This window comes from Choloepus didactylus, chromosome 15 (assembly GCF_015220235.1).
Source record: "Choloepus didactylus isolate mChoDid1 chromosome 15, mChoDid1.pri, whole genome shotgun sequence".
NCBI classification, from domain to species: Eukaryota; Metazoa; Chordata; class Mammalia; order Pilosa; family Megalonychidae; genus Choloepus; species Choloepus didactylus.
The window spans coordinates 59092731-59381088 of record NC_051321.1 but is presented as its reverse complement, the minus strand read 5'-3'; the positions used below and the strand labels follow the sequence as shown (position 1 = coordinate 59381088).

At 37.7% G+C, this 288358-nt stretch overlaps 4 protein-coding genes across 7 annotated transcripts; 3 read left to right on the top strand and 1 right to left on the bottom strand.

The window, feature by feature from the left end:
- The first annotated feature begins 5718 nt into the window (after positions 1 to 5718).
- On the top strand, positions 5719 to 12688 carry LOC119510055 (probable helicase with zinc finger domain). Its single transcript, XM_037804092.1, has one exon. It carries the CDS (start codon positions 5880 to 5882, stop codon positions 11709 to 11711), a length of 5832 nt encoding a protein of 1943 aa, XP_037660020.1. The 5' UTR covers positions 5719 to 5879; the 3' UTR covers positions 11712 to 12688.
- A 31720-nt stretch (positions 12689 to 44408) lies between these two features.
- ZNF365 (zinc finger protein 365) lies at positions 44409 to 70900 on the bottom strand. Of its 2 annotated transcripts, none has more exons than XM_037804095.1 (5): positions 70752 to 70900; positions 68304 to 69062; positions 56314 to 56494; positions 48734 to 48771; positions 44409 to 47232 (listed from the first exon to the last, which is right to left on the bottom strand). In XM_037804095.1, exons 2-5 carry the CDS (start codon positions 69047 to 69049, stop codon positions 46971 to 46973), a joined length of 1227 nt encoding a protein of 408 aa, XP_037660023.1. In that variant the 5' UTR covers positions 69050 to 69062; positions 70752 to 70900; the 3' UTR covers positions 44409 to 46970. The 2 variants fall into 2 exon arrangements, with proteins under 2 accessions (XP_037660023.1, XP_037660024.1); XM_037804096.1 differs by lacking the exon at positions 70752 to 70900 and adding an exon at positions 70403 to 70526.
- A 23446-nt stretch (positions 70901 to 94346) lies between these two features.
- LOC119510059 (CXXC motif containing zinc binding protein) lies at positions 94347 to 95042 on the top strand. Its single transcript, XM_037804097.1, has one exon. It carries the CDS (start codon positions 94373 to 94375, stop codon positions 94853 to 94855), a length of 483 nt encoding a protein of 160 aa, XP_037660025.1. The 5' UTR covers positions 94347 to 94372; the 3' UTR covers positions 94856 to 95042.
- Positions 95043 to 147379: 52337 nt separating this feature from the next.
- On the top strand, positions 147380 to 261319 carry RTKN2 (rhotekin 2). 3 transcript variants are annotated; one of them, XR_005211807.1, is made up of 18 exons: positions 147380 to 147658; positions 160558 to 160754; positions 182023 to 182081; positions 188756 to 188809; positions 190140 to 190257; positions 192612 to 192809; positions 202082 to 202176; positions 211297 to 211403; positions 212350 to 212481; positions 227523 to 227688; positions 235032 to 235139; positions 236434 to 236856; positions 238422 to 238508; positions 239899 to 239976; positions 242323 to 242400; positions 245612 to 245713; positions 258609 to 258715; positions 261189 to 261319. XR_005211807.1 is itself a non-coding variant. In XM_037804094.1 (13 exons), exons 1-12 carry the CDS (start codon positions 147599 to 147601, stop codon positions 236817 to 236819), a joined length of 1680 nt encoding a protein of 559 aa, XP_037660022.1. In that variant the 5' UTR covers positions 147380 to 147598; the 3' UTR covers positions 236820 to 236856; positions 238422 to 241559. The 3 variants fall into 3 exon arrangements, 2 of the variants coding, with proteins under 2 accessions (XP_037660022.1, XP_037660021.1); XM_037804094.1 differs by lacking the exons at positions 242323 to 242400; positions 245612 to 245713; positions 258609 to 258715; positions 261189 to 261319 and having other exon boundaries at positions 238422 to 241559; XM_037804093.1 differs by lacking the exons at positions 242323 to 242400; positions 245612 to 245713; positions 258609 to 258715; positions 261189 to 261319 and having other exon boundaries at positions 236434 to 241559.
- The last annotated feature ends 27039 nt before the right edge of the window (positions 261320 to 288358 follow it).

The window sequence follows — 288358 nt, the reverse complement described above, 5'->3', positions numbered from 1 at the left end:
TCTAATCTCACCAAAGGGTAAATCATTTATCCTTTCTGGGCTTCAGTTTTTCACTCACCAGATACAGAGACACATATTCATCTGGAAGTGGGAAAGGTCATGTCTAAATCTTCCTTCCCAAATGTCCTTAGCATGGCCTATAGAGTAGGCTCTATACTCCCCAGTCACTCTCTAAGACCATTTGTCTGTTTGTTTCCATCATACTATTTACCACCCGATAAAATGGTCTTATTTATATGTTCATTTATTGCTTATCTCCCTGTCTAGAATTCAAGCTCAGGAACCTGTACTGTTCACTGCTATATACAGAGGGCCTAGGACAGTGCATAAGAAACCTTAATAATTAATGTCAAATACATGAAGAATGAGTTTATGATTTATGAATTTTCAGTCTTCTAAACAAGGTTTCCCCAGTGTCCCTTGTGAACAGATGACTTTGTGAGAAGAGATTAAAACTGCTCAAGGAGGCTGCCCAGAGCTTGTGCTCTGTAATGGCAGCACTAATTTTGTTCTGATTTCCAGAATAATTCTCTGCTTAGGGGATGAACATCCTATTCCAGGGTGCTTGAACCGATGCGGGCTCTTCTTCTCCACATGGGACTACTTCAGTGCAGTTTTCTGAGTAAGTGAGGTCATTGCCTGCTTGTTGACATTCTTGATTCCTCAGTTCTGTTGGCTTCAGATCCTGTTAATATGCCAGAGGGAAAATGTGGGAAGGCTCTTTAACCAGTTAAACTCCCGGGTGAATTGATTGGGCCCTTCCTGAGCAGAGGAGTTGTTGGAGAGCAGGGACCACATGTAGTCACTGGAGTACCTAAAGTGAGTTATACCCAAAGACAATCTTCATCTGCATCCTAATTTAGTCACAGAGCATCCCACCGATATCTCTCCACCCATAGCCTAGCTTGATCTGTTTTCCATTTGATTCTTACCTCACCAATTTGGGAAGAAAAAAAAAAAAGACTTGCTGTTTTGAAGGCTCATTGAGCAATATTACAGCTGAAAGATATCTTACTGATCATCTAATCTGGTGTTTCCCAAACATGTCTGAACATAAGTCTCACCCAAAGTGTTCGTTAAAATGTCAATTCTCAGGCCTCGCCCCATGGATTCTGATTCAACAGGCTTGGGTGAGGTGAGGTGTATCTGTGTTTTTAACAAGTACCCCCAGGTGATCCTTATGTTCAAGCAAGCTTGGGAAACACCAATACAATACAACCCTTTCATTTATTAGGTGAAGAAACTGAGACTTGCGAAGGCCTGGATGTTCTTTGGGGCCACATGGTTCACTGAGAATCAGTTCCTTGACCTGGATTCTTTCCCTTATGCCAAACTACCCACACTAAATCTCTATGCCCCTAAAAGAAAAAAAAAAAAATACTATAGGAACACACATCACTAGAGAGCTGAGTGCAGACAAATGCCTTCGACTTCCTCAATATTTCCAATGAAAACTGTTGCTGACTACTTTCATTATTCCCTCATTGTGAACATCTTTTCATCTTATTTGGAAAACTCTCTGCTTATAATTTGTATGTGGCATCTAGTCTTAAAAACAAGTTCTGCATATAGCATCTCTACGTGCTCTCTGGACCGGTCTTGTGGCTCTGTGGCATCAGGCCATCGTTCCTCTTCAGTTCTGGTCTGGATCCTCATCAAGTATCACTTGTTTTATCTGGTGAGTCAAGAATCCAGCAAGATGGGTGTTCAGAGCAGTTTTTTCATCATCAGGAACTAAAAATGATTACTAATCTGTTTTCACTAACCTAGCCCATCTGTGCATGAGCAATTTGTTTGGCTATTCTTAAGAAGGATCTCATATTCTCCATACATTTAAATGCTTGATACTCACAATCAGAGAGACAGAAGTAGGCAGCCAGTCCCAATTCTTATGAAACTGGGCTGAAGGCTGGGTGAGTCAGCTGACTTCAGACGTCTTAGCCTACCTCGATGGCCAAAGTTTGTGAGTCATATGTCTACTGTCTGAGGCAATTCATTTCAGAACCTAAATTCTAGGGACCTTTTAAAACTCATTAAGCTTATTAGTAATTCGTTAGTTCTGTTTGAGTTATCCTAGCCTTTTCCTTCACCCTCCTTTTTTATCCCTCCTCAAAGAAATCCAAGTTGAACTTAGAGATATCAGGCAGTAGGGTCCTAAAAGGAACATTTCACAGTCAAGGGTGAACTTGTACTTCCTTTTGGTTTGATTTCCCTTGTAATCTGGGCTTTCAGGTGAAACCCAAAGTGTGGAATGGTTTTGCTGAAGACAGATCCTTAGATTTGCTAAACCTCATGATGAATAAAGAGTGAATAGGAAGTAATGCCGGGTTTGTGCTTTATTAGGAGAAAACTCAATATAAATTTTAGAATTTAGAAGAGAATATTCTATCACTAAACCACTAAACTTTTTTATATTATTTGAGATAGAGAAGTTATATTTTCTATTCCAGCTCTCTTCAATCTTATTGATGTATTTGAAAGTCTTCCTAGCCCTGAATTTTTTTTTTAATTTAATACATTTTATTTTGAAATAAATTAAATCTTACAGGAAGAGTTGCAAAAAGAGTACAAACCCCATACATAGAACTCCAGCATACCCCGACCCCCTTCCCCCGATACCCCAATCCACCACCTTTAACATCCTGTCACACCACCATTTCTTTCCTTCCGTCCCTCTCTCCCTCCCTCCCTCCCTCCCTATCTGTCATCCATCATCTATTGCTCTGTCCTCTGAACATATGAGAGCAAGCTGCACATATCTTTGAACAAACAATATAATTCACATATACCTTTCCCATGGACAAGAACATTCTTTTATTCAGTCTCATTAAGGGCAGCTAAGAAGTTCAAGAAATTCAACATTGATACAAAGCTTACATTCTATATTTCCTTTTTGTGTGTGTGTGTGTCCCATCTGTATCCCTTTGAGTCTCCTCTCCTCCATCGTCAGATCCCATCCAGGATCATCCTTGGTATTTAATTGTCATCTATTTAGACTTCTTTTTTTTTTTTTTTTTTAATTGTGGAAACATATATATAGCCTAAATCTTCCCATTCCACCCCCTCCCTAGCATGCCATTAGTGGGATTAATCACATTTAGAATGTTGCAATGCTATCACCTTCCCACCATCCATTTCTAGAAGTTTCCCTTCACCCCAAACAGAAGCCCTACTTTCATTTCTTAACTCCCCATTGCCCCTTCCCCCACTTCTCAGAACCCCTACTCTACTTTTCATCTCTATGGTCATATTCTCTGATATTTTCTTTGTGTTTACCATGGGCCTAGCCCTGAATTTTATCTTTTCTTAAATGGATCTTGCAAAACTGCTCTCCTTCTGTCATTATAATAATAATTGCTATCATTTATTAAGCCTTTTCCTTGTACCTGGAATTAGATTAAATTGAAAGTATGGATGTACTGTTTACTCACAGTGGTCTAAAAGACAGTAGTATTTTAAGGCATCTTTAAATATTAATGGTTTGTGTAAGTGAGGGATTTAGAATCAGAATCCAGAAAATGTCAGTCGTCGATCTATCGGTGCAAGGTTTGTAAATACCAAGGTACCCATTTCATGGAAGTACTTTCTGGAAATCAGCCTCTAAGACAGAAAAAAACAAAGTTACTCAAACCACAGGAGCAACACTGACATTCTGAGATCACTTCTTACTATGAAGATTCTGAAGTTTGGATCAAGTGGCGTGTTGGCCAAAATTCTTCCTGCAACAGATGAGCAAATATCTGGGGGGGGGGGGGGGGGAGATGAGAGAGGCAATATCTGAAACATGAAAAATGTTCTCCCCAAATATCTGATAATTGCCCCTTGCATCCATCCACAAGTGCTAATCTGGGTAAAGTTTGGACTCCCTGCCAACAGGCCCCATGTTCACAGGGCCTTGACTTCCAGGTTTAGCCAGCATCTCTCATCAACAATACTACTACAAGTACCAAGTGGCAGATGAAGCACAGAAAAACAGACTAAAAGATAGTTTAAAGATCTTCCATCACTTTCTACAAATGAAAACGCTGAAATCCCAAGAAGTGATTTGCCTAGGATTGTGTATTCGTTGACCAATTGTAACATGACTTCGTCTCCCACTCTTTCCTCTACACCAAACCTTCTTTTTTAACTGTCATTGTTGGATCTCTAAATCATTACTGGAGTCTCTGTTTAAAAAGCAAACAGACAAACAAACAAAAAGAACAAATGCCACTTAAGCCTCCTTTAGAATGGAAAATTTATCAGACAGTTTCATTTATGAAATCCTCCTTAAAACATTACACCTTTTTCGGAAATTCATTCTCTGTTTTGCTTTGTCCTTATTGAAAGATTATTTTGTTGCAATACTCTTTGACCTAGAAACTCATCATAGACATACATGCCCATGAGTATACTGGGATCTACATTGTGACATTGATGGGAAATATTTAAAAAAATATATTAGAGACATACATAGACTATGTTGTTCTTTTAAAAAAAAGGAAAAAGATAGAACTCTACTCATTGATATGAAGATGTTCTGGATATGTGGTAGAGTAAAACAAGATGAGGGTCTGTATGTAGGATTACCCCATGTGTTTTATTAGTTTTTAGGTGTACATATATACATATCTTTGTTTCCACTTAGAAATTTCAGGCATGAAAGTCAAGACAAGTACTGTTTTTACTATGAACATTAACACTCTGATAATGATTTCATAAGTGGTATTAAAAAAAGAAGAGTGGATGGGATTGGGGAAAAGGCCATTGTGTTTTTGTAAACCTAGGGCTGCTGGCCAAAATTGATAGATTTGACCTATTTGTAAAATGAAGCTAGGGCACCCCAGGCAGGGCTGCTGAGGCTGCAATCAGGCAAACCTGATAGAGACAGATGGTGAAACATTTGACTTTTACCTATTGCTCTGGTTTCCCCTTTGGCCAAACACATTAAGAGCCATTTAAAAGAGAAACACTAAAATTACACCCTACAAGACAAATAAAAACAGCAGCAAAATGATAGGGTTAAGGCTCTTAATCCTTATTACTACCTTCTGATAAGACTGGTGTGACAGCCACTCATTCAGGAATGAGGCCACACCTTGTTTGTCAGATACCTTATCCTTGGTGTTAGAGCATAAAGAAAAACAACCCAAGAAATTCCACCCAGAAAGCTCCAGGTTAGCCGAGCATTTGCATAGATCCAGAAACATTGCCTGTGTCTCGTTCCCCTTCCTATTTTGTCTGCTTGCACTTTGGTGATGGGTGATAGGTGATTCTTTGTTTATCAAGTTGTCATCAAAATAATGTTTCCTGCTTTCTCCAGAGTTTTAGCTTTATGGCAGATAAAGCTTAAATTAAAAACCTCACAAAGGTCCATTACATTCTATTTACACTATATTATTAAACTTAAAATGAAGCGGTCTTTCACTTTTTTTTTTTTTTTAACTTCAACCTGGTAAATTTTTTCTCAAAAGCAATTTTAGGTCTATAAACAAGAACCTTAAAAATGTCTTTGTTTGTGGATCTAACAATTTTACAGTTATAATTCCATACTAATCAAAGAATCAGAAATGTAGACAAGAATTAGGTACAAGGATGTTCTTCAAATTATTGTTGTTATTATAGTGGGATGCTTATGTTGAAAAATAAGAGTTTAATCAATTATAGTATATGCATATGATAGAATAGTATATGGTCATTAAAAATATTGCCAAGGCTTTGTGGGGACGTTGACAAGTGGATCCAAGATGGCGTAGAAAGTAATGACAGGAATTGGATGAAGCAATTGATCACTAATGAACTACAGTACTGGTGAGATGTGTAAGAAATTATAGAGAGCTCTGATGGGCTATTTGGGTAATACCCAGTGCAGTGAACTGCAGGATTTTTGTCCCTGAGTCATGGAAGACAGAAGAGCTGAGAAGTCATGTGAACAAGCGTGTGAATCACTTAAAAAGCAAGACTATGAAATGGCCCTCAAGCACTGCACAGAGGCCCTCCTTTCTCTAGGCCAGTACTCCCTGGCAGACTTCACAGGGCCATGTCCATTGGAGATAGAACGCATCAAAATTGAAAGTCTCCTTTACAGAATTGCCTCATTTTTGCAACTGAAAAACTATGGGCAAGCTGATGAAGATTGTAGGCATGTGTTGGGAGAAGGACTGGCCAAGGGAGATGGTGCCTTTCAGGCAGTGCTGTGCTGCATGCAGCTGAAAGGAAAGCTCCAGCTTGTATCCAACATTCTTGCCAAGTCACTGACAGGAGAGTCCCTGAATGGGATGGTAACAAAAGATTTGACAAGACTAAAAACACTTCTCACAGAAACAGAGACAGCAACTAGTAACGTCCTCTCTGATTATCATGTGGAAGACTTAGAAGAAGGATCTTGTAATGGTTGGCATTTCCGCCCACCACCTAGGGGAATCACAAGCAGCGAGGAATATACTTTGTGTAAAAGATTTTTAGAGCAAGGAATCTGTAGGTATGGTGCCCAGTGTACTTCAGCACATTCCCAGGAAGAACTAGCAGAATGGCAGAAAAGATATGCTTCACGGTTGATAAAACTGAAACAGCAAAATGAGAATAAACAGCTCTCAGGCAGTTACATGGAAACCTTGATTGAAAAGTGGATGAATTCGTTATCACCTGAAAAAGTGCTTAGTGAATGTATAGAAGGAGTAAAAGTAGAGCATCATCCTGATCTGTCAGTTACTGTCAACACCAAAAAATCTCATCAAACATGGACCTTTGCTCTCACTTGTAAGCCTGCAAGAATGCTGTATCGTGTAGCATTGCTTTATGATGCTCATCGTCCTCATTTTAGTATCATTGCAATATCTGCCGGAGATAGTACTACCCAGGTATCACAAGAAGTCCCAGAAAACTGTCAAGAATGGATAGGAGGAAAGATGGTCCAAAATGGATTAGATCATTACGTGTATAAAGTCGGAATAGCATTTAACACAGAAATATTTGGAACTTTTCGCCAAACTATAGTTTTCGACTTTGGATTGGAGCCAGTACTCATGCAAAGAGTAATGATTGATGCAGCTTCTACAGAAGATCTTGAATACCTGATGCATGCAAGACAGCAGTTAGTAACCACAGCTAAGCGTTGGGATTCTTCTTCTAAGACTATTATAGATTTTGAGCCTAATGAAACTACTGATTTGGAGAAGAGCCTTCTTATCAGATACCAAATTCCTCTCTCTGCTGACCAGCTATTTACCCAGTCCGTTTTAGATAAATCATTGACCAAGACCAACTATCAGTCACGGTTGCATGACCTTCTTTATATTGAGGAGATAGCCCAGTATAAAGAAGTCAGCAAGTTCAACCTCAAAGTGCAATTGCAGATTCTAGCAAGCTTCATGCTCACTGGTGTTTCTGGGGGTGCAAAGTATGCTCAGAATGGACAGCTATTTGGTCGCTTTAAGCTGACTGAAACACTTTCTGAAGATACTTTGGCTGGACGACTGGTCATGACCAAAGTCAATGCTGTTTATTTATTACCAGTCCCTAAAGAGAAGTTAGTACAGACCCAGGGAACCAAAGAGAAGGTTTATGAAGCTACTATTGAAGAAAAAACAAAAGAATATATATTTTTAAGGTTATCCAGGGAATGCTGTGAAGAACTTAACCTTCGACCTGATTGTGACACACAGGTCGAACTTCAGTTTCAGTTAAATCGATTACCCCTCTGTGAAATGCATTATGCATTAGATAGGATCAAGGACAATGGGGTTTTGTTTCCAGACATCACTATGACTCCTACCATTCCTTGGAGTCCCAACAGACAGTGGGATGAGCAGTTGGATCCTCGACTAAATGCAAAACAGAAAGAGGCTGTTCTGGCCATTACTACTCCGCTTTCAATACAGCTGCCTCCTGTTCTTATCATCGGACCCTATGGGACAGGCAAAACATTCACTCTAGCTCAGGCTGTTAAGCACATACTTCAACAACAGGAGACTAGGATTCTCATTTGCACCCATTCTAATAGTGCTGCTGATCTCTACATAAAGGATTATTTACATCCATATGTAGAAGCAGGCAATCCCCAGGCAAGACCTCTCAGGGTATATTTCAGAAATCGCTGGGTAAAGACTGTCCACCCAGTTGTGCATCAGTACTGTTTGATCTCAAGCGCACATTCCACCTTTCAGATGCCACAGAAAGAAGATATACTTAAACATCGAGTGGTTGTTGTTACATTGAATACTTCCCAGTACCTCTGTCAGTTGGACCTTGAACCTGGGATTTTTACGCACATTCTATTAGATGAAGCTGCACAGGCCATGGAGTGTGAAACCATTATGCCTCTAGCATTAGCAACTAAGAGCACTCGGATTGTCTTGGCTGGAGACCACATGCAGCTCAGTCCTTTTGTTTACAGCGAGTTTGCTAGGGAGAGAAACCTGCATGTTTCATTACTGGATCGACTGTATGAGCATTACCCTTCCGAGTTTCCTTGTAGGATCCTCCTGTGTGAGAACTACCGCTCCCATGAAGCTATCATCAATTACACATCTGAGCTTTTCTATGAGGGCAAACTGATGGCCAGTGGAAAGCAACCAGCTCACAAGGATTTCTACCCACTAACTTTCTTTACAGCACGAGGGGAAGATGTACAAGAAAAAAATAGCACAGCTTTTTATAATAATGCAGAGGTATTTGAAGTGGTGGAACGTGTAGAAGAGTTAAGAAGGAAGTGGCCAGTAGCGTGGGGGAAGTTAGATGATGGAAGTATTGGTGTGGTGACTCCATATGCTGACCAAGTGTTTAGGATACGTGCTGAACTTCGAAAAAAGAGATTGTCTGATGTTAATGTTGAACGGGTGCTAAATGTTCAAGGAAAGCAATTCAGAGTTTTGTTTCTTAGCACGGTGCGTACAAGGCATACTTGTAAACATAAACAGACGCCAATTAAAAAGAAAGAGCAACTGCTAGAAGATTCCACAGAGGACTTAGATTATGGATTTTTATCTAACTACAAGCTTCTTAATACTGCCATCACAAGAGCACAATCCCTGGTTGCTGTGGTGGGTGATCCCATTGCTCTGTGCTCTATTGGAAGATGCAGGAAATTTTGGGAGCGGTTTATTGCCCTATGTCATGAAAATAATAGCCTACACGGAATCACTTTTGAACAGATCAAAGCTCAGTTAGAGGCTTTAGAACTAAAGAAGACGTATGTGTTGAATCCACTGGCACCTGAATTTATCCCCCGGGCTCTAAGACTGCAGCATTCAGGAAATACCAACAAACAACAGCAGTCGCCACCTAAGGGGAAAGGCCTCCATCATACCCAGAATGATCATTTCCAGAATGATGGAATTGTTCAGCCCAATCCTTCTGTACTTATTGGCAATCCTATTAGAGCATATACTCCTCCACCTCCTCTTGGACCTCACCCAAATTTGGGGAAATCTCCAAGCCCTGTTCAAAGAATAGATCCCCACACTGGGACAAGTATTCTTTATGTACCTGCTGTCTATGGAGGGAACGTAGTTATGTCGGTGCCTTTACCTGTACCATGGACAGGATACCAGGGTAGGTTTGCAGTTGATCCTCGAATCATTACACACCAGGCAGCAATGGCCTATAATATGAACCTGTTACAGACACATGGACGTGGGTCTCCCATACCTTATGGCCTTGGACATCACCCACCTGTCAGCATAGGGCAGCCACAAAATCAGCATCAGGAGAAGGATCAGCATGAACAGAATCGAAACGGTAAAAGTGATACAAATAATCCTGGACCTGAAATTAATAAGATTCGAACACCAGAGAAAAAGCCTACAGAACCAAAACAGGTTGATTTGGAATCAAATCCACAGAATAGAAGTCCTGAATCACGTCCTGGTATTGTTTATCCCAATACCAAATTTCATCGCAAAGATAACCTCAACCCAAGACACCTAAATCTTCCTCTTCCTGCTCCTCATACACAGTATGCAATCCCTAATCGCCATTTTCATCCCCTTCCCCAGTTACCAAGGCCACCATTTCCTATTCCACAGCAGCACAACTTGTTAAATCAACAGCAGAGTAATTTACCTGAACAACCAAATCAAATGCCACCCCAACCAAATCAGGTAGTCCAGCAGCAAAATCAGATGAATCAGCAGACTCAGCAGCCACCTCCTCAACTTTCTCCTGCATACCAGACAGGACCCAACAACGCTTTTTTTAATAATGCAGTTTGTCATCAGGCGCAGTCTCCTCCTGCAGAGGCTGTGATTCCTGAGCAGCAGCCCCCTCCCACGCTGCAAGAAGGCCATAGTCCCCTGAGGGCCATTCCACAGCCCAGCCCCATTCTTCCTTCACATCTGAGTAACTTCATTGAGGAGAGCTCCTCGGGATTGACTATCAGGGAGGCTTTAGATCATCGTGTGCCTGGGAGCATCACTCTGGAAACATTTAGGCAGCAGCAAGCGCGGTTGCAGCAGTGGACTGAGCATCCTGCCTATCTCAGCCATGGCGGTCCTCCGTATCCACACCACCACCACCCTCACCTCCCACATCTCCCTCAGCCTCCCATTGGGTTACATCATCCACAAGTAAGGGCAGACTGGAAGCTCACCAGCAGTGCTGAAAATGAAGCAGAAACAACATACTCAAGGTTTCAAGACTTAATCAGAGAACTGTCCAGTCGTGATCAAAGTGAAACACGGGAGCTAGCTGAAATGCCACCACCTCAATCAAGACTTTTGCAATATAGACAAGTTCAGACTAGGAGCCCACCAGCACTCCCATCTCCCCCATCCAGTTCAGACCACAGTAGCCACTTTTCTAACTTTGGTGACAACAGCAGAGACGTTGAAGTAGCCAGTAGCCCAGCATTTCCGCAGCGCCTACCACCCCAGATATTCAGCTCACATTTCTCGTTGCCATCTGAACACATTGCCCCTCCTCCCTTGAAGTACCTGGCACCTGATGGAGCATGGACTTTTGCTAATTTACAACAGAATCATCTAATGGGGCCAGGTTTTCCCTATGGCCTACCTCCGTTGCCTCACAGGCCACCGCAAAACCCTTTTGTACAAATTCAGAATCATCAACATGCTGTTGGTCAAGAGCCATTTCACCCATTGTCATCTCGAACAGTGTCTTCTTCTTCGCTCCCTAGCTTAGAAGAGTATGAACCCAGAGGACCTGGTCGGCCCTTGTACCAAAGAAGAATCTCATCTAGCTCAGTCCAGCCTTGTTCTGAAGAACTAAACACTCCTCAAGACAGTCTTGCTCAGTGTAAAGAGCTTCAGGACCATAATAACCAATCTTCTATCAACTTTTCATCCCCGGAGTCCTGGGTAAACACCACCTCATCTGTCCCCTACCAGAACATTCCGTGCAATGGATCCAGTAGGACAGCTCAGCCCCAAGAGTTGATAGCTCCTCCCACAACTGTCATCCCCCTTGAGGATCAACTGAAGTCTGAAAACCTCGAGTTATCCAGTTCCTTCAACTATAATGTGCTGCAGCATCTCGGCCAGTTCCCCCCACTCATGCCCAACAAGCAGCTCGCCGAGTCGGCCAACAGCAGTAGCCAGCAGACCTCTGCGGGGAGCAAGCCCACCATGTCCTATGCCAGTGCTCTGCGAGCCCCTCCCAAGCCAAGGCCCCCGCCTGAGCAGGCCAAGAAGGGTAGTGACCCTCTTTCTCTTTTCCAAGAACTTAGCCTGGGGAGCTCATCAGGCAGCAATGGCTTTTACTCCTATTTTAAATGATCACTTTTTTTCCCTCAAGGGGGAATGTTTTAATTTCTGTTCATATCAATAGAATTAAGATAGTTGGACTTCATCTATAGATGCACATTTCCCTTTGTTTTTAATATTAAATATGTTCTCACTTAATTGCTTTGCTGCTAGACTTGCAACTAATTTTTTAAAAGTATATTCCATTATTTTGCATTTTTGATGTGTCAGAATTTTGACAGCTTTTATGTAGAATAAAAAGTATTTTTAAATTTGTGTATTGTTACATATGTTTGCATCAAGCTAGCAGCTAAGAGGTTAATTGTGCAACTATTAAAAAAAAAAGAAAAAAGTTGTCTAAAATGTATTTAAAAAGAAAAAAAACTGTAAGTAGCATTTACATTTATTCAGTAATATTACCATATGCTGGGTTTCTGTACCAGAAATGGCCAGTTGATGTACAAATGTATGTTATTTTTGCTTAAATTCATTTAAATTTTTTTAAAATAAAGGGGCAGCATCTTCTAAATACTTTAAGTTTTATCAGCTTTTTTTTTTTTTTTTTTTGTGACAGGATGCTGCATTCTAAAACTTTTATAGTTTTTGGACTATGTATGATGTGCTGTTGTAATCTCCATCCACTGTAGGATAGAGTTAAAGGCATTCTTGCAGGTGTTTTTAGTATGCCACTGTTTTTTGAAATGTGAAAAAACATTGGCACACTTAGTTATTTTATTTTTTGGACAAGCCAACTTCAGGCTTGTTTTTAATGTTAATTTGATAGTGTTGGGTTTTTTTTTTTAACAAATCATGAAGCTGAAAAATTTTTAGGATTGTTGGTGCTTAGTAGACTCGATAACTATTTTAAAAATGCGTGAATTTAGTAAAATACTTTTTTTCTCACTATGCATGTATAAATGTTTGTAATCTGGCTTTCCCCCCTTCTCCAGTGGTATAAAGAATCGTGCCGCTTTAAGGTTTGTTTTTTTTTTTCCACCAGTAAAACTTTTGGTACCTTATATGTTGTTTACATTAAAATGTGACACTATACATGGAAATTCAAATATTTTGCTAACTGTTTTGTTTGAGGAGCATCATTAAAGGAGAAATATGTTAGTCAAAAAAAAAAAAAAAAAAAAAAAAAATATTGCCAAGACTTGCTAACTATGCACATACCTAATTTTATTATTTATAAATTAACTGTCTCTATTTCTGGGATTTGGGGAATTTTTTTTAGTCCAGTTTTATTGAGATATATTCACATACCATACAATTATCCATGGCGTACAGTCAACTGTTCACAGTACCATCATATAGTTGTGCATTCATCACCCCAATCTATTTTTGAACATTTTCCTTACACCAGAAAGAATCAGAATAAGAATAAAAAAATAAAAGTAAAAAAGAACACCCATATCATCCCCCCCCATCCCGCCCTATTTTTCATTTAGTTTTTGTCACCATTTTTCTACTCATCTATCCATACACTGGATAAAGGGAGTTTGATACACAAGGTTTTCACAATCACACTGTCACCCCTTGTAATCTACATCGTTATACAATTGTCTTTAGGAGTCCAGGCTACTGGGTTGGAGTTTGGTAGTTTCAGGTATTTACTTCTAGCTACTCTAATACATTAAAACCTAAAAAGTGTTCTCTATATAGTGCGTAAGAATGTCCACCAGAGTGACCTCTCGACTCCATTTAGAATCTCTCAGCCACTGAAGCTTTATTTCATTTCATTTTGCATCCCCCTTTTGGTCAAGAAGATGTTCTCAATCCCATGATGCCATGTCCACATTCATCCTCCTGAGTCATATCCTGTGTTGCCAGGAGGATTTACACCCCTGAGAGTCAGGTCCCACGTAGGGAGGAGGGCAGTGAGATCACCTGCCAAGGTGGCTTAGTTAGAAACAGAGGGCCACATCTGAGCAACCAAGAGGCACTTGGAGAGAATCTTAGGCACAATTATAAGCAGGTTTAGCCTCTCCTTGCAGCAACAAGCTTCATAAGGGCAAGTCCCATGATAGAAGCTCGGCACACCAAGCCATCAGTCCTCAATGTTTGTGAGAACATCAGCAACAATCTGTGAGGAAGTCCAACGCTTCTGCATTTTCCCCCAGCTCCTCAGGGAGGCCCTGCATATATATATTTATTCTCTGCCCAAATTACTTTTGGGATGTGTTGCTATTTCACTCTAACCTATACAAACCTACCATATCTCACTTCCTATTCAAAGTTCAATGTAATTGTGGTGTTTGAACAAACTGACTGTAGAAGTTATATTGTTTAGAAAATATAGCTACTGCACCAAATAAACATCTCTTCTCTTAGTCTTACGTGGAAGTTGAAGTTCCAATGCACAGTCAGCTTCAACCTTCACCCTTTGGCCCAATTTGCCCTAGTCTTAACCAGATCTATTTCATTCATATCTCTAACTGAAGCCTGGGCTCTTTTTCAGCTTTTTTTTTTTTTTAAACAGTTGCTGTATGCAGTAAGTGACATTCTTATCTGCCGAGCTCTAGCTCTGAGTTTCAGGTGTCACACAGATACCCAATGTTCCAGAGACCAATCAGGTTATACACAAAGGGATCAGCATTGCAGAGTTTGGGGATAGCCATTACGATTCAGGAATAGATTTGACTGCTGTAAGAGCTCACAGTCTAGGGAACATTACAGTAATCATTTCCCTGTTAGACTGTGCTCTAAGATTCAGTTCTGAGTTTACACATTGTAGTTAGTCCATATTGGTGAGGCATTATAGTGTTTGCCTTTGTTTCTGGTGTACTTCAAGCAAAATGCTGTCTACAGGATCCATTCACCTTGTTGCATGTCTCACAACTTCACTCCTTCTTGTAGTTGCTCAATATTCCATTGTATGCATATACCTCAGTTGGTGTACCCTTAGGCTGCCTTCACCCATTGCAAATCATGAATACTGCCTCAATAACCACCAGCGTGCAAATGTCCATTCATGTCTCTGCTCTCGGATCTTCCAAGTACATACCCCATAATGAGGTTGTAGGACCTTATAGACCCCACATACCTAGCTTCTCGTGGAACCACCACACTGACCTCCAGATAGGCTACACCACTCTGTCTCCTCATCAACAGCAAATAGGTGCATCCCTCTCTCCATGTTTTCTCCAGCACTTTTACTCCTATTTATATTTTTTCCTACAATTTTATTGATATATATTCACGTACCATACACTTATCCACAGTGTACAGTCAGTTGTTCATGGTATCATCATATAGTTGTACATTTATCACCAGTCAGCAATTACTATGAAAAAAAAAAGTTTTTTAAGCAAATAATAAAAAGAAAAATAAAATATCATAAAATACAATATAATAGCAAGGATGGAAAACAACACCACTACCAAGGATCCCATATCCCTCCCTTATATCCCCCTATCATACACATTTAACATTGGTATATTGCCTTTGTTACATTTAATGGAAGCATATTATGTTACTGTTGACCATAGACTCCAGTTTGCTTTGATCATGTTTTTTCCCAAATAACATCCCTTTTTCAACACTCTGCATGGTTGACATTCATTTGTTCTCCCATATGTGAAAACATTTTTATATTTGTACATTTAGTAACAGTCATTGGCCACTCCAGTTTTTGCCAAGTTTTACAGTCCCAGTCCTTATCATCTATCTTTACCTCTGGTGTCATACATTCCCCTATCCCACCTCTTTCAGCTTTACTCACAGACATCTTTGTTCAGTGTACTTACAATATTGTGGCTACCATCACCCACTATTATGCTATCTATTTCTGGATCTATACAATTAATCCTGCTGAACATTCTGTAGTCCTTCAGCACCAAATGCCTGCTCTCTGTCCTCTTTCTACCTCCTGGTAGCCTGTGTTATCAGCATGTAACTCTCAAACTTTGCTCATTAATGTTAGTTCATATTAGTGAGACCATACAGTATTTGTCCTTTTGTTTCTGGCTAACTTCACTCAACATAATGTCCTCAAGGTTCATCCACATTATTATATATTCCATGTCTTTGTTCTGTCTTACAGCTGCATAATATTCCATCATGTGTATATACAACAGTTTATCAATTCATCCGTTGATGGACATTTGGGCTGCTTCCATCTCTTGGCAATTGTGAATAATGCTGCAATAAACATTGGTTTACAAATGTCTGTTTGTGTCTTAACTTTCAGTTCCTTTGAGTGTATACCTAGCAATGGAATAGCTGGGTCATATGGCAAATCTATACTTATCTTCCTGAGGAACCTCCATACTGTATTCCAGAGTGGTTGCACCATTCTACATTCCCACCAGCAATGAATAAGTGTGCCTCTTTCTCCATATCCCCTCCAGCACTTGTAATTTTCTGTTTTTTGGATAATGGCCATTCTGGTGGGTGTGAAATGATATCTCATTGTGGTTTTGATTTGCATTTCCCTAATAGCCAGTAAAGTTGAACATTTTTTCATATGTTTTTGAGCCATTGTATTTCCTCTTTAGAAAAGTGTCTGTCCATGTCTTTTGCCCATTTTTTAATTGGGTTGTTTGTCTTTCTGTTGTTGTAGGATTGCTTTATATATTTGGGATATTAAACCCTTATCTGATATGTGGTTTCCAAATATTGTCTCCCATTGTGTAGGCTGCCTTTATGCTTTTCTAACGAAGTCCTTTGATGTATAAAAGTGTTTGATTTTGAGGAGATCCTGTTTGTCGATTTGTTCTTTGGTTGCTTATGCTTTGGGTGTAAAGTCTAGGAAACTACCTCCTATCACAAGATCTTGAAGATATTGCCCTATGTTTTCTTCTAAGTGTTTTATGGTCTTAGCACTTATGTTTAGGTCTTTGATCCAGTTGGAGTTAATTTTTGTATAAGGTGTGAGGTAGGAGTCCTCTTTCATTCTTTTGGAAATGGATATCCAGTTCTTCAAACATCATTTATTGAAGAGGCTGTTCTGTCCCAGTTGCTTTGGTTTGACTGCCTTATCAAAGATCAGTTGTCTGTAGATGCCAGAGTCTATTTCTGAACACTCAATTCAATTCCATTTGTTGGTATCTCTGTCCTTATGCCAGTACCATGCTGTTTTGAGCACTGTAGCTTTGTAATATGCTTCAAAGTCAAGTAGTGTGAGACCTCCCACTTTTTTCCTCTTTCCCAAGATATTTTTTGCTATTCAGGGCAACTTGCCCTTCCAAATAAATTTGGTTATTGGTTTTTCTATTTCTGCAAAGCAAGTTGCTGGGATTTTAATTGGTATTGCATTTAATCTATAAATCAGTTTACTTAGAGTTGACATCTTAATTAAAATTAGTCTTCCAATCCAAGAACCCGGTATGTTCTTCCATTTTTTTTTAGGTGCTGTTCGATTTCTTGTAGCGGTTTTCTTTGTATAGGTCTTTTGTGGCCTTTGTTAAGTTTATTCCTAAATACTTGATTCTTTTGGTTGCTATTGTAAATGGATTTTTTTTTTATTTCTTCCTCTTGTTTCACATTGCTTGTGTATAAGAACACTACAGATTTTTGCGTGTTGATCTTGTAGCCTGCCACTTTGCTGTATTCATTGATTAGCTCTAATAGTTTTGCTGTAGATTTTTCTGGATTTTCTACATATAAAATCATGTCATTTTCATCTCCTCCATTATGCCCTTCATTCCTATAAGTTCTGCCGTTTGTTTTTTCAGGTTTATGAATCTCTGTGATGGTCATCCAGTGTCCTCCTTATATTCTTCATCTCTTTTGCTATGTCTTCCCTCAGTTCATTGACTTGATTTTTGAATTGATTCAGATTTGTGTGAACATCGCCAATTAGTTCTTCCTTTAGTTCATTTAATTTATTTAGCAATAATTGTTTCCACTCCTGTGTCTCGGTTGAACTATTAGTTTGTTCCTTTGGCTGGTCCATATTTTCGTGTTTCCTAGGATGGCTCATTATCTTGAGCTGTCTAGGCATCTGACTTTCTTGATTAGTTTATTCTGGAGCTTGTTTTCACTCTTTGACCTAGGGTCTTCTTGTTGGTTGGCTTTGTTCTCTAGCCTTTGGTGTTCAGTTCAGCTTATTCTAGACCTCTAACTTAGGTTCTAGTTGAACAGCACCTCCTGTTTTTCTGTTTCCTGCCCTGCCTCTATGTAGTCTTTTTGTGAGAAGGTCTCCTCAGATATGGTCAACCCCAGTCAGGTTTTCCCAGTCCACAGAGGCCCAGGCCTCAGGAGGAAGGTATGGAGATTCCTCGAGAATGAGACCCTCCTGTGAAGCCTTTAGACTCTGTGCTTTTCCTATGCTGTCCAGCAGGTGGCGCTTGCCAGCCTGCAGCTTCCTTACCAGTGTAAGGGGGCGTGGAGCCTTTAGTTCTCCTGGTGACCCTGACCCTGTCGGGGGTGTGGCTGACTGAAGCTGGTTTCTGATTCCAGCCCCTGGGGTCTGAGTTCCCAAAAGGAGGGCTACCACTGGAGCTGGGCCACGCACCCCCTTTTCTTGGGATGTTAGGGTGTTTAGCCAATTTTCTCAGCCACTAGACATTGCTTTCTCTCTCAGAGCTATCTTAGCTCTGCTCTTGCCTGGGCTCAAATTGCAAGTCTCTGAGGCTTTCTGTAATAGACTTCTTAGAATAATTGTTTTTAAAAAAAGAGAGAAAAAGAGAGGAAGGAAGGAAGGAAGGATGGGAGGGAGGAAGGGAGGAAGGGAGGAAGGGAGGAAGGGAGGAAGGGAGGAAGGGTCCAGAATGGACTATTTACAGTCCTTGCAGATCTAATGGCCCATTGAAATGCTAAAAGACAAGGAGTTGAGGCTGACTAAGGAACAATCAAGAAAGCAGAGAAACCAGCTTTTCAGAGGAGGGATTTGGATTTGCATATGCACCTGATTCTGTTTGAGCCCTGCCCTTCTCTCTATTATGTTCACCCCAACTCTGAAAAAGTCTCTGTTTTTATTTTGTTTTTTTTTTTTTTTTTTTTTTTTGCTGTTTTTGCTAGCCCTGTCTCCTCTCCGCCAGGCTGACTGCTCCCAGATTCTCTGGTGTCTGGTCTCAGTTATCTATGGTTGGAGTTTTCACTCAGCAGTCTGAGCTTTCAGTCAGTGCTACAACTGCAGTTCTCCCTCCTGGTTTCCAGCACTGACTGCACCTCCTCCCTCGGGATTGTACCTGGCAGGGAGAGGCGCGAGCCGCCTGGCCACAAGAGCTTACAGATTTTGCTGATCTCAGCTGCTTTACATGTTTGTGTGTGTTGTATGAGGTATGTCCAATCTCAAATTCCTCTGCAGTGTCTGGTCCATGTAGTTCCTGGCTTTCTACCAACAGGCCCAGAGGAATAACTAAAACCCACACCTTACCACTCCGCCATCTTGCCCTGCCTGTCTTGGGGAAATTTTATGCTTTTGTGTATTGTCTGAGTTTTCTACATGTTGGAAAGAATGCTGTACCTAAAAGAGAATAAATGCCCACATGATTGTGGAGGAGAAAAGAATTTATTCATGATCTTGCAAGAACGGGCACACAACCAAAAATGTGGCATGTGCCCCAAACAATAGAATACAGCAGCATTTATGCCCTAAGCCTAACACCCAGGTCCCTCCCCTGTTTCTCCATTGGCTGGGAACTCCGGAGGTTACAGCCTATCTGAGAGAGCTAATTCACCCGCCTTTGGGATTTTAAATTGTGCAGCCTATCCTAGAGAGCTAACTAGTTTAAATTTCCCGCCGAGTGTTCCTGCCTTTGATTATACCTCACATTCCTTTACATTCCAGTGACCCCGGTTATTGCTTGTTTTCACCCATATAAGGAGCTGGAGCCAACTCTAGACTTACGTCAGGGGTCCCTTCCTTCCCTTTATCCCAGAGCCAGTTTGAGCCAGTCTTGTCTAGTTTCCATTTTCCCTGTTCCACGTTGCCTTAATGTGAAAGCTAAACTTAACCCTTTCTTACACTACAGTGAATATTTCTGTCATATAAAATATGTGTAAAAAAATACAAAGTTAAAACATCACTGCTCTTTATGAACGTTTGCTCAGTAACTACACTCTGCCTGTTGAGGACTGGTGACTGGCTCCAGTCAGCCCTCACCTGGGAGTCGGTCCATCCCCACCACAGCCTCAGCATCACACCGTCATGCTCAGCATGTCACCACAACTGCAGTTGAACCTGAATAGGCATCTTTGCTGAGTAATGCTAGTGCAGGAACCCCAGGATTTTAACTTTTCCCAGTCTATGACTCCCAATTGCAGGCAAAACAGTTAGTCTCAGTCTGTCTTAGTTTCTGATAGACAAAAGGGAGATGGTAAACCCATCCTCATTAACAGGAAGGAAGCCCATTTCTCTCCCAGATCCCTAACACTATAAGCCAGTTATTGAAACTTCCTGAGAAGTTTCAAGAATAACTGACATGTTTGATAGTACTATGCCCCCAATAAGTTGAACTGAAGAAAACTAAGATATGGGTATCTTTGGAGTTTCACTCTTCCCATCACACAAAAACACATGCACGCACGCACGCGCACACATTATCCCTCTGGATACCTGCAAACAAGTCCCCCCACCCCCTCACACACAGACTTTAAGAGTAAAAAGTTGATCCCAACTTATTACCACAAGTCAGATAAATTTGTCCCCTTCTAGTTTATTCAAAAGATGAAAATCTAGTTCTTCTTGGGGTGGGGAGTACTTCACCAATTAAGTATTGAATAAAGGGAGTGAAAAAAGGACTAGCAATCCCTAAGGAAGTTTACTGCAAAGGATCCCTTTAAATAGCAAATGTGCTTTTAATGATTCCTGAAAGCTAGACGTCAAACAGCAGACAGTACTTAGTGAGCACCAACAATATGTGAAACAGGGTGTCTCCACTGGGCCAAGGTTGAGATTGGGACAGACGCTGTTAGACATGCAGAGCAGGCAACAGTGACAACCACTCCCACTCGCCACTGTGTGTCCACTGGTTTCCGTGGAGGCCGGAAAGCTTCCTGGGAGAACTCAAACAGGTGCATAACTAGAATTGACACACACACGCATGTCTGTTGGAGACAGAAGACATGTTTGGGGGGATGGGGAGTGCAGTGGGGTGTTGGGTCCAGTTCCTACCAGCTCGAGAGATCTGATCATGTGCCACTCTTCCCAACTCCCTGTTCAGTGACTGCACATTGGGAGCTTGAAAGTGGCCATAGTACAAGCGAAGTAACTGAAATATACAAATTACCAAGGCAGGATATAAAAGGAAAATTACAAAATGTTACAAAAGCACATGGAGAAATATTGTTTCTCACTGGGAGAAATCAGAAAATTTCCCCTGGGAAGTTTTGAAACTGGGACTTAAAGGCTAAGAATCCCTCAAAAGTAGATATGAAGGGATGCGGATGTTTGGGAAAAGTTATTGTGCGTCATGAAAACACCATAAGCAGAACTGCAAAGGAAGAAGTTCTGGGTATGTTCAGGGTACTGGAACTTGAACTATGCATATTTAGGAGGGGAGACTGGAGAGTGTTGACCAGATCATGAAGAAACTAAACAACTCAGGAGAAGAATAGACCACAGAGGTTTCTGAACAGGAGAGTGGCAGGGGCAGAGCTATGTTTCAGGCAGATTAATGTAGCAATGGGACAAGGCTGGAGAAGATGCAACCAAAATAAATTGTTTCAGTCATGTGGATGAGCTGCATCGAAACATCTGGAAGGGAGGAGGAGTCAAGGACTAGAAAGATAGCGACATCATCATTGGGAAGGTGAACTACATAATCACGTTTGGGAACAAAGCTGGAGAGTTTGGTTCTGGAATTACAAGAATAAAACAACAGGATTTAGCATATACGGAAGGATTCATAAGTTTTTGACTGATTGTTGACAAGTTACCATTATGGATTCAGTGGACACCTGTTATAACTTGGTTGTTTTGACTTGTAAGTATTTATGACAGAGCTTGTGCATGTTTTTTTTCATGCATTCATTCAACAAATATTTACTGACCTGCTGCTATGTATCAGAAAGTAGTCTAAGTGTGAGGGATATAGCAGTAATCAAAGCAGATAAAATTCCCTGCCCTCATGGACCTTGCCTTCTAATGGGACTGATGAACAATAACAAAACAAGTGAAGAAACAAAACCAACAGATGTATATATGTGTGTGTGTGTGTGTGTGTGTGTGTGTGTGTGGAGGAGGGGTGGGAGAGAATGAAAGATTATAAGGAATTGGCTCACATGACTCTAAGGCAAGATTCTGGCAAGGGTTGAATTCCGTAGGGCAGGCCAGAGGGTGGCAATTCCAGTAAGAGTGATATCTAAGTCTTGAGTCTGAATTTCTTAGGCTGGAAACTCAGGAAGGAGTGGAGGGTGTAGTTGCGAGGCAGAATTATTTCTGACCCCTGGAACTCTGTTCTCCCTCTTAAGACTTCCAGCTGATTGGATGAGGTCCACCCACATAACTGAGGGTAATCGTCTTTAAAGTCATCTGATTGTGAATGCTAATTTGATCTATGGAATACCTCCACAGTAACAACTAGGCTAGTGTTTAACCAAACAACTGGATCCCATAACTTAGCCAAGTTGGCACATAAAATTAGCAATCAAGTAAGTAAAAGATATGGTATATCTGATGGTGAAAAGTGCTATGAAGAAAAGTAAAGCAGTGAAGGAAAATAGGGAATGCTGACATTTGGGGATGCAGTTTTAAATAGGGAACGCCTCATAAGAAGCAAAAGCTTGACAGGGAAGGCAGTGAGCCATGAAGGTTTATGCAGACCCTTGTTTTATACACCATTTACATTTAAAATTATCTTACTGTTATAGCAATAAGATAATTTAATAGATCAGTTTAAATGTATTACTCAATTTTTCGTTCCTGTATGTAGCACTAATTCATGCTGATTTTTTTTTCACTAAATATCATGAAGATATCCTAGGAAAAAACAATTTAGTCAGAAGGAATATCAAGTGTAAAGGTCTTGGGCTATAGCACGCTTGCTTAGGTTTTTCAAATATTTATTGAGCATTAGAGTTAGTACTCAATGAACTGACTATTCCCATGCAAAATTTCTCTTGGTTTACCTAGCCTTTTCCTTATTGAATTATGAGTCCTTTGCATGTTAAAGAAATTAGCCTTTGCCTAGCCTAAATATTACAAATATTTGCCTAGTTTGTCATTTGTGTTTTATTTTGTTTACATTGTGGTCATATAGCTATCTATATATTTAGACATAGTTCCTGTGCAGAAGTATTAATATTATGTAATAAAATTTATCAGCTTTTTATTTATAGCTTCTGGGTTTTGTATTTTATTTAGAAAAGTCAACCCCACTCCAAGATTATAGAAAATTATTCTTTTTTTCTTCTTTTAATATATGGAATTTTTAACATTTAGAACTTTTATCTATCTGGAATTTATTTTAGTGTGAGAAGTAAGCTTTTGCTGTTTAAAATAAATTAAATAAAAGAAGCTTTTACTGTTAACAAACAAAAACAAGGAACTCTTGGAATTGAAAAACTTCCAAGACTCAAAAGAATGGATTGCTAAAGGTGATATGGCAGGCAGTTTAGATTGAAATTAACTTGGAAAGGATCCTGCTCAAGCCTACATCCTCAGATGCCACCAACTAATCGCTAGAATCTCATTTCCTAAAGTGTTTCTGTGGGACTATAAATCCACAAGATGACTATAGATATTAAGAAAAAGAAATTGCATTAAAATAATTTGAGACACTTGGAATAACTGTTTTTTTAACTGTAGGACAACTGAAAGCCTATAAAATGTTAATATCATTGGGTCTCTCCAAAAGGAGAATATACTACATAGTTTTTCCCACACACTTTTGGCCAAGGAAACCTCATTTCACGAGGCATCTTGGGAACCAGTGTTCCAAATCTGGAGCGGTGGTTCTCAGACCTGTTATATGAGAAGTACCAAGAGAGATTTTGGTAAAACAGATTATTGAATCCCATTCCTGATCAACTGAGAATGATAGCATGCAAAAAATTTTTAAGCTGTCATTGACTATTGTTTGGGAATCAGTAGTCTAGATCAGCCTGTCTCAGACAAGATTCCACAAGAGAATTACACCCTACAGGAAATTATTTCAATGTCTATTTTGTCAGGTCACTCAAAGATAGGACATAACTAGTACTATTTTAGATGCATTAAAAGGGATGTTAATACATTATGTACCATGGATACATAATGGGCATTATAGTTTATTTCTTTCCCAGAACCCAGGTTGAGAAGTGCTGCTCTACAATATCATGTAATAGCTACAGGAGAGCTAGATATGGTAATGGAAAAAAAAAAAAGGAAAAGGAAAACACTCCCTTATCACCTCTTCACTCATACACCCATATCCCCTACAAGCAGAATAAAAACAACAGAAATGTTGAATTTGTTAGCAAGAATGAGTAATAGGATCAAAAGTAAACAAGCTTCCTTGGACAGAAAGACTCACTCATAGGCTTCTCGAATCAATAGAGTTCTTGTAAATTTGGCCTGATCAATCATTTTTTATTCTTTTTGCAGATAATAATGTTTGGTATAGTCTGTTACAACAGCTCATTAAAAACACAAAGCCATTTGTAATAAGGCCTATTCTTTTTTCTTTATCCTAACCTCATGCCCTCTATCCTGCTTACAGTTTTCCCCTCCTACCGGTGCCTCAAAAGAAAGTATAATATTCTTCAGATTCCCATTAATTTCAGTGCATTGTGCAAAACTATGTACATTCACAATTTTGAAATGATATTAATGATCTGAATAACCTAATGTGTAATTATTGGGCCAAATATCATGCCTATTATTATCATTATTTCTCTCCCTAAAATCAATTGGTCCATAAGTTCAAAGGATGCATTTCATTATATCCTAATTGGAACTGTAGAGCTGTGATCTCCTTGTAACCCTAATCCCTATCATAAAACAGAAAAATCATCATTAAATTTGATGTATACACTTTTTAGATAATTTCACCTCGTGAACAAGCCTTTTATATTAAAATATCTTTCTGAATGAAAAGTCTAGTCATTTAGAATAATCAGGACTAGCACGTCCTACATCCTAGCCAGGGTTAATATAAAAAATTTAACACTTTTATTCCTGGCTATCAAAACTAATATTCTGTCAACTCCAGAATCATTTAGGACCACAATTTCTAAAGTTGATTTTCCAAAGCAGTACTCCTGTGCAAAGTTCTGTGAAGAGAGGTTCCCAGGGTCAAATAAATTTGGAAAATGTTGAAATTCAAAGTATATCTTATTATATTAACTCCTTTAGAACCCTGGCAGTTTTTATATGTAAAAAAAAAAATTCAGATTACAAATTTTTCAAACTTACGAGACCAGAGATTCTTGTTGAGTATATTATTTAGTGACCTCCTACAGAACACAGTTTGGAAATTGTTGAGATAGACTAACATTTATAGAGCATCTGTTAAATGTTACTTCTCACAACAAATTCATTTAACTGTTACAGTAAGTCCCTTTTGAGCTGGTGCCAACATATTGTTTGAAACCATCCCTGAACCAGGCCCAAATATTTCCTTCCTCAGGCGACCAAAGAGGACTCCTTAGGAGACAAGATGTGAGCTCAGAGAGAGATGGCAAAATAAGAGCAGGTGCCACGGGAGTCTAGGCCAGCTGCTCATGCAACTTAATTTAGACTTTAAGATCTGCTTAACTTCAATCCCATACATAGCTTCTTCTTTCTTGACATCTCAGAGGGCTCTGTGAACACCCAATTTTGTGGTTTGGTGGATGAGATAAAACTAATTCCTGATGGACTATCCAGGTTGCTTGGGCCCTTGGTGACCTATTGCAAGCATTCAGTCTCTACCAGGGCCCAGCAGAAAGCTAGGAGCTATTTCATAAATGGAGCATTTCAGAAGAGGGCATGGCTTTGCCATAAAATCCTAGGGGTTTGCACTGTGTTTCTTCTGCTGAAATTTCCCAAAGCTCTAAAAACAGCATTTCTACTTGCCATGGGCATGCTGAGCATCATTAGATCAGCTGGGTCATAGGGCCCAAATGGCAGAGCAGCCTGCACAACAGTCTGAGCCAGCTTCAGGGCTTCTCTTTTTCTAGGCCCAATCAAAACTGATGAGTTTACAGGTTATTAACTGGTAAATGGGTCAGAGCAGCACACTCAAATGTGTTGCCTTCAAAATCCAGAGAAGCCCACCAAATGTTGTGATCTTTCCTAGTGATAAGGGTGCAAGATGAGGCAATTTGTTTTCCATATTTTAGAAGATACCACCGCATTTCCCGGGCCCCTGCACTCCTACAAATTGCACCAAGTTGCCAAGATTAAATGCCTTGAATTTTCATCCCTCCTATGGCATGCTTATGTTTTACCAAGGCACCTGAAGTACTTGTTAGTTCCTACTCACCTGGTCCAACCAGGATGAGTTAACAACATACTGGACTGCCATGTTGTCTTGTAGAATGGTAAAACAATCACTGTCTCTGTGGACTAGATTACTGTAGAAAGTCAGAGTGTTGACATAACTCTGGACTGAGACAACAAAGGTATACTGCTCTCCCTGGAAGATAAAATCAAATGACTTCTGGTGTTCTTTGCTAATCAGAAATGAGGGTACAAAAACATTATCCAAATCAATACCTGAGTAACAGCTATTATTCCAGCAAGGAGTTCACATGTGTAACAGCTGAAATTATAATTACATCTACTTAAGTTTACAATAACCCTGTCATTCTTCTAGAATACTTACATTCTGCATGAACAAATAGATGAGTTAATGTTGATGTAAAAGGACTCAATAGCCCTGCAGCTTTCAAGATTTTGATGGTGGCACTGATCTCTACAATTACCTCAGGGATGTAGTACTATTTCTTGCTTACTATTTGAGGGAAGCAATTCCAAGGACTTCCACTTGGCTCTTCCTGTGAAAACAACATTTGCTCCAATGGTGTAGATGTTGATGTGGGAATCACACCAGTAGCTAGTTAAATCATCAGGTCAGTGTTGTAGGGATCCTTCAAGTTGATGAGACTCTCCTCCATTCACAGGCCTCTGTGAACTGGTTCAGGTTGTAAATTGGGGTTGAGAACAAGATTCTTCATGACTTAGGTATCTTCTATCAAACAAAGTTGCTACCTGTCTAATTCCTAGGGACATCATGATCAATTAGGCGCTACCCAAGATGTCTGTGACCTGATTACTTCAGGGTCATTACAGTAACCATACCTGCTTTGTCTCTGGAAATTAAGTGCTACCACTTGACAGCTGTCACATCATGATCTCATCATTCTTGTTAAAATTGAAGAGCCCTGTTCAATGATGGCATTTACCACCATCATCCCTGAACTGCAGGGGATAGGTAATGCAGAGCTTTCCAAGGACACTTAACCACCATTTATCTTGTTGTCTTCATTTTGGCAGTGTCCACTGGGCCCTTCTGAGAGGCTACAGTGAAAGATGGGGAGTAGGACACACAGGATAGATATATCTGCCCCAATATTCCTCTCCTCCTAAGCCTTTAGATACTTTCCTTCACATTATACCATGGCTATTCTAGCAACTCAACTTTTTTTTTAATTGTATGTCATCATTAGGTCTAGTCAACCAACTAAGAAAATGATAAAGCCACTCCCAAATGATAAAGCTTGAGCTAACACAATGAAGCCAGAGTATCTGTTATCTCATGAGAAAACTTGGCCTATTCTTAACTGGTCTAACATACCCATAGTCCATTCCCACACATAGTCTCCAAGTTTCTGCCAATATAAATCATCAACATCATGCAATTCTTTTGGTGGTTAAGCTCTCCTCTGTGGATTAGACTTTGTAGTTGTTCCCCTGTAGCATGTTGGGATTTCACTCTGCTTACTTATGTAGAGACAATGTGGAGCATGGGGTAGGTCTTTAGAAACATCAGCATGCTGTTTTGAAGTAATTACATAAGGTGAAGTCATAATTGAGTCTTCAAGCAAGGAAAAATTAGTCTCCTCCAATAGGAAAGGAGGAAGGCTCAGTGGAATTTGAAGGATTTAGATTTATCCATACTCACTCAAATTTCCCCATTCCAATTCTCAGGATCTCAGTCAATGCTCTAATTTTCATAAAAGTTGTCTACACTTACACTGTAATTTAGCAGCTTGCAAAGTCAAGTTTTGTCTGTCTGTGGCTTTAGAGTATATTAGTACCATAATCACAAGAGATAATATATTCTTTTAGGACAGTTGTAACTATGATTCTTTAACCATATCTTAACCCAAGAATTTAAAACCTTGAGCTTGTCAATTCAGTTAGAATTTGTGACAAATCTTGTAACTATTATACCCATCACAAAAATCAATTGCAGGAGCCATCTGGCCTCCCAAAAACTTGCCATCAATAAACACTCATTTCAAGCAAAAATAAAAGAATGAATAGTTAAATAAACTATTGCCACTGTATGCCATGGGCTGCCATATCAATCAGTTACCCATGTCTTTATCCCTAACCAAATTCCCACTTTTGAGAGTTTGTTTCCCAGACCACATCTGATACAAAATGATTTATCAATCAGGGTTTCATCAGAAAAACAGAAACAACTCTAGAAAGGATTAGGTGCTTATGAAAACTAATTAAGGAATTACATGCCTACAAAACCACTGGAATGGCTGGAAGAGAGAAGGTCAGGGAAGGCCATGACCTATTTTCAAGTTCAGTGCCAACTTGCAGAAAATTAAGATATTACATCTGCAGTCCAAATCAGGAACTCAGAAGGCTGCCAGAGACAGTGATGTTTGCCAAATATTCCATTTGCTTTCCTATATTTCTCAGCCTTCATGCAGCTATGTGAGGCCATGGGATTAGTGCTAGCCAATGAAATGTGAGAAGATATGTGTATAATTTCTGAGTTAAGACAGAAAACTTCCCACACTCAATTCTCTAGTCTCCCTCTTTCCATGTCATGGTTGTCTAGAAGACTTCTAGTTCCTGCTATGTGGGGATAACAGAGAAGGTGGACACAAATGGTGCTAAGGAACAACAGGCAATGTGAAAGAATATATAAAGGGAAAAAAATCAGAAATATTAGAAAGATATAAATGTGAAATGAGAAACTATAAAGAATGACAAAAATATTGAAAAAAAGAAAAGCAAGCAGAATATTGTGAGATTTAAACAGATGAGAATTGAAATTAAAACTCAATAGATGGATCGAATAGCAGATTAGACATTGCGGAAGGAATTTAAAACCTTGATTGAAAGGGAAGGTAGTCACAGGTTTTACCCTTGGGAAGACGGTTGCTGCAAAGGAGAGGCTAGGCCTCCCTATGGTTGTGCCTAAGAGCCTCCTCCCGAATGCCTCTTTGTTGCTCAGATGTGGCCCTGTCTCTCTAGCTAAGCCAACTTGAAAGGTGAAATCACTGCCCTCCCCCCTACGTGGGATCAGACACCCAGGGGAGTGAATCTCCCTGGCAACGTGGAATATGACTCCTGGGGAGGAATGTAGACCTGGCATCGTGGGACGGAGAACATCTTCTTGACCAAAAGGGGGATGTGAAAGGAAATGAAATAAGCTTCAGTGGCAGAGAGAATCCAAAAGGAGCCGAGAGGTCACTCTGGTGGGCACTCTTACGCACACTTTAGACAACCCTTTTTAGGTTCTAAAGAATTGGGGTAGCTGGTGGTGGATACCTGAAACTATCAAACTACAACCCAGAACCCATGAATCTCAAAGACAGTTGTATAAAAATGTAGCTTATGAGGGGTGACAAGGGGATTTGGGAAAGCCATAAGGACCACACTCCACTTCGTCTAGTTTATGGATGGATGAGTAGAAAAATAGGGGAAGGAAACAAACAGACAAAGGTACCCAGTGTTCTTTTTTACTTCAATTGCTCTTTTTCACTCTAATTATTATTCTTGTTATTCTTGTGTGTGTGCTAATGAAGGTGTCAGGGATTGATTTGGGTGATGAATGTACAACTATGTAATGGTACTGTAAACAATCGAAAGTACGATTTGTTTTGTATGACTGCGTGGTATATGAATATATCTCAATAAAATGAAGATTAAAAAAAAAAAAAGAAAGGGAAGGTAGTGCAAAACTATATCAAAAATGAAACTCGATAAAAGGAGAGGAATATATGAAGGAGAAGTTGAGAGAAAGAGGATAAGAGAAAGCAAGTCTCATGTATGTCTACTCAAGTTTCCAGAAGAAAATAACTTAGAAAACTAAAGAAAGTCAATCCTAAAAATAATATTGGCTGAGACTTTCCCAGAATGGTTGAAAGAACCCACTCCTTACATTCGAGAATCCCAATGAAAGCCAAAAATGTAAATACAAGGAAATATATAAATAGGCCCATTGTGGTAAAACTGTAGAACAGTAAAAAAAAAAAAAAAAAAAAAAATCTTTGAAACATCCAGAAAGAAAAGAAAGATAATTTACAAAGGAAGAACAGTGGAATATTCATCAAATGACTTCTCAACAGCAATAATGCAAACCAGAAGAGAGTGAAGTAATATCTTCAATGTGCAAAGAGAAAATAACTGTCAACTTAGTATTATATATATACAATAAAACCTTCTTTTATGAGTGAGAGAGAATGAAGACAGCTCAGACAAATAAAAATTGAGTTTACTAAAAAATGGAAATAGAGTGTTAACCTCCAAACAAATATCAGGTGGAATGAGAATAGGAAAGAAAATCTCAATCAATGCAAAATACAAGGCAAAAGGAGGGAAAATTTTTAAAGCAGGTCAAATAAAAAAGTACATAATTAGATGCTAAATGAAATCCAAATATATAAGCCATCACAATTAGTATAAATGGTCTAAAGTCTCAAATCAAAAGGCAAAGAAAGACCAGAAAACAATTCAGTAATATGTCAGAAAGACTGAAAGTAATAGGAAAGAAAAAGATCCAAGCAAATACCAAAATCAGCTGCTATGGCTAGCTACAGAAACATCAGACAAAATTGACTTTAAGCCAAGAGGCACTGACAGAGATAAGAAAGGTCACTATATAATGAAAAACAGTTCAATTCTTCAGGAAGACATAAAAAGTCCAAACTTTTTGGTACCCAATAACAAAGTCTAAAAATACATAAAGCAGGCATGGACAGAACTACTAGGGGAAAATGACAAATACATCATTATAGTAAGAGATTTTAACACACCTTTCTTAGAAGTTGATAGCTCATGGAGACAAAATAAAATCAGCGAGGATAAAGATGATATAATGAACAACCAAATCTTATTTATAAATGAATGCCCCTGATTCACTTATAAATGCTCCGGATGTTGGCAGCAATCATATCATTGCAGCCAATCAAGAGAATACATGTTTTTTTACACCGTAAATAAAAATTGACCATGTAATAGCCAATAAAGCTAGCCTCAACAAATTTCAAAGTTCTGGGGCAAAAACCCTATATATTCTAACTACTACATAATAAATTTACAATTAATTACAAAAGATAAATAGGGGGTGGGGGAATTCATAAAGTTGGAAATTGAGAAAACGCACTTTCAAGTATATACCAAAGAAGAAAGCTTAATAGAATGAGAAAATTCTTAAGAGTGAAAATTACAAAAATATTACATATCAAAAGTAGTGGGATATACCAGAGATGTACTAAAAGAGAAAATTATAGCCTTCAATGCTTGTATTAGAAATGGAGAAAGGCTAAAACAATGAATTGAGTATCCAACTTCAGACATTTGCAAAACCATCACAATGATTTCACTTAAAGCAGTAGAACATAATGAAAATAAAAGAATAAATTAAATGAAAAGGAAAAAATTAATAAAGAGAAACATCAAAGGCAAGAGTTGATTTTTAAAAAAATTAGTAAAATAGATAAATTTCTGGCAAGAGTCATCAAGGAAAAAAGGGAGAAAATATAAATCAAAAATGCTTTACATGAAAGTTCCAACACATATTTATTTTAAGGTAATTTCAAACTTGCACAAATTATTCAGAGAGTAGTAAATTCATTTCATGTCCCTAGCCTAACTTTAATACCCAAATAGGAAATGTCAACCCAATAAAGGAAAATTACAGGCCAGTTGATCTCAACTTAAATCCAGTAATGCATACAAAAATAATACATAATGACCAAGTCGGATTTATTCCAAGAATTCAAGTTGATTTAATGTTAGAAAATAAGTTAATATAATTCACTACATTAAGAAATTAAAGAAGACAAATACAAAAAGTATCTCATTAGATACAGAATAAAAAACGTCCCATATAATGTATATCCATTTGTAACATATGGAATAAGAAAAAAACAAAAACCTCTTGGCAAACTAAGAATTAAAGGGAACCGCTATATCCTGAAAAAAGGACATGACAAAAATCTACAGCAATTATCACATTCAATAATAAAACATTAAATAATTTAATATATAAAAATTTTGCCATGAATTTTAGTAGTTTAGGAAACAGAAAGTTAGTAAGATAAGGGAAAAAACTAATACATTTGGATACATTAAAATTATGACCTTTTGTTCATCCAATGACAACATTAAAAATGCAAGGAAGTCAGAACATGGGAAAAGATAAAAGAACTTCTACAGGTTAATTTTTAAAATAAATAAATAAATAAAAAGCCAATCCAATAAAAAAAATTAAGAAGAAGGACAATTTACCAAAGAAGAAATCCAAATGGACAGTAAACAAAAGTCTCAACCTAACTTACAGTCATGGAAAGTAAATTTAAACAAAATTGAGGTGCCAATACATAATCACCAAAATGGCTAAAATAAAAAATACTGACAATACCTAGTGCCGACAAGGGGACAGAATACCAGCAACCCACAAACACTGCTGGTGTGATTATAAATTAGTACAACCACTTCAGAAAACAATTTGTAATTTCCCAGTAAAGTTGAATGTGCATTCTACACCACAGCAATTCCACTCCTACGGATATGCACTAGAGAAATTCTTGCATATTTGTACCAAGAAAAAATTTTTAAGAATGTTCATGCCAACATTGCTAGTAATACCAAAAAATGAAATCAATCCAAATATTCACCAACAGTATTCTTTTAAAATTATTTTTAATGAACTATTGTGGGAATTCACATAATAAAACAATTTATAACAATGAAACTGAGTGAACTGCAGCTAACAGGATGAATCACAATAAAAAATGCTAAGAAAAAAGCAAGTCACAGAAAAATGCACACAGTGCAACCTCATTTTTAAAACTTTCCAAAACAAACAAAACTAAAGAAAATATTGATAGAGCTATATACATAGGTGGTAAATCTATATATTAAAAAAAGCAAGGGATAAGTAATACTAAATTCACTCAAGACACATGACACATGCAGGGGCTTCAAAATCCCTTATAAAGGGATTTATAAAGCTAGTCAGCGAGTATCTGAGTGTTCGTTCATTATTTTTAAAAATATACCCATATATCCTATATACTCTCTTGGGCATACAATGTGGTATGTTTTACATTCGTTTAAATGTAAAAATAGATTTAATTACTTTTATTTTTCACTTATTTTTCTTGTTGAAATAGCAATTCTTTAAGTAATCACTAAAATTTATTGAGCCCTCACTATGTACCTGACATGAATATCTGTAAAAATCTTCACAGCAACTTCATGAGGTAGGAACTGTTATGTTCACTTTATACATGAGAAGATGGAAATTCAGAAAAGTTCATTAACTTGCCCAAGTTCACAAAACTAGTAAGCAGTAGATCTGAGTTTAAAACTGAAACAATCTGACAGTAGAGCCCAAATCAGAGCCATCTTTGAGTGCAGAAGTCCTGAGATTGGCCACATAACATACGTTAAACTAGCTTTGGGAAGACACTGTACTGAAGCAAAATGCGCACTTCTACTGTTGGTTTTCCTCTTAATAGAAATAATGACCAGAGTTGAGTCTCTCTCTGTGATGTTCAGAAATCACCACAGTAAGGTAGACCACTTGCAATCATTCCTGACTATATACTGTTGGGTTCTCTTTTTTATTCCTTTAATAATTTGTGCATTTTTGTTATTGTTTTCAATTTTTAGGAGTTGATTTTCTAAATTTAATTTTGGTTTTGATTATATAAACCATTTACATGATTCCAAAATCAGAATCATAAAACAAGGTGATTCGGAGTAGCTCCATCTCTATCCCCTCCATCCTGTTCTCTCCTTCTCCTTAGAAGTAACCATTTTTATTAGCTTTTAGTTTGTCTTTCAGTGTTTCCTTTAGCAAGGAAGAATATCTATTCTTCCTTTGTCCTTTTCACAAGGAAGGTAGCATACTACACACACTGAGTCTGATTAATGTATTTTGTTGATATATAGGTGCAGAACCCTATTCTATCATACAAAGTAAGTTTCTAAAGAAAAGTTTCATCTTCAAGGAGCTTCAGGTTTAAGCAAATTAAGAGACTCAGGCTGTAGTTCTTTCTCTTCCACCAACTAAATCTGTAGGTGATTTTTGGAAATTCACCCTATCAGTGTCTCCATTTCCCCAAGTACAAAAAGGAAGGAGACCAAATTATCTCTGATGTCCTGTCCATCTAAAAGGCAAAGATATAGCAAGAAATCCTGAGCTGTGGATGTTGAAGCACATCTAGCTTGAGTTTTATATATATATAGATTTGAGGAATATTTGGAAGTAGCCCCAAGTTTTTATTAAAATGAGCTGATTTTCACTTTTTCTCATTTTCTATGCCAACTCTTTAAATGGTAAAGGCTGCAGGAAAGAAATTAACTGAATCAAACACGACATTAGGAAAGAAATGACAGCGGATGTTTTGTTCATGTTTCTAACAGTTCTATTTATAAAAGACTATTGTGTATTTTATCCATTGGGATTATTACTGGCATTAAAAAATGACTGCTAGGGCACAAACTACCAAAATAGTCTACTCCAAGCACTTCAGACAGGATGCATGATAATAATCAGCATTAGGCTGATGTGTGAACAAACATTATAGTGACGCAAAATAAGGAGAAAGAATAATATGTTTAGCTCATGTAGACTCAAGGAGTTGATGACCAATGTTGTAAATTTTTAGGAACAATGTAAGTGGTCATTTGGTAAGCAAAATAAGTACACTTATTGATGGCCATTAACTTCAACAGGGATACTTATTTTAACATTATTTCCAGTGACTCTTATGCTAACATAATAGACCTTTTAAATCTCAAATCATCTGAAATTCTCTGGGTTACTGATTTATAGAAGGACCTTGCCTTCAAGGGCTCTTTTAATTGGCTTGGTGAAACACATTAAATGATAGTAATAACCCCATGCTCTCTATGATTACATATTTGCTCAACTTTCCTTTCTCATTCTTCTTTTTCTTGTCGTAAGATTTCAATGTGAATAGAAAAAGTTTATTTTGACACACAAGTTGACACCTAATATCTCGGGATCCATGACCTTTCAAAAATCTTGAAACCATTATTTTTCCTATTTTCTGTCATTAGGAGATTGAGAATAGGCTCTGCCATTGAGAAATCAGACATTTGTTTCTCTGGATTCAGCATTAGGAAAACTTTTGAATATTTCAGATGAAAATGTATTTTTCAAAGAATGAGTACCTAGAAAAAGGCTTTATTTTCTTTGGTTAGGAGAACATTACCTTGGCTACAAATAACTGTTCTTCCTCCAAAATCATTTATTGTATTTGGCTGTCTCTGTGTTCATCATAAGTTAATTCTTAGTTTCACCGTAGTTTTCTCTGGTCGTCTCCCATCTGGTAAGGTGAAGTCTGACACACGACCTGAGCTGAGAACCAGAGCTGGAGGAGGGATAGAGAAATGTTCATATCTCAGAGCTGAGGTGATCCAAGAAATAGCATCCAGAGGTAAAAATAAAACAAAAAGCCAGGAAATGATGTGTTCAATTGTTAATCCTAAAGGCAAGATAAGAACATCTAGTTCTGGGTAGAATGGAATAATTTGTGGCTGACCAATGCTTCTTTCAAAAGGAACTAGAAAAACTGGATTTGATAGAAATTCATATCTTTAAAGACATCAGACAGCTGCTGAATCAAAGAGGACACAATGGGCTAAAGGAGAAAACTTCAGAGATGAGCTGACAAACTCATTGCAAATTCTAAGAGACCGGCAACCTGAAATTTTCCCAGGCTGCTGTGGGACAGAGAAACCAACAGAGGTTTTAATGGTCTTTTGGGGTTGTAGAGATGTAATTGAAGACTTAAGGAACCTCAAACACATGCCCCTCAAGACATTTGCCAAATTATAAGATGACCAAGGCAGGAGACTGAAGCACTAAGCAGAAAACTTCTGAAATACAAAGTAGCATTTTTCCATAGTCTTATAGCACTGAGAAGACAAAGATTAGATTTTAGGACTTGCAAGCTAAGCCAAAAACCTCTTAAAATTTGAGAATTATCCACTGTTTCATGATGCTAAAGAGGCAAAGATTAGATTCCACCGAAATGAGGGGGTCCAGTACACACCAGGTATTCAGTTGAAAACCCTGGAGGAAAACATCGTAATAACAATTCAAAGGCAGACCGAGCCTTACTAAGGCTGAAAGTCAGCCTCAACTCAGCTTAATCCCTGATTGGTTTAAGACAGCCTCACTTTCATTTGCCTACCAGAGGAAAGAGTAACTCTCTGAGCAGGAAGAAAAAGTCAATTGGAGCCTATATAATTTTTATACACATGACCAGCACATAAGAAAAAACTTCTAGACCTGCTTTGAGTCAGGACTATATTAGTGAAAAGCAAGACAAAAATATATAATGGAAATAAAATCACAGATGACATAAATATTGGAGTTAGCAGACAAGGGCTTTAAAATTACTATGATGAATATGTTCGAGAAAATAGAGAAAATACAATCTAAAATGGACAACTTCTCAGAGAATTGCAATTGCTAAAAATAATAAAATGGGAATTATAAAATTGGAAAATATAATATTTGAAATTAAGAATGTAATAGATTGGACACAGAAGAAGACAGGATTATTGAATTGAGAGGTTGATCAATAGAAAATAGGCAAACTGAAGCACAGAGAGAATAAGAATGTAATATATTTACAAAAAAGCACAAGAGACATGTGGGACATAGTGAAAGGTCTAATATACCATGTAATATGAGACCCAGAAGTAGAGCAGAGAATAAGGCAGAAGAAATATTTGAAGACCTAACGGCCCAGGATTTTCCAAATCTGAAGAACATCAACCCACACATTCATGAACCTCTGAGACAGATTCAAGAAGCAACCATAAGCATCATATATACAAAAAAGACCCCACTTTTGCACATCATGATAAAACTCCTGCAAACCAAAAGACAAGGCAAGGAAGAGAATCCAGGTACTTAGAAAAAGGTTAAAAAATTGAGGAAGGCCATATGAACAGGAGAAAAAAAGAGGATGGATTATCTGGATGATCCATTTAACAGAGTTTTTTGATGAGAGCTCTTAAGAATAAAGAGCTAGACAGAATAACCTTGAACTTCCCCCTTTGTCCACATGTGTTAAGAAGCCTAAAAATGATAAAAATCCCAATTTTGGCATTGATTAATTTGGGTCACAAACCTGTATCTTTACTCTTTCTCTTTCATATCCAATAAATTACTTTATATAAATTGTTATTTTTAAAATGCTGCAAATTTCAGGAAGGATTTGCTTCTTGCTGGGAATCCTGAATCTGTGAGGGCTACTATCCCTGGCTCCCCCAGCCAAGAGCCCAGCCTTGGTAGAACTGAGCCAGAGAAGGAAAGATACGAAGAATGTATCAGCATCACCTTAAGGTGCTTTTTGTCCTTCTCTTCCTTTATAAGAATGAGTCAGAATTTCTGATTGGGGGATAGTGAGGAGAGCACCTGTAATTGCATATTGAAAAGCTTCTCCAAGTATTATGGACCCTTGATTAAGAACCATTTCTCCAGATCTGTGCTTCTTGAACTGTCATGTGCAAATCACCTTGGGATTCTATTAAAATGCAGATTCCAATTCAATAGCTTTGGGGTGGGACCTGGGATTTTGTATTTCTAATAAATTCCCAAATGATGCAGAATACTGCTGGTACAGACCACTTTGACAAGCAAGGTTTTAGGTAAACCCTAAATCACCTAAGTTTGGGCTCTCTGGCTGTAACTGTGAGCTTTCTGAGATCAGGATCATGAGTTCTACTCAAGGGGTGAGAAGAGAGAGAGGAGTGCCCAGTGATTGTCCCCTTGAAGCATTTACCAAAGCATATTATCGACAGTATCTACTGTCATTTCAGGAGATATCTATGCATGTTTCCTAGAAGAAACAGTTCTGTTATCAAATAAGTTTGAAAAGTATTTGAATACTTTTTCCCTTCTTAAAGATTCCTGTTTGCATTTTAATAGTTCTGAACCGTCTGCAGTAGATAAATATGTTTAACCTGCCAGTTCATTTATTTAACTGTCAACATCCTGAGGAACTAGAGTTCCATGGAACAAACTTTCGGGAATGCTGCCATGTAGAGAAGTAGTTTTCAAACTTTGATGTGCATCAAAATCACTGGTGTTGCTAATAGAGAACACAGATGCCCAGGCTTGCTGAAATAGAATTGGTCCTGGGCCTTTTCACCAAGTACCTTAGGTGATGGCAATACCCACCAAGGCTTCAGAATCTCTGCTATAGAGTAATCTGAGGAGATTCTGATACTATCTGGGCAGGGAGAGTCACCTGCAGCCAAGCTTCCCCATTCCCAACTATCTTTCCAGAAGCCTGTGTCAACCCTAGAAGGACCAGCATTGACTACAAACTGCCTCATTTAAGGAAGAACATTCAGACCAGCTCTCCAAATACCTCTACCTATTCTCCCTACTGCAGGGATGCTTCCAAGCCCTTTCACTGCAACCTCCCAGCCAGCAGTGGGGGGCTCTGCTCCAAAACCGGAGCTCAAGAAGAGGATTTTTCTCACTAGAATCAATTCATCAAATCTTTCTCAATCACTATTCTAGACATTATTCATAGAACACAGACAAGGCACTCCCATGAGGCAGGAGCAGCAGACAAACAATAAACAAATAAACCAATAAATAAGCTCATTTCAGATAGTGATCAGTGCTGAGAAGTAAAAGCAGCATAATGGAACAGAGAATGATGGAGTCAGGGATTGTGACAAGAAGCTGTGGTCCTGGAAGGCTGCAAAAGCTTTAGACTCAGTCTGAGTAATACAAACACATTGCAGAGGTCAACCTTGACTGGAATTGGCCTTGATGGTTTATCAGACTTCATCAGCTATCCTAAATATACCTGGTCATGAGGCAGTCCGTATCCTTTACCTACCACAGTGACTGGTCCATAAGGGGCCCCAAGTGAATATTCACAAATGGCTTGTTTGTTGAATAGATGGATGGATGGATGGATGGATGGATGGATGGATGGATGGATGGATGTGTAGTTAATTCCAGTGATTCTGATAAGATCCATCTAGTGAGACTTAAACCAGGACTTGTTTAAGCTAATAGGCCAAACTGTATTTTTGACTTTGATGGATAGCTCCTTCTTAAATGATAAGGCAAATGGTAGAATACCCTATACCTGACCATGAAGCAAAGTAAGGAAATGGGATGAGCAAGAATACAGAAAAGCTTTTTGAAGAAAATGTCCAAGAAAAGAAGTCCAGGAACACTGCCCTTGACCCTGCTGAGGAATGAGAACATGGGTCTCCAAAACCAAGGCAAAACAGTTCCATTTAAGTTCCAAAACAATGCATAGAGCCAAGCATTTGCCAGTAGATCTCATATTTTGGTCTCCATTTGTTTGACTTGTGTCATAATTCTTGGTTGATTCAGGACTTGGGAGAGAAAATTTATTTACTGGCCCATATATCCCCAACAGATGCTGTTGGTGTTCATCTTTCTAACACTCCCTCTCCTAAGCTCCCTTGTTTAACCAACTCTCCCTTAAATAAGCAAATATAGGAAACACTGACTCTGTGTCAGGTATTGTGCTAAAAACTTTACATGGATTGGCTTTTTGAGTCTTCACGGTAATCCTATGAGGTTATCATCATCCTGATGAAAGAATGAATGAAAATAAGTCTTTAAGTGATGAAATAAGTTGTCCAAGATAAACAAAACTAGTAAGTATGGAGGCCAATGTCTTTCTGTAGATACTTTAATATCTATCTATTTCTATTGAATAGGTTAACATCTTCAAAAAGTTATAGTTTGATCTTTTCCAATCATACTATTTATGTCCCTTCATAATTTTATGCTCTGGTTCATTATACCTTGTTTTTATTTTAATATGTAGGGAAGGATCTTTTTTTCTATTTTCAAGTTCTTGGATAGGAAGCTGGTAGGGAAGAGGGGAGACTTTGTGGTTTCCCATGTACTGCCTACATGGTCAAGGCAAGACATCATCTGTCCACCTTCCAGTTGAGGAAACTGGACCCACAGTCACAGCAAATGTAAGATGTAAAGCAGGATGCCGATGTCTGTGCTCTTTCCACTGGACCCTTGTCAAGGAATGACAAATAGGTTACAATTTGTGTGCCAAAACCAATTAGCTGGTGTATTAATTTTCTATGGCTGCAGTTAACAAATCACCACAAACTTGGTTACTTGAACATCATATATAAATATTATTTTATGGTTCTATAGTTGAGAAGTCCAAAATGGTCTCGCTGGGCTAAAATCAAGATGTAAGCAGGGCTGTGCTCCTATCTGGAGGATCTAGGGGAGAACCCATTTTCTTGCATTTTTCCAGCTTCTGGAGGCTACCCACCTTCCTTGGCTCATGACCCCTTTATCTTCAAAGCCGGCAATGCCTGGTCAAGTCTTTCTCACATTGCATCACACTGGCACTGACTTTCTGCCTCCTTCTTCCTGTGATTACATTGGGCCCATCTGGATAATCCAGGATAATCTATTTTAAGGCCAGCTGATTAGCAACTTTAATTTCATCTGTAACCTTAATTCTCCTTTTCCATGTAAGCTAACATATTGATAGGTTCTAGGTATTAGGATGTAGACGTCTTTGAGGGCCACTGTTCTGCCCACCACAGCTGATAGAGGCTGTGTTGAGAAGAATTCTGAGGTCATGCCTGGACTCATCAGAAAAGATAACCATGGCCAGTTAGAAATGTCTACCATAGATTCAGAAGGAAATGCCATGCACTTTCCATCCTACCATACATGCAGCTATAGGAAGGAAAGTTTCAAAATACCTACAGGTAGGTGGGGTGACCAGCCCCAGCTGGAGGGGTCCTTATAAGGGGAGTGTTCTAATGATCCAAGCCCCTGTAGTCCTTTTCAGTATGTCCCCCGCTGGCAGGCCGAGCCCCATTCCAAGCTCTAAGAACAATCTTGTCCTTCATGATCTTTCCAGCCTGATTTCCTAAGTGCCAACTCAACACCAGGCCCAGGGCTGGATGCTGGGGACACCAAGATAGGTACAGCATTTTCTCTGCACCTGACAAGCTCACCTGTTAGACAGGGAGACATCAGGCAAATAAGTGGTCAAACAAGGGGAATTATATTATTTATCTGGCCCTCACTTTTCCTTTGTTTCCTATCTCCATGTCTTTGCTCACACTTGCCTAAAACGCTCTTTTCTGCTAAACCCAATCCTACTTATTCTTCAAACAGCACTTTCTCTTTGATCCGCTACAACTGGAAGAAAATCTGCTTTCTCTAGGCTCCCAGAAAAAGATGCGGTGTTAATTGTATCTGAGACCACTGGTGCTCATACATTCCCCAGTCCTTACTGAGGATTCACTCTATGCCAGGCACTGGGTACAAGGTGATAAAAGATATAGACACGGTCTCCTTGTTCATGGACATGACAAACCAGTGGGGGAGGCAGAAATCAGTCAAACAATCATACAATTAAATTTAAAGGGGCACCTGGATCAACCCTACAGGGGGAAAGGATGTGGTGCTTTAAAAGTTATGGCGCTGCCTTGGGGAAATGACAATTGAGCTGAAAGCTGAAGGCTGAGTAGGAATTAACTAGGTGAAGAAGAAAGAGATGGGCATTCCAAGCAGAAGGCACAACATAGCACAAAAGCAGAACAGGGGGAAGCAGGTTATTCACGATGCTCTGAAGAAGCCAGTGGCTGGAGAGGAGCAAGGGCCTCCGGTGAAGTCTAGATGAGGTGGGAGAGGTAGGACTGAGCCCCAGCCTGCAGGGCAGGTGACGCGCTTTGTTCTTTATCCCCCTACTGACTCGTGTCCATTCATTTGCCCTTACCCCACTGTAGGCTCTTTTTTTTTTTAAATGCTAGGTATTCCTCACCTTGTAAGACTCCTGGTTCCATCCACCAGCCATCTGTGCTTAGGATTATGTGAGAAATTTTATTTATGGTGTCAAATGTCAGGCCGATTTAATCAGACATAAAAATAAAATGGTGCATTCTGAGGACTGAGGGAGGTGGAGTCGCCACCTCAAACAAAGGGATTAGGCATTGGAAAGAAGAGGGATAGAGATATATAATCAGGTTTCTGTTTTGCTGTGATAGTACCTGAACAAGGTGAATACAGTGTTACTCTCATCAGTCACCAAACTTCCAATGTGAAGTGACTAAAAATGTATGCACTGAACTCTAACACACTTAGATCTGAGACTTTGGAATTCCCTGGCAAGTTGGGTGGATCTGTTTTAAGGGGTGGGGGCATTTGGATTTTATCTACAGATTAAAGAGTGATCAGGTTTCTACCCCCACAGTGGCTTGCATAAAGTAAGTGGAATAATTGAAAGTAAATATTAAAGTGAATTTTAGAACATTGAGAACCTTTGTATAATCAACAAATGCATACATTCAGGACCATTTTCTGGGATGTCTGTCAATGAAGAAGAACATATGAAAAGAGTAATGGCTGAGATTCAGGAGGACAAGGTTCTGGTTCTTGGTCTGGATGTCATGAATGAGCTCTTGGGCCCTGAGCAAGTCTTTGAAACCATCATAAGCCCCATCTTCATCATAAAATACCATAGCGTCATCTTCTTAAGTATGATAAGAAAGGCAAAAGTGAAGTGTAATCAGAACTCCCTGGGAAATGGCTGAGGAAGGCACAATATCAGAGCCTGACACACCATGCGCCATCTCTCATTAAGTCCGACACTGCCAACTTCTCCCCCAGTGTTGGAGAAGTTTGCTGGTGATTCAACAGAACACCAGATGAAATGGTTGGCTTGCATCCAAGAGCCATGTTGAAACAAAAAATGTACCTTCTATAACACTAAAACTACACTCAGTGAGGTGAAATATTTCCTGTTCTGAGAAGCACAACTCCTGACTGAGGTAACAGTACCAGATGCACATCTTCCATTTCCCCATCTGCTGTTTCTCCATCTGCTAAGAGAAAAAAATTATACCTCCTCTTCCCTCCCTAAAAAATTCTAGGAGGATAAATGGGAATGCATGTTACAGAAACCTTAAAAAAGTCCCAGTCAAATAAAATCTGCAAAATCAATTTGCCACATCAATACCAAGATTTTTATGCAGTAATAGTAAATAAAAGCATAGCATCCCAGAGCTAAAAGTGTTCTGAGAAGAATCCAGTCCAGTTTCCTACCCAGGTAGAATCTCACCTCCCAGGGAGGAAAGAGAAGCTCCAGGGACAGAGTTCACTGTGTTTCATAAGGTGACCCAGTCCAGGTTGCACTTAGAAATTTTTTGTTCAATGACTTGATATCTGCTTCTTCGGAACTTTCCCTCACTGACTTCAGGAATGCCTTTAGCCACCACACAAAATAAGTGTTTTTAAGTGGAATCATTCATGTATTTGAAGACAGCATTTACATCTCCTCTTCCCCCGGGACATGGGTCCTCAGTCACCATATTAGGTAACCTGCCTCACCTGTGTGAAACTTCTCAGTGTCCCCATTACAGTGTGGGCAGGAGAGCCTAGCCTGCCTATTCCGGATGCTCCTGACGGAGAAACTCATTTGTGTCCTGGAATAACAGCTGCTCAGCCAGAGTAAGGTTATCTCAGAGCTACACACTGAAGATCCCTTTCTCAACTGGAAAATTTCAGAAGGGTCCATTCTGCTAATACAGAACACGAACCCCCCAAAAACCTTAAATCAACGAACAAACAAACAAACAAAAAAAAACCACCACGCTAATTCCACAAAGGAATCCAACTTCTAAAATCCATATCATTTAAATACTTGAAATTGCTCCCGGGCTTGTTTTTGGGATCCTGCATGCCATCCCGGGAATTCATTTCTCAAGGACCTAGACTGAGCAGAATCAAGATACCAGGATTTATTTATGTTTTCTAATGCCCAGTGATAATCAAGAATGCCTCAGTTATTTCTCAAAAATACTATAACCTGGTAAACCCATTAATATAAGTAAGCCTGAGAGCAGGCTGAGGTCATCTCCCCAATAGCTCTAACAGCTCCTAAATTTTTCTGACTCCCATGGTTCTTAAAAGACCAATGATTGCATAGTTCTACCAGTGATGTACGTTTCTTTATTATTTATCCAGATCACTCATTGGGCCTCAAAATGATAGGCTATATAGGTTGGAATATATACTGTGAAATTTGTTCATGGATTTTGCTAAGCATTGACACGTTTAAAAATACAGTGTAAGAAAATTACTCATGCTTGTGTAGGAAGATGAGAGAAGACTGCCAAAGGGGCTTTGAATGAGGAATTCTCCATGAGAACATATATAAAAAGAACTTTTAGACATAGGCTTTATGATAACAAAAAATCGATCAAGCTAAGTTTTCAAGGAAACTTATTGGTGTATAAGATCTTAGTGCTCATATGTTCAGTGAACAGCTTATTTATGGAAGACTATTTTGCTTACCCTTAAGGAGCCAACATAGCTCCCCAGAAACACTTCAACTAGACAAAACATACCAACACATTAATCAGAAATATAGCTTTATTATTAGAATATTTCATAATCTAAAAACTTTTTTTAAATTCTGGGGACAGAATATTCCAACTTCTTTACAACTGACTGGCCCTGAAGAAAACTGGAAAACAGTATCTAAGCAATCTGAACTTCGCAGTTACGAATCTATAACCTACTTTGGGGGCCAAAAAAAGACAGAAAGAAAGCACAGTCCAAATGAAGATTTCTTCCCTACAAAACACAGAATAAAATTAGACCTATTCTTCAGTTTAACCTTGAACATGTTTTCACAGAACCTTTGGTGATTTCTTCAATAAAAAGCAACTTCCCTAACTGTAAGGTCCACGTAGACAAAAAAAAATATTTACAAATAAGACACAAAGCGGGACACAGCTCATGGCCCAGGCCATGGCATGTATATGGAGTATCCCTTAGAGTGAGCCAGCTCCTATTTTCCAACAGTAAATTTATGTCTCAAAGGAAGCACAGCATATGAATATAATAAATAATTTGTATAATATGTCATATAATGTATATAGAGTAGCTATAACAGTACAGTGCTTTCTGAAGATCACAGGGTACCACTGTAAAAGAGGGCTGCCATGCCCTCTAGGCATATTTAAACGAAAAACTGAAAATGTAAGTTATATTAAATAAAATGAAAAAAAATCTGGCTATGCCATCTTCAAAACTAAGTTGTTATCTCGCACACATTACAAGACAAAAAGCATGCAATACAACTAACAAATCAATTTTTTTAGTATGTTAAAGGTTAAAGTGCAGTCGTGGTATAAACATCAACAATAACCTCTTGAGGAGGTTAATTCTCCAAATAAATAATTATTATTACATTACAATGTTTACAATGTTGGCCTAAACGGTGATATTCACAGCAATGTTTTATTGCCACTTGATAGTTGCCTATACACCACAGGAATGGGCCACCCCCAAAAGTCAAAAGTGAAGACTCAAAAATCATTTTCACTATGATAGATTCAAAATGCTTGAATAAGTTACACCTTTCAATTTATTGGTATTTTAATTAATTGCTTTATAATCTATGTTTAATGTACTGCTAATCTGATGCTTAGTGCAATAACAATCCTAATTCTTACTAATGTTAATTAGGTTACAGTTATAATTCTTAAAATAAGAAAATTTAATCTACATGAACTAACATATATAGTTTAAAGATCACCCACCACAAACACACACCTTCTTCATGAGTATTTAAAAATAAATTATTAATACACTTGTCATATATATTTTATGAGTGTATATATTTGCAGAAAAAATTATTCTTATTTCCAGGAGGATATCTGCATTTTTAAACTCTGCATGAGACTTGATGAGACTGCTAATTTAAAAGGAAAAGTATCATGGGGATTCATTCTTGGAAAAAATTTGGAAAGCAGGAGGCTTTTAACAGTTCTTTGTAGAAACAAAAGCTATTCTAAGTGAGGGAGGGGAAGAGTCTCAGATTCTGGATCCTACATGCATCGTTTATTTCAGAAATTACTTTAGAAAGCAGTATACAATGAACATTTCAGATACTTGGTTGAAAGGTAAGAATATATATTTTAGTCATAAAGGGAAACAGAAGCAGCAGGAGTCGAAGCGAGCTGCCTGGTGGAAACACTAGGGCAGCAAAGACAAAGTCATGCCCACAGCTAACACAGGGAGGCTGCTGACACTGCCGGGGGAGCAGGTCTTTGGAAAGGGCTGAGCCACTTCTGCAGTGTTTCCAGGACAACTCACAATACACTAAACGCGCAGTCCACTGGCTTTCCAATCACTCAGATGCTGCACCAATGATGGGTGCTGAACAGAAGGGTTTTACTGTCCTCCCCAACCACAGCAATAGAAGCAGCTATTAAAATACAAGCTGGCACCAAAGTCTCAGGGTGCAGAATACTCAGCCAAAAGGGAGAGTAGAGATGTACCAAAATCTGAATAAACATGCACCTAGGGATACATGGAACCTAAATCACACAAATAAACTGAAAATCAGTCCTTTGAAATGAGAAAAGCTGGAATCTGGCTGAACAAGTCTCTTAAGCAACCAAAATTCAAACCTCAATTAACCAGAACACTGGGGGAACAGAATCTTGCTTTTGGGGGGGCTTTCCAGTTCATTGAGAGGAATGTTAAAAACAAAACTTTTTTTTTATTTTCACTGCTATTAACAGAACTTTACACTCCCATTCCTTGCCTCACAATTTAGAGAACAGTGGGCAAGATAAATTTTCTGCTGGTGCCTGACTTCTCGAGTATCCTAGGGTCTGAGAACCTCAGAGGTGGAAACTAGAAATTGGAGCTTCATTTTACCAAAGCCTTGGGAGAAGATTGCTTCAGTTTTTTATTCTTTCTGAAATTTGCCTTTAGCTTCTAAAAGCGGCCTGTCACAAAAATTCTGATCCACCAAGGTTCCTTTTTATTAAATTCTGGTTAACAGAGGCTCTTTTATGGACTGTTGCTTTTCAAATACCATGGAATGTGTCCAAAAGAACGTTATTGTTCGCCCCTAGAACATTCCCCAAAGCCCAGCGATGGTGGTTCAGAGCCACCTGCCCTTTTAGATGATATTCACGATTGCTGTTGGCTTCTTTTTAGCCATTTTGGGCCTGATGTTGCCTTTCCGGCTAAACCCCAGAGGCTCCCCTTTCTTCGGTGGTCTGCAGAGTTCTCTCGAGAACTCGGCCTGTTCATGAATGGACTTAGCAGGCTGCATGCTGGCCCTGTCATCCTTGGCTTTCTTCAGGTAGCTCCTTCCCTTTGGATGGAAATGGGTCTTCAGATCAGGATAGTTAGACGCAGAATGTGGGTGCCCTCGGCCTCTACAGAGGGAGAGAGAGCAGAAAGAAAGATTTCTTTAAAATCCTAAAAGAACAATAGATACACATGGCACAATCACTCTTACAAGCTACGGTGGTAATAATACTAGCAGTAAAACAAATAATATATATTTGTATTTTTCTTCCAAAAATTCCAGTGATCTCATGAAATGATCTCATGATAATTTCCCAAAGAGACATTACTAGTCCTATTTTACCAGTGAAGAAATTGGGGCACAGAAAATTTAAATGACTGCTCAGAGACAGTTGCTGCAAAGGAGAGGCTAGGCCTCCCTATGGTTGTGCCTAAGAGCCTCCTCCCGAATGCCTCTTTGTTGCTCAGATGTGGCCCTCTCTCTCTGGCTAAGCCAACTTGAAAGGTGAAATCACTGCCCTCCCCCCTACGTGGGATCAGACACCCAGGGGAGTGAATCTCCCTGGCAACGTGGAATATGACTCCCAGGGAGGAATGTAGACCTGGCATCATGGGACGGAGAACATCTTCTTGACCAAAAGGGGGATGTGAAAGGAAATGAAATAAGCTTCAGTAGCAGAGAGATTCCAAAAGGAGCCGAGAGGTCACTCTGGTGGGCACTCTTATGCACACTTTAGACAACCCTTTTTAGGTTCTAAAGAATTGGGGTAGCTGGTGGTGGATACCTGAAACTATCAAACTACAACCCAGAACCCATGAATCTCGAAGACAGTTGTATAAAAATGTAGCTTATGAGGGGTGACAATGGGATTGGGAAAGCCATAAGGACCACACTCCACTTTGTCTAGTTTATGGGTGGACGAGTAGAAAAATAGGGGAAGGAAACAAACAAAGGTACCCAGTGTTCTTTTTTACTTCAATTGCTCTTTTTCACTCTAATTATTATTCTTGTTATTTTTGTGTGTGTGCTAATGAAGGTGTCAGGGATTGATTTAGGTGATGAATGTACAACTATGTAATGGTACTGTGAACAATCGAAAGTATGATTTGTTTTGTATGACTGCGTGGTATGTGAATATATCTCAATAAAATGAAGATTAAAAAATAAATAAATAAAAAAAAATAAAAGCCAAAAAAAAAAATAAATAAATAAATGACTGCTCAGGTCAACTACTAGGGGACTCAGACAATCTGTAGTATAGATATTATAAAGTGTATGAGTCATAGTATAAATTTGTATATTTATATAATTAGTAAGCGTACTACATTAATAGTACTGTAGTGCTATTATGACTACTCCATATCTCAATAACAGAATGTTAAACTGTATAATACAATAAAAATACTCCTGTTGTACTATGATAAGTGTTAGCACAGTTAAAAGTCACATCGACATTGTACAAAGTTAATCACACATGTAGGTACATGTTCTTAAATGCATTTAAATTACGGATTTTATATAAAATGCAACAGAAAAACATATTATGCATAACATATGAACATACAATACTAAACATACATACTATACTAAAATTATCAAATGGCCCAAGTATAAAAAGGTATACATACAGGCATCTGGGTTTCTTATTTGAGGAGATATCTGTAAGCTGAAGGAAAACAAATAAAAAGGCATTACTGCACTTGCAGGTTGGATTCACTTTTGAAAATCTTTTTTTGCTTATGTTTTTAAGAAATTGTATTTGTCTTAAGGAAGTTAGCAAGTGGTCTCAGTAGCATTAACCATGACGCCGCCCATCACACCAGTGATCAAGAACATTTCATGCCCAGCCGCAGCTTACTCAGGGAGCGTCTTTGTACACTGGTTCTGAGATTTCTCAGAAGCCAACATCAGCATGTCTAAAAAATTTCAGGAAGTCAAAGAGCCGCATCCCATGGGGCCCCAATAGAGCAGCGTTTGAATTAACATGTTTTTAAAAACTGGAATGATACATCAAACTTTGAATAGGGATTGAGATCTCATTGGTTTATACAGGTTAGGGTGAAACCCTAATCCATCCCAGAATAATCTGGGCAGAGAATAAAAATGCATTTGCAAAGCCCCCCGAGGGACTATGGGAAAATGCGAAAATATTAAACTTCTCCACATGGGGAATTACTGAGATTCTCACAAGCAATGGAGACTACCAGTTCAGCAGGCCAAGCCTTCAATCTTGGGACTTGCCCTTATGAAGCCTGTAACTGCAAAGGAGAGGCTGAGCCTAATGAAGCCTGTAACTGCAAAGGAGAGGCTGAGCCTACTTAAAATTGTACCTAAGAGTCACCCCCAGAGAACCTCTTTTGTTGCTCAGATGTGGCCTCTCTAAGCCAACTCGGCAGGTAAACTCACTGCCCTCCCCTCTTTGTGGGACATGACTCCCAGGGGTGTAATCTCCCTGGCAACACAGGACATGACTCCTGGGGATGAACCTGGACCCGGCATTGTGGGATTTAGAAAGTCTCCTTGACGAAAAGGGGGAAGAGATATGAAAAAAAAATAAAGTTTCAGTGGCTGAGTGATTTCAAATAGAGTCGAGAGGTCATTCCGGAAGTTATTCTTATGCGTTAAACAGATAGCCCTTTTTAGTTTTTAGTGTTTTGGAATATCTAGAAGGAAATACCTGAAACTGTTGAAATGCAACCCAATAGCCTTGATTCTTGAAGATGATTGTATAAGTATGTAGCTTACACGGTGTGACAGTGTGATCATGAAAACCTTGTGGCTCATACTCCCTTTATCCAGTGTATGGATAGATGAGTAGAAAAATGGGAACAAAATTAAACGAAAAATAGAGGAGATAAGGAGGACAGGATTTTTGTGTGTTCTTGTATTATTAGTCTTGCTTTTATTTTTATTATTTTTTTTTCGAGTAATGAAAATGTTCAAAGGTTGATTTTGGTGATGAATGCACAATTATTTGAAGGTATGTGAACAACTGATTGTACACTGAAGATGACTGAAGGGTATGAGAATATATCTCAGTAAAACTGAACTAAAAAAAAAAAACTGGAATGATCCACCATTATTTCTTGATTGATTTCAGGCTGCCTTTGCAGCCAATTCACTACAGCTGTGGCTGGTCAGCATGCATCAATTAAGGGGAAAATTGGCATGAAATATTTATTGCAAAAGTACATCATTTCTAAAATGATAGCATATGAAGACCAATACCACAGCTGTCCCAGAGGCCACGTATCATTGAGATGATGTCCCACCACCAATAAATCATGCAATAAAATATCTGCCTGCACTGCTGTGATAGGGCTCAGAATGACTTCACTTGTAGAATAAACTGAGAATTATCATTTTGTGAACTAGCTGTCACCATCCAGTTTCTAGGCAAAGCCCAGTGCATCCCCAGCCTTCAGCTCCTGACCTCCCTCAGGCAGCCTTCACTAAAAGAAGTGGTATCATCTCAGCAGGCAGGCAGACAGAAAAAAAGGATGGCAAAGGAAATGTGGAGCAAGGACCATGTGGTGTTGGGGCCCAGTTTGGCCAAGACATGTGTCCCCACTATACTACAATAACCCGAAACACCAAGCTCAGCATAACAGGAGCATGCCCTCTGGTTCTTCTGTGTCCAGCTCTAGCTACCATTAGGAGCAAGACAGAAAGATTTCTTGAACAGATTTTTGAAAGTCATGTCCCCCAGAAGGCAAGATGGGATTCTTGTCTTCTACCCTTTTACACAATCTAAAGTCAGCATTATTTTGGTCCTGTTCACATTGGCTGCATTTGACATGAGATTAGGAAATTGCAAAGAGGGCAGGGCACAATCCTGGCCTGAAGGTAGTAAGGTTATGCAATGTATGAAGAAGGTGAGACAGTGGCTGAAGCAAACTGAGGCTGGAGGCTTCTGGGAGACCCCAAAAGCAAGAGCCCTTCCCCTTTGGTGCCTCTTTCCCCCAACACCAACTATGGGTTTCCTTTCTGGGCTTCTCCAATGGACTTCAGTGGTTGTATAAATTAAAAAATGTAAAGGTTTTTTTTCCCTTTAAATTCCCCCTTTTTCTAATTGAGGTATAACAAAATTTGTTCCCTTTACATATGTATGTAAGCATACAGTTTGATGATTTGTTGCATATGTATATATGGAGTTTTTTGCAAAATTAAGTGTGTGTGCATGTATATGTGTGTGCAAAAGTAAGAGAGTATGTACACTTTCCTCCCTGGGGGAAAGGGTCAACTGTGTTATCAAATGTTCAAAGGGGCGCCTGACTTCAAAAATGTTTTAAGAACCACACCTTATGACCTATTAATGTCACTAAGAGGTCCCAGTGGAACCTCAGGAAATTAAAGTAATTTACTATGACTTACAACAGGCCATGAACCTCACATATACATGTACATACAGGTCTATTGTCACATATTGTGTTAAGTACTTACCATATAACAACCCCGATTAGCCCTTGAGAAACAACCCTGTAAGGTAAGCATTATCCTCCTCATTTTACAGATATGGAAAATAAGGGAGAGAAAGTCAACTGGCTGGAAAACCTGAGTGCTCCACCAGCATCAGGGCTGGGCTTCAAACTCAAGTTAGCAGACTCCACATCTGAACAGCCTTCATTCTGTACTGCCTCCTAAAAAGTATGCATTCATATTAGAGTATAAGGGCAAGGAAGTGTGTACACAGTAAGTTAAATGGAATTGATGCATGAATTAGAATTCTCCAACTATCCTATAAATTATGAGGTTTCCTCCCCTTAAACACAAGAGGCCACTGTTCCTCCTGCCCACCCCCCCACCACCCCGCAACCATGCCTTATACCAGCAGATTAAAGAGCTCACTTCCACTTAGCCCATCAACCTGCCTCCATTTTCTCTTGGTCCAACTACTCTAGTCCAAATTTTCCAGGTTGGAAAAGTACAAATAACCTTGCACTGAAAACCAACCTAAGTACTTCTAAAACATAAACATGGTGCTTCAGATTTTTATAAGCTTGGGGAAACTAGACACCTAGTCCTCCTCCAACTGCCCCTTTCTGTAAGGAGCATCACACTGTACACCCAGTTGTTCAGGCCAGAACCTTGGATTCATTCTTGATTCCTCTTCCCTCACTCACCAGATCTAATCCCTCAACAAGGCCAATTGGTCCGGTCAATTCCCAGAATATACCCCATACCTGTCACTTCTCCCAAAGTCCCCTACCTGAGCCGCCATCCTCTCTCACCTGTCATACCATAACGGCCCCCTAACCAGTCTCTCATTGTTCCGCCCCCTCAGTCAATTCCCCACAGAGCAGCCACAGTGATCTTGCTGCTGCTTAAAACTTCTCAGTGCTTTCCCTGTGCCCTTGGGAATAATCTAAACTCCTTATGTGACCTGTAAAGGCCCGGCATGATCAGGATGCTTCCCAGCTCTGAGTCTGCATCTCCTACCACTTGCACATGCCAAGCTTGTTCCCTCCTAGGACACCTGACCTTTCTATGCCTTTGCCTAGAACAATCTACTTCCGAATTTTCACGGGGCTGCCTCTTTGTCATTCCTCAGGTCACAGTTCAAGTGTTGCCTCCTCAGCAAGGCTCTTCTTGACCACTAAATCTAAAGTAGTCTCCTACCCTAGACATCTCAAACATATCATCTTAGTCTCTTCTCTTTCTTTATGGTAGTTCTCCCTATAAGGAAATTATCTTTATTTTTCACCCATTTACTGTGCCCTGCTCCTTCCTGGAACATAACACCTGTGAGAGCAGGGACCTCATCTATCTTGTTCACAGCTGTTTCCTCAGCACCCAGTAAGCACTGTGCCCCCAATAAATATGCATTAAATGAATTACTGATAGTCCTCATTTAGCAACCTGCAGGAAATAAACGCAATGCTTAAAATAAGATTATGCAAGCTGTTTCATGACCTTCCATCTGAGCAATTCTGTGAGTGGTTTTGGCAGATGGGATATCAGGTCACTTTGTGCCTAATTCGACAGCATTTTTCAGAGCATAAAGATGAAATATCTGAGTAAGCACATTATATTTTTAGACATCAGACAGGTGAAAAAACATAAATGCTCAAGGGAATTAAGGGAAAGATACAGATGCTGAAAAATTATTTCAGAAAAAAAGTATGAGGGGAAGGAAATTTTTCTAGAGCACAGAAAAATCTTAAAGCTAAAAGATACCTTAGAAAGTTTATGTATCAATGTGGAAATTTCACTGCTAGCTGGAGGTGGTTATTGAAAAAGGAAGAAAGGAACCGGAGGTGGAGAAAAGGAAAGAGACGAAGAAGATGACACTGTTTTTGCAATGCAGCCTTAGTGGAGATGGTGAGAGCCAGGCCAGGCTGGGGATGGTATTCCTGTCTGTTCTAGAGGAGGGGGCTGACGGGTGCAGGGAAGAGGGGTGTCACTGAGGAAAGGTTGAGTGGGGCTGAGGCTCCAAAAACCTGGGTGTCTGGACACTCCCACCCCTTCACTAAGTTGAGCCAAACAGGTTAATAAAGATGGGATCCCAAGCTTTTCTTGTTAAAAGCATCTAAGTTACTCTGTGTATCTACAGCCACAGATACCCTAGGCTGAAAGACATATGGCTCCCAACTTTTTAGGTGCAAGGATATTACTACAGTGAAATAGTCCGGGAGAGGCAGAGAAACGGCCGTAGGGTCTGTAGACTGTCATCTGTGCCACATTATGGTCCGGAGTATAGAAGACTAGACACAAAACAGGGAGAAACTACATGTGCCCAGTCCTTCCAGAAATGGAACAACTCATTCTCCGTGTTCTAAGGGCAACATATCCTCCCTCCAACATCGGACAGTTCACCTCACCACTGCCTGAACTTGCTCTTCTCACAGACAGTTCCTATTTCTAAATTCTCTGCTACAATCTTAACTGCACTCTATTTTATTTAATTAAGTCAATTCTTCCCTAGGTAGATCAAGTCCAGGGAAGACAGGTCATCTTGTGTTGGAAACATAGAAGGCATAAATATAAATTTATTTCCTACTATATTTGTATGTATGTGTGTGTATATATTCATGTGTATGCATATACATATATTTATGTATGTAGGTGTATGCATGTGTGTATACATATATATATATAATTTTGAAAATACACATCTGACTAGAAGAGCTGAGATGCTACTCAACTTTTGATTACATGGTACAGCTGTGGTGAGAAATAATGATGGGCTATGTCTTTTAAATGATGTTAAATCCTCAAACTGGAAAAATAAACCGAGCAGAGGAAATGAGCAAAGAAATGTAAATAAAACAAAGAACTAATGGGCTTCCTTTATTCCTCCTTTTTATCATTTGCTTTCTTTCTTTAAGCCACCTCTTAGCTTAGTATAGTAGGATTTTCAACATTTCTTAGCTCTGGGTTACTTATAAATCTAAACATTGAAAATTCTAACACGACATTTTAATTTTAGCATTCTGAACCATCAAAGTCAGGTAGTAATCAGATCATTTAAAAGGCTAAAATACGCCAGAGAGCACTGAATCCACCTGCTTCATTTTATGGAAGAATTTTAGGCCCAGGAAGACAACTGTCTTGTCCAGTGAGAAGCAGGGCAGGAATGTTCCAGAAGCCAGGCCTTTCACTTCATATCAGGACTATGTGACCTCATGCCATGTACCCTTATCTGGGACAGGACAAGATGGAAAAAGAGGGCAGAAAAAGGCTCACATCGTGTCCCTCCAGCTACAGTTGGCCAAGACTGGACACTTTCACAGTTTCTCAAGAAGAGAGAGATCAAGGAAGAAAGTGACAATGCCCTGTTAGATAAGTTACACTTACAAGACCACAGACACTTACCCAGGAAACAATAAATATGTCATACAGATGAAACTACTTTAAGTCATTACCGAAACCTGATAGATGTAACAAATTTACTTCCTTCCAGACTACTTTTGTTCCTGCCTGGAAATTTCTGGGGCTTGCATTCCTGTGCTGCTGTAAGGCTGAGTGTGTGTTATTACTATAAGCCTCATGGAAGATTTCTTTCATTTCTTTCCTTGCTCTTTTTGTCACCTATCTTTCCCCCCACCCCGTCTTCCTGCTTTTATCCGCCTGCCTTGCACTTTATTCCTTCCTTTAGTGTCTGTACCCAGCATAATCATTCTTCCAGATAAATAGTTTTGTCATTTTACCATGTTTCCACTTCATCTTGGTTTGGATTCCAGAATGCTCAACCTAAACTCTTCCTCAACCATAGCAACCCCATTAACCCAGTTAGCAGAAATGATCTCCATTCTTCTTTTCCTTATAGTCCTCTTTGAGGGGAGGTAAAGAATCATTTGTAAACTTTTGGAGAGAAGGTAAGCTTAAATAAAGTCCAATAAATAATGAAAATAGTATATATCTACCACCTTGGGGCTTCAAAAATCCTTTCTTTGGCTTTGTTCTTTATGCCACCAAAGAAACTGTAGAACAGGTAAAAATGACCACCCATATCTGTTCCCACTCTTCCAAAGTATGGGTATTACTAAATATCTGGATACCCCTGCGAGGACCAAGCCATTTATGAGAGTTTGGAGCCTTATCCATATATATTCAGTGTTCTCAGATGGGTGCTGAGGGGTCCTTAAGCCCCTGAAACTATATGTAGAATTGCATGCAAAAATCTATCATAGAACTCTATCATCTGCAAATTTTTCAAAGTTTTTTTTTTTTAATCTATTTAAGAATGTTTAATCTATAGAAACTGTTGAACAGCTTTTTCCTTCCTATTACGGGGAAAGAAAAAGTATGTGGTTAGATCTTGCTTTACTGAGAAGGGCCAAAACTTTAAGATTCTCTTAAAACACTACAAAAAAAAAGGGGGGGGGGATAAAAACTACAAATCTACTTGAACACCAAGGTTGGGGCAGATGATTTCCATGGATACATATATGTGGACTCAAACTCCTCTGTTCCACATATATGAAAATATGGACTCAAACTCCTCTGTTCCACATATATGAAAATATTTCTACCAATTCATCTTGGCCTGGACTGGGAAAGTAAAGAAGAACTGGAGACTGTGCATCCAGGATTTAACTTACTTCCAAGTGCCTTGGACTCACCAGCACACTTCCACAAGAGAAGCAAGGCCCAGGTAGTTCTTTAAAATGATGTCTACAGATTCCCTGAAAATCACTGCCCAGCTCCTTTAGCATTTTCACCTGCTTACAAGGACCTCGCATTTGGTGGCTGGAGCGCGACTCACCACGTGCTTGCTGATGTCGTGGCAGAGGCCAGCGGTCTGCTGGCTCTGATAGTACTCCAACTGCTTCTCCGCCAGTTCCACTCGTTGCAACAGATTCTCAATAAAGTCCTGGAGCCGAGCTTTCCCTTGAACCTCCTTTTCTGCTGCTGCTTCCAGGAAATGGTTGAACGTAACAACTTCTCTGCAAGGCAAAAATGTCAGAACACAAAATGGAGAAAAGAGACAGGAGTTACTTCATTTGACACATTTATTGAGGGCCTACTATGTTGTAGGCACTGTGGCCATGGCAATGAGAGAGGAGATAAACTACATTTTAGTGGTTACATTTAGAGATTGCATTATAGAAGGTGACAGCCACTATATATGAATGGCAGGCAGCGATAAGCACTAAGAAGTAACCTGAACATTGGAGCAAGGGTTCGGGGAGTGATGGAGAAAGTGTATTTCAGAAAGGACAACTGGGGACAGAAGGGATCACATTTGGGATGGGATAACTTATGAGCAGAGACCTGCTGGAGGTGAGGATAAGCCAAGCAGGTATCTGGGGGAGGAGCAAACCCTGCCCATGGTGGGAAGGAGCAGAGATGTCTGAGGTTCAGCGATGGGGCCTGTGGCTGGAGCAGAGGGCGGAAGGGAAGGAGGGCAGGAGCAGGGAGCCAGGAAGGGCCTTGCACGTCCCTGTAAGGGTTCCAGATTTTATTGTAAATGAGACAGGAAACCGTTGGGTGCTTTTGAGACAAATTCTGACTTACATTTTAAAAGTCTGGCTTTGGGGGAGAAGTGAATTCAAGGAGAAAAAGTGTGGAAGCAAGAAGCCACGCTGAGCCCCAAGTAGGCACCTTGTCCAATATTCTATTTTTGATCTAAGAATGAAACAGCCAAAGAAATACCACCTTGAGGCACACCCAAGGTCCATCTGGAGAGCTAGTCTAGCTCTGACATAGAAAAGGGGCAGTGTGCCCTCCATTAAAAGCAAAGTCCTTCAGCCAGCTCTCTTTTATCTACATAACTCATTTTGGATTCACAAATCCAAACAATTTTTAATAACTTTATTACTATTTTATATTTCCTTTTTCACGAAAATATGAAAATAACATTTTTTTATTTTATAAACAAGATAAACTTTTTAAAAATTTCAAACAACAGAATAAAAATATAAAGAAGAAAGGAAATATCCCTGAAATCCCATTATCCTGAGACCATACCACCATTAACATTTTGGTGGCCATTCTCATGAACATCTCTTTATGAAAAAACAACATACAAACACTCATGTAATTTTTCTGCTTTTCCTTACCTTACCTTTCCTCCCATCCTCACTGCCCTCCCTCCACATCCTCTTTCTCTGACCAAGAGCCGGGTAATCAGCATTACCAAGAGGTGTGCCTTATTACAGCTATCTTCATCTTTAGCTACCCCTGTAGATAGTCTGCCATCCTCTGGGGCTAATGAATTCCGTAATTTTGCCATACATTGGATATTAATACTTATTTTCATGTGTCTTCAAAATCTCTGTCAACCTTCAGTGAGTGTCCCCTCATTTTTCTGGCCATGCTCAACTTATACAAAGACAAGATTCTAATGATGTTGATCATTATCCCTTCAGCCTCTTTCTTTTTAATGAACCCTAAATTTTTAATCTAACCTCATGCAGTTCTTCTAGACAGTCAATTTAATTCATTGCCTTTTCTGCCCCCTCTCAACCTCCACTTAATCTTTATTTTCCACGAAACTCCATAATTTCCTGAGAATAGAACTCCTGGGAAATCCAGGTCTGTAACAGTTTTGCATAAGGTTTTTGTAAAATAGCTGATAGTGGCTTCCAGCTCTTTTTGTTCTGCATTACTATTCTGTGTGCCAATTTTACAATCACTTGTGATTTTTCTCTCACAAATACGTATGTCACACTTGGCCATACTGAAACTTTTCAGATACCTCCTACAGAGTCCCACATCTTTGGAAAACATTGTGAATTATATATTTGATAAAAATAGAAAAGAGACTGGTTCGAACAATGATTCACGCAAAGAACTGCTCATTATAACAGCCTCCTTTTTTCCAGTTGCCAATCCAGGATCAAACATAACTCCTAATACCATAATAATTCCATTATCTTTCAGTAGCTAAGAACTATCCACATAAGAGAAACGAGTGCTTCTGAAGAAGAGTTTTCTTTCATCATCAAATGCCCTGAATACAAGACGTGCACTTTCCAAGGTCCAGGCTGTTTCAGACTGTGGACACAGCCAGTTTTCAAGTTCTAGGTCACTCGGGTTTGACCTGCCTCCTGAGTGAGCCTCACACATTTCTTGACTACCAGCAAAATGGCGGAGGGTCCATCCAGGTGGTTCCTGGTTCCTAGTTATGGTTTAGATCATTCTGATGGAGCATTTTCACAGCTCAAAAGCACCACTAAAAATATAACCCAGGAAAATGGCTACTGCATCCTCTTTCTAATATTAAGCCTTCAATTTATTTGGAGTCGAGTCCATCATAGAGACTTCCTGGATGATATTAAGGGTAATGGAATCATGAAACAATCTCCAAATTGTAATTCAGGGCAATCAACCAAAACCCCTCACCCTTAATGGGAAAGGAGGGAGGGAAGGAGGAAGAAAAAGGGCCAGACTTTTTTTCCAATTCATTTTGGTTATTAGATTTACTGTATGTTTTTAATCTTATTACAAAAATGTTCCACATTTTATTATGGAAAATATGAAAATTGACCTACTGGAGTTTCCAACTGGGCAGGGGCTGAATCAGCTTTTTGTGCTTTGCTCTATACCCAGCAATCAGTACAATGCTTGACCCATATTAAATATTCAATAAATTTTTATTGTCATTAATATTTTTAAATGACAAGGGAAAAAAAAACAAAAATGATCCATCTTCCCACCACTCAGAGGTTACTGCTCTCAATATCTTGGCATATTTTTCCAGTCTTTTTCCCCTGTACATAGTTAACTGTTACTGGGCTCTGGCTTTACAGTCTAGCACATATGAAATCAGAAACATTTAACAGCTTAATCTCACAGGATTCACATCAGAGAAGCAAGAGGACCAAAAAAATCTGAATGCAACATAGTTGATGATAGTGACTGTATTTTTAAATCACATAATGTTTTGCTAACGGTTCCATATAAAACTTCTAAAAATTAATATTAATGCCCCTAGCTGTTCATGACATATTATGTCATAGAAGAGAAGGATCTTTTTCTAACCCCCTCATCCAATTATCTTGTGCCCTGAAGCTGAAAAGCTAATATCCTTTGTATTTTTCAACCAGCCTGGCACTGGTGCTTACAGAATTTCAGTTTGTGGATGTTTCACATTAACTAAATAAAAAGACAGCTAAAACAAGCTGGATAGTTTAGTGTGATTTCGTTTTAAAGAAGCTAAACACACAAGGATTGGAGAAGTTCATCATTTGGAGATTGTGTTAGGATATCCTTATTAGATAAAACAATATCAAAACCAAGTGAGTAATTGTGAAATAGGATGTGTGCACAACTTCAGATCCCTTTTCCACATCCTGTTCAGTCTGGATGAACAATATCTAGAAACACCTCTTATTTCCGCCAAGGAGTCTTGGGGATTATTTGAACAGAAAAGAGGTTCAATTGCATTACGCTTGTAAACTTTCTTGAATAATTATACCCCAAACAGTAAAAAAAAAATCCACTCAAAGTGCAAGATAGATCAATAGATTCACTATACGAGAGAACAAAATGTTCATTGTTAAGGTTTCAGATTCTGCATTGAAGCCAGCCACATTTTTTAACCTTTAAGAATCTACTAATTGTTGAGTTTTGGCATAGGAGCAAAGAATATCCACTATTATCTGAAAAAGGCTCAATACCCCTCCATTTTCCTACTACATATCTGTGTGAGACTGCATTTTTTTCACATACTTCAACATATTTGCCACAGATTGCAGAAGAGTGATTAAGATCCAGCAGACTTCTATTAAGACAGACATTTAAAAGATTTGCAAAACTATAAAACAATGCCACCCTACTCACTAAATGTTCTCGTGAAATCTATAGTTATTTTTCATAAAATGTGTTATTTATGTTAACATGTAAGGGACTGATTATTGCTAATTTAAAATGAATTAATAAATAACTTCTAAATTTGTAATACAGTAAATAGCAATAGATACAGCCCACATAAACAAAAACTCTTTGAGAGCCTCAAGTTTTTTAAGAATCTAAAGAGGAAATGAGGCCAAAAAGCTTGAGAACTACCGTATTGTGAGCCAAAGGGACCCTGGCCCCTTGGGACTCCGGTGGGGGTAGCTAAGGTGGGCTGGAACACCAGTAAGATACAGCCACAATCCATTCATTTATTTATCCCATTATGTGCTAACTCAACAAACATTCATTCAGTGCTACCAGGCTCTGGGCTCAGTGCTGGGGGCACACTGAGGAACCTGGGGCTATCCTCATGAGGCTTATGATCTAGCCCAGGGATCAGCCAACTTTTTCTGTAAAGGGCCAGATAGTAAGTATTTTAGGCTTTGTGGAACCTGTGGTCTCTATCACAGCTACTCAACTCTGCCTAGCACGAGAGCAAAGACAAACTGTAAACACATGAGCGTGGCTGGGTAACAAAACTTTATTTATGGAAACTGCCATTTGGATTTAATATAACTTTTACATGTGACAAATTATTATTTTTCTTCTGAATTTTTTTCTACCATTTAAAAATGTAAAACTAGTGTTAGCTCATAGACCTTACAAAAGCAGACAGCAGGCTGTATCTGGCCTTTGGGCTGTAGTGTGCTGACCTCTGGTGTTATGGGAGAGTTAGACACGAAAGAAACAAATACTGACATAAATGTATAATTACAAAGTTGAGCTGAATGCTATGAAGAAAAGGAATAGTATGATGCTACCAGAACAGTAAAAGACTTGTATAGTATTATTTTAGATTGTCAACCTTCTGACTAAGAATAAAGGATAGAGGAAAAGATAAGGGAAAACAAGACTGATATTCACCCGGGGTGTTGGGACAGCCCAGCTTTGGGAAAATTATCTTTAGCTGATTCTAGGTGACTTCCACCTCCTTCTTTGACTTCTTGTTTGTTAAAAAAGCAAAACAGGACAAACATTATTAAATCCAAAGTTTTACGATTCAGTTGTAAATATGCTTATTTAAAGCAATATTTGATACTAGAAGAAAAAATATTAATATAGAATATATATTAGTATAGAATCTGAACTGGCCTCTAAATTAATTATTGAGTGGAACGATTCGCAGATCTGGAAATATTGCAGTATCCCAGAGATTCATGGGCATCTTTATAAGTTCAGAAGCAATCACAGTTGAAAGGGGCACTGAGTGAAAAAGCCCTTAAGTACAATCAGTACTTTAGTTAAAAAAAAAAAAAAAGCAGCTCATTCACTCATGCACTCATTCATTTACAGGGTGGCCCCAAAATCTGAAACAGAGATGATAATTATTTGATAATTATTTCATTTTTTACAGATTTAACTCCCTCTATTAGTCCGTGGTGGGGGGTGGGGGTGGGGGCTAAAGGCACAGGTTTATTCAGAATAGTCGAAGATAGAAATCAGAAATCACGTGAGGGAGACACAACCTATGTGCATTTAGGCAAGGACTGAAATGCACATTAATGAGCCACATTCATTACAATTTTGCATAAACACTGAACCAGGCAGTTAATGAAGAGCAACATATTGAACATATCATGTATTGTAATCCAGTATCAATAACCCATTTATGATGTCTATTTGCCTATGTTTCCAGCTTTCACGGCCACCCTGTAGTCTTGTGTTCCCCCCGGCCTCATGGCTGCACATCACTTCCCCCTCAGCTCCAGTCACAGTGAATTCCCATTATTGCTCCATGGAGACATACTCATACCGCTACACATGCTGGTCCCACTGCCAGGGTCAGCCCCCCTGCCCTTCCCAAGCCCCCTCTCTTAATTATCCCTCTACCCTAGGGCTTGCCTCCCTGCAAGCTTTCCCTGCCACTCCCCCAGGCGTGGGTGGCCGGCCTGCTGTGCTCTTCCATGGAACCTGGGACCCTTCTAGAGCACACGCTGCAGAGGACTAGTTTTGTCATTTACTCCGTTAGACTGAAAAATAAGTGAGTTCAGGGACCTTGTCTGCTTGTTCACTTGGTACCCCCCAGCACCTGAAATGAGCCTAACACACAATGGGGCTCAACAGATTTCTGCTGATCTCATAAAATGTGCGACTACATCTCTAGTTGAAAATCTTTAACAAACTAAAAAATCCTTAGGTTTCTTTATTTCTTTTTCCAGACAAGTAGCAGGGCATCAACCCAGTGAGTAACCTAAAGGTACCTCCTACCAGGGTCGGGTGGGATCTGAAATGGATGACTCTTCCACTCTTAATGCATTAACATCAGCTTCTCCTCCCAAAGTTAAATGTCTACCAAGTCATTTAAATTTCATCTTACATTACTGATGTATGAACCTTTCCAGAGGTGTATGAAATGATAAAAATACCTCCAGCTAAAAATAGTCCAGCTATTGATCACAGAGCACCTCAGGCAGACAATATCAGCCACGAGGCAGAGCCTGAAGCTGGAGTCAACCACCTCCCAGCACCGGGAGCTTGGAGTCGGCTCCAGTGCACTTACCCCAGCGGGTGGGATCTGTGTACCAGTCATACGTCTGGATCCATGTCACATCTCTATTCTTGTGGGTCCTTTGCCTCGTCTTTATTTCTGGGGCTTTTTTGAATTAACCAAGGAGTATATATTTCTCATTAAGAATTAAGAAAAAAATAATGAGAAAGTCATATTATTTTTATTTGTTCTAAGTGGAGCAACACCATATACACCATATTCTAAGGCCCACAAGAGGAGGGAGGGAGAGAAAGAGGGAAGGAGGGAAGGAAGGAAGGAGAGAAGGAAGGAAGGAAGAGAGAGGGAGGAAGGAAAGGAGGGAGGGAGGGAAGAAAGGGAGAGGGAGAAGGGAAAGGATGGAGAGAAAAGAGAAAAGACAGAAAAAATAAAATAGAAATGTGCCATTCCTGAAGAGGGCTTGTGTGACATCTGTTTTTTCCTACATTAGTTTGCAAGTCAACATGGAACACACAGCCTGGAAAGGGAGAACCCATTTATAAAAATGCATGCACAATGCAGAGCAAACAGGCTCCTCTGAACTCTGCATCCACCATGACTTTTCTTATCCTGCTTCCCAGCTACAGGCCAGTCTGGAGACCAGGTTGTCTACTCACTGCTTTAACTGATCAAAAATGGAAATGACCTAATTTTTAATTAAGTAGCAACAGGGTTTAGTTGTGCAAAACAAGTTGTCAAGTCAAACCCGCCTCCTAAAGGCCAGGATCCCGCAGCCAGTTTGGAATAAAATCCTAAATGGATAGTACTTGGCTCAGGCCCCTCCTGTGTGTCTTTTTTATCACACCCCTAATGATCTGTTTAATGTTTATTTTCATTTCTGGTCTGTAAGCTCCCTGAACGCAGAGACTGGACTTGTCTGCTGCATCACTGCATCACCAGATCCTAGAACAGGCATGCAATAAAGGGTTCCCTTCTGGCTCACTCCAAGCTGGGAACAGGGCAAATGATGGAGGAAGAAGAGAAACAGATTACATCTGTTGTAGCTCGCAAGGGAGTAGGATGGAAATTAGAGATGAAATCATAGAAGGCCCCTCACCACTATTGAAGGCTGCCAGCAGCACAGGCCCTATCCATTCTGGGCACGGGCATCTGGAGAGTCAAGCTAAAAGCCCTCACTGGAAGATGAGGACAAAATCCGGACTGGGCATTGTGGAAGCTGAATATCATATCATGACAATGCTTATGCCACCACCATTTCCCAACATCTTCGATGCCAGCAGACATTTTCTCCAATCACATAAAAAAACAATGATGTCACCATGATAGCCTTCCTGAAATAGCTAAGAAGCAAGCCCATTCCAAAATGGGCCAGATTCAGCATTATATAACTCTTTATGCTTTGGGCAGATACCACATTTTCAAAAGTGTGGCTGGGAGGTAGCAAATTAATGGAAAAAGCACTCGGCAGAGAAACAGGGAATCTGGTTTCCAGTTTCAGCTTTTGTGACTAAATTTTTGCTCTTAAGTGAGTCATTCCAGGCTCTGGGCCTTATTTTTTGCATCTGGAAAATGAAGGTGTTACCCTGAAGGAGGCAGGGGGGACCTTACAGTTCTAAGATTCCAGGGTTCCCCTCAGGGGCTGTCCCTCACCCTCCCCTCCCTGCTGTCCCTTCAAGGTCACTCCTCTGGCCACCAAAGCAAATCCTGGTCTTTCTTGTCATGCCCTAGGTTCAGCCTGTCCACATAAGAAAAAGCCATTCTCATGTTTTATCAGCTTGAAACCACGGCTTATATTTAAACACTTGTTAAAACTGCCCTGGGTTTGAACATGGGCATGTTCATAAATACGTGGTTTTTTTTTCTTCCTATGTAAAGTGTAAGCTCCTTTGGGAAAAAAATCAAGAATGTTATGACCTCCCACCACCCACAGCCACGCTGAAACTGACACTCACACCCCTGGCACCATGCTGGGCACATCACAGATTCTCAGTCAGGATTTTCCAACCTTACCAGCAGAACTGAATGCAAGTAAATTTGAGACCATAGTTATTACACTGAAGTTCTAAAACCCGCAGATCAACTTGGCCAGGAACACTACTACTCTCTAAATGTGTCCTTTCTTGTGAAGGGATACTTTACAGCAAGGTTGGCAGGGACTGATTTACCTGATCAACAGCCAGTGCTACCCATCAGCATAGAATACCCTTGAATAAATAAATACCCATGACGACAGGGCTTTTAAAGTTACACTGACTTTTATAAAGATGAAGTTTCTTTCTCAGGTCTGCAAGGAGACTCACCAGTACCAAAGTACAAAGTACAAAATACTGCCAATTCAAAAAACATCCTCTGTTATAGGAAAAAAAAAAAAAAAAAAAAAAAAAAAAAAAAATATATATATATATATATATATATATATGTATGTATATATAACTTCTACAACCAAGGAGATTCAGCATATAGGTGACCATGGGGCAGAATCATCCCTGGAAACTTTTATTTCAGTTTGAAAAGGATTTTAAAGTTGAGGAAAAGATCCATAAGCAAGAGAGCCTCCTTATGTGAATGTTAAAATATTAGATGCTTGCTTTTTTATTATAACCCAAACTACCATCTGTGTTTCAAAAGAACCCCAGGATTGAAGTCAGTTTTGAATGGGACCTTAACCACATACTTTCTCTCACAAATGGTTCTTGAGAGGTCATTTAGGGGTATTTAGCAGTGGAGCACACTCCAGGCATCTCCTTGGCCAAGCAAGGTCTCCCCTCATCTGGGAAGGTCACTTCTTTGGTGAAGGCACAGCTCTGGGAGGGACCCCCGGGGAGTAGAGAGGACAGAAGAGGGACAGCCCAGCCAGCCAGATCAGTCAAATGAAGCTGGCTGTGGAAGGAGTGGCAGCTGGGCAGCTGGCTCGCTCCTGCACCCCCATTCAGATGGGGGTGGGGGTAAGGGTCAGACACTGAGGGCCCTGTCCACTATGGCTCTCTCAGACCAAGAGCTTCAGTGTCCTTCCTGGAAACAAGCCTCTTTCAGTCCTATTTTATGTACAGAAAGTGTGATTATTTGAGGCCTAGATAGAGAAACTGAGGGGAGAGCCCCAAACACAGGCTTTAAAAAAAAATGACAACTTTGTTCATTTTAAAGTTTTAAAAGTTTAAGGTAATTTCACTATATTTTTATTCAATTTTTTAAATGTCACTGCATTTTTTTCTGTTAGCCCAAAAATGATATATTAAAAGTCAACTCATGATTTACCCTCAGATATACTCACAAAAATGTATACAAAGATACACATGCACACGCACACACAGATACATATAAGGCTGTTAAATGAGATGCTAATTTTAATTTTAACAGTGGGACTATGCAGCAAAGAAGTATTCATGGGTAGCAAACTGGTTAAATAAATCATGTGTCCATACCATAGAATACTATGCAACAGTCAAAAGGAATGAGAATAATCCTATATGTAAGATGTTTGCAATGTATTAAGTTAGAAGAAAAACAAACACCATACCCAAATGGCAGAAGGGTGTGTGTCATGATTCCATTTCGGAAGAAAAAGAGTAGCCCTATATGTGTGTATAATTACATATGATTGTATGTGCACAGGAAATGTCTGGAAGGACAGTCTCTGGAGGATGGGGTGGGGTAGGCTTGGAGAGGAGGGAAACTTTGAACACAGACAGCTCTATCCAGTTTGTTTTACAAGTATATACGAGTTCTCCAATTGGTCCTCAGGTGACAGCAACGGATTAATCATAACCACTGGTTCATGACACACTGTCATTGTCTAAGCCTGGCCTGCTTTTATTTAGTAGTGACTCAGTTATTTTTATTAATAAAGCACCCTTGAACACACCACCCCAAACAAATTTAGATCCTCAACAATAATCTGGATCCAACCATATGGTCCTTCCCTCCTTTGTCTTCTCTCCCCACACCCTAGGTAACTACCACCCAAAATCCTGTGTTCAATGATACTTGTATAGTTAATAAGTAAAATAAAACAAATAAATACATGCAAAAAATTAATTTGGTTGCCTTTTTAACTCACTGCTCTTGAACCAAACTGAAATGTTTTTTCAGTGGCACAGGCTGGTCACCCTGGTGGCTATAATGGGTCAAGGCACTAACTTCCTACTAGGAAGCACCAGAAGCCAGGAAAGAAATACTTTTAATTAGAATTTATTTCCCTAGCAGCAAAGTAAATCAGTGGCTCATGCAAATCTCCCCTAACTATGTAATTTAAAAATACCTAGTCTGAGTAGAACAGGCTTTCCCTCTAGGTAGAGTGTAAGCTTTTAGTGATAGCAAGTGATGATCTCTCTTCTTAAAGAAGAAGCTTTAATTACTACATCTGAAGAGACAACACAAGATAGAAGAATGCCAAGGGGGAAAGAAAGCATGAAATTAAAGCAATCTCTATAATAAGAAATCAAATTATTTGAAAACCTACCTCTTAGGAGGTTTCACACTGTCAATTTTAATGTCCTTTGATCTCATGAATTCTGAGCCTCCATTTAAAATGAAATCTGACATTCAGCTTTTGGTAAATACACTGCATTGCTACATATACTTTTCTAATTTGGGTTGAACACATACTGATAAGGAAACACTATTCCAAGTATGATGATTTTTAAAGCAATGGATTCTGTGACCATCTATAACTTGTGAAAAACAGTATGAGCTTTTTGCAAGGGGGCAAGACTTACTTCAGTATCACACATAACTTTAGAAAAAGTGGAAAAATTCTTCAACTTAGAAGTCTGATCATAGAATTACCACCATAGAAGTACAGCACTATCAGAAAGTCTTTCTTCTAGATTACCTAATGTCTGCTTCCTCTGAACATAAACTACAATTAAGTGGATTCTCAATTTTGGACATTATATTAACATAGGCAGATAATTCAAAATGGCAAATAAGCCAAAATTATCTTTGGAGCATATTTTTATACTTGAACAAGACAGCATCTCATGTTCTTGACCTTTCAACACGGAGACCGTCATCCAAAATGGATCACCCAGCACGCCCTTTCTGTCTTCCGGATCAACTCACCCTTGCTCACCAGTTGGTGAACAGATCCCACCACAGGTAGCTACTCCTCTCTCAAAAACATTATCTGCTGTTTACAGCTTCCAAGGAGAGAAGGAGTTCGATTTTTTACTTTAATATTGCTGGGCTGCAAAACCTGTACAGAGAGGACAGCTAATAGCAAAAGCCTCATGCCTTCTGGGTTTAAATCTGTCAATGAGAAAAGCAGCCAAAGTTCCTACATATAACAGAAACAAAGAAAGGGGACCTTGGTTAACACACGCTTGTGGGGACTGGGCAGGGGGAGGCTGGGCGTTGGGGGAGGGAGTCCTGAAGCACTGGGGTTAGCATCCTGTTTCCACGCCACTTACTCTTCTTTCCTGAGAAGCTCCTCCTCGGACTCCGTCAGGCGCTGCCTCAGCGCCGCGATCATCTCCACCGCCACGTCCACCTGTCTATTCAGGGTCCGCTCTCGCCTCTGAACTTCCTGCTTCTTCTGAGTCAGCTGCACGAAAGCTGCCCGAACTTCCAACAGTTCCGCAGTTTTCTGGGCCAACTCTTTGGTGAGTTTATCGATTCTCTTCTCGATGGTCCTATCCACAGCCTCGACCATCCGGTTGAATTTCTCTCTGACATGTGCCTCGAAAGAAGCTTTGGTGTCTGAGGTGGGAAGGCCGTGACTCGACCTCGGGGCACCCAGCGAGTCTGCTCGCAGGTCCATCGCCGCGTAGGTCTGCACGTAGGAAACCGGCCTCTCTGCCACCACCTCAAATGGCTTCCTGTCCTTTGAGTGTTCATGCGAAATGCTATACAAGTTAACATAGCTCGGCTTCTGCTTGACCACAATGCCAGCACTGCTTGGCGATGTTTCCTGCTTCAGGGGTTCCGAGGAAGTAACTAGGTCTGTGTCTTTGAGGGAAGAAAAGATGCTGCATTTTGTCAAGAGGGTTCTTTCCTCGTAGCTGTGACTGAATTCCAGATGGGCCCTCAAGGAAGACAGGCTTCTAAATCTGGTATGGTCTCCACACCTCGGGCAGCGGAATGGCAGGCACACAGCAACATTCTCAAAGGATTCCTGCCAGGGATATCTGCTTTCCTCAAATGCCTTCTGTTGCATTACTCTAAAAGTCCTGGATGGGAAAAACAAGAATAGACCCAGAGAGTTAACAAGTCTGATTTTAAAAGGTTACTGAAATGGTTGATGGTGTGCATCTCCTTGTGGACAGAGATTTTTTGGTTTCCAATGACTTCTGCATATAATATCTTATGTTAAAATTAAAACCTACAGCCCATGGGTCAAATCTAGCTGCTTCCCTTCATTTCTGCATTTTCTACTGGTCCTTTTGCACTGCAACAGCAGAGTTGAGTAGTTATAACACAAAGCCAAAAAGTTATGGCTCGCAAAGCCAAAAAGATTTACTACCTGGCCTTTGCAGAAAAAGTCTGCAGATCCCTGCCTAGAATTAAAAAGGTGAGTAACAATCACTCTTCACAGATGAGAAATTTGGAGTCAGATGGAAAGCGGCAGGTTCAGAAGTGGAATTCAAGTTTCCTGCTCTCCTGAATTTAGTGCACTAAATGCAAAACCATGCCCTATTCTACTGATACACTCCTGATCAGCATGAATACAAAAATGAGGAAAACTCACACGAATTGTCAAAATAGGTCCTAAGAGAATAAACTCAGTGATCTTTTCTCATGTATAAGCTAGGCATGGTGGCATTAAGCACACAATAAGCAGAATATTTTACAATCTGAGAGTTTTACCTTTGATTTTCTCCTTTAATTATTGCTGTGATAAGTCAGTGTGTTGTCACCATGATAATGGTTCTATACTCTATTATTAAATAACATTTGATATAACAAGGACCCGTGGTCATGGCCAAGATTTTATTAAAATAGTGTTCTCGATGTATTTATCTTGTCTTTGATCCTGTTTTAACATCACAACCGCAGAGATGGCCATTGTTCCAGCCAGGTAAGTAGTAGCAGAATAACTCTTTCAATAGCAGGAAGTTCTTGTTCACTTGGAGTAATTTACTGTTAGCCCTAGCAACAGATGACTGCTAGCAACCCAATTTTGCAAGCAGCGCAGGTCTATTCCTCCAAGAATGGTTTCTATCCAAATTTAACAAGCATTTAGCCCACCCCACACCCTACCCCCAAAGAAGGAGCCCAGCTAGGGGACTCAGGCTGAAAAGTGTTGTTATTGGACCCCCGACCTAATCAAAAGCAGAAGTGCAAACAAGTCCCCAGACAGCTTATTACAGGTTAATAAGCCTCTGGGGAAACCTCTTCCTGTGCTACACTGCGCTGTTTTAACCGCTGGTTTTCTGGAAGTGAGATGCAAACCCTAGCCCAGCGCAGGACCAAGAATGCTAACAAGAGGTGAAAGAAGGGGAAGTCAGGATTCTCGTGGGCAACAGTAAAGAGGTAACATCCTTATAAGGAGAAATGGGGAATCACGCACCCTGGGAGAACGCAGGCGTTCGCGGGCCCAGCGGAAACCCCAGTCCACGAGGTTGGTGGGAAACCCGAATTGACTCTGCCTGGGCAGGACAGGCTGGCGATGACTCGGGGGTCCCAGCCTTCCCTGCCCCCGCTCTACTGCGTGCTAGCTCGTGGGTGCAAGAGTAGATACGCGAGCACACGAGTTCCTGCAGGCGGGGGCCGAAAAGCCGGTTTTCCCAACTCCCCCGGTGCTGCGGCGACACAGACCCCCTCCCCAGCCCGGCAGCCCCGGCCGGCCCCCTATCCCGCGCTCCGTAGCGCCCCGCGGGCCGGGCGGCAGGCGCAGATGTCCAGCGGCCGCCACTTACCAGACTTGTTGCTGCAGCTGCAGCTGCTGCTGCCGCCGCGGCCGGTGCTGATGCTGCGGGAGCGAAGCGGTTTTCAGCAGAGCCGTAAATCAGGCTGAGCCGGGGCCGCTCTCACACACACCCTCCTCCAGCCGCACCCCCGCGCAGGGACCCGGCGGCGTACAGGGCGGAGCGTGGCGCGGGCCAGCGGAGTGGCGCTCGCTGCATCCCCGGGCGCGGTGCGTTCTGGGGAGCCCGGAGCCAACGCCCGGGGCCGGGGAGGTGAGTCCTGGAGCGCGGCTGCCCCCGGGCTGCCTCCCCCGAGGGTGACACCTCCGCTCTGCCCGTCTGGCGTTGAGCACCATCTGCCCTTCCCCAGCCTAGGAGCGGTATCCGGCTTATCCAGCTCACGATACCATTGACATCACGGGGAGAGAAGCTGGGATCATTCCAGGGGGAGGCAAGGGGAGAAATGTACTAGCCTCGGAGGCGTCGCGCTTTCCACAGGCCCTGGCAAGATTTTTTGCACTTTTCAGTTATTGTGGCGTGGAGGACATGTCTTTTCATTGTGGACATGGATGAAGCACGGCTGGGCACCTTTCTGAAAAGCTGCCGCTGGAAGGCTCAGTGTTTTTATGAGGACCTCTTCATCCTAAGCAAAGAGGAGAGAATGTTCCAAAATAACTAATCTAGAGAATCTACTCTGGCCTTCCCAGCGAGTGTACTAGCGCTAAGTTAACCTGCAGAACTAAATCTGGTGAAGGGAATCCAGCAGCCGGAATCTCCACCCGGACGACCCTTCTCTAAGGGGCACACCCCTTTCCCCTGCATGAGCTGAATTTTGAGATTTTTTCATCCTAAAGAGAATTTTTTTTTTCCTTCTGAAAGACCCTGATGACTCAGCTTTTTTTTTTCTTTTTCTTTTTTCTTTTTTTTAACCTGTTCAACCTAGTTCGGGATACTCCTATTCCAACTCCTGGAATATGTGACCAGGGTAAAAGTTACTGTTGAGTTTTCTTGTCAAAAGAAACGACTCTGCTCTGTTCATCGTAGACACTTAGTTATTTAATGAATCTTCTCGACCCCTCAGGGTGTTCCTGTTCTCAGAAGCTGATTATTACTCATTTCAACACTGATTTTAGTTTGACTGTAATTAGATAAATAACTCTTAGAACAATTTGTTTTTTTTTTTTTAACAACTGAATCATCACAATATAATTAAGAGACCAAGCTCTGAAATAAGACACGATCAAATTCTGGCTCCTTTGCTTCCTGATTCTAGAACCTGGGTCAAGTTACTTGACTTTTCTGTGCCTTGGTTTACTCATCTGTAAAACAGGGATAATCAGGACCTACATGCTAAGATTGTGACAAGGATCAAATGAGATGACAACAATAAGGCACATTCCCTGACCCAGATGTGCACTGATTAAGTCAGCCGTTATTATTGTTGTCATCAGATCCCTTATTATTTTTAATACTTTCACGGCGGAGAAGAGCCTACTTGGCTGTAAAAACCAGAAAAGGGGAACCAATATGCACTAACTTCCACATAAAGTGAGACAGTCATCAGTACTGGGGGCTTAATGTTCTCTTTGAAACAATTATATTTCATTGAAGTTATGTTTGCCGCTCTCTTAAAAATATATTAATTCTAACAATTGATTCATTCAGTGTTTTGGGTTTTTTTTCATTTGAAAGATACACGTGATGGAAGGCCAGGTTATCATAGTAATCTGGCCATTTAGATATTCCCAGCCCAGCTCTCCATGCTCCCCACTGCAGCACAGCTTCAAATCTGGCAAGTATCTTGATGTGGAAACCAGCTGTGTGCTTGAGACAGGACCTGTCCCCTGGCTCTTCTTTTAACTAAGTATGAGAAATTGCAGGAAGTTTCATTTAGCCTTTTAGAAGCCTGTAGCCTAACTCAGCAGCCTCACACATAGTTCCAGAATTCACTGTGTTTTTGAAGCCCCTCAAGTTTCTGATTTCTTATTCTAGCCTGCATAAACACTAAAGGTTTTACTGGTTTCTCTTAGCCCTAGCAGAGGCTCTTTACTTGGGCTAAGCACCTTCTCCATCCTTTACCAAGAATCAGCAAATGCCTCCAAGAAAAGAACAGCCGGTGATTGACAGCTCACCTGGGAAAAATTCTTCACTCTGAATTCATCTCATTCTTGTAGTCTTCATTGCTTCCACAATTCTCTATTGCCTTTAAAAATATTATTATTTTTTTATTTATTTGACCTTTTCTGGTGGCAATAATTGTCTGGAGCTAAGTAGAAGTTCCCCTTTTAGCTGATGCATTCACTTTTTCATCCATCCTGTTTCACTTATTTGAATTACTTATTGGTCACTATTGGAATTAAAGTTTGAGACTCGTGAGTTAAAGATTTCAAGATATAAGACATTATCCTTGCTTTCAATATGCTTGTATTCTAGAAGAGTGATATACAGGTATGTCAGTGACTATGCTATAGCACGGGTTGGCAAACTATATTCTATGCTTCAAATCTGGCTTATTACCAGTTTTTGAAAATAATTTTTATGGGAACACATTAATGCTCATTTGCTTACATATTGTCTATGGCTGTATTCACACTTCAGTAATAGAGTTGAGTAGTCATGACAGATTATATGACCCAAACAACCCAAAATATTTATTATCTGGCCCTTTGTAGAAAAAGTTTGCCAATCCCTGTACTATAGCATCCTGCAAAGAAGAAAACTAACTCAGATTAATGGAAGTGGGGAGATCAAGAACATATTCCTGGAGAAGGTGATATTTAAGCTGAGTCTTTCTTGGTTGAGTACAAGTTAGCCAGGTTTGGGGAGTGTTGGGGAGATATGAGAGTACCTAGAAGAAAGAGGGAAGATGATTCAGGCAGACTGAACACTATGTGGAAGAGCCAGAGGAATGAAATAGTGTGTTACATAGGTGAATACACTTACCTCACATGGCTAGCATGTCAGTTACATACTGGAGGTGGGGGGAGGAGGGACAAGAGTCAGATTATGAAGAACTGTAGGGGCCAAATTAACACCAGATGGAACAATGATAACTTTTAAACTGGGGAGGAAGGTAATGAGATTTGAAATTTATTAGGATCTATCTGACAAAAAAAAATGTAGCAAATAAATTGGAGAAGAGTAAGAGTTGAGTCAGGAGACAATTCAAAGGCAATTACAGGAATCTAAGAGTTCTAAAGAGGATCTGAAATAAGATAGTGGCAATGAAGATGGAGAAGATGTAGGATTCAATTGTAATTCAGTAGGTAGAATAAGTGGAACTTGAAGATACATTTTCTCTGGATGTGACAGGAATTGAACAGATTAGACGGTGTCAAGATTTCTGAACTTGGGAAAGTGGGTTGATGTTTGTACTGAATATGGAGATGGGAAATACAAAAAGAGCAGATTTGGGGGAGGGGCAATGGTGAGTACCATGGTGTACCTATTCAGTTTGGGGGTAAAATGATATCTAACATTTTGAATATGTTGAGTTGAGGATATTCAGGTGAATCTATTCAAGAAGTCCTTGTATATGTGGGTCTGGAGCTCAGGAGAGATGTCAGGACTGGAGGTATAGATTTTATTATTTTTATCCCTTTTGAAGATCACATTTTATTAATTGTTTTTACCTATTCAAAATCCTTCCACGTAGAGTGAGATAAAGACTCATTTTCATTAACTAAGCAAGATGAAAGGACAATAGGATGTTATTCGTTACAATTATATAGTGATACATTCGTTACTATCAAGTAATGAAAATCACCCACCACTTCACTCCTGTTTCTCCTCCTGCTTTACGAATACTAATTAGTTTCAAATATCTCATGCATGGTGAATAAGCGCTTCACAGAGATTACTCATATACTTCCTGGTTGCTGGGGATCTACTGCAACCACATAGTAGATTGGGTCCACAGGAGGTGACGAACACGTGTTCATTTGCATGATGAAATAAGCAAAGTAAACAGAATTCCCTGAGATGAAAACTTAAAAGAAAGAAAAGAAAAATTCTCCCGTTTGAATAAGTGTCCTGATAATATCCAGAGCCTGACTACCCAGTTTGTTGTTTATCTGACGTATTTCTCATCTTTCCACTTGTTGCCTCCTTAGGGTTATTTGCAAAGAAAGGCAGATACTATGATACCGTTCATTCATTCAGACATTGTACTAACCAATGTACTCTGGAACCCCATGCCCAGAGTCACAGACACCAAAACTGAGTTTTTTTTATAGATGCCGTGCTCTTTCAGATCTCAGGAACAACCTAGAACTCTTCCCATCACCACCCTAAAAAGTCCTAGCTCTTGAATGACTCCTTCTCAACCTTAGATTAGAAAAACCTTCCCCATCATGCTATTTTTATTAGTTCACCTGGGTTATTTTTCCATCAAAGAATCCTGTTTGCTTCCTTCTTAGAACTTAGCAAAATCTATAATTATCTACTCAAATTTTTTTTTTCTTAATGAGACTCAGGAGGAGTTTAATTTTATTGATCTTTTCCTCTGGCTTTTTAATTTGGATGTTTGGGTTATCCATATTTTCTGGTTTCTTCATATGCTTTATAATTTTCTGTTGTTTGGGCCTGTTGGCATTTGCTTGTCTTGATAGGGTTCCTTTAGGATATGCAGTATTATTTGAACATTTATGTATAATTTGGCAGAGCTACAACTTGGTGGAGTGCATTCTTGAGCCACCTCACCCTCAAGCCAGTTCTCCCCCGAACTTCATCCATGCACTGAGTGGGGATCCAAACCACATGGAAGTCCATTCAGTGCACCAGTTTCCCATGTGTACTGGGAACTGCCAGCCCTGTGGATGGGGTGTGCCCTGCAGTTTGGCAGGGAGTCCGCTCCAGGACACAGTGGTCCCAGCTGTTCCCTGGACTGCAGGTGAAGTAACTCTGGGGCTGCAGAGCTGCACGTCTCACCTTCCAGCTCAGATGCCCCACAGTCCCTCTCTGCTATGTGCCCACGAGTCCCTGGGATTGGGGGAGGCCTCCTGGCACTTCCGTGTGGCACCCTTGCCTCTAGGCTGTGCACACTATGGGCTTCCATGGAGAAAGAGTGGATGCTCTCACAAGCCTGCTGATTCCTGAATTCCTTCAAGGAAGCTCTCGGCCACTGAGCTGTGAGAGGTCACCTCCCCAGCCAACTGCAAAGATGGCTTCACTGGGCATGGAAAGCTGCCCCCTTCTGTGCTTGTCTGCCTGCTCCAATTCCAGTCCCTGGCACAGGGACTCTTGGCCATGGGTCTGTGAAGGGTTAATCACCCAAGCCAAGTCCTGAGGAGGGTGCCCAGGGTGTGGAAGGCTGCTCCCCTCCATGCTCAGCAGCCAGCTCCAAGCACCCGTTCCCTGGCAGTGTTCCAGGCTGAACACTCACTGGTTTAAATGCAATCTTTTTGCTTCTCCAAGGACACACTCACTACAGGTGTAGGAGTCCCTGCCTAGCTGGTGGAACCCTGGACTGCTGTTCTGGAGGGCTTTCTGTCCTTTGTCTAGTGTTTTACATGAAGGAGAATTTTTCTCTGTCTCTCCTATTCTGCCATCTTCCCAGAAGCCCAACAGTTTTTAAAATTGTGTTTCTCTCAAGGAATTTGTCCATTTCTCCTAACTTACCAAATTTAATAGCACAGATTGTTTATAATATCTTTTAATGATTGTTGGACCTGTAGTGATATCTCCTTTTTCATTACTGCTATTGATCACTTGTGCCTTCTCCCCTCTCTCCCTCTTCCCCCTTCCCCTCTTTCTATCCCCCTCCCTTTCCATCTCTTTCTTATCAGTCTTGCCAGATGTAATTGTATCAATCTTTTAATTAAACCAATCTCTAGCTTTATTAAATCCCTTTATTGTACCTTTGTTTTCTATTTCAGTAACTTCTGTTCTTACCTTTATTATCATTCTATTTCATTCTAATTCTTTTGGGTTTAATTTGCTGTTATTTCTCTAAATTTTGAGATGGATATTTAGATCCATCATTTTCATCCTTTCTTCTTTTCAGTGTATGGATTTCTATACATGTAAGTTTCTATACATGGCTTTACCTGATTTTCACAAGTTTTGTGTTTTATATTTTCTATATCATCCATTTCATAACATTTTCTACTTTCTATTATGGCTTCTTCTCTGACTCATGAGCTATTTGAATGTATTGGCATAATCTCCAAACTCGGGGATTTTTTTTAAGTTATCTTTTGGTTATTAGTTTTTAGTTTAATCTAACCAAGATGTAGAGAGCATATTCTGTATGTTTCCAATCCTCTCAAATTTGTAGAGACTTGCTTTATGGCCTAGCATATGATCAGTTAAGGTAAATATTCCATGAGCACTTGAAAAGAATGCGAATTCTATCACTATTGGATGGAGTGTTTTGTATATATTATTTAGATCAAATCTATGAATCCGATTGTTCAGATCTTCTAGACCCTTAGTGATATTTGTCTGCTTGTTTTATCACTTAGTGAAAGAAGTATGCTAAGTTCTCCCACTGTGATTGTGGTTTTGGCTATCATTTTTAGGTCTGTCTGTTTTGTTTTATATATTTAAAAGGCATTTAGCCAAATACAAAATGTAGACCTTATGTGGACTCTGAGTCAAAAAGATATTTCAAGATATCAGAGACATTTGAATATAGACTGTGTATTAGGTCATATTAAGGAAACACTTAAATTTGTTGGATGTGATGATGATGTTGTTACTATGTTTTTAAAAATCCTTATGTATTAGAGATACAGACAAGGGTTTATGGGCTAAATTTACAGTATTTTATGGAATTTTTGCCCTCAAAAAAATGTGTGGGGAGATAGTTAAAACAAGAGTGGCAGAATGTTGGTCATTGTTGAAACTATGTGGTAAATTCATGAACATAAGTTCTACTGTTGTGTCTTCTTTTATATATTATTTAAATTTCCATAATACAATTAAAAAAAAATAAAATAAATGAAGGCTTTTACCTAAGACACAGTGATAAACTTAATTTCATCCTAAACGAATGTATCTCTTACCCACTTTACACAGTATTTGCACCCCCTGTAACCTGAACATTAAAAATTAGGAATCAAATCTCACTTTTTCTTTGACTTACTTTATGCCTTTTGAGGTATTATATATTCATTTCTAGCTGATTCTTAAAGAAACAAGCAAAAAACTCTACTCTTTTTTCTTTCAGGTTATTATGTGTTCTTTATTATTAAAATTTGTGAACATTAAAGAAATATAGAATGTATTTAAACATTATCTCCCTTATCCCTCATTTCCCCAACTCTAGAATAGCAAGCCTATATTGTTCCCATTACGAACACTGCTACTATAAATATTTTTCATATGTCTTTATACACAAGTGTAACTACATATGTAGAACGAATTCCTGAAAGCAGAATGGTTAAAATGAGGTACACATTTTAAATTTTGATCAAAGCTGCCTAGTTGCTCTCCAAACAAGTTGTGTACTTCTGCCAACATTGTTGACTGAGCCTCTCTCCACCTCCATATCTTTACCAATACTTCGTATCATCTAAAAAATGTCTCTGTCAAACAGATAGATTAAGAGTTAGTAAATTGTTATGGCTTTAATTTGTTTTTCTTAAGGTTAAAGCAGAATGTATTTTCATGTATTAAAATTCATTTCTATTTCTTTTTTCCATGAATTTCCATTTGTGTTCTTTACCCAATTTTCTGTTGTGTTGTTGGCCATTATTTATGTATAAGAGCTCTTTATATGTTAAAGAATGAGCTCATTATCTTTTATATGTGTTGTGAAAATGATCCTCATTTTGTCTTAAATGATCCTCATTTAGTTCTTTAATAGTGTTTTTCCGTAGGAGCATTTTAAATTTTTATGTAATGCAAGATATCCATTTTTTATGGTGTCTGGTTTATGTATTACTTTGAAAAGTCATCTCTATTCTAATATTATTTATTTATTTATTTATTTTTCAAATTACAATGGCACTTCATTAAATGCAAGGATGTGAAGTTCATTCAATAAATATGAACATAACAGACTAACTTATTAAACATGTGTCTCATTAAAAGATATGTCAATTTCAAATATTACTTTTTTTAATTCATTTTATTGAGATATATTCACATACCATGCAGTCATACAAAACAAAGCGTACATTCAATTGTTTACAGTACCGTTATATAGTTGTGCATTCATCACCATAATTAATTTTTGACATTTTCATTACCACACACACAAAAATAATAAGAATAAAAATTAAAGTGGAAAGGAGCAATTAAAGTAAAAAAGAACACTGGGTGCCGTGTTTTGTTTTGTTTTTTCCTTCCCCCATTTTTCTACTCCTCCATCCATAAACTAGACAAAGGGGAGTGTGGTCCATATGGCTTTCCCAGTCACATTGTCACCCCTCATAAGCTACGTTTTTATACAATCGTCTTCAAGATTAATGGGTTCTGGGTTGTAGTTTGATAGTTTCAGGTATTTACCGCTAGCTATTCCAATTCATTAGAACCTAAGAAGAGTTATCTATATTGTGCATAAGAGTGCCCACCAGAGTGACCTCTTAGCTCCTTTTGGAATCTGCCACTGAAGCTTATTTCATCTAATATTATTTAAAACAAATATGCTCATGGATTCTTCTAGTTCATTTACTTTAAGTTATTTGAGTTTTACAATAGTTTTCCAGTTTATCCTTTTGTATTTTCTAGGTATAAATTTGAACCATCTGCAAATGATAAATTTGCCTTTATTTTTCCTCCAGAAAAAAAAATCCCAGTTACTAGACCAATTTTTCTAAATTAATTGTTTCAGGAATATTCTTCTGCTTTCGATGAGAAGAGACAGATCTACAAATGCCCTATTAATTTCCAAAACTCACTGTTAAGATTTAAAAGGCCAGAATATTTAATATTACTACATTATTGAATTGTTATATCTTTTGTTTCTTTCCCTTGTCTAATTGCACTGGCTGGAACTTATGAAACAATGATAGTGTATGTGTTAAAAGTATTCCCTATTTTTATTTTGTTGAGGATTTTTAGTCAGGACTAGTTGCACTTATTTATTTTCATCTTTTTTAAAGCTATGCTCAAATGGTATTTTATTATAGAAGACAAGGCAATTACCAATTATTACACACTTGGAGGAAAATATTCAAGCAACAAAAAAGAATTCATCCATGAGAAAATCTTAGTGTGCAAAATCCAACATTACCACGTTTGCAGACCTTGTGGATTATGTGTCATTTTGAAGCAAAATAAAATTCCTCATGAAGAGTTAAAAAAGGGAAGTAAACTGTAAAATATGTAGCAGATGCCATTACCACACACTGGTTTTTATCCTTTGATGGGTGTACAAATGTTTTCACTAGATTCATAGAGAGCACTTTGGAAGAAAAGAGTGAAGATTAGTAGTTGATTGCTTTTTGGATCTTCTGTAGCTTTACACTGGATCTCTAATGTTGGTGATTCTTTAAGCTTTTGAGGCTCATTAGGATCAACAACTTCCCAATAATCTTGATTTCTTTTTTGGTCAATGAACAGATCAAAATTTTTAAGGGAACATACAGTAAAAGATGAGGTTCCACCTGCTGCAAAGGTCATGGTAGTCATCAAAGGATTGAGTTCTTTCTTTTATATTACAGAGTTGCAAGAAGCTCAGTGTAAAATGTCAATCTGCTAAACAGGCTAAGTGAGAAAAAGATGTTAGCACTCAGACCTGCCTGGATGGGGATTTTTTACCAAATTCATTTTTAAGCATTTTTATTCTCTGTAGACCTAATAAGTTATAGTAATAGATTTCTTGTGTTCCTGGTATGAAACTTGCTTGGGGCATAAACATTTTTTAAAGTTTTTAATGCTCATTGTTGTTATTTTCTAGAATATATTAAATGAATACCACAAACCAATATGTGTCTCATCACACCTTCAACATCATTTGTTATTGTCATTGAAAAGAAACCCTGGCTAATTTAATAAGCCAACAAATCTTGTTTTGATTTGCAAATTTTTCTTACTGTGAGAATGGAAAATTTTTTACACCTGTTTTATCCATTTGTCTCTCCTCTGAGAATTTCCTGTCATATCTTTGCCATACATTTCTGTTTCTGTTGGTGATTTTTGTAACTTGCAAATAGAATTGTCTAAATGCATTTTAAAATGTTCTGTTGATTCTGTAATCCATCAGGAATTTATTTTGTTGTCTAATATGGGGTAAAGAGCTAAATTATTTTTCCAAATCACCAATTATCCAGCAAAACTAGCAAATAATCTCTTTCTTCAGCATTCATTTGTGATGCTTCCTTTATATGAGGAAAGCTTGCATATGTACTAAGACAAGTTTCTGAGCTAGATATTTTATTCCAGTCATTCTGGGCTTTAATTTCTATGTTAGTACCAGGCTATATAAATTATTATAAAATGCAATTTGTTTTTAATATCTAGCAGGGTGAATACCGCTCATATTACTCATCTGAGAAATCAATAAAGTGATTTATTCCCAACATGATCCCAATGACACTGGTCAGATACATGTAACTGTTGTAGATAGATGATAGATAGATGCATAGATAGATCGATAGGTTGATAGAGCTACATCTCACGATCTAATGATTTTAGAAATAAGTTTTATGGTACAAACAACAAGGAAAGATTGCCTATCTGATCTGCCATCCATCCTACTACTCTGTCTATCAGGGTTCTGCATGCTTTGGGACAAGAGCTTTGGAGGAGCTATGAATCAGCTGAAATTGCATGTAATATTTGTGTGAATATACATATTTTCCTGGGAAGAGGGTCCATAACTTTCATCAGAATCTCAAAAAAGTTAACCAATCCTCCTCTTCAATATTAACTATTCTAAAGTCTATCTTGGAAGAGAATCCATCTTGTTTGTCAGACAGATATAAACTTGGGCCCCATAGAACTGTTTTGCTGAGTTGGGTTTTCATATTACACACTGAGGAATGTGCTAAGAATTGTCATATGGAGCTTGTTATTTTATTGATCATAAAAATGATAAAGATATCATTTAGAATGTCCTCCACCAGAGCAAACTATTGTGTCCCTTTCCTGGCTGGCAGAAATTTTTCCCCAGCCTTAGGGCCAGGAAAAGCTGTGATTTTCTAAAGCAACTGGTGTTATTGCCTTGTAGATCCCATTGATCTTGTTTATCTCCATTTGGTAAGGACTCTGGAAGAAACCTAACTTAAGCACACTTGAGCAAATTGTAAAAGGGAGAGAGGGGTTGGCAAGGGGAAATTTATCAAGTCACGTAACACAACCACAGAAAGGCAGGGGCAAAGCCGGGCCTACAGAAAGACTGTAACTGAGGGCTCAAGAGCTTTCACCTCTGCTCTTCTCTACCCACCAGCCAAGTAGTAAGATAGGGGGAAAGTGGAAACACCTTACTGAAACACTGGTTTCCCCACCTGGGCACTGTTGACATAGAGACCAGATAATTCCTTGTGAGGGTCTGTCCTGTGCATTTAGGATGTTTAATAGCATCTGTGGCCTCTACCACTGTATACCACATGCCAGTAGTACCCTCCCAGTTGTGACAACCAAAAGTGTCTCCAGGCATTGCCAAATTTCCAGGGGATGGGGGTGGGGGGTTGCAGGAATCACTGGGAACCACTGGAGGAAGGGAGTATCTCCAGGAATAAGAGGGGTGAAGACACTTGCTTAAGTTTTCTATGTCCAACATGGCCTCATTGCCTCGGCTTCTGTGAAACTCAGAGACAATTTGCAGATGACCACCATCAAGATGTAGAATTTTATTATGTAAATTCTGGATAATACTCTTAGCTCTGTATTGTTTTCACCTTACAACTAACCCTTAATTTCTCTTCTTTCTTTTTTTTCTCTTTATTCCTGGTTTTATCTTACTAAATGTATATAGAGTTAAGTAGATTCTTTGAATCACCTTTATTGGGATGGAAATTAAAGGAAAAGAGACATCTGTTTAAAAGCACTTTATGTCTACAGTACATTTTGGCTTTTTTTTACTTTATAGCTAAAAAGGGAAAATTCGTATATCCAACTCAAACTAAATAACAGTTATCTTTTTTGGAAAACTTTCTTATTTCAGCATAGCCTTTTCTCTCTCCTTGGGATTTATTATGATAGAGTCATTTCCAGTGGAAAACTTTCAACTCCATCAAAATAGAATGTGAAGAAGGCTTGCCAGACTAAATTGAGAAGACTAAGGAATATATTTCTTTAAGAGTTTTTGTAACAAATACCTCTTCCGACTCTCAAAGATATACATGATAAAAAGTTAAGCTGATTGCTTTCACATGGAAAACCAGCCTGGTATTTGTCAGAGGCCTTAGTCAAACCTAGACAAAGACTCCATTTTTTAGTACTAGCATATAATTTTATTCTTGCCTGTTTCTGTACATGAACCAACAAATATTTTGAGAAGAAATAATCCAGTATACACAGTTATGGATGGGTGGGGATATTTTCAGAGTGAAACCAGAAAAGCCATAAGAAAAAAATTTCTTTAAATTTTTTTTTAAAAAACCATGGTCTGATGAGGAGAGATTTCTGACAAAAATAAGTTTGCTAGGATATAAGCTGCCACTGTCCAAGGATATGAGCCAGCAGTCTTCAAACACGGGTGTCAACAAGGCTGTGAGCACAAAGATATAAAAAGAGACAGCCTCTGGGAGAGCATTCAGCTAGAACTGTCTTTTGTACCCTGATCCTGGAATGGGTTTAATGTAAACTAACATATTCCCTCTATTACATGACTTTTGAAACCACCACCAAATATAGATCTTAGGAAATTTGTGTAGGGATATATAAAATACCATTTACCAAGTGCCTGCACTCTGCTCTTTATAGCCAATGTAACGGGTATTAATTTTCCCCATTTTCAAATGAAGAAACTGAAATTGAGAGATTTTGAGACTTTCCGAAGTTTGCACGGTTTGTTTATAGGGTAATGAGGGCAGTGACCCTTTAATGGGCATCTACCACAGGGCAGGCAGAATGCCAAGTACTTTGCCAACACAGCGGTCCTCAGGTGAGCCTGCAAGGGAGACGGAAAGCTTAAGTGACCTGCCCAAGGCCCTCTGCTAACTTCCGTGTAGCTGGGAATCCCAGATCTGTCTGGCTCCAAACCCCTCACTCTCGTGCATTGTAAAGCCTTCAACTGCCATGTGTTTCAGATTGAAATGATCATTTAACTACATTCATATGGGATTGTTTTAGAACATATTATCTTTAAAATATTTTTTTTCTTTTTCTTTGCCAATTGTTTTCTTTGTGATTTAATTCTTTTGTAAATTATAAAAGTAATGCTTGCTTGTGGTTTTAAAAAATAGTCAAATAATAAAAGATAAAAAATTCAGAGTTCTCCATCTCCTTCCCAGAGATGACTACTGTTAATTTTTTACATAGTTCTTTCCAGAAATCTCTCTATTCACACAGATACACATAAACATATTATTTTCCTTTACTCAGATGAATTCATATTGTGCATACTGTTCTGTACCTTTCTTTTTTCACTTACTCTATCTTGCACATTTTCCCATACTTTGTTAAAGCAATAAACAGCATGCCGGATCATTTTTTAACACAGTTTCCAGAAACTGCAATCATTACATGTTCAATTTATGGCAACAATGAGATATTGTTCTTTCTAAGAAAGGAGCATGCAGATCTTGATTTAACTCACTTGAGAACCATGGTTATCTCACAATTTGATATTTCTCTTCTTCTTGAGAGAGACAACAAAATATAAAGTGTTAAAAAAAGGGATTTGACTAAGGATTTATTGGAATAAGGGTGAATTCCTAGAAGTGGAAACAGTGAGTCAAATGATATGCATTTGAAATTTTGATAAATATTGTCAAAATACCCTCTAGGGAGTTGTTTAAATCTGTATTCCCACAATTCCCATAAATCTTCAGCCCTGCTTGTCCCCTTTTCCACCCCCCACCCTCACATTTTAATCCTGGATATTACTAATGTTTAATTGTGGAAAATATATTTTGTAAAATAGGGTATCTTGGTTTTGAATGGTACTCTTAAATTATATACAAGGTTTAGCACCACATATTTCTTTTACTTATGAACTACCCACCTTAGAATTTCTTGGAAAGTGGGAAAATCATCTCATGATGGGTAAATGTGAAGACAGACAAGCCCAAACCCCCTTTGAAAGAAGTTTCTTTTCTTCAGGTCTGCTCAGAATTTTCAGTATGCCCACTTGCACTGTGACTCTCCAAGAGAGGGTATGGAAATGAGGGGTATGAAGGAAAATCTTCATTTCACACACCCACCAACCATTCCTCACACTACAGTTTATAATGATACCACATCTGGTTCCTAGGTGCTGTTTTATAATTATGTATTACTGGATATAAAATTGTAGATTAAAAAGTTTGTTAAGTGTGTTAATTATACAGTTGTTTTATATCTTTATCTTTAAGAACTGTCTCCAGTGATAGCAAAAAAAGTTAGATAACATAGTAAACAGCATGGCAGACTGTCTGCAAAGATGAGTGCTAAAAATGTATCCCATCCTTATACAAGCAGGCTTCTCCTCCCATCCAGAAGTAGACTCTCTCTTTCTCCTCTTGGCTCCAGCTGGGCTGTGACTTGCTATGACATCTGATGGAAGTGATATTGTGCAAGTTCCAGGCTAGCCCTTAGAGCCCTGGCAGCTTCTGCTTTCACTGCCTGTGCCATAAGGAAAGACCGAGAGACCCAGCGAGTGCCCAGCCGTTCCAGCCACCCCAGCTGAGGTTCCCACCATCTAGGTGAAACCCTCTTGGACATTTCAGCTCAAGTCAAGCTCCCAGCAGATTGCAGCCCCAAGAGGGAACATAGTCAATCCCATATGAAGAGGAAGAACCACCCAACTCAGTCCAACTAACCCACAGAATCATGAGAAATAAAATAGATAACTTGAAACACTAAAGTAAGACCCAAGATAAAACCCAGAGAGAAAAATCATCTGAAATATTAAATAAATACCAATAGTCAAACCATGGGAGCTCCGTGCAGATGGATAGGGGAGGCTCCAAAGACCAATGGAAGAGCACAAAACTCATCCTGAGTGAGGGTGCAGTAGCTGGGATGGATATTCTAGACCCACATTTCCAATAGAACTTTCTGTGGCGATTGAAAGATTCATATGTGGCTACTGAGCACTCGAAATATGGCTACTGCAACTGTGGAGCTGAATTTTTTATTTTAATGACTTTTAACTCATTTATATTTAACCTAAATGGCCACGTGTGGCTAGTGATGGCCACATTGGAGAGTACAGTTACTAAACCACATGTTGAACCTCACCCTGAGGAAGGGATAAAATTCTCCAACAACTTAACTCCAAAATGTGTCTTCTTTCCCCGCTTTCTCCCAGAATTCTGAGAGGAATCTCACAACTCAGACCTTGATCTACTTAAGAGTCCCAGAGAGCTGCGTAGAATTATCATTTAACCTGTCAACATCTCCATACTCAGAACCAAGAAGGAGAAGAGAAGTTTAAGTGCTCTCCCTCCTGCGGTTCTCTGCGTAAATAGAGATGGGGTGCAAAACAACAAAATTTTAAGAAAACCCATTTTGGGGTAAAAATGCTTGTTATAAAGGAAATTTCTAAGAATTTTAGAGTATTTGAAATTCAAACCCAACACACACATACACACATACACACAGTGTTTTTCAAACTCCTTTCGATATAGAAATATTGTGACCCCTATTAACATCTTGCAGCAGCAATAAGACACATTTTGGAAATGCCCTTTTAGAAAACTGCAAAAGAAATGTTATTAAACTGGGCTAAATGTCATAAAGATATAGTGAACACTTCAACCATGAATACGACATGATAACTTTCCCAAATCAATTCCATTTCCTTAATTAGAAAATTAATCATTTGAGATTATTAAACAAATATGAGGCCAGATTAAAATGATGATTTTCATTTCCTTATAGGTTAATTTTTAAATATTTAACAAAAATAGAATAATAGTCTTCTCAGAGACAGCAAGATTGTAGCTGAGATTTAATTTAGTTTTATGGTAACTAGATTCCAAAAATTTTCAAACACTTTTTAACATTCCTACCTTCTGAAGGCAATGTTGACATTTACATGAATAAAATCATCATTCTTCTATGCCCACCTGGCAATGAGCCATGATTTCCCAAGGAGCCAAGGACAAATAACTATTTCAAGGACTCTTTTTTGCTAAAGAGAAATTCTTGCATTCTTAGAAGAATAGAATTTATTCTGCTTCACTGTTTAACACCCTTGAAATTAGCAAGATGTTATTTCCACTTTATATGAGTCCTCAAAAAACTTTCCTGCCCTCCAAAATTTGTTAGAATTGGATCATCAATCTTAAGTAAACCAGCTAATTAAAACAATCACTTAAAGAATGGGCTAAGTGTGAGAAACTGTCTCTTTTCACCAAATTCCTTTTCTCAGAATTTATTATTGACAGCAGTCCTTAAAGATTATCTTCCTCCAAGGTTGTCATCCTGGTTGTGTATTAGAATAAAGGTTGGGGTGGAATAAGGGGCTTCTTTGAATATTCCTATAGCTGGATCCCACCATAGACTAATTTCAGTTGGGGGCTGGGGAGCGGGGTGAGGCACAGATGTCACTAAGACCGCTATCCATTATTCTAATGACCATTGCACCATTGAGCTAGCCCAAGCCGCTCCCTTTCTTATTCATTAGACCATCAGAACTGGAGCAGACTGAACTAGGGCACACCCAGTCTCTGATTTTCAGGCTTGTTTATGGATCAGAAGGGTTATAAGGAGGTATCTCTAGGGCCACCTCAGGGAGTAAAGGGGAACGGTGAGGATAAGGGCGAGTCTCCTGCCTTCTACCAGGGCACCCTCCCTCTCAGGCTGTATACTGAGGTTCTTAATATCTTATTTGAAAAGATGGTTCCACTGCTTAAATAAATCAAGTCTGAAAAATCACTCCTCTACAAGTGTGAACACAATATGTAAAATGCCAATTTCTGAAATGTTTATCAAAATATCTTAGGAGCCAGACACCAGCTCAAGTGTTACTGAAATGTAAAAAAAAACACTTAAAAGAACAGAGGAGTGTTTATTGTTAAGTCACAATTTTTCTGCTGTTTGTTGAGCTCTAAGGGGATATCTGAGCTCAAATATTTGAACCCACGAAAAATAAGTGTAGCTGGTAAGAATCTCTGGCCATAAGGGTAGGTTTTAAAAAGGTATTTAATTTTTCTGCAGCTGATCCAATTTCTATTTTATGTCCCGTTACACTGATACCTAATATTGAGGTATTCTGACTCTGTCCCATATTTGAGCCCAATCTGGGGCTGAGGACCCAGGGCCTGGGGTCCCTTCCCCTCTTCCATTAGTGAGATACACGCAGCCACATACATGACCAGAAAACAGGCTCCTCCCCATCCAGTGGGGAAAGAATTAAAACTTCCCTCCCTTAGGTACAGTTAGTAACCAAATCTCGCGAGAAACTCCGTTATCACAAACCTTTATAAGCTGCCCTCGCGGAAGCACTTCCGCGCACTTTCCAGGGATTGGCGGAACGTTGAATTTGCCCTTCCAACCATCTGCCTACTGACCTCCGATGACCGCTGCATTCGAGAAAAACCATCTCCTGTTTTGTAAGTCCCTGATTAAATTCACGGGTATTGGGGATAATCTGGGTTGGAACACTGGGGAATATCGGCAGTGCCAAGGCATCAGCGAAGAGCTCTGTTCCCTGGTCCTCTCCGTCCTTGCTGGAATCCTCTGGGACATCACCCTTTCCTCCTGGTCTCAGGATGTGAGGACATGCAGATCCCTTTTCTTTCTGACCTCAAGGCCTTTGAGGCCCAGCCCTCCATCAACAGCTTCTGTCCAGTGCTTGGTCTCTCAGGAAACAGTTCTGCTGTTCCCCCTGTGTTTCGGGAACCATGAGGGGTCCCGGGCTCCTCTGCTCAGACACCCCTCCATCATTTCTATCTCTTCTGCGGCTCTCCCACCATCTTGGCAAGAGGGGGACCAATGAAACTTGCTGCCTCTCCTGGCTCCACCCTGGCAGCGAGGCCTAGCTCGTCTCTGCTGGCAGGTCCCCAAAGCGCTGTCAAGGATCAGCCCTTGATGGGGACCAAGGCCAGGGTCCCTCCCATGAAAGTGTCTGCATTTTCCTCTGACTCCACTTTCTTATGGAGAGTGTAGTTTAGGGGGTGGGAAAACTGCCTTCAACTGAGAACACTTTCTTCCTGAACTATTATTCCTGTCCTGAAGCCTTCAGAATCTAGGCTTTTAAAACTCAGAGAAAGCTTTTCTCTCAAGACTATTGTTTCTGCTATCATTCCAAAGGCCTATTTAAAACTCAAAGGCTGAGAATTGCCTGCTTATGCTTCCTTTCTCTGTGTCATCGCTTCCTTTCTCTGTGTCATCGCTTCCTTTCTCCGTGTCATCGCTTCCCAGAAGTTGCTCACAGAGGTCGAAGGAGGACAGGGAAAAACAAACAAACAAACAAACAAACCAAAACATCAATTAATACATCAGTAGCATGTCATTCTACAGATGCATAAGGGGGAAATATTAATCAGGTTCTGATCAGTTTCTTGGGCCTCCCTCCAACATTTATCACTGTTTCATCCCTTCTCCTTTTTGCATATAGTCTTTAACCAAGACAGCCTACATAATTTGTGGGACCTTCTGTTCAAAATTGTTCAAGAGGGCTACAGCAGAGCATCAAGCCAAGCATGGGCTCAGGTCCCCTGAACTCCAGGTTCCCATGTGACTGCATTGCTCACACACTAATGAAGCCGGCCCGGTCTCTAATCCTTAAAGCAATTCTTTCCTTGATTTTCATAAAGTATTATTTGCAGTATCAAAATAATTTAAGACAGTCTAAATGTTTAGTAATAGGAATTCATAATATAAATTGAAGAATTTCCATATAATAGATGACTGTGCATTTATTTATAATCATATGGGGATATTAAATGATGTGGGAAAATGTTACAATGATTTTGCATTCTGGAGATGTTAATGTGCCTGCCCTGACCCCACCCGCTTATAAGGAAAACTCTCTCACATCCCGCTAGAATGTAGAAATGTAAAGTATGAGCTCAATTTTGTTTTTTACTGTGTGCTTGCATCTATGGATGGTTATAAAGTAGAGTCACAGACTTACCAACAGAATTCTTAGATGTACCAAGGTTAGCTGGCTTCTTTATTTCTCCCTTAACTGATCTGATCACCTAAAAGATACCAGTCACTCGGTGCATGGGACAACGAGATTTAGTAATGTTCCAGTCTTCTGTGGCATGAACGTCTCCATTAAATTTAGACATTTATTTAAAATTCAACCCTCTAGATTTTTCATAAAGATGTACCTGCATGTACACAAAGTAACATATTTATAAGACTGTTCATTGTGGTCTTGTTCATATTAGCAACATTTTATCTACATTCATCAATCAGGAAAGAGTTAAATAAGTTATGAAGCATCCTTTCTATTAAATACACTCCAGAAAACAAAGAAGGAGCATAGTTTCTTTGTACCGATATAGAAATCCTAATGACATTTTAAATGGAAAAAAAAAGAAGTCCAAAACAGCTATGCTACCTTTGATTTAAGCAAAAGAAAAAATAAGAATAAGGATATACATTGGCATTTACTTTATTGGCATAAAGCATTTATGCTTTGTAGTAATAGCATAAAGAAACACTGGAAAGGACCCAAGAAACCAATTAAGAGGACTTCCTTCAGGAGGCATGCTGTTGAGGGACAAGGAATGCGGTGGATGGGAAGCAAGACTTTTCCCTGTGAACCTCTGTGCATTGTTTCAATTTATGAACTATGTGAATAGATTGCTATGAAAATGAATCAAATTTTTAAAGTAATAACATTCAACTCCTTATGAGAGTGGTTTAAAAGGTACCTTGTATATGACTCTAGGTAAAATGATTTCCCTCAGACTTTACCCCGTGAATAGCATCTTTCTAAGGCTCGTTTTCTACCTGGTCAAGCTTGCCTGCTGGCATCTGCTGCCAGCGTTGGCAGCTGGTGTACTTCACGGTCTGGTCAGGCTGAGGGGTGGCCCAGGCTGACTTGGACTTGCCTTAGCTCTGGCTGGGGCTCGAGATACCCTTGACCTCTGCTTTGAGCCTGACATAGCCTCTTCTCTATGGTCAACCTGCCCAGGCCTGCTGACTGCCCTGTGAAGGTTTATGGCACACTCTTAATTTGCTGCACATCAAAGTCAAGGCCTCTGTTAGAAGTTGAATTAATGTAGTTCAACATTTTCTAAAATGTGTTGCTAGGATAAAGGGTGTTTCATGGTCAAATAAATTTTGGATATTCTGCATACTATAGCTTCCTTTTGAAGATTGACAGTACCTAAGTTCTATTTTTAAAAAAAAGAAAAGAAAAACTTGTTTTACTTGGTTTATTCCAGTATTTTCCAATCTTATTTAATCACAGTGCTCCTTTATACATTATACTCATTTATAGTTCAAGAAATGCTCGTACATTTTGAAAGTGTAATAGCAGATTTTAATCAAGGTAACAATGCTCTCAGAAAAAAAAAAGACCACCTTTTCCCACCTCCTTTGTGGATAGTTGTGGCCATGTGACTTAATTCTGGCCAACAAGATGTGATAAAATGTCATAAAGGATTTCCAAGAGAACAGCTGTTAGTTAGAGAAAGCTGGGTCCTCTTTTCCCATCTTCCTTCCCATTTCTTGAACTGTGGATGTATTGTCTGAAGCTCTGGAAGCCACGTCGGACCATACGATTACCTCGACGATGAACACTAGCCCAGCAGAACAGAAAGAAGGAGGAAAACCCAGGTCCCTTATGACCTCGTAGAGCCCGCATATCAGTCCTGGAAAGTCTGCCTCCAGATTTCTTTTATGTAGAAAATAACCCTTGTGTTTTTCAGCCACTGAAGTTGGGTTTCTTTTAATAGCAACCTGACTCAATTCCTGTTAGGTCATGGGTGAGAATTCATTCATTCATTTTATTCATTCATTCCATAGATTATTATTGAGCATCTAGGTTCCAGATACTGTGCTATGTATCAAGCCTTCCAGTACTAGACACTAGAATAATAAAAATAAAAATAACAAGTTATTATTATAGATACACTGCTGGATCTCTTTGCCATTTGCCCCTCCTAATCCACTGTCCACACCCCCTGCTTTGTAGCCCTGGGAGAAGATCTGGGTGGGCACCATCGGGGGCTCCCTTACTCTTTGGTTTCCAGTTGGGTCAGGCAGTGAGCAGTACCAGCAGGGGGTCGGAGGGAGAGAGAGAGGAGTGAGGATGGGTGTTTATTTGCCCAGCTCCCTCTGCAGGATGGCCATAAACTATATTATCCCTCTAGTGCAAGTCCCGGTTCCCGTGAGGCAGCACTCTCCACACAATTTGCTCGTCTCTGAGTTCTGATAACTGCCCCCTTTGTTTACCCCTTCATGTCTCAAGCTGGTCATAGCCCAGCGGTACTATGCTGGGTTTCACTACACCCTTCCCAGGCCTTCACAAAGAAAGTCTCTCAAATCTGTCCATCGAAGTGTGCCATCTATTTCTTTCTGGGAAACGACTGTCACAGCTATTGTTCATCAAGAACTCCTTTTGTGCCAGATGCTGCTAGGTGTACCATTTCCTTGAAGCTTGAAAATCTTGTCCACAATTTACAAAAGAAGGGTGAGGAATAGAGAGGTTACGTTAACTTTAACCAAACTGTTAACTAAGTTCTTTTCCTAACCAGGAAACTTACAGTGATAGGCTCATCCTTGTATACAACAGTGCAATCAGCATTTTATCAGGTGTACTCCCCGATCCTGCTCCCCCTGCCCGACCTTTCCTTCCTGGGCCTCTTGCCCACAGTATCCTGGTGCTGCCCCTCGGGGCTTAAGGTTCTCTTTGGTGGTGCCTCTCTCGAGGCTGCCCTCCAGCAGTGCTCCTTGCTCTAGCTGGTTACCTCCCCGGTGCCCCCAGTCTCAGAACACTGCCCTCCCTTCCCTTCAGTAATGGCAAGTTACCTGGATAATAACACTGCACAGAATACTACTACAACTATTCCTATAGCACCTGCTGCTAGTGCTTAATTATTACCTCACCTAGGAGTAGTAAGAACTCTAACTTACCCATTACCTTAATCTTAAAAAGGGGCTTAATCTGTATTGGTAGTTTTAGAGACTGTCATGATGATTAACAGAGACATTTTGGTGGCTTTGTCCTCACTGACTGCCGACCCACTTAGTATAAGGTGGTCTTGTGCGAGACACTAGAAACATCTATTATATTTAGTTTTGTGAAAAAAATTCTGTGGCTATTCTCCGCCAAAGTGATCTGATTCCTGGCATCATTTTCCCTTATGTGACTTAAAAAATTCTGAGTTATATATTCCATACTAGGAGAGGAATTGTCCAGGCAACATGTGAAATTAACAGAGGTAAAAATAATCATTTTTGGTAGTGAAACAAGACTCCCTATTACCTTCCATTTGTGTAGAAAAAGTCCAGACATGTCCATTTATCATTATCAACTGACAATATGTAATTTTGGCTCCTAAACACTTTCACATTTCTCTTTCCACATAATAATACGTTTTTTGAAAAGAGTCAGCTGTGTCCAGAAATGCATTCAATATGTTTCCCCAGACAACATACATTCTTATTTGTTTTTAGTAGTACTGGGAGGCAGGAAAAAATATCCAAATGGTTCTAGTATTGCATAATGAATCCTACGTGCAAGGAACTCTTACAGTCACATTTGAAAAGCAACCCTCCAAATGTGCATGTTCTGTTTTCATTATCCAAGCAATGTTTGAGTGATTTAGCACATCTTTACTAGAGAAGCCTTGTTTATACTGAATGATTCTGATGGCAAAGAATTCTGCCAAAAACATTCTGTAGCACAGGTGTAAGGCTTGCCTGAAACATAGAACTCTAGCGATCCATTTGGTTTGGCTTGGCACATTTAATCCTGATATAAATTTTCAAGAAAACATGGACTCCCTCATGATATCCTGATCCTATTACAGCAGAGAGAAATGTATTACTCAGTCCTACCAATTTTCATTGACTCTCCCCAGACTTCTGCAGTAATAAGGCAGAATCCTGAATAGTAGAGTAACTGTGGCAGTTTTAAAACATGACTACAAGTTCTTGGACGTAACTCGCGTTGACAAGTGGGATTTCTGTCCTTCTCTTGAATCTTGGCAGGCTTATGACAGCTTTGACTAATGAGTATGGTGGAAGGGATGCTATGTGACTTCCAAGGCTAGGTCATAAAAGACCATGCAGCTTCTGCCTTGATTTCTGGAACATTCTTTTTGGAATGTTCAGCCTCCATGTAAGAAGCCTGACGACCCTGAAACTGCCATACTGGAAAGGCCTGGTGTAGACACCCTGGTCGATATGTCTAGACTAACCATCCCGCCCTGCCGGGGAGGCCACATGTGAGTGGAGCTGACTTGGATCCTCAGACCAGCCCATTTTCCAGCTGAACAACATCAAGCAAACAGGAAAAATCTCCCAGGTGAACTCTGCCTGAAATCCTGCTCCACAAAATCATGAGATGCTGTTTTAACCTCCAAATTTTATACCTTGTAAATTATGTACTCATTGAAAAGAATGTTCCATTATTAAAACTCAAACTGAGGGCCGCAGCTAGCGCCGGACTGAAGCAAGCCACTATGGGGAAAATCGCGCTGCAGCTCAAAGCTGTGCTGGAGAACGTCACCAGCCTCCGGCCTGTGGGCGAGGACTTCCGGTGGTACCTGAAGATGAAATGCGGCAATTGCGGAGAGATTTCAGAGAAGTGGCAATACATCCGGCTGATGGACAGTGTGGCACTGAAGGGAGGCCGTGGCAGTGCCTCCATGATCCAGAAGTGCAAGCTGTGCGCACGGGAAAATTCCATCGAGATTTTGAGCAGCACCATCAAATCTTACAATGCTGAAGACAGTGAGAATTTCAAGACGATAGTAGAGTTTGAGTGCCGGGGCCTTGAGCCAGTTGATTTCCAGCCCCAGGCCGGGTTTGCTGCTGAGGGTGTGGAGTCAGGGACAGTCTTCAGTGACATTAATCTGCAGGAGAAGGACTGGACTGACTATGATGAAAAGGCTCAGGAGTCTGTGGGAATCTATGAAGTCACACACCAGTTTGTGAAGTGCTGAGTCCTCTTCTTGTACACTTGGTTTTAAGAACTGAAAACAAACAAAGTGCCCCAAATAACAAGAATCCACTGAAGGCCGGTCCCGTTGTTGCTTTTCTCCTGGCAGCTGTCTCAAGCCCTCATAGTCTTGCATGCTAGGCTCTGTCACAGCTTCCAAAACCCCGCCAATAAAGCCCCTGTTCGTGCTGCGCTGGTGCATGAAGGTAGAGTTCAGCAGCAACCACTCCCTCCATAAATAAGAATTCACATGAGAAATCTGATTGCTTCCTGACACCTTCCCACAGTTAAAAAATCCTGCACCTGATCCATTTTCCAAAATATGCAATACCACTTGTCAGGGCTTTGCAGCTTCGGGAGAGTAGCAGGTCAACCTGGAGGGCCCAGAGGTATTGAGGGCAATGGCACAGAGGGCAGCTGAGCCAGGACTCTGCATTCACCAGCTTGGCTTTTAGGTAAACCCAGACATGTCTGTTAGCTGGTGTCATGTAACATCACATTCCAGGCAGGGCCAAAAGGGAGTTTAGAAGTCAGCAGTCTAGTCCTGGCATGAATCTTCAAAATTCCTGCCAGATGGTCATCTGATCTCTGCTCACTTAGTGGGCTGGGCAGTCCCTTCCCATCAGGGCAGCCAGTATGAAAGTTCTTCCTTATGTGAAGTCAGCCTGTTGCTCCCTGTAGCTCCTCCTGCTGGTCTGGTTTGTCGCACTGTGGCCACACTTACGTGTACTTCACCTGTCCCCAGACAGTCCTGTAGAGATGTGAAGACAGCAGGTAAGGCCCTCTAAATCTTACGAGCCTGGTTCTCTGGGTCTGAAGGTTGCCTAGACAGTGAACAGAGCTGGGTTATGTATGGGGTATCCATGCCTACACGCTGGTGAGCCCACCATTTGAAAAACCTGTTATCAGGGATCTTAATACTTCCTTGGTCTGTTAGAGCCCTGAATCCTTTGGAAATAAAAATTAGTATCTTCAAAAAAAAAAAAAAAAAAAAAAAAAAAACACAAACTGAGAAACAAGAACATTTTCAAAGTAGTGATCTAGTCCAAGTTCGTCATTTTAAAATTAAAAAGTTATGACCTTCTCTCTCTAAGCCAAACCCTGCAAATGAACTCACTACCCTCCCCTCTATGTGGGGTGATTTCCAAGGGTGTGAATTTCCTTGACAATGTGAGACATGACTTCCAGGGATGAGCCTAGCACCGGCATCGTGGGATTGACAGTGCCTTCATGACCAAAAGGGGGAAAAGAAATGAAAGAAAATAAAGTTTCAGAGGCTGAGATTTCAAATACAGCTGAGAGGTCATTCTGGAGGTTACTTTTAGACAAGCTTCAGCCAGATATTGCAGATTTCCACAGTACAACAAGCTCTAAGCCACAGTATTACTAAAAACCCTAAAGAATACCCTGGGCAAATCTAAGACTCCATAAAAGTTTTACTTATTAAGTTTATTTTTTGCAGAAACTTAAAGCCTCCAGATTGTTCATATGCCAGATAAGCCCTGAAACCCGGAGGTACTATCTCTCCAAGAACATCAACCAGTTTCATTCCTCTACCCCATAATGTCACACCCCTTTTCAGCATGAAGAAGTTAGAATGGTCAGATATCCCCGAAGATTGAGAGAATGATCAAATGAGGGGTAGGAACTGTAACTGAGAAGATAAGATTTAACAAATAATTATGACTATTGAATCATTATGTGGCTATTTCTTTTTAGTTTCTAGTGTATTAGATTAGCCAGAAGGAAATACCTGAAATTGTTGAACTGTAATCCAGTAGCCTTGATCTTTGATAATGACTGAATAACTATGTAGCTTTTATCATGTGACTGACACCCCCTTTATCCCATGTATGGTTAGATGAGTAATAAAATAAATACATGCAATTTTTTAAAAAGGGTAGGGGGTAAGGAAAGGGAGTTAATTCTTAAATTGTGCAGAGTTTCCATTTGGGTTGATGGAAAAGTTTTGGTACTGGATGGTGGTGATGGTAGTACAAATTGTGACTGTTAATACCACTGAATCATATATTTGAATGTGGTTAAAAGGGGGAATTTTAGGTTGTGTATGTTATAACAATAAAATAAAATTTAAAATAAGCCATAGGACTGTATAACAGTCTCTCCAACAGAGAACCCCAATGAAAACTGTGGACTATAGTTAATAGTACTATTGTACTAATATTCTTTCATCAGTTGTAGCAAATGTACCAGACTAATAGAAGGTGTTAATAGGGGAAGTACATGGGGACTCTGTATTTTCTGCATAATTTTTATGTAACGCTACAACTTCTGTAATAAAAATTAAAAAAAAAAGTTATCGCCTGAAAAACAAAGCATTTTTCCAAGTGTAATACCTGCCTATTGGCCAAGCTATTCCATCAGTCGGGTTCCCTGATCTTACTGTGTTTATACAATTAACCTAAACCACGGGAAGCAAGAGGCAACACTAAGGTGAGATAATATATCAAACAATATTTATTAAACACCTACCTGTCAGATACCAGGCCCATACTAGGTCTTGGGGATATGGTGTTAAACACAAAGGGTGTGATCACTGTTTCCATGAGGTTACAACTCAAGTGGGATATGATTATCAACTAATAATCCATGAACTTTCTGTCAATAGCTTCAGCTTCTATCCCCCACCTTATTCATAACAATAACTATCAATAGAGTAAATGCTTAAAAGTCTTATCATTTAGTCTCATGCTGAGTTGTAACAGAGAAAAAGAAAGAAGCAGTGAACTATAATAATCCAGAAACAGGAATGATTAGGTCCCAATTAAACAGAATAAGGCTTGAATGGAAGAGCTGGGCCTTAAAGATTTTAAAAATTGCTATAAACTTACCACGATGACTTTTCAAAAAGTTTCACCCACCTCTTTGTGTTGTTTATTCAGTTTTCTTGAGAATATCCCTTTAATTATCAAGAATTTTTTTCAGGTACCACATTTGCAGGTAGCATTTTTATAACATGCCTTATAAAGATTGAACTAAATGCAAATAAGCATGTGAGATAGGTTTTGAAAAAGAAATAGGCCATTTGAGAGGGTATGTGGGTGTGGGTGATTTCTGGGCATCTAAGGCTCTACAGATAACAAATCAAAATATCTCGTCAATTCAATTCCTTCAGGCAAATCAGTTGTAGAACTTGTGAACCAAATAACTGCTAATGACTGAGTTAATGCAGTGAAGTCAGTTCTAAAAGGTGTATAAGGAATATTTTAAAGTTTCTATTTTCATTTTAATTTAAGTAGATAAAGGCTGTGCTTCAATTATTGAGAATTCTTGCTGTAGGAACAATCTTTCAACTCTTTCTTTTCTTTAAAATTTCCCCAAATCATCTTTCATTCCATCCCCAAACCCTTTACTTTCCATCATCCATAATTTAAGCCAAAAAGTGTTTTTCTTTTTTAATAGAGAAATCTCACTTATCTGGCATTGTCATCATGGAAAAGTGCGTTACAGCAAACTAAAATTTTAGAAAGTGACTATTTTTATTATATATGAATTAGTTGTTTTCAAATCTATGAAATACAAACAAAAATCTCTCACACAGATTTATCCTAATGATTATTTAATCTATTGTGATTCAAATGGCACTACAAAGGTTGAGCTTCAGCATCACCATTGCAAATATTTATTCTCATTGCCCTAGGTAATAAATATAAATGATGAAAAGAAGGGCTGGTTCTCTACTAACTCAGGGGAAGACCTTGGAAATGCTTTAAAAATGAATTTTTTATGTGTGCTTTTTACTTGCCATTTGTGTAAAGGCAACCTTTAAAAACAATAACAAAAAAACCTTAAAACACACGCAGGTGCACAGTTGCATATACTTACTTGTCTGTCTCCCCGGATTGGAGATGAACTCTTTGTAAGTACAGCCTGAATCTTGAAACTTATATATCAAGCTCCTAGCACAGTGGTGCGATTCAGTAAATGTTGATTGAGAGAATAAATCATAGTACTTGGGATAGCATTTTTTGCATAATTTTGTTTTGTTTTATTTTGTCAGGACAACCTTATAACTGAGGAAAGTATATTAAAAAATTGAGGCTTGGGGAATATTGGCCAATTTTACATTCATGGTGCTATTTTGTGTTGGAACCAGAACTTGACCCTTCTGGCAGAATCCCATCTCCTTTCCACTCTTGGACCCTACCTCTCTGCAGAGAAAAAAATGAGACATAAGGTGTTTTTGTTATTTTGGCAAATGAAATGTATTATAGTATGTTAGTTCATTTGTTTATTCTCTAGCACTGTACCTTTCATTTGCTTCATAATAGTTATTGCAGTTTATAATTCCATACATATATGTGTATTTTGTTTTTTTTGTTGTTGTTGTCAGACTCTCCTTTTAGACTGTAAGTTCCATAGGGCAGGGAGCAGTTCGATTGAATTCCAGTGAATTACCCAGAGTCCAGCCCAGCACCTTGTACGTAGTCAGCATTCAATAAATATTTGTTGAATATATGTTGAACAGAAATTGTCTTCATTCTGTCTTTGATCCCTAAGCATTAGTAAAAAAATACTATTGAAAAGTTTACCCTCGGGTATGGAGATGGCATTGAGTAAATACTAGTACTAGAACCTCCCACCCGGGAATCCCACCCTCGTCTACTGACCACACTCTCTGAGCCAAATAACTGACATTTGTCCTCAAATATTACCTTTATTTCCAATAGAATCTGACATTTTCTTCCATGATTGACTTCCTACGTAGGAAAAATGAAGTTTAGAACCCTTATTACTTGATAAATACTTCCTTTAAAGATTTTCAAACTTATTTTTTATTATAAAAGGAAAACATACTCTTGATACAAAATTCAACAAATAATATATATAAAATCTAACTCTCCTCCACACCTGGTCCCATTTCAAAAGAAAACCTCTTTTCAATTCCTTGTATATCCTTTCAGAAAATTTTTATTCATTTACGTACACACGTGTTTGGGGTGGGGGGTTGTAAGTGCTTTTAAAGTGTAATGTAACTGAATCTTTTAAATGTCAATTTTTAGAATAAAGGTACAAAGTATGACAGAAATATCTGTGAGGTTCTTATTAGATACCACCTCAAAGCTTTTGCCTGGATTACTTCAGTAACAAAACACTCACAAACAAAACAAAAAATGCTTGTCTTGTATTTTAAGACTAAAAACCCTGAAGCATTACTTAAATTTTTTTTTTGTTTTGACCTTCCTTACACTTAAGTTCATTTCTCTTTCCTGAATAAAATATTTTCCAAAATGCCTATAAGTGTAAAACCCATGTGATGTTATGGACAGAAGAGTGAAGGTAAAGTCCAAAGAGCTGTTCCCAAACCAGGAGGAAGTACTTACTAGTTTCTTTTGGGCAAGTCATTGAACTGCTCTCCACTTTCTATTTCTTGCCTACCAAATGGGGATAGGAAGTTCTGCTCTGCATATCTCATGAGATACTGTGGAGATCAAAGCAGACACTACAATATGTATACTTGGAATAGATAACATGTGTCCAATAATTCTTCAAAACCAGCTTATGAACTATTCAGTTTTAGCATTCATATCTTGGTCATGCTGGTATCCTCAACTAAGTCAAGTTTGGGAGGGGTGCATACAAAGGATGTTAGTAATCACACACCTTCTTTGGTAAAATGTGTTCCCTTAAGCATTGAAGAAGAGCAACCTGTCAATCTTGCTGCACAGATCCTCCAAAGAGTTTGAGAAATGAATTTGTCCCAATCAATCATTGACTGAAGAAAACCTAAAATTGTGCAGCAACATCTCTAAGTAGGGTGATGTCATAATTTATCATCCAGACTCAGACATTTTGAAGGATGAAAGAAAGCCCTGCTAATAATTATGCAGGAACAACAAGCACAAACCAGGACTGTTGAGAGCAAACTAAGACATAATACCTGGCCACCAACATCTTTGCCTCCCTACTTTTCGTTTTTGTCCTGCCCCCTCGGTAAGGCTAGGGATATTGCCCCTTGCCCCTTCTGACTTGGAGGGCCCTTTCAAGTGCAGTCATTTCTGCTTGGCCTACCCTGGGTCAGCTTCCTGGGTATGCCCCTGTGGGCAGCTCCTCCACACTCCAACCCATCCTGCTGTGGAAAATGGGACACCAACAAATAAAACACCTCTACAATTCTTAAATGTAAATTCCTAAAGGACAAACTATTAAAAAATCCTAATGGCAAGCTCAGACCCTTGAAACAAAATACATTAGAAGGCACATGCAAGAAAACAGGTAGTGAAATAATTTCAAAATAGTTTAAGTAGAATTTCTAAAGGATAAATTCTCACTCTATTTCCTACTGATTAAAATCAAGATTTTAGCACTTGCCAGCAATCACCATTGGAAATGTAATTATAGACAAAATAACACATTCTAAATTTGTCTTTTAAATCTCACAAATGGTTTTCTGCCTCTAAACTTTATTCCTCAGCTTCCACTCCCTCTCCCTGGATTGTTAGAAACTTGTATGAGTGGTTCACCTCAATCATTAGCCTCACGTTGTGTTTTAATAACGTGATGATTGAATGCCAGGGAATTGGAAGCATGACGCCTGATTCTGTGTTGCACGGTATGGAGGGTGGATGTCCTGCAAGGTGCAGAACGGTCTGTGGTGTTGTGGGTGGGAGACTAGAAAGGAGGACAGAATTCCCTCTCCCTGGTGTGCCTGAAACATCTGTTCCTTTATATTAAATGGAAAAGCAGGCTCATCACAGCATGATAACCAATTTCTGAGGTATAATTGGGTAGTTAATGTTAAGAAGAAATAGTATGCTCTGTAAAAACAAACACTTTTATCTTGGCAAGTAGGGCTTTAGTTTTGAAGTGTTATATAAGATTAAATAAATGTTATATAAGATTAATTAAATAGCATCCAACACTGGATTTCAACACAGATCCAAAAGTGTTTTGTACTCATTTAGGCTTAAGATAATAAACAAGGGATGATCTTCTCTTCTCCATTCCTGACCAAGTCAGTCCCTGGGTGTAGTTGCTCACGGACATACGTTCCTTAAACCAATAGGGGTTGAGCCCCTATGATGAGCCAGGCCGTGTAAGTGGAGATGACAGTATTAGACACCAGCAAGGCCCCTGCTCACAGGGAGCTTACACCCTGGTGGCAAGTGACAAATAAATGAATAAGCTGTGGAATGCTGTGTTATATATTAGAGAATTAAAAAAGGTTGATGTGAGTGCTACTTTAGATGGGTGGTCAAGGAAGCCATCTAGAAAGAGGTGTCATTTAAGATGAAATTTAAATGACAAGTAGCCAGCCACAGAAAGAAAATCATCATCACCAGTAATCCTATTACTCAGATATGCTGGATATCTTCCATTTGCCCCTGCTAATCCACTTGCCCCCTTCACTGCCTTGCTCTGTGCCCTGGAAGCATGATCTGTCTGGGCTGCATTACCAGCTCCCTTGCCTTCTGGCTTCCTGCTGTGTTTGGCTAATGGGAGGCTTGAGCAGGAAATTGGAGAGGTGGAGGACAGAGAGATGGGTATTTATTCTCCTGGTTTCTTCCCTGCTGGGTCTCCAAGTTTGGCTGCATCTCTCTATAAAAGACTTCAGATTCTGTCAGGTAGTCCTCTCTATACACTATCCTCTCTGGTTTCTGGCAATTGCTCTCTTTGATTCCTGCCCATACCTTTGTAAATAGTCCGTTTATTAAACCTTTCTCAAGGTACCCTGTCTGAGTGTGCCAAGCAGACTCTGTTAGGAACCTGACAGACCAGAAATAATATTTTGTATATTTATTTCAAAATGTAACCAAGAAGTTAGGATTTAAGGACTGATTATGATTATTGAATCATTATATAGATACTCCTTTTTACTTTCTGGTATTTTAGAGTAGACAGAGGGAAATACCTGAAACCTGAATTGTAATCCAGCTGACTTGATCTCTGATAATGATTGTAGAGCCTTTATTTTGTGCCCTTGTGATTGTAAAAACCGTGTGGCTGCCTTCACTTGTACCCATTTATCCAGTTTTTTTGACTTCAAAGTCTTATGATCACTAAAGACAGCCCCTAATGTTTATTAATGAAGGGTCTTGGGTCAGTCCAGAACTAACCCACCCCAAGTCCAAAGTTATCTTGATAACAGAAGCTGGATCTAACCAAAATTGGCCTGCCTGACAGTAGCTTGGACTTTAACCTACAAGTTACCTATACCTCATTATAATACTATAAGTCATGCCCATCGTCATATTAAGGCTGCCATTTTCTTACATACATTCTGTGACTAAGCATGAAATCAGTCTGCGCTTGCTCAATAATTAAATCACCTCTATTACATAATCTGGGGCCACTGTTCTCGTCCTAAAACCTGCCCGTCTTTTGATGCTTTAAAACAGTCAGAATTACTGCAGTTCAAAGAGACGGATTTTGGATGGATATGCCATCTGTTCTCCTGCTTTGTGCTTAGCAATAAAACTCTTTCTCTCTTTGAAACCCCAGTGTCTCAGGAATTGGTCATTTGAGCACTTTGGGCAAAAGAATCCAACGCCTTGGTCCGGTAACAAAAATATATTCCAGTCGTTAACAGTTATACTGTGGATCATGCTTTTGTCACTTAATATTGTATTGTAAACATCTCACCATATTCTTAAATGTTATTTGAAAATAATACTTGCATGGTAATGTTACATTCCATTCACAATTTAAGCATTCCCTGATTATTGAACACTTAGATGGCTGTCAATTTTTTGCCATTATAGATAACTGTGATGAATAGCCTTATCTATATTCCTAATTATTCTATTTCAACATATTTTTCCCTGTTCTGGGTTATGAAAATATTCTGTATTTTCTGTATTCTTCATTTCTATATTTCCTATATTTGCCCTCTAAAAACTTTATTTTATCTTTCCTATTTAGATCTACAATGTGTCTGGAGGTGATTTTTCTTCCACATGGACGTCCCATGGGATACTGTCCTAGCACCATTTATTGAAGTGACCATCCTTTTTCCACTCTTCTGCAATGACATGTTTTTTATGAACTAAATGTCCAAATATGCATAGATCTCTTTCTGGGCTTTAGTCTCTTCCATTTGTTTGTCTATCCTTATGTCAATACCACACTGTTTCAATTAATGTAACTTTATAATAATTCTAGATATCCAGTGGAGTAAATCCTTCCACCTGTTCTGGTTTTTCAAAATTGTCTTTTACTTAAATTTTTAGGGGGAAGAGAGGTGCTGGGAGGGTTTTTGTTTGTTTGTTTGTTTGTTTAGTTTTTACTTTCATTTTTAAATTACCATACAGTAATGTTTACTTTTGGGGGAGGGGTAGAGTTCTATGAATTTTGACACAAATATAGGCTCCTGTACCCACCACCACAATCAGAATACAATCAGTCCCGTGCTCTCTGTGTGTTCTCATGCTTTCCCTTTGTAACCACATTCTGTCTCCCCCTAACCCTGGAAATCACGGATATGTTTTCCATTGCTATTGTTTTTCATTTGTGAGAAGATCACTATAAATGGAATCATATAATATTTAACTTTTAGAAACTGGATTCTTTCACTCGGCATAATGTATGCGATATTGATTCAACTTGTGGTGTGTATCTATAGTTTGCTCCTGTTTACTTCTGACTGACATTTCCTTGTATAAACGCACCACAGTTTACACATTCACCCACAGAAGGACATTGGGTTGCTTTTAGTTATTAGCAATTATGAATAGAGCTGCCATAAATATTTGTGTACATGGGTTTTCATTTTTTTGGAGATACATAGGAGTGGGACAGCTGAATAATAAGGTGTGTGTTTAACTTTCTAAGAAACTGCCAAATCAGAATCAGCTGGTCCCTATTTACAAAAAAAAGAATTGCCAAGATTTTGTTTTTAGATTTAATTTTATTGAGATTGTTCACATACCATATAATTAGCCAAAGATTCAAAGTGTACAATCAGTTACCCACAGTACCATCATACAGCTGTGCATCCATCACAAATTTTTTTCAATTTTTAGAACATTTTCATTATTCCAGAAAAGAAATAAAGACAAAAAAAGAAAATTCAAATTCTCCCATACCCCTAACTACCCCCCTCCATTATTGACTCATAGTATTGGTATAGTACATTTGTTACTATTGATGAAAGAATGTTAAAATACTACTAACTGTAGTACATAGTTTGCAATAGGTATATATTTTTCCCTATATATCCCTCTATTATTAACTTCTAGTTATAGTGTCATACATTTGTTCTAGTTCATGAAAGAGATTTCTAATATTTGTACAGTTAATCATGGAGATTGTCAACCACAAGATTTACTGTTTTATACATTCCCATCTTTTAACCTGCTACTTTCCTTCTGGTGATATACATGACTCTAAGCTTCCCCTTTCCACCACATTCACATACCATTCAGCACTGTTAGTTATTCTCACAACAGCATGCTACCGTCACCTCTGTCCATTTCCAAACACTTAAGTTCAACCTAGTTGAACATTCTGCTCATAATAAGCAACTGCTCCCCATTCTTTAACCTTGTTCTATATCCTGGTAACTTATATTTCATGTATATGAGTTTAAATATTATAATTAGTTCCTATCAGTGAGACTATGCAATATTTGTCCTTATGTGTCTGACTTCTTTCACTCAATGTAGTGCCCTCAGGGTTTCTTCATCAGTCCGTTTTTTTAAAGACACTTTTGTTCACCCACCATACTTTCCATCCTAAGTAAACAATTGATGGTTCTCTGCATAGTCATATATTTATCTATTCACCACCATCATACTATCTATATAAGGACATCTCCATTTCTTCCACAAAGAAGGAGGAAGCGTCAAAGAAGGTAGAGAGACAAAAGAGAAAGAAAAAGAAAAAAAACATGACAGCTAAAAAGCAACAAAAGGAATGAGAGAGTTAACCTCAAGTAGAATAAAAGACTCAGACAACATCACCAATGCCAGGAGTCCCATACCCCTCCCTTATTTCCCCCTCTTAAAGGCATTTAGCTCTGGTATATTGCCTTAGTTACATTAAAGGAAGCATAATACAATGTTTCTGTTAACTATAGTCTCTAGTTTGCATTGATTGTATTTTTTTTCCTCAATACCACCCTATTTTTAACCCCTTGCAAGGTTGACATTCATTTGTTCTCCCTCATGTAAAAACATATTTGTACATTTTATCACAATTTTTGAGTACTCTAGGTATCACTGAGTTATACAGTCCCAGTCTTTATCTTTCCTCTTTCCTTCTGGTGTCCCACATGTTCCTAACCTTCCTCTTTCAACCACACTCACTGTCATCTTTGTTCAGTATACTTACATTGTTGAGCTGTCATCACCCAAAATTGTGTTCCAAACCTCTCCTGTCTTTTCCTATCTGTCTGTAGGGCTCCCTTTAGTATTTCCTGTAGCGCAGGTATCTTGTTCACAAACTCTCTTGTTGTCTGTCTGTCAGAGAATATTTTAAACTCTCCATCATATTTGAAGGACAGTTTTGCCAGATATAGGATTCTTGGTTGGCAGTTTTTCTCTTTCAGTATCTTAAATATATCCCACCACTGCCTTCTTGTCTCCATGGTTTCTACTGAGAAATCTGCACATAGTCTTATCAAGCTTCGTTTGTATGTGATGGAACGCTTTTCTCTTGCTGCTTTCAGGATTCTCTCTGTCTTTGTCATTTGAAAATCTGTTTATTAAGTGTCTTGGCATAGACCTATTCAGAGCTATTCTGTTTGGGGTACACTGTGCTTCTTGGATCTGTAATTTTATGTCTTTCAGAAGAGATGGGAAATTTTCCTTGATTAATTCCTCTCTTATTGCTTCTGCCCCTTTTCCCTTCTCTTCTCCTTCTGGGACACCCATGACATGTACATTCATGCACTTCATGTTGTCATTCAGTTCCCCGAGACGTTGCTCATATTTTTCCATTATTTTGCTATCTGTTCTTTTGTGTGTATGATTTCAGGGGTCTTGTTCTCCAGTTCCTGAGTGTTTTCTTCTGCCTGTGGAGGTCTACTGCCATATGTCTCCATTGTGTTTTTCATCTCTTGTGTCTTTCATTGCTATAGATTCTGCCAGTTGTTTTTTCAAACTTCTGATTTCTACCTTATGTTTGCCCAGTGTTTTCTTTATAGCTTTCATCTCTTTTGTTATATCTTCCCTGAACTCATTGATTTGGTTTTTTTATTTGATTTAGTGTATTTCTTTGAAAATCTTTAACAGATTGTTTCATTAAAGTGAAACAATATCTCAACTGTATCTTGATTGAGGTGTAAGTTCGTTCCTTTGACTGGGCTATAGCTTCGTTTTTCCTAGTATAGAATGTAATTTTCTGTTGTCTAGGCATCTGATTTCCCTGGTTACCCCAGTCAGACTTTTCCAGACCAGAACGGTTTTCAGGTCTCAGCATGGGGTTATATTCAGGGTGTATCTTAGAAGAATGACAGACTTTACTGTGAAGTCTCCATTTGCTGTGCTTTTCCTAACCTGCCCAGCAGGTGGCATCTGTCAGCCTGTTACTCCCGACTGGTGTAAGGAGGTGTGGCCCCTTTAGTTTCTGTTTTGGCTGTTTCCCTCAGGCTCTGTCATCTGGTTTTGAAGGGAAAGTTGGGCCCCATCTCCTTGCTCTAGGGAAGATCCAGCCTTAGGGAGTTATCATTTGCATTTGACTTGACTCTCTGACTCTCTTATCTCTACTCCTGTTGGGTCAGAGCACCGTGAACTGAAAGTGGCTGAGGCTCTCTCCACTGAAAATGGCTGCAGTTCTCTCTTCTGAGCCCCTCGGGTTGAGGGACAGAAAAAAGGACAGAAAGCCCCCTTTTAGAGCCAGTATACGGCCCCCCAGTTTCACTTGTCGGCCAGAGGTAGCACCTGGTCTTCTGAGCTGCCCCTCCTGGGACCGATGAGTCTTCTGTTTCTTTAAGGTCAGTCATCACTAAAAGCCTCTGTCTGTTTGTTGAGGGTTTGTAGCTTGTATTCAGCAGTCCACGTTTGTTAGTTAAAACACCAACTGGAGCTTGGTTGAGCTATATTCACTTGCTGGGAAAGTGCTGCTTTCTACCACAGTGAGGTTTTGCAGCGAAGCCTGCCATGTGGGGAGGGGTCTCCCAGCATGATTCCACAGTTTTTAGTTACAGATTTTATGCTGCAGTTTAAAGCATTCCTCCCAATCCAGGTTGATGTATGATGTGTGGACAGTCAGAGTTGTCCTCCAGCAGTTATTCCAAATTATTTACTAGTTGTTCCTTAGTTGTTCCAGGGTTCAAACTAAATTCCACTCCTCTCTATGCCACCATCTTGCCATCCTTCTTAAAGATTTTTATTGGAATTGTATTAAATCTATAGATTAATTTAGAGAGAATTGATAACTTTGCTTAGCTTTCTAATCCTTGTACATGGTGTGTTTCTCTGTTTATTTTCTGTACCTAGCAATTCCTCTTTTATGAATTTACCATATAAGTTATTTATTTTCAAAATGATTTATATCATGGTTACTTCTTGAAAGATGATTTATAATAGCAAAATTTTTTCTACCTAAATACTCATAAATATACTATTAAATATATATACATATAAACTTGTTCACACATAAAAAGTTCTGTGAAAGAACAACTTGGTTGTCCTTGGGGAAGGGAACCACTGAGAAATGTGGTGGGAGGGAGATTTTTACCGTATAGCTTTTGGTGCCTTTTGAATTTTGCATTACCTACTTGAAAAGGTGAATTAATAATTTTAAAATATTAAAGAGGCTTCTATTTTATAATCACAGACTCTTGAAGTCTGTTCGTAGTGTTTATACCTTTGATATCTTACTTTTTTGATACTTGGAACAAGAAGACAATGGGCTAAGTCCTATGGACAGGCAATGCTTGGCTTGTTTTGATTTTTTGCCTCATTATCATGCAGAAAAGCAGGCGGGAGGTATCAGTCCATCCCGGAGACAACCTTGCTGCCGGTGGTGCTGGCAAAGATGGCTGCAACAACAATGGCTGTTAGTGTTGGCAAAAATTTGGGGAAAATACCCTGAGCACCTCTGGACATTGTGGTGACAGTGGTAATGTTTGCAGAGAGTCTGCAGAAGGGAGCCTGGGTGATCTTGAGTGGCCACCTTGAAGGTCTTATCCTCAAAGTGCAGCCCAAGGCACATGAACATCAAGGATCAGTGGCTGAGATGGGGGCTAAAGGAAGGCATGGGAGCAACACTGTCTGGGGTCTATGGGGTCAGGAATCCTAACAGATCTTCCCTTTAGGGTGTGGAGTTGCATGGGGGCAACACTGTCTGGGGTCTACGGGGTGAGGAATCCTAACAGATCTTCTCTTGACGTTGTGAAGTTCGGAGGAGGGTATGATCCCTTTTGTCAGAGTGATAATATGAAGTGAGTTCTTTTATTTCAAATATGTATTAAATTGTACTGGCCTCTCTTGTTTCTGACCTAGGGGAACATGTTACACTTCAGGGACTGCAGCAAGTTGAATATCCAGTTAGCTCAGTACCACCCAAGAACACTTTGTCTTTCAAAGTAATTACCTGGATTCATCTACAAAAGGTTGTAACTTTCCAATGAAAGCAAATACAAAGACGCGCTTTGAATAAACTGTGTGTGCCCACTCATAGTTTCCGATGTTAGATTCCCAGAGAAAGCCCATTATTCCTCTAAATGAGTTCTCTGATCACTTAAACAAACAGAGCATTCTGTTCCTCTCATTGCTTGTCATAATGAATATTTTCAAATTAATGCATCACACAATTAATATGTATGACATTGCTGTTTCCGTAGAAATTCTGTTTGAAATAAACAGGCCCATAGTAGCATAATAGATCTATATGCTTTCAAATATTTTCAAAGGTTATTTCTATTCCTTCCATTTAATCTCTGAAAGAATAGCAGAAGCATAATAAATGCCTCCTTTCTTCAGTATAATCTCTTGAATCTAATGTCTACAGGACAGTAAAAATTCTGAGCCTCAAAATTGACATCCTTTAATATTTATTCAACAAAAATTAGCTTCTCTGTCATCTTCAAATGTTGACTTTAATAGACGTTAGATTTTTCTATGGCTGTTGATGTTGTTTTAGAGTAAAGAAGGGGAAATAATTGGAATCTTCCTTATTTCTAGAGCAATAGATACTTTCTAAGATGAAATTCTAGGTCTATTCCAAGTTAATATGAACATTAGGGCAACATCAGAAAAATACAGTTTTATAAAGGAGGGAAGTTATGTTGCAAAAGTACTTTGAAAGATGGCCAAAATCAAGATGAAGATGAAAACCAGTATATATTAAATAAAGTGTATTAAAAGAAAATTACTTTAATGCATCATTTTAATGCAATTTTATTGAGATATAATTACATGATATATAATCATTCAAAGTGTACAATCAGTTGTTCACAGTATCATCATATAGTTGTGCATTCATCACCACAAACTTTGAACATTTTCATTCCTCCAAAAAAATAAAATTAAAATTAAAATTAAAAAGAACATCCAAAACATCCCATTCCCCTACTCCCCCCATTGTTCATTTACTTTTTAAAAACAGTTTAATTGAGATATGTTCACAACCCTACAGTCCTCCACAGTGTACAAGCATTCACAGTACCATCATACAGTTGTGCATTCATCACCAGAATAAATTTTTGAAACTTTTCCTTACTTCAAAATAAAAATAAAAGCAAAAAAGAACACCTAAATCTTTCCATTCCCTCCATCCCACCCTATTCTTTATCAGATTTTTGTCCCCATTTTTTCACTCATCTGTCCATCCACTGGATAAAGGGAGTGCGAGCCACAAGGTTTTCACAGTCACACAGTCACACTGTGCAAGCTACATAGTTATACAATTGTCTTCAAGAATCAAGGCCACTGGGTTGCAGTTTGACAGCTTCAGGTATTTCCCTATAGCCATTCCAACACACTAAAACTAAAAAGTGATAACCTATATAGTGCATAAGAATACCCTCCAGAGTGAACTCTCAACTCCATTTAAAATGTCTCAGCCACTGGAACCTTACTTTGTTTCATTTCTCTTCCCGCTTTTGGTCAAGAAGATCCTCTCAGTCCCACAGTACTGGGTCCAGGCTCATTTCCCACATTGCCAGGGGGATTTGCACCCATGGGAATCGTCCCACATAGTGGGGAGGGTAGTGAGTTCACCTACTGAGTGGGCTTGGAAAGAGAGGAGGCTACATCTGAACAACAAAGAGGCTCCCTGGGGTGGACTTCTAGGCACAACCATAAGTGGGCTTAGCCTCTCCCTTGCAGCAACTAGCCTCACAGGCAAAGGCCCCCAGATCAAAGGCTTGGCCCACTAAATTGGCAGTCCTCAATGTTTGCAGAAAAATCAGCAATAGCCCAGCTGGGAAGTCCAACATTTCTGCATTTCTCCCCAGTTCCTTCATTGGCGGGGGTGGGGGGGATGGACACACAAATACACTTATACTCTCTGCTCATATCACTCTGGGATGTATCCAGATTTCACCCCAGTCTGTACAAACTCACCAAATCCCACTCCCCATTCACCACTCCCTGCACCTATGTTGTTCAAACAAACTGATCATACAAGTTAAATTATCTAGTGTGTTGCATCATTTTTGAAAAAGAACAAATAGGTGCCAAGTTCATATATACATAGTTATCTCAGTGATCCTTTCCTTAGGATCAGGCCCAGGAGAAATTTTCTCTCACCATTAACCTACCTCAGTAATTTCTGTCCTCGTACGTTCTCCTCTTAACTTTCCAAACTTTATTGTGTCTTTCAGAGGGATGCAATGGAGCTTAGTAATTCAGATTTTCACAAGAATTACTGTAAAAATGTTCCAACATACGGGTAAATGGATATGAATGGGTCTTAGAAGCCTCAAAGACCCAAGCCTAAAAGGAAGACAAAGCAAACTTTAGCTTTTAAAAGATTTGAGTGCCATCAAAGTATATCTCAGCAAACAAAACAAAACAAAAAACTCAGAGAAGCACCAACTGAACTTGTAACTTTAACAACATAGTTTTCTGGTGAATCCACTGAGAGAAAAATAGCAAAATGTGTCCCTAGAAAATGGGTTAACTATAAGGCAGTTAATTTTGGGAACCTGTTCCATGACTTTGATGATCTGTTTTCCAGTGGTCAAAGCAAATTCTTTTTTTCTGGCACTACTTAGAAATTTAGGTCATTTCTAATGAAATGAGCAACTCATTTCATGATTGATCACAATTAAAAATTCTTTGTTTTAGATCTCTGTTGACTCAATGGGAGTTATTTGTACCAAGTAGTTGTGATAAAATAATCAGATTCTAAATCTGTCAAGAACCATGGAAAGCATTTAAAAGTCCAACCCTGCTCACCTCTCCCTCTCCCACTCCACCACCTATTTATTTACCCACGAGAAAATAGAGAGGCTTGAAAACTTGTCCAAGGCCACTGGCAGAATTTGATTCAGCCTAGAATTTGCTAAATGCACCAAGAGTTCACTGCCTCTCTTATTATAATCATGGTGTTCTCACTGCCTCAACTTTCTAAAACTTGGTTGTCATGTCACCTGCTCCTGGAAAGTTTTACGGAAACCTTCACCTTGCCCTCCACCACTAGACTGTGTTAGATGCCCCTCTTTTCCCTTTTTTTTTTTTGTAAAACTATGACACGACATTCATCTGCTGTGTTGTAATCATTGATTTTTCACTACCTCAGACTGTGGGCTCTAGAGGACAGATACTGTGTGTCTTAATTTCTGTATCCTCAGCTCCTAGGAGCTTAATAAATGATCAGAGTCTTTAAAAAGACTCAATCGATAGAACCAAAGACTCTCTACTTTTTCCACTACAAGTCCTATACTCAGGCAATGTAAATGTCTGTTTGTTTGTTAATATTATTTCACTGCATATGTGGGTGTTTGTTAATTTGTTTTGTCCAAATGGTATCCACACCCATTTTTCAGTTAACAACATTGGGAAATCTCTCCATTTTACGTGATTTGGGTAGAATGACCGAACCCTGGCTCCAGGAGTAGTCAGGAGACCTGATTACTGTTCATGCCTCTGGCCAGAGGGATTGTTCCAGTAAAGGGATAGGACCCAAGTTAGATGAATCTTAATAAATCCCAGGACCACTCCTGGAACTCTTTTGGAGGAAGAGATTCTCTTTGGGCTGAAACTAATAACAAGAAAGAAAATGTTAGCTTGAATCCACCTGGGGCCCCTGCTTGGAGCCTGATAAACAAGCCCACACTGAGCAAAACAGAGTTGAGAGAGCATCAGAGAAATAGTCGATAATATTGCTTAAACTCCTGAACCTGACAATGCCTGCAGTCAGCAGTATCAGTTAGAAGGCTTTTGGCTACAAAAATAGACCATCCCATTAAAAGTGAGCATTTTTCTTCACATAACAGTCTGGAGGTGGGTTGTCACAGCACTGATTCAGTAGACCAACAAAGTCAGAGAGCTCTTGGCCCACACCTTTTGTCCCCAATATTTCAGCATCTCATCCTCACACAACAATGTCCAAAGACAGGACAGAAAAGTAGATTCTCCTCAAGGTTTTTCTCTTTTTATCAAGAAGGAAAGCCTTTTCCAAGGGTCCCAATCTGACATCTTACCTCTCTTTGTCCAGGATTGGGTCACATGCCCATACTCTAGCTGCAAATGTGCATCTGTCATTTTCCACCTCCACAGCAAGAGGCAGACTCTTCCAGCAAGGAAAAAGTGGTGATGGGGAAGGTGGACAACTAGCAGGGTCTATGACATTTATTTTCCATGAACTTTTCAGGTATATGAGTGTTCTAGTTTGCTAATGCTGCCAGAATGCAAAACACCAGAGATGGATTGGCTTTTATAAAAGGGGATTTATTTGGTTACACAGTTACAGTCTTAAGGCCATAAAGTGTCCAAGGTGACACATCAGCAATTGGGTACCTTCACTGGAGGATGGCCAGTGGTGTCCAGAAAACCTCTGCTAGCTGGGAAGACACGTGGCTGGCATCTGCTTTCAAGTTCTGGTTTCAAAATGGCTTTCTCCCAGAACATTCCTCTCTAGGCTGCAGTTCCTCAAAAATGTCACTCTTAGTTGCACTTGGGGTATTTATCCTCTCTTAGCTTCTCTGGAGCAAGAGTCTGCTTTCAACAGCCATCTCTTCAAACTGTCTCTCATCTGCAGCTCCTGTGCTTTCTTCAAAATGTCCTTCTTGGCTGTAGCTCCTCTTCAAAATGTCACTCACAGCTGCGCTGAGTTCCTTCTGTCTGTCAGCCCATTTATATGGCTCCACTGATCAAGGCCCACCCTGAATGGGTGGGGCCACTCCTCCATGGAGACATCTCATGAGAGTTATCACCTACAGTTGGTTGGGGCGTATTTCCATGCAAACAACCTAATCAAATATTCCAACTTAATCCCCACTAATATGTCTGCCCCACAAGATTGCATCAAAGAATATGGCTTTTTCTGGGGGACATAATACATTCAAACTGGCACAATGAGGAAATTAAAGTTCACTAATTTAAGTCATTTTGAATCAGGCTTCTTTCCCTTAAAATAAATAATGGATTATAAAAATTTGATTTCTAAGTTTATCTTTGTATATAATTTTTTTAATATTCTAAGTGAAATTTTTTATAAAAATAAATAGAAATAAATATTTAGAAAGTTTATTCATTTTTAGAATATGGATTTGCTTTCCATGTTTTCATTTTTGTTGACCTGAACATTCACGTGTTTTGAGTAGAGCATTCGTGCACTTAATTGAGAGGAAAACTAAGTTGTCATCTCACAAACAGGTCTTTGTAAAATTTCAATGTAAAATCAGTTAATATTTTACAGGGCTTTTCATCTTTATCTTCTTTTCAAGCTTTGAGATAAAAATATTTTTAGAGTTTAAGATTAATGTGCTCTTCTATCCAACACACATTCTCCAGATGCGTGTCATTCCACTACTTGCCATTAAAAAAAAAAAAGATAATTTATAGAGGAAGAGCATTGTTCTAGCTTGCTAATGCTTCCAGAATGCAAAACACCAGAGATGGATTGGCTTTTATAAAAGGGGATTTATTTGGTTACACAGTTACAGTCTTAAGGCTGTAAAGTGTCCAACGTAAACACATCAGCAATCGGGTACCTTCACTACAGGATGGCCAATGGTGTCTGGAAAACCTCTGTTAGCTGGGAAGGCACGTGGCTGGCATCTGCTCCAAAGTTCTGGTTTGAAAAATGGCTTTCTCCCAGGATGTTCCTCTCTAGGCTACAGTTCCTCAAAAATGTCATTCTTAGTTGCACTTGGGGTATTTGTCCTGTCTTAGCTTCTCCAGAGCAAGAGTATGCTTTCAATGTACATCTTCAAACTGTCTCTCATCTGCAGCTCCTGTGCTTTCTTCAAAGTGTCCCTCTTGGCTGTAGCTCCTCTTCAAAATGTCACTCACAGCTGCACCGAGTTCCTTCTGTTTGTCAGCTCATTTATATGGCTCCACTGATCAAGACCCACCCTGAATGGGTGGGGCCACACCTCCATGGAAATATCTCATCAGAGTTATCACCTACAGTTGGGTGGGGCACATCTCCATGCAAACAACCTAATCCAAATGTTCCAACTTAATCCCCACTAATATGTCTGCCCCACAAGATCACATTAAACAGTATGGCTTTTTCTGGGGGACATAATACATTCAAACCAGCACAAGCATGGAGCATAAAGGCATAAAACTGCACTCAGTTGACTGTCAGAATTGGGACTCAGAAGTTTTCTTCTCTTCACACACACAAAAAACTAAGCCACTCACAGTAAATATATATATATTTCCTTGGTGCATTTTTCAGCAACCAACTTTCAAGACAGGAGCATTTTGTAAATTAAATATTCTTTCCATTTTTTTTTCTAGATGATGTTGCTTTATTTTTTTTCAAAAGCCAGGACAGATGGCTTTCTTATTTTCAAGTTTAATTATAGCTATATGTATGAGAAGCAAACTTATTATTGCCTTTTGAATGATTTTCTCAAAACTTTGCGGATAATTTTATAAATACTAAATTTTCTCAGCTCTCATAATGGTCTCAGAAGATAGATAGCAACAGGGCAACTGGACTAATTAGAATGAGTGGTATAAAAAAACAAGCCCTTAAACTTGCATATAATTGTGCCTAAGAGTCTCCCCCTGAGTACCTCTTTGTTGCTCAGATGTGGCCCTCTCTCTCTCTAACTGAGCCATCTCGACAGGTGAACTCGCTGCCCTCCCCACTACGTGGGACCCGACTCCCAGGGGTGTAAATCTCCCTGGCAATGCAGAATATGACTCCCGGAGATGAATGTGGACCCGGCCTCGTGGGACTGAGAGTAACTTCTTGACCAAAAGGGGGATGCAAAATGAGACGAAATAGTTTCAGTGGCTGAGAGATTTCAAATGGAGTCGAGAGGTCACTCTGGTGGACATTCTTATGCACTATATAGATAACACCTCTTAGGTTTTAATGTATTGGAATAGCTAGAAGTAAATACCTGAAACTACCAAACTCCAACCCAGCAGTCTGGACTCCTGAAGACAATTATATATTAATGTAGATTACAAGGGGTGACAGTGTGATTGTGAAGACCTTGTGGATCACACCCCCTTTATCTTGTGTATGGATGAGTAGAAAAATGGGGATAAAAACTAAAGGACAAATGGGGTGGGATGGGGGGGATGATTTGGGGGTTCTTTTTTCACTTTTATTTTGTATTCTTGTTCTGGTTCTTTCTGATGTAAGGAAAATGTTCAGAGATAGATTGTGGTGATGAACGCATAACTATGTTATCATACTGTGGACAGTGGATTGTATACCATGGATGATTGTATGGTGTGTGAATGTATTTCAATAAAACTGAATTTAATAAAAAAAAAAACAAGCCTTGTACCCAAATCGCAATTATAGTTTAGTGATATAAAAATATAACCTGATCAGGGAACCAAGGTGAATATTAATCCTAATTACAGTTTTGACATCTCTCTAAAGTTATTTAAATATTTGTTTAACCTATGCTATATTTCAAATCATATGGTAAAACAGTGAAAATGGATTTAATTCAAATACTTAGTACCTTGAATGGGAAGTTGAACACAATATTTACACAAACTGAATAGTGGAAAAGAAAATCGAACCTGAATTTGACCAAGACTTTAAATTAGGGCTTCTCAACCCTGTCACTACTGACCCTTTGGGCCTAATAAATCTTTGTTTTGGGGTACTCTCCCATGCATCATAGGATGTTCAGCAGCTTCCCTGGACTCTCCACAAAATGCCAGTAGCACTTCCAGTACCCCCAGTTTTGACAACTAAAAGTTTCTCTAGGCATTTCCAAATGTCCCGCAGGAATTCCTCTGGTTGAGAACCACTGCCCTAGATCCGACTACCAATTTACAAGAGATTTGGAGAACATAGGAACAGGAGATGGGGGAATCCTACAGATCAAACTGCCTGGTTTCTTTTATAAATAAATTTCATGAAAGAGAGAAAAGGAGGTTAAATGAGACTTCAGAGACATGTCAACTGACTGCAATGTATGGAACATATGTTGACCCTAGTTCATACCAACAAAGAAAAAATTACACAAAATAAGAAATACGCACACTGACTGTATATTGACTGGATATTTGATTGTTAATTTTGGGCAGTGTCATAAAGGAATTATGATTAAGTTCTTTAAAAAAAAATTTTCTCTTAGAGATGCCCAATGAAACTCTTTCAGATGAAATGATACACTGTTTGGGGTTTGCTTCCAATTGGTTTAAGGTTGGGGCTGGGAAGAGGAAGAACAACTACAGGTAAAGCAAGACGGGCTGTGAGTTGTTGAAACCAGGTGCTGTGTCCAGGGATTAAGTTATACTGTTGACTTTTGATCATGTCTAATATTTTCTACAATAAAGAATTTACAAATATTTAGGCATCTTTTCAAATAGGTATTAGCCCCATGCACGATCCTAATATTAACAACTTATTTTTTTTTAGTAACAGTGATTTAAGTTATTAATTACTACGTTAATTGCCCAGAGAAAAACAGAGTGCATTTGCTTTGATCTAAATTGGCTGACTCTATTGATCAAGTTAACCAAAAAATTATTAAGTCACTACCTTATGTTAGGTAAACATCTCAAAATCTGGCAGTGTCCAGGGCAGTGGTGTTCAAGGTGTGCCCACCACCAATTCTGGGGTTACACACAAGTTCTTCAGGGTTTCACAAATATTTGATTGAGATTTCACCTTTTAAATATTTTTCCAATTACTTTTTAGAACTTTCATTTTAAAAAAAAATCCACCTTGGAGATTTTCCTACCTGTTACCACATATGTAGATTAACTCAACTTTCCTAAGACCAAGAAGTGTAGTTACTTCTGCCATCTCTGTTTAATTAAATAAAGAGCGTCCCGGAATTGCAAGGTGAGTGGTTGAAAACTAGTTCCATTTCCATCATTCCTTTGTGTGAATCTGGATTTTATCAAATATTTCATAACCCTCCAAATAGGTGACTACTTCAAGTACTTTACGAATGACAACTTTCAATCATAATAAATATTAATTTTTTGTTCATGGTTATCTTTGACCAACTTAATTAGACTCAATTAATTTAATTTTATTAAAATAATTTTATGCTAATCAAATACTGCTTAATTTCCTTTTGGAAGAAATGATTGTGCTACAGGGAGAAGTTTGATTATCAACGTCCATGTGAAAGAAAATCAGGAGACTTAGTGAGGCCAAAGTATCGGCTTTTAACCAATGTACCAGGTGGTTCTGAAGCAGGCCACATTTTGAGAAAAAAATGGCCTTTAGCATTTAAAATTCCATTCCATTTAGAAGCACTATAAGGTCAGGAATCATACTGGTTTATTTACAACCTTATGCCCAGGACATTACAGAGGAATGGTTTGTGGGAGCTTTAGTTCCCACCCAAATCTCCATTAGCAAAGAGAGGGAATTCTGTCACTGAATCCCAGGGGGAGCTGGAGCCTCGGAGTAGGGGCTCAGCTTGGGCAGGGACACAGCCACTGCCAGAAGTCACAGCTCAAAGCAGGAACAGAATGGGAAGAAACATCAGCCTCTCTGTCCTGCCATCCTCCAGTCTCCTGCCAGTAGCCCCCACTGGTTGAACCCAGGCAGAACCCAGCAGGAAAGGAGCCTGGGAGATGCAGCTCACAGGGGTCAGCCCTCAGCAGCACAGAGCAGGGCAGAGAAAGACAGCGATGGGATGATGGGGTGGGCAAATGGAGAATAATCAGAAACTTTCTCCCACCCCCCAAAACGGGCAAAATGCACACTTAAAATTCTCAGGCTGATGATGTCACCAATTAAACAATAGAAGAAAGCAATCAAGCAAATCCTTCAATCTAAAGTTGGAAAACTTAGCTGTTCAGTAGGAAGAAAAACAATGCTAGTTTCAGCTTCTACTTGAAGATTCCGTTTATGAGAACAGGATATACATACCTTTAATATATTTTAAAATTTCATTTTTTAATGGTCTGTTCAGCTTTGTTGTCTTACCTGAGCTGGTGTCTTGTGTAGTGTCATTACATCTGGGGGGAATTCCTTGGCCCCAGCAACTTCAGAAATATCTCCTGAGATGCCTGCTGTCCTGCCTCACCCTTAGTTGCAATTCCATACAGATTGCTACTGAGTGTCCATTCAGTTGCAAGGTCCCTTCTGGTGCACCATGTCTTTGCAATGTCAGTGCCACTCTCGAGGTACCCTGGGGTCCATTTGCTGCTCCCAAATGATACTGGGCTTTGGAAAAATCTAGAGGGAGCTAAAGACCTCCCTCTGGGCAGGGGAAGAGGTGTGGGAATCCTCTGCTCTTGAACCGCTTAGGGCAGGAGAAACTGTGGGCTCTTTCCCAGTGCACCTGCTTACCTAGACACCTCACAGATATTTCTTCTCTGGGCTAGTATGTCTTCCCCAGGCTCTATCCAAGAATAAGGCCCAGATCCTCTTGAATTTGGATCCCAACCTGTCTCGGGTTTCTGTCAGTGCCCCTTTCCCAGGGACACCCAGTTTCTAAGCTCTCTTAGTTTCTTATACTTTCTATCTCCCTCAATCAATTGAATACTATCAAGTTTGGGAGTAGTTATGGGGAAGCCTTTTGGATTTTACAGTATATTTCTCCAAATCTTGTCTACAATAGGGACAAGACTTTTGACATATTGTGGTAGCAATAAATTTGTGATTCTAAACCCTATCAGATGCAGGCATTCTATTATTCCATTCCATTCTGTTCCATTCTGTTCCTTTCCATTCCATTCCATTCCCCTCTACTCCACTCTATATTGTTTTAATTGGAAAGGTGGTATTCCACAATACAAAATTGGAAAAGCTCTAGAATCAAACAGATCTGGTTTAAATGCCAGCCAGGTTGGCCACTTATAACCTGAGTAAGTTGAGCAGATTCTTAACTCTGTCTTAGTTGCCTCTTCTGTAAAAGTTTATTTCCAGGATTTGTCAAAGAAAAAATTGCACTGGACAATGTTAAAAAGGCAATGGTGACTTTATTCAAAGACTACTGCAGTAGGGGAGAAAGACCAGAAACCAAGTCTGAACTCAGCTCCATTGAAACAAAGGACAGCAGGGCTCAGGGTGGGCTAGTAGGCGAGTACTGGAAAAGGTTAAGGGGGTTGATCACTGGGATGGGTGAGTAATTTACAGAGTTTGTGATTAAACTGCTTGGTTTGTTGTGTTTTGTTGTTATTAGGACAACTGGAGCTTGCAAGGTCTGGGAAAGAGGAAAAAGAAGCTAAGGAGCTCCCTGGCTAGGTACATGACAGCCTCCTGGACCTTGTAAGGGCCAGGGTGAGAGGGAGGTCAGGGACAGGAAGCCAGGAGAAACCTGTCTAAAATTCAGTTAAACCAAAGGGAAGTTAAGGCAGTCTTGATCATTTGTGAGGATTAAATGAGATAGAACACAGGAAACACTAAGCATCATGGATGCAAAACAGGAAATACAGAGCAAATATTACCTGCTGCAGCTGTTGTTATATGCAGTCTCCTAATTCACACTTTATATCATAGGGTTACTGAAAAAGTTACGTTATTATCTAAGCAAATAGACTCCAATTCCACTTTTTAAGTTGAAGAATATTTAAAAGTTGTAGAAAACCCTCAGGAAAAAAGGATACTTTTAGTTTATTTTTACCATGGTCCATAGAAATAGTTTAAGAGCTGATACATAACCATTAGGAAAAATGTATTACTCTTCAGTAATGTGGATTAAAAAGGAACTTATTCCAAATAAGTAAAAATGATAAATTTAACATCGAGAATTATTGGTTGGTGAAATTTTCAAATAAGAATTATGCTCTAGGAGGCGGGGCAAGATGGCGGCATAGAGAGGCGTGGAAGCTAAGTAGTCCCCCTGGAACAACTACAAAAAAACCAGAAACAACTAGTAAATAATCCAGAATAACTGCGGGGGGACAAACGAGACCATCCACCCATCATACACCAACCCGAATTGGGAGGAATGCCCGAGAACACAGCATAAAATCTGTAAGTAAAACCTGCGGATCCAAGTCATGAGACTCCCTCCCCCATAGCTCGAGCTGCGGAGCCTCGTAGTGCCAGAGAGAAGCTCTCTCCCAGCAAGCGAATATAGCTCAGCTGAGCTCCAACTGGGGTTTTAAGTACCGAGTGTGAACTGCTCACTACAGGTACGCATCCCCAAAAAACAGACAGAGGCTTTGGGTGACAACTGACCTGGGAGAGCTGGAGGGTCGCCTTGGACTGGGTCTGAAGGGGACTATCTGTTTCTTTTTCGGCTCAGTGGAGAAAGCCCCAGTCATATTCAGTTTCCAGGGCTGTGACTTGGGGAAGGGTGGAGACAGCACAAGCAGAGAGTGAGACCATTGAAACGCTAATGACCTCCACCTGGGGGCTCTGTCTTCTCTAGGAGGAAAGGGGTGGGGCCCTTTCCATTCAGAACCAGACCCCAGAGCCTGGGGGAACACGGCCATACCTCCTCACACCAGTCAAGAATTATAAACTAACAGGTGCCACCTGCTGGGCAGAAAAGCACAGTGACCCCAGGCATCAAAGGGTGGAGCAATTTTCTAAGACACACCTGCAGGGAAACCAGATACTGAATATTTCTTCCCTCTGGGACCTGAGCCTGTTCTGGTCTGGGAAAACCTGATTTGGATAACCAAGGAAACCATGCCTAGACAACAGAAAATTACAACCTACACTAAGAAAAACAAAGTTATGGCCCAGTCAAAGGAACAAACGTACACTTCAACTGAGATACAGGAATTTAAACAACTAATGCTAAATCAAATCAAAAAGTTTAGAGAAGATATTGCAAAAGAAATAGAGGCTGTAAAGGAAACACTGGACATGTATACGGCAGAAATCAAAAGTTCAAAAAAATTACTAGTAGAATCTATGGAAATGAAGGGCACAACACAGGAGATGAAAGACCCAATGGAAACATACAGCAGCAGATCTCAAGAGGCAGAAGAAAACACTCAGGAACTGGAGAACAAAACACCTGAAAGCCTATACGCGAAGGAGCAGATGGAGAAAAGAATGAAAAAATATGAGCAACGTCTCCGGGAACTCAAGGATGAAACAAGGTACAATAATGTACGTATCATTGGTGTCCCAGAAGGAGAAGAGAAGGGAAAGGGGGCAGAAGCAATAATAGAGGAAATAATTAATGAAAATTTCCCATCTCTTATGAAAGACATAAAATTACAGATCCAAGAAGCGCAGTGTACCCCAAACAGAAGAGATATGAATAGGCCTACGCCAAGACACTTAATAATCAGATTATCAAATGTCAAAGACAAAGAGAGAATCCTGAAAGCAGCAAGAGAAAAGCGACCCATTACATACAAAGGAAGCTTAATAAGACTATGTGCGGATCTCTCAGCAGAAACCATGGAGGCAAGAAGGAGGTGGTGTGATATATTTAAGATACTGAAAGAGAAAAACCGCCAACCAAGAATCCTGTATCCAGCAAAGCTGTCCTTCAAATATGAGGGAGAGCTCAAAATATTTTCTGACAAACAGACAATGAGAGACTTTGTGAACAAGACACCTGCCCTACAGGAAATACTAAAGGGAGCACTACAGGGTGATAGAAGACAGGAGTGCGTGGTTTGGAGCACAATTTTGGGAGATGGTAGCACAACAATGTAAGTGCACTGAACAAAGATAACTATGAATATGGATGAGAGAGGAAGGTGGGGAGCATGTGAGACACCACAAGAAAGGAGGAAAGATAAAGACTGGGACTGTGTAACTTGGTGAAATCTAGAGTTTTCAACAATTGTGACAAAATGTGCAAATATGTTCTTTTACGAGGGAGAACAAGCAAATGTCAACCTTGCAAGGTGTTAAAAATGGGGAGGCATTGGGGGAGAGATGCAATCAGCATAAACTAGAGACTGTAACTAATAGAATCATTTTATCATGCTTCTTTTAATGTAACAAAGGTGATATACCAAGGTGAATGCAGATAAGAGGGGGGGATACGGGAGGCATGTTAGACACTTGACATTGGTGGTATTGTCTGATTCTTTATTCTACTTTGATTTAAGGTTATTTTTTCCTTTTGCTGCTTCCTAGCTGTCATTTTTTTTTTCCTCTTTCTTTTGCTTCTCTTCCTTCTTTGACTCTCCCTCCTGCCTTGTGGAAGAAATGTAGATGCCCTTATATAGATAGTGGTGAAGGTGGTGAACACATAAATGTATGACCATGCAGAGAACCATCGATTATTTACTTGGGATGGAATGTATGGTGAGTGAACAAAACCATATTAAAAAAAAAAAAAATGGGTTGATTACAAAACCTCGAGGGCAATATACTGAGTGAAATAAGCCAGACATATAAAGACAGTTATGGCAGGGGCTCACTGATAGGAATTAATTATAATATGTAAACTCATAGACATGAAATATAAGGTACCAGGATATAGGACGAGGTTTAAGGATGGGGAGTGGTTGCTTAGTATGAGCAGAATGTTCAACTAGGATGAACTGAAATGTTTGGAAATGAACAGGGGTGTTGGTAGCAAGATGTGAGAATAACTAACAGTGCCGAATGGTGTGTGAATGAGGTGGAAAGGGGAAGCTTAGAGTCATATATGTTACCAGAAGGAAAGTTGGAGGTCAAAAGATGGGAATGCATAAAACTGAATCCTATGGTGGGCAATGTCCATGATCAACTGTACAAATACTAGAAATCGCTTCCATGAACCAGAACAAATGTATGACAATACAATTAGAAGTTAATAATAGAGGGGCATATAGGGAAGAACTATATACCTACTACAAACTATATACTACAGTTAGTAGTATTTCAACATTTTTTCATAAACAGTAACAAATGTACTATATCAATACTAGGAGTCAACAATTGAGGGGGGTTGGTTAGGGATAGGAGAGGATTAGAGTTTCCTTTTCTTTTTTTCTTTTTTCATCTTTTACTTTATTTCTTGTCTGGAGTAATGAAAAGTTTCTAAAAATTGAACAAAAATTAAGTGTGATGGATGCACAGCTGTATGAGGGTACCCAGGGGCAAGTGATTGTACACTTTGGATCTTTGGATAATTGTATGGTATCTGAACAATCTCAATAAAAATGAAAAAAAAAAAAAAGGAATTATGCTCTAGAGTAATGATTCTTCTTATCTTTGTTCTGCAAAATTTCACAATTTGTTCCCCATTTTAATATTCATCTGTAACTTAGCAGTTGCTAAATGAAATTGTTAAGTTCTATGAACACATAAAGGGAATGGCCTTTTTCAGGTATAGTAAAAGGGCTGGAAGAAACTCAGCCGTTTGTCAGGAATCCAGAATCTCTAAAACATGCCTAGATTGCAAAGGTTTAATTAGTTGACATTTCAAATCTGTATTCTCTGCTATGTCTTACTGGATAATTATGACTCTTCCTAAGATTATGTCCTCTGCTAAATGGATAAATAAAAATCAAGGAGTTTGATTTTTAATCTCTTGGATTCTAGCTTAAATTAATGGGGAACTTGTGTACTTAACGTGGGTCACAGAAATCCAAACCATGGTCCAATATAACTAAAAATCTTAAAAACATTAATGCCCCCTTTTTATACTTCCAGTAGACATCTTGAAAATAAATTCCTGGTAATCAATAGTGTAATAATGAGGGAACTGTTTGTATCATAAAGTCAAACATGATTAATTTTAGAGTAAATATATTTTTACAAAATGTATTATAAGAATAGCTAATAAAATTACTGAAGTATTGTCATATTAATATATAATATTTAAAGAGAAAACGGGCATATCAAATTTAAGAGATGAAAACATGATATATAATGTCCATGAGAATTAATAATTTATAAGAAAAGAAGTCATTTATCTAAACACTTTTGGTTTATTAAAAAATAGAAATGTGAAATGACTAGGGCTCATTTTTATTGAACTATTTGAGAAAAAAGGCAAGTTGATTATTAGGAAAGCAAATGAGAGCCAAGAGAAATCATTTATCCTAGTTGATCATTAATTAATTTTGAATGGTTATTCTTGCTAGATATTTGTATGAAATTATTGATATTGAAAGTACTTCAATAATTTAACCAAGTATTTGACATAAGTTATTTTAATGATACATGAAAGATATCTTGATAACAGTCTGGAATGGATAACTTGATTCATGCAAGCATAAATATAATGATCATAATAACAGTTCAGATTTGTAGTCTCATTTTTTAAATTGATTACTATGGCATCAGACTAACATTTTATCTAATGTTATATAAACTTTTGTATTAATCTTGTTAATTTGAGATCTGAAATGCAGTCATGGAAATAAATAATAGTGATCCTGAGAAGTTATTTAATTTAACATATAGAATTTTACAAAGTATATGGGAGCATTGAGCCTGGGGGTGGGGGTGGCAAGGCTTTCTGTTGTTACTTTTCATCAGAAAAATTAAAGGGTCAAACTTCAGCAGATGAAATCTTAAGTTTAATTATAGTTCTATTGATATTTTTCTCTAGTAAAAGCTGAAAATGAATCCAGCAATGTTGAGTCTGACTCAGCTTTAGAGAAATAGATGTGACTATTGTTCAAGAGCTCTATCTTAAAAGCTGAATTTTGGTTTTTTTTTTTTAAGAGAAAAGATAATGCTACTGTAAGGATGGGAAAATGAGTTTCTCAGTGGACGAATGAATATGCTTGTTTCATGATGGGTGCAGCTATACCCTGTACTGTTGTGGCATTATTAAGGAAACATTTTATTTGAAAGATATTGCAATGGTCACAACCACTGAGCTCCTGCTTGATTAATGAATCTATATAAATTATGACAATAGGTTACGGAGGACAGAAAAACAAGGGCACAGCAGGATTTTCAGCAAAGGGCATCCTTTCTATCTGGCTTTCTATTTCACATTTAGCTCTCTACACCTGCAACAGCACTTATAACTTTCAGGCTCACAGCTGGAAAGACAAATAGTAGCAAGAACCTTTTATATATTGGTGTTGTAGCTGAGAGATGAATGTAACAAGATGCCCCTTGGTGAAATAATGTATTGCTACCTGGGTGAAGCCTTTGCCAATATTGTAAGCAGTCATCCTAAAATGATGGAAAAATATTGTGGTGGCCCTTTAGGTTCTTTAGTAGATGTTGTCATTGAAAAGATGGCATCAGAAAACCACTTTGTGAAATGTTCTTTTATCAGATGCAGGAATTATACTTCAAGATGCCATGTAATACAGATCAAAGTTTATCCAAATACATAATAAATGCAAGATAACATGTTAGTAAAGGAGAGTTTGCCAATATGCCCCAGTAGCATATTGAAGGTCTTAATAAGTAGTAACTTATGTTATTTTGATAACACAAAGGTTTTTAATAAGTAGTAACATGTTATTTTTGTAACACTTTATAATTATTACCTTGGACCTATTATTTTCTATAAAATTGTGAAATAGACTAGATAGATAAGCTGTAAGGTTGACCTAATTTCTAAAATTCTGATTGAATCATTGAATCTTCTTTGCTATGAAAGCCCTCTAATACCTTTTGCCAAGAGTCTTAAAAATTCTGAACTGATTAAGCTGTAAAGAATTGACATCAGCCTATATCTTTTTGCTAACATTATTACACAACAGATTTTATTCTGCACTTTAGAAAAATGTAACATAGCATCCATTTTATATATTTGATGATAATTACTGTAATTCTCATTCAAAATATATATAAAATCCTGTATTTATTCAATAAATCTAGCTAGTCATTATTTTAAAATGAATTTCAGAGACAAGCTAAACTTGCAATTCCCCCCACAATTTTTAGGGTTAAATATTTTATTTGAATAATAAAAGGTGATAAACATGCTTTTTTTTCCTCCTTTTTCTCCCCATATTTAATGAATTAAGAAATAGAAAAAAGCCAATAAGATACACTATCAGCTTTTAAGAATTATTTGATTCCTTTCTACATTTTCAATTTTAACACTCATGTTTGTTAAACTGCATTAGGTTAAAAAATAATTTTATAGTAAAACCGATTTCTTTAACCATTCTTGAATTTGAAATGCCAGTAATGGGAGCAAATATAGTTTCAGTAATTAACAAATGTCCAAAAAGGGAAAAACTAATTTTATCTTATATAATAAAATACATATCCTTCTGTATGAAATTTGTACAATTAGCTCAAATATAAGAACCTGTCAAACAAAGAAATACTAATTAGAATTTGGTTAAATAAAAACTATACCTAAAAATATGTTATTGGACATTGGGAAGAAGTCCCATTGAGCTGGGAGATTACCTGATACTTTCTTTTTAATCCTAATATAGTATCTGTTTCTGGGCACAGAAACATTTTAAAAATATAATAGATAGCTTTAAAATATGAATTAAGTGGATGTCTAGTATACAGAATTCAGAATATTTAGATCTATACATTAAAGAATAAACAGCAAACCTACAGGTAAAATACTATGTTTTATTTATATTATTCTAGGAAGAAAGGCTGAAATTGTTATACCAGTTTAACAAAGCAAATATGTAAAACTCCAGTAGAAGAAGATATTGTTACGTCACACACAAATGATTTTATAACACATTTTTCTTCCAGCTTCAGTAACTTATTTCTCTGTATTTGTACTTAGTTCATTTTTTTCATCTTCACTAATTTTTTTTGCTTCTAAATTATTTTATTATTCATACATCCTATTCATTAGTGTATGACAACCAAAGGATTACAATTATAATGGATTTGGGGAGAAGATACAGACAATATGCTACACTGTTACAAATTGTAAAAATGAGAAAAGCAGCTCTTCAATCTTTAAAAATAAGCTTCCATTGTGTCATATTGTCCATAAAATACTCCCTTGGCATCACATGTGTAAAACAAACACATAAGCAAAGAACAAATGAACAAATGAACAAACCCCTTCACTGAATTCAAGGTAGAACCTGCTGAGATGAAATTTTCTGTGTGCAGGGCACCAATGATTGGCCTCACACACTTAAACTCACTGGATAACACTTACTTTTAAGTATAGCATATTTGGTGACTGTATTCTCTAGCATGCACAAGCGTCTTTTCAAGAAGTCAGAACCACAATATTTGGATTACAAGTGACAAAAAGTTTCTTGTTGATATTATATCCTATTTTAAACTTGACTCATTTCAAGTATGTAGTGCATGTTTTATAAATGAATGATTACTCTTCTGTAAATAAAGAACTGGTTTGAAGAAATGAAAACATATTTATGGCAGAGTTAAGAGATGTAAAGAAACTAGAACAGGGGCCAGCAAAAAGTATCTTTCACTTAGCATTAGCTATTATTTAAAACCTAATTTGAGCATAACTAATTAGTAAAGGGTATACAGCTCAAATGAAACCTGAATCGTTTGGGCTTCCCAAAGCAAAACTCAAAAGGACAGAGCTAAGTAATCAGTTCCAGATGTCTTAAAAGAGAAAGGGCTCAGAGTTTCATATATAATTAGTTATCACACAGCATCATCATTACTGTGATAGCAACAGGCACCACAGCACTTTATAGTATTAATGTGGAGCCCAGCCCCACCTGCCTGGTCATTCGTACCACAACAAATGGCAAGCCAAAACCAACAATCCCATAAGGCCCACGGTTCCTTTCTGCTGACAGGTTTAATGATCAGTTCATATTCTTTATTAAGCAATGCAAAACTGCTAAACAGGCTCACACACTCCAGAAACTATTCACAGGATGTTTACCTGACTTTAGGTTTTCAGAAAATAACAGGAAGGGTATTTTTCAAGACTCTATGATTTGTTGTTCCTAATAAGATCTCAATGGGCGATGAAGCTCAATCCCCAGGGGGTCAGAAGTTTGGGGTGGGAGAGAAGCAGTTCAATAAACTTACTCTAGAACTTGTAGTAAGTAAGCCAACTCATTGTTCACCTTAATATCATACAAAGTAAAAATATATTTTCTAAGGTCAAAATCAACTTTTTTCCTTCTAAAATTAGTCACAATTTTGAGAGTCACAATTCTTAGGATTTCAAGCATGAAAGAGTCTTTAAAGAAGTTTTCTGTTTAAAAGAAGGTATGCATAATCATTTAGATATTTTAGCCCTACTTCATGCTGAAATTATCAAGCTTTTTTTCATTCCACTGTTATCTGATTTAAATCTTGAGTTTTCATAATTTCCCTAATATTTTCTTCTTGAGATTGGCATTATATAAATGGGAAGAAACCAATTCAAGGTTGTTAAAGATAATACTGTTATATATTTGTTCATGCGTTACATTTTTCAAACACTTTCACATGCACACCACACCCAAAACAAGACTACGAAGCAGGCAGAGGAAGGACTGCTAGTCCTACGTTACACTTGAAGAAACTCAGTTCAGAGAGAAGCTCAGTTTCAGTGACTTGCTACATGGATATCGGGAGCAGGGCTAAGATGATAATCTATATGCTCTATTACCTGGTTTAGTATTTAGTCAGGATGGACTAGGTAATGCTACAGTTACAAACAATCCCCATATCTCAGAGGCTCAAAATAACAGAGGTGAGTTTCTTGCTCTTAATACATGTCGATCACAAGATGGCTGGGGGCTCTTTTTAGTTCTCTCATTCTGAAACCCAGAATATTGGATTATCTACTATCTGGAAAGTTGCCTGTCATTGGAACAGAAGGAAAGATAATTACAGCAAATCACAGTCTTGCTCTTAAAGCTGCTGCACAGACATGTCTGCTCATGGTTCATCAGCCAAAGCAAGTCACATAGTCATTGCTAATCTTGGACAGGCCAACCTATGAGGAAATGAACAGAGTCAGAAATATTTTGTAAATGTCACTGATTACAATAGGCAGGCTTTAGAGTCACTAAACAGTCAGTTCACTGTCTTCCTATTGGCAATATATGCTCACCCCATCCCTGAATGTCCTATTCAGTGAGGACATCAAGTTCCAAGAGCAACATCTTTGGGTGGTACAATGTAGCTCCTACATCAAGGAGAGATGTGTATCATGTCTGGATGTGCCTCCTCTTGAACAAAAACCTATGCACTAAAAAGACAAGTCATCTGTTCCCTATATATCAAATATACACACATGAAATGTGTTCAGGATAACTTCAATAACTATTCCTGTTCAGAGAGGAGAAGAATGGGAGACACACAACAGCTGCGGGTCTGTAGCAGTTGTGAAATCACAGTAGACAGATATGTTAAGGATCATCTACACCAGGGGATGAGAAATGGTCCTTGATTAGACCCTGGAAGGCTCCATTGTTCTTCATGGCTTTTTGTTCTACCCTCTGAAAAATTCTTCTTTTCCATTTTCCTTCTTGGCCACATTCAAAGTGAAAATCAGGGAATATGGCCTTGTTAGGATACTGAGCAGCTTCTTTATGCTGCTGCATTTGCAGAAGGAGAAAAACCAAATATAACATGATGAGTTACCCTTAAAACCAAAGGTGTTTAATTTAAAAGTCTACTTTTTATTCTGCAATTATGTGCTTCCCATATTTTTGGTGTTAGAATGTCCTTCTTGAGGCCTTCTATATCAACAGTATGGTGAACTTCATGAATAAGCAGCCCTCCCACTATGGAATAATTTTGCATGAATATAAATTTTGCATAAAATAGTGCCTTGGTAGAATTGCTGGAATCCCAGGAAAGAAGAAAACCTGTAAGAGACTAAAAATAAAATAACAAAATCATCAAACAAAAAACCTTGAGCTGGAACTATAAATGCACACACATATGCACAAACACAAATGGCTTTGCTTTGCCAGTGGCAAGTAGAAGGACCTGCTCCTGAGGATCTTATATTAAGCTTAGGAACCTGGGCTAATTGGTCTGAGCTACCTACTACCTTATGGTTCCCAGTAAAAGCATATGCAAATCCTCTCTAGAAGGTTTAGGTTAGCTAAATATGGACACCAATTCAAAGATAACAAATCACTGTGAGTGAGAGTCAGTAGAAGCATCAAATTAATATCCTCAAGAACTACAAATATTGAAATGATTAGATGCAGAATATAGAATAACTGAAAAAGTTTTAAAGAAATAAAAGAATCACAGAAATGAGCAGGCAACAAAAGATTATCCAGAGATCATGAAGATTTTACAAAGTAACTGAAATAGAACTATATTATAAATGAAATTATAATTGTTGAAATAAAAAAGAACTTAATAGCTTTAAGAAGAAATTAGATACAAATAAAGAAAGATGGGAAAAATACTCAAAGTGCAACACAAAGAGGCAAGGAAATAGAGAATATAAAAGAGAAGTTAGGAGATAAAGACCACAGAATAAGAACCTTTAACCAGGGTCTAATTGGAGTCCATCAATGCGAGACCAGAGAGTGCGGAGGAGAGGTGATTTTTGCAGAGTTAATGTTTAATGATGAAGGGCATAAATCCAAAACGGCAAGGTGATCACTGTACACTTAGTAAGATAAAAAATGCTCGAATGTTAGAAATATTCACTTTAAAATCAGGAAAAGACAAGAATGCCCGCTGTCGACACTTCCATTTAACACTGTATTGGCAACGTTAATCCGTGCAAGTCAGGTAAAAAGAACCACAAGAGGAAAGTGCCTGCCTTGACGTTGTCTCTCGGCACGGACAACAGGAGCTGCAGCCTGGTGGAGGCGAATGGCAGGACCACGTCTCAACCAACTTCGATGAAGAATGTGCTATAAGTTTTTTACAATGTAAATAGTCTCCTCCGAGCTGGGTCACCCTCTTTCTTGCCTATTTCCCTTTGTAGCCAATCTATAACCACGGAGCAGAGCTGTTCTCTATGCAAAGCAAACTGAAGCTCCAGGACCCAGACCCTCAGCTCCTGCAATTTCTCTGGCCAACTGGACTAAATGAACATTGATAAATGCTCCAGGGACCCAAAGAGAACCATGCAGAAATGTTACTACTCCATGTAAATATTTACATCCATAGAGGTTGAGAGTAAGTGTGTTAGGGAGATAGCAAGCTCTAAATCCTAAATCGAATGAAAGATACAGAGTTAAACAAAATAAAAGTAGTCGTTTGAAGGAAAAAAAAAAAACTACAAGAAGTAGAAAAAAATTAAATTGCTATTATTCACACTTGATGGTCTACATAGAAAACCTCAAAGAATCTCCAATTTATTAGTAGTAATATTAGAATTTAGCAAGTTATCTGGATATAAGATCAATATACAAAACTCATTTTTATTTCTATGCATCAGCCAGAAATAGAAAATATATTTTCCAATAATTATTTACAATAGTAAGAAGAGATATAAGGAATCCAAGAATACATTGAACAAAAGATGTGCAAGGCCTATGTGGAAAAAAACTGTAAAACTTTATAGAAAGATATTAAAGATCTAAATTTGCAACATATGTGATTTTCATGAATAGGAATACACCATATCCTAAACATATAATTTCTCTCCAAATACCAATAACAATTCCAACAGACTTCTTTTTTGTTCCTTCAGAACTTGAGAAGCTGATTCAAAAATTCAAGTGCAAGAGCAAAAGCCCAATAATAGACAAGACAATCTTGTGAAGGACAAAAATGTGGTGAAGAATGTCTCCTTAGACTAAGTGAAGGTGTTAACATGCCTAAAGAAAAAAAAATCACACAGCAAAGGAGTTGAGTCTGTTCTGGAACCTTGAATTGAGGGAGCAGAATTAAAAGAGAAGAATACGTGGAAATAAGTCTGGTTCCTTCTGTAAGTGTACGTTTCTCTTAGACAGGGATTCATCAGGGTATTGTAGTGTGATGCTATTAGCCATTATTTAAATCAGTGGTTTTCAAATATATTTTTGTAAATACCCTAAAAGAATTTTTTAAACCTTTTTACCCCTTACATATTTTTAAGATGGCATTTGTCATGTTTTAGCCTAAGTTCAAGTTGTTACAAGGGATATAATTCCTGGTGTGTTGAAAATAATGAAAATTTATGATAAAACAATTGCATCTATTAAGTGTATCTAATGGGACCTAAAACGTTAATAACATGATACTCACCATCATTCATTTAAAAAATCTATGAACAACTTCAGCTCTAAGAGTTGGATATTTTGCATTGTTCCTTTTCTTCTTTGAACTCTCAATTTTATTCCACTTTCCTCACGGAATTTTATGCTAATATAAAACATATTTATGCCTGAGGTCTTTACTGCTCACCCTATCATATTTTTCTGCAACAAACATATGTATGTAAATAGAAATTTTGAACATTTTGACATTTTGTGTGACTATAAAATTTAAATGTCAAAATTTTTCTACCGGATTTCAGTATTTAAAATATTACTAGTACACAGAATAAGCATATTATGAGTTATAAAGACAGAATAAGTGTATTACAAATTATAATGGTTCACTTTTAAACATCAAAAGTAAAATTTTACTGGAAATGAATCTCATAATGAGATGGATAAGCCCTTTTCCCCCAGTTAGCTTATGTACCTGTGGATGAATATTATTTAATGCTAGAATGAGAAAGGAGTCAACACCAATTCCACATCTGTTTTTCATTCTTATGATTTAAAACTTGAGCCTTTGGATCATTGCTTACAGCAAGGTCAACACCAATAATTTTAATTGTCCCTTCAACCCCCAGGAGGTTTTTTAAACCCTGGGGCCATGCAGTAGGGATTGGTGAAAGTGATGCCTTTCTTTTGTCAAATGGGAAAGGTGATTGTGGAAGGAGAGGTGGAAAAGGAGGACCAAAACAAGGCATAGAAAAACAGGCAGGTTGTTGGGCAAGTCAGTCCTAGGAAAGGGAACACTAAGGAAGTTGAGGATCTTAAAAGTGACTTCCTGAAAACTGTCTGGGCCTACATAAACCTTATGCTACAGTTTGAGGACCACTAATTCAAGCCATCCAGCTAATTTCTCTGGCTGAGTTGCTTGCTCAGTAAGGAACCCTCTGATTGTAATGTACCTGAATTTCCTGAGGCCTATGTGTAATAAGTAGGTCACATTAACAGTAATAACTCAAATTGCACTTAATTTTGTCATCATCAACTGACAAGACTTCCCATCCCAGCTCCCAAGCAGGATGGCATAAGTGTTCACAATAAATCCACATAGCCAATTTTTAACACCTCTCCCTGGGCATAGGCACCAATACATTATAGCTGTGCTCTCCCCTTCCCCCTTCACGTTATAAAATGTACTGGAAATTAATGAAATGTGAAGTCAAATATTATATGCAAAAAAATAAACTGTTATTATTTTGCCAGGTAAGGATTTTTTAAAATACCATGCAGTATCATCAGTTTAATTTTTACAAGAATATCTTAAATATTTTAAAAGTATTTCTTATTATGAAATGTTTGATGCATGCAAAAGAATATACAGTATGTGTGATGGTTAAGTTCATGTGTCAACTTGGCTGGGTAATAGTGTCCAGTTGTTTGGTCAAGCAAGCACTGGCCTGATTGTTACTGTGAGGGCATTTTGTGGACTTAAATGATTAGTCAGCGGATTGTATCTACACCTGATTGAATCTACAATTAACAAAGGAGATTGCTTTCAGCAATGAGAGAATTCTTGTCCAATAAGCTAAACGCCTTAAAAGGAGAACAGATGATTTCAGCAGTCAGAAAGAATTTCTATCTCTACTTCAGCTAGGCAGCTTCTCCTGAGGAATTCACTGAAACCTTCATTGGAGTTCCCAAACTTGCAGCTGCACCTTTAGAATTTGGATTTGCCAATCCCTATAGTCACAGGAGCCAATTCCTATAATAAATCTCTTAATATTTACACACACACACATACACACACACACACACACACATTCTATCCATTCTATTTTTCTGGAGAACACTGGCTAATACAGTATGTAACATATATGTAAGTTACAAGGTAAACATTAAAATGAATACTTGCAAACCCATCACCCAGCTTAAGAAGTAAAGTATCACTAGTAGCTTTATATCTACAAGTTCTGTCTCCATCTCATGCCCCTGCCTTCCTCCCAGATACAGCCACTCTCCTGAATTTTGGTTTTAGCATTCTCATTCTTTTTAAAATATAAACTTTTTATCACATGTATGTATCCCTAAACAATGTATTGTTTAGACCTTCTTGCATTCAACTTTATAAAAATTATATATTCTATGAACTCTTCTACAACTTGCTTTCTTTACTCACTATTTCTAAGATACAGCCATGTTGTTACATACAGCTAAGGTTTCCTTCATTTTCACTAATGTATAATGTTCCATTGGGTAAATCATGATTTATTTATCCATTCTCCTGCAATGAACAATTGTATTGTTTTAATGTTTTTGCTATTATAAGCAATGTTGCAGGTACAAATTTGCAAGAATTTCCCTAAGGATACATACCTACGAATAGAATTTCTGGATATACACATTTTCAACTTTACAAGTTGCGTCTAATTTTTTTCCCCAAAGTTATTGAACAAATTTACATCCCCCTCTACCAGTGGATAAGATCCTTTTGACCTATATCCTTGTGCCGGTCTGAAACTGTTTTGGACCCCAGAAGAGCCATGATCTTTTTTTTTTTTTTTTTTTTTTTTAATCTTCATTTTATTGAGATATATTCACATACCACGCAGTCATACAAAACAAATCGTACTTTCGATTGTTTACAGTACCATTACATAGTGGTACATTCATCACCCAAATCAATCCCTGACACCTTCCTTAGCACACACACAAAAATAACAAGAATAATAATTAGAGTGAAAAAGAGCAATTGAAGTAAAAAAGAACACTGGGTACCTTTGTCTGTTTGTTTCCTTCCCCTATTTTTCTACTCATCCATCCATAAACTAGACAAAGTGGAGTGTGGTCCTTATTGCTTTCCCAATCCCATTGTCACCCCTCATAAGCTACATTTTTATACAACTGTCTTCGAGATTCATGGGTTCTGGGTTGTAGTTTGATAGTTTCAGGTATCCACCACCAGCTACCCCAATTCTTTAGAACCTAAAAAGGGTTGTCTAAAGTGTGCATAAGAGTGCCCACCAGAGTGAGCTCTCGGCTCCTTTTGGAATCTCTCTGCCACTGAAGCTTATTTCATTTCCTTTCACATCCCCCTTTTGGTCAAGAAGATGTTCTCCGTCCCACGATGCCAGGTCTACATTCCTCCCCGGGAGTCATATTCCACGTTGCCAGGGAGATTCACTCCCCTGGGTGTCTGATCCCACGTAGGGGGGAGGGCAGTGATTTCACCTTTCAAGTTGGCTTAGCTAGAGAGACAGGACCACATCTGACCAACAAAGAGGAATTCGGGAGGAGGCTCTTAGGCACAACCATAGGGAGGCCTAGCCTCTCCTTTGCAGCAACCATCTTCCCAAGGGTAAAACCTGTGGTAGAGGGCTCAACCCATCAAACCACCAGTCCCCTATGTCTGTGGTCATGTTAGCAACCATGGAGGTGGGGTAGGCCAATACCCCTGCATTCTCCACAGGCTCCTCAAGGGGGCACTACATCTTTTTTTTTTTTTTTTTAACTTTCCCTTCTTTTTTAAATCAACTGTATGAAAAAAAAGTTAAAAAGAAAACAAACATACAATAAAAGAACATTTTAAAGAGACCATAACAAGGGAGTAAGAAAAAGACAACTAACCTAAGATAATTGCTTAACTTCCAACATGTTCCTACTTAACCCCAAGAAAGTTACCTAATATAGCAACATTTCTGTGAACTTGCTCCTACTATATCCATCAGAAATTAACAGACCATAGTCATTCCTGGGCATCCCCAGAACGTTAAATAGCTTATCTGTTCTTCTTGGATTATTGTTCCCCCTTCCTTAATTGCTCTCTATTGCTAGTTCCCCTACATTCTACATTATAAACCATTTGTTTTACATTTTTGAAAGTTCACATTAGTGGTAGCATATCATATTTCTCTTTTTGTGCCTGGCTTATTTCGCTCAGCATTATGTCTTCCAGGTTCATCCATGTTGTCATATGTTTCACGAGATCGTTCCTTCTTACTGCCGCGTAGTATTCCTTCGTGTGTATATACCACATTTTATTTATCCACTCATCTGTTGAAGGACATTTGGGTTGTTTCCATCTCTTGGCAATTGTGAATAATGCTGCTATGAACATTGGCGTGCAGATATCTGTTCGTGTCACTGCTTTCCGATCTTCTGGGTATATACCGAGAAGTGCAATCGCTGGATCGAATGGTAACTCTATATCTAGTTTTCTAAGGAACTGCCAGACTGACTTCCAGAGTGGCTGAACCATTATACAGTCCCACCAACAATGAATAAGAGTTCCAGTTTCTCCACATCCCCTCCAGCATTTGTAGTTTCCTGTTTGTTTAATGGCAGCCATTCTAACCGGTGTTAGATGGTATCTCATTGTGGTCTTAATTTGCATCTCTCTAATAGCTAGTGAAGCTGAACATTTTTTCATGTGTTTCTTGGCCATTTGTATTTGCTCTTCAGAGAACTGTCTTTTCATATCTTTTGCCCATTTTATAATTGGGCCGACTGTACTATTGTCATTGAGTTGTAGGATTTCTTTGTATATGCAAGATATCAGTCTTTTGTCAGATACATGGTTTCCAAAAATTTTTTCCCATTGAGTTGGCTGCCTCTTTATCTTTTTGAGAAATTCCTTTGAGGTGCAGAAACTTCTAAGCTTGAGGAGTTCCCATTTATCTATTTTCTCTTTTGTTGCTTGTGCTTTGGGTGTAAAGTCTAGGAAGTGGCCTCCTAATACAAGGTCTTGAAGATGTTTTCCTACATTATCTTCTAGGAGTTTTATGGTACTTTCTTTTATATTGAGATCTTTGGTCCATTTTGAGTTAATTTTTGTGTAGGGGGTGAGGTAGGGGTCCTCTTTCATTCTTTTGGATATGGATATCCAACTCTCCCAGCCCCATTTGTTGAAAAGACCATTATGACTCAGTTCGGTGACTTTGGGGGCCTTATCAAAGATCAGTCGGCCATAGATCTGAGGGTCTATCTCTGAATTCTCAATTCGATTCCATTGATCTATATGTCTGTCTTTGTGCCAGTACCATGCTGTTTTGGCAACTGTGGCTTTATAATAAGCTTCAAAGTCAGGGAGTGTAAGTCCTCCCACTTCGTTTTTCTTTTTTAGAGTGTCTTTAGCAATTCGAGGCATCTTCCCTTTCCAAATAAATTTGATAACTAGCTTTTCCAAGTCTGCAAAGTAGGTTGTTGGAATTTTGATTGGGATTGCATTGAATCTGTAGATGAGTTTGGGTAGAATTGACATCTTAATGACATTTAGTCTTCCTATCCATGAACATGGAATATTTTTCCATCTTTTAAGGTCCCCTTCTATTTCTTTTAGTAGAGTTATGAAGTTTTCTTTGTATAGCTCTTTTACATCTTTGGTTAAGTTTATTCCTAGGTACTTGATTTTTTTAGTTGCTATTGAAAATGGTATCTTTTTCTTGAGTGTCTCTTCAGTTTGTTCATTTCTAGCATATAGAAACATTACTGACTTATGTGCATTAATCTTGTATCCCGCTACTTTGCTAAATTTGTTTATTAGCTCTAGTAGCTGTATCGTCGATTTCTCAGGGTTTTCTAGATATAAGATCATATCATCTGCAAACAATGACAGTTTTACTTCTTCTTTTCCAATTTGGATGCCTTTTATTTCTTTGTCTTGCCGGATTGCCCTGGCTAGCACTTCCAGCACAATGTTGAATAACATTGGTGACAGCGGGCATCCTTGTCTTGTTCCTGATCTTAGAGGGAAGGCTTTCAGTCTCTCACCATTGAGTACTATGCTGGCTGTGGGTTTTTCATATATGCTCTTTATCATGTTGAGGAACTTTCCTTCAATTCCTACCTTTTGAAGTGTTTTTATCAAAAACGGATGTTGGATTTTGTCAAATGCTTTCTCAGCATCTATTGAGATGATCAATTGATTTTTCCCTTTTGACTTGTTAATGTGTTGTAATACATTGACTGATTTTCTTATGTTGAACCATCCTTGCATGCCTGGAATAAACCCCACTTGGTCATGGTGTATGATTTTTTTAATGTGTCTTTGGATTCGATTTGCAAGTATTTTGTTGAGGATTTTTGCATCTATATTCATTAGGGAGATTGGCCGGTAGTTTTCCTTTTTTGTAGCATCTTTGCCTGGTTTTGGTATTAGATTGATGTTAGCTTCATAAAATGAGTTAGGTAGTGTTCCATTTTCTTCAATGTTTTGAAAGAGTTTGAGTAAGATTGGTGTCAGTTCTTTCTGGAAAGTTTGGTAGAATTCCCCTGTGAAGCCATCTGGCCCTGGGCATTTATTTGTGGGAAGATTTTTGATGACTGATTGGATCTCTTTGCTTGTGTTGGGTTGGTTGAGGTCTTCTATTTCTTCTCTGGTCACTCTAGGTTGTTATATGTTTCCAGGAAATTGTCCATTTCCTCTACATTATCCAGTTTGTTGCCATACAGTTGTTCATAGTATCCTCTTATAATTTTTTTAATTTCTTCAGGATCTGCAGTTATGTCACCTTTTTCATTCATTATTTTGTTTATATGGGTCTTTTCTCTTTTTGATTTTGTCAGTCTAGCTAGGGGCTTGTCAATCTTGTTGATCTTCTCAAAGAACCAACTTTTGGTGATATTTATCCTCTCTATTGTTTTTTTGTTCTCTATGTCATTTATTTCTGCTTTAATCCTTGTTATTTCTTTTCTTGTACTTGGTTTAGGATTGGTTTGCTGTTCATTTTCTAGCTTCTTCAGTTGATCCATTAGTTCTTTGATTTTGGCTCTTTCTTCCTTTTTAATATATGTGTTTAGTGCTATAAATTTCCCCCTTAGCACTGCTTTTGCTGCATCCCATAGGTTTTGGTATGTTGTGTTCTCATTTTCATTCGTCTCTATATATTTAGCAATTTCTCTTGCTATTTCTTCTTTAACCCACTGATTGTTTAGGAGTGTGTTGTTTAACCTCCAGGTATTTGTGAATTTTCTAAGTCTCTGATGGTTATTGACTTCTAATTGTATTCCATTGTGGTCAGAGAATGTGCTTTGAATAATTTCAATCTTTTTAAATTTATTGAGGCTTGTTTTATGTCCCAGCATATGATCTATTCTGGAGAAAGTTCCATGAGCACTAGAAAAGTATGTGTATCCTGGTGATTTGGGATGTAATGTCCTGTATATGTCTGTTAAATCTAATTCATTTATCAGATTGTTTAGGTTTTCAATTTCCTTATTGGTCTTCTGTCTTGTTGATCTATCTATAGGAGAGAGTGATGTGTTGAAGTCTCCCACAATTATTGTGGAAACATCAATTGCTTCCTTTAGTTTTGCCAGTGTTTCTCTCATGTATTTTGTGGCACCTTGGTTGGGTGCATAGACATTTACGATTGTTATTTCTTCTTGCTGAATTGCCCCTTTTATTAGTATGTAGTGGCCTTCTTTGTCTCTCAAAACATCCCTGCATTTGAAGTCTATTTTATCTGAGATTAATATTGCTACACCTGCTTTCTTTTGGCTGTAGCTTGCATGAAATATTTTTTTCCATCCTTTCACTTTCAGTTTCTTTGTGTCCCTGTGTCTAAGATGAGTCTCTTGTATGCAACATATTGATGGTTCATTTTTTTGATCCATTCTGCGAATCTATATCTTTTAATTGGGGAGTTTAATCCATTTACATTTAACGTTAAAACCGTGAATGCATTTCTTGAATCAGCCATCTTATCCTTTGGTTTATGTTTGTCATATTTTTCCCCTCTGTCTATTAATATCCTTTATTGTACCCATACCGAATCTCTTTAGTACTGAACCTTTCTCCAAGTCTCTCTGTCCTTTCTTTGTTTCTCTGTCTGTAGGGCTCCCTTTAGTATCTCCAGTAGGGCAGGTCTCTTGTTAGCAAATTCTCTCAGCATTTGTTTGTCTGTGAAAAATTTAAGCTCTCCCTCAAATTTGAAGGAGAGCTTTGCTGGATAAAGTATTCTTGGCTGGAAATTTTTCTCACTCAGAATTTTAAATATATCGTGCCACTGCCTTCTCGCCTCCATGGTGGCTGCTGAGTAGTCGCTACTTAGTCTTATGCTGTTTCCTTTGTATGTGGTGAATTGCTTTTCTCTTGCTGCTTTCAGAACTTGCTCCTTCTCTTCTGTGTTTGACAGTGTGATCAGTATATGTCTTGGAGTGGGTTTATTTGGATTTATTCTATTTGGGGTTCGCTGAGCATTTATGATTTGTGTATTTATGTTGTTTAGAAGATTTGGGAAGTTTTCCCCAACAATTTCTTTGAATACTCTTCCTAGACCTTTACCCTTTTCTTCCCCTTCTGGGACACCAATGAGTCTTATATTTGGACGTTTCATATTATCTATCATATCCCTGAGGTCCATTTCGATTTTTTCAATTTTTTTCCCCATTCTTTCTTTTATGCTTTCATTTTCCATACTGTCATCTTCCAGGTCACTGATTCGTTGTTCAACTTCCTCTAGTCTTGTACTATGAGTGTCCAGAATGTTTTTAATTTGGTCAACAGTTTCTTTAATTTCCATAAGATCATCCATTTTTTTATTTAGTCTTGCAATGTCTTCTTTATGCTCTTCTAGGGTCTTCTTGATTTCCTTTGTATCCCGTACTATGGTCTCATTGTTCATCTTTAGTTCTTTGAGTAGCTGCTCTAGGTGCTGTGTCTCTTCTGGTCTTTTGATTTGGGTGCTTGGGCTTGGGTTATCCATATCGTCTGTTTTTTTCACATGCTTTATAATTTTCTGTTGTTTTTGGCCTCGTGGCATTTGCTGAACTTGATAGGGTTCTTTTAGGATTTGTAGACCAATTGAAGTCCTTATCTCTAATTTATCAGATCTACAGCTTCGTGGAGTACACTTTCTCTAACTAACCAGCAGGTGGCGTCCACGAGCCACCTGTTCTCCACAAGCCAGTTCTCCCCTGCTTAGCCTTTTTGGTGAGTGGGGGAGTGAGTCTTGTGGGGTCCAATTGGTGTACCAAGCTTGCGTGTGTAGTTGGTGTTGCCTGCCCTGTATATGGGGCTTGTTTCTGGGCAGTCAGGGAGGGGGGGGGGGTGGCTCTAATAATCAAATCTCCCTGGTGATCCTAGAGTTTTAAAGCTGCTGCAATAGTCTAATCCTTCAGTTCAGTCCTGCCACAGTTTGTCTCTGCCACTGACCCACAGGTCCTTGGTATTGGCGTATGGCTCCTGAGACTTGCAAGTGGGCCCCTCTTCCAGGCCGTGCACCCCGGGTCCTCTGTTGAGGGATGACTGTGCTATGTCACAGGTGAGTGCCGTCCCCCCAGGGCAGTTCTGGGCTGCTGGGCTGTGTAGGGAGGCTCCCAGTCTGCTGAAATGATGGCTGAATGGGGCTTTGTTAATTCACACTGCTCCACCTTCCCAACTCTGGGACAATCAGCTGAGGTTGCAGGGAAGGCTAATGTCCACGCCCAGTTTTGTGGTGTGTGCCTGTTATTTGAAGCACTTCCGTCACACTGGGTTGTCTGGGGCAGTTCTGGGCTATGGGGCTGGCGATGGGCAGGACTGTTTCGTGTCCACCAGGATGATGGCTGTGAGCAGACACCCCCCTTTTCTTGGGAAGTTGTGGTGTTTAGTGAATTTTCTCAGCCACTGGATTATTGCGTTTTGTCTCAGAGCTCTCCTAGTTCTGCTCTTGACTTGACCTGCCCAAATTGCAAGTCTTTGAAGCTTTCTGTATTGGGCTTCTTAGAGTAATTGTTTTAGAAAAAGAAAAAAGGATTAAAAAAAAAAAAAAAAAAAAAAAAAAGGGCCCTCCTCAGAGATCTAATGGGTTATTGAAATGCTAAGAGACAAAGCAACCAGGGCCATTAAGGAAAGGTCCACAGGGCAGAGAGATCAGCTTTTCTTCGGGATTTGCATATGCGCCTCAGGGCCTGAGCTCTCTGCCCTTCCCCTTTCTATGTTCACCAGAACTCCAAAAATCCTCCACTTTTATTTTGGAGTTTTTTGTGTTGTTTTTTTTCTATGCCTGTCTCTCTGCTGGGCTGGCTGCTGTCAGATTCTCTGGTGTCTGGTCTCAGTCTATCTATGGTTGGAGTTTGGATCAGTAGAATGAGTTTCCGATAAGGGCTGCCACTGCAGTTCTCCCTTCTTCTTCCCGGAGCTGACAGCCCCTCCTCCCACGGGACTGAGCCTGGCAGGGAGGGGCGCGGGTCCCCTGGCCACAAAAACTTACAGATTTCGCTGATCTCAGCAGTTCCACGTTTTCATGAGTGTTGTATGAAGTATGCCCAAAGTCAGATTGCTCTGTGGTGTCCAGTCCACGCAGTTCCTGGCTTTCTACCTACTTTCCTGGAGGAGTAACTAAAACATACAGCTCACCAGTCTGCCATCTTGCCCCGCCCACTGAGCCATGATCTTTTAATCCAGTCTTCTTGGGTGGACCCCTTTGATTAAATTATTTCCATGGAGGTATGGACCCTGCCCATTCACAGTGGATCTTGATTAGTTCACTGTGCTACTTAAGGAGATCTCAAGAGCCAACCCAGATGCATTCTGATGCTTAGAGATGCTTGGAGATGCGGACAGGACGTTTGGAGATGCTAAACTAAGAGACGAAGCCCAGAGTTTGTCCCGGAGAAGCTAGGAGAGGATCCCTAGATGCTTAGACAGAAATGCCCTGGGAGAAAGAAGCAAGGATTCACAGGAGCTGAGAGACAGAAGCTAAGAGGGTTAGAAGCCCAGAGACATTCTGGAGAAAGCCATTTTGAAACCACAACCCAGGAGCAAAGGACCAGCAGATGCCAGCCATGTGACCAGCAGATGCCAGCCATGTGCCTTCGCAACTGACAGAGGTGTTCCAGACGCCATCGGCCTTTCTTCAGTGAAGGTATCCTCTTGTTGATGCTTTAGCTTGAACACTTTTATGGCCTTAGAACTTTAAACTTGTACCCGAATAAATCCCCTTTATAAAAGCCATCCCATGTCTGGTATTTTGCATAACGGCAGCTCCAGCAAACAGGAACAATATTTATAATTCTTGGTATTATCAGACTTCTAAATAATTGTCAATTTAGTGATGTAAGATATTATCTTCTTGGATCTTATCCTGCAATTTATTGACTAATAAGAATGTTGAACAACCTTTCGCATTTTATTTGCCATTGGGTTTGCTCTTCCATAATATGCCTCCTGTACCCATTTTCCACTTGGACTCTTAGTGCTTTGTAGGAGTTCTTTATATATTTATATAGATTTAATTATCTGTCAGTGGTAGGTGATATATCTTGAATATATTGAACACTATTCATATAAGTTTTTCTCATTGTGTTCTCAGAGTTCTGCAAGTCCTGCCGTGTTGTTCTTCACTGCTGACAATTTTCCCCTGCACTAGTGATGCATCATGTGGGGTAACTAGTTTACAAAACACTCACAGATCTTATCCTACTCAAGTCTCTAACAGTTTTTAAAAGAGGAATATTATTATTATTCTCATTTTATAGATAAGGAAACTGAGTGGCTTGCCCAAAGTCATAAGGCTAACAAGTCCTCAGACACTACATTCCATATCCTTCTTATGATTATATGCTGCTTCATGTGTTTGCAGATGATGATCTATTCATTTAAGCAAATACTGCACTTCTGCTTAGCAACCTTACCTCGATTTCTCACTTCTTTATTTGTATATAATTCAAAATTCAACTCCAGTCTATAGAATCCATTCTAAACCCATTATATACAGATGAACAGATGAGTAAAGGAAAGTACCAAGATAATTTTTAGTAGGAGTGTTTTGTTGTTGTTTTTTTAAGAGAGGGTAGAAGGATTTTAGAGATCACAAAAGTTCTCTATTATGGGGAAAACCACATTTTATAGAATCGTGGGTCTGATATGTAATGGAGAACTGATTTCAAGTTCTGTATTTTCTTTCTTTTTTCCTCTTAGATAAAAAGAGGAATATCGGGAATAGAGGAAAGACATACTTTAAAATTTATAACTATTTTAAGCTGCTTTTCTATGTCAAATACTGATTTCCTGTTTTATCATTAATTATTAGATATTTTTATTTTTTATATTAGATATAACTAAGACTTATAATTAGCATTAGATATTGACCTTATATTGGGAAGTAATATTGGTAGGGCAGTTAATTCTATCACTAACTCCCAGCTGAAGCTCCTACAACTGGGCATTTGGATGGGTATCCACCTTTTGTGGAAGTCCAAGGAGGGTGGGTCAAAATATGCCTAAATGTTATCTCTCAAATAATTGACATTGTGAAAGCTAGTACTTCCCACTTTCTGGGAGTTGTAATAAATAAATAAACAAACAAACAAATAAATAAAATTCCCAAGCTAATCAAACTACTGCACATGAAGTCTTTAACAAATTGGTAGTTTCCAAGGATGAGTCTATTTTTATGTACATTGCATACACCAGAGGAAAACATGTGTGATGAAACTAACATCCACAAGAAAGGAACTGCAGGTAAATAAGGAAACAGTATCCTATTCTGAGGTATTTTAAATCACCATACAAAATTACATCTTAAGCATTTCCTGGGCACACCCCTTGATGAATGATAAAGAGATAGAACCACACTATATCTTCTTTTCCGAAGAGAAAGGTCTTTAATAGCAACTGTCTATTCTACTGACAATTACTGAATATGACCTTTCCTACATCCCTTTTCTTGCGTATTACAAATAAATGCATCTTCAGTTATACATCTAGTATTTGCTGGTCAAATATTCCAACATCAATGTCCAATTTCAAATTGGTTGACTTGCCCGTTTCCATCAAGTAATGGGTTCAACCTGTATTTTGATCTGAGTCTGACAGCTGTGTGTGTTATTTGATAAATACTATGTGTCTGATGATGAGCTGTGTATGTATTTCTTTCATGCGTCACGTACTACACTGAGCTGTCAGCTCACACTGAGTAGAGGAGAATTACACCACAAAGTGGTGGGCATAGAGAGGCATGCACTGGTCAAGGGGCACCTAATGACACAAATTTAGATCTGTCTTTGGAGAGAACGAGGTGTGCTCTGTGTTTGTGATTTTTGAGCTCTACATATTTTATAGTTGTGTGTAAGGACATGGTGGGGGAGGTGGTCATTCCTAGCTGGGCAACTTCTAGTATCATGCAGTCCAAAGGGCTTCAAAGAGGCAAAGTACTCGCTAAGGGCAAAAGGCACCTTTTATAGGACATTGGGACAACAGATCTAAACAGGAATTCCCATAGACAAATAAAAAATATGGTCACCCTATTTATGGAGAGAAAGTTGCCCTGGGCCTTCTGAGATGAGGATTAGAGAGTTGATTTAGTAGACTCTAAAAAAAAAAAAAAGAAAGAAAGAAAGAAAAAAAAAAGTAGACTCCTTAAGAGGCTTCCCATTGCCTTTTCAAGGGGAATTCAGGATAGGAAAAATTGATTTTAAAAACCTTAAAAGAGCTTGGAATCTTTACCACTTCAATTTTGACTTAAAAATTCCATCTTTCCCATTTGACAAATAGCAAATTCTTTTAATTAAAAAGGGCCTTGTGCTGGTCTTTAGGGGCAGTAGGAAATGGGGCTCTGGGGAAATCATATACCCATTCTGCTTCACTTTGGATGTTGGTGGGAGAACTCTAGGGAGACAGTGGGTAATAAAAGGGGTCTTTAGCAAGAAAGAACAGGGTACTTGGGTGGGCGACATCTGGAATTATAAAGATAAACACGAGGGGCAAAAGAAAAAGACCTTGTGAAATGCCTGAAATGGTGTCTCGGGAGCCTGATTCATAAGACTGTCGTCTCTGAAGGATCGTGGGTAACAATGCTGAGCTGTGGGTGACAGGGGCTCTTTGCTTGAGAGAGATGTCACTTGGTTCTCTGGGAACGAGACCGTGGGCTCCGAGTGACACCACGTGTCCCTGAGTTCAGTGGCTGACGATGCAAAGGAGTTTGAAGTTTGTAGAGCGACTATCCCAGCCCCTAGACGCTTTGGACGGCGTTTTGATGGGATGCAGGCAGCGGGCTGGGAGGAGAGAGCAAAGGGCGTGTCACGGAACCATCAGCCTAGACCCTGCGCTGGGTCGGGGCAGCTCAGCGTCGCCCACGCTTTCCCCGCGCCTCGCCCACTTCTTTCCAGACCCGCCCACATCCCAATCTGTGCCTTAAATCTTCCCGCAGCTCCGCACTTCCACCGCGGGCCAGCACTGAGAACTCCATCTCCTCAAACTTCCGGCAGCAGGAGCGGCGGGAACCACCCACTGCGCATGCGCGGACCCACTCAGCCTCCTCGGGCCCCTCCCCTCCGCGGCAGGGCCTCGGTACCGCCTGGCGGTTGGTGTCCTCCGCGGCTTCCAACGGGGGCGGGCTTTTCGAATCTTCTCGGAGGAGGCGCGGTGGCAGCCCCAGCTGTCTGCGCTGGAGATGGAAAAGCCAACTCTGAGCGGTTCCGAACTCGGCCTGGCGGGGCTTCCCGCCCAGCAGGTGAGTGAGGAGGAGTCCCGGCTGCGGGCGGAGACGGGGCCCCGACTTCTACTCCTCAGGCCCTCTCTTTGTCTTGTGGTCGGGAAAGCCCCCCACTCCCCAAGTCGTATTCAGCCGTGGCCAGAAACAGAGAGGCTGGGAGAGTGCGCTCTTGCGGCTCTAAAGGAGCTTGGAAATTGCATTCCTTCTCCACCCCCTCTCCGATTTCTTATGGAGGAAACTGAGGCCGGAAATGGGGACGCGATGCCTGGAGCCCCGCAGCGCCTTTCCGGGTGCACCTGCTCGCCATCTCCCAAGAGTTTGGACGCTTGTATTTTTGCAATTGTGGGTGACGTGGGAGAAATGGGAGTCCCAGGATTTCCAAGCAGGTCATCTGACGCCAGAGGAGGATAGTTTGTTTATTGCTAGATTTATTGGAAAGCTCAGTTATTGGAGCGATGTCGACACACAAACTGGCAGAGGGGCGGGTTGGAGAAGCAAGCCACAGCCTTTGAACTTAACGTAGCTGAAGGTTTGATAGTGAATTCTTTTACAAATAATTAGAAGGGAAAGGGGAAGTACACTTTGAATTAGAAGTTTGAAGCTTGCTTTTTAACCATGTAAAATATGTGCTAGGAACCTTTTGTTTAACATAGACTCACATTATTTATTGGCAAAATCATTTATTAAAATGTCATGTTGTTATTGTGCCTTCCGCTCTTAACCATAACATTGTTGCTGGGCGAGACTCACTGCCAGATGCTCATAACAACCTGTCTGTGACACCTGGAGTTTTTCAAAGAGAGAAAGAGCTTTTATTGAAAAGTGCAAAGCAAGGAGAACAGGAGGCTTATGGGTTTGATTTTGGGGGAGGCAGATCAAAAGAAGTCAAAGGTTGTCAGGTTTGAACATTTTGTTAAACAGGAAAATGGATTACTGTGAAACAATAGCTGGCTCCATATTTAATTAAAGCATCAATAAAAGATAAAATAGGAGTTAACATGACTTAAAAAAAGTTTCTTTAAGGTGAGAAAACTTGTCTTCTCAAATAATGAAGGATGATAAGGTTAACAGAAACATCAATGAGGGTATTATTCTGATATGACATAGAATCTTTGTCTTCTAGACAGAATACTCAGATGGTTAAGAAAAACTTTTCATAACCTTTCATTAAGAATGGACTAATAATTTAAGAAAGTTTCATTATTTTACTAGAAAACTAAATTTTAGTTTTGCATGAATACATTGTTTGATATAAAAGCTTTTTCATCAAATCCTAGTCAGCATCGACCACAACAAAATTCATTTTTAGAAACTTTTTATAACCTGGAAATGCCAGTTATTTTACTATAGGACAAAACTACATCCTTTTTCTCTAACAAAGCATACCCTGCATACTTGACATACCTGCATATCTTAAGTTACTAAAAAAGATCTTTGGAACTGTCTTTAGACATCCTACAAAACATAATTATTCTTAAAATAAAGTTTGTCAAAATAATAACTTAATTTCATTAAGGACAAACATTTTTCATCATAAAGATTACATAGATATAATGCTAATTTATTTTATGAGTAAACTTGTATAGATCTAGGGAGAACATACCCAAATAGAATAAAATTGTATGTTTGTATTGCACTTAACAATGACAGTTCAGAGGACATAGTTATTTTCAGGGGATGGTTTCCAGAAATATTGCTTTCTTCAGTTTACCATTTTATCAGGATTTCAGTGAGATATATTTATAGTTTCTGAAACAGCTTTCTGGAGGCAAGTATGGCGAGGTGGTTTGAAGCCATGGTTTGATCGGCAGCTTATAAAAGCAGCTAGCCATTTTCTATTCTTTTCTTTTCAATAGTTGTTTAGTTCAAAGATTATTACAGAAACAGGAATAGGAGTATTGCTGCAATTTTTACTGCTTTATTTGCCAGTGCTTTCTTCCGTATTTGCCTAAGAATGACCAGGAATTTTAATTATATTTTGTCAGGGCCCAAGAAGGACTTGTAGCCAAAGGACTAAAGAAAGCACTGGACACATTCTGAGACAAGCTTTTATTATGGGAAGTCAAATCACGTTGCCCTGAATTCAGGAGCTTCTCTGAATGGATTCAGGAGGTGCTCTGAATGGCTGCGGGTTTAGAGCTCAAGGTGAAGATACTCTGCACTTGGCAAGGGGTGGTGGGGGGTGGAGGGTGGAGGGGGTGGGCACTGAATAAGCTGGTAATAAGGGCTCGAGGTTCCAATGTAGGAGAGCATAAGGCGGGGTTGGAGGTGGGGGGCATGCTGGTGGTCTTGCAATGTAGGGAGGGATTGATTGTAATCAACAGGGAGGAGGGGAGGATTATAGATTATTTTGTAGATAACTATCTCAGGGAGTCTCAGAGAGGAGGTGGTTTCTGGTATAGATTACATTTAGCACTTGATTTTACAAGGAGAATAGGTCAGACCTTAACTGACGTAGGTCACACAAGCTGCTGTGTGCAGTCTTCAAGGCTCTTGGAGAATGCCCTGGGCCCAGGGTTCCCACAAGTTAAAACCCTTGGTAACAGTATAGTATTCAGTAATTTATTAATGCAAGAAATGTTTTTTTTCTTATTTTTTTCTCCATTTATGGTTAAAAACCTCTTTGTTTCTATAATGTCTTAAAATTATGAATAACTTCAAAAGTGTACTATCAGGCTCTGGAAAATATACTACAATAATTTAATTTGTCCCAAGCATAATCCAGGAAAACCTTTCCATAGCTTTCAAGGACACTTTCCTTGACTTACTGGAGCTTTTGAAATATGGCAATTGGATTTTATTCAATTATCCCCATCCCAGGACTATAAATATTACAAATTCTAACGCCCCAAACCCTGGTGACTAGAAGGTTGTTTTTGGACTTATTTACCTGCTGTTTTAGCTTGGGAGGATTTCTTTTTCTCAGTTTTTTTCTTTCTTTTTCCTTTTTTTCCCCCAAATAGTTTTCTCTCTCCATATTTCTACATGACCTTCACCAAAAGTCTTGTAAATGTAAATTAATTGGCAAAGGTCTGAGCACCCAGGCTCATAAGTCCGAATGACAAGATTGAATTCTTTGCTAAACCCACTGAGTCTTCACTAGGATTTGGAAATCCTATTATTATAGGAGGGGAGCTAGGCTAAGCCAGGACACAGAGGGGGTAGACAGGGGGAGTTCAAAGAGCAACAGAAACTTGGCTTCCCCAATTTCTGGGACTCCAGGAGAATATATATATGTGCTTATTTATCTTTAAACAATTTGAATAGAGCTCTCCTAAGAATTTTTATTTGTTAATTTGGCCTCACTATCTGGAGGTAGGAAAATATATATTAAACAAACAGACACGAATAGAAAGTCAGACACAAAAAAACACAGAAACACAGAAATGTAAAACTCACTAGTTTGAACCATAATTTTGCACCCTTTTCTGCAAGTTCTTATTCTGATTCAGAGACATAGAAGATTGTACATACGGGGTTTCATCCCATTTTTCTTCTCTTTTAATAATACAAATCTAATTGTTAATGTAGTATTTGTATCCATAGTTCCATTTTCAGCCTATTTTTCTCTTATTCTAAATCATATTGGGGTCAAACAGTATTAATAGAAAAAACATTCTACACTTCTTCATGGATTTATAACCAAACCTCTTCCAGTTTCATAGAATGCAACCCAGTAAGCTACACTCAGGAATGCTATTAGGAATGTTCTTGAAATTTCTTATCTCAAAGATTCTAGTAAGCAAGTTAGGAACAGGCAAACAACATAATATATGCATATAGACCTTTTGTGACAAAACTGTCAACCAAAGTAATAGGCAGAATCTGTTAATCAATTGTTAGACTACTTATTCTATAATATATTATAGAAGTATGTGCAACAGACAGACATGGGTCAGGGACTCAAACCCTATACAGGACAGCCAAAAACTCAGGAAGGTACAGTGGCTACAGCAAGGCAGATTGTCTGGAAGTGGGAACCACGGCCTCAAGCTTGGTCCAGGGACTCGAACCCTTTCACTTTTTTTTCCAATCTACTTTTGCTTTGATGACCTACTCATCTAGTCAGATATCCAGACCTGGAACTGTTTCTCCCTGGGCCACTGGCAGGGCAGGACAAACCCAGTCGCTGAGCCTGTATAATAACAGATCTGGGTAGCCATGTAGACTAGATGACCATGCTCACCTGTCCAGCCAAGAATCCAATGCACTGGGCAGTTGGACTCTCCGGACCCACTAGAGTCTCCAGCTTGTTGCTGAACTGAGCTCGCTGCCTGATGCGCATACTAGCCAATCTATGACAGTGGGTTTCAAAGAAAGAAAGAGCATTTATTGCAAAGCGAAAGAGTTTTTATTGCAAAGTGCCAAGCAAGGAGACCAGGAGGCTTATGGGCCTCCAGTTTGTCTCACTGAACTGCAGTAACTCTGAGTTTTATAGTATTCATAGACAGGCAGGTGTAGGATAATGAGTGTAATGGCTTGAGATGATGAAGTTAGAGATAGTCTGCACCTATTGATTACATGCTTAGTCATAGACTATATATATAGGAAAATGGTGGTCTTAACAGGATGATGGGCATGATTTTTTTTTTTTTTCATTTTTATTGAGATTGTTCAGATACCATACAATTATCCAAAGATCCAAAGTGTATAATCACTTGCCCCTGGGTACCCTCATACAGCTGTGCATCCATCACACTTAATTTTTGTTCAATTTTTAGAAACTTTTCACTACTCCAGACAAGAAATGAAGTGAAAGATGAAAAAAGAAAAAAAGAAAAGGAAACTCAAATCCTCCCCTGTCCCTAACCAACCCCTCTCAATTGTTGACTTGTAGTATTGATATAGTACATTTGTTACTGTTTATGAAAAAATGTTGAAATACTACTAATGGTAGTATATAGTTTGTAGTAGGTATATAGTTCTTCCCTATATGCCCCTCTATTATTAACTTCTAATTGTATTGTCATACATTTGTTCTGGTTCATGGAAGCGATTTCTAGTATTTGTACAGTTGATCATGGACATTGCCCACCACAGGATTCAGTTTTATACATTCCCATCTTTTGATCTCCAGCTTTCCTTCTGGTGACATATATGACTCTGAGCTTCCCCTTTCCACTTCATTCACACACCATTCAGCGCTGTTAGTTATTCTCACATCTTGCTACCAACACCCCTGTTCATTTCCAAACATTTAAGTTCATCCTAATTGAACATTCTGCTCATACTAAGCAACCATTCCCCATTCTTAAGCCTAGTCCTATATCTTGGTACCTTGTATTTCATGTCTATGAGTTTACATATTATAATTAGTTCCTATCAGTGAGACCCTGCAATAATTGTCCTAATGTGTCTGGCTTATTTCACTCAGTATATTGCCCCTGAGGTTTTGTCATCAACCCATTTTTTTTTTTTAATATGGTTTTGTTCACTCACCATACATTCCATCCCAAGTAAATAATAGATGGTTCTCTGCATGGTCATACATTTATGTGTTCACCACCTTCACCGCTATCTATATAAGAGCATCTACATTTCTTCCACAAGGCAGGAGGGAGAGTCAAAGAAGGTAGATAGGCAAAAGAGAGGAAAAATAAATGACAGCTAGGAAGCAGCAAAAGGAAAAATAACCTTAAATCAAAGTAGAATAAAGAATCAGACAATACCACCAATGTCAAGTGTCTAACATGCCTCCCGTATCCCCCCCTCTTATCTGCATTCACCTTGGTATATCACCTTTGTTACATTAAAGGAAGCATAATACAATGATTCTATTAGTTACAGTCTCTAGTTATGCTGATTGCATCCCTCCCCCAATGCCTCCCCATTTTTAACACCTTGCAAGGTTGACATTTGCTTGTTCTCCCTCGTAAAACAACATATTTGTACATTTTATCACAACTGTTGAATACTCTAGATTTCACCAAGTTACACAGTCCCAGTCGTTATCTTTCCTCCTTTCTTGTGGTGTCTCACATGCTCCCCACCTTCCTCTCTCAACCGTATTCATAGTTACCTTTGTTCAGTGTACTTACATTGCTGTGTTACCATCTCCCAAAATTGTGTTCCAAACCATGCACTCCTGTCTTCTATCACCCTATAGTGCTCCGTTTAGTATTTCCTGTAGGGCAGGTGTCTTGTTCACAAAGTCTCTCATTGTCTGTTTGTCAGAAAATATTTTGAGCTCTCCCTCATATTTGAAGGACAGCTTTGCTGGATATAGGATTCTTGGTTGGCGGTTTTTCTCTTTCAGTATCTTAAATATATCACACCACTTCCTTCTTGCCTTCATGGTTTCTGCTGAGAGATCTGCACATAGTCTTATTAAGCTTCCTTTGTATGTAATGGATCGCTTTTCTATTGCTGCTTTCAGGATTCTCTCTTTGTCTTTGACATTTGATAATCTGATTATTAAGTGTCTTGGCGTAGGCCTATTCATATCTCTTCTGTTTGGAGTACGCTGCACTTCTTGGATCTGTAATTTTATGTCTTTCATAAGAGATGGGAAATTGTCATTAATTATTTCCTCTATTATTGCTTCTGTCCCCTTTCCCTTCTCTTCTCCTTCTGGGACACCAATGATACGTACGTTATTGTACTTTGCTTCATCCTTGAGTTCCCGGAGACGTTGCTCATATTTTTTCATTCTTTTCTCCATCTGCTCCTTTGCGTGTAGGCTTTCAGGTGTTTTGTTCTCCAGTTCCTGAGTGTTTTCTTCTGCCTCTTGAGATCTGCTGTTGTATGTTTCCATTGTGTCTTTCATCTCTTGTGTTGTGCCTTTCATTTCCATAGATTCTACTAGTTGTTTTTTTGAACTTTTGATTTCTGCCGTATACATGCCCAGTGCTTCCTTTACAGCCTCTATCTCTTTTGCAATATCTTTTCTAAACTTTTTGAATTGATTTAGCATTAGTTGTTTAAATTCCTGTATCTCAGTTGAAGTGTATGTTTGTTCCTTTGACTGGGCCATAACTTTGTTTTTCTTCGTGTAGGTTGTAATTTTGTGTTGTCTAGGCATGGTTTCCTTGGTTATCTAAATCAGGTTTTCCCAGACAGAACAGGCTCAGGTCCCAGAGGGAAGAAATATTCAGTATCTGGTTTCCCTGAGGGTGTGTCTTAGAAAATTGCTCCACCCTTTGATGCCTGGGGTCACTGTGCTTTTCTGCCCAGCAGGTGATGCCTGTTAGCCTATAATTCTTGACTGGTGTGAGGAGGTATGGCCATGTTCCCCCAGGCTCTGGGGTCTGGTTCTGAATGGAAAGGGCCCCACCCCTTTCCTTCTAGAGACGACAGACCCCCCAGGTGGAGGTCATTAGCATTTCATGGTCTCGCTCTCTGCTTGTGGTGTCTCCACCCTTCCCAGAGTCACAGCCCTGGAAACTGAAAATGACTGGGGCTTTCTCCACTGAGCCGAAAAAGAAACAGATAGTCCCCTTCAGACCCAGTCCAAGGTGACCCTCCGGCTCTCCCAGGTCAGTGGTCACCCAAAGCGTCTGTCTGTTTTTTGGCGATGCATACCTGTAGTGAGCAGTTCACACTTGCTACTTAAAACCCCAGTTGGAGCTCAGCTGAGCTGTATTCGCTTGCTGGGAGAGAGCTTCTCTGTGGCACCACGCGGCTCCGCAGCTCGGGCTATGGGGGAGGGGGTCTCCCGACCTGGTTCCGCAGGTTTTACTTACAGATTTTATGCTGTGTTTTTGGGCATTCCTCCCAATTCGGGTTGGTGTATGATGAGTGGATGGTCTCGTTTATCCCCCCGCAGTTATTCTGGATTATTTACTAGTTGTTTCTGGTTTTTTGTAGTTGTTCCAGGGGGACTACTTAGCTTCCACTCCTCTCTATGCCGCCATCTTGCCCGAGTCGGGCATGATTTTTATATAATGAGGTATAGGTCACCTATAGTTTAAGGTTTAAGCTACTGCACATGTCAGGTGGGGCCAATTCTGGTTAGAACTGACTTTTGTCTAGTAAGACAGCCTAGGCATTGGGGTGGGTTAGTTCTAAAGTGACTCAGCTTCCTTTATTAATAAACATTAAGGGGCTGTCTACATAGTTATAAGACTTCAAAGCTGTAAAACAAGAAATGGGGGTACAGGCAGGGCCAATCATGAGTTATCATGAGGCCTTAAGGTTACAAGTTAAAGATTATATAGTTACACAATAAAACATCATCATCAAAGATCAGGGCATCTGGATACAGTTCAGTGAGTTTTATTAGTTTCAGGTAGTTATGTTTGTATGTTCTACGATATACTAGAAAGGAAGAAAGCATCTATATAATGATTCAATAACTGTAGAAAGCATCTATATAATGATTCAATAACTGTAGTCATTTGTTAACACTTAATTCTCAGTTACAACGTTAGAGTTTTAAAGGAAAACAGTGATGTCTTTAAGCTGGATCATCACTTCCATATTAATCGTCTTTTTTTTTTTTTTTTTTTTAACCTGCTTCTGAAGTGGGTTAAATCTATGAAATTGCTGGGTTTGTAAGTCAAAACGTAGAGTTTTAGCAATTTCATATGGTTCAACCTAATATCTTAGTTTAGAAATCACGAATTTCCTCAGCAGATAAGAAATGTTAGGAAGTCTTCCAAGATACTGTGAAAAACAAAGCAAAACAACCATTAAGAATCATTATGCAAAAAAAGTCCAGTATTTTTACAGGTAGTGGTTGCTGTTTCATGCCAACATTTTCAAACATTTTAAAGATTTTGATGTAAAGTTCTTTTCTATCTTACCCTGTTGCGTTCTTTGGCTCTCCTGATTGTTAAAATCTTGATTCCTAGAGAATGGAACATCTCTTGAGAATCTTGTGTGTATCCTATAGATTTTGGTACAGTTATTCAGATATATTTATTGAGCTTTGTGTAGCAGTAATATTGAGGGAAGGTACTAAAGAGACAAGAGTTTAAAGGCATGAAAAAAGTTTAGCTGCATGAAAGAAAAACTGATGTTTAAATATTACATATACATAAGGACTAGATTATTTCCATGTGGGAAGATAGAATATTTAGTGATTTCCTAGGCAGTATGAAATCCAACTAATTAAGTTACAGAATTCCTTCTTTTGTTTGCATCTTGGAGAAGAACTGCAAAATAGTAATAGCTTTCAACCTAACAGGACTATTGAGGATCAGTAAGGGAATTTTATAGATGATTAAAACTGATTGTTATTCAGTATATTTCCCTTGTTATGAATGAAACTGCCATCTAATTGGTATAAGACCAGAGACTTTGAGATGCTCACACACTCAAGCATCTCTACTCAAACCTTGGAATATCTTTGACTCCTCAGAACATAGAATAGTTTTGGAGTCAGATTAAGGTCAAATCCAACTGGACCTGCCGTGTGACCTTGAATATGTTACCTGTCTTTTCTAAGCCTCAGTTCCCTCGGCTGTAAAATGGATAAAACGCCTATTCCAGAAAGTTTTGGGATTTGAGAAGCCCTGTAAATCACTTTGCACAACACGTAGCACCTAGGTTGTGACTGAGAGATCACTATTCTTGTTTTTATCCTCTGCCCCATTCATCTGAGTAGTTAGGGCAGTCACCCACACCTCCCACTCCCTACCCTCCTTTATTTTTTTCACAAATGTTTAAGCATTTGAAGTCTTAATATATATAAAATTCCAGAAACAATACTATTTCATTGCAAAAAAAAATTAAGATATACAGAAGCGTATGAATTTAAGAATTCTCTCTCCAAGTCCATTCCCCAGAATGACCACAATTAACAATTTCACAACTTTTTTCTGAGCATAAACAATTTGTAAAATACACACAATTTTTTATTTTTAGAAAAATGAAATCATACTATATATTCTTTCCTGCACTCTCTTTCTTTTTTGTCTTCACTTTGGTCTCTTAGCCAACCTGGCTTAACAACATCCATTAGGTGAGTGATAGTATGTGTCTGGATTATTGTGGTTTTCTTAACCAACAGCCTGGCTTCGGTTTTCTCTTAGTCAGTTATTAATACCAACACTAAGGCCATTTTCTTTGCACTTTTCTTTGTGGCATTCTAGCTCTTAAACCTAGTGAGTTTCTATTTTATACATAGTCTAGATTTTTACTTTTAAGGTGTCTTCCTATTTCATTCTTTCCCCAGCCCTGTCCATTTGTTTTTATCAGCCTGACTTTTAAGTACCTATAAGATCAGCTCAGTAGCATAAGACAGCTCAGTAGCATAAGAGTCTGTTTGATTGCAAGCAAGCCCTTCTTCAGAAAATTGAAGAAGAAAAAATATCAAAAGGATGATTCTTCCCCCATCTTCTGTTCTTCCTGGAGACTAGAGTTCATACAGTCCTGAGAGGGATGAATACAAGGAAACATGCTTTTGGCATTGATCCTAATCATTCTGGACTTTACCTGGCCAGGCCATTATGGCTGAGGCAACAGCAGTGATGATTTTGGCTCCCTACACCTTTAAAATCAGTAAACATCATCACTGAATGCTCCACGGGTGCCTCATGACATTATCATTGTTCTCCTTGGATAGCACTGGACATCATCTCCCACCCCAGAAGCATTTTGCACCCTTATTAACTAAAGACACATCTGTTCATTCCATAAAGCCTTTCTTGACTAGAACTGGTATGGATTGACCAATGAGGATTTTTCTGCATGTGAAGTATGTATGTGTGCTTAAAGAAGATGCATGGGGACAACAATAGTTTAAGGTCATGAAACCAACAGCCCTTTATTTTTTACTCTGAATACATTCAAAGGCATATACACTTACCAGTTTGTCTCGCTGTATCAGCCCTCCCATATCCATTTTACTCATTAGCCTGAGACCTGCCTCAGGAGAGCAAGGGTTGTAGTTTACTGAAATATTTTTACTTTTGCAGGCCATACAGTTTCTGTTGAAATTACCTCTGCCATCGTATCATGAAAGCAGCCATAGACAATATGAATGGGCATGACTGTGTTCCAATACAATTTTATTTACAAAACAGGCACCAGGCAGGCCATAGTTTGACCCCTGCTCTAAAGGATATACCTCATTTCCTTAATATTAATTTAGTATTACAAATAAGAATTTTTTTAAAAAACACTGACTTTACATTTACTTTCTCTATTGTTTCCCATGTTTGTATAATTTTATGCTGTCTTCATAAATAAATGTTGGAGGAGACTCAGTCTTCATTTATAGGCTACTGTAGCTGGATATATGAACTGACTGAATAAGCTGGATAGGATAAAGTAGCTGTAGCTACCTGCTAGTTCCTTTGGGTTGTTGCAGCTTTCAAGATTGCTGTACAATTTGAAATAGTCCAGCTGTGATTCTCTACAATGGCTGCAAGTTGAATCACCATGGGAACCAAAAACAAACAAAACCAAAAAACCCAGGCCCCACCTCCAGAGATCTTAATTGGTTTGGGGTAATTCACAGGCCTAGGTATGTTAATAAGGTGCACACTCTCTGTTCCAGGTGATTCTGATGTGCAGTCAGCTTTGAGAACTACTGTGCTTGTTGAACTGGCTGCCTCACTGCAGCATTTAAAAAGCAAAATTGAATTTACTAGTAGCAGATGGCATTTGTTTATATTTGAGTTGTGGGGTAAAGCTTCACGTTGCTCCCCATGTGCACTCTCCATCGATAACCAGCCCCCCAGAGTTTATTTCTATAGACATGGGTCACATAGATATTTTTATAATTAATTGCTAATTACATTAAAGAATAAGTTACTTTGGGGACTGACAAGACATAAAAAGATGAAATGGAGATGTTGAAACTTAATCATGTGTAAAGGAAAACCAGCAAATGACTACATTTGTATAGTATACCAGTTTTGAGTTACAAGAGTACAAGTGAAGGTTTTTATGTGGTAATTACATGATATAATTATAGAAAGTAATTAAACAGATTAGTTTTCTGCATGTGAACAGTACAGTTGATTGATTTGGATTGTCAAGTTAAATCATTTATTGCAGTTTCTCTTTTTTGGTTAATCTTCATGGCATATTACCTCTCCTAATTTCAGCTTCTTTTCTTTTTGAAAAGATTGTCCTTTTAATATCTGGAACCCTTGTTATTATATTCTGTTCACATTATAAAATTTATGTTTTGGACCAATTAAGTAAATTATAATGTTTGTTTTTTCCTCCAGAAGTCCAAGGTAGTCATTTTACTTTCAGAATAGATATACTGGAAGCAATTTTTACATGTTTGTAGTATAGTGAAGAGTATCCTATAATTTATACTTTTAAAAATTGAATTACATCAGGACAGTACATTTTATTCATGAAATTTTAATGTTACATGTAAAATTTATATAAAGAAATCAGGTCATTATAGGAACATTGTGTGGAATAAACACTTTCAGAACTAAAGTGTTTTAGTAGTTTCACAGTGACCCTTAAAGCTAAAGTATATATATTCAGAACCCAAGGCTTCTCACATTTTCTAAGCACAGTACTTTCACTGCTGCTTCTGAGACTGTTTACTCACATATTATGAAAAATAGCCCATCCCCTCTCCCTGCTGCTGAATCTTGGTTCCTTTATTCAGCATCTGCTCTTTCAGAAGTTTTTCCTTGGTTAATAGTGTCACCAACCACATCTTTTCATCCCATAATACATCTTATTGAATGTCTACATGTGCTGTATTGTTGAAATTAGTTATGGTAAGAATATGAAATGTTTCTCACCTTTGCTTTTGTTCTGTTTATCCAGTAGATTGTAAAGATTTTCTAATAAAATAAGGAATAAATGTATTGCAAAGAACATTTAAAAATATCTCTGTTTTTAATACTACCATATGCTAAAACTTTGTTGCTTTCCCAATATGGTATATGATTTTAATGATATCCAGTACATTTTCTGTCTATTAGGGGGCAAAAAGAAATATTGTTATTTGGGATTTCTGCTATCTTTTTAAAATAAGTTTTTTGTTTTTTTTTTAGAACTGCAGCATTCAAGAAAAAATTGACTTAGAAATTCGAATGCGAGAAGGAATATGGAAAATCCTTTCTCTGAGCACTCAAAAAGACCAGATTTTGCATGCAGTTAAGAATCTCATGGTGTGCAATGCTCGAATAATGGCATACACATCAGAGCTACAGAAATTAGAAGAGCGGATTGCAAATCAAACTGGAGGATGGTTAGTAACATAGTTTACCTATGCTTTTAATGTACTTAAATATTTGTATTAAAAACATGATATAATTTAACCTTAAGTACAAATGTCAAGTCACCAACTCTTAAAAAATAAATACACTGAAGTAGCCAGCTGAGATCATGAACATTTTGACAGCAGAGCTCGGACTGAGCTTACTATTAAAGCAGCATTTTTCTTTGGGCAGTTTTGTTGTGTTCAGTACTTCCAGAATGTAAAATGAAAATGGTTAAAAAAGCTAGGAATAAAGGAATATTTTAAGAAGAAAGGTCCAAGACTGATTATTGAATATATAGCAAAGTAGATTAAAAAAAAAAACAAAAACTAATTATTAGAGGTATTGTGCTAGTAAAAGGGTACTAGCGGAGAATTATGAAAACTTAGGTATAGAAATGGAAATGATTGGGCAGCAAAATTTATAAATATATAAAACCTTACAAATAGAAGGGAACTTAATATTCTGCTAGCACATCCCCTTTAAATGGTAAGCATAAGTCCCAGAGAAACAAAGTGACTTAATCAAGGATATGTAACTAGCTGATGACAAAAGCAAATGAGAGTTAGGGTTTGCTAAGTAACTTCTGGTCCTGTGTTCTGTCACCCCATGCTGCCCTTTGGATAAGGTCTAGGATTTGTGTATAAAATTCACATCTTATCCTGTTTACAATGTCAAGTCTTACTTGGAACTAAGAATTGGCACAATTTAGTGCCTAGATTTTGGTTTCCTTTTTAATCTAATATAAATGGACTTACATCATCCATTGTTGATCAGTCCTAAAGCTCTGGCACTAGTGGAAAGCTTCTTTAGATACGAGTAGCTTTGGGGCTGGTTATAGTGCATTTTCATTAAATTCTTGAAAAATAAGGTAAAAAAATAGATAAGAGAAAGGGATTTCTGTAAAAATAAACTAATGATGCAGGTAGGATATAATAGAGATCTGGGTACAAAGTGGCTCTGTTGCCTTGGGATAGCTATTTAATCTATGTGCCTCAGTTCCTTCATCAGTACAATGGGCGTGATAATATTTACATTTTGAAAATGAAGATATTATATATACATACCTAATACAATGTCTTCCATACTTAGTACTCAACATATGTTAAATAATTTTCATTATTTTGTATCCTAGGCATTATAAAATGAAATTATTCTAGTATCACAATCTAGAAAATTATTTGTCAGGTAGAAATAGATTGGTTTAAGTCAGTGCTTCTCAAATTGGGTCACATTTATCATGGGAAGTACATGATTATGTGTCAGGAGACATGCAAAGCCATAGCATAAATAGGGTGTGTCTTCTTAGAGCATCAATTTTTTAAGATAAAGCCCAAGAAATTTAGAATTGTAGCCTAGTTTCGAGTTATGCTATCCTACTCCTTCTGGAGATGTATGTTCTTTCTTCTCCGCCTTTGTCAGGAGGGCCGTTTCAGTGGAAAAGTTTGAGAAGCACTGGTTTAAGTAAAGAGTGGGACTCAACACAGTATTACATTATCGCTAACAGTTATCTGGAATATTATTCTGGGAACCGTATCTGTCCATTTAATGTTCTTTAAATATTTACAATGGGTGGTGAATTGACCATTTTCTCAATTCTCCAGTATGACTTTTTTTGAGTTGCTGTTTTATAAAATGTTAAATAAGCATGTTTCCTGTTGGATTATGTAGCAAAGATGGGAAAAAATACTGGAGACTCTTAACTGAAAATGTGTATGATTTTAAGTTTCTTTACTCAGTATCTTTAATGATGAAATTGGCGTTGCTACACACCCTCCCCACCACACATATTTATATTTGCTCATCATTCTTAAGATCCAGTTGTATCAGTTATTCCTTTTTTTTTTTTAACCACATGTCCTTTCTGAGAATGTTGGTAACTGATTATATATTAAACTGGTTTAAGTATTGTTGAACCATATGAAAGTAAGTTGCAGACAACAGGATACTTATTAAAAATGGCATTTCCAAAAATAACATTCTTTTATGTAACAAAATATGATTATCATATATGTTTTAGTTTCCTGTGACTGCCCTAACAAATTACCACAAAATGGGTGGCTTAAAACAACAGATTTATTCTCTTACAATTCTGGAGGCTAGAAGTCTGAAATCAAGGTGCTGGCAGGGCCATGTTCTCTTCGATGGCCCTAGAGAAGCATCCTTCCTTGCCTCTTCCTAGCTTCTCGTGGTGGCCAGCAGTCCTTGGTGTCCATGGCTCATAGCTGCATTGCTCCAGTCTCTGCCTCTGCCTTTTCATGGCCTTCTCCCCTGTCTCTGTGTCTGTTCCCCTCTTATAAGGACACCAGTCATATTGAATTAAGAACCCACCCTACTCCAAGGTGACCTCATCCCAACGAATTGCATCTGCAATGACCCTATTTCCAAATAAGTCACGTTAAGAGGTATTGGGGGTTAGGACTTCAACATATCGTTATGGGGACACAATTCAACCCTTAACAGCATGTAAAAATATTAACAATAATTCCATAATAATCTTCTAATATTCAGTCCATGTTCAATTTTCCTCAGTAATCAAAAGAAAATCCTTGATAGTTTTTTTCCAAAACCAGGATTCAGTCAAGATTCATGCAGTGCATTTGGTTGTCTATTTAATCTGCTTTAATTGCTTTACCTTTTTCCAAAAACTCCTTGCCATTAATGCTGTATGGAGTCTAGACCTTAAAAAATATCCTATATTCTGCCTTTGCCTAATTGTTTCCATTTGTTTTTTTTTTCAATTTTATTGATACATATTCACATACCATGCAGTCATATAAAGGATACATTCACTTGTTCACAGTACCATTATATAGTTGTGCATTCATCACCAAAATTAATTTTTGCACATTTTCATTACCACACACACAAAAGTAATAAGAATAAAAATTAAAGTGAAAAAGAACAATTAAAACACTGGGTGCCCCCCCCCTTTTGGCCCCCATTTTTCTACTTATCCATCCATACACTGGACAAAGGGGAGTGGTCCATATGGCTTTCCCAATCACATTGTCACCCCTCACAAGCTACATTTTTATACAATTGTCTTCAAGATTCAGGGGTTCTGGGTTGTAGTTTGATAGTTGCAGGTATTTACTGCTAGCTATTCCAATTCATTAGAACCTAAAAAGGGTTGTCTATATTGTGCGTAAGAGTGCCCACCAGAGTGACCTCTCAGCTCCTTACGGAATCTCTCTGCCATTGAAGCTTATTTCACTTCCTTTCACATCCCCCTTTTGGTCAAGAAGATGTTCTCCATCCCACGATGCTGGGTCTAGATTCTTCCCCAGGAGTCATATTCCACGTTGCCTGGGAGATTTACACCCCTGGGTGTCAGATCCCATGTAGGGGGGAGGACAGTGATTTCACCTGCCAAGTTGGCTTAGCTAGAGAGAGAGGGCCACATCTGAGCAATAAAGAGGCATTCGGGAGGAGACTCTTAGGCACAATTATAGGGAGGCCTAGCCTCTCCTTTGCAGCAATGGTTTTCCCAAGGGCAAGTCCCATGATAGAGGGCTCAGCTCATCAAACCACCAGTCCCATATATGTGAACACATCAGCAACCATCGAGGTGGGGAAGCCCAATACTCCTGCATTCTCCACCAGCTCCTCAGGGGGGCTTTGCATATTTTTTTCTTTTTTTTTTTACTTAACTATTAACTATATAAAAAATTTAAAAAAAAAATACAATAAAAAAACATTTCAAACAAACCATAACAAGGAAGTCAGAAAAAGACAAGTAACCTACAATAACTACTTTACTTCCAACATGTTTCTACTCTACCCCAAGAAAATAACCTAATATAGCAACATTTCTGTGAACTTGTTCCTACCATACCCACCAGAAATTAACAAACCATAGTCATTCCTGGGCATTGCCAAAATGTTAAATTTACCCATGGTAGCTTATCTGTTCTTACTGGGTTATCATTCCCCCTTCATTAATTACTCTCTATCGCAAGTCCCCTACATTCTACATTATAAACCATTTATTTTACATTTTTCAATGTTCACATTAGTGGTAGCATATAATATTTCTTTTTTTGTGCCTGGCTTATTTCGCTCAGCATTATGTCCTCAGGATTCATCCATGTTTTCATATGTTTCATGACATCGTTCCTTCTTACTGCCGTGTAGTATTCTATCGTGTGTATATACCACATTGTATTTATCCACTCATCTGTTCAAGGACGTTTGGGTTGTTTCTGTCTCTTGGCAATTGTGAATAATGCTGCTATGAACATTGGCGTGCAGATATCTGTTAGTGTCACTGCTTCCAGATCTTCCGGGTATATACCAAGAAGTGCAATTGCTGGATTGAAGGGTAACTCTATATCTAGTTTTCTAAGGGACTGCCTGACTATCTTCCAGAGTGGCTGAACCATTATACAGTCCCACCAACAATGAATAAAAGTTGCAATTTCTTAACATCCCCTCCAGCATTTGTAGTTTCCTGTTTGTTTAATGGCAGCCATTCTAATTAGTGTGAGATGGTATCTAATTGTGGTCTTAATTTGCATCTCTCTAATAGCTAGTGAAGCTGAATATTTTTTCATGTGTTTTTTGGCCATTTGTATTTCCCCCTCAGAGAACTGTCTCTTCATATCTTTTGCCCATTTTATAATTGGGCTGTCTGTACTATTGTCACTGAGTTGTAGGATTTCTTTATATATGCAAGATATCAGTCTTTTATCAGATAACATGGTTTCCAAAAATTTTTTTGAGTTGGCTGCCTCTTCACCTTTTTGACAAGTTCGTTTGAGGTACAGAAACTTCTAAGCTTGAGGAGTTCCCATTTATCTATTTTTTCTTTAGTTGCTTGTGCTTTGGGTGTAAGGTCTAGGAAGTATCCACCTAATACAAGGTCTTGAAGATGTTTCCCTGTATTATCTTCTAGGAGTGTTATGGTACTGTCTTTTATATTGAGATCTTTGATGCACTTTGAGTTAATTTTTGTGTAGGGTGTGAGGTAGGGGTCCTCTTTCATTCTTTTGGATATGGATATCCAACTCTCCTAGCCCCGTTTGTTGAAAAGACTGTTATGTCCCAGTTCATTGGCTTTGGGGGCCTTATCAAAGGTCAGTCAGCTGTAGATCTGGGGGTCTATCTCTGAATTCTCAATTCGATTCCATTGATCAATATGTCTATCTTTGTGCCAATACCATGCTGTTTTGACTACTGTGGCTTTATAATAAGCATCAAAGTCAGGGAGTGTAAGTCCTCCCACTTCATTTTTCTTTTCTAGAGTGTTTTTAGCAATTTGAGGCATCCTCCCTTTCCAAATAAATTTGATAACTAGATTTTCCAAGTCTGCAAAGTAAGTTGTTGGAATTTTGATTGGAATCTCATTGAATCTGTAGATGAGTTTGGGTAGAATTGACATCTTAATGACATTTAGCCTTCCTATCCATGAACATGGAATATTTTTCCATCTTTTAAGTTCCCTTTCTATTTCTTTTAGTAGAGTTAATGTAGTGTTCTTTGCATAGATCTTTTACATCTTTGGTTAAGTTTATTCCTAGGTACTTGATTTTTTTAGTTGCCATTGAAAATGGTATCTTTTTCTTGAGTTTCTCTTCACTTTGTTCATTTCTAGCATACAGAAACATTACTGACTTATGTGCATTAATCTTGTATCCCGCTACTTTGCTAAATTTCTTTATTAGCTTTAGAAGCTGTATCATCAATTTCTCAGGGCTTTCCAGATATGAGATCATATCATCTGCAAATAATGACAGTTTTACTTCTTCCTTTTCAGTTTGGATGCCTATTATTTCTTTGTCTTGCCAGATTGCTCTGGCTAGCATTTCTAGCAGAATGTTGAACAACAGTGGTGACAGCAGGCATCCTTGTCTTGTTCCTAATCTTAGAGGGAAGGCTTTCAGTCCCTCACCATTGAGTACTATGCTGGCTGTGGGTTTTTCATATATGCTCTTTATCATACTGAGGAAGTTTCCTCCAATTCCTACCTTTTGAAGTGTTTTTATCAAAAAGGGATGTTGGATTTTGTCGAATGCTTTTTCAGCATCTATTGAGATGATCGTTTGATTTTTCTCTTTTGATTTGTTAATGTGTCGTATTACATTGATTGATTTTCTTATGTTGAACCATCCTTGCATGCCTGGAATGAACCCCACTTGCTCATGGTATATGAGTTTTTATTGTGTCTTTGGATTCAATTTGCAAGTATTTTGTGGAGAATTTTTGCATCTGTATTCATTAGGGAGATTGGCCTGTAGTTTTCCTTTTTTGTAGTATCTTTGCGTGGTTTTGGTATTAGATTGACACAAAATGTGTGAAGTAGTATTACATTTTCTTCAATGTTTTGAAAGAGTTTAAGTAATATTGGTGTCAGTTCTTTTTGGACAGTTTGGTAGAATTCGTCGGTGAAGCCATCTGGCCCTGGGCATTTATTTGTGGGAAGTCTTTTGATGACTGATTGAATCTCTTTGCTTGTGATTGGTTGGTTGAAGTCTTCTATTTCTTCTCTGGTCAGTCTAGGTTGTTCATATGTTTCCAGGAAATTGTCCATTTCATCTACATTATCCAGTTTGTTGGCAAACAGTTGTTCATAGTATCATCTTACAAATTTTTTAATTTTTTGGGATTTGCAGTAATGTCACCTTTCTCATTCATTATTTTGTTTATATGGGTCTTCTCTTTTTTTGATTTTGTCAGTCTAGCTAGGGGCTTGTCAATCTTGTTGATCTTCTCAAAGAACTGACTTTTGTTGTTATTTATTTATTTTTTTGTTTTCTGTGTCATTTATTTCTGCTTTAATCCTTGTTGTTTCTTTTCTTCTGCTTGGTTTAGGATTGGTTTGCTGTTCATTTTCTAGCTTCTTCAGTTGCTCCATTGGTTCTTTGATTTTAGCTCTTTCTTCCTTGTTGATGTATGCATTTAGTACTATAAATTTCCCCCTCAGTACTGCTTTTGCTGCATCCCATAGGTTTTGATATGTTGTGTTCTCATTTTCATTCATCTCTCTATATTTAGCAATTTCTCTTGCTATTTCTTCTTTGACCCACTGATTGTTTAGGAGTGTGTTGTTTAACCTCCAGTCATTTGTGAATTCTCTAAGTCTCTGATAGTTATTGACTTCTAATTGTATTCCATTGTGGTCAGAGAATGTGCTTTGAATAATTTCAATTTTTTTTAAATTTACTGAGGCTTGTTTTATGTCCCAGGAGATGATCTATTCTGGAGAAAGTTCCGTGAGAACTAGAGAAGGATGTGTAACCTGGTGATCTGCGATGTAATGTTCTATATATGTCTGTTAAATCCAGTTCATTTATCAGATTGTTTAGGTTTTCAGTTTCCTTGTTGGCCTTCTGTCTGGTTGATCTATCTATAGGAGAGAGTGATCTGTTGAAATCTCCCACAATTATTGTGGAAACATCAATTGCTTCCTTTAGTTTTTCCAGTGTTTCTCTCATGTATTTTGGGGCACCTTGATTGGGTGCATAAACATTTATGATTGTTATTTCTTCTTGTTGAATTGCCCCTTTTATTATTATGTAGTGACCTTCTTTGTCTCTCGTAACATCCTTGCATTTAAAGTTTATTTTATCTGAGATTAATGTTGCTACTCCTGCTTTCTTTTGGCTGTAGCTTGCATGAAATATTTTTTTCCATCCTTTCACTTTTAATTTCTTTGTGTCCCTGTGTTTAAGATGAATCTCTTGTATGCGACATATTGATGGTTCATATTTTTGATCCATTTTGCCAATCTATATCGTTTAATTGGGGAGTTTAATCCATTTACATTCAACCTTATTACTGTGAAGGCATTTCTTGAATCAGCCATCCTATCCTTTGATTTATGTTGGTCAGATATATTTTGTTCCTTTCTCTCTTAATGTCCTTTAACGTACCCATGGTGAATCTCTTTAGTATGGAACCTTTCTCCATCTCTCTCTCTCCTTTCTTTGTTTCTCTGTCAGTAGGGCTCTCTTCAGTATCTCAAGTAGGGCAGGTATCTTGTTAGCAAATTCTCTCAGCATTTGTTTGTCTGTGAAAAATTTAAGCTCTCCCTCAAATTTGAAGGAGAGCTTTGCTGGATAAAGAATTCTTGGTTGGCAATTTTTCTCTCTCAGAATTTTAAATATGTCATGCCACTGCCTTTTCACCTCCATGGTGGCCGCTAAGTAGTCACTACTTATTCTTATGATGTTTCCTTTGTATGTGGTGAATTGCTTTTCTCTTGCTGCTTTCAGAACTTGCTCCTTCTCTTCAGTTTTTGACAATCTGATCAGAATATGTCTCAGAGTGGGTTTATTTGGATTTATTTTATTTGGAGTTCGCTGGACATTTATGATTTGTATATTTATGTTGTTTAGAAGGTCTGGGAAGTTTTCCCCAACAATTTCTTTGAATACTCTTCCTAGACCTTTACCCTTGTCTTCCCCTTTTGGAACACCAATGAGTCTTATAGTTGGACGTTTTATATTATATCCCTGAGGTCCGTTTTGATTTTTTTAATTTTTTTCCCCATTCTTTCTTTTGTTCTTTCATTTTACATTCCGTCATCCTCAAGGTCACTGATTCGCTGTTCAGATTCCTCTAGTCTTGTTCTGTGAGTATCCAGAATCTTTTTAATTTGGTCGACAGTTTCTTTTATTTCCATAAGATCGTCTATTTTTTTATTTACTCTTGCAATTTCTTCTTTAGGCTCTTCTAGGTTCTTCTTCATGTCCTTTATATCCTGTGCCATTCTCTTGTTGTTTGTCTTTAGTTCTTTGATTAATTGCTCCAAGTACTGAGTCTCCTCTGATCTTTTGATTTGGGTGTTTGGGTTTGGGTTATCCATATCGTCTGTTTTTTTCATATGCTTTAAAATTTTCTGTTGTTTTTGGCCTCTTGGCATTTGCTTAACTTGATAGGGTTCTTTTAGGCTATGTAAACTTTCAAACACTTATCTCTAATTTGTCAGATCTATAGCTTGGTGGAATATACTTTCTCTAACCAGCAGGTGGCATCTGCAAGCCACCTATTCCCCTCAAGCCAGTTTTCCCCAACTTTGTCTTTGTGGTGAGTGTGGGTCTGAGTCTTGTGGGGGTCCAGTTGGTGCACCAAGTTTGTGTGTGTAGTTGGTGCTGCCCACACTGAATGTGGGGCATGTGTCTGAGCGGATAGAGGGAGGGCGGCTTTAATAATCAAATCTCCTAGGTGTTCCTAGAGATTTAAAGCTGTTGCAATAGTCTAATCCTTCAGTTCCGTCTTGCCGCAGTTTGTCTCTGCCACAGATCCACAAATCCTGGGACTTGTGAGTGGGTCCCTCTTCCAAGCCTTGCCCTCCCACGGCCTCTGCTGAGGGAAGACTGTGGTATGTCACAGGTGAGCACCATCCCCCAAGGGAAGTTCTGGGCCGCAGGGCCATGTATGGGTATTCCCAGCCTGCTGAAAGGATGGCTGAAAGTGGCGTGTTAATTTCCCCCTTTTCACACAGCTCCGCCTTCCCAGCTCCTGGACAGTTAGCTGCAGGTGCTCAAAAGGCTATCGTCCATGCTGCCATTTGTGTGTGTTGCTGGAAACACTTCCTTTAACACTGTTTTTTTGGGGCAGCTCTGGGCTGTGGCACTGGTGCCGGGCAGGAGTGTTCCCAGCCCGCTGGGAAGATGGCTGTAAGGGGACGCCCCCCTTTTCTTGGGAAATTATGGTGTTTAGCGCATTTTCTCAGCCACTAGACTTACTGCTTTGTCTCTCAGAACTCTCTTAGCTCTGCTCTTGCCTGGGCCCAAATTGCAAGTCTTTGAGGCTTTCTGTAATGGGCTTCTTAGAGTGATTGTTTTAGAAAAAGAGAAAAAGATTAAAAAAAAAAAAAAGAAAGAAAAGAAAAAGGAGCGCCCTCCTTGCAGATCTAATGGGCTTTTGGAATGCTAAGAGACAAGGAGTTTAGGGCCATTAAGGAACAATCAAGGAAGTAGAGAAACTGGCTCTTCACACAAGCGTCCTCACCCTCTGGATTTGAATATGTGCCTGATTCTGTTTGAGTCCTGTCCTTTTCCATTTTATGTTCACCAGAACTCGAAAAAGTCTCTGTTTTTATTTTTTGGTTTTTTTTTTTTGCTGTTTTTGCTAGCCCTATCTCCTCTCTGCTGGGCTGACTGTTCCCAGATTCTCCGGTGTCTGGTCTTGACTATGTTTGGAATTTTTGATCAGCAGTCTGAGTTCTCAATCAGAGCTGCAACTGTAGTTCTCCCTCCTGGTTCCCAGCACTGACGGCCCCTCCTCCCATGAGACTGAGCCTGGCAGGGACGGGCATGGGTCCCCTGGCTGTGAGAACCTACAGATTTCGCTGATGTCAGCCGTTCCACACGTTCGTGAGTGTTGTGTGCAGTATGCCCAAAGTCAAATTGCTCTGCAGTGTCCGGTCCACGCAATTCCTGGCTTTCTATTACTGCCCTGGAGGAGTAACTAAAACCTACACCTCACCACTCTGCCATTCCTGCCCTGCCCTCCCCATTTGGTATTATTGAAACTTTTTTCACATTTTGGGTTTTTGTTGTTACTGGAAGTGGGTTGTAGAGGCTTGATCAAGTTAAACAATTTTAGCAAGAACATTTCTATGTGATGTTGAGTACTGTATATGCTCCCTGTGTGATGCAGTATGATACCTGGTTTTACCACATCAGGTGATGCTGAGTGTCTTTGTTTGCCAAGGCTGCTATGACAAATGCCATACCATGGTTTTGGAGGCTAGAAGTCCAGTATCAAGGTAATGGTAGGGCTTGCTTTCTTCCAGAGTCTGTAGCGTTCCGCCAATCCTCTGTCTGCTCTTCTGATCTCTGCTGACTTCTGGCTTCTTACTAATTGTGTCCCGATTTCCTTTGTTTATAAGTACTCTAGTCATATAGACTGAGGCCCACCCTGATTCAGCCTTCAAAGATCCATTCACATATGACTCCCAGGGAGGAATGTAGACCTGGCACCGTGGGACGGAGAACATCTTCTTGACCAAAAGGGGGATGTGAAAGGAAATGAAATAAGCTTCAGTGGCAGAGAGATTCCAAAAGGAGCCGAGAGGTCACTCTGGTGGGCACTCTTACGCACACTTTAGACAACCCTTTTTAGGTTCTAAAGAATTGGGGTAGCTGGTGGTGGATACCTGAAACTATCAAACTACAACCCAGAACCCATGAATCTCGAAGACAGTTGTATAAAAATGTAGCTTATGAGGGGTGACAATGGGATTGGGAAAGCCATAAGGACCAAACACCACTTTGTCTAGTTTATGGATGGATGTGTAGAAAAGTAGGGGAGGGAAACAGACAGACAAAGGTACCCAGTGTTCTTTTTTACTTCAATTGCTCTTTTTCACTCTAATTATTATTCTTGTTATTTTTGTGTGTGTGCTAATGAAGGTGTCAGGGATTGATTTAGGTGATGAATGTACAACTATGTAATGGTACTGTAAACAATCGAAAGTACAATTTGTTTTGTATGACTGCGTGGTATGTGAATATATCTCAATAAAATGATGATTTAAAAAAAAAAAAAAAAAAAAAAAAAAAAAAAAAAGATCCATTCACAGATGAGTCCACACCTTAACTAAGAAATGTCATCTTCAAAGGTCTTATTTACAGATGGGCTCATACCTACAGGAACGTGGATTAAGACATGAACATGTCTTTTGTGGAGTGTGGAGTACATGGTTCAATTCCCAACCTGAGTCTGATCCCTTGGTTTAGATGGCAATTGCCAAAGCTTTCTCCTTTGTGGCAGAATGATTCTCAATTTAACTTGTATGTATTCTTCAAGGTGTTATATTGGGACTGAGCAAATATTCTGCTATATTCAATAACCTTTTCATTTAATGATTTTATCATCCGTTTATGATTCTTAACCTAAATCAGTTATAATAGGGGTTGGAAAACAGTGATTATCTGCTTCCATTATTTCTTCTATTTTTGTTAGTTGACATTCTTCTGTTAAGAAGGGCATTCTTCTTTCTCTTTCCCTGGATTCCTGAACTTGTATTTATTCTATGTGCTATCATTTTATAGTCATTAATCTTTTTGATAGTCAAGTTTCCCACATTTGTTCAGTGGCAGTTTCTTCATGTTGCCTTCATTGTTCTTTTGATGTGCTTCTATTTGTCTTTTAAGAGTTTGCTTGCTTTCTGCCACAAGAAGACAACCCAGACTTACCTTGTACTTTCTCTGCCCCAAGCCTAGAGTCAGCCATTTTCTAAGGAGCCCTGGTTCCCTTTATTGATGAATGGTATTTTAAAACCAAGATAGGGGCACTAGTTATGCTTGTTGTTACCAGGGTAGCACTGCTCCTAGGTCTTTTCAATGGGCATAGTTAGGAAAGAGTCTATTTAAGAAAATCATGAATTAATATTTTATAGTTTTTTCTTAAATTACTTTATGTTTGTATTCCTTTTCTCTTATTCAGAGTATCTTGATTCCTAATAACAGCAATATATTTCCTTATTTGTTTTATACTATGATTATGTAAAATAGTTTCATAACTATAGTACCATTATTATTACTGTCAAGTTGCCCAAACCTAAGCAAATTGAAGATTTCTTTGCAGTACTTTTCTAACATACAGAAATCATTTTGAAAAATTTCCAACGTACAGAATACTTGAAAGAATTGTTCAGTGAAGACCCTTATACCCACAACCTAGATTCTACAATTAACAACTTGCAATATTTGCTTTATTCTATATCTCTTTCTCTGTTCTATCAAGTGGTATTATTTTTATGGTGCAGTTCAAAGTAAGTTCTTTGCAGTTCTGTGTGTGTGTGTATCCATTTTTGTGACTGTTCTTTCTGTTCTTGAAAATAAGTTATATTTCTTCTTATCAGGATATAAAGTTTGGTATATAGGTTCAAAAATCTATGTTGATTATGTTTTTTCATCTCCTATAGCCTTAGTTATTTTTGGACCACTTGACCACCTGTACTGAAAGGGGTTAAGATTTTTTTGTTAGTAAGGTTTTGCTGTCTTTATGCTTATATCTTCTGTGCTTTCTGCTTTATAAAGATGCTACTATAATATTGAGTACATTAGTACTTGTTATATAGTCACTGTCAGTTGCAGCTTTTAGCATTATAATGTGTCCTTTTTTTGTTGCTGCTGTTGTAATGCTTCTGGGCCTGAATTTTGCCTTGTCTGATAATAAGATCACATCCCTGGCTTTCTTTTGTTTGATTTGCCTGTCCGTTTATTTCTGAATCCCTTTTTTGAAGGTGTGTTTCTTGTACTCATCCTAGAATTGGATTTTACATTAAGAGCCAGCCTTAAAATCTTTTCAATAGCTGAGTTAAGCTCATTTACATTTACTGGTGTGACTAATATATTTGGTGTCAGCATTGTCTTATGTTTTTTATGTTAACTATGTATATTATAATTATGAAATTCTTTTATTGTGTGATCTATTTTCTTTGCTCTTTTTATTTCTTTTTATTTATAGTAGTCAATAAAACTGTACATTAAAAACTTTATATACTATGAACTTTATATACTGCATTTAGTTCTTTTTTTCCTTATTAGGCTTTGTGCTGGTTTGTATATATTATGTCCTCCAGAAAAAGCCATATTCTTAAATGCAGTCTTTTGGGGGCAGATATATTAGTGTGGATTGGGTTGAAACCTATTGGTTCAGTGTCCATGGAGTTGTGTCTCACCCAACTGTAGGTGATAACTCTGACTGGATAATTTCCATGGAGGTGTGGCCCCAGCCATTCAGCATGGACCTTGATTAGTTTACTGAAGCAGTATATAAGCTCAGACAGAAGGAGCTCACAGCTAGCTGTAGCTGAGACAGACATTTTTTTTTTTCTGGTTTTATTTAGCACATTTAATAATGATCTGGAAAAGGAGGGGAAACACATTAACATCACAGATTATACTAAATTGACAAGTGGTATAAACACAAATGAGGGCAAACAAAAGGATATAAAGAGTTTAGAACAGAAATGAGATTCCGTGAGACACACGTTTTGAAGCTGGCCATTGGAAGCTGATGCACACATTTTGGAGAACACCATTTTGAAACGCAACCTGAGAGCAAACAGACATCAGCCACATGCCTTCCCAGCTAACAGGTTTTCTAGATGCTATTGGCCATCCTCCGGTGAAGGTATCTGATTGTTGATGTGTTACCGTGGACACTCTTTACAGCCTTAAGGCTGTAACTGTGTAACAAAATAAACCCCCTTTATAAAAGCCGATCCATTTCTGGTGTTTTGTGAAAAGGCAGCATTAGCAAACTGAAACAGGCTTCTACAGTTTTGTTTTACTGCTTTAAATGGTTTCATTTTATTTCCACTTATTATCTATATGGAAATCAATGAACTTATTCTATTTTCCCCTTTCTTTCTCCTTTCTATACTTTTTTTCTTGTTAGTTGTGTTATTTCTGCTATGATGGAGTAGATAATATTTATGTACTAATATAATATACTTATAATCTTGCACTTGTATCTCCACCTTTGTTTTAGACTTTGATCTGCAATTAAGTATAATGTTCACTTTGTCCTTTTATTGAACTTTCCAAAATCATCCTCTGTTTGGAGGAAGCTTATTAGTGGATTCCTCAGCATGAGTACAATTTTCTTTACATGCTTGCATGTTTAAACATGTTTTTCTTTAGTGTTGCTACTTGAAAGGAGCAGTTTGACTGAATATAAAATCCTTGTCTAACACTTTCTTTCCTTGAGTTTCTTGAAAACCTTGCTCCCTTATTATCATACTATCAAAAAATATAATATCTAATTTTCTTCCCTTTGTAAATGACTGGTTTTCTTCCTTTTTGATGACCAGGGTCTTTTTGCCTGGAAGCCCAAAGTAGTTTTCTGTACTTTAAAGTCTGATAATTTTGCTGAGATTTAGCTAAAGCTCACTATTTTGACTTATCTAGGGTCCTTTCAATATGTAGATTCAGTTCTTTTATTCCCAGAAAGTTTCTTTGGATTATTAGCAAAATATTAATTCTTTCTCACTATTCTGGTTTTTTAATTTAGGAACTCCAATTATACGTAAGTTGTATCTTCTTTACCTGTCTTCTATAGCTATCATTTTCTCTCTGATCCTTTTGAACTCTTTATTTAATTTTTATTCTTTTGGTTCTCTTCATTCCTGACTATTACATTGGTCTCTTAGTGTATTTCTAGTTTTCTCTGTTCTTCTTTTGAGTGCTTTGTATTTTAATCTTCATTTATGAAGTGATTTTTTTAGCATTTTTTTTCTTTTTCAATATCTTTCCTTGTTCTTTCCTCTTATTCTTTCCTCTTATTGTGTATCTGCTTTTTTTTTTTTTTTAATCTATTACTTAATCTGAGGTTTTGGATTTCACATTCCTAGTTTCTTTCATATTTGCTGTAGCTTAGCTGCATTTAATTCATTTCAGAGTATTGTGTTATAGTTTTTGTTGCTTTATGTTTTTTGGAGAGAGCTATCATTAGAGTGTTTTTATTGACTGAAGAGTTTTGATTCTTTCCGTTTTCATCCTAGTACAGCTTTGAATGGATAATGAAGCCCTTTTCTTGGTCTGTAAAGGAGTTTCTTGTACAAGTGATCCATGAAGGGGGGTGGTGGCAGTGATAGAAGGGCTTATACAGTTTCTTCATTCAAGAGTGTTTTCTGTTATTGGAACTGTGAAGAGCAGTTGCTTTTGAGGTGTTGATTGGTTTTCTGATTCTTTAATAACTATTTTGTTTCTTGGTGTTTTTAGCTTCAACTTTCTTCCTTTTTCTTCATGGCGTAGCCTCCAGAGGACACTTCCCCTTTTGTATCTCTCTCTTCTCCACAAGACTAACAATTTCTGAACTACAGTACATTTGGAGCCCCTTCCTTTCAACTCTCAAGTTACCAGTGCTATGATTTCCACAGGTTTTATACCCATTCTCTCTTAACCTAGGGGAGAGCCCATTTGTGTTTTGCAATGCCTAACTGACTCTTTACTTGGATAGGACCTCTAAGAACTGGCTTTGATGGTTTCAGATATTAATTTCCCCACTAATGTGTAAGTTGAAGTTTGTAGTAGTCTCGGATTACTAGTTATGTGTAAGTATGGGCTATGCATGATTTTATTTGCTTTCATTGTTGAGTTGAAGGCTTTTGGAGGATGCGTGAAGAAATTACAGTGTAGGTGGCCACCATTATCCACTGGGAAGTCATACTTTTAATCTCTTAAACAAATGTTTTAGTGCTCTTCTGTATAAACCCCAAACTAAATCCTGGGCTAAAATATAAATACTTACAAAGTAATCCTTGTATGCATGTAATATTTTTTAAAATGATATATAGAATATATTTAAAAATTAAATGAGATAGGAGCTCTGTGAGGTAGATAGATATTTTTCGTGTTTTAAAGATAAGGATGCTGAGGCTAAAAGGTTAAAAGCAACTTACCAGTATAGTTAGTTATTAATGGGTAAGATCCAAACTCTAGACTTTAGAGTCTAAATCTACCGCCGTCTCAATCAAAATAACTGGATCCTTATTCCACTTCTTTCATCATTCAGTAAACATTTATTGAGTACTTTAAAAGGTATGAGCTGTGTATCAGGCACTGTTGATACAGCAGTGAACAAAATAGGCAGAATCCTTGTGCTCATGGAGCTTATATTTTAGCAATAATAACATACTTCCCTCCTCTCCATTTCTTCTTGCCTTAATTTGTAATGCTTTCTTATGGCTTTCTAAAGTAATACAAATAACGTCATTTATAGGACCTAATTAATTGTATCATTCAACATAGTGTTGATTTTAATAGTGCCAAATAACTTTGCAAGTTTTATTTGACTACTGTGCTAAACAGTTTCTTATATTTCAGTTTTCTAGTTTATTGCTGATGACTATAACTTTAAAAAAAAAAGATCATACGTTGGAAGTGAAAATTGTATACTCTTGGTAGTTTTACAATAAAACTCGAAATAATTAGACATTACGTTTTTTTTTTTAAGCTTTATTTAGCTTGGCGTCAGCTGAAAAGATATGTATCAAGGTTGGAAGTAGAAAGCTTATCTTCTGAATTTGAGGTATTTATGAAGTTGTTTTATATGCATAGTTTTAGGATGGTTTAAATTCTATGTGAAGTATTTTTGAGGGTTTTAGTTTTCACTTACTTGCATAAGAAGTGAAGGATTTTTATAACCTGCTTTCAAATAATAGAATGCCATTTCGAATTCTAGTACTTCATTAAGAAAATGTAAAATACTTTCATCATTAAATATTTCTCATTATAGCTTATTAATTTTGCCAAAGGAATGTTATTTTAAATTTCCATTTGGAACACTGTAAAATAAGATAATCTATACTCAATTTTAATATAGATTTTTGAGTAACAAAATGGCTGATTAGCACCCTCTGTTGGTCATTTTATTTACCTACAGGAAGAACATATTTTTTAGTAAACCAAAGTTAAAAGTTTGTCTTTTATATGCTTATCTGTATCTTTTAAATTTAGCATTCAGAATTCTTACCAGAATAATGCCCTAAACTGAATAATGAGGTACATTGTTATTTAGTTGTGCTTTTATATTTGGGTAATTTTGTATTTATTTGCTTTTTCCCTCAGGCTGGCTCTCTAATTTTAGCATTCTAAATTGGCATTAACATTGCAGATTTTCAAGCAAGTATTTATTTAACTGTAGCAAACTATTAGCTACAGTAGCACGTTATTAAACAGATAATGTTTAGCAATTTTATTGTCAATTTGGATTAATTAGAAAACATTGCATTTTAGCACTTTAAATAACAGTTTGGGGGATATTTGAATTGGAAGTAATTCAAGCTTCAGACAATTAAGGCTGAATTATTTCAGTTCACCTTTCATTTAAAATATACCTAATTATTCTTTAAGATTTTATGGTTAATTTGATTTATATATTTTGATAATATTTGTGTGTAATAAGTTTGTTAACTGGTCCTGGAAATGCTTATGCAAATAATTTATAACTGTAGGGAAGAAAGCTGTACTCTGCTATGTGGTTGAATAGTTTTGAGGTGAAAAAATTTTTTTGGTGACATAACACCCAAATTATTCATCATAATAGGTATTCCTTATCTTTTTTCACTTAAATAAGTGCTTTAAGAATTTATATCATGCATTGCTCATATGAAAGGTATTTTTTAAAAAAAATATTACTTGTCAGTGCCAACCAGCTGTATTTATGTTGTATTTCTTGTACCCATTTGAAGAAACTGAGATTTATGTTTTAATTTCCAGTGGACCTTTCAGTATATTATTTTAAACAAAATTTATAATAGACTATTCAGTTGAGCTTTTCATTCTATGATTAAATAAGTAAACTGATGTTCTCCAATACGACAAGCTAAACTTCAATATAAGATATTGAACTTGACTTTTCTTAAAATTTATGACTCAGGAGAACATTGCTTTGAAATACTCAGTGATTACTTACATTTTTTCACTGCATGAATTCCCTATTTTAACTAAAAATCCAGATGTGACTATAATTAGAGAGGATTCTGAGACTATATGGCTTTAAATCTGTATTTCTGTAGTCATATCTAACTGTGGTTCTGTAAATACCATATAAAAGTCCCATATAAACTTATCAATTTCAGGAAATTAGTAAATTATTTTAGTTCATTTGAAATACATTACACTTCACCTATAATACTTAGGTACTTAATCCAGTAAGGGATAAAAAAGGTAGGATGATACATTTTTTCCAAATGTGGAAGCATGATAATGAATACACAGACATTCTTTATATATATTTTTAGAGATTTATTTTAAGGAATCAGCTCACACAATTGTGGGGGCTGGTAAGTTTGAAGTTCATAGGGCAGGCCAGCAGGCTGGAAACTCAGGAGTGGATGTTATAATCTTGAGTCCGCGTTTCTTCTTTTCTGGGACATCTTATCTTTTGCTGAGTCCGCTTTTCTTCTTTTCTGGGACATCTTATCTTTTGCTCTGTAGGCCTTCAATTGATTAGATAAGAGCCACCCACATATTGAGGGTATTCTCATTTACTTAAAGTCACCTGATTCTAGAAGTTAATCACATCCACAAAATACCTTCAGAGCCACATCTGACTGGATAACTGGGTGCTGTAGCCTGGCCAGGTTTACACATAAAATTAACCATCAAACTATTATGTTACCTTTTTTTTTTAAAATACAATTTTATTGAGATATATTCACATACCCTACAGTCATCCACAGTGTACAATCAACCATTCACAGTACCATCATATAGTTGAACATTCATCACCAGAATCAACTTTTGAACATTTTTCTTACTCCAAAAATAAAAATAAAGAAGAACACCCAAAACATTCCATCACCCCCCCATCCCACCCTATTTTTCATTTAGTTTTTGTCCCCATCTTTATACTCATCTGTCCATACATTAGAAAAAGGGAGTGTGAACCACACAGGTTTTTCACAATCGCACAGTCACACCATGTAAGCTACATAGTTATGCAATCATCTTCAAGAGTCAAGGCTACTGGGTTGCAGTTTGATAGTTTCAGGTATTTACTTCTAGCTATTCCAATGCATTAAAACCTAAAAAGGGTTATCTATATATTGCATAAGAATGCCACCAGAGTGACCTCTCTACTCCATTTGGAATCTCTCAGCCACTGAAACTTTATTTTGTTTCATTTCGCATCCTCCTTTTGGTCAAGATGTTCTCAATCCCATGATGTCGAATCCAGATTCATCCCTGGGAGTCACATCCTGCGTTGCCAGGGAGATTTACATCCCTGGGAGTCAGAGCCCACCTTGGGGGGAGGACAGTGAGTTCACCTGCCTAGTTGGCTTAGCTAGAGAGACAGGGCCACATCTGTGCAACAAAGAGGTTCTCTGGGGGAGATTCTTAGGCACAGCCTCTCCTTTGCAGCAACAAGCTTCACAAGGTCATGTCCTAGGATTGAGGGCTCATCCTACCAAACTGTCAGACCTCAGCGTTTGCGAGAACACCAGTAACAACCCAGGTGGGGAAGTCCAACATTTCCCCATTTTCCCCAGTTCTCCAGGGGTCCCTGCAAATATATCCTCCTTCTCTGCCCATATTACTTTGGGATGTATCAGAATTTCACACTAACTTGTACAAACCTATCAGATCTTACTTCCTATCCAGAGTTCCGTGTAATTATGGTGTTTGAATGAACTGATCATACAAGTTAAATTATTTAGTATACTATGGAAAATATAGATCCTGCATCAAATAAACATCTCTTCCTTTGGTCACAGCCATTCTTTTTGACAAGCCTATAGAAAAGCAAGGAGATAGTGTCATTCTCTTCTGCAAATTACTGAGATAACTTTCCACTTCAAATTTCTACACTGTCTTTCCAAAAGTCCTTTTAGGATTGAACAGTATTCAAATGAAAAGTTTCTATCTTATCACATATTTGAAGTACCTGATTAAAAGAGCTGGCAGTTAATTAGCTAACCAAATTAGAGACCCCAAGAAAAGTACAAAGAATATTCTTGGAAATATTGTCCTAGAAATGGGATGCTAATCCATAAATGAGGGTTATTAGGAAGTAGAGATTTTCAAGGATGGGATTGAGTTGGTCTAATCTAGTAGGAGATTTTTAAATATGTTTTTTCATGGTAATAGGATATTCTAAAATCAGATCTGGAAGTGTTTTGTATCCCCAGAATTTCCTTTGACATTTTTTTCTATTGTTATTATATTTTCCTCTCCACGTTTTATTCTCTACAGAACCTCTCCCTTCCGTTCCCGCCTTAATTTATTGTTTTTTTTAAGTGTATGCTTAGTTCTTTGGAATTTCAGGGAGATGAAATATGATATTAACTGTATATAAATATATAGCAGAGAGAAATTTTCTGGGTAATTTGTCAGATTTTATAGGATAACGTACTCCCAGGCAGCAAGTTACGTGATTGAGAAGATCATTAACTTTTCAGGCCACTATATCTATTAGGCTGGAAATGTAATTTATGAAATGGGGATTTCAGGTGTTACATTTTCTGGGACCTGGACAAATAATGTCCATCTTGTTTATAAATGTAAGTGATCACAAAGGTCTTTTATTATGAAGTCAGAATACAATCACCAGAGAATATAAAGTTTATTTGAAAAATAATAGAGAATAACTCCATATATTTTCCTTAAAGCCAGCAAACTGTTGACTAAATATTTAAAAATTTGAGTCAAATAGTTTACATTAACTGGAAATCCTTAATATTCATAGGTATGTGTGTGTTTTTAAAATTTAGACATTTGTGAAAGACTTTTAAAACAATTGCTTATTGGAAAAGATCTTTTTTTTTCATAAAGCTTTTTCTTTTGACAGCGATGTGAGTTTTGAAAGTAAAGTGCGAACAGCATGTAAAGGAAAGATTGCCATATCAGGTATGCTATAATTGGATCACTTTTATATTGCTTAATAAATTCTATAAAGTAACTTCCTAGAGTTGGTGTTTTTTTGTTTTTTTGTTTTTAATTCCCCTCTTCAGTTATCTCCCTTCTGTTTTATTTTGCATACTTCTATCAGAGTATTTGTTCTAAAACACTGCTTTCATCATTATGCTCTACATTTGTTTAGAAATGTTTGGGAAAACTGTTTTATATACCTTACATATATTATGTAGTTTTATCCTCATGCAGTCTTGTGAAATAGGGCAGTTGTTCTCAGTTTCTCACAGACTCAGAGGTTAAGGGACTTGCTGTAAGTTACAGGCTGAGCTGGGCTGCAAACCCAAGTCTTTTTCTCTCTCCATTGCTTTGTGTTCAGAAGCTTCAATAATGTTTTTAATGTTTGTCTAAGCTAATAATTCACGAAGACTGTAACCATATTGGTTTTGTTCATCACTGTGTATGCAGACGCTTACACAGGTTTTGGCAAATATTAATTGTTCAGTGATTATTTATTGGATGGATAACTGCTTTTCGTTGCCTTTAGGATAAAGTTCAAACTTTTTACCCCCAAGTTTTCCATTCTGACCCAACTCTTTTTCTAGCCATGTTTTCTACTACTTCTGTACATAAGCTGTCTGCTTTAGCCATACATTTTTTTCCTTGTCCTGTGAACACACCTTGTACTTCTTATACCCAGTTAGCTCTTGAAATAACTATATTTTCTTCAAGATCTGTTCACTTAGCCATAAAGCCTTCCTGTTACATTTCAGCTAGAAATGTTTCCCTTCTTGGAATTCCTACCACATTTAGGAGATCCTCTACCACTAGATGGCAGTTTTGCTGTGTATTCTCGGTTTCTCCAAAGTGTTAAGGAAGCTAAAGACAAAATGGCTTGGAGATGTCACAGATGGAAGTGAACACGTGGCTTACTTGTGTGTATGCTAGTTTGATAATTTGCCCTTTACAAACATTATTTCATTGGTGTATTTTGGTAACAATAGCATCTAGCTTTATGGATCCTTAAGTAATACCTAGGTTGTTTCTTTGGCCAAAAGTCTTATTCTCTTAGTACCAGGGGGCCTGCTGCTGCATTTCAGGCCCTCTCACCAAAAGAACTGTTTTCAGAAATGTTTTATGGATATAAAAAATTCTCATACAGGAAAGATAGATGAATTATTCAAAAAAATAACTAAACTATAAACATCTGTTGCTTGTTTTATAGTTATTTATGTGCATGCTTTCATCCTTCCTATTATAAGCTTGGAATAAAACATGTTTTATACTTCCTTGTTTTCTTTTGATGCTAGACATAGTACTTGTTCATAGTAGGTATTCACTATGTTCAATACATTTCAACATGAATAAATAAAATAGAGGTTATTGAAAAGGATTTTCTAAGAATACTTAACATAATCCTCTGTTTCTCACTTCTCATATGGTACCATTCATATGCAAATGAGATATGTTAAATTGCTATTGAAGTCTCAAATGAGATGATCCTTAACATCTATTGTCATTTAATAATAAATAGTTTACTGACTGTAGCAATTCACAATACTGAAATTTAACTGTATGTTTAGAAGTTGCTTTAAATGAAAGCTTCTAAAGTAAAATTTTATATTTCCCCCATTTAAAGTAAAAGAAAAAACTATTTTTCTGACCACAAATAGTCAAGTATAAAATTGAACTTATTTCTGCATGTGTTCCTTCTTTCCAAAAAAATGATTTCAAATTAAATTAAGGAACTAAAAAGTCTCAGAAAATGGGATACATATGTAATTTCTTTTCATCTTTGTTGAGATTTAATTGTATCTTGTCTGTGTATTTGTAAAATACAAAAACAAAGAACATAAAGAACTAATTCACCTTTATAAATTCATTTTCTTTTGACATGGGGATGGAAATGTGACTTTTGGTCAAAATGAATGTTTGCAGCAAAGTTTTGTAATGTTTCTCAAATTACTTTAGTAGTCAGGGATACCTGGGTTTTCCATATCCAAATTCATCATTCACTAGCCAGATCTTTATAAAAGTAAAAAGAATAATTGAAGCATTTATCCTGATTATTTCTGCTGAATGCCAAATAATTGCACTGCAGTAATTAATCAGCTTATTAACTGACTACTGATTTTATGACGAAAGTCAAATGAAGTCCTTATAGTATCAAGCTAGCCATCCTATTATGGCTCTCTCACTTTACCATTACAATGTCAATGAAGACAAAAACAAACAAACAAACAAGGCAAGAGTACTGTAAACTAAAATTGAACCAACCGTTTGCAAGAATCTGAAAAGAATTTCTAACATTTGAAGCTGGATAGAGAAACTTAGTAGGCAGGTTACACATCCTTTGCTGTCTGAAAGGTACATGACCATCTGGGAAACAGTTGAGAAGTTTCCACCTTGTCCTCTTGGGGCTCTGATGTAGCTAGGCATGGAAGAGGGCACGATTTACCCACAGCAGTGAGTATACAGGAAAGGAAGTCAAGAGTCCAGGTTCCTCCCATGATAGTGTAAGTAATTAATGCCACTTTAACAGCAAGAACTGCTGTGAAGAGCAGTTGTGAAATGAGTCAACAACTGTGGTCAAGGCAAAGCAGGGTCATTTAATAGGGAATCAACTAAGTCACAATTATAAAACAATAAAGGCATTCCCATTAAAATCAAGAACAAAATAAACTGTCTGTTGGCAATATAATTTACCATTTTAGAAATTCTAGCTGAAATAGTAAAAATAAAAAATGAAACTATTGAAAAAGAATATACAAATTGAATACTATTGAAAAAGTAATAGATTGCAGACCTAAGTAATCTAAGAATCACTGAAACACTGAATTAATAAAGAATTCAGTATAAGTAGCTGGGTGTAAGGTAAATATACAAAAAACAATAGCTTCTCTCAAAACCAGCAATAACTACTTAGAAATATAAAGGAAAAAATATCCCTCTTACAACACAAAACAACAAAAATATTAAATTCCCAGAGAATAAGCTAACCAAAAATGTAAATGTATTGTGCTGCTATAAAGCTATGGATCCCAAAATTAATTTGTATATTAGAATTCTAATTAAACATTGGGAGAGGAGGATTTTGACAAAATAGTTCTATATATATACATATAAAGATACTAGTGAATGAGAATAAGATGTTTTTGAAAGGAAATATCTTTGTAAAAAATAGTAAAGTATATTATAAAGATATAATAATTAGAATGGTACTGGTATTAGGATAGAACAGAGAAACTGATAAATAATTCAATTAAATCCATAAAATACATAGCTAAGAAATAGAAATTTACTAAGAATGCCATATATGAAAAAATGGCATCATAAATCAGTAAGGAAGACCTATTTGATTTATAAATGGTGCTGGAACAATTATTTTTATAGAAGGAATATAGTCAAACCTCACATACTTAAATTTCACATGGATTAAATGACTTAAAATTTTTATTTTGGTAATATATATATATACATAGAATTTGCTATATTAACCATTTTTAAGTGTACAATTCAGTGGTGTTAATTACACTCATAATGTTGTCCTACCATTACCACTATTTCCAAAACTTCACCCCAAACAGAAACTTGATACCCATTAAACAGTAACTTCCCAATCCCCCCCTTCCCCCAGCCCCTGGTGACCTTTAATCTACTTTCTGTTGCTATGAATTTGCTTATTCTAGATATTTCATATAAGTGGAATCATTTTATTTGTCCTTTAGTGTCTGGCTTATTTTACTCAATGTGATGTTTTCAGGGTTCATCCATGTTTCACCACGTATCAGAAGTTCATTTCTTTTTATAAATAATAGTCCATTGATGTATGTACCATGTTTTGTTTTATACAGCAAATTTGTAAAGTAAAAACCATAAATAATATCTAGAAATATGTACATAGATATTAACTTATGTCACCACGAGAGCCTTCAAATGTAAAATAATGAAAAAATAAGGAAAAGATTGTTTTATTTCATTACTTAAAAATTTTAAATATTTCTAAATGTAGAGTAAATACAAAAGAAACCAAAACCTGAGAATTGTAAGCAATATGACTAAGCCGGGATATCTTTTCTAAATAATGAGCACCTATACATACATCAATATGTTAAAATAAATATCTAATAGAAAGTGGATATGAACATATTCACTGAACAGGCCAATAGGTGTATTAACATTTTTCTTATTAATCAAGAAAATGCAAATTTATACAATTAAAATCTTGTTACTTGACTATTAAATTAGCAAATATATTTTAAAAGTTATTGAATAAGATGTATATAAAGTGCTTAGCTTGGCACATGGAAAGAGCACAATAAATAATTATTTTTTTATCAAAACTATTAAGGGTGCAGGGGCATTCATAAATACCCACCAGACTGGGCACTGGGAGTTGGGAGATAATCTGAAGTTTTTCTAGTAAGACAACTAGAAATAGGCAACAAGAGACTTAAAAATGGAATTCTGAAGAAATTGAAAAGTAAAGAGTATCACGGAATCTAAAAGTGAAGCGCATCGTAAATGTAACCAAACAATTTACATTCATAAGATTAATAGTTAATTGAAGTTAATGGGTATGTAAATTTTGCGTATAAACTTCATAAGTGGTGATAGGGAAGTGTCTTAATAAGAGAAGTTTTCCACAAATAAATTGAAGTGAAGGTTTCACATATTTATGTATATGGTTTATGTACTCTGCGGTTAATTAAAACTAACTGGCTCATCCATTGAGAATGCTTTACTGTGCTGTGTTACAATTAATTCACACATAATCTATTTGGTAGAATCGTAATCGTCTTAATCCTCTAATTTTTAAAATGTACAGTTTTAGGAATGTCAGAGGAAAATTGTTACTACTGTTACCTAGTATTAAAAGTAAAGGGAAGAATGTACAACTATGTAATGGTACTGTAAACAATCGAAAGTACAATTTGTTTTATATGACTGCGTGGTATGTGAATATATCTCAATAAAATGATGATTAAAAAAAAAAAAAAAAAACTAAACATGTACAAGTTCAAGGTAATCCGCCATTAAATAAACTGCCTACTAAAACAAAAAAAAAAAAAAAAAAAGTAAAGGGAAGAAGAGATGAAACTAAATTGAGGAAGTGAAAGCTTAAATAAAATATGTCAAAACTCTAGATTAACTTCTGGAATAAGAACAATTAGCACAATTACATTAGAGTTTAAAGAATATGTGAATGAAAGAAAATATGTGTAGGTCACTTTGAGAGAGCATATGCCTTTTTCTTGGCATAAGAAAAGTAGTATATTTCTCTTTGTAATTTTATTTCTTAAGGAAAATACCACCATGTGTAGCATGAATGAACAAAGATCTTCAAATTCTTTGGTAGACAATTTAAATCTTCTTATTGGAAAGAGCTTAGAACTGTTTGTCAAGTGCTTGGTCTCTACTGAAAACCATTTATCTTAGACAAGTCACTTACTTTCTTCATCTTTAAAGTTTGCAAAGTATATAAAATCTTTAAAGTCCCTTCTAGAGATGCAAATGAAGACCACAATGAGATATCATCTCACACCAATTAGAATGGCTGCCATTAAACAAACAAGAAACTACAAATGCTGGAGGGGATGTGGAGAAATTGGAACTCTCATTCATTGCTGGTGGGACAGTATAATGATATAGCCACTCTGGAGGACAGTCTGGCAGTTCCTTAGAAAACTAGATATTGTGTCACCCCTTGATCCAGCAATTTCACTTCTCGGTGTATACACAGAAGATCTGAAAGCAGTGACACGAACAGATATTTGCATATCACAATTGCCAAGAGATGGAAACAATCCAAATGTCCTTCAATAGATGATTAGATAAACAAAATGTAGATAAACACACAATAGATGGAATACTACGTGGTAGTAAGAAGGAACGAGGTTGTGAAACATATGACGACATGAATGAACCTTGAAAACATAATGCTGAGTGAAATAAGCCAGACACAAAAAGAGAGATATTGTATGTTACCACTAATGTGAACTCTGTGAAAAATGTAAAAGAAATGTTTTACATTGTAGAATGTAGGGGACCTAGAGACATATAGCAACTGGTGAAGGGGGAACAATAATCTAATAAGAACAGATAAGTTGTTGAGGGTAATCTTAATGATACGGGAATGCTCAGGAATGACTGTGGTATGATAATTTCCTTAGGATGTGGTAGGAACATGTTGGAAGCAATGTAGTTATTTTAGATTATTTGTTTTTCTTATTCCTTTTGTTTTGTTTGAAATGTTTTTTTTTAATTTTTTGATAAATAATGTTTAAAAAAAAAGTCCTTTCTACTTCTCTAGCTTTAAAGAGTATTTACCTCCAGTTGTTAGAAAATAGAAATTCCACAAACTGGGTCCCCTAAAATTCACCTATTTTCAAAATATAGGTTATAAAATGAAAATGTGGTATAAACTGTTTACAGATCTTAATAAATCAATTTCTTGGATAATAATTGATAGTTTTAAAAGTAATTTTTAGTAAATGTTACTGAGATCATATATTGCTAGAGTAAGATGTTTTTAAAAGAGAGTATCACCTGTTAGAATTATTTTAATAATAAATGTTATTTTGGCTTTTCTGTAATTCAGAGATTCACATCACTTTAAGAAATAAAACTTACAGAAAATGGCTTGTCATCTCTTTTTCCGTCTTTTGTAGATATTCGAATACCACTAATGTGGAAAGACTATGATCACTTCAACAATAAAGAACGTATGTATCATTTTAATTTGCAATTGAAGTGTTTTTTTAGTGTACAGTAAATTTGAGATTGTTGAAAAAAAAGGCTGCTTCCACACTGAAATAACTCAATGCCATTTGATAGAATAAGCAGAATCTTACTTAACTGTTTTTTTCCTGATTTTAAATATAAATATGTTGTAACCACTTAATACTAATTAAGGTAATGTGTATTAGTGTACTTTTAGTTATTGATAGGACTCGTGAAAGGACAGTTAAGCAACAGGGCGGGGAGAGGGGAAAGGGTGTAGAACAAAATTAAGTATTTAAGGAGTAAAGCTAAAGGCAACATTTCTTCTATTTGACTAGATCTGGGGCATCTTTTTCTGTTTTATTTTGTTATTTAAGATTATTTAACAGCCTGTAAGAGGGAAGGATTTTTAGCTTGATCTGATTTTTTTTTTCCCTTCAGCATTTTATGGTTTTATACAATCTTAACAAATCCATTTTTGTTTACATCGTGGAAATTAATCTCAAATTATTTCTAGCTATTAGAGGCAAAGCAGAAAAAAATATGATAATCCTTAATCTTTCTTTTCTATTGTGGTATCTTTGTTCCTCATGCTTTTAAAACTGAATCATTTTGAGCATAATTAGTTTTATTTGAAGAATCCAAAATCAGGTTAGTGTATTTGTTATTCAATTGAGAAATATAATTTACTTTAAAAAGGAATATATATGGGGATTAAGTAAAACTTTCTGATTACTACAGAGAATAATTTTTCTGAAGAGCTGCATTTTTTCAGTGTTGAGGATATAGCCCTTTAATGACACTACTTTTTAAAAAACATCAGCATATTAAATGGCCCAGAAGCTATGTTTTTATGTTTCTGGGTCCACTTATTGTTTTTTGTGGTTGCTCCCCCTGCTGTTATTTGATGGAAACTGTTTCGCTGTTGTTAGTGCCTACTCTTAATACTCTTCTAATAGGAAACTTCTTTTCATAAATAAATTTGGAAACCAAAATGACAAAGGTAATAGAATATCTATGTTCATAAATTTGCTATTAGTTGGAGCTTACAGAGTTTTCTAGGAACAAAATATATGAGTTTGGTGTTCTTTTTAGACTGCTGAGAGACCTATATGTTTAATTTTATTTTTTTATACTCCATGGTTTAATTGTGTGTTCCAATTGGGTATAAGGCATTACTATATACTGACAGAACAGTCACTATAAAAAGTTAAGGGATGTAATGTACAATGTACAAAAACAAGAATCTATTAAATATTTAAACTAGATTTAAGATAATGTAGATGATTTATCACGTGGATATTTGCTTAAAGTGTTGTTTTTCTTCTCTAGGATCACAGCGCTATGCCATTTTTTGTTTATTCAAAATGGGAGCTGAAGTTTTTGATACTGACATGGTGATTGTGGATAAAACAATCACAGATATATGTTTTGAAAATGTGACCATATTGTAAGTATTTTTTTTACTCTTCAAAGAGTAAAAATAATCTAAAGTTCCATGTTTTTTTAAAAGAAAGCTATAATTATAGGGTCTTTGAATTATTTTGGGGGTACTGAGATCTTTAAAATGTTTCAAGTGATTCTGAAAATTATTCAAAAGAATTGGAGATCTTGTAATTAGTATTAGCAGTAAATATTTGACTCATTGGATATGATAAAATTTTATTCATTTTTATAAAGATTTATTTTGTAGTTTTGTTAACTGAGGTATGAATACAGTGGAACCTCATTATAATGTGATTTGATATACAGTGAATTTGAGCATAAGAGAGGTTCTTCCATCTCTCATGGGAGATTTAGTTAAAGAAATACTAAAATAGTATAACTTCATTTATAAGATAGTCCTGAAATATGTGCCATAGGAAAAGCACTTTAGTAAAATTTTGTTGTGTTCTTTCTTCTTATGGGACACTTCTTTCATGTACTACGAAACAATAAAAAATTGGGTGATCCTCAGGGCTGTTTTTATTGCCCCTGCTCTTTTATAGGCTCATTTTATTGTGGTCATAACACAGAACCAGAAAGAACTCCTCAGGTAGCCATAGAAATCATTTTTAACTAACATATGTTTTTCCTGGCCTCTGTCAGAGGTTCCACTGGTCTAAATCAGCATGTGATTTATACATTTTTAGAGCTTCAAAGATAGTATCTTCATATCTAAATGTTAATAACTATTGAACTATTAAGATAAAGTCAGTATGCATGGTTTTTTTTTTTTTTTTTGCCATTTTAAGTATGGAGCTATATGCTGGAGATTTGAGAGTGCTAGTTTTGCCACTCACATAACATTTAAAAAAAAAGATTGCAAATCATATTTTGTGGCTTCTGTCCAGTGTCCCATAGTAATTGTATAGCATGGAAAAATAAAATGCATTGCTCTGAGTTATTAGCAGTAATACAGGCTTTCTTACACACAAGCTGTACTGAACCAAAGAAATTTGTTTAGACTCCAAAAAAAATCCCCAAACACTTAGATAATTGAGGCTTAAAATAAAGTTTTCCTTAGTTATCTGAATACGTTTATTTCCATTAAAAACTATTACTTGTGAATTCTTTTTTCTGCCTTAATCATCCTGTTAATGTACTCTTTTCACTTTATTTTGCTGTTGTTTGTCTATACTACAAAAGCAAAAATCAGAATTTTTTTTCAGAGGAAAAACAATTTGTGCTACTTGGGAAGGCAATACATGATTTACAATTTTTTAAAAAATTCTGTAAATATTTTTTAATTTTTTTAAAAATAATTGCTGACAAATGTTTTAAATGTTTTTAAAAATGTGCTTTTTGTTATGATTGTTTCTTTTCATATGTATTCAATATTTATGAATCTCTGGTTTTCCTCTAAGTATTGACATTTGTTAGTCATTACCAGGAATACTCTGTGTTTAAAAGTTGCCAAATAATAAACTATAAAAATATCTGGAAGTTATTCCTTGGATTTATCCAAACTATAGATTGGCTATTTAAATCTTAAAATGTCTATGCCTCATTTTAAAGAATTCTGAGGCTGGTGGATCTTCTGTCTGCAGGCAACATCTGCTGCTGATGGACCTCTTTCATGGTCTTAAGTATATTTTATTGTTTATAACACCACCACAATCTTTTATGGTAAAGATAGTTCATTACGTCTGGAAAAGAGCAAAGCCAATCAGCATTTGTGAAAACTGCAGAATTTCTGCATATTGATTTATCTTCCAGACACAATGCTAGATTAACCATACAAAGATCATCAAGTTGTTTATACCTTGAAGTATACCCCTTTATATTGTTTTTGGTTTGTTTTTCTCTATATAACCAAATAGTGAAATATTGTTTATAGTTACTAGGTGCAAAAGTAGGTTGGGGGTGGTTGAAGTGAGTTATGAATGAATCTTTATGAAGAAGAAACGAAACTAAAGGTAACAGCAGAAAATTTTGTTTTGGTGGAATAGTCATTTCAGGAAATCATGTTTACAGTGTAAATACCATTAAAATAGCTATATCAAAGAAATAACAAAGAGAAATAGCACTGACAACAATATGACTAGACCATTTTATTCTTTGTCTTTAAGTAATATGCCTGTATGTATTGGTTAAATTAAGATCCCCTTAGTTTAGAAGCTGATGGCTCTGGAAGTTGTAGTGAGTCAGGCCATTTAGATAATAAATAAACATAGAGAGATTCTGTATCATTAACATATATGCATATATATTAACATAAGCCTATTTCAAATACTGTTTTTAAATGTTATAAAAACATCAAAGGATGTTATAATTATATTCTACTGAGTTAAATTTCTAACATTTGAATGCCCTTGTTTTTAGTAATGAAGCAGGGCCAGATTTTCAGATAAAGGTGGAAGTATATAGTTGCTGTACAGAAGAATCTTCTTTAGCCAACACACCGAAAAAGCTAGCTAAGAAACTTAAGACATCTATAAGTAAAGCCACAGGAAAGAAAATAAATTCAATGCTGCAAGAAGATGATCATGAAACATGCTTGTTCTTCAGTTCAGCTATTTCGTAAGTTTTCTTAATACGCTATTTGTACTGACAGATTACAATTAAATGTGACATTTTAAAGTATTGTATGTGGAGTATATGTTTACATTTTAAATGGAAAAATATCCTGAAGCAGAGACAATGTTTGTTAATCTGACATTTACCCAGCTGAGGTATCCTTGGTACCTTCCTTTGTAGGTAGGAAGTTGGGCGACAGCATGTTTTTTAGTCATTTGGAATTCCATTATCTACCAGAAAGATAAATATTTTTCATGAAAGGGACTGCCTGTATGTCAAAGTATTTACTACATTTCAGTCTACTGATTGGGTTTCTATTTGCATTTCATGTTTCATTCTTAGAAGATTTTAAAAAACATATTGCCATTATCACACCTAACAAAATAAAATAAGTTCTTAATATTATCTAATATCCAGTCTGTATTTTAATTGCCCCAATTCTGAAAAATGTTCTTTTGCAACTTTTTTATTCAAATCAGGATCCAAGGTCTGCATGTTGCAGTTAGTGAATCTTTTAAATTTCTTTAATCTGTAACAATTCCCTGTCCTTTTTTTTTTTCTATGACATTATTTATGGGAGAGGGGGAAGGTCTAGTAGAATTCCCCATATTTTAAATCTAGCTGATTGCATTTTTGTAGTATGTTTACAGTCTTATTTTTTTTCCCTTGTGTTTCCTCTAACCTGATAGTTAAATCTAGAGGACTGATTAGATTCAGATTGAATTTGGGGGCAATAATACTTCATATAGTTAAGTATATTTTCCAGTATCTTCCATTAAGAGATCTTATCCCACCTTAGTGATGTTAAATTGATCAGCAAGTTCAGGTGTTGCCAGCCTGGTACATCCATTATAAAGTTCCCTATCAACCTTTTATCTAATGGTATTATCAGGTGTGGCTGATCATTTGTTATTTCACTAGGGATTATAATTTGGTGATTTTCTAAATTTGTCCTGATTTTTTTTTTTAACTGGAATTCTTGTAGAGAAGAACTTTCACTCATGATATTTCAGGTACAACTGCAGCATAATTGGTGGAACAAAGGGAAGGAAAAAATACTTGATTTTTTCCTTTAATTTGCCAATTTTTAGAGTAATAAGTTGATGCCCTACAACAATGAAAGTGATCAAGGTGTTTTATTTGAACTCTTGAATTTTATATGTTGAATTTTTTATGTTGAATTGATATATGTTTGTGTTTCAATCTATTATAGTTATTCTTTTCAATAGCCCATCTGTTATTTCAATTATTCTTTTCAATAGCCCATCTATTTTTCTATTGTCCCATCTTTGATCAGTGAGAAGCCTTCAAATTGGCTCCTGTATCTTTTTGACACAATCCTAATTTTGATAGCTTCTTTGTTCTCTGACACAACAGTATGTCCCAGGATCATCTTGTATATGTCCTCCCAGACTTGGAACTGCCATTTCTCTAAGGAGTCCTGGTTTCTTTTGGATATCTTCTTTAAACATTGTTTGTTGCCTAACAGATAGTTTTATGTTCATGTTTCTTAGCAAAACTGTTGATGAGGGTATGTTCCTAGAATTTTTTTTGCATATCTACTAGAGTTACCTCTTCAGCACATCACTAATTTTGCTATAATTACAGAAAGCAAAATATTTTAGGCAAAGATCCTGGAAATGCTGCATCAAAATTTAATTAAATAACTTTTTAATGTCATGTAGTAGATATAAAATATGCTTTGGCACTATAGCAGTGACTTTCAATCTATTTTGATTAAGATGCATACTAAGAAATAAATTCTACACAATGAGTAAACAGCTATATATACACATAGATTTCATGAAACAATATTTAACCCTTATTATTTGTGATATAGTACCAGACATTTTTTAATTCTAGTTGCTTTCAACTTTTAAAAAATGCTGTTCATGAACCATTAAATTGCTATCATAATCCACTAATGTGTTCCAATCCACATTCTGAAAAACAGTCATAGAGGATACAAGTCTTTCCTAATATTAATATCATTAAAAAGGGGAAAAGGGGACCATTTAAGTTTTTTCCTTTAGAACTAGGACCATCCTTAAAACTCTTATAGATTAGGATTATACCGAGGATTTGCTAGAAGTTACTTTTATTCAACCATAATAAATAATTTTTCCAGGTTGAAACATGGATTTTAGAACTGAAAGAAACCTTACTTATCTACATATCTCACCTAGTTCAGTAGTTTTAAAGCTTTTTCCTTATTAAGAAAAAAATCTTACAGAAACCTTTAAACTATATAAAAGCAATGAATGGACTTCTCAAGTGGTTTCATTATTTGGCAATGAGTATTTTAACTTTTTTGTGAAACCCCAGACATGTCTCTAAGAAGCCTTCCAAAAAGAGGATGTGTTCAAGCACCCTTACCTTTCATAAGAGAAAATTGAGGCTCGGTGAATAATGTAACTTGTCCAAGGTATGGTACAGTTAGATAAGAGACACTATTGACCCTGTCGTTTATTACTTGTCTGACACAGGGCACATTACTTTACTCTCTGGCTTCTTGTTTTTCCCTCTGAAAAATAGGCATAACAAAATAATAACTAACTCCATAGGATGATTGAGATTTTCAGTAAGATAATTCATGAATCTGGCATACAGTAAGCATTTAATAAATACAGCTCTTAACTACTGTTGTTACTATTTTTACTGTTCCCAGACAAGTGCTTTTTCTGAACATTTTTTTAAACTCTTGCCAAACCATTGCAGTTTATTAACTTGACAGGATTATAAAATGTAGATGATTTTTTAAAAATTTAAGACCATTATTATAATTCCTTAGGAGCATGAAGATACCTAAATGATGTTAGAAACTCTATTCAACCTCTATTCCTCTTTGAAGCCTAGAGGAATTTTTGAGAATAACATTATTGTTATTAATATACAGTATTAAGTTCTTTTTAATAGGGATTGGCATATTTGCCTAGAAGTATTCGTTCTCCTATTCAGATTTGTCATTCTACTTGGTTTATCTCTGACTCCAAATATTAATTTTCTTTATGACTACCATTTAAAGTAGTCATTTTTTCATAACATTTTTGGACCCTTCAGAAATGTTATAACAATTGGTCTATTTGATAGAAAAAATGTAGCTGATTAAACTTTTGGGAACTCGGTATTAGGGTTGGCAGAAAGGAATGACTGTAATGTTTTAGAAAGAAAATGTTATCCTGACAAGAATGTTTAAAAAGTGAGATCATTAGCTGGTTTTGGAAGCATCAGCATTGTAATTAGTCATGGTTTAAAAATGAAGTAACTTGAAATATCATCGTAAAGTATTATTTGATCTGAAAGAAGACAGTGAACATTTTTGGTAATTTTTAGTATGCTCCCTGGTGTGATTATTTATCCTTTTTATTTGTGTAATTTAGCGTACTGAAATTCCTTTAGCTAGATTTTCCCAGTGCCTCTGTTAGCTGAATTAACTATTTATAACTCTTGAGAATTATTTGGTACATTATCCCTCAACATATAAATATACATCATCTTAAACAATCATTTCATGAAAAGTTAAAAAATCAAAAGTAATTATTTATTTGACAAAGATTTGTTAAATTTAAAATAAGACACCATACTGCATTTTAAATTAGATCAAAGTTACAAACAGGTATCCTAGCACTTGTCTAGAATGAGTGGATTCTTTATGTTTTGAGGAACAATGGTATTAAAAATTTGGTATTGTGAAAGATTATAAAGTTTTCAAACATACCTAAGGAATTATCAGCTACTATCTATAAGGTATTAATTGATTTATTCATTTAATCATCCAAAAATGATTATTCAGCAGTTATGTCATATGATATACTGGAATCAAAGGTTAATAAGTCATGGTCCCTGCATTCAAGATTCTGGCAGTATAGTAAGATGTGGATTGCTATGAATCTGTTCTTACATAAAAAGTACCTTAATTTTAAACTATTTCTAAATGAGGTATAAAGAGAGTATGATATGAGGGGTCTCTTTACAATAAACCACATGCACTTGCTAGCTATTGGCAAGTCAGTAACATTCTCTGAACTTCAGTTTCTTCATCTAAAAATGTGGACCAAAGTATTGCCCTGCTTACCTCAAGTACCTCAGTTACTTATCTAGTAAATAAGGTGGTGAACCTTAAAAAAAGATACTACATATTAAAATGCCTTATGCTGAGCATAGGTAGATAATGCTTTGCATGTCTCTGATTTTTAGGGGAGGTTTTCATCTTGCTACCACTTTTTTTATTTCATTACAAAAATAATGGAAACTTGACAAAAAAGAACCTGGGAGAGAAACATGTTATTTATAGTTCAGCCACTTTAACTCAAATATTTTTATCATTTTGTACTTATATTTTTATTCCAAGTTTTTAAATACCTAGATTTGAGGAATATTTAGAAACTCATAATTATATTGTACATTCAACTTTTTTTCTGAAGTTATTACAGAGTGTTCATATGATCAACTTAATGGTCAGATTTTTTATCAGTTACCTGTATCATGTTTTGTTTTTTTAAACCCTTTCTAGATAAGATTATCAATAACTTTTTCATATTGTTATTTTTTAGATGTGTCATTCATTAGAAATAGAGGTAAATGTCTAACATGTTTACGTTAAAGCAATTAAGGAAAAGATATCTTAGTCACAATCATTTCTTAAGAACTGAGAAAAAATTTAAACATATTCTTTGTTTATCACATAATTTTAGACTATTCTGTCGCAAGTTGCTCTCTAAACATGCCATCTCCATTGCACCCAGTGCATATGTACAGTTTATAACATAATAGTTTCCTGTGCACACTTATAAGTAAAAACTACTGTAATATTTTGGGGGTCAGTGAGAATAAATTACAGTATCAGTCCTAAAAATAAAACCAAAAGGTTTCTCCATTCTCCTTCTCTTCTCTCTGCCTCCTACCATTTGAGACATTCTTCAGGATGGACTTAACATGTATTGTAGACAGTCTGTCTAATACGTTGGCCTCTCAGTTTCATGACCTCCTTCCTTCCAATGACTTGTCTTCTAGTCCATTTCAGCCATCCACTCCATAATTCCACCTAGATCTTGTCATTACTACTAATTGTATACACTCTAAAATCTCTTTTGCTGGTATTTCACTCTGTCCACCACCTCCCACATTTATAGCTTCCACCCTTGAGTCCTCTGGCGCCAACTTAGCTCAGACTCCATGATTTGCCATTTTATACTTTCCATCTCTCTCTTCCTTTGTCATACCTACCTTGAAAAAATTCCAATCCTGGTTAAATCTTACTTTTAGCTTCTCTGCACCTACACTCAAGTAGATGAGTAAGTTGGCGAAAAAACACAGTCATTCTGACTGGTCCCGCTTTAGACATATGATCACTAACCTTAAGTGGGTTTTCAGTATGACTGCTAAGTTTCCCATAGCCTTCCATTTTATCTGTTTTCAAGGTAAGTATTTCACACATCATCTTTCCTGAAACCTCCGGCATCCTTTCTCCATTCCTTACTCATAGTTGATGACTTTACTTCATATATCATTGAAGCAATCAGAAGAGAGTTTGCATATTCTCCACCCACCAAATCTACTAGCCTACCTGTATCCCTATTTGCTGCTTTTGTTCTTTGTGAATTATCTTTCCCCATCTAAGGCCATTTACTCGTGCACTAGGTGGTCAACTTCTCAACTACTCAAGCGTAAGTTCCAGCACTTGTTCCCTACCTCCTCCTACGCCATCAATTTTTCTTCTGCATCAGTCCCACAAACTTACAAACATGCTAAAATCTTTCTCATTTCTACTGTCACATTTCAGAGCTACCATTTATAGAAAAGAGTTGTTTATACTTACTGTCTCCAATTACTCTCCTCCCATTCTTTCTTGAACCACTTCAATCTGGCTTTCATCATGTCACCTCCATCCTACCCCAAAGAAACTGCCCCCTGTGAAGGTAACAGTGACCCACATGTTGCCTAACCCAGTGGTCAGTCATCAATACTACTCTTTCTGGACCTTTCACCACTATTTAACACAGTTGCTCCTTGAGGCACTTTTTTCCTTGCCTTCTAAGATACCACTTTCTTGGATTTTCTTCTACTTTACTACTATTCCTTCCCTGTCTTCTTTGTTCATTCCTCTTCATTTTAGTAATCTCAAATGTTGGGATACTTGTATACCAGTGTTTGGTCCTTAAATTTCACTTAACTTCTAGGGGCCCTCTGTCACTCTAGTGGCTTTAAAAACCCTCTATATACCAGTAACTCCCAAATATGTATCTCCAATATCCATTTCTCCTCTAGCTCCAAACTCATGTATCCATCTGCCTCTTCCTCCACCCCCAACAAAATACATCTCTGATACCTAAAACAGTCTCAAACTTAACATGTCCAAAACTAAATTCTTATTTTCCACATCTTTTCCTTTCCCAGTTTGCTTCATTTCAGTTAATAACAGTTTCATTTTTCCAGTTGCTCAGGTCAAAAATCTTGGACTTGTCCTTGACTCATTCCATTTTTTTCATATCCCATGTCCACATTGGTTCAACTGTAAAAATGTATATAGAATCTTACCCGTTCTCACCACTTCTACCTGTACCACCCTGTTCCAGGTCAGGATCAGCTATTGCCTCATCAGTTGCAGTACCTTCACAGTTGAATTCTCCATTTTCACTTTGGTTGGTCTGTTCTACATCTGGCAGCCAGAGGGATCATTTAAAAATACAAGTCAGACCATGGTACATTCCTCTGCTCAAAACCCTCCATTTTCTTTCCATCTGACTCAGAATAAAATCCAGTGTCTTATCATGGCTGATAAAGCATGACACAGTACTTACCTTTTGGACATCTCATATTACTCTCCTCCCTTTCCATGCCCCAGCCACATTGGCCTTCTTCTTTGTTGTTTGTCTGACACACCTAGCATATGCCTTTCCTCTGCCTGAAATACTCTTCCTTTTGCTCTTTCTATGGTAATTATCAATGCTGTCATTCAGGTCTCTGCTTAAATGTTACTTTCTCAGGTAGGCCTTCCTCTCTCTTGCCATCTGAAATGACATTTTCCCATCACCTTAATCCCTTTACCCTGCTCTATAGCTAACCTCACAGACATGATATAATTATGTATTTATTTATCTGTCTTTTCTCCCTTCAGAGAAAGAGGGGCTTTCCCTCCCTTGTTTTGTTGAATGTTGCAGCTCCAGTTCCTAGAACAGTGCCTGGCAAATGAGGCAACTCCCACTTATTGTCAACAATCTGTTCCTGAAAATAACACATTCTGCTTGAAAGTGCTAACAGACATCCTATTTCCCATTATTTTAAGTGGGAAAAATTGTAATGCTTTATCAATTTAAAACTCCCATCCATATTTTAAAAAATATAGCTCCATAAAACCTATATATCAGTGAAAAAGTACCATATTGGGATAATGCTCAACACATTATGCCCTGATCACCAAACAACCAGTAGGTAATGTGTAGTAATATTTCCCTTTCCATTTTAATTGCTATTCTCAATTGGTTTCATTCTTTCTACATGGCGTTAAAACTTCATCAACTTTTGGGAGACTAAATGTGTAACTCTAGGCAAAAATTAAGAGCTAATTATGAAAGGCACTCTAGAAACTAGTTTAGGACAAGTGCACAATAGCAGAGAATGGTGTACACTAAGCATGAGGCAGTGGTGCCTCTCTAAGTTCTAGCAACAATGGAGAGTTGTTGATACTTGGTGAGCTTTTCCAAAAGTCTACATGAGTATCTGACATTAATCCAATTATATTCAAAATGTACCTTGAAATTTTTCTCATGCAGTTTGTTAAAAATGTTACATTGAGTTGTGGGAACCAATACATAAATTTTACTATATAAACATTGACCAAAACAAAACAAAACAAAACAAAAACACTGGGTGTTGAGAGGTATGTATAGTCCATGATATTTGTATATTAAAAACCAAGAGGTGTTTACCAAAGGAATAACATTCTATGAGCTATGCTTTTATTTATTTAAAAAATGCATGCTTACCAGATTTATACATATTTTTGTAATATCTATTTTATTAAAGATTAGTAAGAAACAAAGAAAGTTTATGAAACATGTCACCTGACACAAATTAATGAAAATTCCCATCAGAAATCTCTCTTCTCTTTAGTTTGTCTATATCTCTACCATTCTTTTCTTTAAAAAAAAATACAAAAAACAAAACATATTCTTTGATATTTTGAATTTTGAGATTTTACTATTCTGGAATATAAATAATAAAACCATGAAAAGCCATGAAATAAAACTAAGATTACTAGCACAGAAAATGCAATTATTATTGAACAAAAAAAACCCACTTTTTATTATCATGAAGTGCCAGGAAATGAAATTGATGACTACACATTTTAGGTAGTTTGGCAAAAATGCTATTTTAACAAAAGCAGCATTAAGTGGACTATACTGAAAAGAAAAAAAAATTGAATTTGTAATGAAGTCCTCCATTTTTCCACAGTGTAATCAAAAGCCCAAAATCTTTGAAGTGGATAAACCAGAGAAAGGAGATAATTTCTTACCCCAGGGAAATAAACATGAGTCAGATACCATCATTCCCTTTCTTAACAACCTTTAGTGTCTACCCTTTATCCTTAGAATAAAATCCACCCTACTTCCAAGACTCTTAAGGCCCTATGTGACCTAATCTCTCCCTGTATTTCCAGCCTTGTCTTGCACCATGCTTCCCTCTTGCTCATTGGACTCCAGCTAACTGATCTTTTAGCCCTTCTTTTACACATACTATTTTATCTGCTTGGAATGTTCTTACTTCATTCTTTGCTTGGTTGACTCCTTTTATGGGCATATAACTGTTAACCTCCTCGGAAAGACTTTTCCTGATTCCCCTACCTAACATAGGTCCTAAGATTTCTTATCCCCTTGTTTATTTGCTCATTTAAAAAAGTTACATTATAACTTGGAAATGCTTGCATTTGATTTATCTCTACTTGTTCTTTCCTTTTCCCCTCCTGCCTGCACCAGAATATAATGCCAAGTCTTGTTCACCATTGAATACCTATCACCTAGCATAGGACCTGGCACATATTAGGTGTTCAGTAAATATTTCTTGAGTGAATGCACCTCTTTCAGAGAAACATTTCTGTGTGTGTTAAACCAAATAATTTGCAGATTTTATTAAGACAAAACATCATAAAGAGATAAACATGCTAAATTGATTAATAACATGTGTTGCCTAAAATCTGTCATCTATAACATCCAAATGTTTTTTATAATAGAGAACATACTAAGATATTTAAAACATGTCTTGTTTTTCACTATTAGTGGTGCAAAGTATAATTTGCTAGCTCATACTACTCTGAACTTGGAAAGTATTGAGAATAACTTCAAGACCCATAATCTGTCTATTAATGGAAATGGTAAGTATGTTATATTTTTTACTTATTACATATATTATGCATATACATATGTGGTGCCAGGAATACTTTCTAATTTTAGTATGTTCCCTAGAAGCAGATATTGGCTTAATTATTGAAAGCATGAGTGACTAAGTGGGTTTTTAAAAACATGTCTATTCCCTTTTCCCAAAGGAGGAAAGTTTGTTTTCCCCTCCCTCTCTGTTTCTTCTCAGAGATCTGTTTGTGAGGCTAGCTGAGTGAGAACAGAAGGTTTGGGGTATTCTGGGACCTTTTCTTTGACTTGAAATGGATGACCTCACCACACTTCTAACTAGCAATCAAATAACTGTTTTGCTTTTAAATTTGAAATTAAGGAAACCAGTCTTTCAGTAGTAGGAAGCAGAGAATATAAGAGAAGATAGGGCTATACTAATCTGTATGATTGTGGTAGTTGCAGTTTATTCAAAAGAAATATATAGCAAGATAAAGAAGGTGTTAGATGATTATGGAGGTTTGTAAAACTTAGCATGAGTACTTCTCTCTTCTATGTTGCTTTTACCTATGATGAAAAATATGAATCAGAGTCGGTCAGGTAGTTTGGAAATGTGAATTGGGCTATTTATTCTTACTCGGTCTTGAAGCAGAGTATATAATACAATGTGATAAGTGTACTTATTGTTGTAAAGTTGGGGACTCCATACTATGAGATTGAAGATTTTACAGCAATATTTTTTGTATTTCACAATTTTAAAAAATACATTAAAATAGAAAAATGCATTTAGTATATGTATAATTTAACAAATAAATATGAGATGAATATCTGTGTAACCATCTCCCATTTCAAGAAATAGAACATTGCCAACACTACTTCTCTCACCACAGGGTTAAATATGTCCCAGCTTTTATGGTAGTTGTTTCTTTGCTTTTCTTTATGTTTTTGCCACCTATTTATCCTTCCCTAAATAATATAGTTTAGGTTTGCCTGGTTTGAACTTTAGGTGGATGGAATCACATTGTATGTCTTATTAATGACATGCCTTTTCTGTTTGTCTTTCTATGTGTATGCATTTTTCATTGTATGATTATACCACTATTTATATACAAATTCAGTTATTAACAGTTGCAGGGGTTTTCAGGTTTTCTGCTTCTTCTTGAGTCTATTTCAGTAAGTTTTATTTTTCTACATATGTATCCATTTGATCTAAAATTTGAAATTTATTAGCATTAAATTTGTCATATCCTTCTATCTTTTTCTGCAGTGTCTGTAGCAATGTCTGTTTGTTCCTGATACTGGCTTTTTGCACCTTATGTTTTTTACTTGATCAGTCTTGTGAGATTTTTTTTGTCAATTTTATTAATCTTTTTAAAAAAATCTACTTTGGACTTTATTCTCTGTTATGTTTATTCTGTTAATTTTTAATCTTAAATTTCTCATATCTTTTACTTTCTTAAGGTTTATTTTGGGTACTTTTTCTAACTTCTTGAATTTGGATGCTTATCTCATTGATTTTCAGCCTTCTTATCTAATATTATTATAAAGATAATTAATACATAGCATTTAAAGCTATAAATTCTCCTGTAAATACTGCTGTGGTTGTATCCCGTGAATTGTGATACATAATACTTTCCAGTTCAAAATATTTTATAATTTCCTTTGTGATTTGACTTTTGTTATTTTAAAGTGTAGCTCCTGATTTACAAAATATGATATCATCTAGTTTTCTAGCTTAATTACATTGTGGTCAGATAACATAATTTATTATTTCAGGCCTTTGAAATTTGTGGCGATTTGTGTTAGGGTACAGTAATGATCAGTTTTTATAAATGTTCCATTTACACTTGAAAAGAATACATATTCTGAAGTTCTTCAGTAACATGTTCCATATGTGCTATTTATTTGTTAGGATTAGTGTTCAAATTTTCTATGACCTTAATAATTTTAGTGGACTTATTCTCTATTGCTGAGAGATGTTTGATAAAATCTCCTGCTATGATTGTGGATTTTTCTAATTCTCCTCATAGTTCTCTCCATTTTGCTTCAAACCTTTATCATTTGATACACACAAATTTTAAATAGTATATGTTTTTCCATTCTTTTACCTCAACTTTTACTTCTTTTTGTTGTAGATATGCCTCTTCAAACAACATTATATTAGATTTTAACTTTTATCCAGTTTGACAATCTTTGTTTTGTTTTGCTGGAACATTTAATCCTTTTGTATTTAATGTCAAAGAGTTTTATATTTGGATTTACATCTACCTTCGTAATACGTGCTTTCTATTTGTTCTTTTTCTGTTCTTTCTTGCCTTTGTAAGAATTAATTATTTTTAGCATTTCAGTTTTTCCTTGTTCTAATTGAAGTTATGCATTCTTTTTCTAGTCATTTAGAAATTACCCTAAAAATTTCATTAATCACATTTATTAAAGCCTAAAGTTAAATGATTTTTTTTCAGACAATGCAAGGACTTAGAACTTTAGAACAGTAAACTCTGTTTCCCTGACCTATGTGGTGTTCTTGTGTATTATAATTCAATTTTTAAAAATTTCTCAAAACATTTTTAATACATTTAATAGTTATTTAGAGTTACCTACATGTTTCTATGAATTACTTATGTCCTTATACTTTTCATCTTGGATCATTTTCCTTCTGGTTTAAGTACAGTCCTTAGAATTTCTTATAGTATATTCTGCTGATAAGTTCCACTATCTTGTGACTTCTGTTATTATCTGTTGAGAATCATCTGTCATTGTGTCACTTCTGTGATGGTGATCTTTCTTTTTTTTTTCTTTTTGTTTTCCCCCCCAGTTTTCCTTGGTTTTCTGAAGCTTTACTGTGATATGACTAGGTGTAGAGATTATTTCTATTTATGCTGCTTGAGACTCCTTGGGCCTCTTTAAAATGTCGATTGATGTATTTCATCAATTCTGGACAAAACATCACTCATCTCTTCAGAGAGCCTGTGCTCCATTTTCTTGTTTTGCTCCTTCTAGCATTCCTATTCTGTGTTAGTCTTCCTAATAGTTTCATCCATGTTTCTTACCCTTTCTGATATAATTTTCATCTTTTTGTCTTTCTATATTGCTTTTCTGGATAATTTTTCTGACCTGTATTCTATTTCCCTTATTCTTTCTTCAGCTTTGTCTAATCTGCTATTAAACCCATCTACCAAGTTCTAGATTTCAGCTATTGACAATATCATTCCTATTACCTGCATACATAAGTAATATCTTTAAAAAAAAAAAAAAAAAGAAGAAGCAAAGTTATTTTATAGTCTGTGTCTAAGAATTCAGATATCTAAAGTTTTTCTGGATCTGTTTCTGTTGTTTCTAGTGGCTCTCACAGATGATCTTTTGATTTCTTGCATGCTTGGTGATCTTCGTGTGCTTGTCATTATAATTGAAATTTTACATATAGGAATAAACTGATGCTTAGTATTTCTTTTTGATTCTGTCCAGCACCTGGGGTTACTAAGCCCACTTTATCCAAGGGCCATGCTTGGGTGTTTCCGGACATCCCCAGGAAATGGGAACCTGGGCAGCAGGGTTGGTTTACTTCTGGTTCACTGCTACCCTGGTGGTGATCCCGTGATCCCTGTGGGATCTCTGCTTAGTATAAGAGAATCTCCCATTAAGCTACTCATATTGCATAAGCCCCAGGCTTTGATTTTTTTTTCTGCTTCCCTCATCTTTCAGTACCATCAAATCATAAGTTCAGATTTGCTTGGATTAGCAAATGCTCACAGAGCAAAAGCAGTTTCTATGTTCACTTGAGAGATTCTCATTTACCTTCGAGTTTGTCTGGATTAATTTCTTAGTCTTATCATTTCTTTGTTTCTTTGGGAAGATTTTTAAAAATGTATTTTATTCAGCATTTTTAGTAGTTTTCAGTGGGAGGGTTGGTCTGAAATATCTAGCCTTCCATCACTAAAAATCTGAAGTCTGCCACAATATTCTGTGCATTATCAATTTTATTGGAAAATGTAGCAAATGAAATTTTTTGTTATCTCATTTAGTTCTCTAGAATGATTATTAATATAATCAGCATATGTTTAGTGACAGTCTCTGTTCTGAATACTTTTAAAACAGTTTTTACTCTTACCCTCTGTGAGATACAGGTATGAAGAACATTATAATAAGTGGTTAATAATGGGGACTCTAGAGCCATCAATCTTGGATTCATATTCTAGCGATAACACTGGCTAGTCCTGTGAGCTTCTCAAGTTCCTCATTTTATTGTCATTTACTTTGAACAAATGAGTAAAATACAACTTAGTGAACGTAAGTAACATGCTAGATCATGTAGCTAGCAAGTGGTAGAGCCAGGCTTCAAATCCAGGACAGGTGTGTGCTCTTTCTGCTATGCTTTGCTGTCAGGTATGATTACTCTGAAAATACCCAAAGACTCCAAATACTGTTGAAGCGTGAAGATATTGGAAATGATGATGAAAGACCCCATTCTTTCAACCAAATCTTCTGAAAAGTGGTTTAGAAAGGAATAAAATTCACAAAGGGAACATCAACTTTAACAGTGATTCCTCAATTGCTTTCAGTGTTCTGTAAGATATTACTAGGTTTTCCTTCCATCAAAATTCTCAAGGGCAAATATGCACGAAAATTGTGTGGCATAGCTCTTTCTTGAATAAATGCAGTACACACTAACATATTAAACACCATGTAAACAAAACCCAAAAATGGATATCCAAACTTTTTTGACATTGGAACTTATGGATTCCACTGAACATATATTAAGAAACACTGACCTTTATGCCTAACTCTTTTGATATAATAGGTACATTCCTGGAAGTGTGTGTAAATTGCAGTCATGTATAACAGTATTTTGAGTAAAAAACAGAATTTGTTATTTAAAAGAAACAAAATCTATGATTAAAAAAATCACCCCCTAATTTATTCATTAGTGTAAATCTGTATGTTAATATAATGGCTTTTGCCAAGTAGAGTTATGCCAGTGTCTACTAAATACTATAGAATCAAGAGGAAACACAAGATTTTTAAAAATATAACTCAATTTTATTATTCTTACTAGTTGAAAGAAAAGGAACAGCCAAAATGATTTAAGCTTTATATTTAGTATTAAGAAATTCTGTGCTTTTTATAAGATAATGAAACTACATTGTGAAGAATTGACTGACACAGATTATAATGAAACCACATTGTAAAGAATTGACTGACAGAACTGAGATATTATCTGTCTTCTTTATCCTGCCTGGTTTTTTGTTGTTGTTGTTGTTTTGTTGTTGTTGTCATTTTTAAACTCTTTCTTGTTCCTCATTTGAAACTATGGATGAATTAGATAAAGCCTTTTAAGTAATGAACAGTCAGACTGCTTTTTCTGTTTAATTTCATCTTGCCCTAGCACCTTTCCTGGTTAGAAAAGAAGTATTAGGTATTTTGATTAATGTGTTGTGCAAGGACTGAGAGGTACACTGAAAATTGGAAAGGGTATGGTTTTGGGAGACTGCCCTGGATTTTAAGTTATGGAAAGCATCTATTATGTGCCAGACACAGTGATAAATGCCGTATACATGTTATCTTATTCAATTTTCATAATAGTCCCCCTCCCCATCTAAGATATGGGGTATTTTTAAAAATGAGAAATTGATACTCAGGTTGGTTAAGTGACTAGCCTAGATGCCATGTTTATCTTGTCAGGAGTATATAGAAGAAGCTGTGACTATTCATTTTATTCCACATTGGTCCAGAGTGTAAAGAAATCTAGGTTGGAAGTAACAGGTGATGCAGGTTATGTGGCAAGGGGGCTCTGGAGCAAGGAATTCTAAAATCCAGTATCCCTTTCCAGATACTGCAATCAGAAAGGAATTATTTTTCTTAAAATGCCATGAAATCTGAACTTATTTTACCAGAGAAACACATTGTTAAACATGTAATTTAGGTTCCAGATGCCTTATTGATTGCACAATTTTTATGGACTGGTCTGAGCACCTAATCATCATTTACAATTATGTTTTTTTAGAAAGTTCATTCTAACTTAAAACAACTAGCTTACAGATATTTAGAGTATACTCCATTCATAAATCAGGAACTAGATTTCGGATGTATTGCTCAGAGGCATGCTTTATAGCATTTTTATTTCTTTTCCTGCCTATTCTAGGAAAGAATATTTTCTTTTATTTATCTATGCATTTTGGAGTCATTGCCTATATTGTGTTCATGCATTTATTTCTAATAAGCTAGCAGCTTTAACAAAATATTAATATAAATGATTTGAATAGTCCAGGCAAGTTTGTATGCTGGTCTATAGTAGAATGTTGGATAGGTAAGTTGGTAACTTTTTCGTTTTACTTTGCCTTCTTCGTTTAGGCTGTTGTTCTTTTTCCTTTAATTGAAGTACCAAACCTTGTCTACTTTGCACTATGTATTACTTAACTGCATATTTTACCAAAAATGTTTTTTCTCCCCAGAGTTATTACTAAGATTTTTTGATAAATAATAGTAACAAGTCAATGGCTAGCCATTTTATAGGTAGTACCAACGGGTGTATGGTACAAAACTTTAAAAACCATTTTTGTTTGGTTCATTGTGAACTGAGGGACATGTATTGGGTTTTATTTAAGCCCTTTTGCACAGAAGAAATCATTATATGCAATGCTTTCCTTTCATATACACTTATCTGCATACTAAATGAAAGGAGTGTCAATGTTTTTTTGACAGGATTTTTCTAAATCTCAAAATTCAGAAAAGTTGCAAGTTGAATGTCAAGATCTTTTTTCCCAAAAAATATGTGAAAGCAAGTTGCTTACATGATGTTCCATTACCCCCAAATATGTTGATATGCATTTCCTACTAACACGACATTCTGCTACATCACCACAAGACAATATCCAAGTCAGGAAATGAATACTGAAACTTTACTACCATCTTGCCCTCAACTCCGTTCAAGAGCCACCCATTATCCTAATAAAGTCCTTTATGGTCAAAGGATTCTGTACAGAAGCATGTGTTCCATTTACTTATCTTGCCTCTTGACTTTCCTTCAATCTGAACAGTTCTTCACTCTTTTCTTGGCCTTCATGACCAAGACATTTTCAAGATTATAGTCATTTATTTTGTAGAAGGTCCCTCAGTTTGGGTTTGTCTGATATTTTCTTGGGATTGGATTCAGGGTATGCTTCTTTGGCAGGAATATCACCAAAGTGATGCTGTATTCTCATTGCTTCCTATCAGGTAGCACATAATTTTGATCCATCCCTCATGATGTTCACTTTGGTTACTTTATGAAGATGGCATCTGCCAAGCTTCTCTACTGTAAAGTTACTTTTTTTTCCCTTTGTAATTCATACACATTTTGTGTGTGGAAGAATATTTTGAAACTGTATGTTTCTCATTTCTTATTAGACTTTTGATTTATTCACTGATTTTTATCAGAATGGACTCGTGTTTTCCTGTTTTAGTCAGTGTGTCATAATCTGTTACTGTCCTTATTTGAGGTTCAAATTATCCCCAGTTTGGCCAGTGGAGCCCGTTCAGGATATTTTCTGTGTCTTTTTGACATGTTCACATTATTCTTTGAGCACTTCTTGCTTTATGGCATAAAGGTATTCCAGATTCATCTTGTACTTTTCCTGCCCTACTCCTGGAATCAGCCGTTTTTCCAAGGAGCCCTGGTTCTTTTTAGTGGAGAATAGAAGACAGGATCAGGCTCTAAGTATATTTATTGCTGTTAGGGTGTCACTGTTCCCAGGTCTTCTCAGTGGACAGAGCTACATGCGTAGATATGTATATATACATATGAATTTCCATATATATTTCTGTAAGTTGAAAACTTTGAATTCACATTAATATATCCAGTTCTAATCCAACATTGCATAGTACATTGTAATCACTGTAACTCCCTTCTCTGACAGTAGAAATCGGTCTTTTTTTTTACCTTTAGTACATATTCTTTGATTAATCTCCCTGAAAGCAACCAATCTCCCATCTCCCCCACTTGAATGCTTTTCTCTTCCTGCTAGAACTCTGATTGCCATTCTGGGCCACCCCTTGCCCTTTGTGGAACACTCCTTACCTTGCTGAAGCTCTGACAACCCACACCAGGCACCCTGCCACAGGGCTTCCCTCCTTACTGTGCTTCAGGCTGTAACTCCCCGTGTCTGGTTGTGATCACTTTACCTGTGTGGACACCCTCCTCAGCTTGCTTGTGCTCTGATACCCAATGCCAGGCTGTCCCTCTGCTTGGATGCCCTTCTCACCCATCTCAGGGCTCTTGGCACACTGCACTGGGTCACCTCACGTGTGATGGCCTCCTCACTGCTATTAGGCTCTGATTCCCATGGGTCAGCTGCCCCCATACATGGACACTCTCCTTATTCTACTTGGGTTCTCACACCTCACTTCAGGCATCCACCCCACATAGACACCTTCCTCACCTTGCTTGGGCCCTGACTCTACACCAGAGATATCCCCTTGGGCACTGGTACCCTGCCTCAGGCTGCCCTTCCACAGGGACACCCTCCTTACCCTGTTCAGGACAGATTCCTCCATTCTAGGCAGTACCCCCACGTAATCAGGCTCTCACACCTCGAGTCACCCTCTTCATTCTGCACAGCTCCAACACTCAGCTCTGGTGCTTATCTTGGGGGTTCCACCTAATGGAGAATGAATTGTTCAATAACGGAAGAGAAAGGGCCAAAACGTTGTATTAAATTATTATTTTTAAAGTTGTACTCTGAAATAATGTTTTATTCAGAGGATCACCTTCTTATAATCAAAGTCAGAGCAAAAAATATAATTTGATGCACACAAATCACTTATTAGAATGTTTTTATGTAAAATGAGGTTACTTATATTCCCTGAACAACCTCTGTTGATTCATTACTTTGTTAAAGATCAAAAAAGAGTCTAAAAGCTCCATGTCTTTTCCAGCATGCCATAAGCTATCAGTTTAATTTAATCCTGTCCTTTCTACTTTCTTTTATGAGATTTTATCATTAAATATGGTACTGCTGTTTTGAGTAGGATAAACCTTTACATAAAAGTAATTTTGAAATGTGTTCTTATACAAAGCAAAAGAAAAATTGTGAAAAGAAAAAAATTAGTATGTATAATGACCTTAAATAAACATATATTTGTAACTTGATTTTTTTTCTCTTTCCTTTAAATAGAGGAGTCTTCATTTTGGCTTCCCTTATATGGTAACATGTGCTGCCGATTAGTTGCCCAGCCAGCTTGCATGGCTGAGGATGCATTTGCAGGATTTCTTAATCAGCAGGTTAGAGGACTTGAAGTATTCTACAATAACAGTAGCTCCAATCTAAATCTTAATATACTGGCAGTTGTTTGGCTTTTTAATATTGAGAAGTATTTTTTAAAGTCTCTTTTAAAATTTCAGTTTTCTAAATGTAATTGGACACAGTCTTTGTGGGAGATGTGGAGGTGGCAAGGAAAGGGGTCTAATGCAGTGTTGATGGCTAAGGAGCTACCTGTCCATGTTCCTCTGGTTCCTTAATGGTTACAGGATTATCAGCAGCTACAGAGGACTCCTTGTGGAAACTGATGGGGGCTGCTCAACACCATTCACATAAAGGCCTTTCTGGCAGACAGCTTTTGGCACAGTTTAGGCCTCTGGGCCTCCAAAGCTGACTCTTTGCCACCTACTACTGATTTATTTATAACCATAGTTATTTATATCCAGTAAATAATTAATTATGGGCTTCAATGAATCAATAGTTTTTTCTAAAAGATTCCATTAAGAGGAAAGAAAATTTGTATTCTTACAGGGTAGTCAACATTTTCTAGTGTTCTGAAAACAGTAAGAGCAAATTATATTTTGAACATTGATAGCTATTTTTATATTTTTCCTGAGTCACTTGAGGAATTGCCATAGAATTCTAAGCACTAATTTTTAATAGCCTAGTTTTTCTCAAACTGCATTGAATTATGATTTTTTTTTTTTTGAGTGTAATAGTTATGTAATAATCATTACCCTTTTTTTGCTTAGTGCTTTTGAGAATTCTAAACTTTTCTTCTCTGGTTTTAACTCTTTGATTTTAGGCAATTGACTTATTGCTAAGTAAACTAATGGATATTTCTATCACATCTTTTACATTTTAAAAATGAATTTAACTTTGCTCATTTAAATATATTGTAGCATTTAGAGCTAAGATGATTAATAATGATTTAAAATTGATGGTTTGTTGATTGTTTTTCTTTTTCAGCAAATAGTAGAAGGCCTGATTAGTTGGAGAAGGTTGTATTGTGTTTTGAGAGGGGGTAAACTCTATTGTTTTTATACCCCAGAAGAAATCGAAGCTAAAATTGAACCAACTTTAGTAGTGCCCATTAACAAGGTAAATTAAATGCTGTTTTGAAAATAAAAATGTAACATTTTATGAAGCTTGTCCTTTTCTATATAGTTTACATTGTCGCCATTTTGTAAAGAAAAGCAAAGGACTGCTAAAAATAGGTTAGTTCATAAAGATATTTAAATCTGTTATTTTTCTTTCCATTACTGAGTTTATCCATTAAAGGAAACACTGCATATTTCCTAAGAAAACATAGTAATTGGACCAGTAAATAGGTTTTAAAGCAAAGAATGTAAACGTATTAACAGCATATTTAAAATTTTCATAAATTTATTTAACCAAAAGATTACATAAATAAAGTATTACCTTTGTATTATAGTGATGCTCTTTTTAATTAATAATAGTCAAATGACCCCATAAAAAGACATTCCTGATTATATTTTCAGATTTCTTGGGGGATTGATGGGCAATTGTCCAATCTTCCATCAGGACAGGAAAGCTTAACCGTTTATTTATACTGAATAATTGAGTGCCTGCACTGCATTTAAAAAGTAGTACTACATCACCAATAGAATCCATCGAGTATATGTATACTGGTTTGATACAAGGGAGACTACTAAAATTTAGTTAGAATTTTTACCACCTGAAAGTCTGTAGGAAAACTTGTCAATATAAGGCAGACTTATTGTCTTTTATTCCACTATCTTAAATTTAATCTTGGTGTGTCATCCAAGTCTAATGTTTGATAGAGGATTCTTCTCTTGTCCCTTATGATAACATTCCTACTCTAAATACTTCAATGGCATTTCTAGAGCAAAACACCCTGTTTTCTGCCTTTGGACTGCACCTATTTCTTTCTTAGTTGTTTTACTTGGCTTGCTTTTGGAGTGGTTGAATTGAAGTATATGATAAAATATGAACCTTCACATCTGTTAACTGAATGTGTTCTACTTGTCTCTGACATTTTCTTTTAAAGAAATATGTTGTCATATTTCCTTTTACATAGTAGTTGTATTCCTGAAAACACATAGGACCAGTCTGCTCATCTATAAGGAATTGAGTTAATTTGTCTTTTCTAGCAATTAACATTTTGTCTATTTTTATCCTGCTTTTAGAAATTATACTGCTTTTTACTTAAAGGAAATCCTTCAGTGAGACCTCTTATGATTATAATTAAGTGCACCTAATTTATCTGTTTTGTATATTGGAAAGATTAGTGTTGCTCTTAATATAAATAATACTTCAATATATAGCAGTGAATTTATTTTGGTTTAGAAAGTTAGGTTACTAAAATGTATAATTTTATTCTTGAAAAACGGACATAATTTTTTATAACTTGACTTTTTATTTTATCTATGCAGCGGAATCTTTTTTCCCACTTTTCCTTACTTTATTCTGCTTTTGAAAAATTTCAAATGTATAGAAAAGTTGAAATAGAATAGAGAATACCTGTATACACCTAGATTCTTCAGCTAATGTTAGTTTTGCCACATTTGCTTTTTCCCTTAGTTTTAAAAAATGATTTTCTGAACCTTTTGAAGAAATTTAAAAACACATAAACTTTCTTCCCTATTTCAGTATGTTTTTCTGAAAAACAAGGGCGTTTTCCCTCATACCCATAACATTATCATCACACCCAAGAAATTTATTGTTCATACACTAGTATTCTCTAATATACAGAGCAAATGGCCCAATTGTCTCCAAACTGTTCTTTTTAATTTTTATTTATTGTTTGAGCCAGGACTCCATGAAGGATCATGGATTTTGTCTGGTCACCCCATCCTCCATTCCCTTTTCATCTAAATTGGGCCCTTTATCCCCAGGCTTTTCTTTTTTTGTCTTTTTTTTTTTTTCCTTTCATCACTTTGACATTTTTGAAAAGGCCAGGCCAGTTTTCTTCTTAGAATGTCCCCACATGTGAATTTGACTAATTATTTGACCACATTAAAATTAAATATTTTTGGCAAGAGTTCTACATAGATGATTATGTATAACTTGTTTTTTACTAGATAGCTGGTGGGTAGGAATGGAATCCTACAAATTTAGTTTTTTTCTCTTTACATGTTGTACATTGGAAATGCATAGCCATTAACCATATTAAAATGTTTTTTAAACAAATGACATTTTAAAAGTCATTTGTTTTATTTAAAGATAGTTTTCAAAACATTCATTTTACCTTATCTCAGCCATTTAAGGTGGATAGACCAGGTTTGTTTGCCTATTTTACAGGCATATTATTCCTGTTTTACATATGAAGAAACAGACTCAGAGATCAGGTAGAACTTGTCTAGCTAGTTGGTAAGGAAAATTATATGGCTCACTCTTTTCTTAATGAGTAGGAAAAAAAAAAAAAAAGATAAGTCGTGGGTTGTTTTCCCATTTCCTCATATGCTTACTGTTCAGCCAGAGTTGGAGGACTAAATTGGATTTTTTTTCCTATCTCCATATCCAGGCTGAATCAGAATTTTGAAAGTAAAAAGTAGCTCTGAAATGAGGTTCTGAGCCTGAAGCCACAATTAACCTGTAGGCAATGGCCTAGGTATATGTTGAATCTTTACCATTTAAATTTAAGGGGCAGTTACAATGAAACTTCTCTGTATTGTAACCAGGGCATCTGTATTTTTCTGCCTGATGACAAGGGTATAATTCCAGAAAAGTGGCGACAGTGTTTACTTGATCTGACTGAATTGACCTTTGTCCAATTGATTCATTTTTCCTTGTGGTAATAAAAGCTGATGGCCAGGCAATTGATGGGATTCTCTATTCAATCAATTCCATTATTAAGATGACTGATATCAGCACATTTAGATATCCCAGTGGTTGTTCCACAATTGGCCATTACAAATTCACAGAAAAATGATTGATTAATTTAGTAATTTATGTAGACTCAGCCTTAGCCTTGGGGACAATGTAGGCTATATTTGACCCTAATGACTGATGATGTAAATATCTCTTCCATTGTACATAACTTTTTCCTAAAGTATAAAAGAGAATTTTAAGATTAAATCATGAGATAAGAGTTAAGGTTAGGAAGATCAGTATAATTTAATTGCAGATCTCAAAGCTGAAACTTATGACAAATCTTTCCATTCTCCAACTTTGTGATATTGCCATTTTTTTTAATATTAGATAAGTTGTAGGTTTACAACAAAATTATGCAGAAAATGCAGAAGTCCCATATACCCCCCTTACACACACACAGTTTTCCCCAATATTAACACTTAGCATTAGTGTGTTATCTTTGTTATAACTGATGAAAGAATATTACTATAATTGCGCTATTAACTGTAATCAATAGTTTACATTAGGGTTCACTGTTTGCATTGTACAGTCTATGTTATTTTTCTTAATTTGTATTGTAGTGACATATATACAACCTAAAATTTCCCTTTTTAACCACATTCAAATATATAATTTACTACTGTTCATTACATTCACAATTTTGTGCTCCTATCACCTCCATCCATTACTAAAACTTTTCCATCATCCCATAGAGAAATTTTTAATTACTACGGAATTTATGATATTGCCGTCTTAATTTTCTCCAGCACTGATTTCTGCACTGAAAAATACAGATGCCCTGGTTACAATACAGAGAAGTTTCATTGTAACTGTCCTCTTAAATTTAAATGGTAAAGATTCAACATATACCTAGGCCATTGCCTACAGGTTAATTGTGGCTTCAGGCTCAGAACTTCATTTCAGAGCTACTTTTTACTTTCAGAACTCTGATTCAGACTGGATATGGAGATAGGAAAAAAAAATCTAGTTTTGTCCTCCAACTCTGGCTGAACAGTAAGCCTGTGAGGAAATGGGAAAACAACCCATGACTTTTTATCTATTTTTTTTTTCTACTCATTAAGAAAAGAGTGAACCATATAATTTTCCTTACCAGCTAGCTAGTCCTTTCCTGAAAGTTTGCAGTTCCTACTTCTACGAACTCAGGTTTCCTTTGAACCCTTCCGTTCACCTGGAAACTTCCCACTGAGCAGTAAATGCCACTGGTCTCTTTATTCAAATAGTCAAATGCCATTCCAATAAAAAAAAAAAAAATTGATTACTTGCTAAAACTTGACAGTTATATAATTATTTCTCCCTTTAAAGTAATTTTTTCTTGTTTTTATCTCAACTTATAAAATTATTCAGATGTGAAGAGTTGAAAAAAATACTGTAATGATCACCTATATACCTACCATCTAGACTGAATAGCCATTAACATTTTGTAATATTTTATTTGTCTCTTTACTTACCTGTATTTTTTGCTTACCCATTTGAAGATAAGTCTCCAACATTGTGACAATTTATCTCTGAGTGTTTCAACATGCAATGCTCAAAAATAAGGGCCTTTTATATAATTACAATACCATTATCATACCTAAGAAAATTGACAATTCCCCAATATAATCTAATATCCAGTCCATATTAAAATTTCCCCCGTTTCCCTAAAATGTCCTTTTAGCTTGTGTTTTCAGTCTAGGTCTATTCAAATTTTCCAACTATGAATTAGGTCTAGAGGCTTAATTAGATTCATTTTTGACTTTTTTGGCAAGAATATTACGTGGATGATGATAAATACTTTTTAGAGCATCCTGTTAGAAGGCAGATAACGTCAGGTTGTCTCACTACTGGTAATGCTAAGTTTAATGACTTGGTTAAGGCTGTGGCCACTAGATCTTTCCAGTGTAAGTGTATGTTTTCCCTTTTACAATGATCAGTGAGGTGATACTTTTGCACTCTGTGAATATCTCATTGTCTAATAAACTTTCTTCTAATGGTTTTAGCAGCCATTGCTTGTCCTTGGCTGAATCTGTTACTTCATTGGAGATTGCACATGATTGTCTCCTACTATCCTTCCTTCTATATATATTAGCTGGCATTGTTTTGAAGAGAAGAACTTTTCCTAATCAACTAGGGTTAAATTACAGTCCCTCCTGAAAAGGCATGATAGCTTAATTCTTTACCAATTTTCAGAGTAACGAATTGGTATTATATGATCACCTCCAGAGGTAGCAAATGAATTTTTCCTCTCCCTCTCGCTACTCCCCCTTCCCCTCCCTCCCCCCAATTCAGGTATCCTATAAGCTCATAGATTCTTATCTATTAAATGTTTTAAATCACTTTGTTTTTAAAATAAGGTATATGTTTTAATTGTTTTGCTTACTTTGGAAGTTTCTAAGGATCAGATCTTATGCCATTAGTGTATTCTTAAACAAGCAAGGCATCTTTGATAATTGCTAAATTGATATTTTCTGGTAAGTAACAAACAAAACTTTTTAGACTAGTGTTTTGTTTCAGTTTTTGGTATTGTTCCAGTGTTGAGTCTCTAAGATATTTTTATGCAAAATAATGTTAAACATGAACTAGAATTCAGAGTTCTTCCTCTTTTGGTTGTCTTTCTTCTCTCATGGCTTGGAAAATAATATTGCTTAATGCTATTTTAAAAATTATATGCAGACATAAATCTTGCAGTTGCTAAGGTATATAAATAATAGCTCTGTTATTCTGATTGCAGGATCTCCTTCTCTAACTATAATTCTTGGCCCATCTGAATGGCATTTCCTGTAAGGCTAAGTCAGTTCATTAATTTTCATAGAGCCATCTGTGGAAATAGTCACATTCAGGAAAGAAAAGCCTAAAAGCTATTCCCCTCCTCTTTTTAATCCAAATATGAAAGGGTGATTTACTTCAAAGTGATTGCTTCAACTTCAAAAAAACTTCACCATGAATGTTATTGAGCAAGACATTCTCAATAATGGGTACTTAACTGGAGCCACTGAATCTCCTATACATTGTAGAAAGCATTTTATAGCCAAAGCTTTATCCATTGCCAATGGGGTTGGGAAGTGGGATGGAAAAGAAGTGTGGGTCTTTGAGATCAATAGTCTTTTCTTGATTTAAATACTGTACAGCACTTCATTTTAATTAATAATGAAATTTGTACTAGACAAGTCAATAACACTACTCAGTGTGATAGACCTGAGTTAAATTGCCTTGAAATTACTTTTAGCCATTATATTTATCATGGACTTTGGAAGACAAAATTATGAAACACATGGAATTTTCTTTTGATTATTTTAGACTTAATATTTGAATCCTATTGACTATTCAGACTATCCTTTATTAAACCCAGCAAAAATAACTTTTTTTAAACAGCCTCTCCTCTTAGGGGTTTGCATATAATTTCATTGGCATACTTCGAAAATAATTATATCAAACAGATACTAATCATACCTAATATTTGGTTTAGTTTATGGTTATGTTTTATTTACATATTTCAAACATTATTCACCATATATTGTGAAAGTATGCTTTCTTTGTCATTAGAGTATATAAAAGTCTAAAGCTTGTTTTAGCCAACAACATTTTTTTCAATTCATTTTTTTTTGTTAGAGAAGTTGTGGGTTTACAAAACTATCATGTATAAAATGCAGAATTCGCATATACTACCCTGTCACCCTACTAGTTACACCTTGCATTGGTGCAATGTATTTGTTACAGTTGATGAAAGCAAGTTTTTATAATCGTACTATTAACCATAGTCTTTGCTTTAACTTAGGGTTCACTGTTTGTCCACCAACATTTTATTTGTGTTCAACAGGACTTTAGACTGAGAACCTTTGAAAGAACTCACCATTTTTCCCAGATGTTATCTCACTTATACTTTTAACATGTTTGTGAGCAAAGTGTGAAATAATTGTTCTCTCTGCTTTATAGATAAGAAAGCAGGCACTTAAGATTTGCTTCATTTTTTGTACTTACATTTTATTTTTTAATTGTTTTATGGAATAATCTCAAGATAATAGAATAGCATAAGTAATCACGTCTCTACCCTCATACATTGTCTCCACACTAGAATTATTTTGAAGCAAATCCTAGAGACCATATTATTTTATTAGTAAACATTTTAGTTTTCACACCTAAGAAATTCTATAGTCCTAATATCATCAAAAAATCCAGGTAGTGTTCAAATTTCCCAGTCTCATAATTTTTAAAAATAGCTTTTTGGATCAAGATCCAAATATGAGCCATGAATTGCAGATTATAGTTGATTGATTAGGTCTCTTAAATCTTTTAATCTATTAGCTTCCTCTCTCTCTATCTCTCTCTCTCTCTACAACTCGGTTTTTTTCTGTCTTACACACACACACAATTTATTTGTTGAAGAAACTGGGTCATTTACCCTACAAAATTTTCCAGAGTTTTAATTTTGCTGATTGCATCTTCACATTGTCTGTTTTTTGATTGGATTCAAATTTGTTGTTTGGTTGATGAGTAAGAATACTTCTTAGGAAGTATTATGTACTTCCACCATTGGGCACATAACATGCCTGGGTCTTCTATTAATATTAACATCCACTGATGGCTCATTGCTTTAGATCCTTTATTTCATTAGGAATTGGAAACTGGTGATATTTTAACATTCCTTCCTTATGTATTACCTGGGAGACCTCTACTTCATTGGTTACCCATGGTATGATTCTTACAGAGTCAATGTTTGATTCTTTGCATGTATGTAACAGTTATCAAAACAGTGATGTGGTTTCCTAGCATCTTTCAAAGGTGACCAATCAGGTTTTTTTTTTCTTTTTTTTTGAATTCAATTTTATTGAGATATGTTCACATACCATACAGTCATCTAAAATGTATAATCAGTTGTTCATAGTACCATTACATAGTTGTGCATTCATCACCACAATCAATTTTTGAACATTTTCATTACCACAAAAAAAAGAATAAAAATTAAAGTAAAAAAGAATACCCAAACATCCCATCCCCCCCATAAAGGGAGTGTGAGCCACAAGGTTTTCACAATCACACAGTCACACAGTGTAAGCTATATAGTTAAACAGTTGTCTTCAAGACGACTATTGGGTTACATTTCAACAGTTTCAGGTATTTCCTTCTAGCTATTCCAATGCACTGAAAACTAAAAAGGGATATCTATATAACATGTAAGAATAACCTTCAAAATATCTTCTTGACTCCATTTGAAATCTCTCAGCCACTGAAACTTTATTTTGTTTCATTGCTCCTCCCCCTTTGGTCAGAAGGCTTTCTCAATCCCTCGATGCCAGGTCCAGGTTCATCCCCAGGAGTCATGTCCCATGTTGCCAGAGAGATTTATACCCCTGGGAATCAAGTCCCACATAGGAGGAAGGGCAGTGAGTCCATCTGCCGAGTTGGCTTAGAGAGAGAGGCCACATCTGAGCAACAAATTAGGTTCTCTGGTGGTGACTCTTAGGCACAATTATAGGTAGGCTTAGCGTCTCCTTTGCAGTAACAAGCTTCATAAGGGCAAGCCCCAAGATCAAGGACCTGGCCTTCTAAATTTGGTAGTCCCCAATGCTTGTGGAAATCTCAGTAATTCACCAGGTAGTAATTCTCCAAGTTTAATATTTCCGCATTTTCCCCAGTCCCTCAAGGGGGCTTTGCAAATACATTTTTCTCTGCCCAGATTACTCCGGGATGTATATCGGGGCTTCACACTAACCTGTACAAACCAACCAGATCTCACTCCCTATTCAAAGTTCCATGTAATTATGGTATTTGAATAAACTGACCATACAAATTAAACTATATAGTATGCTATAGAAAGTACAGATTTTGCACCAAATAAACATGTTTTCCTTTGGTGTCACACACAGAAGTTGATGTTTTAAACACCATCAAAATCGTCTTTTACCCTTTAGTCTGATTTACCTTAGTCCTAACCAAGTCCATTTCATTCATTTCTAATTGAAGTCTGATCTCTTTTTCAGCCTCTTTAACATTTGCTTTATGGGGTAATACTGACATTCATAGCTGCTGAACTCTGGCTCTGAGTCTCAGGTGTCATGTCACATGGATACCTGAAGTTCCAGGGACCAATCAGGTTATACACAAAACAGATCAGCATCTCAGAATTTAGAAATAGCCCTTACAACTCAGGAATAGATGTAACTGCTGTAAGAGCTTACATTCTAGGAAACTTTACCATAAGCCTTCCCTTGATAACCTATGCTCTCAGATTCAATTCTCAGAGTTTACACATTATAGTTAGTCCGTATTCATGAGGCATTATAATGTTTGTCTTTTCATTTCTGTTATTTCACTCAACATACTATCTTCAAGGTCCATTCACCTAATTGCATACCTCACAACTTCATTCCTTCATATAGCCGCTCAGTATTCTATTGTATGTATACAGCACAGCTTGCCATTCCATTCATCAGTCAGTGTACCCTTAGTCCACCTCCATCCATTATTAATCGTGAATACTACCACCATAAATCCCACTGTGCAAATGTTCTCAGTTCTTCCAAATATATACCCAATAAAAAGTTTGTGGGACCATATGACAATATCATACTTAGCTTCCTGTAGAACCACCACACTGCCCTCCAAATGGGCTGCACCATGCTACTTCCCCTACATCAGTGATTAGGTACATCCCTCTCTCCACCTTTTCTCCACCACTTGTATCCCTCCATTTATTTTTTTATTTTTGAACAGATTTATTCACATACCATACATTCCCTCCTAAGGAAACAAAGGTTCCTGGTATAATCACATATTTATGCATTCACCACCACATCTATATAAGGACATTTCCATTTCTTCTGCAAAAAGGAAGAGGAGAAAAAAGAAAAAAAGAGGAAAAACTGATGACTAAAAGGATAAAAGAAAAAATAAGATACAATACAATAAAAAGGTCAGACAACAACACCAATGCCAAGAGTCCCATACCCCGCCCCCCCACCTTATATACATTTAGCTTTGGTATTTTGCCTTTGTTTCAGTTAATGGAAGCATCTTACAAGGTTATTATTAACTATAGACTCTCATTTTCATTGATTGTATTTTTCCCCAGTACCATCCCATTTTCAACACCTTGCAAAGTTGACATTCATTTGTTCTCCCTCATGTAAAAACATATTTGTACATTTAGTCACAATCATTGACCACTCTAGGTTTCACTAAGTTATACAATCCTAGTCTTTATCTTCTATCTTTCCTTCTGGTATCCTACATGCCCCTAACCTTCCTCTTTCAACCGTACTCACAGATATCTTTGTTCAGTATGCTTACAATATTGTGCTACTATCACACAGTATTGTGCTATCCATTTCTGGATCTATACAAACAATCCTGTTGAACATTCTATACTCCTTCAGCATCAAATGACCAATCTCTACCCTCTTTCTATCTCCTAATACCTTCATTTCTACACACTTCTCCAAACCTCTCCCTCCTGTCTTTTACTATCTGTCTGTAGCACTCCCTTTAGTATCTCCTGTAGAGGATGTCTCTTGTTCATGAACTCTCTCAGTGCTCATATTTTTCCATTCTTTTCCCTGTCTATTCCTTTGTGTGCAGGAGTTCAGACATCCTGTCCTTCAGCTCACTGATCCTTTCTTCTCCCTCTCCAAGTCTGCAGTTGTATGTCTCCATTATGTTTTTCATCTCTTCTATTGTGCCTTTCATTCCCATAAGTTCTGCCATTTGTTTTTCAAGCTTACAAATTCTTCCTTATGGTCACCCAGTGTCGTCTTTATATCCTTCATCACTTTTGTCATGTTTTCTTTCAACTCGTTGATTTGATTTAGAGCTGTTAACTGGGATTCCTATGCCCTCACTTTGCTGGCCAAAATCTGGCTTGATGTGGGGCTCCACCTGTGGCGAAGTACTCCCTCAGCTGACTCAGTACTCCCTCAGCTGACTCAGTACTCCAGGAAGGCAGCCAGCTGCTGCTTCCGTCAAGGATGGGGGAAGGGCTTTCAGACCCAGGCCTGGAAACACAATCTTTGTCTCAATCTCTTTGTCCCTCACCCACCTGGGCCTTGAAATGTCCTTCTCACCACCCAGATCTTCAAATGGTGGGAGTATGTCTCACTGCTGTGAGAGATTTTATAGTCTGTGTCCATGGTGGGAGGGGTCCTGTCTGCTGACTCTGTGCTTTTGCCACACTGAGACTGAGTGAGATGGAGAGGACTGACTGGGCCAGGATGGAAGATTCCTACCTGGTATTTCTTCTCTTTCTTCAATTTGGCATTTGTAGGGTCCCTCTCCAGTCTACATTCTCCTCCAGAGTTTCAAACGATTCAGAATTTTCCTTTTTTTCCTTGAATCTCTGGAGAGAACTTTTCAGTAGCCATTTGTCACCATGTTGATGATGTCACCTCTTCAGTTAGTTTTTTAAATATCATTTGTGAATGGATGGATTTAGAGATATTTCATGTGTCAGTCCATTGCCACTGTTATCCTTATTGATATTCAGATCATCCTGTCATTGGCTAGTGCAAGGATTTTCAAGTTAGTGCTTGAGTCCTTTGGATACGATCCTAGTAATCTTTGATTTCTGGTAGGACAAGATGTTCCATGATCTTCTTATGCATTTCCTGACCTAAACTGAGAATCAGCTGTTTTTCGAAGGAGATCTGATTCCTTTTAGTAGGAAAGAGTATCCAGAAGCCATAATGTGGTGGGCGAAGTTTTCATTGTAGTAGTAGATTTTTTTTTAAGATCATATAATCGAAAGCGAAATAAGAAGCAATTCATAAATCTACTCCTGGTCTAGTAATTTTCCATTACCATGGAAATGAAGAGGTAAAGTATAGTTTTAATTCAAAATAGTGAACAACCTACAAGAAACTTACCTTTGACTTCATAATTTATGTTTTTTTATAAAATTGACTTCTCAGGTTATCTTTTTATCACCTTCTCTTGGCATTCTCTGGATAGCCCACCATCTCATGGAGTTGGTAGTTATAGTTCAGTTATGTGCTGATTGCCAAAAACAAAATCAGCCAAGGTTGGAAATTTCACAGTAAACAATCACAAATCCACAAATCAATAAAAGTAGGTTAAAAAAAAAAAAGTTTTGGGATTAGCAAAAGCAAGAAAGGAAACTCTGACCTTGAGTAAAATGCTACTCTCTCAGGATATATGTTTCCTCATCTATAAATTAAAGATTATCTCTAGGATCTGAGTCTATCTATGTAAAACTTATCTATGTAAAAATTATCTCATTCTTTTATCCATCATTTATTTTCTGATCACTTATTGGATGCTGGACACATTCTAGGTGGTAGAAATAGTGGGAAAAGAGACACCCAATTCCTTGCTTTCATACCCTGCTCAGAGAGTATCCTTCTTGGAGAAGCGAAGTCCTGAATGCTGTCATTGGTACTTTACCAACACTGTAAAGCAGCTTGCATGAACCTTCTGACATTCTGAGAAACTTTACTTGTTCTGACCACTTTTTCTTTGATGTGCAGTTTTCAGTTAGGAAAAAAAAAAAAAGTTCTCCTTAGTTAAATTATTTAGGGTGATAAAATATAGAAGTTAATTGAAATGATCTATTCTGCATTTCATTTGCATCTTTTAAAAATCTCTCATGCTGTAAATTTTTAATGCTATTAATGAATACCAGAGTTAATGGAGTGCATAGTATTTATGGAGATACTGTTGCATTATATTCTCTTAGAAGGATTTATAGGATTCAATTCATCAGATTTTCTACATAATTTTCATTTGAAATGATACCTTGCTGTTATTTCTAAAAATCTTATTTTTATCTATGAAAATCACATTTTTCTTTTTGAAACATTGAATCAACTTTAACTCTATATACAAAAAATAATCAGAAATTTGTATTTAAATGGATTTGGGTGAGGTGAAGAATAATTTGAGTAACAAGAATATCTAATTTTTTTTAAATTAGGGCAGTTGTAGGTTTACAGAAAGATCATGCAGAAATTGTTGACTTTCCATATACCCACCATCATTTTTTAAATGCAATTTTATTGAGATATGTTCACAACCATATAATCCATCCAGAGTATACAGTCAGTGGTTCACAATATCATTATATAGTTGTGTATTCTTCACCACAATCAACATTTTCATTACTCCAAAATAAAGAAAAAAATAAAAATAGAAAAGAATTTCCAAAATATCCCATACCCCTTATTTCCACTTATTATTTTTATATATATACATACACATATATATGTATATGTATATATATTGTCTTTATTGTATTACTCATCTGCCCATACACTGGGTAAAGGGAGTATCAGTCACAAGGTTTTCACAGTCACACGGTCACATGATAAAAGCTATATAGTTATACAGTCATCAAGAATCAAGTCTACTGGATTACAGTTCAACAAATTCAGGTATTTTCTTCTAGCTGTTCTAATACACCAGGAACTAAAAAGTACATAATAACCTCTTGACTTTATTTGAAATCTCTTAGTCACTGAAACTTTATTTTGTTTCATTTCTTTTCCCCCTTTTGGTCAAGAAGGGGCATTCTCAATCCCACAATGCCAGGGCCAGACTCATCCCCAGGGTCATGTCCCACATTTCCAGGGAGACTTACACCCCTGAGAGTCATGTCCCACATAGGGGCCCACCCCCATTTTTAACATTTTGCATTAGTGTGGTACCTTTGTTGCAACTGATGAGAGACTATTACTGTAATTGTACTATTAACTATATGGGTTACATTAAAATTCACTGTGCGTAATGATATTCACAGCAGCATTTTTCACAGTTGTCAAAAGATGGAAGCAACCCAAGTGTCCATCAACAAATGAATGGATAAGCAACATGTGGTATATACATAAAGTAGAATATTATGCAGCCATAAAAAGGAATGAAGTTCTGATACATGATACGATGTAGATGAGCCTTGAAAACATTATGTTCAGTGAAGTAACCCAGACATAAAAGGGACAATCTTTAAAACCTCACTGATATGAAATAATTAGAATAAGCAAATTTACAGAGTCAGAAACTAGAATAAAGATTACCAGGGGCCAGGGTGTGGGTATGGAATAGGGAGTTAATTCTTAATAAGTATAGAGTCTCTGTTTGGGATGATTGAATAGTTTTGGTGATCATAACAAAAAATTGTGAATGTAAGTAACACCATTGAATTATATATCTGAATGTGGTTAAAAGAGGAAATTTTAGGTGATATATTTGTTGATAGAACAAAAATTTAACAAAAACCCATTCGACTGTATTTTTTTTTTAACACTAACAATAATAAAAGGTCCCCACCCCATTATGAATCACCTTTAGATTAGTATGATGGAGTAGCATACCAAAGATTCTTACTAAGGCATAACTCATTCTCTGCTAGTAATAATAGCTGTATGTTTAAATAGGTTGATTACATGTGCCTTTTAGACTCCAGTGATGTCATTTAGGGCAGTCAAATCCCTATCTTTGCATAATAGCTAGATGTATTCTAGACTTTTTTCCCCAAAATTCCTTGGCCTATACTACACGTAGTTGCTAGCTTACCATGTGGCATGGCAGTAGCTGTGTTGAATTGAGAATAGAATTTCTTCTTCTAACTGTAGACACGTTAAGTGTCATTACAATGTCATACCTAGTACCACTCAGGAAAAAAAGGTTGAGACAGTCAACATGAATGAAAGCATTGCCTTTGTTAAAGAGTGTTGTATTCAGCACAAATAAATAAAAGAATTTTTAGGTCATGAGGGGTGTATTACTTTATGGATCTTTAACTATGAGTTTTGTAAATGAGCATTACATATAAAATAAATGTTAATGAGGGAAACCTGTTTTGCTGCAGTAAACACTCAGTTATGGTTTTACTGCTTTAACTGATACCACCATATATTATGCATGAATATTAGAAGAAGAAACATGCTTTACTGATTCTTTTCTATTTTATTACTGTAGGAAATGTAGTTAACATATAATCTACATTACAGTTATGACATGCCATACTTGTTTTATTGCATATTTTAAAATATATTTAAAAGACAGCAAACTCCCACTTAAAGAGAGATCAAAACAGAGGTTATGTTTTAATCTTATGTAATTTAGCATAAGTGGTATATGTAGCATACTTTGAAACATTGCTCAGTGTTTTTGAACTTTTAAAAAACCTAGATTTGAGGATGAACATTAAAAATTCTTAAAAGTAACACTTTGAATTTTAAATGATCATCCGTAAGACTGTAATTACATGTGGTATAAGTATGGCAGCTAAGCAATAAAACATTTGTTTGATCATTACAGAAATATTCTATTATAAACATCAATTTTGCCTTAATTTTTAGGAAACCAGAATTCGGGCAGTGGATAAGGATGCCATGAAAAGAATCCATACTTTCTCGATCATCAACCCTTTTGCTGGCCAGACTATAACTCAGATTTTTACTGCTGACAATAGAGAAGATCTTCAGAAATGGATGGAAGCCTTCTGGCAGCATTTCTTTGATCATAGTAAGTAGATGTTTGGATTTGCTAGTAGTATATTCATATAGCATGAAAGGACACACACAACAATATGAATTTTGAAATTGTATTTTCATCTTACAGTTTGTATAAATTTTTTTTTTCTTTTAGGTTCTTGAATAAATCGTAGTATGTTGTCAGTGTACTCAGTTTCTCTCCAGTGCCTGAATCACTATAGTATTCAGGAACTGAATCATCTTTGATTTCCTAGCATCCCTACCTTGTACTACTAAGTTCCTCTGGTTCCTAACAAAAAAAAAAAAAAGGACCACATTTTCTCAAAATATTAGGTTTTAACTGCTTTAGATACTGTGTTTTATCCAAGGGATTAGAAGCCATTGAAGAGTAAAAATACTTCTCCAGAATAGTCATGATCCTAAAATGTTGACGTGTTTAGAAGGAGCCCTCATTTTTATGTAACCTTCTGTTAACTCCAGATTCATTGTAATATCATCTTGGACATAATCCAATAGGAATTTTTTTTTTTTATACCACACATAGTTTTTCAGTTTCAATAATGCAGTCCAGTGGCAGGGATTATAAAACAATGTGATAGTTGTGTAATAGGGTTCTAATATTTAAAATATGTGTGGTTTTCATCTTCTCAGTAGGAATTGAACAACAGGACAATCTTAAACTATTAAATTTATTTGTTAATATAGGTTTAAATTTAATTAAGATAAATTAAGTTTATTAATATAAAATTAAAATTGTAGCACTTCTCTTTCTTTGCTGACAAACTTAAAAGCTTATTTATTAAATACAGTTTTATATTGGAAATTTAAAATACTGATAATGGTTATTTATAATCAAACCAAGCCATCTCTTAGACTCAGCCAATATTTTATGTATTTAAAATGCTTTTCTATAGAATCATAAAGTAGGCAAATATCTCTACTTGATTTTTCTGTGTAGCCATTTCTAAGCAACTAAAAGTTATTTCTACGACTCCTAGAAAATAATCCTATAGACATTTTAGCAATTTTTATGAGATGTTTTCTGGAACACTGTAATAAATTAATCCTAATCCCTAGAGTCTTCAAGTTAATTATTTTTTATTGTGGTAAAATGTTTATAACATAAAATTCACCATTTTAACCATTTTTTAAGAGTACAATTTAGTGGCATTAATTACTTTTACAGTGTTATGCTATTGTCACCACCTTGCATTATTAAAACCTTTTCATCACCCAAAACATAAACCCTGTACCATTAAGCCATAACTCCCCATTTGCCCTCTTTGCAGTCCCTGGTAACATCTCTACTTTCTGTCTCTATGAATTTGCTTATTCTAGATGCTTGGTATAATTGGAATCATATAATGTTTGACCTTTTTTGGCTGGCTTATTTTACTTAGCATAGTTTTTCAGGGTTCATCCATGTTGTAGTATGCATCAGAACTTCTTTCCTTTTTAGGGCTGAATAATATTACATTATATGGATATACCATATTTTATCCATTCATCTCTTGATGGGTATTTGGGTTGTTTCTACCTTTTGGCTATTGTGAATAAAACTGCTGTGAGCATTGGTGTACAAGTATCTATTTGAGACCTCGTTGCACTTTCTTTGGGTGTATACCTAGGAGTGAAATTGCCAGATCATATGGTAATTCTGTTTTACTTTTGGCAAACCACCAAATTGTTTTCCACAGCAGCTGCACCATTTTAATTACATTCCCACCAGTGTGCATGAGAGTTCCAATTTCTTCACTGCCTCGTCAACACTTGCTGTTTTCAGCTTTTTTTTTTTTTTTTTCATAATAGCCATTCTAGTGGGTGTGAAGTCATTGTGGTTTTGATTTACATTTTCCTAATGGCTGGTGACATTGAGCATCTTTTCATGGGCTTATCGGCCATTCGTATATTTTCTTTGGTGAAATGTCTATTGAAATCCTTTGCCCATTTATTAATAGTGTTTGTCTTTTTGATGTTGAGTTCTAGCAGTTCTTTATATATTCTGAATATTAAGCCTTTATCAGAGACATGATTTCCAGATATTTTCTCCACTCTTCAGATTGTCTTTTCAATTTCTTTCAGGGTACAGAAGTTTTTAATTTTGACAAAGTCCAGTTTACCTATTTTTTCTTTAGTTGCTCATGATTTTAGGTTCGTATGTAAGAATCCATTGCCTAATACAAGGTCCTGAAGATTTTCCCCTGTGTTTTCTTCTTAGGGTTTTAGAGTTCTGAATCTTTTATCTAGGTCATTGATCCATTTTGAGTTAGTTTTTGTCTATGGTGTGACAGAGGGTTCCAGTTTCATTCTTTTGTATGTGTATATCCAATTTTCCTACCACCATTTGTTGAAGAGTATACTTTCCCCATTGAATGAACTTGGCTCGCTTGTTGAAGATCAGTTGGCCATAGATGTGAGTTTACTTTCAGGCTCTCAATTCCATTCCTTTGGTTGATATGTCTATCCTTATGCCAGTACTGTTTGGATTACCATAATTTGTGGGAAGTTTTGAAATCAGGAAATATGAGTCCTCCAACTTTGTTTTTCTTTTTCAAGATTGTTTTAGCTATTCAGAGTCCCTTGCAATTCCATATGAACTTGAAGGTCCACTTTTCCATTTTTGCAGCAAAGGCTGTTGGAAGTTTGATCAGGATTGCATTGAATCTATAAGCTGCTTTGGGTAGTATTGACATCTTAATAAAATTAAGTCTTCCTACACAAGGGATATCTTACTTTTTTTTTTTTTTTAGGTATTTAATTTTCTTCAGCAATGTTCTATAGTTTTCAATGTACAAGTTTTTTAACACCCTTGGTTAAATATATACCTAGATATGTTATTCTTTTAGATGCTATTGTACATTGAATTGTTTTCTTATATTCCTTTTTGGATTGCTTATTGCTGGTATATAGAAAAAAAACTGATTTTGGATATTGATCTTGTACTCTGCAACTTTGCTGAATTGTTTATTAGCTCTAGTAGCTTTCTTGTGGATTCTTTGGGATTTTTTATATGTAGGTTCATGCCATCTTTGCTTAGAGATGGTTTTACTTCTTCCTTTCCAGTTTGATGCCTTTTTGCCCCTTCTTTCTTGACTAATTGCTCTGGTTAGAACTTCCAGTACATTGTTGAATAGCAGTAGTGAAAGTGGTCATCCTTGTCTTGTTCCAGATCTTAGGGGGAAAGCTTTTAGTCTTTGACCATTGAGTATAATGTTAGCTGTGGCTTTTTCATATATGCCTTTAATCATGTTAAGGAAGTTCCCTTCTCTTCCTGTTTTTCTGAGTGTTTTTAGCAAGAATGGATGCTAAGATTTTTCAAATTCCTTTTCTGCATCAATTAAAATGATAATTTTCCCCTTCATTCTATTAGTGAAGTATACTACATTAATTAATTTTTGTATGTTGAACCACTCTTGCATTCCTGGGATAAAACCCACATGATTATGGTATATAATTCTTTTAATATCCTATTAGATTTAGTTTGCTAGTCTTTTGTTGAGGATTTCTGCATCTGTGTTCATAGGAGATATTTGTCTGTAATTTTCTTTCTCAAGATATCTTTATCAGGCTTTGGTATTTGGATACTGCTGGTCTCAAAGAATAAGTTAGGAAGAGTTCCCTCCTCTTAAACTTTTTGGAAGCATTTCAGAGGGATTGGTGTTAAGTCTTCTTTGAATGCTTGGTGAAGTCATCTGGTCCTGAATTTTTCTTTGTTGAGAAGTTTTTGATTACTGATTCAATCTCTACTTGTTATTGGCCTGTTGAGATTTTTCTCTTTCTTCTTGAGTCAGTTTAGGTAATTTATGTTTTCTTGGAATTTTTTTATTTCACCTAGATTGTCTAATTTGTTGGCATACAGTTGTTCGTAATATCCTATTGTGATCCTTTTTATTTCTGTTGGGTCTGTGATAATGACCCCACTTTCATTTCTGATTTTAGTTGTTTGTATCCTCTTTTTCTCTTTGTCAATCCAGCTAAAGGTTTGCCAACTTTTTTATGTCATTTATTTCATTTATGTCCATTCAACTCTTTATTATTTCTTTCCTTCTTTTCACTTTGAGTCTGGTTACCTCTTCTTTTTAGTTCCTCCTGGAGTGAGTTTAGGTTACTAATTTGAGATCTTTCTTCTTTTTTAAAATAAGCATTTATAGCTATAAATTTCCCTCTAAGCTCTGCTTTCACTGCATTCCATAAGTTTTGGTATGTGGCATTTTGTTTTCATTCATCTTAATATGCTTTTTAGTCTCCCTTGTGAGTTCTTTGACGCATTGTTTGTTTTAAAGTGTGTTAAGTTCCACATATTTATGAATAGGTTAATTTTTATAAGTCTTTTCCAAACCATGTCCTGGCCAAGTATTTCATTGGTAGTTTGGAAGATGGGCAAGAAAGGGAATTATGTTATTGATTGCCTCCCATATACAAGATGGTTTCCTTTATTTCTCATGACACCCCTGTGAGGTAGGAATTATTTCCTTCTGTTTTATAGATTAGAAAACTGAGGTCTAAAGAGGTTCCTGGTTCACTGCAGGGAATCAGAGAACTCTTTCTGTGGCCTTCTTGGATTCTTTAGGACTTTTTCCCTTAAGTACTATATTTAAGCACCCATTTGTTCCATGTTTGTTAGCATGTACTACATTTTTTTTATTTTAAAATTTCAGCACATCTTAGGCATATAACTTACAGGACAACAACTTCCTTTCTTGCTGATCACAGCTAAAATTTTAACTGCTTTCCTAAATGCTCTGATTTAGAGTTTCTCTCATAAAAGTATGCTATTTTTAGAAATGATTCTCATATTTTGTAATTTTTGTGCACAGAAACAGGAAGGAAGGGGTAAATGAGGGCAAAAATGCTGATATAATGTAATCTGAATATCACCTACTACTTGTCTTCATTCTCCAGATTCTGTGAAGTATTTATCATGCAAAAGTGGAAAGGAAGAGGAATAAGAATTTCATGACTTTTTGTACCTCGAAAATAATAAGAAAGTGATAACAACTGGGTTCTCATGTCTGGCTATTTCTTTAGCATTTAATGCTTTTTGGATAAAATCTGTCAGTTTATCTAATTTTAAAGTGCAAAATCTAACGTTCTTTACTAATATATTTACACTTTAAGTTTCATTGTGTTTGCAGTGATGAAGCAAAAATTGACTTGTCCTTTAAAATGTTTACCCTTCTAGTGATACCTTCTTGTATTCTTAGTTGAAACATGTTGTGTAAAACAAAGTAGAGGATTAATACCCAGGGCAGAATAGTGAGAGCAATTTAATATTTGGAGCAATGTTCATTTCTTTAGCCCCACTTTAAGAGTAGAAAACCGGGAAGGTGGGATAATCAGAAATCATGAGGAAACACTGATGGAGCTAGGTATGTTTAACCTGGAGAAGAACTGCTGGGGGAAAGGTATGGCAGAAAATGTGATAACTTTTTTTAATATTTGAGAGCTAACGGATAAGTACAAGAGGTTTGACACTTGTTTTGGATAATCAAAAGGTGTGGCGCTAGAAATGGTATGTTAAAGATGTAGAAAGTTAACATAGACTTGGGACAGTAAAATTTTTTCAAATATTTAATCATGTAAATACCAAGTTACATTAGCTGCTTAGCATTATAGATCATTTCAACTGGTGACATTATAGCAATAAATGGTACTAGGAAACATCTACAGTATATAGATTGTGGTTTGAGCAAAACATCCATTCACTATTTTGTATTGGGCCTTTGTTTCCATGTTAGTGTACTGATTATTACATATAACTATACATACTCATTTATTCACTGGCAAAATAAATGTTTCAGTCATAAAGTCTTGACGAGTGAACATACCACATTTGCACTTCTGACTTCAGTAACAGAGGATAATGTGGCATTATTTTCCAATTTTCAGCATGATTAGTATTCTGCTACCAGTTTAACAATGAAAAGCTTTCATCTATCAATATAGAGAAAATACTGCACTTTATAATTTGTCTAAGAATGTGACAGAGAAATGTTTGCTAGTCTAAAATGTTTCATTATTTTTCCATTACATAAAGGTTTTATTTTTTTCTGCCCTCAAGAAGCAAAAGCTGGCTTTTATATATTTAACTAAAAAAGGAAGTGGAAGGGAGAAATTAGTAATCAGATCTCAGATCATATACTCAGGATTTTACTCCTTTTACAAGTTGCCATGTGGGTTATTTTGAAATTTTTACCATATTCTGTTCTTGGCATTGTGAGAAAACATACTAAAAGGATTTAAGGTAATGGATTTCAAATTTATGCATGTATTAACATGACAGTATATTAGACTAAAAACAAAAATAAATATATAATTTGACTAAAAATGAAATGTCTCCTATATTTAGGCCATGGAAAATTTATTATGTTGGAGATTGAATATAGATGTTGAGAACATAGTAAAAATCAGAGATATATAGATTATAAATCAATCTAAAAAAGCATATATTTATATTACATTTACTTTTCTACTAGTGTAAGATAGGATATAAGAATGGTATGTATCAGTAACTTACTTTTATAATATGTAATATATAGACACTTAGTATCTAGGGAGTTGGTATCTCACATGCAGTGGATAATAAATATGTAAAAGATTAAATTTTTGAGACCCGCTCATGAGAAATAAATCTGAGGATTTTATTTTAAAATAAGAATTAGTATTTTCCATACTTTTAAATTTTAACATTTAATAGATGAAACAAATTATTCAAAAGTAATTTTTTCTTATTCCAAATGCCTAATACTTTAAAGTGTCCTTCCTAAAATAAATTAGACCCAGTTAGAATTTTATTGAATGATTTGCCTTTATAGTGTTAGAGTTCCATTTACATATCAAGAGTGTTTTTCTAGAGTTCTATGATCTTGAAAAGCTTGATAATCACCTTAAAAAGATTATTAAATATTCTTATTTCTTAATTAAAAATTTCAAAGTTAAAACCATTTTTGAGAACCACCACTCTTTATATGTCTCCTGCTTCCTTCTAGTAGTCATATTTCAGTTGACTTTTACCTTTCAACTGTCTTAAATACTGGATGTTTTTATTCAGTATTTAAAAGGAGAGAACCTTTACAAACTTTTGCCATTAGTAGAAATGTTAAAGTAGTTACTCATACATTTAGTATTTAATAGCCTAGAGATCTTGGTATAATATCTGCACATAAAAGTTTGTTTTTTAAATAGATTACCTTTATGCCCAGAGTTAGACTTTGAAATTATAGATTGCACTGTTTCTGTGCAAGCTTCCTTAAGGCAACGCTTTGTAAGTTTACTGTTATTTTTCAGACTAAAAAATATGTTGCTATCTATTGCAAATGAAATAGGTATCTTCACATTTACGTTTTAAACTAGACTGCTTTTTTTCTTTCTTAGGTCAATGGAAGCATTGTTGTGAAGAACTTATGAAAATTGAGATTATGTCACCACGGAAACCACCTTTGTTCTTGACAAAAGAGGCGACCTCGGTCTATCATGATATGAGTAAGTGGGGTTTGTCTTTTCTAAGCTGCAGGGTGACAAAAACAACATTGTCCATACTCAAGCAGCTTATTCTATTGACATTAAAATGCTAAAATTTTCAGGGTGCAGTCAAAATGAATGAAAAAAGACTATGATTATAGACTAAGGAATTCATGTTTAATAGATGAATTAATACAAAATTAACGAATACACATTTTTCATAGTTGGAATGCTTAAGTTCAAAGAAAAAAATGAAGGCTTCAATATGAATAAAAGTACAGTGAAAATAAATGGTTGATTAGCTGGTGAAAATTCTGAAAATATAAGCTTACAGGTTCTAAAATGTAGTTATATGCAGTAATTTTTTTCAGTATTTTATTAAATTTGTTTTTAAGTAGTGTTAGTAAATGCATATTAATGAATGGAAACTTTCATATCAGCCAAAAAAAGTTAGTTAAGCTTAATACTTAGGATAATTTAAAATTTCTAGGCTGATTAATATTCTATTTTCCTGCACTTAGAAGGGTGTTTATTTATCCTTGTAGGATTGCCTCTGTGAACAGGGTTGTGAACAAGCACAAGTGACTGCTAAATTCTAGTCTAATTTGCCACTAATGAACTTGTACTTACTTATACTTTAAAATGTTAGATTAAAAATTATAGATTTGGGTTTACACTTTGAAATACCAGTAATTTTTTTAATAAAGACATTCATTTTTGTTTGCTTATTTTTCCAAAGGAAAATTTTAAACAGCACCCTTATCACCACAGTAGTACAAGGGCTTCACTGGGGTTTTTGTTATTTTGCTTTGCTTTGTTTTATCTATTAACAAAGACTTTTCTGGTCTACAGGAAAGAATATTAATACAATTTTAGTAGCCCCAATTTTTAAATCAGGCTTTTATGAAAAGAGAATCTACTGCTACCTGGAAGTCAGAATAGGTTTTAAATCCAAGAAAAGTTATATAATAGTGTACGTGATTTGTAGAATTGAAAAAATATTCATATAACTCTACTCCTTTGAAAGCTGTAAGATGCTCATTTGTTTAGGAATATTTATATATACATATGGTGTGTGTGTGTGTGTGTGTGTGTGTGTGTGTGTGTGTGTGTGTAGGTAGTGCAGTACAGGTTCTCTCCTTATTTTTTGGTTCTATTGATAGGGTATTTTTAAAAATAAATGTTTCATTTCTTTTGTTAGTCTTAAGTTTTTGATGACCATTATAGCGTTTTGGTTTGGAAAATAATAACGTAGGTCAGGAAGTGCATACTGCTTTTGAATGTTTCCCATGTTTTTTTCTTGAAATTATTATAGGTATTGATTCCCCTATGAAACTTGAAAGTTTAACTGATATAATACAAAAAAAAATTGAAGAGACGAATGGTCAGTTCCTTATTGGTCAGCATGAAGAATCCTTACCACCTCCATGGGCCACACTCTTTCATGGTAATCATCAAATGGTCATCCAGAAAAAAGTATTATCTTCTGTAAGTGAGCAGTTACATGATGGGAAAGGGAAAAAGAGACAAGCTCCCCTTCCTCCTTCTGATATACCTCCATTCAGCTTAAAAGCACAGACCAACATGGATCAATTGGTTAAGGACAACTGGGCAAAAACAAGTGTGTCTTGGACCGCACCTTTGGATACAAGATTATCAACCCTAACGCATCACTTACAGAAACCAATGGCTGCTCCTTGAAAACTTCTTCCTGCCAAGAAGAATAGTTTAAGTGATGGTGAGCACACAGACACTAAAACCAATTCTGAAGCCAGGCCAGTGCCAGCTCCACCGCACAAATCTATCAAAGATATTTTTGATCCTAGATTGTGGTTGCAGGCACAAGTATACAACATTTAACAAAATCTAAACTGTGAGGCTTAATTCAGAGGAATTATAGATGTAGTAATATGTAATTATGTATGTAAATATGATAGTGATTTACATCAATAATTAATAAGTATTAGTTATAGAAATGTTTTATAAAGAAGAAATGGATTTCTCATTTACTGCTGATTTTCAGCATATAAGTGATTTCCCCAACAGAGTGCAAGAGGCAGTTTCTAGACAATATCTTAATTGTTAGAAGGGTTAATTTATTCCTAAATTAGTACCAGGCAGTGAACAAGCACTAGGCAGAACAAAGCATTAAAATTTCTTATGGAAAGAGACTGTCTAGTAATTTAAATGTGTTAAATTGAGCCATATTCTCATTGTGAGAATTTTAATAGTAATGGAATGTTTCAGAAGTTTTATTCAAACCACCAATTATAGAATCCACCCAAGAAAATTTTCTTCTTAGCATTCTGGAATTCTCATCTAATGGTTCACTGGCTCTCATCTATTGTTTAACTCACTGGTTTATAGGTCTGACCTTTTAAATTCCTGGGATAAATTTTGGAATATTAAATTCTTTATCTTTAAAGGGAGTTTACAATGTACTGTTCAAGGTTGTTTCCTTGATGAACCCTGAAATCCTGTTGACATTAACTCTCATAAGTGAAGCATAGCATTTATTGGTTAAAGAGAATGGTAGATGAGCTATTCTTTATTTCCAGTTTTCTATGTGTGGTACTGATTTCCATTGTGACTTTGGAATTTGGGGAAGTGAGTAGCTGATTAACACCTTAAAATTCATTTAATACTCATTTAAAAAGCAGATGGCAGATTTTAAAATATCAGAAAAGTTGGCCATGGAAATCGTTTTCAGGATTCGTCCTTTTTTTTTTAATTAGATTTCCTTTTTCTATAAGGGTTGAGGTCTGCTATTGATATTATTAATTTAAAGTCATTCTTATAATAATAACATCCGAATCATTACCATAGGAGGTAATTTCCATAGCAACTAATCATAGTGACCTGAACAGGATTATGAAATCAAGTGAAGAATAAATAGCAAGAGGATAAATATCTTAAAGGAACAAAAAAATCCATTTCTTATAATGATGGTTCTTGTAAACAAAAGCTAAACATTTTTAAAAATCTAATCAGAATTTCCAAATAAAATGGATTCTATAAGGTGTCAGTAGCAGCACTAAAAATCTCAGATCACACTGAACCCTAAATGTCATTACTAGAAATAAAAATATAAAAATTAAATTGCTGTCCTGTGTGCAATCTCTAGAAATCTTTTTAAAGCTAGTAAGAGCTCTAGTTGGATCAGAACTACATTTTTACAAAGTAAAATGAACACTTTACAAAAAAGTGACTTTTAATTTCAGTGGAAACTTTCATTAGTTTTAGCAGTCATTTTTCATTTATATAAAATGATGTAACTGCTAGGTTACTTTTGTGTTTGCCCAGGACTCCTAATAAGAATGAGGACTCGAGGGAGTAATGACATGAAAGGTCTCTTGTGACTAGCCGCACCCAGGATCAACATAGTATTTGGTGAGAAAGAAACCTTGTATGCTTGCCTAATATAATTTAGAGACCATCACATGTATGAAAATCTAAACAAGTAAGATTAATTTATTTTTTCTAACCAGAGGGTTTCCTAAATTTCTATTGTTTGCCATTTTAGTAAATTACGTATTAAAAATCTAAATGACACTGTTTAAATTTTTTATTTTTTAAACCTCACTGCTGTTTGTGAAAGCATTTGTGACTCTGTCATTGCCTTTAAATTGTTGAGCTAGAAAATGCTGCAGGCAAAGTTGTTTCTGAAACTGGCATCAAAGTATTCTTTTTTCTTCTTCTTCTTCCCACAGTTGGTGTCTTTTTTTTATAATTGATTGGTGCAAATCAGTATTATAACTTCCAAACTATATTCTTGTCATTTTTTCTCATGCAAATTATAGAAAGAAGGATTTAAGTTTTACAGGAAAGAGAATTTATTCCTTGAGAAATTACTTAGCTGTTGTGCCATCAGTAGGGAACTTTGGAACAGGACTGAAGTCCTTCTCCTAGAAACATGTAGGTGAAGGAAGACCAAACACTGCTCCCCACCACCCACCACCCTTCCCAAATTCAGGCTGTTTCTAGAAGGCCCATCTCATTGTGTGTTAGAAAGCCTTTGAAATTATCCTGAAGTCCTCAGCTGTACTTCCTTGACCGTAGCACCCATTAAATGCTAGTTCACTCTCCCCACCCCACCTCCCCAAAATTATTTGTTATGCAAAGTGGGCTTTTTCTTTCTTCCTTTTTTTTCTTTTTGTCCTAATTTAAAAAAAAAAAAAGTCTAAAAATATTGCGTTAAACACTGTCAGGGAGTTGGAGGTATTTGATTTTTTCATTCCCTAAACTGGAAGTTTATGACAAAAATATCACGTTTCAGCTTTTTTTGAGCTGGCTTTTCACATTCTTTGTTTGCCCTGTTGATTTGTTTCTTGATTTATAAAGATTATAAACTTGAAATAAATAGTTAGCTGTCAGACCTTAATAATAATATTATCATTGGAGAAACGTAATAGAAAGAATGGATATTTCCTGATAACTTGATAATTCTGGTTATCTGAAGTTAATGTCTTAGACGATTACATTTACATTTCTAGCACTGGGATATAAAGTACAACAGCATTAAGATAGTCTTATTTTTAATTGCCACAAAGTGGTAAGCTTTTTATTTAAACATCTTGCAAGGACCAAAGAAGGCATTTTGTTAGTATATATGTATACCTCCTAAGGTAAACAGTCTTTCAGAAATATCAGGCATGTCTTGCTGAGTTTTGTTAAGTCCTCCTTAACTGTCGGCAATGCCCTCTGACTTCTTTTAAATGGATGTGAATGTATTTGGAAAATTAAAACTAATTCTTATCAATACCTTATCTTTATCCTGTAGGGTCCTACTGAATGTATTTTGCCTGGTACTATTTATTAAAAATGGAAACTGCCTTGATTTAGTGACAACTCATGTAAGGTAGGTTAAGCAGTCAAGTATTTCTTCAAGCTTATGTTCTGCACCTCAGCCACCTACCGAGAAGTTAATTAATTTAATTTAGTTCAGAATGAAATTACAGGGCAGGTCGGTGCAATTTATGTTAAACACCATTTGAATGTAATCACCTGTGTTACCATGACTAAGGACCAGAGCTAGAAAGAGGGAATGCTGTACCATGAACAGGGAGCAAAGTGCTTTGCAGGAAAAGTATCAGGCCCTGTGGTCATAATTTATCAAAATTCATTGTCTTTTTAAAGAATGAATTGTTCAGCAATAATTAGGCTTTAACTGATGACCGTTTATATTCTGTTCGTTGTTCTCAGTGTTCTGTTAGTCTTAACAATGTAGATAGAGTTTACATGTGAAAGGCATTACTATTTTAATGTTACATGTTTATGTGTAACTACTACATTGCCAGTAGTTACTTGAAAACGGTTTATTCTGGATCGTGCATATTCTTAGTTAACCTTAGGAAAGATATTAACCTTTGAATTTTTAAAAGACAAGCTTTCATTCAAAAATATATTAGGATGTTTTATTTTCTGTGGCATGCTTGTGTAATTGGAATTTGCATTTTTGGTAATTATTATTTTTTGACTAAATATACATCAATTTATGGATTAAGAGTAGTGTATCTTTGACATATGTTTTCTTAAAGCACCAAAAATATTTGGTAAAGAAACTAAGTCATGTGATTATAACTTCTGTACTTCAGCACTAAATCATGAAGACATTTTCTAGCTGATTTTCCCCTTGGTACTCCCTTCTGGGCTGAACTAATAGAAGTAAGCATTGTGATAGAAGTGATCCGAAAAAGACATACTCAGTAGCTGATGCTGATTATTATAAAACTAATATCCTGATAGCCTTGGTATAATGAACATTTACAAAATGTTTGCATATAATCCTTCTTTCAATGTACTCTTAAAAATCCATTGCTGTAAACCTACTTTTAGTTTACTGATTCAGAATTTCCCCAGAGTTTAAGCCACTCTGATAATAAATTAGGCATCTAGAACATTCAGTTGCCTTAGCCACAAGAAGATCCTTACTTTAATGCACCTCCCTCAGTACTTAATTTATTCCCTTGGAGCACCTCATGGGAGGGGGAGAGAAATGAGCAATGTTGGTTCAATTACATCATCTCAACATTTTACTTCTAAATCTGTAGTGTGACCAGAAATATTTAATGTTTCTTTTTGAAAAGAATTTCATTTTCTCTAAGGGGAGAGGCCTACTAATCAATGTGTTAAGATAAACAAAGTACCTTAAGGTTCAATTAGCAACAAAATAAACTACAGAAATATTAACAAACATTTTTATTTATCTGAGTATAGGAAAAATACCAATACTTCTAAGTTTGATAATTAGAAAGCTAAGCAAGATCATTCCAAATTTTACTAAAAATTGTATTTTACATTGTAGCAGTTTGCTTTGAAGGATATAGTAATCGCTTCATGTAACTACTGAAGGAGAGGTAGATTGAGAAGATCCTGTATATACATAATTATGCTGTGTTATGCGTGTTTCAAAAAAGCAAAATAAATTTTTTTTGTTCAGAATACATACTTTTCTGTGTCTTGTATCAAAAGATTTTTGTTCATTTACTACTCAAAAGAAAACAAATTAGTTGCCAGTGAATGGGCACATTTTTGTTGAACTTAGCTGTTTTAATAAACATTTTAACATGATTTAATTGTGGCAGTTTTGCAGTTTTAGATTAAAGAGGGGGGGAAGTATAGAGAGGAATTATCCACCTATCTCAAATAATTAAAATGAATATATATGCTGTTAGATTCTTTGATCTAGGTATTTTCACTTAGTTTTAAAAGATTCTTTTAAAATATGCTGTCAATGTTAGCAGAATAAAAGCCAAAACCTCTTTCCACAGCTTACAAAAAACATCATGACTCAGCTCCAAACTGCCACACTGTCCTAGGCACTGTATACTCTCACAGCATTGATCTTTTGGACATCACCTCAACGAGCTTCCAGTTTCTGGTTGCTCATCATTTTCTCATACTACACCCTGATGCCAAGAATACCTTTCCTCCCTCTCTCATGCAGCCTTCCCACAGTCAGCAAACTGTGTTCATTCTTCAGAATGGTAGTACCATACCTCTCAGTTCACCAAGACTTCATACCCTCCTCAGCAATTCTACCTGGGTAGAGATACACTCTTTCCTTCATACTTTAGATATACTTCTATTTATATCCTAATCCTTTGTTTATAGTCCTGTTTTCCCTTGTGTATTAATTTTGTGGATTTGTCTCTTTCATAAAAAATTACCATACACTTAGCAAATTTAAAATACCTTTTTATAGGTCAGAATTCCAGGCAGGCTCAAGTGGATTCTCTGCTTGGGATCTCACAAGACAGAAATCACATGTGGACCAGGCTGGGTACGTAAATGGAGGTGCTGGGAAAACATCTGCTTCCAGACTTGTTCAGGTGTCAGCAGGATTCAATTCCTTGTGGGTTGTAGGACTAGCTACTGACCACGGGTTGCCCTCAGTTCCTAGAGACTGCTCTCCAGTCCTTTCACATGGCCCCCTCAGTCTTCAAAGCCAGTAACAGCGCATCCAGTCCTTGTGCTTCTCTGACTTTCCCTTCTGCTACCAGTCTGAGAAAACTTTGCTTTAAAGGGGCTTATGTGATTTGATGAAACCCACCAGGATAGTCTCCCTTTTGATTAACTCGAAGTCCACTATTTAGTCAACTTAATTACATCTGGAAAATCCCTTTCACATGTAATATAATCTCTGGTGTGATATCTCATCATATTCATTGGGTACCATTTTAGAATTCTGCCTACCATACTGTAAGACAGATTTTTCAAGGGCAGGGAGTGTATCTTATTGATCTTTTAATCTTATCACAGTATAGTCTAATAATAATAAGTGCAGATCATTGGGTATTTCTTATGTGTAAGATGCTGTGCTAAGTACTGTCCATGAACTAACTCACTTTTAATTCCCACTGTAGCCTTCCCATTAGCCCCACTTAACAAAGATGGACGAACTGTGCTGAGTCACACTGCATGGTAGTTAGGAATATAGATTCTGGAATTAGGCCTGTTTTAATTCTAGCTCTGACATGCCCTACCTGTGTGATTTGAGGCTTTTTTTCTTTTTTAGCCTCATCTAAATTATTTTATCTTTAAGATAAAAATAGTACTTAGATCACAGGATAGTGACATAAGATAATGCATGTAACACATAGCCCAGAGCCTGGCCCATGAGATTTTTTTTTTTAATTCAATTTTATTGAGATATATTCACATACCGTACAGTCATCCAAAGTGTATAATTAGTTGTTCACAGTACCATCATATAGTTGTGCATTCATCACCCCAATCTATTTTTTAAACATTTTCCTTGTACCAGAAAAAGTGAAAATAAGAATAAAAGATTAAAGTAAAAAAGAACACCCAAATCATCCCCCCCATCCCACCCTATTTTTCATTTAGTTTTTGTCCCCATTTTTCTACTAAGAATACTTATTTTTGAGAAGAGTGCATTCTCGTTGGTGGGACCCATAATATTAGAGAATATTGAGACAAAGTACTGCTAGACCTACCTCCCATGTATCTAGCTGGTATCTGTAATAGATCCAGACACTTAAAACAACCCCTACTTACCATCAGATAACTGAAGAATCTAGTTGAAAAGATTAAATAATACTGGACAACAGTGGACAATATAAAAGAGTAGTAGGTATAGCACAACTAAGCATTTAATTTGAAGGGTTAAGAGATATCAGTGAGGGATATGAAACTTTTTTAAAGCAATTTACAATTGTGAAAGGCCTTGTACCTTTTAACTACTAAACTAATGATTTAAACACTGCAAAATTGTATATTGTAAATATCTTGGAATGATGTGAAGACAAATCATATTAGGAAAAATTTTCAAATCTAAGAGAGATAAGTAAAATAGAAAATGATTCATCCATTAATTTCCTGGAGCAGTTTAATCTTAATAGTATTCAAATTTAAGAGAGATTAGTAATCCTGGAAGTTGTGGAAAGGAATAGATTGAATAGGGCAGTTGGCTGTCAGAATGACATAAGCAGATTGTTAAAAACAAGACATCTAGGTAAAACAGATTGGCGTGGCTGAAGTGAAAGTGGAGATAGGAAAAGTTAGGATATGTTGGGTGGACCACATCAGGACCTTGAAGGCCAATTCAAGAAAATAAGACAATTTAGAGTTTAAGAGTTGACATTAAGACTAGAGTGAGCTGAGTTAGTGGAAAGAGCACTTAGCTTATGAATTGGGGGAACTCAATTCTAGTCCCTGGTATACCATTTACTAGCCATGTTGCCTTGAGTAAGTTATTTAGTCTCCTGTTCAATTCTCTTATCAGTAATACAACAGGCGTAGCTGTTGGTGTTCAGCTCAAGCTAATTTAGATTAGAGAGTCCTAGGCTCCTGAGGTGATATCCTTGGAGGTGGCAGCTTAGTGGGGGTGATGCCAACTGAGTGAGCCTCTGCATCTCTCTCTCCTCATTCAACTAAGCAGCTCTGATTTTATCCATTTTTTAAACAGGGATGTGTGTAACAGTGGTTTAAATAAAAGAGTTTAGCCATTGAACATTTGGAAACTGCTGGCCTACATAAACTCTAAGATCCTTTTCATCTGTCTTATATAAAATAGTAAGAATAGCTGTTGTTATTATTAACACTTGAATAGACTAGAGGCACTGTTTTAAGTGCTTTGCATACATTAATTCAATCATTTAGCCAATCCCATGAGAGAGTACTATAAAATCCCCATTTTACAGATGAGCAAATTGAGGCACAGAGCATGTAAGTAACCTGCCCAAGATAGCTCGGATAGTGATAAAGACAGGATATGAGCCTAATCAATCATGATCCCGAGTCAGTGCTCTTAACCTCTTTGTTGTACTAACAGCCTCTAATAAATGTGAGATAGCAAACAAATAATGAGGGCAATTTTTGCCAGACTAGCCTCCAAACCCTTTCCCCTGTGATATTGTCACTTAGTATATACGTCTATATTAAAACCCCAAATGAAAATCCATTTCATTCATAATTATATCCAGCTTACACTATTCTGGGCATGCTACTTGGGTCGTGAGTTGAGGGAGCCTTTGGATATATGTAAATCTGAATACTAATTGGTCAGGCTAAAGCATTATGCCTTTTATTTGGTAGTCTAAAAAAACCTCCTATATGAGCTTGCATCTTTTTTCTATCCCAGCTCACATCTTTTATTTTTCTCTATTAGAGTAGTCAGGGCAGAGGCAGCTACAAATAATAGTGTGGGGGCATATTCATCATTAAATTGTCTATAGAAGAAGAAACAAAATAACCTGTAAATGCTACCTCTTCCTATCACGGAGGGCAGGGACCATGTTTGCAGACATACTTTGGCAATATAGAGGTACTGAGAGGCTTAGGCTTTTTCTAGCTTTATTCAAACAAATAAATAAAAACTTCTCACATGCATCCAGATCACTAATGTGACTCTATTGACTTGAATTTTCTTACCTACTAGCATTTTTGCAAGGGAAGGGTAACATTAAATTGTAACCATCCATGATATCTTGGCATAACTGAGTTTATCAAATTCTCTTTGCAATAAGCAGGAGGGAAGGAGAAGCCCAAAGCGTTGTGAAGGTGGCACAGAGGGACCAGCAGATCGAAGGGAGGAGATGTTCTGGGGCCTGCGGCAAACTTCATTTACCAAGGTTTTGATGGAGCCCATGATTCCTGCTCCCATCTGAGACGAAATTCAACTGCACTTTTCTTGTTGTTTTTTGTAATTTGTGATACCAGAAATGTTTTGTTTGTTTGTTTTTAAATAGTTGTTTTAGGTTGCCATTGCTTCTCAAACAAAATACCACAGACAAAACATCAGGAATTGGCCTCAGTTTCTAGGCCAAAAGTCCAAAATTAAGGTGTCAGCAGGGCCCTGCTTTCCTGAAGTCTGTAGGTTTCCAGAGGTGGTTGCCAGCCATCCACAGCCCAGACCCTCCCTGTGTCACGTGGCCATCCGTCTCCTCTGTCCTGCTACTCGCTCTTCTGTGTCCAAATCACCTCTGCTTGCAAGGACCCCACCATCGGATCAAGGCCCAGCTTGATTCAGTTTGGCCTCAACTTAATAGATCTTCAAAGATACTATTTAGAAAAGAGTTCACATCCACTGGACCAGAGGTTAGGACTTGAGCATGTCTTTGCAGAGGACATCATTCGATGCATCACAATATTCAATTATATGAGCAAAGCTGCAGTCATCCCCAAATCAGACACTGGACATTTCTCTGGGAGATTAGTATAATTTGCTTGGTATACTTCAACACTGACTGTCTTTGCTATATCATGCAGCTAAGCATCCCAGGGAGTTAGACTCAGTAAAACTTTGCAGATGTGGTTGCAAAAGAGAACCCAGAAAATGTTGGACTAACTTTGCCACAAGTCTTATCAACACCAGTGAAAAGAGTATTGTTTAATTTTCTTCCATAAACTTCCAAGGAAGCATTTGATAACTTGCATTAAGCAAAATATTTGAAAAGCTGTATACTCAGGCAATACTTGGCTAATTCCCATCATAGGTAGGGCTGTTAGCTGCCCGGGCATAGGAAGATGGAGGGTGAAGGCCAGTCTCTGCTCTCCACAGACATTGTAAATCAGTTGAATTGATTCATGGGGTTAGTTCCAGTGTTGGAAAAAAAATACAAATATTTTTCTGACCAATAATCAGTAATAAAATGACCATTGTACAATGCTGTGGTTTGGTTTGGTTTTAGCAGCAGAACTCCATTTCCAAACAAATCTTATGTAGGCCTTTAATACATACAACAGATCGCAGTGGAACTATGCTGGAGGGGAAAGGGAGTGAGGAGCCTGTGGTCCCCATCAGGCCTGCTCCACAACCTCACCCCTCAGTGCTCCCAGAAGCTCCTGTGTAGAGACCTCCATGTTTTCTAGGACACTTTGGAAGCTGCTGGTCTTAAATATTGCTTGATCAGTCTTAATGAAGTACTGCTAGTAGCTTTTAGACTATCTCCACTTTTTCCTTGTTGCACTTAACTGGCTTCCTAGAACCTTACATTTTTGAATGCTCAGTACTGTATTACTCAGTAAGCCAAACTAAGCGACACTTGATCAAGCAAAACACACACCACGTAAACAAATGTATACAAGAGAGACAGAATTTTCCTACAAGGGAAAAAAAAAAAAGCTATCTTAATTTTAGCACATGTATAAATTTCATTTTTATATTGTATTTTATATAGGGAGGACCTGCCCCTCTACTGATTCCTGGGACCACAGAACAAGGGGAGAAGGTGTCTCCTTAAACCACAGGTCTCCTTCTCTCACAGGGCTAATAGATGCACTCCCTTTTGCTCCAAACTCCATCCTGTTGTGAAACAGAAAAATGTGAAGATGTTCACTACACTCTGTCTTTCTCCATGGTTGCAAAATCTCCATATTTGTCTTTTTCAAATTGAGAGAATGTTCCCTCATCAATCCCATTTCTAGTAGCTCGCTCACTTAACTTGTCCTCCTTTGGCAAGTTTTTTTGGAACTTTTTTTTTCCCTTTTCAATATCAGGATGCAGTAAGTAGAAACTTTATCTGAATTATAGAGTGTTTCCCTTAATGTAAAACAAAATAAGACAAGCACATATATGTTAAGAAGAGGTGAGAATGAGAACCCTGAGGGGAGGGAGTCAGAGATGGAGTAGAGAAAGCAAAGCTATGATGGCCCAGCTCCTTTCCACAGTCAGTCTCACACATTTCCCAGTCCTCTTCCACTGCCAACTCTGAAGTCACACACAACTTGTGTGAGTCCCGGTGGTGCTGCTTCAGTCCCATTTTACTGACTACCTGCAAAATGGTGATAGGCCCTACCTCAGAGGGTCATTGTGAGGAGTCAGTGAGATAATGCATATAAAGCAATCTATAAAATTCTGAGAAGACAGTTAATGTTCAATAAATATTAGCTACTATAGCTATTATCATCCCCAACCCCAGGGGTTGTTTTAAGCACAAGATACCTCATATACTAATTAGGAGACCCCTAAACTTACGGGGGGCTTCAAGGTGAGGAATTGTTGGCCCCATGAATTCTGGTGTTAGGTTAACCCATTCTCTTCCTAAAAGAACCAAGAACTTCCTCCTTTGCTGTCTCACCATTTCAAAGTGAGATAATGCCTTTTGCCAAAGGCATTCTTTGAATCAGAGCCCAAGAAGCGGAAGTGACAAAATGCTCATTAGCTTAGGACTCAGTGCCTAAGTGCCAGTCAACTTGGAGAGGCTGCCAATCAAAACTGAGTTTTCCTTTTAACTGTGGAGGTTGTCAGGGAGCCTTATCAATGACAAATTATAGAATCGAGGAAGGGCAAGTCACCTTATCATAAAACGAGAGTCATCTGAAACTGGAACTGAAATCACAAATGTGTGTGGCAAATGAGGTAGAGCAGGGAGGCAAAAAGCAGTGGGAAAGATTTCAGCAAGATTGCTGGGGAGTTGGGGCTGGCACTGGAGTGACCGTTTACCAATTAGTGCTTTACCTTTTAGATTCTACAGACTTTTTACTAGTGAATGGTAAGATTTCTAATAGAGCTTTGGGCAAAAGAATATGTGGTAAAAGTTATACTTTTATTTTTTCTGTAGTAATTAACAAGGCCTGTTTGTTTTCTTTACTCTTGTTTTGAGATCGTTCTTAAATATAAATATAACATTAGCATTGTGGATGTATTTGGTAGTTGAGAAATCTTTCTCTGTGAGGTGCATAAGAGCTGAGAGCTCTCAGTACTGTTTTCAAGATGAGGCAAGTGACTTCTCTAGAGAAGATATAGCTTTGCAATTGCAGTACTTGTTTATAAGCCCCTTAGACTCAGAAGGAACCTCAAAGTTCATCTATTTCAATCTTCTTCCCTAGGCAGAAAAATATGCACCCTCACCCCCACTGCCATAACCCATAATATCCATAATCAATGAATATTCAGTCTCTATTTGACATGTGGTTTTTCATTTGTTTGTTTTTGTTTTGTTTGGGCATTTATTTTTTAGGTTGTTTGTTTTTAGTAATTCCATCCTGATTTCTTGTGCGTTCCAGTTCTAAGAAAGGTTTTCTTACATATTGAGATGACACATATTTCCTAAAACTTGCTGCCTGCCTTTGGTGACTCTTACTCCTTACCTCTCTGACTTAATCTCCTTACCTTTGCGGAACTAAAGGGGCCACCCTCGTGAATTTTTTTTTTTTTCCAAATGATACTAACCAACTATGTAATCTCCAGAAACTGATACTGCCAGTAACTTCCAAATTCTTCACCTAGCACCCCAAATACTTTATTAGAACAATTACACAAACATTTAAAATACAATGTGCCATTTCTCTGGCAGAATATAAACTTCGTGAAGGAAAAGATGTTTCCTTCCTGCATTCCTAGCACCTAATGCAGTACCTGACATAGAATAATGGCCTTAGAAGAATATTTAAGAGGCACTGAATGAATGGTTTGTAGTGCTTTTGTTGTTCATTATTTTCCAGTCAGCATTTACCAGTAACTTTCTTTTAAAGATGTCTGCTATTTGGACAGTTGTTTCATTGTTCATTAGCATATTACTTTCATAAGTGTATCTCCTGTGAAGAGAAATATTATAGCAAACTGTTATGGCATTCAACACTGGTATTTCAGTTACTCAACTCATCCGCCCACTGAGAGAGTGAACTTTGAATTAAATGCTTTGAAGAGTAGAGTCAAGTAAATCTTGATAAAAATCAAAGGCTGAGGAAACTTTGTTTGACAGAAGGCACGACCAAAAATGCTAAATGAATACTGTTCAAGGAGAAACACTCATTCTGTGGCAGACTAAATGAAGAGTAATAGTTCGAGTATCCAAATGCCTATGTGATCAAAAGGCAGAAACAGCTTCTTTTTTACTGTCTTTTAATATTCTGGGACTCATAATATTCTGCCTTCCTGAGTACCTATCTTAGTGGTAACAATGTATTTGAACACCTTATCTCATTCAACCTCAAATTTCCTGTGAGGTGCAAAATTGCTGAGAGCTCTCGGTACTGTTTTCAAGATGAGGCAAGTGACTCAGTGAGTCTGTTCACACACTCAAAATGTCACAGAAGCCTGGGGAGGAAGTGAAGGGAAGAATTAACAATTAACTCCCAGTCATTGAAATTAGGGTCAAAGCTGGAAAGGAGATTGTCGAATCCCTTGTTCAACGTGGGTTTTTCTGATGAGATTTTATTTGTGGTGACTTGATTCATTTCACCAACCACACAAATTGTAAGCAATTTTTTAAAGTCGTAAAAGCAATACACAGACATAATAAAATAAATAAATGGTACAGAAGGGGATTAATTAAAAAACAACAAAAAATAACTCCCTCCCCTCATATCCCAGTGCTACTTTTTGAAGAGCCCCTTACCCAGAAGAAATAACTAACAGTTTTTAATTTCCAAAAGTTTTCTATGCATCTAAAAATGTGTGCATATATACATGTATGCATGCACAATTACATGTTTCAGCTGCTATTATATATCTACACTTGGTAGGTTAATGGTCACTTCAAATTTAACATGTCCAAACTTTACATGACCTCCTATCCTCTCCCAACCCTCATCTCAGTTTTCTTCATCTCTTATTTACTGTAATAATTCCATCCTCCCAGTTGATAAGGTCAAAACCCATGAAATTTTCTTTGACTTCTCTTTTTCCTGCTCACCCTATGTCCAATTCATCAGCAAATCTTGTTGGGTATATGTTTAAAATGTATCCAGAATCCAACCACTTATCACCGTTTCAATTGCTTCTGTCCTAAGTGGTCTCCCTACTTCTGCTTAGCTTCATATGGTCTATCCTCAAGACAGCAGGCAGAGGGATCTGGTGAAAACATGTCAGGTTGGGCCCCTTCCATGCTCAAATACCATCCAAAGTCTTCCCATTTAATTCAGAGCAAAAGCCAAAGTCCTTACAATGGCACACAAGACCCTATGTGATACATTTCCTCTCTTGCCTCTCTGATTAATTTCCTATTATCTTGAGATCACGTCTTTATCTGTGCCCCAGACATGCTGGACTTTGAGCTACCTTGAACATGAGAGGCGTGATATTGCCTCAGGGCCTTTGCACTTGCTGGTTCCTCCACCTGAAATGCTCTTGCCACAGACGTACAGGTGGGCTTGCTCTTTCACCTCCTTCAAATCTTAAATATTTCTATATAGCCCTACTTGAAATTGTAACTCCACCCTCAACCTCATACTTCCTCTACCTGTCCCTGCTTTAGTTTTCTCCTTTGAACATATCACTTTTTGCTTTAGCATTAATCTTGCTTATTTGTCTTATTTATTATCTGTCTCTCTGTGGTAAATTGATTCCAAAGATGCTACAACGTTAGCTCCCTTCCCATATACACTTTTCTGGGGTGAACATTGCCACTCCTTCCAAGAGGAGGAGTCTGTTTCCCTCCACTTGAATCTGGACAGAAATGGCAATGTGTGTATTTCGAGGCTGTGCCTTAAGGGATCTACAGCTTATGCCTTTGATGCTTCGAATGCTTCCTCTTGGAAGCCAGCATTCTTATAAGGAGAATGACTACCCTGACACCACCATGCTGTGAGGAAGCCCAAGAAAGAGGCCATATGGTGAGGTACTAAGGTTCCAGGCATGTGAATAAAGCCTTCTTGAAACTTGCAGCCTGTCACAACCACCAGCTGAATGGAATCGAATGAACAATCCAGCTGATACCATTTGGAACAGAAGAACTGCCAAGCCAGGCCATCTGAATTCCTGACTCAAAGAATTGTTAGGGAATAAAATGGTGGTTTTTTGAAGACACTAAATATTGGGATTTTTGTGTTAAGCAGCAATAGATAGGATTCATGCCACGAAAGAATAGGAAATGGAAACTGTCTTCAAGAAGAGAAATTAGTGGCCATGGACCAGCTGCCTGCACTTGCTGGTTCACCTGAAATACTCTTGCTGCAGATGTACAGGTGGGCTTGCTCTCTCACCTCCTTCAAATCTTAAATATTTCTATATAGCTCACCCCCAAATGTGTTCCTGTACCCCTTGGTAACCCCTCATTCTCACTCCTTTCTTCTCATCCCCAGGCAAGCACTAATCTGCTTTCTGTCACTATAATTTGAATTTTCTAGAATTCTATACTGAAGGAATCATACAGTATATACTCTTTTTGGTGGGGGAAGGGGGGCTGGCTTCTTTGACTCAGTATAATTGCTTTGAGATTCATCAATGTTGTTACAAATATCAACTGTTCATTCCTTTTTATTGCTTAGTAGTACTCCACCATTTTCCAAAATGGTTGTAATATTTTACATTTCTACCAGCAGTGTAGGAGAGTTCTAATTCTTCCACATCTTCACCAACACCTGTTATGGACAGTCAAAATTTGTTTGAGCTATTACAGATTTTTCTTTGCATTTCCATATGAATTTTAGAATCAGTTTGTCAGTTTCTACAAAAATCCCTGCTAGCATTTTGATTGGGGTTACATTTAATCGATTGATTAATTTGGAGGAATGGACATCTTATCAGTCTTCTGAGCCAATGAACACAATGTATTTCTCCATTTTTTTAGGTCTTCCTTGGTTTCTCTTAAGCAAAGTTTTGTAGTTTTCAGCATATAGATCTTGCATGTCTTTTGTCAGATTAATCCCTAAGAAATTCATTTTTTTGTTATTGTAAATTGTATTTAAATTCAATATCTGCTGGTTGGTTGTTAATACATAGAAATAAAATTGGATTTTGGATATTTATTTTATATCTTGCAACCTTGCTAAACTCACTTATCAGTTCTAGTAGCTTTTTTATAGAATTATTTGGATTTCAGCGTAAATGATCATGTCATGTCTGAATAGAGACAGTTTTACTTTTTCCTTCTCAACCTGGATATCCTTTATTTCTTTTTCTTACTTGATTGCACTGGCTAGAATCTCCACTACAATGTCAAATAGAAGAGTGAGAGTGGACATCTTTGTCTTGTTTCTGATCTTAGAAGGAAGGCGCTTCCAGTCCGTCATTAAGAGTGATGTTATCCATTAGTTTTTCATAGATGCTCTTTATTAGGTTGAAGTCATTCCCTTCCATTTGCCATTTTCTAAGAGTTTTTATCAGGACTTTATTATCTTTTTAATATTTGTAGACTGCATAGTGATGTCATCTCTCTCATCGATACTATTAATTTGTTTCTTCTCTTATTTTTCTTGGTCATTCTGGCTAGAGTTTTATTAGCTTTATTGAACTTCTCAGACAACCAGCTTTTATTTTATTGATATTCTTTATTGCTTCTCTGTTTCCAAGTTCATTCATTTCTACTTGATCTCTAGTATTTTCCTTCTACTGTTTACTTTGAATTTCATTTGCTCTTCATTTTTTAGTTTCTTAAGGTGGAAAACTGAGGTTGTTGATTTGAAACCTCTCTTCTTTTCTACCATAGGCATTTAGTCTATAAATTTCCCTCCAAGTACAGCTTTAGCAGCATCCCACAAATTTTGATATGTTGTGATTTCATTTTCACTCAGTTCAAGAAACTTGCTAATTTCCCTTTTAGTTTTTGCTATGATCCAGCCATTATTTGGAGGTTTTAGTTAATTTCTAAATAAATGGAGATTTTCTGGAGATTTTGATTTCTAATTTAATACCGCTGTGACAGAGAGCACACTTTATATGGCCCAGAATGTGGTCTCTCTTGGCAAATGTCCCATGTGTACTTGCAAATAATGACTATTCTGCTGCTGTTGGGTGTAATGTTCTATAAATGTCAATTAAGTCCAGTTGGTACCTGTTCAGTCAGTTGTTGAGAGAGGGATATTGAAATCTCTGACTATAATTATGGACTTGTTTATTTCTTAGGGCTATCTTATTCTTCTCTTGATAATTCAACTGGAACCAAAAAAGTGTTTGGTGTCTCTCCAATGCCTGTCCCTGTGATACATAATGTCAGTTAACATGAAGGTCCCAGCTTGCCTCATGGGAATGAATGAGGGCAGAAGCTGGTTTGCAGACTGAGAAGAGAATGAAGCAGGTATACAAAGATGGGTAGAGATGAGAGGCAGAGAGGAAAACATGTATTTCCAGGGTTTCCTACAGACCTCCAGTCCTTGTTTCCAGTTTTTGCCTGAGGCTAGGCTTGGGTTCAATGAAAGAACCGGGTATCATAGTAGTAAATGTTACTTTTTCCTATCTCAGCTTGAGTGGGTTTCTTACTTGCAACCACATAAATCATTCATGGCTAATAAAGTAGGACCCATATGATACCTTATCAAACTTTGTAAAGTTTATGATGTGCTATATATTTTAGGGTCTAGAAATGCAAAGCCAAAGTTTCCTGAAAATGCAAAGATACCATTTCTATATTGAATTTCAGAAGAAGAAATACCATAGGCTATCCGGGATTAATTACTATCTTCGAAGAATTAGAACTCTATAAAACATTTCTTACTACAAAATTATGCTGAACAAAACTGAATCTTTCTGTGACTATTCAAAGGAATTTAGAATCTTGTAATGCTCCAGGGACATTACCATTTTCTAAATTGCACAAAAAATTCTCATTATTTCAGCTTTCTGGTAGTTTGGATTCAGAATAAATGGGAATTTATTGTAATACTTTGAATTATTAAGTTCTGGGGAGCTCAAAGTACTTCAAATATACATGCATTATATCACTTATCTTTCTCAACAGTCCGATGAAATTTACAAATGGAAATAGTTAGTAATGGGTGGATTCAGGATATCAAGTCATGTTTCTCATCATTCTAATGAATAATACTTCCATTTGGCTATTCCAAACTGTTACTGGCTTCCTTTTCTATTTCAAAATTTTTTTTTTTCAGTTAAGGCTTAAATAGGGCTAAGTACAGGAGCAAACAATTTGGCCTATAATTTTACTTTATTATTAAGGACATAGTGATTTCATTACAGTGTTTTAGCTCGTAAATTTTTAGGTGAACCTGGATCCCTGTAGTTTATTTTCACAAAAGAGAAAAAACTCAAACATAATGCTAAAAAATCAAATACATATACATACATTCCTGAATGTAATAAAAAGTGAAATTATGTTTAAAATATACAAAAAAAGATTTTTTTAATTAAAATTTTTTTTGCTCTAGCCTTCAGCTTTGCCTTAGTGCAATACAATGACTTTTCTATTTATAGATTATCTATGACCAAATATATTTAATATCTAAATAAACTTCTTGTCACCAAAGCTTCCTTCTAAAGGTTTCTCACTCTTGCGATGTAGTTTCTTTCTGCTACTAAGAACTTAATGCTCTCCAAAACCAAAGATTATTTCTGTATCACTTGCTGTTTTGGAGTATCTGTATCTTTTCTCCTGCCAGTTAGCATGGATAATCAAAAGTGAACTGTAAGGAGAAATCTTCCATTTAGAAAACATCAATTTGTACTAAGTCTAATCTAAAAGATTTATATGGAGCATGTGGTACATTCAATAGGAAAATGGCATTTAAATATTAATACTAGATAAATATACTCTTGCTGCTATCTTTGATAATTTATAAGTCATACACTTCTAGGAGGAAGTGAAGCACTTTTTTTTTAATTGCCGTTGCTCAGTAACATTATATGACAACATGTAAGACAAGGCACCATTTTCCTAGTCAGATCTGACAAGGGGAAGAAAAAAAAATTGGGGTCCAATTTCAACTTTACTTCCTTAAAATTTAGATTTGTATCATATGCTTGATCCTAACTCATGCTTTCCAAATTAAATGTATATTTCTCAAACCAATATCTTAAGTGGTAATGTTCCAACAGTCCAAATGTCGATTACCAAAACAAACATTTGTTTCTCTAGCAAGTGTTTTCACACAAAAGCATTTGATTCGTGTTCTGCAGCAAACAAACATTTGCTTTAGGCGGTTGAGGCAGCCAAAAGTTCTTGCAGAAACATTTCACAGGCTGGCTGGCATCCCTCCCTGGAACAGGGCTTGCTGATGTCCGAGAATGCTTGTGAGGCCAGTTGCTGATCAAGAGAATTCTTTGCAAGACATTGAGGCCATTAAGACGCACAGCATTTTCAAAACACATCTTTTGAGAAAATGTGCTTCTAGTTATGATGCTTCCATTATAAAATGTCTTCATGTCTTTACAATGCTTCATGTGCTAATAGAAATGCAGCCTTTGATGTAATCACAAAACCAAATTCTTATGAAAGTTCACAAAGGCGGTTTTCACATAAAAAATTCACCCATTTCAGGAATCATTATTTATGCAACAGCCCATGGGCATTCATTACATAAATAGTCCTATTACTACATTAAAGTCTATTTTTTCTCTTAAACAAGATGTAGATTTTCTGCGTAAATATGTTTTTCTTAAGTGCGTGTCTACTTCACTGTCAAGATAAAGCTTCCACATAAAATCCTCTTGTTTCCCATATTATTTAAATGCTTTTGGAATGAATGAATGTTTCTGAGGAAGTCATTTACTTAAATACATGTTCTCTAAAGCATGGGGAAATTGATTCTTAACTTCTGCTCCAAAGACAGGGTTACCTAGCAACTGGGTCAAGATTGATTCTTTGGCTAGTTCTAAGCTGAGAATATTTACTTAAAAGCAAACTCAAGGGAGTCCTTCTTAGTATAATTAATTAATTAATTAAAATATGAAAACGTATACACGCGTATACACATACATACAAAGTATCACTTTGGTGTATTTCCTAGAGCCGCATTACAATTTGGACCTCTAATCAACCTGTGAGAAAAATTTACGGAACATCTTCCATGGGTTTAATTCTATCTTGGCACTGATGGGACAGGGCAAGCGTGGTGCAGAGAGTGGTAAAACAGCCATGTTCATTATAGTGACAGTTGAGCTGGTGCTTGTTGTGGACAGGTATGTACAGATGAAGTGACTTGAAACCCGGGTAGACAATGGCAGAGCAAGGGCCATACCAGGTCTGTCTGATGTTAAAACCCCGGAACACTATAATAACCTTTACATGGGAAACCCAAACTATTTCTCATCTTCAAGAAGCTTTCAATCTAATTGTAAAGAAAACACACCCAAAAGAATTGGGGAGCAACCCCAGAGAGTAGATTTTGAAGGGTTAATGATATTACAATAGCAAAAGTTAGCATTTATTGGGAGCCCTTACTTGCTGTCAGGGCTGTGCTGAGGACTTGGGCTGAGTTCAGAGAGCTGGTTCTAGTGATGGGCAATGGCCTCAAAGAAGAGATGGAAGTTGGACTGGGCCTTGAAGCAGGTGGGGAGAGGTGGAAGCAAGAAAGGAGGGTCCTGTGGAGGATGAAACAGCATGAACAAAGGCGTGGGGAGGGGCTGCGAGGCACCTGGCAGGCTCGGGATCATGCATTAGTCTTGGGGAGCAGCACTGGGTGGGTGATGGAGCCAGATTCTAGAGGACCTTGCAAGCCAGGCTGAGATGCAGAAACTTGACCCAGGAGTGATTTGCAGACTAATTCTAGATTCTTGAATATCAAGAGACATGGTAAATTCCTCCTAACATTACCAGGACAAAGGGAATATGCATTTTTCATTGAAAAATCTACTGCCAAATTTCCCTCTAAAAAGGCTTGCCATCTCCTCTGCCACCGATATGCCAACAGTTTCTTGGAGTGCATTTGCCCACCTGCATATTTTCAAACATTTAAATATTTGCTAATTATATCTTCTAAAAGAAAATCCCATTATTTTTAATTTGCACATTTTTGGCTTTTGCTATGATTGTGTGTCTAAATGTTTATTGGCCATGTGCATTTTTTTCCTGTGAATTGCATGTTTGCATCTTTCTTTCCTTATCTTAATGTGTAGTTTGTTTTTATGTTGTTGTTGATTTATAGCTTTTCATATATTGTGTATTCTGTCTCTTTGTCAATCACATATTTGCAATTTTTTCCAGAGCCCTGTTTGTCTTTGAACTTGGATTATAGTGGAATTTTTCCATTTAGAAATTTTTAATATTTGTGTAGCTAAAGGTACATGTCTTTTGAAACAGAGTCTGGGTTTCATAGGCATGGAAGGCAATGCCTTTCTAATTCTAAAATTATAAAAATATTCCAATATTTTCTCCTAGTACTTAAAATTTTTGATACATTTACATCTTTAATCCATCTGGAATTTATTTTTGGTTTAAGTGTGAAGTAGAAATTTCTCTTTATTTTTTAACAGTCATCTGAAATGCCTACATTATCATGTGCTAATTTCCTATATATATGGGTCTGTTTCTGGTCTCTATTCTGTTTCCTTAATCTATGATGAAATAGCACCACACTGGTTTCATTACTATCATTTTATAGAATGTCCTGACAGCTTAGCATAGTGGTTAAGATACAGCATGGTAGATTAGAGCATAGATTCTGAAACCATGGGACCTTTGCCACTTACTAGCACTGAGACAAATTGCTTAATCTCTCTGTACCTCAGTTTCCCTGTATTCAAAATGGGGATAATAATAGTGTGATTATGAGGATTTAGTAAGTTAATATACATAAATGTGTGTGCCTGGCACATACTGAGCACATATAACAGTATTAGTTGTTGTTATTTGTAGTAATTTCCCCCTGAATGTTCTTGTTTTCCTCACTCTATCTCTGGATGACTTTTAGAACCAGTCCCCAAGAGGATTGAGCAACTGGCTCCCCAAAGACTGTTCTCTTACTAGGAGGAATTCTGATGCCAACTCTCGAGATAATTCATTTTCACCTGGCACAAAGTAAGTACTCAATAAAAGGCAGTCATTATTATAGTTATAATTATTATTATTTTAAGGAATCACAATGGTCCAAAGTTAATGCGTTCTCCTCAGACATCTCATCTCATTCTCGTTGACTCCTGTTGGGGCCTAGAATCACACAGAGGAGAAAGAGTGAGAGCTGGGGGAGGTGCAGATACAGAGCAGCTGCTTTAAATTCCTCTGGGGGACTCCCAAGTCCATCTCTCTCTTGCCCCTCACAGCAGCCTCCTGTGGCCCTGGCCTTTCTAGAGCTTCTGTGGAATTAGAAAAAGCTGCCCTACCTCTGTGTTTCAGCCCCTTCCTGCCAGGTATGATGGCACCTCAGAGATCTGGGGAAGATGATGCATTTGGGGATTAACACAAGCGTTGGGGTAGAGGTCTTCAGTTGTTTAGTCCTGGCTGGACACGAGCCAAAGCCAGAGTTGTAGACTGAACCATCTACAGGGCGCAGCAGGCATTACAAATCAGTGGTCTTCAAACTTTTTTGCTCATGAACCTCCTAAAAGAATGTTGAAAAACCATGTCCCCCTAAGCACAATTTTAGCTTAACATCTAAATGTGTTAATCATAGTTTTAATAATTGCCAAAAAAGATAATTAGTCATGAATCATAACTGTGACAGATTAAAATAAAAATTTTACATCACTCCAACAAAATTTAAGACATACCAATTTGATACCATCATCAACCAAAAAGAGAACACAAACATGCTCTTATTTAACACACAGAAATTTTACTTTCTGTTTATCCTTGAACCTATATTTGAATTCCTCTTCTCCCACAAAATTTTATTTTAATAAAATATGTTTGTTTTATAGCATCTTATTTTTCATGCTATCAGACTTCTCTGCAACATTAAAGATACAAATTTTATTTTATTTCCTGTAAGGCTATATTTTAATTTTTTTTTTCTTCTGGAAAATTGACCAAAATGACCTAAATATACTTAATCAATTTTGATGAATAATTATTGAATATAAAATTAAAATTTCATTAAAAATGCATGTCTGTTTGAGATGGATGGAGCTTTATTTTTTCCAATTAGTTCATGTATGCATGGATGAATATTACTTAATGCTATAATGAAATAGGGTTCAACACCAAATTCATTCCTATTTTGAGTTTTTATAGATATAAAAAGCTGAGAAATGCGGTGTGTAAGTACGAGTAAATGGAAATAGGAACAGTTTTGTTATAACAACATCAACATACATATTTTGAATTGTCTCATTGTCGTCCAGAAAGTTGTAACACCCTGGGGCAATACACCGTAGTAAGATTTGAGATGGGTAAAAGGTGTGCATTTCTTTTGCATGTCAGGTTGGGTTCTCTGGAAGCAGATGCTGAGCCAGACAGTGGGATGCAAAATGTTTATTAGGGATCCTTCCTGTGAAAGAAAGAGGCAGGAAGCAGGCCTGAGCAGAGAAGAAATTAGTGATGCCTTGGCCAACACAGCAGGGAATCCTGGAGTAGGATTGCCCATTAGAGTGGTCTTGGTGGCAGGCTACAAAGGTAGGTTTTTGAACCCCACACGCTCAGTCGCCAGGTATGGGCTATCCCGGGCAGAGTGTGACCTCAGGCAGGGCAGCTTTCTGCAGACGGGGCGGACCCTGAAGAAGCCAAGTGCGGGAGGCTGCCTGCTGGCATCTCTCCCGACACATGAGCTGCAAGTCCTTTGTCAAAGGGGCATCTGGGTGTCACATCTCTGTATCTACCACATTTTGTAATGTGGGAAAAGGATGATTGTAAAGGGTAGCTGAGAAAGGAGGACCAATGTGAGGGCTCAGAAAGCAAGTAGGTTGCCAAACACATCAGCTTTGGGAAAGAGAACATATGGAAGTTGAGCATCTGGAAATTGATAGTCCTTGGCAAGCCTTTGTGTACCCCTAGGTTTACAAGTAACCCAGTTTGACAATTCAGATTCAGTTCAGGCTGATAATTTCCTTGCAGAAATACAGGCCTCAGGTTGCTAGATCTCCAGTTATTTAAGAGAATTAGAAATTCACACTTGAAGTGTTATTGCCTTATATTTAAACACTGTTGACTAATTAAAAACAAACTGTGTAAGCCCAAGAAAAAGTGTTTGTGGGCTGAATATGGCCACTAAGGTAACCTCTGCTTTAAAAAGTCTCTATCCCCACCCCTGCCATAGTAAGTTAAAAAAAAAAAAAACATTAGTGTATCTTCCTTTGATGGCCACGGATTTTCTTTTCACCCCTGGAGCCATGACTCGCCATGTTGAATTGAAGAAGCTGAGAGGTGGAGGGGACTGAAGAGGTTATCTGGTTCAGTAGCTCCTCATGGTACAGAGGAGGAAAGCGAGGCCCCGCAAGGTGAAATGACTTCTCCAAGGTCTCACAGCTTCTAGGAGAATGAACACTCAAAGCAGTATTTGGCCTCCCAGTGTCATACTTTTTCTAATATTCTGCCTTCCTGAAACTAACTGTCCCAGGTCCCAAATCATGGCATTTTAGAACACAGAAAAGCCCTCAGAGAGTGGATCAAACTCCTCATTTTACAGATGTGGACAATGAGGTCTAGAGACCTTAAACCATTATTAGAACCCAACTTTTTAAATTCCCAGGTGTGCCAGTTTGGACATGTTTTGTCCCCCAAAATGCCATTATCTTTGATGCAATCTTGTGGGGACAGAGGTATTAATGTTGATTAGGTTGGAACCTATTGATTGAGTGTTTTCATGGAGATGTGACTCAATCAACTGTGGACAAGACTTAGATTAATTTCCATGGAGATATTACCCCATCTATTCCGGGTGGGTCTGAATTGAATCACTGGATCCATATAAATGAGCTGACAAACAAAAGGAACTCAGTGCAGCTGTGAGTGACATTTTGAAGAGGAGCTGCAGCTAAGAGAGGACAAAACCCCCCAAGAGCAACATTTTGGAGCAGGCCATTTTGAAATGCAACCTGGGAGCAAGCAGATACCAAACACATGCCTTCTGGGCTAACAGAGGTTTTCTGGACACTAATGGCCATCCTTCAGTGAAGGTACCCTACTGTTGACGCCTTAGCTTGGACACTTTTATGTCCTTAAGACTGTAACTTTGTAACCAAATAAACCCCCTTTATAAAAACCAATCCATTTCTGGTATTTTGTGTAATGGCAGCATTAGCAAACCGGAACTCCAGGGTAGGGCATTTTCTACCACTCCACATTGCCTCCCATACAAAGAGCAGAGGATAGTGTTCAAAATCAATGATTACTTGACAGTGATTACAATTTTTTTCTTTCTACATTTTTAATAGGAGCTGGTTTGCTTACCATTGGCTTTCCATGGGTGTGTAACAGTGAACAAAACAAAACAAACAAAAATGGTACCAAACTGATTAATTGAAAGCTGAATTGTTTGGATGCCAATTAATGTTTTCCCTGAAATTTTTGTTGATATTCACTGGTTAGAGTTCTAGAGCAGCAAGACCAAGACTTGAGTTCCTTCACGGATAAGCCTTTGAATTTCCTCACTTTCTGCTGCACCTGTTGTTTTCTAGAAGATGCAAGTGGTTCTATTTCAGTAGTTCATAACAAAGTGAAATCCAACTCTAATGAGTTTGATGTCACAGTACTGCCATTGCTCTGGCTCATTCAGATATCATGAGTCACATTTTCAAATCACCTTCTCCCATTCTGTGCCCCAAACTTGGGTGGCCTTAACCCCAGGCCAGAAGGAATTGTCCCTACAGTTACATTTTCCCACTTTCCAGATATGAGTATAGTTTAGCCTAACATGCACAGTTATAATCCCAACATGGCACAGGCAGTCAAGGCCCCAGTCGGGGGATGAAGGGACTGAGACTCTAAGAGGTGAGGGCCAGAATAGCTTCTGATTTCTGAGGCCTAGATGGGAGAGGGATGTGGTATCCAAATGCACCTCTGGGAGCTGTACTGGTGAGCAAGTCCTTTCCCTGACATCTCACTGTGGTTTGAAGTTTGTCCCCAAGAGGCTTGTTCAAGTCCTAACCACCCCTGCCATGAATGTGACCTTGTTTGGAAATCAGGTCTTTGAAGTTCAGTTAAAATGAGGCCAAGCTGGTTTAAGGTGGGCCCAAATGCAGCATGACTGGCGTCTTTAAGGAAGGGGAGAGGCAACAACAGGGACATAGGGGAACAGGCCATGCGAAGATAGCAGCCGGGATTGAAGCCCTGCCAGCCGGGAATACCGCGGATTGCTGGCAACCCCGCCAGAGCCAGGAGGTCTCCCCTGCAGGGTTCAGGGAGAGCAGGGCCCACACCCTGAGTTCTGACTTTGAGCCTCCAGAACTGTGAGGCAATGTGTTTCTGGTGTTTCAAGCTACCTGGTTTGTGGTGCTTTGTTGGAGCAGCCCTAGGAAACCAAGACACAGCCCTTCCGTAATGAGGTTCTGACTTTCATTTCCAACAGTGTCCTGACATTTCCTACGTGGTTTGCTTATTATGTGTGCCAGTTTGAATGTCTGGTTTGAAATCAGACATTTTTGTTTGTTTGTTTGGTGGGGCAGGGGGGATCTATTTACAGGGCTCAGCTGAAGGAAATGCAAATTTCTGAAACCACATAATCTCCTCTTCTTCACAGTGCCCCTTCCTCACTGCTGATTTTTTAAAAGAAGGTGAGGGGAGGTGGAAGAATTCAGTGTTTCTCTAAGCAGGGAGGGGGAAAATCATATTTTTTGATACCAAATAAGAGTGGTGTCCTCCTCTGAAATAACAGTGAAGGAAAAATAATTTAGCAAATGCTGTTTATTTTCAGCCAAAGTCACGATTCTCTTCCCACAGGAATCAGAGTCTAGAATCCTGATATTAAATTTAACAATACCAAATTCTTTATTTTCCAGGATAAATAGGTTTGGGAAATGGCCGGTGGAATTTTCCACTTCAGTTAGCCACAGTGGGGAGTTTACATTGTTACACAATTGCAATGAAGTTCAGTAATGAGCATCGCCATGGAAAATTAATAAAATCTCAGTGTAGCCCGGCCCATTCAAGTAACTGTCTATTAAGGCCACAATCAATACCGAGGCAAGTAGCTCATGAACAAGGATAGTTGGGTATTTACTTCATTAACGTTGCAAATCGATGTCGACCATTTGGGAGTAAGTGCAGAGAAATGAGCTCATGTATTGGAGGTAATCGTAGTTGTGGAAAATGCTGGCTAAAAGGAGACTTAGAGATCAGAGTCTGCAAATAGCCAGAACTCAGGAATAATACCCAATACCCAATAATACCCAATCTGGATAATAGAGTGTTCTGGTTACCAGAAGACAAAGCCTCTTTGTTCCAACTATTGGTGCCAAAATTCTTTGACTGTACTGCAGTCTCCTCTCCTGTACTTGGACGCTGATCACATTTTTTTTCATTTTTTCCTCTTATTTGCACTGAGTTGCCTATAAATATTTGTGTTCTTCCTCTACTATAAGAAATGACTGTAAATATATTTCTTTCTGAGTCCTTTGTAGCTCCAGGCAACCCTCGCCTGATTATTCAACAAGTGGACATTTAGGAGACATTTACTTAAGAGAAGAATCTCATTATTATCTGCATTGGTGAACACTGTGTCTTTCCCCTCGCCCCTCCAAATGTGTACATAATTTGAGATCAGAATGTGTTCCCAAACCTGGAAATAATTTTAAATTATAATCACATAGCAAGTACACCAAAAGGTGTGTGGTTGTTGACTTTCCAATCTAAACTGAGAACAGTACAAGTTTATCACTATAATCATACTAATAAATTCCACCACCACCCCCTTATTATCATCCAAAGAATTTATCTCCCTGACCTTGTTGTCTGAGAATTCATGGATTTCATTCTTGCCCCATATTCCTCAGCAGAATTTGCAGGCTGGGGCCTGCACATGCACTTCCCTACCTGCCTCTGTTCCTGAGGACACACACGGCTCCATCCTGTTTGGTCTGTCTCCCAGTTGCTCATTTCAAAGGTGAGCACTCACAAACCCTGGTGGGATTGATGGTGATGTGTGGAAAAGAGACATAGTGACAGGCCTTGGGTCACAGAGTCAGGGACGAGCCAGATCAGAAGACTAAGGGGGTCTTCTACAGCCAACCTTGTTGATTTGAGCCCCCCACAATCCTGGCTGATTCCGAGGCATCTGATGAAGAACAAATGTTTAGAGACTTTCCAATTGGTACTCACAGAAAAATAAAAGTGGGCAAGGTGGGCAAAAATAGGCAGCTAGGGCCAGGGAAGCAGTTGCACTGTCATCCTTCAGACCAAGAGTTCCCTTTAGTAGCAAAGTGGAAAAGAGGAAAGCAAGAGGTGAGGGAAATGAATTATTACCAGGGTGCTGCTAGTGCCAGGCACTGGACTGGTTGCTCTGTCGACATCATCTCACTTAAAAAGCTCTCAAAAAGGAATTAGGAAACTGGGGATGTAGGAGCAAACTCGTGTGTGGCTTTGGAGAAGTCACTTACCTTCACTGAGCCTCCGTTTTCCCAGCTACTGGTGGTGACAGGATCCAACAAGATAGTGCGCTTGGCAGGAGATAAAGCTCTCTTCCCTAAAGTGTTCACCATCAGTAGAACATGGCACAAGTTATATGTGCAACACACAGATCTGGTTAGAAAATCCAGTGGATTTAAACAGTAGTTGCAATTATTCAAAAATAACCATAATTAAAAAGAGGCAGTTTTTTTTTTTGTATTGACTTCACCGTGATTTTCTTTTCCAAACCAAGTATCCTCTCCCTCCATGAAGAAGCCGTTTGGAGTCATAATTACACAACAGCAGTTGAGTTATCCACCCTTGCTAATTCCAGAGGAGCTGTAAATTAGGAGGTGCACATGCAGCCAAAGGAAACCATTTCCTGGCTTGTCACCTCGTATGTCAGCCATCAGTCAGGAGCACATTTTTATGGCCCCTTTATAAGAGCCAGGAAATGGGGGACTCTGAGGGAGCAGCAGACAAGCCTGGGACAACCCCACCACTAAGCGTGCACATTTTGTGAGCTTGCCCGCTAGGAAATGCTTTCTTCACAGAGTTAAAATATGAAGTGTTTACTATAGCACTTCATGAAGAGTCCTCACCTCCCAGCCCCTCCCACCCCCCCCCAAGCTCCTCCTTTTTGGATGCCTCCCTCCCCCTCATTTTGTTCCAGGAGGTCAGAGTAACCTACAGTTGCTCCACACAGATTGTAAGGAGAAGCGATTGCCTGCATTCCGAGTTGTTTCTGTAAGTGTGCAAGATGTGTGCTTGCACCTGCCTCTCTCGAGCTCAGACACCACCAGGTCCCAGCCAAGGCAAGCCCACACTTCTCATCAACCCTCAGCTCCGTCCCTCTACCGTTCCATGTTGTTGTCACCAGCAGAATTCTCATTCTTGGTGGAATTATGCTCAGATGTGCCCTGATGCCTCTTGGAGGATGCTCTCAGAGGGCATTTTAAGAAATAGACAATTTGTTTTAAGGATGTTGTTATTTACTGTATCATAGAAAAATCTCTTTATGAGGACCCCTGGACAAAATTTCTTTGACTCAGTGCTAGTAAGATCTATGCTTTTCCTGAGCTGCTGGCTTCTTGTTGTTATTGTTAATCTTGTTTCTGTGAATCTAGCAACTGACCTTTGCTCTTTCCACTGGCTACTAGAAGACTCTGTAATGCACCTCTATTCAAAACTACTCTTTAAGGATTTTAGATCACAGACTTTAACTCTGATTTCATCGTATTTCCGTACATTCACATTCCCTCGCTCTTATTTTCTCATTTATTTTTGTGTTTTAATAATATATGTAGCTTCACAACTTTTTGGAACTGGGTGGGGCATAAACACCTAAAGGAGACAAAAATTTTTATTGAGTCCCTACTGTGTGCCAGGCATTTTGCTTGGTGCTGGAGACACTTAGGTCAAAGTAACGTGGACATCTGCTCTTAGGGAGTCCATGGCCCAAGTCTGCTGTAACACCTGGGAGTCTTAGAGACTGGAGATCCCAGCTGACATACTAAACTTATATTGAATACTGGGGTTGGGGAGTCAGAACACTGGCAAGGAAGAGTCACCTCTTCTGGTTCTGTGGCCTGTGGGTCATCCTGTCCCTCCCACATTTCCTGCAATCTGTGGATCCTCTTGTATGTGTTGGCTATTTGTGTCTGTTCTTCCTCTAGAATAAGAAATCTCCAGGGTAGTTTGTACCCACAAATGGCAGGCAAGAGAAGGATCTCAATAAATGTCCGTTGACTGGATAAGTGGATGAGACACTATCGTCCCTGCTTGAAACTTCCAATTTTTTGTTAGTTTTTGTTTTTTTAATCACATTTAACATAAAATCCAAACTACCTACTTTGGTCTCTAATGAACTACATAATCTGGACTTCCCCACTTCTTTGACTTTCCCTCCTCGACCATCAACCTCCCTTCTTTTGTTATTTTCAGTGCTGGGATGTTTTTCCCCCAGGATCTGGCAAGGTTGGATCTTTCTCTTCATTCAGGTCTTAGCTCTGGTATTACCACCTTTGAGAGGTTTTCAACCAAGTGAAAGTACCACCAGTACCAGTCCCGCCCCATCACGCTACTGAAAGGCCCTGCTGCTCTTTCTTCATAGCACTCATGTTGACTGCAGAGTCCCAAATAAGTTACTAAAATAACCTGCTGGTTGCACAAAGCCAAGTTTATTGCTTAGTGCACCAAGGGAGAGCTCAGCATTCATGGAGTCATAGAAGCACCTTGGAAGGGGGAAGTCAAGAGTGGGATATTGATAAGATTGGGGGTGTGGTGTCTAGTTCAAAATGTGTCTTTCAATGTGGAGACCTGTTGGAATCGTGCAGAATTTGTAATATAATACTTAAGGACTGGTGAACACAGCAATAGTTTAGGGAGCCTCAAAGAGTATACAGATCATTGGAATTGTTCTGAAAGAGGGGCTACTACTCTGATAAGGGCTAAAGAGTCAGTTCTTCAGGTAAATGGATACTCAGAAGTTCCTGAAACAAACAATAACATCATTTGCAACTTCATCTCTTTGACCTACGATTTTCTGGAGTAGTGTTGTCATGTTAATGCTGAGCATCAAATAGTGGAATCATGTTACTATGGACAGTAAACTGTGGCTATAATGGTTTCAGTTCTAATTTATTACTATTTGAAATTACTATATTTATTTATTCTTTAATTGTCTGTCCACCACCACCACCAACACACACACAAATATAATTCACATGCATGTATTTCCTCTGTCTTGTTCATTTGTGTCCTCAGTTCTACCGTTCTTGGTTTAATGCGGCCAGACACAGAATGGATACTCACCATTTATGAAATTTTAAAAGAAATCAGAGCTTCGCCTATGTTCAACACCAGAGGCCAGAACAGTGAGTCATCAGCTCCTCGCTGAGGTTCGAATGGCTCCTCTTCTATTCTGGAGGAAGCTGTACAAGGGAAACCTGGGTATCATGTTTGGGCTAAGATGCTCACAGGGTCAAAAAGAGTCCATTCATTCATTTATTCACTCAATCAACAAACATTTCTTGAACACTTTCTGTGGGTCTGACATGGTACTGGGTGTTTGCCGTAACAAGCATCTGATAGCTAATTGCTGTCTGTAAAAAGACAAGAAGAAGGTCCAAGAAGATCCGTTCCTCTCACTTCCCTATGATCTTATCCTGATCTGGGAATAAGGATGAGTATTTAAAAGGCCTGGATTTTGTACATTTAAAGACATAAAAATATATGTATAACCTTAAAAAATGTATATATAATGATATATGAAATAAAGTTAGGTATATATCATGCTATAGAGAAAAAGCATAATATAAAACTATGTTTGGTATAATCCAAATTTTGTAAATATATGACTGACAATAAATTATACATACGTATGCATATACATGAACACAATCGTGACCGACAAGAAACAGACCAAAATGTTAACATTGGTTAACAACTCTGAGTGGTAAAATTATGACCGGTTTTTATTTTTATTTTTCATAATTCTCTGTATTTTCAACAGTGAATGTGTGCTTTTTTAGGAATGATATTTTAAAATGTCAGTTTTCTGTTTGAGTGTGGTAGGATTGCCAGATTAAATACATGATGCCTAGTTAAATTTGAGTTTCAGATAAACAATAAAATATCTTTTTTAGTATAGGTATGTACCAAATATCACATAGGCTATACTCATACTAAAAAGTATTCGTTGTTTATCTGAAATTCAAATTTAATTAGGCTTCCTGTATTTTTGCTTGCTAAATGTAGCAACTCAAGAGGATTGGAACAGTTCATCAGAATCATCTGGGGAGTTTTTCCAAACCGGTTCCCTGCCCCCAGCCAGATTCTGATGTGTCTACACACCAGTATTCCGAATTTGAAATCTCCTCCCAAGATTATGCTAGAAGCTGGGGGGTGAGGAGCCGCCTTGCGGTGGGAGGCTGTGCTGCCCGGCTTGTTATCGCTCGAATCTCCAAGTGTGTGTCAGTCAAGTCCCTCCTGTTCTCCACGGTGCCACCTAAGTGCATTCAGCACCAGGAAGGCAACTCTTTTGGAAGCTGCTGGACCCTCCTGACCAGGCTCTGAGCAGGCAGTTTTCATCATTTTAACCCCCCAGGGGGCATTGGCGGGCCCACCTGCCCTGGTGAGGCTGATGGGCAGATATGGGCAAATGATTGACAAAGAAATCTCCAGGCTGCCCAAGGCCTCCAGCCTCCAGGATCCCTCTCCGGATCTCTAACAACCCCTGGGGATGGGAACAAACAGGGGCTGCCTTGCCAGAGGCGTGGCTATCTGGCAAAGCCACCCACTAAAGACCCAGAAGTCAACTGAATTTTTCTCTACTTTGTAAGACTCTGTCCTCCAGCTTCAATGCTGCAGCTAAGGAAGAATGTGTTTCTGCCAGAGAACCAGTGTGTCCAGAGAGAACAGCCTTCTCTCTGGAAGGAAGTCTTTGGGACCCATGGCCAGAAGCCAGGCACAGGTTTGGCACCTCTGGAGAGATATGAGGAATCCAACAGTGATCATTTTGGGAGACTATTGCAAAAGTCTGAAACGATCCCATGTGGCAGTACCTCACAAGATAATATCAGGAGGTGCAAACAGTTAAACGTTAGCCAGGATGTGTAAATAGTGACTTCAACAGGTTGATAATTTATGAGGTATAGGACAAAGAGCAATAGAAGAGGAACAGTAGGCTTTGAACAAGGCCCCTCACCTGAGTCCTCTGGGCCTCAGTTTCATCATCTGCAAAATGGCTGGGTTGAACAAAATGATATAAAGGTGCTTTCTGATATCAATGTTCCATAATGCAAATTAATTGGGGTCTGTATTCTGAACCAGGGAGGCAGAATTATGACTCAGGTAATCCTAGCATGAACTTGTGTAACAGGGGAGAGAAGGGGACTCATATTTCTCGGGTGTTGACTTGATCCTAGTAGCCATTGCACGTGTTTGATCTCAGTTCTGTGCTTTATAACAGCTTTCAGAGTTTGGTATCATTACCTTCATTTTATATCCAGGGAAATGGAGCCACAGAGAAGTTAAGTGAGTTTTCTCAATGTTACACAGCTAGCAAGCCAGGATTTGAATGAAGTCCGTATTCTGCTGAACTTGAGGCTTTGTCCACCAAGCCATGTAACCTTCCCCTGGCCGTCTGTGTTGCTGAGCTGAAGCTGAAATAATCTGCATTTCTGAGCTCTCACCAGCACCAGCTGATGCACAGAGAGAAGCTGAGGAGAGGGAATCCATCAGGAACAAGGCCACTGTCCCCTTCCCTAGTTATTCATCTACAGACTCTGTAAATAAGGGACAGCCTGTAACCCACTCATGCACGGACAGATGCAAGAAGGTGTCATCCAGGACCCATCTCTTATGAGAGAAGAGAAGTAGAAACTGCATTTCCGTATCGACTGGTTTAATTATTTCCCATGAAAAGGTTTTAGGGTGGAGAGAGGGGCATTTTTGCACTGGAAAAAAAAGAGAAGCCTGAGAAAGAGGAGTCAAAAAGTCTTAACCTGACTTCACAAGTAAATATTCAAGCCTTACTTGAATAGATGATCAATCAAATGAATTATTTGGCTCCTGTGAGCCCTGCCCTTTGCAGTCCTCAGAGGGCCTAAAAAATACTGTATAAAAATATGGGAAACATCAATGGCAAGGAGTTTAGTTTGCAGAAATAGAATTATTTATTTATTTGTGTGAGAAGCTGCCATTTAAAAATAGGTGACAGCCAGTTCACATGGAGGATGCAAATCACCTTGCAGTCGATTGAGGGGACACCTTTAGTTATGAACACGTAAGACCTAAGGCACTGCTTTGCTTTGGGCCCTTTGGGTAATGCCTCACAATGAGTTCCCCAGGAGCAGACCCTGAGAAGCCGATCATGAGGATGTGGTTGATTAAGGAAGTGCTCCTGGGGTGTGGGTTAGGGAGGTGGGTAAGGGTGTGTAGGAAACAGGACCAGGAAGGGAAGGAAATCAAGCAAGAGTGTGAGGTAGCTTTTGCCTGATCCCACAGAGGAGGTTAAATCATGACTCACAGCTACCCAACCTGAGGCAAGTGAACGTGGTTCTTTGTATTGCTAAAGGGCCACTCTTGGTGAGGGATGCTGGATATAAATTCCCAGACACTTCTAGCTCTATGTAAATGCAAACAAAGTGGCATCAGTCACAGAGTACTCTCCTGAAGATCTGCAGGTCCCTTAACTGTCCTGCGTCTCCCTGTATCCCTCAGAATGCAGAACTAATCTCCGGACGGCGAGTATGTAAATCAAATGGATCTAAATCTGGATCCCTGACCTTTTGAAGTTCTGATAATCTGAGGTGGTCTTGACTGAGGTCTGTTTATAGAAAAGGAAGCTCAAGCAAAGGTAGGGGGATTTGGATTCATATATGTCCCTGTAAACCGGAATGGCAGGTTCACTTTTGGACATTGGCTGAAAGTGTGAATGAGGTCGTTATAACAGTCCCCAAGGTGGGGCACACACAGACAAGCAGGAAACTGAACTAATGGATCATCCTCCCTCAAAAATCTGCTACAGTATGAACTCTGAGAGGCATTTTGGCAGCAGTGGATGCAATGGGTTGGGAGGTCTACCTCTTTTACACAGTGGCGTAGTTGACCACAGTCAAAGCAGTGACAGAAGCAACAATGGATATAAAGGGTAAGCTGTTACTGGACTGATCAGATTCTGCAGGTCCTCCCAGTGGAATCTTTGAAAATTTACTTACTAAACTGAATAATTCCTGGGGTTCTTGGACAATCCAGTTAGGAGTTTCCAAGAGCGAAATACAGGACTTCCTGTTAATGTGGACATGATGATTCAAGAGCTTAACTTAATTATCAAGAACAGACCTGACAGACATTAAAAGGATAATGAGATGATTTAATTATTTTGAGAAATTTTGATAAAATGGACAAAATCTTTGATAATTTACCAAAACTGACATAAGATGGAAGAGAAACTCTGAATAGTCCTATATATGTTAAAGAAATTTAATACATAACTAAACAAAAATTCTCCAGTCCAGATGGCTGCACTGGTCAATTCATTTTACTGAGCACTTGTACACAGTAAGTGCTCAGTAAATGACAGTCTTATTACAGTTGTTATTTTTGAAGGAGCAGCAGTAGTGCAAGGTTAACGCATTCTCCTCAGACATCTCATCTCATTCTCGTTGACCCCTCTTGGGACCTGGAATCCCATAGAGGAGAAAGAGCGAGAGCTGGGAGAGATGCAGATACAGAGCAGCTGCTTTAAATTCCTCTGGGGGACTCCCAAGTTCATCTCTCTCTTGCTCCTCACAGCAGCCTCCTGTGGCCCTGGCCTTTCTAGAGCTTCTGTGGAATTAGAAAAAGCTGCTCTACCTCTGTGTTTCAGCCCCTTCCTGCCAGGTGTGATGGCGCCTCAGAAATCTGGGGAAGGTGATGCATTTGGGGATTAACACAAGTGTTGGGGTAGAGGTCTTCAGTTGTTTAGTCCTGGCTGGACACAAGCTAAAGCTGGAGTTGTAGATTGAACCATCTACAGGGACCAGCAGGCATTACAAATCAGTGGTCTTCAAACTTTTTGCTCATGAACCTCCTAAAAGAATGTTGAAAAACCATGTCCCCCAAGCATGTTTTCACACTGGATCCCAGAGCTCCCCTGTGGGATCAAGCTTCAGTCACCCTCAGTGGTACACTTTTTTGGCTGCTGTCCCTTCCCTGACTCACTTTCCTGCCCCATGCTGAGGTTTCCTTCACCTCCCAAATAGGCTACTTGCACTTAATCCTTGTCTTATGGTCTGTTTCTTGAGGAACTCAAACTAAGACAGCTAAGTTGTTTGGAAATGGTATTTCCTGTATTGTCCAGGCTTCATTACAAATGCTGGTTTACTCCCTGGGTATCATCTTAATATCAGCCTTCTTGATCTGCTCATAGAAAGGAGAACAAATCCCCATTCCTAGTCTCACAGGCCTAAATTCAAAGAAACCAGACAAATTTTCACTTTTCTAATTTTCTTGAATATTGGATAGGAATTATTTTTAAAACTGACATTTTTATTTATTGAGATATAATTCATATACCATAACATTCACCACTTTAAAGTTTACAATCCAGTGGCTTTTACTATCATCACTATCTAATCAGAACATTTTCATCACCCCAAAGAGAAAACCAATCCCCATTCCCTCCTCCCCAGCCCCTGCCAACCACTAATTTACTTTCTGTCTCTATGGATTTCCTTATTTTGGACGTTTCACATAAATGGGATCATACAAAATGTAGCTTTTCATGTCTGGTTTCTTTCACTTAGCATGTTTTCAAGGTTAATCCATGCTGCAGCAGGTATTAGTACTTCATTACTTTTTATGGTTGAATAATCTTTCATTGTATGGATATATCACATTATACTTAGCCATACATTAGCTGATGGACACTTGGACATAATAGCCACTTTTTGATATTATGACTAATGTTGTCATGAACATTTGCTTAATTTTTGTTTGAACACCATATGATAGTTAGGTCCATGTGTCAACTTGGCCAGGTAATGGTGCTCATTTGTCTGGTCAAGTAAGCACCGGCCTAACTGTTGCTGTGAGGACATTTCATGGACTTAAATCATCAGTAATTTGATTTCATCTATGGCTGATTACATCTACAATCAAATTAGGAGAGTGTCTTCAGCAATGAGAGACATTTAATCCAATTAGTTGACAGCTTTAAAAGGAGAAGTGATGAAGTCAGCAGTCAGAAGAGAGAACTTGCATCTCTACTTCAGCCAGCCAGCTTCTCCTGGGGAATTCATCAAAAACCTTCATCGGAGTTGCCAGCTTGCAGCCTGCCCTATGGAATCTGGACTCATGCATCCCCATACTTATGTGAGACACTTTCATAAAATCTTATAATATTTACAGCTATGTCTTATTGGTTCTGTTTCCCTAGAGAACCCTGACTAATACAACCTGTTTTCAATTCTCTTGGGTATATATCCCTGGGAGTAGAATTGCTGAGTCATATGGTATCTCTATGTTTAACCTTTTGAGGAACTGAGAGACTGTTTCCCAACGTAGCCGCATCATTGCACGTCCCCACCAGCTCTCCACATCCTCACCAACACTTGTTATTTTTCACTTTTTTGTTTGTAACCATCCTAGTGAGTATGAAGTGGTATCTCATTGTGGTTTTGATTTGTATTTCCCTAATGAAATGCCTTGTGTTGAGCATCTTTTCAAGTGCTTACTTCTCATTTGTATAACTTCCTTGAAAAAAATGTATATTCAAATTCGTTGCCCATTTTAAAATTGGACTATTTGTTTTTTAATTGTTGAGTTGTAAGTGTTCTGGATTTTAGAGCTTTATCAGATATTTTGATGTGTAAATATTTTCTCTCATTCTGAGGGTTGTTTTTTTTTTTTCTTTTTCTTGATGTTATTCTTTTCAATACAAAAGTTTTAAATTTTGATGAAGTCCAATTTTCTTTGGTTGCTTGTGCATTTGGTGTCATATCTAAGAAATAGTTTACTAGTCCAAGATCTTGAAGACTTACAACCATGTTTTCTTCTAAGAGTTACATGGTGTTGGTCTTACATTTTGGTCTTTGGTCCATTTTGAGTAAATCTTTGTGTGTGGTGTGAAGTAGGGGTCCAATTCTATTCTTTTCCATGTGGATATCCAGTTGTCCCAGCACCATTTGTTGAAAAGACTATTCTTTTCCCATTGACAATTCTTAATTGTCAATTCTTAATTGTAGAAATACAACTGATTTCTGTATGTTAACATTGTATTCTGTAACTTTGCTGAACTTGTTTACTATCTCTAATAGTTTTTTGTGTTTGGTGCTTTAAGTTTTTATATATAAGTTCATGCCATTTTCAAATACAGATAGTTTCCAATCTGCATGCTGCTTCCCCCCGCCCCCCATGGCCAATTGTTCTGGCTAGAACTTCCAGAACAATGTTCAACAGAAATGGTGAGAGTGGATGGATATTCCTGTCTGTTCCCGATCTTAGAGAGAAAGCTTTCAGTCTTTCACCATTATGTATGATGTTATCTGTAGGTTTTTCCTAGATGCCCTGTCAGGTTGAATAAATTCCCTTCTGTTCCTAACTAGCCTTTTTGAAAAAGAAAAACTTCTCTATATGTTTAAATAGGGAAAAAGTACCTGTCAAGATCACAAGTTTGAGTAGACCATATGTTTTTTTTTTATGATTTTCAAGTCCAAAAAGGTCCAGTAAAGCATGTTATAGATTATCTGATCTTCCAAGAAACTTCAGTTGGATGCAAGTTGGTCTTTTGGCTATTCCTAAACTGACATGGACAATATAGCTGTTGCACTTGCCTGGGGTGTAGATTTTCACCTAGTGACTACAACCATCTTACCAAAGCAATGGCGACAGGGACACACTTAAGTTCCCTCATGAATCAGATCAATAGAAACGTTGACTCATAGAAGGCATTCAATAAATATTTGTGAATGAAATAAATGGAATGAATCAGTGAAGTTCAGAGGGCATAAAAGATTTGTAGAGTGGTGGATTAGAAATCCTTGAAAGCTTCTCCTAACTTGAACACACTCATATTACTGATGAGGATAATGAATCAGAGTGACTCCGAGGGATTTTTGCCTGTAAGTCAGAGACAGGGTCAGAAAACATCTGTAGTACTCAAATTCCTCCTGCAGGACTGTTTCTGCCATACACTGTCCTAGCTGAGAAAGCCTGAGGCCATGCATCTTCTAGGAGCAGGCTTTCAAATTGGATAAATTTTAAAGGGTTGCGTGGTCCCGAATATCTGCTCCAATGCCAGAAGCTCCATCATTATACTCTTATTCCTTCCAGGCAGAGGCTCCTGAAAGACCAGCGTAGCAAATCAGGCCAAGGCAAGGAGGGAATCCCAGTAAGAATCCCCCTGAAGGGTTAGAAGGGACTCTGGTTAGGAGCACGGGCTACAGAGACAGACAGAGCTGAGCGTGAGTCCCGGTTTTGCCGCGTGCTTGCTGTGTGGCTTTGAGTTAGGGACTTAGCCTCTTGGAGGTCCAATTTCCAAGAATTACTAAGATAATTGATAGGATCATATATCTAAAGCATGTAACAGGGTAGGAGAAGGGAGACCTTAAATTATCTTTTTCAGACCTACTCTCCTGTTCTGAGCCAGAAGGCATAATGGGGCAGGGAGTGAGTCCTGTGGGTGTCCTAAGAGCTAAAGTCTTCACAGGTCCCTTTAACCTGAGAGAATTCTGGGACAGGAACCCAAGCCAGGGAAACTGTGGGCAATCTGAGAGGCAGAGTTGGGCAAAGGAAAAGGATGGGGAGCTTCTTTCTAGAAGGGTCAGAGCTGGGGGAAATTCGGGGATGGAGAGAAGTGATATGGCCTTCACAACCACATTGGATGAACAAAGAATTCAGTAGCACTGAGGATGGAAGTTCCTAAGGAGCCTTCCATCTTCTGAGCTCTTCTAATCCAAGAAAAATGTTAGCATGGAAGGTCAACACCAATACACAGCAGGCTCTTTGAGTTTTTTGTTTTTTTTTCCTTCAAGTCCTCCATTATACAATTTTATACAAATTGCAGGAGAAAAGTCAGGTTAATGTTGATTTGTATTTACCTATTCATTTGTTCACTGGACCTACTCCTGGCTCATGACTCAGCCGGGCTTTAGTTTCTCGTGAGGCCACACACCACCATTTGCTACTGAACACAATAGTCAGCACTCACTTCTCTTCTCCAGTGGGTCACACCTTCTGACATCAAACCCTACCTTGGCTTTTGAATTTAATGCCAGCTGCCTGCATGCCCTGAGGGAGGTCCTCTATACCTAGTGATGGCAGATAGGTTTTATCTTTGCTAATACCCATTTACTAGTATTAGTTAAGAAGTTAAGAAGGATCCTGAGCCTGCACCGGGTCTCTGGGAAAATTTTGTGATTGATTAGTAATGTCTGTTCTGGGAATGGTGGTAAGAAGTTACAACTGTTGGTAGTAAGGAGTTATAAATATAGGTCATGATTGGCCATCCCTGGAATATACAAGAAAAATTCTTATGGAATCAATAAATCAGCAAGCCTTTGTCTTATTTAGAATAGGGAAGGCACACAATATAAAGGCTCATGTAATCCTCAGGTTCCAAGACAACAGGTGATGTGCCTACATAGACCCAACCAATTTCTGGGGGAAGAAGGACTTTGGGGAGGAGAGTTTCCCACAGTAAGGATAGAGCTTGCTGATCCCATGCTCCCTCTGACCTGGAAGAAAATCTCTCTCATTTATTTCATGTCTGAAAAATGTTCAGTGAAAATAAAAAGTTGTTTCTCTGCAATTTGTTTTTATTTTTTAAAAGTCTATCACCTCCTCTTTGAGTTTTAAAATCATGTTAGCTGTTCCAAAAAGTTGTAACTTAATCCAATACAATAAGATGTCTTCATAGGGGATTTCCCTTCCCCTTAATTTTCAAAGTATCATGTTATCATTCTTTAGGTAAAACACTAGATGGAGTACAGCACATTTTGTTAAAACGTGTTTTTTTCCCCCAATAATACTGTCTAAACAGACAATTCTAACAGTTTTAGGAACAGACACAAAGAATGACCTTGAAATAATTCCAGGTGTCTCCCAAGCCACTCTGAAGCCCTGGAGGAAATGTTGCCTTTGGAGAGGTTTTACAAATGCAGAGCTGGGTGTACAGCTTTCAGCAGTGGGCACTGACCTCCCTCTCTGCAGAGCATGGACCAAGTATTTATGGGGCAGCTTCTCGTCTGAGACACTCAAGGACTCACATATGGACGAACAAGTGTAAGACGTGGACCCCGCCCTCAAGGAGAGCTGCCAGTTGGACTGGAAAGACCTGACAAACCATCAGAAGAGGAAGATGAGCAGGGCAGTACAGGCTCCTGGAGAGAAAGCAAATGCTGCAGGCGCCTGAGGCGCAGGTTCTCGTCGGGGCTGCGTCATCTGGGAAGGCAGCCTGCAGGCGATGGGACCCATTTGGGACCTTGGCACCTGGGTGCATCGGAGAGGGGCTTGGTGGAACATTCCTAGGAGGGTGAAGAGCCCAAGGAAATGTATGAGGTAAAAATCTGTGTCTTCCTCATAAGGTGCCTAAAAATCAGTAAGGGGATCCCTGACATTATCTTCTGTTCAGAGGGGAAGTTTTTGAGTGGAGAAGTGATACTATCAAATTGACGTTTAGAAGGATTGTTCTAGTAGCAGGATGTGGAAAGAGACAAAGTGGAGAGAGCAGGTAGAGGAACTCTTGTTTCGTGAATGGGAGGCTCTGGATGACAAACTAAGCTGGCAGTGACACTAAAGGCTTTCCATATACATGTCTCTCTTTTTGTGTATTTGTTTTCTGCCCCTGGTACCTGGGTGTCCTTGGGCCTCCGCCTCCTGGCAGCCCGTGTCTGTTCTCTGGTGAGCCTGTGCTGCCATGCACGGTCTGCTCTGACTTGCCCTCTTCACACTGGCTTTTTACCTCCTTTCCCTCCAGCAAACCATCCACTGTAGCAGAGGACAGGCTTATGGCCAGCCTGGATGAGAAGTCAAAGCAATCCTTTAGTCTAGGTACTCCAGAAACAAGGCTTTTGGACTGACCCATAAATCCTGCCCATATTGTGAGGAGACTGCCTTAACCAGAGGGGGGAATATTGGAAATTACAAAAACTAAAGTAGAAGAAGAAACTAAAAATCAACCTCAAGTCCTATAGTCAGGAGAAGCAGTCAGGATAGATTAAGTTTTGTGGAGGTGGCGAAAATCACCAAATATTGGCGGCATGAAAAAACAAAGATATCTTTTTCCTCAAGCTACATGGTCATCACAGGTTGGCTGGGCGACATGTTCCAGTGCCATCTTCCTCATTCTGGGAGCCAGGTTCGCCGAGCTGCTGCTACCTCTCGGAACGCTGCTGATTGTTATGGCAAAGGAAAAAGAAGAGAGCTACGGAAAGTCCCCAACAAAGATTAAATGCTTGGCCCAGAAGTGATTCATCACTTCTGCTTACAACTCACTGGCCAGAACCCTCATATGGTCTCACTCGGCCGCCGTGGGGCAGGGAATTACAGCCCTGCTATGTGCCTCAAAGGCAGGAGCCAGAAAGATTTAGCTGGTAGTGTGAACAACTATCATATCTGCCTTTTTCTTTATGCAAATGTGCCTACACAGCCATTCACACATGAAAATAAGACATCTTTTGCCGGTTCTGTTATCATTGAACACATTTTATGACTGCATAGCATCCTATTATGTCCATTATGAATTTAGCCAACCCCCTGTGGATGGACATTTAGGTGTTGTATGCATTTTACTATGCTAGTAATTCTGTATTGGACATCCTCGTATGTCTGTCTTTGTAGTCTTGCACTATTATTTCCTTAGATACATTTCCAGAAATGAAATTACTGAGTACAGAACGGCCACGTTTTATATTTTGATAGATATTGCAAAACCGTGCTCTGATAATGCTGTGCCAAGTTATACTCTTACCAGTGGCATTTAGGGGTCCTAAGAATCTGGTTTCTGCAGGCCTCCCCAGGAGATGCAGAAGGAATGACTGATCCCCCAGCAAGGGCTTTCAAAATAACAATGATATTAACAGCACTAACGAGGCCAGGCAGGGTGCTAAATATTTAGCAAGCATTATCTCATTTAATCCTTAAGATGTGAGGGAGATATTATTATCTCTACTTTCCTGACGGGGAAACTGAAGCTCAGAGAGGTTAGATAATCAAACCAAGATCATACAGGCAGGAAGTAACAGTGTTGGGAATTTAACTCCAGTTCTGACTGACTTCATAGCCACTGCTGTGGTCTCCAACCTTTTGGACAAAAGATCTCTAAAAAATTTAATATTGAACCCCCAATAAGAGCACGAACTAGCTTAAAAAAAACAAATTATATACATGAGAGGTGCACAGCTTCATGGTTAAGAGCACAGACTATTATTATTATCCCAGTAATATATCATATTCATTAAAAAGCATAAACCCCCAATAACAACAAAAAAGCTGAAAAAGATGAGATTGAAAAAAATAGATCAAATGGAAGAGCAGTATTTACTGCCTGTCTTTTGGGTTGGCGCAAGGCCTGACTTTCTCATCCTCTCCTTTGGAGACTGCCAGACTTGCCTGTACCCAAACTGATGGCTCCAGCAGGCCATGAAGACCTCAGTCTGGGCCCATTTGGGTGGAGTAAGAGGATGCCTTCATGGATTCTGGGGTTTGGTCAGGAACTAACAGGCTCAAGGAAACATGTTTGCAATAAGAACAAGCCTGGGTACCCAGCCAGATGACCAGGCCAGAAATGCTGTGGGAGCAGGGGAGTGGCTGGCTCCTCACTTGAGGAGCACAAAGATGACACCTCCAAGAGGCTTTCCCTGACCCACCCCATCTCAAGGAGCCCCCTACCCCCAGTCACGCTCCATTCCATTACCTAGTTGTATCTTCTTTCTTCATAACTCCTATCACTTTCTGAAATTATCCACTTTCTTTCTTTCTTTGCTCATTTATTGTCTGTCCTGTCATCAGGGTAGAAGCTCTGAGATTAGGAGATTGTCTATTTCTTCCATGATACATTTCCTTTGTTACTTTAGTGCCAGACACAGGGTAAGAGTTAATAAACATTAATGAGATGAATGAGTGATTGAATGCCCCCTCCTATGTCCCAGGAACTATAAGCAACTAATAAATAGGAGAATGAATTCTACATATTATCTAAGCAACAGTTCCCTCTACATCCCTCCCCTTCCCCCCCAAACCTCACCACCCGCCTCCATCCTACCCATGAGGAACTGAAGCTTTGAGTGTGTAAGTAAAATAAAATGGCCACCAGCACTGGGTGTTGCTGGGAGAAGACCCCTCTCGGAGAAGGCTCTGTCAGAGGACATAAACAACTGACCTGCGGGGGTTTTCCGGGAACACATATACACCCTAAAGGCTTGCCGATAAGCAACAAATGGTGATAAAACTAATTTAGGTCTAGTAGAAACAGCTTCTCAGAATGGAAAATCGCACCATACTAATCAACGCATATCTGCTCCGGACTTTGTAAGACCCCCCCAACCAATCTGAACATCTCCTCACTTGCCTCCTTGTTCGCCCTGTGAGCTTCCCTTTCCATTCCCATGGTAGAGCTTCCTTCTATTTTCTGAAAGGGATGCTGCCGGATTCATGAGTCGCTCAACAAAGCTGTGAGATCCTGAATTGTATGAAAAGTTTTCCTTTTATCAGGAAGTTAGAGACCATCAAGGAACACACACAGGGCAGGACTGACAGTTCCTGACTATTTGACACATAGTCACCACCATTCAGAGGGACTGGAAGAGCTCAGGAATCTTCTCTGAGGGTTCAGTAGATTAGAAGGTCGAAAATTCAGGTCCCATCATCTTCCCACTGTAAGTCAGAATGAATTGCATCTCCCCTTTGAGGCTTTGAAATAATTTTGACTTTTGAAAGAATGAGAAGGAGGGAGGGAGGGACCAATGGAGGAAGGAAGGAAGAAAGGAAGGAAGGAAGGAGGAAGGAAAAGCAAAAGAAGCAGCAGCAGCAAGGAAAGAGTGAAGGAGGGAAAATGTTAATGGGGACATTTGTTTCCTTTCTTTGTGCTGGGAAGTCTCAGGAAGGTCGGCGGCCATGGACTAAGAGATACCCTTTTCTAGGATTCTCCTGGGCCACATTGATTTTATTTGTCTTGAGCTTTCTGTGGAAGAGCAGATTCCAGGTCCATTTCTAGACACAGTGGGTATGCCCACTTCCCCTGTTCGTTGACTTGTCTTGAGGTTTTTCCTTATTTACTTCTGGATTCCACTCTTCCTAGCTTTGTTGTATTTGTGTTCCATTGAAGCCTGACTTCCTGGAAGGATAGTTAAAAAGTATGGTAGGGAGACTGCAGGATGTCCTTCTACCTTTTCAACAAAAGATTTAACAGATACTTATTGAGCCGGGACTATTATACGCAGTTACTTTCACATTCTCTTTTTATGCAGTTGTGAAATCTGTCTGTGTAACATTATTAGCCCTGTTTTATACTTATGAGGACAGAGACCCAGAAAGGTTAAGTAATACTTTACCACGGTAAATAAACCACCGAACTAGAATTTGAAGCCTAATACTTCAATTCCAAAACCAGTGAGCTTTCCACTGTATTGAAGCTACTGCTTCTCAAGACCAGGTGAATTGTTTAATAATAGACTGCAAATAACAGAACATCAATGGGAGGTCTATTTTTCTCAAGCATTGGGAAGTCCAGTTGGGGGCATGAGGACTGGTGCAGGGGCCCGACAACATCAGCGAGCACCTCGCTCTTGTTCCCCCACCCCCTGCCCTGCTGAACGTGTCGGCCTTCACTCTCGGGCTTATTGCTGCTGGTTTATGAGATGGCCGCTCCACGGCAGCCTCCCAGCCACCTCCCCAAAAGAAGATAAAAGAAGAGGCAAAAAGCAAAGGAACATGCCGACTGGGTCTGACCCCTTCTAGGATCCCTACCCACAGATTCTGCTTACATGTCTTTGCCCCAAACAGTGTTGCAGAGCTTCCCTGGCTGTGTGGATAAAGAGGGGTTAGCCGGGGGTTGGGCCAGCCAGCCAACACTCTCTGTTGTGTCTCAAACTCTTGGCTGAAATTCTTTCTTTAGCTTCTGACTTTCATATGGCTGATCGTTGTGTGAGGCTGTCCACAAGCATTCAGCAGTGCTTTGAGGGTAGTGAGTGTGTGTTACCATCTCATGTGGCTCCATGTGCTAAGCACAGAGCTGATCTCAGGAACTACCTTCAGTATGGAAGAGCCTCAGAAAGGGGTGATGGAGAGGAGAAGCCCCAACTGGGATGACAGGACGTGTTGCTGCAGTTCTGGAATCAAGCTGAAACCCACTAGGGCATATGGGGCCCCTGAGAAGGTAGGATGGGAGAGAGCCATCTTAGTCTGCCCCACTAAGCGGAGGGGAAGAAAGGACATGAGGTGAGCCTGTATCTGTTTTTGTAATCGCACTCCATTTTATCTATAGAGAGGAAATGCTTGCATAAATCATAACGACATTCTTTTTCAAGCCTGATTTCCTTTGATTTATTTTAACCCTCTTGGTGCTGAAGCCAGGTTCCTTGATGGTTAAGTACTCGTTAGAGAGGCAATTGGGGAAATCTGTTAGGCACTGGAAAGTCCCTCCTCTAGAAATACCTCCTCCTGGGGCTTTCACAGTGTTGGAACAGCCATCATTTGAGGTTAACTCCTTTGGGTCAAAACCTTGTCCTTACCTGACCTGTTATCTTTTTCTTTTTCCCTCCCCCACCACACACAATTTCTTTTTTTTTCTTTAACTACAGAGGCATTTAAAGAAGAAAAACAATTCCATCATCTCACTAATCAGGTAATCTATATTGATATTTTAACAAATGAAAGTAATTTTTCTATATATTTAAAAAAATCCCGATAGTAGAGCAAAGTATATAAAGAAACGTTAAAGCCTCCATCCTGCAACCCTGTGCCTCTGACCAAAGGTAGTCGTCGATTAAATACTTTTTTATTGCTTTAACAAATTTTGTTTATGCCTACAACAGTTTGTGTGTATATCTATCATCTATCTCTCTTTCTTTCTTATCTATCTCCTCCTCCTCCTTCCTTCCTTCCTTTCTCTCTCTCTCTCTCTCAAATGGGCACAGAAGAGATGATGGGGTCTCACAGTCCTGTACCTCTTTTTCCGTCATCTCTGTGCACACAAACCTGCTTCATTCCTTTTCATAGTGACGTGGTGTTCCACCAGAAGGAGGTCATGCTCTGGCACCTATCCCTTGTGGTTGTTCACTTCTCCTTTTTTTGCCGTTATAAACAGTGTCGTAATGAACATGCCTGCACATACCTCTTGACCAATGTTTGCAGGTGTGCTTACAGGGAAATTCCTAGCTGAAGAATTGCTCAATAAAATATGTGCCTTTAAAATGCAATGGATTTTCATAAGTTTCCTCCCAGAAATGAACCAATGTACCACCTCCCCCACCCCCTGCCCATCTGGGTGTCTAACAGTGCTCCCCGCTCCATAGCCTTCTCAGATTAGGGCCTCATCGCTTTAGATCTGGCAATCTGAGAGATAAAAAACATTCTCTCAATATCATTTACTTTACATTTCTTTACTCATAAGTAATATTGAGAATAATTTCTTAAATACTCAATACATTTTATTTCACTTTTTGGAAATTTATTGATAAGCTTTGACATTTTTATTTCTACTGGACTGTTCATCATTTTTTCTGTTTAATTGGCATGAGCTTTTTGAAAATGAAAGAAATTAGTCCTTTGTCTTTCACGGGAGTTGTAAGTATTTTTCTGACATCATTTGTTTCATTTCTTGGTTTATGGTATATTTTTACAAAAATAAAATCACAATTTTGATATAGTCAAGTTCAACAATCTTTTCCTTTATGGCTTCTGGGTCTGGGGTCCAGCTTAGAGAGGTCTCCCCCATTCTAGGAGGATAAACGCAGCCATTTATTCTTCTAGAACTTTCATAGTATCTTTTTTGCATTTAGATCTTTCATCCATCTGGAATTGGTGTTAGTGTAATAAGTGAGTAGGGAACCAGCTTTATTTGTTCTCCAATCAGCCAGTTGATCTGAAACCATTTATTGAATAATCCTTTTTCCTCATTACTTTGAAGTGTCATCTTTTTATATATTATGTTCGAATATAAATTTTGTTTTATTTATGGACTCTTCATTCCTTTTCAGTGAACTATTTTTTCCCCAATGCCACAATTAATTATTGTAGCTTTAAAATGGTTTTAGGATTGGACTGGGCTGGTTTTTTTAAATGCTTTTCTTTTTCAAGAGTTTTCCTGATGAATTTTCATAATTAGTTTTACAAATGAACTTTACCATCATTTTGTTAAGGTAAAAAATTATTATTTTAATTGTGATGGAATTAAATTTACCAATTAATTTAGGGAGAACTGACATCTTCCCATCAAAGGCTGTAGTTTGTCTTTCAGTTTCTTAAGTCATCGTTTGGTCTGTCAACAGGTTATTAACATGCTTTTAATAAAGGTTCTGTAAATTACTTGTTACATTTATCCCCAGGTTTATTTTGGTTGCTATTTTAAATTGGATATTTCTTCCATCACAATTTATAACAAGTTATGGTTTAGGAAAAGCTATTGTTTTTACATATTTACTTTGCTACTTACCTCTTCTCTTAATTCGCTTGTTTCTTATTGTTTTCCAATTAGTTCTATCGGGTCTGGGGCTGACATTCTCATTTAGAATGTGAATTATGTTGTAAGTAGTAATAATTGTTAAGTCATTTATTCAACAAATATTTGATTAGTCCTGTTTTATGTGAGGTAATGCTACAGCTGTAACACACTAAGCCAGTGCTTCTCAAACTTTCCTTCTCAGGTACTTCCCCAGGGGACTTACAAAGTCCTGTTTCTCCATCCCTCCCCCTGCCTCTCTGTGTGCTCTCTCTCTCTCTCTCCTCTCTCTCTCTGTCTCTGTTCCTGGAACACCCTATACTCTCTCTCTCCCTTGTTTGTGTATCTTATTTCTCCATTCATCACCTCCCATTCTCTGCTTAAAAGTCACTTTTTTCAAAAAGCTCTCCGTGAGCTCTAGTTGATGTCACACCCCCATTGCTCTATGCTCCTCTAACTCTTTGTTCTCTTTTGTAGCACACAATACACTCAGAAGTACTACTCTCAGGTCTGTCTCATGATATTTAAGTTCTGGGAGAAACAGGGAGGTGTCTGCCCTAGCTAGTGCTGTAATCTGGAGCTTGCCACCCGATGAGGAGTTATTAGATTATGGCCTAAAGCAACTTGCTGCAAGTTTGAAAGTTTTTGATGTCTTCAGTTTCTCTTAAAATTCAGAAAAAAAATTTGTCTTCTATTACATTACACATCTTCATTTTATATATATGCATGTATATATATACATATATATATTAGTGATGGAGTGAATCAACACAGTAGGAGATGGTCATGATTTTCCATCACTCTGTGAACTGCCAGAGATTTAAACTCTGTCTTTAGCTCAAAACATTCAGACTGTTTTAGCTTCCCAATGAAGTTATGTTATTGATGAAGATTGCTTTCTTTTTTCAAAACATTTGCTCTGGTCTCCTTCATCTCACCCACCCACATGAGGCCATGGGCCAGCAGAGAGAACAGCCCAACACAGACCTGCCACAGTTTATGGTGGCAATACGGCAATAATGGTAAATAAAAATTGAACTGCCCGTGGTGGTGATGTAGCACAACATTGTGAATGTACTAAATGCCACTGAATTGTACATTTGGAAATAGCTAAAAGGCAATTTTATGCTATAAATATATATTTTGCAATGACTATTTTTTTAATTAAATGCCCAAGATTAGAGGGTGGGGTAATAGACCAGAAGCCCAGAAAAAAAACAATGACCAGGAGGCCGGATGGAAAGAGCCCAAGGGGACTGTGTGGGGCCTCAAATCACTCAAGACCAAGAACCTGGCAACAGAGGTGCAAACCAGAGAAGTGATCTGCCCTTTCGGTTTAGGGTTGAGGTTAGACACGTGGATGCTGGAACCTGACATTCTATCTTTGCCACTTACTGTTTGGGTGACTATGGGCAGGATTTTCTCCCTAAGACCCAATTTCCTCATCTCTAAGGGCTGTTAATGGAGAAGGGGAAAATGTCTATGAAGAACATAGTGCCTTGCTTGTATTGCAATAAGGGAAACCTAGGTATTATTGTAGCTCTTACCAAAGGGTCACCAAATCAGAGCACTCAGAAATGTCATTTTTCATTCCCAGACATTGATATCCCCAGATCTGAGCTGATTACTGATTTAAGAAAATGACCAGTCTGGTGAAGGTCATTGCTATAATTTGCCTTTTGGTCCCCTTGTAGCATTTCCCCAATCAAGGCAAGCCTGACTTACTGCTGGAGTATGACTCAGATTACTTTAACCCTCACGGACAGAGTCCCTTGCAGGAATGAGACTGTTGAAGGTTGAAGAGCACAGTCAGGGTCCCAGGTCTCAGGAAGGGAAGGGATCAAGGGACATTTTCCTTCTATACAGCAAAGCATCATTCCTATTGGGACTGCTATGAAACAGCAGAGAGAGTGGGCTCTGCTCTCAGTGCCAGGAGGTCTGGGCTTGCATTCGGCTCTGCCATGAATGCCCTAGAGGACTTTGGACGAGTTATTTAACCCCTCTGAGCCTCAGTTTCCACAGCTGCAAAGAAGGTATAATAACAAACTCAGAGGGTTGTTATAAAGAGGTTATAACAGCAAGCACCTGTGTACCTGGCACACAGCAGGCTACACCTACACACACACACACACACACACACACACACACACACACACACAGACACACATACTTTGAAAAGGAATTATAAGCACTTCCTCCTGCTCATGTGAATTCCTGGCTGATAGAAATCAGTCCCATTACTTTGCAGCCTCGGTTTCCCAGTCCTTTCTGAAATGTCCTGATCGTCCCACCCTGGGCAGGCTGGCATCCTGCCCACACACTAAATAGAAGCCTCACTTGGAAATCATTCCCATCTCGTTCTTGAAATCTGCAAAAATTTACCTCCAAAGCAAAGCAGTGAGGTATTTGTCTTTGGTCTGTAGGCACCACTGTAATAGCTGCTTCCCAGCCAGCTCTGCTGCAGTCCTGAGCCCTGGGGGATGAGGGTCAGGGCTAAAGAGCAGAGTACTGTGTCGCTGAGGGATCTGAGCCCTTCCAGTGGGCATTCCAGGAACCCTTTGCCCCTCTCTGCATCAGGCAGACACGACAAGGTCCCTCCAGCCCTGACGGTAGTGAAAGTATGTACAAAAGGAGGAGGCAAGTAGGAATCCTGATAAACGTGTCAGAATGTTGGAAGGCATTCTCGCGTGAACACTGACCTGCCTGTGCCAGGGATAGACGCATGGTGCTAAGAGCAGAGGCTTTGGGATGAGGTGGCCCTGGCTTGGCCCTTTGCCCTCCCACTCACCCTCTCCATGACCTTGGGAAATGCACGTACCTTTCTATGCCGCGTGTGCTGGTCTGCGGAATGGAGACGTCACTGCTTGCTATACATTTTCATGTCCTCTTAACAACACTGAGCGGAAGATGGAGGAAGGATTGCTTATCCCCATTTGACAGATGAGCTAACTGAAGCTCAGAGGATGCAAACCCAAGTCTTTATTCCACGTTCAGTGTTACAAGCCAAATACTTTATAAAATATGGACAATTTCAAATATAC

Excerpts from the sequence above, each read along its gene's own strand:
- LOC119510059 (XM_037804097.1), top strand. The coding sequence starts at position 94,373 with ATGGGGAAAATCGCGCTGCAGCTCAAAGCTGTGCTGGAGAACGTCACC.
- RTKN2 (XM_037804094.1), top strand. The coding sequence starts at position 147,599 with ATGGAAAAGCCAACTCTGAGCGGTTCCGAACTCGGCCTGGCGGGGCTT. Across the intron at positions 202,177-211,296 it reads TCTGTCTATTAATGGAAATG|AGGAGTCTTCATTTTGGCTT; the intron begins GTAAGTATGTTA and ends TCCTTTAAATAG. Across the intron at positions 211,404-212,349 it reads CAGGATTTCTTAATCAGCAG|CAAATAGTAGAAGGCCTGAT; the intron begins GTTAGAGGACTT and ends TTTCTTTTTCAG.
- ZNF365 (XM_037804095.1), bottom strand. The coding sequence starts at position 69,049 with ATGCAACAGAAGGCATTTGAGGAAAGCAGATATCCCTGGCAGGAATCC. Across the intron at positions 56,495-68,303 it reads GAGCTTCTCAGGAAAGAAGA|AGAAGTTGTTACGTTCAACC; the intron begins GTAAGTGGCGTG and ends TTTGCCTTGCAG. Across the intron at positions 47,233-48,733 it reads AATAAGAAACCCAGATGCCT|AGGCCGAGGGCACCCACATT; the intron begins GTATGTATACCT and ends CTCCCTCTGTAG.
- LOC119510055 (XM_037804092.1), top strand. The coding sequence starts at position 5,880 with ATGGAAGACAGAAGAGCTGAGAAGTCATGTGAACAAGCGTGTGAATCA.